Source organism: Crassostrea angulata, chromosome 7, assembly GCF_025612915.1.
Source record: "Crassostrea angulata isolate pt1a10 chromosome 7, ASM2561291v2, whole genome shotgun sequence".
NCBI lineage: Eukaryota > Metazoa > Mollusca > Bivalvia > Ostreida > Ostreidae > Magallana > Magallana angulata.
In genome coordinates this window covers 49,213,712-49,423,242 of record NC_069117.1, presented here as the reverse complement: position 1 = coordinate 49,423,242, position 209,531 = coordinate 49,213,712, and the positions used below count along the sequence as shown (strand labels likewise).

General features: G+C 34.0%; 8 protein-coding genes and 1 long non-coding RNA gene across 16 annotated transcripts; 5 read left to right on the top strand and 4 right to left on the bottom strand.

Annotated features, from left to right (window-relative positions):
* Positions 1-2,114: 2,114 nt before the first annotated feature.
* On the bottom strand, positions 2,115-7,019 carry LOC128156325 (uncharacterized). The gene is made up of 5 exons (XR_008239699.1): positions 4,116-7,019; positions 3,841-3,886; positions 3,521-3,584; positions 3,381-3,426; positions 2,115-3,289 (listed from the first exon to the last, which is right to left on the bottom strand). It is a non-coding gene; the product is annotated as an uncharacterized LOC128156325 (long non-coding RNA).
* A 15,002-nt stretch (positions 7,020-22,021) lies between these two features.
* LOC128191777 (LIM and calponin homology domains-containing protein 1-like) lies at positions 22,022-60,672 on the bottom strand. 3 transcript variants are annotated; one of them, XM_052864071.1, is made up of 24 exons: positions 60,409-60,672; positions 56,201-56,274; positions 54,035-54,104; positions 50,702-50,811; positions 44,143-44,185; positions 39,020-39,733; positions 37,861-37,890; positions 37,022-37,158; positions 36,546-36,723; positions 35,856-36,341; positions 34,145-34,271; positions 32,505-32,666; positions 31,129-31,152; positions 29,958-30,443; positions 29,550-29,788; positions 29,178-29,319; positions 28,801-29,042; positions 27,001-27,039; positions 26,370-26,476; positions 26,080-26,144; positions 25,863-25,969; positions 24,718-25,555; positions 24,329-24,493; positions 22,022-24,194 (listed from the first exon to the last, which is right to left on the bottom strand). In XM_052864071.1, exons 1-24 carry the CDS (start codon positions 60,526-60,528, stop codon positions 24,169-24,171), a joined length of 4,731 nt encoding a protein of 1,576 aa, XP_052720031.1. In that variant the 5' UTR covers positions 60,529-60,672; the 3' UTR covers positions 22,022-24,168. The 3 variants fall into 3 exon arrangements, with proteins under 3 accessions (XP_052720031.1, XP_052720033.1, XP_052720032.1); XM_052864073.1 differs by lacking the exon at positions 37,861-37,890 and having other exon boundaries at positions 60,409-60,671; XM_052864072.1 differs by lacking the exon at positions 31,129-31,152 and having other exon boundaries at positions 60,409-60,668.
* Positions 60,673-62,474: 1,802 nt separating this feature from the next.
* Positions 62,475-69,485, top strand: LOC128156438 (F-box/WD repeat-containing protein 7-like). The gene is made up of 14 exons (XM_052818592.1): positions 62,475-62,575; positions 63,660-63,791; positions 64,003-64,133; positions 64,414-64,699; positions 64,947-65,069; positions 65,184-65,266; positions 65,512-65,638; positions 65,747-65,881; positions 66,419-66,679; positions 66,852-66,965; positions 67,292-67,473; positions 67,724-67,949; positions 68,249-68,459; positions 69,016-69,485. The coding sequence occupies exons 2-14, from the start codon at positions 63,687-63,689 to the stop codon at positions 69,288-69,290; spliced, it is 2,259 nt and encodes a 752-aa protein (XP_052674552.1). The 5' UTR covers positions 62,475-62,575; positions 63,660-63,686; the 3' UTR covers positions 69,291-69,485.
* A 4,473-nt stretch (positions 69,486-73,958) lies between these two features.
* LOC128191937 (AF4/FMR2 family member 4-like) lies at positions 73,959-106,766 on the bottom strand. 2 transcript variants are annotated; one of them, XM_052864309.1, is made up of 21 exons: positions 106,414-106,766; positions 99,990-100,113; positions 97,950-98,537; positions 97,133-97,165; positions 96,703-96,807; positions 96,649-96,666; positions 95,493-95,526; positions 93,203-93,260; positions 90,077-90,113; positions 88,081-88,160; positions 84,686-84,911; positions 83,222-84,399; positions 80,899-81,082; positions 79,794-79,945; positions 78,792-78,861; positions 78,388-78,524; positions 77,138-77,215; positions 76,746-76,839; positions 76,435-76,584; positions 75,545-75,728; positions 73,959-75,440 (listed from the first exon to the last, which is right to left on the bottom strand). In XM_052864309.1, exons 1-21 carry the CDS (start codon positions 106,428-106,430, stop codon positions 75,331-75,333), a joined length of 3,657 nt encoding a protein of 1,218 aa, XP_052720269.1. In that variant the 5' UTR covers positions 106,431-106,766; the 3' UTR covers positions 73,959-75,330. The 2 variants fall into 2 exon arrangements, with proteins under 2 accessions (XP_052720269.1, XP_052720271.1); XM_052864311.1 differs by lacking the exon at positions 96,649-96,666.
* Positions 106,767-107,766: 1,000 nt separating this feature from the next.
* On the top strand, positions 107,767-132,672 carry LOC128192169 (uncharacterized). Of its 2 annotated transcripts, XM_052864656.1 has the most exons (14): positions 107,767-107,820; positions 107,916-107,952; positions 108,957-109,042; positions 109,532-109,667; positions 110,059-110,178; positions 115,276-115,311; positions 115,843-116,016; positions 120,425-120,676; positions 127,186-127,296; positions 129,417-129,518; positions 129,706-129,868; positions 129,963-130,145; positions 130,707-130,831; positions 131,387-132,672. In XM_052864656.1, exons 1-14 carry the CDS (start codon positions 107,786-107,788, stop codon positions 131,459-131,461), a joined length of 1,635 nt encoding a protein of 544 aa, XP_052720616.1. In that variant the 5' UTR covers positions 107,767-107,785; the 3' UTR covers positions 131,462-132,672. The 2 variants fall into 2 exon arrangements, with proteins under 2 accessions (XP_052720616.1, XP_052720618.1); XM_052864658.1 differs by lacking the exon at positions 115,276-115,311 and having other exon boundaries at positions 107,771-107,820.
* On the bottom strand, positions 121,471-126,771 carry LOC128192168 (leucine-rich repeat and immunoglobulin-like domain-containing nogo receptor-interacting protein 2). Of its 3 annotated transcripts, none has more exons than XM_052864653.1 (2): positions 126,468-126,771; positions 121,471-124,630 (listed from the first exon to the last, which is right to left on the bottom strand). In XM_052864653.1, exon 2 carries the CDS (start codon positions 124,519-124,521, stop codon positions 121,918-121,920), a length of 2,604 nt encoding a protein of 867 aa, XP_052720613.1. In that variant the 5' UTR covers positions 124,522-124,630; positions 126,468-126,771; the 3' UTR covers positions 121,471-121,917. The 3 variants fall into 3 exon arrangements, with proteins under 3 accessions (XP_052720613.1, XP_052720615.1, XP_052720614.1); XM_052864655.1 differs by lacking the exon at positions 126,468-126,771 and adding an exon at positions 126,310-126,441; XM_052864654.1 differs by lacking the exon at positions 126,468-126,771 and adding an exon at positions 126,080-126,301.
* A 5,869-nt stretch (positions 132,673-138,541) lies between the features above and the next one.
* Positions 138,542-160,193, top strand: LOC128157428 (serine/threonine-protein phosphatase with EF-hands 2-like). 2 transcript variants are annotated; one of them, XM_052819974.1, is made up of 16 exons: positions 138,542-138,657; positions 138,963-139,287; positions 144,009-144,157; positions 144,925-145,052; positions 147,964-148,069; positions 151,072-151,226; positions 153,663-153,824; positions 154,542-154,708; positions 155,453-155,489; positions 155,711-155,860; positions 156,417-156,497; positions 156,604-156,789; positions 157,366-157,621; positions 157,995-158,158; positions 158,314-158,398; positions 158,955-160,193. In XM_052819974.1, the coding sequence occupies exons 3-16, from the start codon at positions 144,097-144,099 to the stop codon at positions 159,269-159,271; spliced, it is 2,055 nt and encodes a 684-aa protein (XP_052675934.1). In that variant the 5' UTR covers positions 138,542-138,657; positions 138,963-139,287; positions 144,009-144,096; the 3' UTR covers positions 159,272-160,193. The 2 variants fall into 2 exon arrangements, with proteins under 2 accessions (XP_052675934.1, XP_052675935.1); XM_052819975.1 differs by lacking the exon at positions 138,542-138,657 and having other exon boundaries at positions 138,904-139,287.
* Positions 160,194-164,078: 3,885 nt separating this feature from the next.
* LOC128192771 (circadian locomoter output cycles protein kaput-like) lies at positions 164,079-190,988 on the top strand. Its single transcript, XM_052865729.1, has 16 exons — positions 164,079-164,249; positions 167,914-167,964; positions 168,731-168,781; positions 169,080-169,228; positions 169,777-169,868; positions 171,936-172,025; positions 173,321-173,432; positions 177,946-178,062; positions 180,015-180,201; positions 180,434-180,540; positions 182,556-182,703; positions 182,828-183,015; positions 183,488-183,699; positions 186,245-186,352; positions 187,456-187,636; positions 187,851-190,988. Exons 1-16 carry the CDS (start codon positions 164,200-164,202, stop codon positions 188,036-188,038), a joined length of 2,031 nt encoding a protein of 676 aa, XP_052721689.1. The 5' UTR covers positions 164,079-164,199; the 3' UTR covers positions 188,039-190,988.
* Positions 190,989-191,954: 966 nt separating this feature from the next.
* LOC128191171 (complex III assembly factor LYRM7-like) lies at positions 191,955-197,842 on the top strand. The gene is made up of 5 exons (XM_052863253.1): positions 191,955-192,064; positions 195,219-195,291; positions 195,527-195,597; positions 195,882-195,963; positions 197,514-197,842. Exons 1-5 carry the CDS (start codon positions 192,038-192,040, stop codon positions 197,639-197,641), a joined length of 381 nt encoding a protein of 126 aa, XP_052719213.1. The 5' UTR covers positions 191,955-192,037; the 3' UTR covers positions 197,642-197,842.
* Positions 197,843-209,531: the final 11,689 nt, after the last annotated feature.

Here is a 209,531-nt window from a genome sequence, read left to right as displayed (position 1 = left end):
AATTATCACCACATTATATTCAAAGAATGATTCCTTATTACTTATACTTATATTATTTCCAATGTCTATACTTTAAAACAACATTTTTAAAATCACTATTTTTTTCATGAAGCACATGCTATGTATTACTACGCGGCGCAGCCAAGACCCTGTCTCGGTTATGCTGTAAGACACGCCCATTTGTGTCACTCACTCGTATTTTATGAAGTTATCGGGTTTTAGGGTTCAAAATTGATTCGTAATGTTATAACAGACAATGACAGCTGAAAATGTAAATATATGAAAATAAATCTGAATAGCAATATTAACTGAATAGATTTATTTTTCCGAACCTATGTATTTTCGCATTAAAACCAGAAAATTTTGTTATTTTTTAATCTCTACTTCATATAGCTGTCCGATGCTTTGTAATTATTGCCCGATCCATGGTGAAATAGTTCAACAATTCATTCATTTGCTTTATTTTCTACGCTTTTATTTTTGTTAAGTCGGAACATGTAAATGAGATTTTATGACAAAATGTTGTCTCAAGATAGATCGTAGTCATGAGATACTTTTGTGAAACGGACCCCAGAATGTCACATGTAGTCGTCAAATAAGGAGGAACTTATTGAGCAGCCACATGTAACTTATTGGAGGACTGTAGGACAGTAAGAGATTTACTGGACTCGGTTTCACAAAAGATGATTTAACTTACTATACATAGTTTTCCAGCTTTAGATATATATTGTATATGACTTTATCAGCTTGTATCTATGCATTGTCTTACTATGTGAATTATTGTATTATTGTATTTCAATGTGATAATTCAGACCAGATATATGAGAAGCCGTTTGGCCATTTTTGTGGAATAGGCACTCATATTCTGTAGAATAGTAAAATATTCACGAAATCGGGACCGACGCTTTTTCTTGGGACGGAGAAGGGGTGGATATTTTCTGAAGGTCGTAAGAAAAGTGCTTGTTGACTGGAATATGTGCATCAAAATTCTGATAGAAGTCAGTTAGCACTAAACAGCTCTCAATCGTGACGAAACGTTGCATTCTCGAAGTTGTTGTTACCTGACACATACCGACTTCTTATTTCAAATAAAACAAATTGACATGTATGCTGATGTTTGCATGTAGGACATGCATCAATTTATAAATGAAAGCATCTTAATTCATGCATAATTAACAACGAACAATTTAAATATAATATTAGATGTATTTACAGTATTTTAGACCCAAAAGCAAACAAGGTGGAAATGTTAGATTGGAAGCATTGGAGTAAATTTTGCGATTAGTCCTTCAATAATTCCATCTTCGAATTCGTACACTTTTCTTCTTTTTTGGGATATCACATTTCTTCTACCTTCATTTTTGAGAACGCTTAGATAAAAAAGAGACGAAATAGAATAAAGAACTCAATTTGTGATTAGGTAATAACTGGTACATACTGTATTTGAGATTGTTATGCAGTACCCATTTTATACATGTATATACTTTGTATAGACGTTGATTTGTACTGGGGCCTTAAAAGAGCAAACCTATGCAAAAAGTGTACTTCCACACTAATGATGGTAAAGAAATACAGTTAAAACATGGCTGAAAATCATTGAAAAATAGTTGACAAGTGAAAGAAGTATTTGCATACGGCTTTATCGGTGTTCTTGTTGTCTTTGGTTGGCTGTACAATTTCTGAAGCCACAGGCACTGTCGGTATGGTTTTGGGTACTTATATCAGTATCTGTTGAAAATTAATCAGGGGCAATATAACACGCGAAAACCCAGTACCGTGCAGATAAATGCATGTACACAACTTGCTCGCGTGTACTCGACGGTGACAGTCCGTGCCTTTTGAATGCTGTCATCCTGTCTCTTCTTTTTTTTTTACTGGAGCTATGAGCTATTACATTTGGTGAAGAGGGTATCATCTGAATAATGAAAATCTTGTATAAGTTCTCTATACAACTAGCATATATGAAATTATCAGAGAAAACTCGTAGAAAGATTTGGTATTGACTATCAATAAAATATAAAGCAATAATTAATTATGTTTGTATCAATAGCAACCAACTTAAATTCGCGCGCGAGATATATTTTACCGAGGTTCGGAAGCAAACAAGGTGGAAATGTTAGATTGGAAGCATTGGAGTAAATTTTGCGATTAGTCCTTCAATAATTCCATCTTCGAATTCGTACACTTTTCTTCTTTTTTGGGATATCACATTTCTTCTACCTTCATTTTTGAGAACGCTTAGATAAAAAAGAGACGAAATAGAATAAAGAACTCAATTTGTGATTAGGTAATAACTGGTACATACTGTATTTGAGATTGTTATGCAGTACCCATTTTATACATGTATATACTTTGTATAGACGTTGATTTGTACTGGGGCCTTAAAAGAGCAAACCTATGCAAAAAGTGTACTCCCACACTAATGATGGTAAAGAAATACAGTTAAAACATGGCTGAATATCATTGAAAAATAGTTGACAAGTGAAAGAAGTATTTGCATACGGCTTTATCGGTGTTCTTGTTGTCTTTGGTTGGCTGTACAATTTCTGAAGCCACAGGCACTGTCGGTATGGTTTTGGGTACTTATATTAGTATCTGTTGAAAATTAATCAGGGGCAATATAACACGCGAAAACCCAGTACCGTGCAGATAAATGCATGTACACAACTTGCTCGCGTGTACTCGACGGTGACAGTCCGTGCCTTTTGAATGCTGTCATCCTGTCTCTTCTTTTTTTTTTACTGGAGCTATGAGCTATTACATTTGGTGAAGAGGGTATCATCTGAATAATGAAAATCTTGTATAAGTTCTCTATACAACTAGCATATATGAAATTATCAGAGAAAAATCGTAGAAAGATTTGGTATTGACTATCAGTAAAATATAAAGCAATAATTAATTATGTTTGTATCAATAGCAACCAACTTAAATTCGCGCGCGAGATATATTTTACCGAGGTTCGGAAAAAATCGAGTCTTGTCGTCGCAAATATTTCTCGCCGCGAATGAATACTCAAATGATTCTGGTAATTTCTTTTCCACATACCCTTTATCTTGGTTACAAACTAAAATTCCTCGGGATGTTGCAAAATAAAGTGGTCGAGAATAAAAGGTGGTTTACAGCATTAGAAATCCATACATATATCTGATGGATCTTTGTCTTCAGGTCTGGATGTTTGATAGGGTTTTTTCGTTGAATGCCTGGTGTGCTTTTTGGTCTTTTTGATTGGAAGTAATCTTGAGCTTACATATACACGATCTTTCGACTTTTTCCCTGTGATGCTCTTAATCTGTGAGAACATCTTTTTTTATTTTAATTTATTAAACGAAAACAACATGTTTGTAAAATGGTTTTTAAAAAGGAGCATTTTTGTAACTTACGGAGTATCTATTGTTTTAACATCACCGAAATTTAATCTTCTTAATGCTGAAAGAAGTGAAATAAAATATTTAAAGTAAAAGCAACCTTCGAGGAATTTGTGAAATTCAGAGTTGTCACAAAATGATAATAAAATACAAACCCAACTTTAAAGGAGAGCATGTCTTCTGATCTGATTTGATATTGGGAGTCTGTTTAGGCTGCATCTAAAAACAAACACAATTTATTCTGAATTGACTAAGAAAATGCAATGATTGATTAGTTATTGAGCTTGGCGACCGTAAAAGATTCTTAATGTTACAGCGTAAAGCAAAGCACCAAGGACACTGGAACCCAAAATTTTATTAGTTTAAAAGCAAAAAAAAAAATACTATCTATAAAAATGAATTTTACTCCGAAACTTTTTTGAATGTAGGCCAAATGAGGTACATTTTTACAACATTGTACAAATAATGTATGTACCTGTCAGCTCTATGGTTAAGGGGTTTTTTGGACCAGGAGGGGTGATCTATTAAAAAGTAAAAATCGATGAAAAGTTATTACATATTATATCTATCGTCACTCAGTTGGTATAAATATGACGAAAAAATAATGCCAGAACTGTTAATGTCATAACCTTGTCCCCAGTCCCCAATGCACCCTCCCCACGAGGGGATAGTGCCAACCTTTTTATTGATCGGCAACACTCTTTGAGGTTTTAATCGTCTAATCTTTGAAATAAGATAAAATATTCAAACCTGCATTTTGTGTTTGAAAGAAGATAAATCTGTTGTATGTGATCGAATTCAAGAGTGTGCATCGTTTCACTTGGTTTTATTCATATGATGTATCATGACGATTCTCTGAAAGAGACTACAAATACTAGTACAATTTTACAAATCACTCACATACAAATTTATGTGTACGCAACAAATATTAACAAACAATACCGCTTTTTAAGTATTTAGATAAAAAAAATAAAGGTTCACAGCTGTAATTGGTGTTCAATAAACTTGCTTACGTACTATAGATTAATAATCTACACAAACAATATACATCAGTAAATAATTATAATTTCATACCAAAATTTGATCTCTGTAGACACTAGTAAACAGCAGTTACGTCTCCTTATACAAATAAACAATAACCTTACCGACGTCATAGTCATTTCAACACGTGCAACGTTGTGCCAAAAATGTAACTCGCCAATTATTAAAGGTATAAACATATAAATAAGAATAAACAATTCTTACACCCCCACCATGGAGTTACCAATTCCATAAAAGTATACTTAGTCTACGATCAACAATTAAAAAAAATAAAGAGTAAAAAGTCAACTACAGTTGTAAATATCAAACAATTATGTTAACCTGAACATTCTAGTAAACACAGCTTAGTTATTGGTCACACTAGCTCTGCGTTTTGTGTTTTCATTAGGCAGCTTCGAGTGAGGCAATCTCTACACACATTTACTTCCATAACTCGACCTAGCGGCTACTGTCCTCTAGGAACGTTTTCTTGAGCTATCAAAACTATGTCACCTATTTGAATATTAGACATCGGCCTTTGCCACCTTTGTCTGACTTGCTGGGGGCAAATACTCCATCCTTCAACACATTAGCTATAAATTGGACCTGTTTCTACCATAACCTAGCATATACGTCTTCTATGCGCAACTCGTGGTCACCACTTACAAGGTTAGTGCCATTATCACTGTAGACCTTTCCTGGCACTCCTCGTCGACTGGTAAAACGTTGGAAGGCAGCAATAAATGAATCTGTTGTTAGACTGTGAGCAACCTCTAAATGCACTGCTCTACTTTCTTTACATGTGAACGGTGTTATTTCACCAGAAGCGGACCAAAATAGTCTATGCCGACAAACGTAAATGGAGGTTTATCTGTTGCTGTCTGTTCTTTCAGTAGAGGTGCCATTTGTTGTTTACAAAACTCTCCTTGTCGACGTTTACAAGGTACACAGTGCCAACGGACTCTTTTAACATCACTAAGTCCTCTCATTATCCAAAACTTTTTGTGCGTTTCAGAAAGCACTTGTTGTTTTCCCATATGTCCTTGAATCTCGTGGTAGAACCGAATAATAAGGTTTGTAACATGGTGTTTGCTCGGCAGTATGATGGGAGATGCATTCAATTCATTGAAATGAAGACGTCCTTTCGAATAATACCATCATCTAGTGTAGGGTTTAAGGTTGCAATACGACTATAAATTTTGATAGATCTCCCCTTCCTCATATTTTCAAGCTCTTCTGTAAAGGAACAACACTGCACATGCTTCAGAATCACTTCTGTAGCTTCTCTCATCTCTTTCAGAGACAGTTCTCCTTCGGCACATGAGATGGGATGTTTCAAATACTGTTGTCTTCAATAGGCCTTGAGCCTAATCATCCATGCGACTGCTCGTCTAAGTTTGGTCCAATCCGAGTAATATTCAATAAGTCTTTCAATATAACCAACAGTTGTTGTATATACTGCGATTTCTTTCTTGACCTGGGCGTCATTTTCAGCAATATCTAGGACTTTGTTTGACGCTTCTTCTGGCCACTGGGTTGGGTCTTGAAACAAGAAATTAGGTCCCTTCAACCAAAACTGCAATTTTTCAGTATCGCATGCAGTGATGCCTCTTGAAGCTACATCAGCCGGGTTTGATGTAGAACCGACATCATGCCACTAATCAGGAGTTGTCCTCCAATGAATCTCACTGAGACGATTTCCAACAAAGGTCTTGAAACGACGTGATTCGTTACTTATATACCCCAAGACAATTGTAGAATCTGTCCTGAAGTAAGCCTGTGTAAATTGAATTTCTAGTTCCTCTGCTATCATTCGATACAGGCGACAAGCAACTACAGCTCCTGATAGTTCCAAGCGTGGAATACTCTGTTGTTCAATAAGTCATCAACATAGAATTTTTTTCTAACTGTTGATTTACTTCTCTCTCAAACTTATCTGAGTTATCTGTAGCTCTGCATCTCAAAGCAAATACAGCACAGGTTGGGGAAGATGTGGCTCCAAAGAGATGTACTTTCATCTGCTACCATTTAGGATCCTGATTTAAGTTACCATTAGGCCACCAAAGAAACCTTAAGGCATTCAGTCCAGTCCATTACTTGTCGGAACATTGCTTCTATGTCTGCTACAATGCCGATTTTGTCCTTCCTAAATCGTAGAAGTACACCAACCAAACTGTTCATCAAATCTAGTCCCTGTAACAGTTCGCTGTTAAGAGATCTGCCTTGATATGTAGCTGCGCAGTTAAATACGTCACGTACTTTGCCAGGTTTGTGCTCGTTAATCACAGGATGGTGAGATAGATAACATACGCAATTTGTATTCATCTCACTGTTGGTGACTTCTGTGGCATATCCATTCTCGATAGGGTCATTTACTGTACTTTAATACAGTTCGTGTAGATTTGGATTGCGTATCAGCTTTTTACGTAGATTTTGTAATCTTGAATGCGTAAGAGGAAGATTGTTTGGTATACTTGCATTCTTATCTCTCCAAGGTAGCCCGAGCTTATAGTGACCATCCTCATGAAATAACTGTAGATTCCATAATGGCGAGAGCTCGTTTATCTTCAATATACATACTGGTTTTGTATGGCTCGATATTTTATCATCAAAATCAGTGTTCCAGAGTCTCTCAAGGTGTTTTTGAAGGAGTACTTCCTCTGCGTTCTCGAATTTTATGCTGGTCAAGTTTCTCCGTGTGTCTATGTACGCTGGTCCGCGAACTATCCATCCCAAGTGAGTACGGATTGCGTATGGTTGGTTTACATCGCCACCACGCACTTGGAGCGGAATGTAAGCGATAGGATTGTCTGTACCAATCAATATCATCACATCATCTGTCTCAATCTGTGGGATGTTGAGATCTGACAAGTAGGGGAAAGGACTCAAATCGGCTTTCCTCGCGGTTAAGCGTGCAGATACTTTTGATGGACCAAACTCTTTGCAGTGGTATCACATGATCACCACCCATAGGTTTTACGTCCAAGTTGACTTCCTTGCTAACATTTGTACTGTGTCTGGACGTTATTGTTGATATTTCGTATGCCACATGCTTGCTTGCTCGGAATATCCAGGGCACTAAGAAAGCTTTCATCACACAAGGTCTTGTCTGCTCCATCGTCGAGTAATGAATAAGTTTGTAATATATATATATATATATATACCAGTATATATATATATATATATATATATATATATATATATATATATATATATATATATATATATATATATATATACACACGGTTAATGTTCCAAATTACAATTAAAGTGGATATTATTTTGATAAGGGTATTGAAGTTACACGACCATTACTAGTTCTTATTGTTGCTGAACGAGACAAGGGATATCTGCCTTCTGCAAGTTCTGTAATTAATATTAGTCTCCAATTCACTCTTGGGCTGGTGTCATGAATTTGGACGACATCTCCAACTTTTAAAGTCTGGACGTTGTTCCCACAATTACGATGGTATTCCCGTAGACTTGTAAGACATTCGAGTTTCCACCGTTGGTGTAAATTGGCAAGGAAATTCTGTTTTCGAATGAAGGACTCTGTCAACCGGTTCATGATCTTTCCCCGGGCCACACAAGTATTTTGGAAATGTTCGGTGTCCATTGAGTAGAACAGATGGTGTCAATGGTTGAGGGTCATTGATATCCGAAGAGATATATGTAAGTGGACGGTCATTAATTGTGGCTTCTGTTTCACTTAGTATTGTACGAAGGGTTGGCTCACTCACTAATGCTTTTCCAAGGATTTTCCTCAGAGTTGTTTATTGTTATCTTGATTAGGCGTTCCCAAAAACCTCCATGCCATGGTGCACCTTTTGGTATAAACTTCCAGTTAATATTCAAACCGGATTCCTCCATGATTGTACGCTGGGCAGGTAAAATGTTGTTCCGTTGTCTGAGTATATGGTGTGTGGCATTCCTTTGTTGATGATAAACCTTCTGAATGCTAACACAAATGTTTCAGTTGACAGATCTGGAACAAGTTCTAAATAAACAGCTCTGGTTGTTGCATATATGAACAGACATATGTACTTCTTTTTTGTCTGCCTATTTACTTTGACATTATGGGGTCCTGCATAATCTACTCCAGTTGAAAAAGGTATGCAGACTGATACATGGTCCTTAGGAAGTGGTGGTAGATCTGGTAATTGAAATGGTTGTCCAACTTTCTTCTTGCATGGAATGCATTTCCTTAGTACATGGTTAACACTCTGTCTAATGGCCGGTATCCAAAATGACTGACGAATTTCTGTGATGGTTTGTGAGCATCCTGAGTGTAAACTTCTTTTGTGGATATCCATTATTGCCAAGTTGGTAAATCTGTGTTTCTTGGGTAGCAAGACAGGATATTTTGCCGAGTCCTGTAAAGAAGAATTGTCAATTCTACCTTTACAACGTATTAGTCTTTTTTCGTTTCGATAAAGTTTTAGCTGTTTCTGTAGAGATCTCTGTTGTTAACCTCCGTTCATGGCAGTCATCTCTCTTTCAAATTCGTTTGTTGTACATCTTTGATCCAAAGCATTGTTGCTTCGTTTATTTCATCTAGTTCAGGTTGTTTAACATAACTTTTCCTTTCTTGACGGTTGTTTTCAATGAATGATTTGCAGACTTTAAAGAATCTCAGAACATAAAATGTGACTCTGATTAGTTTTTGTAGATTGCTGAACTTTGATATGTTTATGATGTTGCTGACTCCATGAATGATGATATTCTCTGGTTCAACTTTCTGATTTTCATTGTCTGTGTAAGTTGTCAAAGTAGACGTCCTTGAGATTTCCCACTAGGGGTATTTGGATGGTTCTGTTAACCATGTAGGACCATTCATCCAAAAGGTGTTATCTTTAAATTGTTTGTAGGAAATTCCCCTTGTCTGAAGATCTGCGGAATTGAAGTCAGTTGGAATCACGGTATTTCCATGTATGTTCTTCCGTCGATTATTCAATCAATGTTTTTCTATTGGTAATGAATTGATTCATTGACTTTTTGGAATGAAGCCAATGAAGGACAATTTGACTGTCACATTATAAGGTTGTTGATTTCACGTTCAATATGCCATTCAGGTACTTGACTAATTTGGCTCCAACTACTTCTCCCCTTAACTCAAGACGAGGCAAGGTTGTAGGTTTGATAGGTGCGACTCGGTTTTTTGCCATAATTAGTCGTGAGGTATTTTCTGTCTTAAGATATGCACAGGCTCGGTAAGCACTCTTGCTGGCATCTGTGAATATGTGTAAATTAGGAACCATATGATCTACAGCGGAATCTGCACATATATATCTTGGTATTGTAGTAGATAACAATTCTCCAAGTTCCTCAGCGAGCTCAAAACATTTCTCCTGGTAACTTCCTGGAAGTCTTTCTTCGCAGGTAACATTATCTTGCCAAATATCCTGCATTAGTAGTTTGGCTTTGATAGTGATGGGACTCAACATTCCTAGTGGGTCGAAGATCTTGGATGATTGGCTGAGTACTTCTCTCTTTGTTGTAAATTTCCTATTGAAGTCCAAGTCTAGTGTTGGAAAGGAAATCTGGTCTGTTTTTGGATCCCATATCAATCCTAAAATCTTTACACTGTCATCCAGGCTTGGGGCGAATTACATTGTAAAGTAATGCACTACATTACCATTACTTCATGAATTTGGGCATTAAATTACCATTACCATTACTTGATTTTCTTATGAAAAACATATTACATAAGTAAAAAGATATTTATAGACATTTGGCATGATACAATGTCAGATATGATAGATATAGAGACACATAATTCGTGCATAATAGAAAAACATTTATGGAATAATGTTGCGGTTATCAAAAAGCTAAATAGAGATACATGTATTTCCCCAGATAACACAAATCTTAATAATTTTGGACACTTAATTGTATTAATTTATAGACAGATGGTTTTTCCCAGTTATATTTCTTAATATTTTTTAATCGGATTTCTTTATGCTGAGGACACTTTAAGACAAAAGATTGCTGTTGCACTTTATGATCAAAGTTTTATCTTTTAACTGCATCCTATTAGTTTGAAAATCTTCCGAGCTATACTAAATAAACTAATGTACTTAATATACATGTACAACAGAGAGAGAGAGAGAGAAATTATTTTCAAATGGGTTATAATTTTGGAAGTGATTTTGATTTTCATCATGGATGGACAGTGCATTCATTTTGCCCTTAAAGGTGCATGTATGTCCCCTATATAATAATAATAATAATATTCTATTGGGACATGGCAAAGGGAAGGGGGTTAGGGTGTTTTGTTTTGATACTAATGTTATCCTGGGGCATAGTGTGTTGTTGACACATCTTTATTGAAGTGCAAACTAATTGGAGCAAATTGTTTAAATGATTTAAAACTCTTAAAAACAACACTCATAAAAATGTTATGAAACTGTGTTGTTATATCTAGTAATATGAATAATTAAAAAATGAAATTTTATAAATCTTTTTTGATACAACTAAAACATTTTTATTTCAAGAATTATTTCTTTCTTCTTTATAATAAAGTTAATTAAATTCAATTTCAGCTATTCATTTATCAATCACATTTTTTAAAGTGAACATGCATAAATAAGCATAGTAATGCAAAGTAATGCCATGTAATGCCAGCATTACACTAAATTTTTAAAAGTAATGAATTACGTTAGCATTACTTGTAATGCTAATTTTGTGGCATTACACATTACTAGCATTACTTTGAAAACATGTAATGCATTGCAATGCATTACCATTACATTTAGCATTACCCCAAGCCTGCTGTCATCACTGTCCAGTACCTCTTCCTCATCTTCCTAACACAATCTCTTGTTATTCAGCTTTTCAAATTGAATCCAGCCTCTGCTAGAAGAACTCTTGATTTTTCATAAAATTCAAAAAGTGAATTTTCATTCTCAAAACTGGTTAAAACATTGTCTACATACAATGATTTAGACAGTGCTCTTTGAGTTTCACGTGGATTTCTTTCAAAATGTGTCTCCAATGTTTTGTTGAGAATAAATGGTGAATAAGTTACTCCAAATGATACTACCTTGAATCTAAACGTAGAAATCCCAGCATCTGGATTTGTATAATCTGCCAACTAAAAAAATCTGGTCATGTCCCGGTCTTTTTTGATGAAGTTTGATCTGTAGGAAGGCCTTTTCAATGTCGGTTTACACAGCATATTGTTTAGCTCGAAATCTTGTCAAAATCATTGGAATTTCATTGAGTTGTGGAGAATGAGATTCAAGGCAGTCGTTTAGGCTAAGGCTTCCAGATACTAGTAGTTTACAACTGCAGTCATAGACTATTCGAATTGGTGTTGTACTTGAATCCTTTTTAATTGGATGGTGAGGAATGTAATGTACTTGCCCTATATTGTTAACCCTATATTGTTAATCTAAAACTCTAACACTCAAAGTATTAAACATCCTGGACAGTTTCTTGACATTGAACACAATGACAGTCATGTAAATGTCATAACCTTGTCCCCAGCCCCAGTCGTGCCACCCCACGAGGGGATACCGCCAAACCTCTTAGTTGATCGGCAGCACTCTTTGAGGTCTAAATCGTCTATGCTCTGAAATAAGATAAAATATTGACGCCTGCATTTTGTGTTTAAAAGAAGATCGTTAATGTATTAAGCAAAATGATAACTAGAAAGACTAGTATTCTATGTTTCTACACCAATATTGTTTTACATTAATTAAAAAATTGTTCATTCTCCAGTGATCTGAAAGAAAAATGTCCTCTTTAAATTCAGCTTAAACGAGAATTGATTATACTGTTAATAATGTTATATTAATAAATGGCATCTTACGCTTTATGCAAAAATTTTTTTAACGAATATCAGTATGTCATTGAGGAAAATATCAAAAAGTTGCAACATAGAACTATTAGTTTTGTACTTTTTTTAAAATGACAAATTATAGTCATATGTAAATTGGGTTCTTTTTAAAGAACATTTTGCTAAAATATTCCGTAAAGCGCTCTTGAACATGCCAGAAGAGCAATTGTAGTTGATGTCATCTTCTTCGACTTCGAAATCTAAAACTTTCCTCAAAGTTTTGCTGTAGCCTAAAGCGAACTTCTTGCGGGAATGGAATGTATCCGTATCCACAACAAACGTGAAAGTCATTGTGAAGTGACAATAATTTTCAGCAGCCAATAAAAATGTTGTTCATTCTACGACATCTCAAACTATTGTGCAAACAAGTATATATTGAAACGAAACATTTTTTTTTTAAAAATCTACTTTTTAATTTGTTTTAGGTTATGTTAGTTATTCTTCCTACCCCGCCTATTTTTCGGCAAACGTGTATCTAACATATGTGGTCTGCAGGAACACAAGATATTCTCTTTGGTGGCTCATGTGGGTATGGAGGTAACGAGTAGTTTAGAAAACAATTTACGATATATGGAGGTATGCGATATTTTTTCTATTTATTTATCTCCAATGGTCGCTATTATCGTGTTTTCTAAACCGACTTAAATTTCGTTTTGCAACTCATTTGAAACCCAATTCACTGTAAATATATAATTTCATTTAAATATAACTACTCGTATTTTGTGCCATAGTCAGTCCGGTGACTTAGCTACATTAAACACGATGAGCACGTGCTTACAATTTTTACCCTCTGAATTACTGGTTTTTAGCTCACCTGAGCCAAAGGCTCAAGTGAGCTTTTCTGATCACAATTTGTCCGTTGTCTGTCGTTGTCGTCGTTGTCGTTGTCGTCGTTGTCGTTGTTAACTTTTCACATTTTCATCTTCTTCTCAAGAACCACTGGACAGATTTCAACCAAATTTGGCACAAAGCACCACTAGGTGAAGGGGATTCAAGTTTGTTCAAATGAAGTGCCATGCCCTTTTTAAAGGGGAGATAATTGAGAATTATTAAAAATTTGTTGGTATTTTTCAAAAATCTTCTTCTCAAAAACTATTCAGCCGGAAAAGCTTAAACTTGTGTGGAGGCATCCTCAGGTAGTGTAGATTCACGTTTGTTCAAATCATGGTCCCCGGGGGTAGGGAGGGGCCACAAGAGGGGGATCAAGTTTTACATAGGAATATATAGAGAAAATCTTTAAAAATCTTCTTCTAAAAAACTATCAGGCCAGAAAAGCTCAAATTAAAATGGGAGCATCCTCAGGTAGTGTAGATTCAAGTTTGTTCAAATCATGGTTCCCGGGGGTAGGGTGGGGCCACAATTGGGGGATCAAGTTGTACATAGGAATATATGGAGAAAATCTGTAAAAATCTTCTTCTAAAAAACTATTAGGCCAGAAAAGCTCAAATTTAAATGGAAGCATCCTCAGGAAGTGTAGATTCAAAATTGTTCAAATCATGGTCCCCGGGGGTAGGGTGGGGCCACAATTGGGGGATCAAGTTTTACATAGGAATATATGGAGAAAATCTTTAAAAATCTTCTTCTAAAAAACTATTAGGCCAGAAAAGCTCAAATTAAATTGGAAGCATGCTCAGGAAATGTAGATTTAAGTTTGTTCAAATCATGGTCCCCGGGGGTAGAATGGGGCCACAATTGGGGGATCAGGTTTTACATAGGAATATATATAGAGAAAATCTTTAAAAATCTTATTCTCAAAATATATTAGGCCAAATAAGCTCAAATTAAAATGGAAGCATCCTCAGGTAGTGTAGATTCACGTTTCTTCAAATCATAGTCCCCGGGGGTAGGGTGGGGCCACAATTGGGGGATCAATTTTTACATAAGAGTATATAGAGAAAATCTTTTAAAAATCCTCTTCTCAAAAACTATCAGGCCAGAAAAGCTCAAATTAGCATGTAACCATCCTCAGATAAAGTAGATTAAAGTTTGTTCAAATCATTGTCCCTGGGGGTAGGGCGGGGCCACAATGGGGGATACATTTTTATATATAGAGAAAATCTTTAAAAGTCTTCTTCTCAAACGTATTAGGCCAGGAAAGCCCAAATTTGAGTGGAGGCATCCCCAGATCATATAGATTCAAGTTTGTTTAAATAATAGTCCAATGGGGGATGAAATTTTACTTAGGAATATATAGAGAAAATCTTTCAAAATCTTCTTTTTAAAGACTATTTGGCCAGAAAAGCTTAAACTTGTGTAGAGGCATCCTCGGGTAGTGTAAATTCAAGTTTGCAAAATCACTAGTGGTAGGGCGGGACCGTGATGGCGGTTTGAATTTTTACATAGGAATATATAGAGAAAATCTTTAAAAATAATCTGGGAAAGTTTTTGGTCCAAAACTCAGTACTTAGTGTGAAAGCACAGGTTATGAGTTAAAGGTAGATTTAAGTTTTATGAAACCATGATTCCCTAGGGAATAGTGGGGCCACGAAATGGAGGGGGGGGGGTATATAGGAATAGAGAAAAATCTTAGAGGTACAACAACAAAAGGGGCTTGGTATTTACCAAAAAATAAGAGGTGGATAAAAATTGGCAGATTTTCATTTTTTTTTTAGCAAGATCTACTGTACTCAGTTGTCAAGATATTTTGATACTGTAATGCTAATTTGATCAGAATTAAGGCAATTGTTGCTCAGGTGAGCGATATGGCCCCTGGGCCTCTTGTTTAAAAACTGTTTCCCCATTTCAAATCCTGACAATTTCTTGTGTTTGTGTCAGAACTTTTTTTTTCTGAATATCCGAAATTGTTCTTATAGTAATACACTTTTCGGAATGCTGATTGAATCGAAAGTTCAATTAAGATTTAGATTCATATATGAAACTAAGTGTCGCAAAACCTTTTTCGCGCATTGATACACAATTAAGTATAATTTGTAGTTTCTTTAATATTTAGCTCTTCTCTAGGCAAGTACAAAGTTGCCGAAAAGGCTTTAAAATTATCGAGTCAAGGGTGCTTTCAATCTGATGCTTTTCACCCTATAATCATTCCTTTGTTTCTATAGAATATTCTATTTTCTCATGCCTTAATAGTGTTTGATCGCACCCTCTGTAGATTTCATTGTCGGTAACTCTCGGCCAGTCCCGCATACGCTTACTGACTGTGTGCCATCTCATTGAACTTATCATGTTTTTATGAATATTTATCCTTTTCATTAATTCACCCATCAGTTTTGGGGATATGAAAAGGACGATTTTGTGTTAAGAAAGCATGCCGCTGTAATGTAAGCTTTAACAGGATTGGTGAGATTTCCTCCTCGAAAGTATGAAGGAGCCAATCGGGACAGAGCATAAATTGTTCATATGAACGAAAATGTTCAACAGGTTTCCGACGATCTGTAAATTAAGTCTGGTGCTAACTTTTTGCCGTCATATTAGTTTTCATGATCTGTCCTGAGATTCACATTTAATCCTTGTGGGAATTTCGTTTTGTAATAAACGGGCGGATAGATTTTAATTCCCTCCTGTCAGTCTCTACAGAGATATGAATCAAAAAAAGTTTCCGAAAGAAATACAGTAGGGGGAATTATACTCGGTAGATGTAGATATTTTAAAATTATAGCCGATGCAAACGTGCTAATAATTCTAATAGCAACCGTAACTTGTTTTATTCATTCTTTATTTATTTCCTCCCATAAGAGATTGTGGCATGAAACTTTACAAAGAACAATATACAAACATCATTACACACACACACACACAAACAAGAAAAGAAAAACTATATTACCCTATTACCACTTGGCATCGAAGAAAAAAATGACAAAGAAAACAAAAACAGAAACATATATACATGGGGATGTCCATTTGAGTATGATTTAATGTAACCTACAGCTATAACAATGTGCACAGTGTAGAAAAGTATCTTGACTATTGTACAGGTATTTTACGTCGTGTTTTGAATAGAACACAGGTATCGGTTGTACCATGCTGCGGTGTCCTTCAAGAAGCGGAAGTTGAGGATGTGCAAGGTGCGTAAATCAAAGTTAGCTGTAATGTTGGAGATAAGTCTCGACCCGAGCAAAAGGAGGTAGAGGTCACGTGTACAGAGACCACTGAGTTCAGCACTAAGAGAGATGTCGAAGTTTTCGATAACTGTATCCCACCAAGCTTCTCGGAATGCAGACGTCCCTGGACAAACGGTGGAGATGTGCTCAAAGACGTTGGTAAAATAGTTGCTGCACATAAGACAATTTTCCGGTGAAATTTCGGAAGTGTCCATAATTTAACAATAAATTTACAGAGTTCTATTTCGAAAAAATTGGATGGGATTTTCCATATAGCAGAAGGTGGTCTTCCTGCGTTTATCTTACTGAAAAGGTAAAAATCGGGGTCAGAAAACATCCGATGGCGTCTTGAGTCAATATGAGAGTTCGTTACTGCTTCTTTTACGGATTTTTTCCATAGAAGTTTCGGGGGAAAATAGCCAACTTGAAAATAAACTGTGATGTATTGAAGGAGATTGTACTTAAGCATGAGAGCAATGATGTCGTGAATAAAGCCAAGTTGTTTGCGTCCGGGGGATTGTAGGTAGAAAAACAGTCGATGTAGAAATATCTGTTTGGTAAGGGTTTTTGTGTCTAGATCACATAATCGACCGAAAAAAAGTTTTCTTTTATCAATTTCGTATGATATGGGAAGAAGTCCGAATAGAGATTCACAAATGTCCGATCTCGTTGTTTTTGGAAGGCCCATAGCGTTTTTGCATATGAAGTGTTGGAGCGTGCTGAGTGCTCGGAGATCTCGTAGCCGAAGGTCGCACCATAGTTCGCATCCGTAGAGAATAGATGGAAGGACAACTTTTTATACAGTCGGGATAAAGTGTCGGGATTAAGATGATCCCGTATTTTGATACCGAAATACGCTTGTCTCCCTTTTCTACATCCGTTTTCGATTTTTTCGGTATGGACCAGTTTAGACTGCAGGAGGATTCCTAAGTGATTGTATGATTCCGATAATTCGACAGATTCAATTCCGAGAAGCCATGAGAGATTCGACAGGTTTCGAATTGATGAAGAGGAGAATCTAAGAACGCTTGATTTATCTGCATTGAATTTGTATCTCCAATTTGTGGAGTACTTATATGCGGTGGTAAGGATGTTTTGGATGGCTACAGGCGTCAGGGCGATGCAAGATATATCGTCTGCAAGCGTGGGGTTGGAGCTAGCGATGTTGTAGATTCCCGTATTTGAACATTGACTTTGAATTTCTTGGAGAAGATCATTGATGAACACAAGATAGAGAAAAGTTGAGAGTATGCCTCCTTGGCGAACTCCTTGTGAGACAGGGAACCAAACAGAGTTAGTGTAGTTCACCACGACAGAGCAAGATTTACCAGTATGGCAGTCGTCAATTAGAGTCCATAACCGTCCAGAAACTCCAAGACGATGAAGCTTGTACATTAGACCGTGCCTCCAGACAGTATCAAATGCTTTTTGAGTATCGAGGAATGCAACGTATACCGGGCTTCCGCGTTCAATGTTGTGGAAAATGGTTTCTTGAAGGTTAAAAGAGGCAGTGAGACAGCCGAGTTTGGGTTGAAATCCCTGTTGCTAGGCGTTAGGAAAGTCGGTTGAGGATAGAACATGGGTTTTGATCCTGGTAAGTAAAACTTTTCAAACAGTTTTAAAGGCAAGGGAGTAAAGCTATCGGTCTATAGCTATCTGGGAATTTCTTTGACTTATTACCTCCTTTGTGTATGGGAACAATAATGTCCCTTTACCAAGAATCTGGGATCTGGCCAGTTTTAATAATAGAGTTAAATAAATGAAGCAAACAGAGTTTAGTTCTGAGCCACCATAAATGATGTGTTCGTTTTGGATGAAATCTTTTCCTGGAGCTTTTCTACGTTTCAGATCATGAATAAGTGTGGAGATTTCGTCCATGCTGATGTCACCTCCAGGAAAAAAAATGTTAAGCATCGTTTCAGTTTTTAAGGATTTGTACAGGGTTTCAATAGATTAGTAAAACACAGGGTTGAACGAGTCGTTGTCCTTAGGGTTGTAAACGTCTTTAAAATGATGTGCAAATGCGTTAGCAATATCACTAGGATCTGTAAATGTGTCCTCACCGAGTTCTATTTCTGGATAAGAGCGAGAGCTACGAGGCCGCTTCCAGAAGAGTCGAACGTCGCATTCAGAAGCCTCGTCTATGTCCTTAAAGGCTTTTGTCATAAATTCGTCGTGTGCAGATTGGAGTCCATTCCGAAAATCCCTTTTAGCACGCTTGTAGTTTTTATACGATTCATGACATGTAAATATATAATTTCATTTAAATATAACTACTCGTATTTTGTGCCAAAGTCAGTCCGGTGACTTGGCTACATTAAACACGATGAGCACGTGCTTACAATTTTTACCCTCTGAATTTCGGGTCTTTTAAAAACTGTTTCCCCATTTTAAATCCTGACAATTTCTTGTGTTTGTGTCAGAACTTTTTTCTTCTGAATATCCGAAATTGTTCTTATAGTAATACACTTTTCGGAATGCTGATTGAATCGAAAGGTCAATTAAGATTTAGATTCATATATGAAACTAAGTGTCGCAAAACCTTTTTCGCGCATTGATACACAATTAAGTTTAATTTGTAGTTTCTTTAATATTTAGATCTTCTCTAGGCAAGTACAAAGTTGCCGAAAAGGCTTTAAAATTATCGAGTCAAGGGTGCTTTCAGTCTGATGCTTTTAACCCTATAATCATTCCTTTGTTTCTATAGAATATTCTATTTTCTCATGCCTTAATAGTGTTTGATTGCACCCTCTGTAGATTTCATTGTCGGTAACCCTCGGCCAGTCTCGCATACGCTTACTGACTGTGGGCCATCTCATTGAACTTATCATGTTTTTTATGAATATTTATCTTGTTCATTAATTCACCTATCAGTGTTGGGAGTATGAAAAGGACGATTTTGTGTTAAGAAAGCATGTCGCTGTAAGGTTAGCTTAAACAGGATTGGTGAAATTTCCTCCTCGTAAGTATGAAGGAGCCAATCGGGACAGAGCATAAATTGTTCATATGAACGAAAATTTTCAATAGGTTTCCGACGATCTGTAAATTAAGTCTGGTGCTAACTTTTTGCCGTCATATTAGTTTTCAAGATCTGTCCTGAGATTAACTTATAATCCTTGTGGAAATTTCGTTTTGTAATAAACGGGCGGATAGATTTAAATTCCCTCCTGTCAGTCTCTACAGAGATATGAATCAAAAAAAGTTTCCGAAAGAAATACAGTAGAAGGAATCATACTCGGTAGATGTAGATATTTTAAAATTATAGCCGATGCGAACGTGCTAATAATTCTAATAGCAACCGTAACTTGTTTTAAATTATGTGTATTCCAAATCTTTTAAAATGTGATTTCTTGTTTATTTTTCTCTTCATTTTTTGATTCATAATAGATTTACATATTTTCACCAGCTGAAATCAACACCATCTGATTTATAAAACGAAAGTTTAGCTAAAATACTCTGTTGTATGAACCTTTTGATTCGACATTACAATGTTTATATGATTATGTAGTCCAGTTTTGCCTTTTATTATGAATTATAAAAAGTCCTTACTTATTCCGTGCACAACTTAAATACATTGATCTTAGATGAGATTTTTAGGAAAATTAGCAAATAAATTTCCAGTAGTTTTATCAGAATAAATATCATTCATATTTAAGTATTGTGGAAAGTTATGAGAGTTGTTCCCCTTTGTCAAATTGGACAAAACTAATTGAAGACCTATCCCCCCCCCCCCCCCCCCCCCCCCATGTTTATATACCTGGTAAATTTTTGTGTACATGTTCTGTTCCTTTTAATATCTTTGTAATTTTGACCCCCCCCCCCTTTTTCGTTGTTCTCTTTATACGAGGGTTGATACAAACGTAATGTCAAAGATGCGATAAAATCGTGAAAAATCCGCGTAAAAAGACAAAAACTTGTGCTTTGAGATATCTATCTATTTCAATTCAGATCTAAAAAATTTAATGCATTATGATAAATATTTCTGCATGAAGATAAGATATTTTATAGAGCGTAAAGCAAGAATAGTTGCCGCACGCAAGCGACGTCATTTCTAGATTTTTGGCGTTCTGGTAATATAGTACTCTATAAAAATTAGCCAATGTGCTCAATTTTACATTTGTTTCTTCTTAAAGTAACTTATCACAGACACTCTTTTTGTAATCGATGAGTTAGTATATTGGATATTATCTAACCTGCGATCAGTTTGTCGAGGTCTCTTCAAGTAGCCATGAATTAACGTAGATTTATGATATAGCTCATGACGGAAGAACCTAGTTTTAACTTTTCTTCAGAGCGTTTATCTTCTGTCTATTTAATTTATCTATTAACATGACATATGCGTTTATTAGATATTGAAACCACGTTAAGGGTTTGTTCAGTCGCTCTCAATTTTAGGTTGATATAGCAATTCCAGTACATTATCTAGTGATTTCTATCCATCGAAGCAAAAAATGCCTGGTATCACTATTCGCATGTCCAGTCTTTTTATTCCATGGTCTAGAGACAAAAGGCATTTCGTAGATATCCGAAACAGACGGTAACTTTCCCGATTTTTTTTAAAACAGTTGGGAAAAGTCTATGATATACATGTATCTGTTTCAAAATATTGTGTTGTTTGGGTCTTTTTCAAATTTTGAAAATGTCATTTATACATATATACAAATCTTAAAAGAGGCGTAAATTCATGACGCGGCGATGTCACGTATATATCATGCTATAAACATCAATATCTATCTGGTTTTAAAGTGTTCAACGAAATTTAATCCAAATTTTGCTTCAAATTAGAATTTTTATAAGGAAAATTTTGTTGTGTCATTTTATACAAAACAGCGGCAGTGTAAAACGCGGTGCATAGTGTGACGTACATTATGGATCAATCCTTGTATATGCTCAAAGAGAAAGGGTGTCCAGTTAAAAGGAATGCAAGAAGACACACCACAAACTTGTATACAATATATATTGTTATACTTTCATGTTAAATACTGAAATCTGATTGGTTAAGACGCAGTTCATAATCCTTTCTATTACCCTCAGCGTTAGCAACGCACTTAGCAACGGGTAACATTAAAAATTGTTACATGCGCGAAAATTATGCGCGTACGGTTCGCTATAGAATTCACGTTATTCCTATATAAAAGCAGTAAAATTTTCTTAAAAATTAAGACATTCAGTATAACAAAATAAATAGTGCTTCGCGTCGGTTGACAATTGTTTTCTCGGGGTGTCAATTTCAACTGTTACCCTCCCAAACAGGCACTATTTATATAATGATTCTTTTTCATTACTCGTTGTACGCTTAATGTGACCATGATCTATTACCATAACAAGTGGTGGTAAATTAAAATTATGAATGACAATAAAGAAAATGTAATGGACATTGTCACAAATCCTCGGCGCTTTTAAACAGGTGGCTGATAAATGTACTTGTGACCTTCACCTTTGACCTGTAAGATTCTTCTCTTGTTTTAGGTCAGACCAACCAAATTCACGTATATCAACTAGTGCAACCCATTATGTTTCGCAAATACTGGGTAATAATCCATTTTGTCTCGTCACGCCAGCTTTCGATTGATACTTACCGGTATCTTACATGTATAAAAGATCCACATCATTAACAAGGGCATGCCTGAATTTGGAGGAGGTCCTTTGTCGCTGGTCTCTCTTTAGGAAGCTTAATATTCCCATCAAGTTTGTATCTTGTTACATGATGTTAATCAATATCCAGAATATTTAAGGTGTGAGGTTTCTACATTTTATTGTAATATTAAGCCATTTACAGTATCACATTAATTTGACAATATATTACTGATGTCTGCTTATTTACAATTATAAAAGTACTGATATACACACAGAGTATAGAAGTAATAGCAGTTTATTATTCAAGCTAATATGCATTGTTTATTGCAATACATGAGATTTTCAGCAATTTTTAGTGTTATCGAAAATGAACCAAACACATACCTGAAAAAGCAATATTGGATTGATTCATTTGAATATAAATGAAATGTATGGTGTCTGGTTCATAATTTACAAGATCCATTAAAAGCAACATTATAGATTCTTGATACTCCTTAAATTACAAAAATCATTTTTGTTAAAAACACCTGCTGGTACAACCCTTTTGTACCTGAATGGATGCAATATACAAAATATATATAATATATAATATACACACCATATTATGTCATGTATATGAAAGTTGACATACCTGTATGAACATTATACCTGCTGTAGTTATGGTACTAATATTAATATTGCTTCATAAATTGCACAATTTCTTTGCCTGTTTAACCATGCATACTCAGTCGCTGGAGAACCCTAGGAGTTATTCAAATTCAATCACAGGGGTTTAAACTCAATCTTTTTTCTGACACCATATATACACTTCAACATACATGTTTATGATATAAACCATTAAGTGGAATATTTTCTTACTTTTATTTCTTGAGTTAGTGACCCCCCTGTAAAGTAAACTAAATAACTCCAGTTTCCTCCTTTACATGACCCCAATACTTATTATTCTCACTCCCGAAGACAGCACAGAAAAGGTTCTTATCTGGATACAATGATTAGTAATCTGAATAAAATACAAAGTTTGATAAAAATCTAGTACGTGGTAGCATAATTTTCACTGTATTCTTCAGTAGACATTTTTGTATCCACAGATTTTATTGATTTTAAGAGAGAGATATATATATGCACAATTTCATAAATTTGTAAAAATAAATTTGTAAAATAATGGTCCAGGTTTTCAAACAACATTCCCTTCATTCTACCCTGATCACAGCACAAAATGCAAAAGAGGATATCATATAATACATGAACAGAAAAATAAAAACAGGAATTGAACTGAGACAAAATATGAATAACAAACCATACGGTACATGTGTGGAATGTTGATGATGGAAAAAATGAACTCTCAACAGTCCAGATTTCCCAGAGGTACAAGCATTGAAGTAAATAATAAACATATATTCTTCTGAAATTTGTCAACCATAGCGATAACGAAGGCACATTAATCTGTTTGCATAATGAGGGCATTCACTTAATGCACTGACAATGCATTCACAAAAACTGAATGTTGTGTTTAAATAATGATACACCAACACCCAGCAAACAAGTGTAAATATGATTATCAATGGGTAACAAGGTCACAACACGTGGATGATTTTGAATACTGACGCATTGGTTGAAAATATCTTTCTTAAGAATTGTTCAGCAAGAAAGCATGAATGTTCAAAAAATATGTTGATAGGAAATACTATACAAGTCCATATTATACTGTCATTCATTTGTAAATTTTGCTTTCATGCATGGAAACAATCAAACGTTCTACTATAAGAGTCACAACCTTAATCTGTATTGAATTCAAAATGGGTTGAAACAACCATTAGAAAAATACAGCTTTTTTTCATATATTTGTGGAAGCCAATACGTGGTATATGGGCTATATCAAACCAAGCTTGTATTTAAAAAATAATGACTTGCTTGAATACATAAACTTACATAAAAGCTAAATCAAGCTAATCATTTTGCAGATCACTGCCACAAGCATACAACATGTGTGCACATGATCACGGGTGTGCGCACACACCAAACAATTGACCCTAGGAACATCCAGTTGCTTGTTCAAACTTTTTGGAAGCACATTTGAACACAACACAGTTCAGAAAATTGAAATTGCCACAACCCCATCTTGTGTAATCAAGCAACCAGAGAGTGTCTACAGATGATTCCTCTGACCAAAAAATTTATGGGAAAAATGGCCTCCATGGTTTGCTTCCATCCCTTACAGACGGTACCTGCTTTATGTCTGTTAGGTCAGGGAATCAGGGAGCAGGTAATCTTGCACAACTCGTCAAAGTTCAGATTTGTGTGGAAATGTTCACACTTTACTAAATTTCAAACCAGCTGAAAGATTCAAAGACACCGTTATAAATAAATCAATTTATTTTTGAATACTTGTATACTCATATAAACTCACAAATGTGATCTTTATTGATGAATTCTCCAATGTTTACAAAAACAGTTTAAGGGGTACCTACCTTCGTCATTGCTGTAGCAGTTGCGACAGTGCAGCTTGTTGACACGGACACGTACATCAGCTCCCTGAGATCCATTTCCCAGCGCTTGGTGGCACACACAACATCGGAAGCACTGGACATGATAATACAGACCAAGGGATTCAATTACCATGGCAGCTCCAAAACCTGCAAAACAGAAATTTACATAGATCTATCAAGAATATCAACAAAATACAAACTATTTGAAAAACAGTTGAATAATTATACCAAAACTGTATACAGGCAAATTTTTACCATGTGCTCATATTGTCAGTAGGCTATGATTCAACAATGTCAAAGTGAATTCAAAATGGCTAGGGCAAAATTAAGATAGGCCAAAAAAATGTTTTATAACAATTTCTGCATCTTACCCAATTCTTGTGAACAGTGTGAGCAGAGCTGTTTCCCACTGACTGCCATGATTTGTTCAGCATGGCTGGGGGGTGAGGACGGGGATTGGGGGTTGGGGGATCCCCTCGAGGGACGCAGACTGTTTTCTGACTTTGGAGCATGGCTGTTGTTGTAATACGCTGGCAGAGTCTGAGACAGTCTATCTGGTTCAGCACTGAATTGTTTGGTATTCAAAGATCTAGGAGATATCACACTGTTCGTAGTATAAGTTTGCTGTTTCGGGATGGACGTGTCATCTCGCCAGCGATTGGCCAGTCCCTCTGGATGCACCGGTTTGATTGGTCCTCCATGGACAGAATGACGTTTATTGTCGGCCTTCCTCCGTCTCTCCGCTTCCTCCACCATCCAGTGGGAGTGTGGATTGTGCTGCTCTGACCGGTGTGGTCGGCTGGAGCCAAAGTCACCGCCACGGGTCCTGGGTTTTGGCACAGAATTGGAATGATACACTTCCTTTGCCGTCTCTGGCTCTGCCTCAGTTTCGGGCTTTTTCTGCAGTGGGGTGGCTTTTCGATTCATGGCCAACATGTCCTCTCTGGACCATCGCTGCTTGTCCCTGTTTGGATCGGGCGCCCACAGCTCTCCTAGTCGCTTTGGGCCCTGGTTGTTTTCTTGTGGAGCACTGTATTGAGTCATGTTATCACTGGGTTTATCATAGCCATTCATTGTGCTCCTGGTGTCATAGACTGGACGATGTTTAGATTTTTCTTCTTCAAGTTTCTGTCTCCTTATTTCCTCTTTCTCACGTTCAATCTCCTCCTGCTCACGACGTAGTTTTTCTTTCTCTTTCCTGATTTCCTCCTGTAATACAGGGTTGAAAGATAAGCTTTAAAAAACCTAAACACATTTATAAAAGGCATAAAATAAAGTTGTTCTCAAACTTAATCTTGTTTCTGATGAAGTGGAATCATTGAAATTTGCAAGTCAGAGCTAATTACTCCAAGACTGTCAATTTCTGAAAGATGAGTGGGGATGTATTTTCATGGTTTCACTATTTTCATGTACATGTATATCAAGAATAAAGATTGTTTTATAACTTATTGGGAATGTTTTTTAGGGTGAAAAATACCAATGAATTCTATACTGATTCCACAATGCGACCATGTACCTCTTGCTTTCTTAATTGTTCCTCCTTTTCTCTTATTCTGCGTGTTTTTTCATCCTCCTCTTCAAACTGTTTCTGTTCATGATGTAGATCCCGACTTGGAAGCACACCTAAAAAAACACATTACATCATTAAGGAGAAGTTTACACCACACAAGTTTATGTCAGTGCTTACAATTTCTCTTCATCAAACTCCTAATAGTACTGTGTTATAAACATACTTCCAATCTCTTTGGGCTGTTCTAGGTTGACTCGGAAACTGTATTCAGGTAATTGTGCAGGCTCCCTATGGGAAGTAAATATATAATCATTAATAAATTAAAATAATTGCCTAATATAACAAAAATCCTTCAACTATCATGGTACTAGTATAAAAAATTGCAACTAATGAGCATGCCTCAATTAAAGTACAGTAAAACCCAAATATTCTTAACATAGTTTCAGCAAATTCAGGATTGAAATCTGATGTTTTGATTAAACTATTGTTAATATTGATTTACACATAACTTACTCTTCATCATCTTGGTTCCTTGGATCAATGATGAAATTAGATGTAGATATCTGTAAGGTCACTGGTTGTCCGACTGTAGCATCATAACGAGGCTCCCGAGTTGCTTCCTGTCAAAACAAACATACTCGTCACAAAACAGGGCAAAAACAATGAAAGAAAATAAAAAATTGTGCACTTAAAAAGTAACGACTTAAAATATGTTTCTTGATAATGCTTTCATCTGTATACTTGTAGAATTTAATTTCTAGTTTTACAGAAAAAAATATCTTTACATATTTAATCATGGTTGACATCTTTCATGTGTGTCGCTTTAAGAGTTTTTCAAAGTTTAACCAAACTAATATGATACATAAAATCAATTTCAATGTTAGCTAGCTCAGGACTTCATTATTCATACAACAGTGCACTCAATAAACAACATAAGGGGCCTTGTTTATTTTCGATTTATAATTTAACAGCCCCGCTTTTTTTAAATGTATTTTTAGGGGGACATAAATCAATTATGCGGTCTTGTCCTTGTTAAAATTCCAAATGCCTACACAATGTTATGCATGGTTTCTTTTTATAATGAATTGTAGGATTCAATCAACATTCCAATCATTCATTATTCAGATTTACAAGTTTTACTCACCATTTCCACTTGACCTGGGTTGGCCTGATTGATGTTAAACTGTAAAAAATATTTTAAAAAATTAATGATTTCTGTAATGGAATTCATAGAACTGAAAAATGCAAGTATATCAATTAACAAAGTGTACATTTTCAATCAATTGATATTGATTTTGTTAAAAAGCAGAAGTACAAGAGATAAAAACAATGCATCACTCTGTGCAAGCTGTGCACATCATTCAAATCATTGTGTTGTGTGTGTGTGGCCAAAATCTGCAAGCTTGCACCATCAGTAGTTCTTACTGAATCCAATCCAAACATTATACTGTTCCACTCATCCACTTATCCAGACAGTGACAGAGGTCAACACCACACAAACCAAATCAGTGGTCAAACCTTCACATAGCAACTCACTCTTTACCTTTACCGAATTTTCTAATCTTTTCTCCACAAACTGCTGCCTGACTATCTCAAGCTGCTGAGTAATGCTTCGTAACTGTGCATCAAAATCCACCTCATCATCAACTAAATGAATGTCACCAACCCAAGCAGACGATCTGAAGTCATGACTCTGCCTGTCTAAATCCCCTGTCTTCAACCCGGCATGGGTTCCGAATCTGATGGAGTCTCCACTACTTCCTGTTTTACTGCCTAGTCGATCCTCCAGAGAGCTTGTATTACTGCTCTCTGCTTCGTCCGAGCTGAACTCCCGTCCAATTCTGTGGATCTGATCACATGAAGCATTCCTCAGCTTTCTCTTGAAGCTTGCATGCCTGCCCAGGTCAGTTTGCCAAGGAAACATGGAGGTGAGGCTGTTATTGTTTCTGGGACTGTCCTCCAGATCTGACTCATTGTCATTGCCCATGTCCACCAAGTGAAAGGAAGTTTCGGACGGCCATTTTTTCATGACAGGGGTTCCTCTCCTAGGCATCCTGATTTTACTCCTGTCAGAAACTGCTCGTTTTACTCTAAAAGAATCCAAATTGTTTCCATCATTTCTGTTCTGGATCCCATACTTGTTCACCATTACTCTTGGAATCCTGACACTTCCATTAGAATCTGTCTGTGGTTTTCGATAGAACTTTGTTTCCCTTTGGTCGGTGTTGATGCTTGTGGATGGTGTCTGTTGTTCCCTACATTTTTCTCTGGTCATTATCAATCTCCCTGGCTGATCCAACCCATCTTCCTGAGACACATACCTCCTCAACTGGTCGTTTCCTGTCTGGAAATTCTGAGCCAGATTTGTTGTACTGCTAGACTTTTGTCTGGAAAGGTTCGAGCTATCTCCAGTGCTAGGCATAAAATGAGGTTTGTCAAAGGATGTATTCCACTTGTTTTTAGAAGGTTCTTTGTAGTTCTGTGAACTATTCCTTGACAAAGTGACAGATGCCTCCACATACTTGTCAGACATGTTGCCTCTGCGTTTTAAGTCCCTAACATCACTGGAATCTGTTTGAAGCTGTGTATGTTCCTGTGAAGTATTTTCGGGTTCAACACTGATAGTGTGTCTTGATTTAGAACTGATTCCATCATTAACTGGGGACCTGCACCATTTTGGTTGTAGATGGTTTTGCATTGCATAATCTTCAGACATGCTTCGTAAAGGCACACCTTTGTCCCTTACTGGCCCATAACTAAATTTATTTTCAATATTCAGTGATGTTTCAGAAAAGTTGTAAGGGTTGAACTCTCTTACTTCATTTGGCGACCTACGATTTGGTTTGGGTGGAACTGGGGGCCCTTTCTTTACAACAACCTCACTATCGTCAAACTTACTACACAGATTCTGAAACGAGCTACTTTTGATTCTAATGCTACTTGCCTCAGCATGGAGAGATGAGGAGCTCAAGCGTTTGTCAGCGTCACTGTCCAACGAATTGGAGGAGGACGAACGTCCTGACCGAGTGGACCTCTGCCATCGCTTGAGGATGTCTGGAGGTTTGAACCCTTCTTCATCCAGATTACTGCGCCTCAGGGGAGGGGGAGCCTCAGAGGGTGGAGGTGGGGGGAGGGACTCTTGAACATGGAAGGAGTGGGCCACCACTGGGGTTTCTACCTCAGGTTCTGAAATCAATTATTTTTTCTTTTATTGACACTTTTATTTCTTTTATCAAATGTCATTTTTAACGATGAATCTTACTTTTGATAATTTCTCAAAACAAACTTCACAAAATCTATGAAGTTTATCCTATAAATAACCTCTATTTTTCCTAACGGTGATTGTAGGTCTCTGAACCACTTCAGTTTCTATCAGAGGTGACCTCTCCTCGCGGACTGCTGGGGAGACAGGGGACTCCTCTTCATCCTCCTCCTCCTCACTTTCACTTTCGCTTTCAGATTCCTTAGGATAAAAAAAGGCAATGATTTCATACACATAGCTTTGATTTCAATTTCAGGTGTCACATTTTTTTGGTTTATAAAAGTCAGGCTACAGAGTTCCTATACGCTTAGTCATGAACATAGGTGTGCTATCTGAAGGCCAGTTTTGACAGTTACAGGAAAACACTGCACACACAAATAGATAAATCTTGCATTTTTTGCATATGATAATGGAGGTCTTATAATGGTTACCTGTTTCACATCATTGTTGTTTGTTTCTGGCTGCTTGGGGTCTGAGATAGGAGCATGTTTGACAGGTTCGTGCTCAGCTCTTAGTTTATCCATGATCCACATTGGTTCATCGTCTGCTGTGGAGTTGGCCACTGGCTTTGGTTCCTCCACAGTCTGCCCCTGTGGCTGAGGTTCCCACTTTCTGGATGAGACTGAAACCTCTAGTTTCACCTCCTCCCTATGTGTAGAAGTCTTCTTAGCTGCAAAAGATAAAAAATCTTGTCTTATACATAGGTATTAAGCGAATTGAAGAATGGTTTTAAGGTCGTAACCCCATTTTTCTAAATCAACAAAAATTGATTCTTTAGCAAATTCATTTCTCAAAAGGAGCACCAAAAAATTATGACAAACATGCAAGTAATATGTTACCTGGGACCGGGGGAGGTACTTTGTCTGATTTCTGGCTGTTGGCAGCAGGCGCTGTATCTCGGTGCCTCTGGTAATAGCTGGGACTGGACTCTGTCTTCTCAGCCCTTCTAGAGTGTTCATGTGTTGACCTGTCATTGTGTCTGTCATGGTCGGGTTTCTTCTCTGTGTGACGATCTAACAATGATCGGTGTGTATCCGTGTGGTGGTCTGGGATTGACCGCTCTGTGCGAGTGTGGTGATCTGGGGTGGAACGCTCTTTGTGTGTGTGGTTGTCTGTGTGTCTGTGATGGTCTGTTGTGGGTCGGTGGTGGCTGGGGGGTGACTTCTCCCTGTGTCTGGAGTGGTAGCTAGGACTGGTGGCCGGGGAGGTGCTGGTTTTGGGACTGTGGGTTCTGGGCTCTAGGGCAGGCGACTTCCAGATCGGGGAGTGATTCTGAGGACTGGTAGTTTCCTCTTCCTCAAAGGTCTCGTCTTCAAGGTCATCATCTGTGATTATAACCCACAAAAATAATCCATCACTATCAGGAAAAGAATAATTAAATTTGCAAGCCTCATGACAAAAGTTAACCTGAATGTTAGCCTCAGAACATTTATTTTTGGAATAGAATATTAAGTTTAATCTTGCACAGTTTCCAACAATGAATCATCATTCCATCTGGCATGATTTTTTTCTAACATATTAATATGACGTTTTGACCTCAGTTTCATGTATAAATATGTCACATTTTTTCAGGTATCACCTTGCTCTTTTATGAACATAATATCCTTTAATGTCTTGTTTAAATAAAGCCAGAAGTATAGCTGCCCCACCAAAAGTCACTTACACCAAATACTTACACAGTAAACTGTCAAAAAATGATATATGGAAGAAATTTACCTTATAAAAATTTTGAGCAAACAAGCAGTTAATAAATTGGAGAGCACATACTTTGCATGTTTTCTGCATACATCACAGGTGAGAAATGTATACAAAAAATATGAAAGATGAACTTCACACAAAAAGAGAGAAAAAGTGAAAATATATAGTCAGTTAAAGATAGAGATGCCAATCTGTAAAACCAAGCCATGTAAAGATTCACCTTTTTCAAATTTCAAGTCATGTATAGATTCACCTCTTTCAATTTTTTTTAAAAGTAGCAAAAAAATTCAACAAATGTAAAAAAAAATTTACCAAATACATCATTCCAATCTTGTTCTATTTGTAGACAAATTAAAAAACAAATTATTATAATTTGGGAAAAAAAGATGAAACAAGAAAATAAATTGAAATATTCTGTCAAAAAATCAAATTTCTACAAGAAAATTCCATTTATGAGCAAATGCCATTAGTTTTTTGCCTTTAGATGAAAGAGCTTTGGTAACTGATTGGTCACGACTGTCTAGTTTATTTGAGGATGTGAACGTGCATAAATAAAAGTTTTGATTTTTTTTTTTCAGGGACAAATTGAGAGCTTTCATGAAACTGTGTCCATATAGCATTATTTAGCTATGTTAACATTAGAAAACTGTCGTCTATGTAAAATAAAATGGGTTCAAATTGTATTTTTTCTTAAAATGGCAACCAGAAATTTACATTTAGAACTATAAATATCTTTGAACTGAGGAGTGTGTACTGATATAATACACATAATTATATGAACTAGTTGCATGTAATAGCAATTTACCCTAATGACTTGAAATCTTAGCCTTTTGTATATGGTACTAAAAAGACAACATTTACTACATGTATACAGCAAACTCACTTGATATCACCCATTTCTATGTTAAAAGCAGACTATATGGACAGTAACAACTTACACAGACTTGATATCTACTCATTAATTGTGTAAGGTACAATAGAGACAACATTTACTATACAACACACAGACTTGATTTCTTCCCTTTGCGTAAGGTACAATAGACAACATTTACTATACAACACACAGACTTGAATCTACCCATTATATAAGGTATTATGTCCATCAGGGACAAACATTATTATACAATGCACAGATTTGTATAAGGTACAACAGTGACAGCATTTACTATACAACACACAGACTTGATATCTACCCATTTATTGTGTAATATACGATAGAGACAACATTTACTATACAACACACAGACTTGATTTCTTCCCTTTGCGTAAGGTACAATAGCCAACATTCACTATACAACACACAGACTTGAATTTACCCATTATGTAAGGTATTACATACACAACATTTATTATACAACGCACAGACTTGATTTCTACCCGTTGTGTAAGGTATGATAGAGACAACATTCAGTATACAACACAGACTTGCTATTTACCCATTGGGCAAGGTACAACAGAGACAAAATTTACTATACAACACACAAACTTGATTTCTACCCCTTATGTAAAGTACAATAGAGACAACATTCACCATACAACACACAAACTTGATATCTACCCTTTGCGTAAGGTACAATATCAACATTCACTATACAACACACAGACTTGATATCTACCAATTGTGTATGGTACCATAGAAACATCATTTACTACATTAGACAGTAAAACTAATAGAACTCGTCTCTTACCTTCTCCCATCTCCCTCTTGATTTTCAGCTCGACATGGCCCTGTCTGGCGGCCATGTCAATGATGTGCTGGACCTGGGGCTGTGTCATGGTGGCTACATCCTTCCTGTTCACCGACAGAATGATGTCCTTCATCTGTAGGTCACACACATCTGCTGCACTCCCTGCAACACACAATATTACAAAAATTAATTCAATCTAATGGTAATCAAATCAATTTATCAACAGCCAAAAAAAAAAACCCTTTGCAAAATAGTTATCACAGATGATACATGTTTTTTTTTTAAACTGAGTTTTGATTCCTTCCCACTCGATTTCATGAAGGTACAGACCTGACTTATTTTATATGACTTTAACATTCTACATTATAAGTATTCTTTTCCTTTTTAAAACACATTAAAAAATCATATCTATTTTGAAATGAGGTTTGGACAAGCCAGACATTTCACCAATTGGCCATGTCTAGCTTATTTGGTAAATGGACAAGTCAATTTCCACAAACATTGTACATGTACCAAGATCTAACAAGCTACCTTAGATTGGTGTGAATATGAGTGCAAATGATCCTTGAAAAACTTGCATATGCTAAAATTTACTTTATATTAGGATACTTGATATCATTTATAAAGTAAAAAAAAAAGTTGTTTTCTATAGATTTACATTTTTTTAGATCAGGCAAGAAAAAAATGCAATCAGATATGTTATATTTATTTTGTTAGCAACTTGTATGATGGGCAATTATCTTAGTATTCAGCTCTGCCAGATCCATATTATTCTGATAAATATATATATTTATTTCCGTCTCAGTTTTTAAAATTGTTTTCACAAAAGCTTTTAATTTTTTACCAAGAAATGAAATGAACAAAAACCAGTTGATACTGTATGTAAGTTACTGAAATCTATCTATGTATCTATACAAAACAAAACTTGATTTTTAGAGATCTTGTACAATTTCAAGGTTGCAGGTGATTTCATGCACCAAGTAATACTGACTGTATATCATATGAATTAAATAAAATATTTTATTTCCAAAGATCAGCTGCATGGCCTCATTTTCTTCCTATGATATGTGTATATCAATATCTTTGTATTTCAAAGTCATTTGCTGTACACAAGTACATAGTCTGTTATTTTGTGTTTTGTTCACTTTACTCTCTAGGATGAAAAGATCTTTGAATAGGTATATGTACTGTTTTTGTTGAAAAATGTTCTGTGTACCATGGACGCAAATCTCTAAAGTATACTGTATTGAATAGTTTTCAGTTCATGACAGCTGCATAAATAAAGCTAAAAATATTACAAAATAGGACGTGTGCAACTTGTCAGTAGATATATAAACACCTATTTCCTCCCACAATACAAACCCAAATATTTACGAACAATACAGTAAGCATTCCGACAGAGCCTGTTTCTCCATGCTGGCTTCGGCTCTTTGCATGTATACATGACCAACAACCTTTGGGCAAAACAGCTATTCTCTGTGCTTGATATACACTTCATTTCTCAAATCCACTCTGCAATGTTATTTAAAGCCTTGGGGGGATTACAGACCCTGTAAGATCTGCAGAGCTGGGGATTAGCCTGTCTGGTGCGGGGTGGGTGACCTGTGTCCAGGTTCTACAGCAGGGGGGATTAGACCTACCTATGTTGACTTTGTACACCGTGATTGGCTGCTTTTTCTCCACACCCCCTGATATGCTAAATCCAAAACCTTTGGTCGTGTTGTGGGGCTTCTGTAGGTTGATTTTTATATTCTTCTCCGTGAAATCCTGAAAAATAACAAATTTTCGGTGACAATGATAGAGATGGCATTTGCAGATGCCCCCTGGAAATAGGTGATAAAGTTTGTGTTTTGGGTTACACAAAACTCTGTTTATGCTCTAGACTAAGTTCTAAAGATTCTGCTACACTACCTAAATTCTTGTAACAATATTACAGATACCTGAAAAATTCCTATCCATTAAGTATCATGGTTTCAAGGCTATTTAGAATACAGATGCATAGTGAAATAAACATTCTCATTTAAGATTTAAAGAGGAATAACTAAGATGGTAAAAAAATTGAGATCATTACATTCTAAGATATATTAACTTCTTATTAGCAGTACATTAAAAAATTATAGAAAAAGAAAAAAAAGATGACACTTGTACTTTTTTTATTGTATTTTCTTCAATATATACTGTAAAGACTTTGAAATGGAAACATTGCACGCCAATAAAAGAATAAAAGAGCAACTTGTTCAAACCAAGCTGCCAGTGAAAAACAAAAACATGCGTAAAAAACTGTAATCCTTCCACATGAAAATCAAGCAAATGAAGTCCTAAAATAGTGCTTTGTAATAGTTGTGCATGTTAAATAATGCATTTTCAACTACCATTGATGTTTGAATTGACATCATCTGATGTTTAATAGATAGGAAACAAACACATGGTATGCATAATAGCAGCCCATTAAGCATTATTTATTGTCCTCAAGTTCAAAACACTTCCAATCAATACATTCCATTCTAATGAAGGCTACCTGCATTTGATAATTTGCCATAGAGTGAGAAAGCGAATGCTTGTCTTTAGAGTTTTAAAGTAATTAGTTATAAATGCTAATGTAGCAGTTTTTATTTTACAACATCAAAGTGCACTAATATAAAAGTATTCCAAATGTGTTGGTAATGTTCTATTTTGCTATGTCTCATATCAAATATAATGTGACATAAGAAAATAAGAGTAAACTCATAAGAATTACTGTTAATAATACATTACATGTATTAAATTTATTGCATCAGACACATAGACCTTTCTTATAAATTAAAACATGAACTGCATGATCATTGTAATAACTATCAACAGCAATATCCATAAAAACAACATGTTTAAATATCAAGGACTTTTTTAATACTTAGCGTCCTCATGCCCATTTCCTCCTTATTCTTTAACACAATCCTCCATCCAAAGAAATATACCCTCACACCCACTCTTAAAAGTATAAATCCTTACTCTTGTGCATATTTTCTGGCCCTTACATCAAATTCCTTTCATTACCCAAAATACCATCATCCTACTTTATGACCCAAACCATGTTTTTTTTTACTTGGAGTCTCATAATCAGTTGCTTCTAAATTAAATGGTTCCTTAGCAGAATATGGAATTCCATTATGTTATAATACATGCAATTATTGCAAAAATTGGCGTGGGAAAGCAGCTGCTTACAGGTAAGACTTTTTATTGGTTTGTGGTGGCAGTAATGTGCACAGAGAGAGAGAGAGAGAGAGAGAGAGAGAGAGGATGGGAAAGAAAGAAAAAATTGGAGGGTGATTCTGATTTGAAAAAATGCACGTAAGTGTGCAAATCCCTTTTTACCTTTGCTGGGTGTGATTTTGCCCGCGGTCGGTCGGAGAGCCTGACGGGAGGGGCATCAACAGACTCATTCTTCTCTCGTTCCTGCCACTTTGAGCGAGTGCGACCAGCCTCAACACTGAACTCAAACTTTTTCTTTGGTTTTTCATAATCCACTTCTTCTTTCTTCTCAAAACTTTTTAATATGTTGCTAATTTTGTTCACAGATGAAGATTTGTTATCATCACTCTTTTTGGCAGTTGACCTGTCTGGCTTTGACTGTGTTTTCCAGGAAGAATCACTATTTAAGGATTTTGAACTATCCGACACTTTTCCTCTATTGAATTTGTCATCGTGAGTGTTTCTTGGAGCACTAGTTTGTTCTGCCACCGATTTTTCCTCCTGTTTGTCATCAGTACTTTCCTTTTCATTATTTTCATTGTCATCATCTTTTGCCCAGTCTGCTATTTCCTTCACTTCATAACTTGGTTTTTCACTTCCCACGGAATTCTGTAGAGAAAATAGTATCAATATTATTAAGGTTCATAGTCATAAGAAAATTAAAAAAAAATTCAATTTAAAGTTTTTGAATTACTGGGTACATAACATGCACTCAAAACTACATTATTTCAAAATATATAAATTATGACCATCGAAAGGGTCAACAAATTCATTATCATTCACCAAGATAAAGGGGTCAAACAAAGCACTTACTGCTCTGTTTTTGTGAGAGAGGCGCTGTTGTAGCCTGATAGATGGCGCTGTCTCCTGTCGGACCAGTTCTTTCTTTTGCACGGTCTCTTCTACAGGGTCTGACTTCTTGGGACCTAAAAAGTCATCATCGTCATCGAGCGGATAAAAATTCAACGTCCCTGTGCTCATTCGTTTTTTCCTGAAAAAAAGAAATGCATAGCACTGTGTAACGATTATAATTAACATCTTGGTGTAAAAAGAACCCAATAAACTGTCAAACTTCATGATTTAGAACCCCAATGGACTATTAGGAAAACACTTCAAGATATCCCAAGGTTAAGGATAAACATGCGTAAAGAAAAACTGGTTGGGACTTACAAATATATGATTATCAAAATATTATTTTTATTTGAGATACTGAAGTTTAAAAATATTTTCAAAAAAATTACCATGGTAGAAAAAAAAAATTCATCAAGAAAATTGATAGTGCTTTATACCTGTCTGCCATCATTTCTCCGTAAGTTTTCGGCTTCTTCTTATCTTCCTCCTCCTGCCCGACGGAGTCTACTTCCTCCACTCTCTGGTAGGCTGCTGCGGACGCTCTCCGCCGCCGGTGTTTCCAACTGCTAAGGTTCTGTAAGGTACAAAAGGAAATCAATCAGACACAATCACCGCATTCCTGACTTACCAATTGCTGACCAGAGGTAAGGAAGAAATGTATCAATCTCACTCGACATCTGATAAACATGCAGAAATGAAGGAATAAACCAAGAGTACACTATATAAATATGTTGTAATATTGATATGAACAAGCTGTTATAAGATATATAACAATATTGTGTAAAGGAAGGTATGGAGCAGGTTCTATACATTGGATTTTCCTGAAAATTAATTGCAGAAAATGTGACGTGAATTCTTTTACTTCAGGTTCCCATGTTAGAAGAGAAATATGGTTAATTAAGGAGCATTTATTTGACAATACTGTACTTTTTTTTTTACCAGCAAAGGTACACCAAAGCATGATGAATTTTTAACCATTGTTATCATGAACTTAAAAATATTCAAATTGGTTTGCAATTGAGTATACCTAAGTCCCACCAATTCTGCTTTTTTCATAACATTAAAGAAATTTTATAAAGTGTGTAAACATGCTATTAGTACATGTACATACAATATCTTACAGTTTTCTATGAAAAAAAAAAAGACAAAATGACAAGGTTGATGAATGCTGTTAATGAGATATGAGCTCTCCATCTAAATCTAAGCTACAATACTCCAGAAGGTGAAGGAAAAAAAAGTAACGTTGGATTAGTACGAATGAAGTGGGAAAACTCACTGATTGCCAATCTCCAAGGTCATCTGCTGTCTGGAAAGTGAAGGTCAAGGTCATGTTAGACAGGATACATCATCTACACACACAAAGTAGCACACTACAGCTAGGTCAAGCTCAAGGTCACTAGCTTCACAAGCTGTTGCCAAAGCCACACATGCCAAATATTGTCTCATACCCAGAATATTTCAATTCCACATGCAATATCTCTTTCAATCATCTTAGAAAATATTCTTCATTATTTATTTACTGATAAGCTCTCTGTTGAAGCTATAACTTACAATTCAAAGCTCTGATTTCTTTATCATCTATTAAAAGCTTCCTTAAAAAATAGCCTCTCTCCTCCTTTTCATATTTAAGTGAAATTCTTTGATAATTTTTCATCATATTACATGCAATGTGAATATAAAAGTTATTTTATTTCTTGCATTTTTAACTTTTATTGTAATTGATTAAATGCAAGTAAATTAATATCTGACATCAGTATATTATAATTACATTATTGCAAATAAATTATTAAAAAAACTACAACAAAATTAATATATTAAGTAGTTATTTTGGTATATATTGTTCACTATTAACCTATACCAGTACATGTACGAGGATTGTAACAGTTCACATGAGGTTACTATGAATCATAGTTTACTGGTGCAATAGTAATATTTTAGGTGACGAATAATAATAACTATATAGAGGGTGACACCTACTTCCTGTTCATCGCTGTGAGCTCCCGACTAGCAAACAACAAACAGCTCATAAAACAAGCATGGATTTAAAACTAGCTAGCAATTAAATCATTTTCAAAGCACAAATTTCCAAAAGCACAGTTTGCAATAATTTGATGTCTTTTGAAACCCAGACCACTTGCAAAATAAAATTTACTGAAATTTTCACAAACAAATATTTAAGACTTTAGTAAATATATCAACGTTAATTATACTTGATGGAGCAACTTACTTACAAGTTTTGAAATCTCATATTCATATAGCATTTCAAAACCCTGATTTTCTTGCATAGATGGGTATCATTTTAAGCAAAATAAAAAAACAAGAGGAAGACTAGCTTAGGCAGAAAAATGGAAGCTTTCACATCTAATAATTAACATACGCTATCATGTATGTCAAAATATTTACACTCTGTGGTCATTTGAGCTATCTTTTCTTACCGATTGCCAGTCAACATCTTCTTTCTCTGGAATGACCACTCTGGACAGCCTGGTTTCTTTGGCAGCCTCTATCTGTTCCTGGGCTATCTTTGCGAGAACGTCAGCTGGCTTGGACTTCACAAACTGAAGTGGATCCACAGTGGAAGAACTGACCTTTCTCTGAGTTTTCAGTGTCCGTGTTGGAATATCCACACTGGCACTGTCAGAGGACTGACGCGAGTGGTTGCCCAAGTAACTACTGCTGTCCATACTGTCAGTAGATGAACCACGGCGGTGGTGGTTAGAGTTTGAGTTACCATGATCGTCCACATTGATACCGTGTGAGGTGGCAGAGAAATGGTAGCCACCACTTGTGTTCAAAGAACCTGCACTGTTGTATCTCCTCATTTTACTATTCACAGAGCTTGGCATGCTTTCATCTTCCAAGTCCAGACTAGGGGCAGATTCCTTAGAGACAAAAGAATCACAAGAACTGTCCCTGATGTGTTTGTTTTCTAGAGAGTCGTCATTGCTCACGCGGGAGTTGGTCTCATGTGAGCTGTAGGCACTAGAGGTCTGGTCTGAGGAGTCAACTGAATCATTCCTGGGTCGTTCTTTGGGGAGGAGGTCTTTACCGCTGTAGCGAACAATGGCAGAGAATGCCGACTGATCTAGGTGAGGGCCGCTGAAAGACTGAGAAACACTTCTACCCAGCCAGAAAATGGTAATGGCCACCTGTAATAGCAAAAACATACAAACAGAATAATCCCATAATCCTCTGTAATGCCTATTTCTAAAACATTCATTGATGAATTGCGGTAGACTTGGTTACTTTTACAAGTTCAATGTTCCTAATTGGCAGTTGGAGAACACAAAACATAAATATACATACAGACCACCAGACTAATCAATCCACAAAAGCTTCTGCATTCACTACCTTTCTAATCAATTTCACTGGAATGCACACCTTTCAAGTTCAAAGTTTAGGACCTCCTTATATCCAATCGGAGTCAACCTCTCTGAAACTCTGTTTGGTTTGTCTTTACATAGATTTGGGGACTACATATAATCTAAAGAAGTCAAAATGGGACTGAATAAACTGACAAAAAAACCTAAAAAATTCCAAACATTGAAAAATGCCAACTTAATCTGTTTAAACTCCTTCAATAAAGTCTTGTCCTACATATGATCCATACGAGCGATTTTTAAATTCTCTAAGAATCTGGTTTAGAAAAGAAGTGTAGAGAGATTAATGTAATAACTAACAGAGGGATATGACAAGACTTCTAAATTTTTTTCACAATCTACCGGCCAGGCATGACATTCCCTAAGCCCAGAACAAATAAAACATTCAATCACTAGAACGGCATATATAATCTTACATATAGGCAGAACAAATGTATAATTAATCAACTCAAGTGTGATGTGAAGCAGACCACAAAACAAAGCTCATTACCATATAAAAACACTCAGTTAACACTTCTGTCTTTTGGTAGCATATTGGACAGAAGCACAATCAGGAAATAATGGAGGACATTTACATGTAATCTGTGTCGCTTACGAAAGTTGATAAAATTCGCCTTAACTGGTAATCTAATTGAAGAGGTGAAAACCGCAATGCTTACATTCCATTCTCTAATACCTTCTGTAACTCACGTGGCAGAACATTGATAATTAAACAAAAAGTTTTAGATAATTTTAAACATGTATTATGACACATTAATGAACACAAAAGTTTTACATTTGTTGAGCAGTTGTTAAAAATAATGAAACTTTAACAATCTGGCCTTTTTGTTCAATGCTCTTTGATTAAGAAAGGTATCAACACAAAATCAAAACAAAATAATGTAATGTTGTGTATAAGACGGTAAGTAAAAGTATGTATACTAGCCCTGCCTACCCACCAATGGTCCAGTCTTGAATGTGGTAGATAAAAACAAGGGGAGAAAGTTAAACGGATCACAATCCTAAAATACTTTCCCTAATTTCGCAGAACATTACGTAGGAGATAGGTGGATGGAAGCTCCACCCTGCCAGAAACGACAAAATCAATACTTCTACAGACACTACGTCATTCTCACCTATACAAATATTCAGGTGTACACAGGTGTAACTACACTACCTGTATTGCAGTGTTTCGGGGACCATATGCACAAATTGGATTCAATTGAACAGGCTGTGACATAGCAGCCTTGCACATCGTTGCATCATAAATTAACGAACTGCATTCCCCACCCTCTTTTATTGAAAGATACTCCATCAAAATTATTTGTGAAGCGCATTGTTGGAATTTTTTCCTGGTATTTATTATTTTATATGGCCTATTTTACCTGTTAACATCAGCTTTTACTTTATCAAACTAAATTTGAGTTATTCAATGCCAACTTTGAATAATTAATAATAATAAGCATAATTCTACATTTACTACATAATTCCAATTCATAAGTTACTAAATCAAGAATAATGAACAATTAAGTTGTAACCACACTATAATTCATCAATTGACTATGGTATTAGCACTGGAAAGTACTAGTATCTGAGACGGTATAATCAATGTAAAAGTCCAAGATTTCTTGAAATTTAAATCATACATGAAATTAATGGTAAGTATGGTAAATGAATGTACATAATTGATAACAATGGGTAAGATATTGGTTACTGTACTTTGAATGAATATAACATGTCCCATGTCAGAAAGTTTTAATTTTGGAACTACCATATATATATGGTAATTTTCGCAATTATCTAACTTTCATTTTTTTTTCGATCACTTTTAAATTGCAAATTATTGAATAGGCAGATATGATATCCTGTATTATTTTCTATAAGAAATTTTTCAAATCACAAAAAAACTGACACAAATTTATAATCTTACTCCATTCACCTATTTTCGCAAATTTTGCAAAACCCGAAAAAAAACCCCGGATACATATGGTATTTGTTCACATAAACTTTGGATTTTATGTCAAAAACTCAAATCTAAAAAGAGCAATAATTGATGAATTGATCATTTTCTAATGTACAAGGTCAAGGGATAGACCACTCCAGTCTGCCAATAAACAAATATTTTTTTTTGTTTTGCCTCGGACTAGAATGTCGCGAAGTCATTGGATGAAACGCGTCACGTGGCTGCCTTACAAATTTCTTTAAAAGGCAAGCGTCAAAATTTATAGGGCAACATGGCGGACGTAACGTTATTTGAACTGATTTTCTACACAAACGTTTGTTTACATATCAAACTTTAGGTCCTCGACAAAACAAAACACTTATTAGGTGTTTTACTGACTGTTTAAAGAAATTTGTGGGGTCGGTAAAGTCCATAGAAGGCGAGCCTTCTATGGACTTTACCGACCCCACAAATTTCTTTAAACAGTCAGTAACAAACCTAATAAGTAATAATATACATCTCCCTTTTTCCTATATTTCTATGACATGCAGCTACACAATATTACCGGGGGTACTATAGTTTTGTAAAATAACCCCCACATCAATTTGAAATGTTTGATGCACTTAGTATGAAGAAAACACAACACCTTAAGGAAGATATAACAACAAATTGAACTTTAGGTGGCTAAGATGAAACAAATTTTGATTATATATCAGAACAAAATATTGCAGATTATAAGTTATTGTCAGATAAATTATACTCATGGTTGCCATATTTATATTAAAGGTTGGGGGTAAAGGCTTTGGCAATGAAGAGGAACATACACTGTATATGCTTTAAATATGCTACAGTAAAACTGGGTTATATTGAAGTCCAAGGGACCAATGGATCTACTTCGTTATATCCGTTATTCGTTATATCCATGTAACGAATTCGTAATAAAAACTATAACAAATTCACTATATACATGTTTTCTTTAACTAGACTATAGGTTTTGCTAATTGAGGCTTAGAAAGAAAATACATTCTTTTGATATCTAAAAAAAATAGGATTGTAAATTGAAGAATTTATGCGAAAATAAATTAATTCAAACTATTATGATAAATGGTAGTGCAAACTGTTTTAACTGTAAACAAATTTGTTATAAAAGTATTAATTAAATTTCGTTATTCTTCACATCTATGGCACTCGAAATCAGTTCGCTATATCCGTAAATTCGTTACATCTGAATTCGTTATAAACGTAAAATTTTTCAAAGATTTCTTAAGAAATTTACCGGGGACTCAAAAAACTTCGCAATATCCGAGAATTCACTATATCAGTGTTCGTACTTAATGAGTTTTACTGTATAAATATGCTTCATTTTAGAAATATATAGTCTAAACATGGTGTACTACTAAAGGGCTCTGAATTCAAATTCTTTCATCTAAAAGATAAGTTGCTCAATCTCTTAATTTTTTGTTTGGAATGACACTGGAAGAGATAATTAATGAGAACATATCCAAATACCGTTCATTACGTGTCATTGTTCTTATTTACTGGTGCATCATATCCCTCCCAGACAAATCACAACAGATTCTATGCTGGACTCTGACGGAAGACACATGGTTTTACATAACACACCGACACAAAACTGTAGAGGGCCCACTGAGAAAAATGAATTAGGCCCCCCAAAAGGTACAACATGATAAATATATTTCATTGCATCATTAATAACTTTTAACAAATGACAGCATGCCTAAATACCTTCTTATTATCGTACACAGGTAAACATTTGTTTTTCCAAATTTATTTGTTGACCGAATGACAATGTCCAACTGAATTTCAGGAATCTGCACACATTGTGCTATAGTTAAATTATGAATCACTGAGGCTTAGCTAACAAAGTAAAAGGACGGGGACAAATACACTTATCAAACGGTTACATAATGAATATTTAACTCTCTATGTCACAGAATGTCATTAGCCTCCGGGAACATCTTTATGTGAACCATGTTTAGTGAGGGGGATTACACCATGTCATTATTAGTTATTGATTTCCATAATGAATTAGTCCAGCTTGTTGTAGGGAGTAATTCTATGACTGCTCATGCCGGGCACACTGGGTGCGCTCAATATAAATTCTATAATCAGGTTTTATCTAAGGGACGCTCCACAGCATATGGTACAGAGAGAGAGAGAGCAACATGTCAACTAAAAAGCTTCCGTTTGTTTGCGGAATTCGGTCTTTCAAAACGAACAAAACAAATAAACTTACGTTCAAAGATCTTCTATCAACTTCCTGTTTCAAGTTATCCGAGCTAGAATGAAAATAAGAAAAAAAACAAAATCAGATTAAATATTCACTAGGCAAAAAACAAAATCATTCGTTGTCTTCTGAATAGCCACAGATTTCCTAATTATATCTGTCTGGTTAAGGTATGCATGAATTACTAACATTGACAACCCTAAGAGAAGCGTTACATGCTCGCTTGGCAGGTAATGATGCCGTCTGATGACATCAAACGTTAGATTTTATGTCCAACCAACACTTAAAACACTTCTACAGGTCGTCACGAAAGAGCAGATGGCCAATACACAACAGTTCGAAAAATGTTTAAATTCTCTCCAAAGTCAACCTATTGTCAACGGAAATAATAATAGACAAAAGCCTGACATTGAATTTCACACCAAATGGCACATTTACAATACCATTGATGTTCAATGCATTCAGTTCTGGAATGCACATGCCCAATGGACCTTGTCCTGACCCGCCTGACCTCACAGGGTTAATAAGACTACCTACTACTGCAAACTGTCAGTTGTACTTTCTGACAAGTCCAAACATAGGGATATTGCCTTTATATTTCTGGTTGAATGCAATTATTCTCGGTATTTGTAAATTCAAAACACAGGTGTACACACTGGATTTGAATAAACAAACCCCATGTAAGCTATTATGAAATTTAAATAAAAAAATTCACTAATCCTCTACCTGCCTCGAAAGTTTCAACACATTAAATATCCCTTAAATTATAATCTTTCTTTATCCACACGCCACATTCGATCCCTTTCACTTCCTTACAAATCGTTATTAAGATTCATTTGCGGAACCTGCAGATCATGACAATGCTCAATCAGATTTCAATGTTTGCAAATACCTAAATAAATCATAATAACGAATCCATCACAAATAGAAACCACAAGGAAAAAATTTCACCCAAGGAGTTCCATATAAAGCCTGGGTTATACCTGATATTATCTTGCAGTCAGCACTTAAAGCCAAAATACAGCACTCTACGAGTCAAAAACACACTGAAATCAAGAAAAACTTCACAATCGACAGCAAAAATGATTGCATGTTAACAGAGCAAACTGCAAATCAACATAAAAAAAGGTAGCCCAATTACGAGGCCAGCGATAGAGTGGTCTGTCACTTATTACAGTGGAAACATACCTGGGCAGGTAAAGTTATCATTGCAGATAAATCTCCAAAATACTGTCGTAGAATACAATAACAACTGTTATCGCCAGGAATGTGGCCATGCCGGTATGAGGCTGTAATCTTGTATGTTGATAGCGAGGTCACAAGTCAATTCACAAAGGTTATCAGCTTGAAATAAACACTTCTTCAACTTAATTTTTAAAAAATTTCTTTTTACAGAAATTACTTCTTTTTTTCTTCCTTATTTTCTTTGATCTTGCCCATAGCAAAGGGAAGGTGACTTGCAAATATTTAGGTATTTTTTAATGATTTATGATAGAAATACTGTTACAGTCTTCTCAAACTTGGGGCTTTGATACTCTTGCCATGCCTTCAGCTTCAAAGACCTGACTTGTACCCATAGTTCTAATTAAAAACTTAAAAGAAGCGGTGCAGTGGTGTCAGTGACATTGGTTTGTCTTCTAGGACTTTAAAATAGACCTCTGTTCTATGTAGTACATGCATTAGAACTTGATAGGGTCTAGAAAAAAAGAGCACTGCACAAAGAGAATTCTAAAAGACCTCGGCTCTCTTACAATTGGTTCTTGGCAGAAGTGCTGTCTGTGGTTTTCAAAAAATATGAATTATTATAAAATGACATTGTTGTTCTCATAAAAGACGGCCATCATGCCATTGAATTTCAATACGGTGGAATCCTCTCTGACAACGCCTACTATTACCCCTACGTATATTATGCCTACATTCAAAAGCTTATCATAGGTCAACCTTTTCAAAACAAATTTCTGATGTTTCATCAAATATACATCTGTACCCCCTGGATTGATTTACAAAATTGCTGTCTTATAGCCACTTTACTGATAGACTGTATATGTAATATACATTTGTACTGAAATAGCCGGTTCCTTATTTGATCAAAACGATACAGAGTTAAAGTGAAATTTGTATACTTCAATGTTAATTTTATCAAATCAACAACCTGCAGTACATATTAACAATGATTTATTTGATAAAAAAAAATCTAAAAAGGAAACTCAATAACTGATATGACAATTTCCCTGTCTCTAGGGTTCAGTAATAATATGTATAACAAACCATAAAAGAATCTACAACCTTATTTGGTAATGCAAATTCACTCGCAATCAACAAAGATGTCAGCGTGTCATATTTAGACATCTCCCGTTACTGTCTTTGTTTGGCTTTAGAGAGGGATATTAGTATTGAAATTAAGCCAGGCCTCACTACATACCTTCAAATATTGATTTTCCAGCAACTGGACAAGTTTTCAAGTCTACAGTCCTGCGATAGAGTGTAGGCACAAAAGATTACGCAATCTTGATGTTAAATACCTTGAGAAACGGATTATTATTCCCTGTCCTCACCAAAATATGGATTAGAAATATATTTCAATGTATATTTACAAGCGCTCATCCAGAAGTGTGTGCACCAATGAGTCAACCACACAGTATTTCAAATGCTGAAATGCATAAGAAATGTTTAAAGGTAAAAGATTACGTGGTCGACCTTAAAACACATAATGGTTTATTTCTTCACTACAAACTGGATAGACCACTGTAACTCATAATAATATCATCAATATACCTGGCTGGGGCTCCATGCGGGGAAATCATTTAATTTACACCTAACAAAAAAATCAATTGGGGCATCTTTTCTGTAGTGTAAATTGCATTAGTCAAACAAGCCCGACACAAATTAAAAATTGTTTTTTTTATATGAATCTGATGTAAATTTAATCAGTTTATCAGTAATTTATCCCCTTCCAATGAATACCCAAGCCATAAACATTAAGGAGCAAAGGACAAGGCAATACTTATTCTTGCTCCTAATATTTTGTCTACAAAGCAGATTTAATATTAAGAGATTGTACACAGATGAATACATTTTGATGAAATAATTTCCCACAAATTTAAAGACTTCTGAGCATAAAACTTGCTGGAATAGAACAATTATTTTTTTTTATAGAAAATGACGATAAATAGTACACTACAAATTAGCGTTATGGATAGTGTCTTGTGTTCCTTTCCAACAGAGGCAATATGTTGCTCATTTTGACTATTCTCAAATAGATAGCTAAATATTTAATTAACAAGCTATTGTTCATCGCAAGTTGACCAGATGAAAAAAGGTAGACAGAGAATGAATGGTAGGGCTAACACGACAAAGGTATGTATGATATTTCCTGTCGGGCTGTATACATGCAGCAAGAGACGTTTGTCACTGACATAAAACACGGACAACCCCTGGTGAACTACGCACAGAGATGATGTCCACGTCTCTATTCCTGGTGTAAAGAAAAAAATAACATTTGCCTGTTCAGGTGACATGGGTAATTGCTTTGCTGCAGCTAAAACCTTTGTCATTTGTGCTGTTCAGCAGAGCTACTCTGCTGCTTGCTGCTATCATGGTACAAAGTGTTTGCAATCTTTAGTTGTCCAGTGTACATCTTTATTTCTGCTCTTAACTTATATAGTAATCATGGCATGGAAAAGTACCGGTAACTAAATCTTGCCAGTTAAGCTGCTTGCTAAGTAATTGCTAAAACTGCAGCTCCCTTACCAACTGTGCTGTTAAGTGCTACTGTGCTGATTGCATCTGAGCACAAAATGCTAGCAATCTATTGTTTCTATGAACTATGAGAGAGAAGCTAACCACAATGTCAATATGCTAAAAGTCTGGAGATCATTTTATTTGCATACATATCTGTAGATTTCACTGAAGAGCTTTTAAGAAAATGAGTTGTCTATTAAAGTTGTCTTTTGTGATAAGATAAACATGTTGCCGCTTCTAATGATACATACAACACGCTGGATATGGGACTTGCAGTCGACTACCTGTGTCCTTTTGACTTAACCTTTGGAGAGACTTTGCCAGCATGCTAATAGATAAGTTACACCAAGCAGAAAATTATGTGACAATTTCTAAACAGAAAATACACATCTCTCCCTATATGGGACTGTCTCTGATCAAAATGATATGTCTCCTGGGATGATTAACTTGTTGATACGAGAATCTGACTCTCCGATTTATTTCGCTGGTTTCAGACGGCTGAATGGCGGCAAACATGCCGATATCTTTAATAACCTGTTTATGTGCAAGAGGTGTTATAATTGTTTACTCATATTTTCACATGACTGAAGTCATTTAGACCTCAGAAATAAGAGACTGTTGAGAATACAAAGGCATGCCCATTGCTTCATTAGACAAAAACCTCCAGGACAATACATCTAATAGAAAACTATTCTTTTTGCCATTGTAATCGCTTCATTTAAAAAAGAATCCTAGTGTCTAAATTTGACAAACTATGTCTTCCATGGTTCAATAATTCTTGTGAAAGTAATTTGTTCCATAAATCTGAAGTTGACACAGAGATGAGGGTGATAGAATTTTTATCTCCCTGTCAGATGAGTGTTTATAGCCTAACTACAGTAAGTTGACCACTGACTCCATTATAACCACAAAATCACAACTCTGTATCCAATACATTAGTCTTACATTAAGCAAATGTCTGAATTGATATTAAACTACCTATAAAAAGAATGATTTGTTTAATCTAGACACATAGCTGCTTTCAAACCTGCCTTTTTGTTGACCTCAGCCTTACGGCAATGTAAACACGCTTGCCAAATGACCAGCCCTTGACAGTGACCAAACCACATAATATCATATACCAACTAATCTGTTAGTTTCCATTCCTAGAAATTGGGTTTTTATTTTGCTTCTAGATATTCCTAAACTTGTTTTTTTTATCTATTTCTGATTATTCAATTTACCTAAGGTGTGAGTTGGTAAAGCCTTCCTTTAAGTTTTGTGGTTGTCAACTGCTTTTTATCAGTAGGATTTCCTAGGACAGACACAAGAACTCTCTCTCTAAAGAAACTCTGAACTAGTGAGACATTTGGGTTCTCAAAGGGGTTCCCCAACATTGCCCAGTTTGCGTCATATATATGCTTCATAGGAAATCCTTTTTTTGTTGTTGTTGTCGATAGGATATCAAGTTCAAATTGATTATTGATGGATTCTGTCAATATGTTCCAACATTCATTGGTTTTTCATGTAATACCTAAAGGCCATTCTTAAAATGACTATTGACAAAAAATCATAGATTCTGTTAATATGTGTAGTGATACCCTTTGTAGCCTATATGAAATAGGAAAATAGTAATATGAAATATAGTAATTCCAGTGACATATGGTACTGCATGGTCACAGCATTAAATGCAAAAATTGTTCTAACTGGGCTAGTACACAAATTTCTTGAGAAAAACATATGCAGGCAAATATTCTTTAGCAAATCCATTTACATTTAATTACTCATCTTTTCTTATAGAAACATATAATATTGTGGAAATTAATAAAAGCAACAAATGATGGTACATGTTTTCATCCTTGATTTGTGTAATTAGCAACAAAGCAAAGAAACGTTGCCTTACAGACCATTTTGTACCAGTACTATGAACTAGCTAGCTCTTCAATAACATATGAAACTGATCAGAAGTAAAGACTTTGCAAATGGATCATATTATGTAATAAGTCAATAAAGCAGCCCCTTAAGTGATAAAATATGATCATTGAACAAAGTACCAATTCAATATTCATTCTGCTTTACAAGACCTGAATTCATGGTTACACATCATGAATATGCAGCCTTTATGAATCTATTTTTCTTTAATGTTTGAATAATTTAAGATTTTAATATTACAAAATACTGCAATAAAGAAAAGTCTAAACCTACGCACTGAAGGTCACATTAAAAAGAGAAATAGCAGTAATGCAGATATACCAAACTTATAAATGTCTATATTGTTACTCAACAACTAAAGATCCTCAGTAACATCACTGTTAACTTTCATCAAATCAACTCCTGACCAAATGCTTAATTTTGCAAAAAGGGTTAATAAAAGTTTTCATTGATATAAGTATCAGGATGATTTTGTTAACCATGTTTAAATTCTGTGATGATAATAATCAACGCAAAGAGCATGTCCAGAAATAGAGTCATTTAATTTCATTAGTCTAAGATAAAGTCATTTAATTTCATATTAGTACATGTAACGAAAATACATGTATTTCAAAAATGTTGATCTAAACAATAAATCATCCTAATTAAGAAAACAAACTACCGGTACTAAATCATTGCACTTAAAAATACTTTTTCCTTCGTTAGACTTTACCGGTATATCAAACTTAAACTACCAGCAATGCAAATTAAACCATCTGCCTTTTTTCTGATTCTTATTTTCATTTCAAGAATTCAAGTGTGAAAATCATTGCAATGAATTAGTTTTTGCCATAAAATCATTGGAGAAAATAGCTGACAGTCCTTAAAATACTAAGTAAGTACCAGTTACTGTTGTCGTGTGTTTGTTAGTACTTACTCCGCGATGGCCCGCTGAGATAAATCTTCCAAGTCGCCGGTGTCAAACAGCTGATTGGTGCCGAGTCCGAAGGCCTCCCGACACGACTTCAAAAACACATTAATGTTATCCTGAAAGACACATAAAGAAATACTGTAAACACTGCACCACAAACAAAATCTTTGGAATGCGGTATTTAAACAGTCCAGTGATAACATTTAATTAATGCATTTTTAAAAGACAGCAGACAAAAAAAAGCCTTACAAGTTGTATACAATGTGTACCCACAAAAAAAATCCTTTGTAAATTTGCAAAAATCCTTTTCAAGAACTTTCAAACACCAACGACAAAAATTAGTGCGTTTAGAAATATGAAATGAATACGGCTAACCTCACTTGCATAAAGTTAAATATTTGAACATTCTTAGAGTAAAACAACCAATCAGCTCGTTGTGTAAACATCCTTTCGCTGAGCGAGCAGTATCGGTGAAGACTTGGCTTGTGGAACTGGGTCCTTTCTGGTCCCTAATGTAGGCAGAATTATGCAAACAAAGATACTCTAATAAATCACCTAATTTGATAAGACCTCAAAGCCACACAGGACTTAGCTGTGGACCTTGCCACCACTGTCAGGATCTGGAAGGATATTTACTTATAATCAAATGAGTAAATCAAAGGCACCCCCCAATATTATCTGGTATTTACACAAGGGTCATTCAAAATAGGAAAAATGCAGCCTTTATGCAGAACAGGTATAAAGAAGGGGAACAGAACTTCAAACCATGCTTGCAAAAGCAATAAAAATGTAATGCATCAGTGAAACTTTTAATATAAAAAAAAATCAAATGGGTTTTGTGTGTTAAATCATTAAAATTCTTTTCTTTAAGTAAGGCACCCACAGGGTGTTTGAAAATCCACTCCAATAACAAAATAATTGAAATTCATTTATATAGATCCCAGTGATAAAGTGTCACTTTAAGAAAAAAATGCTTTCAGGCCAAATATGAAAATTAATTCAAACATATTTGTAATTTAAAGTATAATAAAAAATCTTGTTTACTTTTTAAATGCTAGAAATGTCAAATCTTTGACTTAATATAGATACTATCCGCTTGTGGCACAGTACAAATTCAATAAAAACATGCAGAAGTCTTTAGATCCACATCTTATATACTACATGTACCATGCATCAGGTTATCTCTTCTTCTTTTTTTGGCATGTAAATTATTGTTGCGAATTTTGTAAAAATGAAAGATATTCTATTAACTTTTCTATTTGCATTAGTCATTTTAAGCAATTAGTACAAAGCCAAAATACTACCGGAATGTTTTATTTTTGCAATATAGAAATTATCATGCAAATAGCAAAATTGGATCATTGTAAAATATACCAGATATATATGGTATAGCCATTATCCACCTAATAATACATACCTTAAACCATTCTTTTTGCAACAACTTCATCATTTAGCAATTTATCTGTGTTGAACTGATTTGAAGCAACTTATTAATGCAACTGAGCACATATATTGTCTAGATAATCTTTTACAAATACCTGTAAGCTAGAGAGTATTAGAGACTGGTTTGCAATGAATTTTTTTTTGCAAAGATCAAGGTTATTTTGAACCTTGCAAAATTTTCTTGCATTTATGATTTAGAGTAAAGTAAATCCAATACTAATGCATAAATCTTCAAGTAAGAACACTTGATGTGATATAAGCAGGCATAGGTTGGAGAGAGCTATATAATCAGACTCTGAACCATGGCTTGAAACGACCAAGGAAACACTATATGCATGCAGCAAAACTTTTCTCTAAACGATTTATTAGTTTTGATAATGGAATTCCTGATTCTAAAGGCTAGGAATTACTTAATACCTACAGGTCTTTTGTGCATAAGATCCTAAAAATAAGGCCTTACGTATATCTAATATCCTTGAAAGGAACTAAACAGCAAAAATTAGTAATCACTCAAAACCAGTTAATAAAATGTTTACGCAAGTTTAATTTAATTGCTGTTATAACCTAGTCCTGATTGTCATTATTTGCATCTTTTTCAATTGCTAATTTTTCAACTGTCCTTATTTGTGTCTTTTTTAATTGTTAACTTCAAAAATTCAACGAAAAAGTAGATAACTTTTTGCTAGCTATGGCTCATTTTTCTCAAATGAAGGACAAATTAAACAACTTCAATTGTGTGCAATTCTTTGGATGACCCATATTTTATGTGACCTAAAAATGTTAAATGCTGTCAAACCAGTATTTTTTTCTTCTTTAGAAATGTTCATGTTTATGCCGACTATAGTCTGTTTTATTGTACAACCCAAAATACCACTAAGGCAGTTGTTTCTCAGTTGCAGGTAACAGTTCTTACAAACATCCCTTGATCCAGAGAGATGTATTACGGACACTATAAAGCAAGACATGAAATCCGTGTTTCTCCCTTAGGACATATATCTACACAGCCATTTATGACAGACCAGTGCTGATAAAGCTAGGAAATGGACACAGGTTTAAATAATCGCACCATCAAAGCATATTTCTGTTGCTTGAACTGAATTCAGTCACTAAGTCAAATTTTCATCCTAGCAAGAAGACGGCTGTTGGTCAATATTTGCTTTCTTTGGAAACATTAGTTTGCTGTCGGCAGACAAAACTCTGCTGATAATACTACAAATTTATCATGGCTTCCACTCATAAGGTCAATCTGTATTGTTAGGATTTTTCATTCAGCATTACAATTATAAGACTAAAAGCTCTTCACTTGAGGTGGCTTATCATGCCTTCAATAATAAACCGAAATTCTGTATCATGGATAAGTTCAATTAGTGATTTGAGTGGGCTGTAAATTAATTATCATCCAAACGATTTCAAATAAGAAGTAAATAGATGATAATTCTATATAATACTCCAAACATATCTCCTTCAAAAGGGTAGTCAAATGAAGTACATGTAATTTAATTCTATTTCTTAATGTCCATCATACATAGAGACTGTCTTGGTGGACAGCTAAGCCAATCTGTGGTCACAATATACATGGCTCTTGGTGTGGGACCTGATGCAAAAAGTAATCAATAAATAATACATCATGAGACATGCATTATATCCATGTGCATCACAACTGAGGTAAGAGCAATTATTCTACATAATACATAATATACTAGCTGGTAGTCTAGGTGCCAGACCCGTAAAGTCAGAGTGAGAATAGATGTGGCTCAAACTTCATGAAATCACAGCAAAATATGACAGGTGTTGCATGCATCTTTATTGTTCACCAAAGACAAAGTTTTAAATATGTATAGAGAAAGAGCAAGCAGTTAAAATGTTACAAGAAAGACAACTCAGACTGAAACTCACCAATCCAGCAATAGCCCCAGGGAGTTTGTTTATTCTTTTCACAGATCCTGCTTTTAAGTTGTTCAAGAGCCTAGAAAAATAAGTAAATCAAATTACAGAAAATTTCCACACATTACCCGTCAAAATTTTAGATATTTTATCTATTATACATTTCTGATAGAGTTATCTCTCTTCAAAGCATTTAGCTCCTCAAGCTATATGGAAATATTATACTTCATCTCAGTGAGCTGATATAATAATCCAATCAATTTGTGAAATTTGGCCAAGCTTAAAAAAACTTTCTTTGCAGTTGCTGAAATTCTAATACATGTAGTACGTTAATTGGTAGCTATAGTGCATCTTTTTTTTTTTTTAATTCAAATTTTATATTGTTTTGACAGTCATCCTATGGATCTTCTCCCATCTGAGCATGCCTTCAACACAGCTGTATAAACACACTTTTTAAAGAAACACAAAGCAAATTTTGATATATCTCTTTGTACACAAACAAAATTCTCTACCTATAAAAAGCTGAAGGAAAAAAAAAATTGGGTTGGGTGCATTATAATTATATGAATGGGTTGGAAGGCATCTGCAAACAATTCTTAATTAACTTTAGGCCTTGGGATTTCTGAACATTTATACAGTTAGATGATGAACAACTCATATATGCCCCATTCACAAATGAACCTTGAAATCAAGAGTTGTGAATATAACTTTTCCTCCCAGCTTTAATATTTGACAAATGCCAACAAATGTCAGAATTATGTAATCAGAGCTTATATTGCTGACCTTCAGTTCACATGTTACATCAACTTATTGCAATGAAGGTTTATTACATTCTCCTATGCCCTAAATGTTTAACCTTGAAATTAAAAGGAATAACTTGCCATTACTGCACCACTGCAATTATTTAGGGTGATCTTACAGGGATGGGGTAATAGTATAATTGCCTTCCGTTTAATAAGAAGAAAACAGACTCTAATACTGTTAATTTAACAAATGCACATGCAACTGTAATATGAATGTCCCTTTTATACTATGATAATGAAAGAAAAAGAAAGCAAGCTAAATACCCCACACTTCTACATTACTTGAAAATATTACTCATATTTTACAGCATGGTATTCAACTGGGGCTTAATTCACTAAAAAGTAAACTTAACATACAAGGTTTAATAGAATTGTGTTCTATAGTTTGATAGGAGTTTCCCTTACAATATCAAATATGAACATCTAACATTTAATATTGTGTCTTAACTATCAACAAAGTTTTATAAAATTCTGTGCAGTGGTTTAAAGGGAGTACACAGGACTGACTGACTGACATACTGACTGATGTGTCAGTCAGGTTGCAGAAAGTTGCATTGGTATGGTGGCTGATGCACTTAAACCCTAAGCAACTTGCTGTGCATAAAAATTATTTGAAAATGTCTTGTCACCAAGATTTTATTTAATGGGTTTTTATTACTTGTATAAGTGGTATAATGACTGATGCACTTCACCCTATGCAACTAGCTGTGCAAGGTACAAAAAAAATTGGAATGACATGATGACTGACTGACGAATGCAGTAAAAAAAAAAATAGTTCTTGCATAAGGTATAATGATACACGATTGTAATATCTCATACTCACCATGTAAGCCTTTCTCATCAATCTAAGGCCATAGTTCATGTCATAGGTTCAAATGTCAATAATGATCGAGAGTGTTAAGGTCATTCTGCTGGGTCAATGGTCAACAAAGATTTCAGCCAATTAAAATAATCTTAAAATTTCAAACTCCATGTATATTTTATTTCTTGAACATTCTAACACCTTGGTGTGGTTCATAAAAGTATTTGAAACTGTCTTGTCACCAAGATTTTATTAACAGGGTTTTAAACACCCTGTACATGTATAAGTTACATCTCAATCTAAATGGTTTGAACAAAACACACTGACAAGATGCAAAGCTTGCATCTCCTCTTTAAGAAATTGGGACATGTTTTATTGTAAGTCGTGTCATAAAAAAGTCTTTCTCTGATGGTATTATAACATGTATTTTGGAAACAAGTATACATCAGATGATTAAATATCTATGTGGTTGATCTTGAACTTTTAAGTCTTTGCACTCCTTCTCTGTATTAAGGCTAAAGAAAATTTGTCAGCATAACAAAAACGTCTTTGTAAAGCTTCTAAAGTACTTACTCGCACAAAAGTATCCCATTCTCAAGAGATTTTCTAAAGTCATCAGGATGAGAAAACTTTTTCCTGGTCACTGCCTGTAAATACAAAACAAGAAAATAATCCTCTCCTTCAGACAATTAACAAAAAGATTGGTCACACAATGTGTTAAAAAAGAACCCCATACCACGCTTGTATCAAGAAAAATTCTGGTACTGTCGAAAAAGAAGGAAGGTTATCCAATTGTCACAAATAATGAAGAATTTTGAAAAACAGTTTGACAAATAAGGTCTTAAACCTCCAGTAGTTTTGTTTTTAATGCAGAATTCAAGAAAAAACACTCAACAATTCAGATTTCTGAAAGCCCTACTTATGTTACACAATCACCCAAAAGTTAAGTCCAACTTGGGGTCTGTATGACCCATTGGGCCACTTCTCCTTTGTGAGAGCTATGAGAATGAGTCAATGTCTAAAGAACAGTTACTTACTTATAGCTAGGTCCTTTAACATCTAAATTTTGTTGACTAACAAAAAACAAATCACTTATCAAATCAAAAAGTGAAACCTCCTCCCCTGCAAAAAGCCTGTTTGGTCAGCAACTAATGCGAGGGGTTTCAAAGTGTATTCTCATTTACTATTAAAATTAAGTAACATTGAAATTCCCAGAGAGGATAGGTGTCCAACTCCCCTGTACTAAATCAAATTAGTATGAATTATTCCTAGAAGGTTTGTTAAATCTCCCCCATTCCTTTTCAAGTTCTGCATAATACAATTCTCAAGACACAATTCACTGAAACTTAACAAAATCACTGTCTAACTTTCAGTCATAACAAGGAATATTTGAAATGTATTACTGAGTACCCTGAAGATAGACAAGTAAATGAAATGTCATATTAACTGAAAGGAAAAGGGAGAAAGCTCACATACCCCTCACTCTCCCGCTACAAATGATGAATGACAGAATCTGCATAAAATACACAAAATAATTTGATAAAGAGCATAACTTGCAAAAATAAAAACTTCCTGCAAATATACACATCTATTCCTTTGTCAACCAAAAAATTTTTAATTTGAAGGAGGTGAAATTCCCAGAAAAATAATGGAATCAGAATTTACTGGCCTAATACCTAAAACATTTTGACAAATTTCTAGCAGAGGTTTATGTCAAAGACGAAATGCGCTTAAAAACTGATCATTACTATATTCAATATATGGCCAAAATTCTAAGTTCAAAAGGGCCAAAATTCCCTAATAAATAATGGAATCCAAAATTTGTGGTAAAATTGTGTCTAATATACCTACAATTTTTTCATGAAATTCCGTGCAGCGGTTTAAGTAGAGTTGCAGAAATGATTGACTGACTGATGGACTAAATGACATACGGTTAAAAACCATAATGATAATACCCTTCGCAAAGTTGTGTAGTTCAACACCAAACTGTTTGTTGAACTTTCTGTCATCGCTTTTCCTTGCAGAGTTGGGAGGTTATGCAGCTTCAATTAGACTGAATTACACTCTTGAGTAAAAGAGGGACATAAGATGCATACATTAAATCCTTTATAGGATGTAGACGAACTACAAATCTATCAAAATCAGTACCAAAAGTTCAGAACCCAGGAAATTTATCTCCATTCCCAATTAAGTTTTAAACTAAGATAAATCCCTTGGGTTGCAGGAACTGGGTTCATAATACGACTATGTTTACACTGGCCGTTCATTAACTGGCCTGTCAGAGGAGCTGATACAGTAAATAAATCTGTCCTTGAGGACAGCTCCTTCATTAGGTCTTCAAGGTGATTTTAAAAACATCCCATGGTTACAGCAATAAGCAAGCTTTTCACTTTACATTAAAGACTTGTATTCTCTTACATTATTTGATAATTGATATCATACAGGTAGATGTTTTTGCAGATTAAAAAAACATTAAAATGCGTTAAAATTCACCAGATGAATGTTTGACAAACTATGGGGGGGGGGGGTCTCTATAGAAAAAAAAAGATTTATGAGCATATTTCTCAACAGCAAATGCAACATACAGTGAAAAAGGAAAGAAAAAAGCGAAAACAATATAAATGGGTATACATAAGTTATCAATCCTTTCCATCTAAAATAATATCATATCATTAGCTTCATCTAAAAAAAAAAATCAGATATCAGCCATAGAATTCTAGTTGCCTTGACATTGTTTCATGTATCGTATAACACTTGATAGAATCAGACACTGCCTGGAAGCACCAATCAGGTTTTGATGGCGTGTGAATGTGGGACTGGGGTGACAACAGAAAGGGTGGTCCGACATTGTAAAGGGGGAGGTGGTGGGGGGTGGTGTTTTACAAATGCTAAAACTCAAGTAACTAAAATAAGAAATATACACAGTCGTACCTATCTACCTAATTTCTTTTTTATACAAATGTGCATGAAAAAAGCAGTCAACTATAGAGAGGAGACGTCAATTTAGAACGGAACACTTTATTATTGTGCACCTTTTTCATTCTAATATGTCTAGAAAATTGACCATAACCAATCAACACGTGGGACTGTTTATGTCTCCGGACATGTCATGTAATTTTTTCTTTAAATAGGCAGCACACGTCATAAAATTTAGCGACCACCAGGTGACATTCAGGCCAAAAACACATTGAGGGTTTGCTGGAGCGCGTCCGGTATGAATGGTATGTCATGTCAACAGGTTTCTCCTCCATTCATGCCCTCTGTACGCTCCATGCTGCTCTGCAACACAATATCACTGAAGCCTGCTTTGTACAAGTGAACTGATCGTTTGGCCCCCGATTTTACATATATATACCATTGTAGAAGATAAGGTTTTTATCAAGGTTATATGCAGAGATCAGGGAATTCAAACCAAACCCCTCTCTCAGTGTTATCGAATTAATTAGAACTCCTTATATACCGGTTAGTTTATATACTAGACATGCTTTTGGAATGGTTGAACATGCCATTAAAGGAGAAGAAAATAACCACACCTTTAGCCGTCCATTTAGACACCATTATTTCTTTTATGGGGCGACTGTGAAGTGGTTCAGACCTTGACAACATTATTCTAAGGTTTTATGATCTGGTTTGGTACTTGAGAATCAACACCATTTATAAGATAAAGATTCCTATGGTTTACATCACAAATATTATCCTTATTTTTAAAGTGCAAATTCGGCTTAAAAAATTCAACGAGCTATTAAATGGTTCCATTGTAAAGCAATATACTATCAATTGCCATTTATTTTTTAACTGGTTATAGTTCCTAGCATTAGTTTACCATTTAATTAGACTACTCTGCATAAACGGTCCGCATGTATAAATACATGTGAGCTTTAAATTCATGCAACTCTTAGCTATCTTGAAACCCAAATGTCTTCTTTAGGGAGCTTTATAGCGACAGCTGCTGGCTCAAAGCTTAATCAATCTTAGCAGACCATTGTATATCTCTGTTGGTTCAATAAAATAATTGACAATTAAGATCCTAAGTAATACCCTAATGTATAGATTATTGGGAAATGGTTACTATCCTTCTAAGATTTTTCAGTAGTCAAACAAGGTCTTGGTAAACCCTTGTCCTGTTCGGTACATAGTAGTATAAGTTTACTTATAAACCATTGATCCTCACTGTAAACAACTTTGAGCTTCTCCCAACATTTCTAAAGAGAAACTGTCATTTAAGAAATAACAAAATCACGGTCGTCTTTATGATGGGTATCTCGAGGACCATGCTTAAAATGTAAAACTTCTCAAGTGTCACTTTTTAAAGAGATAAAAAAAAAGAATTTTGATAAGTCAAGAAAACTATTTCTTTAAATCAGTACAAATTATCTAAGTTTGGACAAAAACTACCCGCTTGACTTGAGTTTGACCTAGTTTTGACCAGCGTGCGTGTATATGTGGGCATAGTAAATATTTTGTGTACCTTTCTAATCAAGTATGTTTGCCCAAACTAAATCCATCAGATGTGTTACTGCCGTAGTGACATGTTTCATATAGTTTTAACAACAATCTGCTAAATTTACTATTAAGTACTTTTTTTTTCATTTTCACTGTCCACTTCTTTTAATGTGCTACATTATTTTTATAAAATGTAAAATAAACCAACATATAAATACACGTGATACAGTTTGTTTTTATCGCACATTTACAATGGGTGTTACCTGTGGGATTTTTTTTATCGTGTCAACAACACAAAAACAGACTGGAGGCAATTTGACATGGGTTTTTTCACTCACCGAAATCCAACGTTCTGCTTCATGAAGTGCAAGCTCGGTGAAAAATTCCATTTCTTCATCTTGTCGAAGCCTGATGTCCAAGTGTTCCTCGCCATCCTCTCTCTCAGAAATCGCAGCCATATCCACCCATACACACACACAAATTTTTAAACAGTGGTCGCTGTGTCGTCTGACAAGACAGGAGAAAACTCCGGACAGCTCAACACGCTTCAGTGCGCTCCATCGAAACTAGGGTGCTTGTGGACTTACGCAACAGAGCGTAGCAAGCAAGCTTTGCTGTTAATGCAACAGAAAGGCGAGTAGCTAAGGCTGGGCGATTTGAAAATGACAAAGTCCCCAAGTTTTTGTTTTTATCTGATTATATTCCGTATCATTGCCTCATTGACAGGTGCGCGCCCTTTATAGTAATGGCTATAGACTATAGGTTACCTGTTTATTTAAATGTGGGAATCGGAAGGGGGGGGGGGGTCATAGGGTTAGAATTATACATTATTTAAACACACTGTAAAATTAAATTCGTCACATTTTAATTTTTGATAAATTTGTCATGAAATCTCTCTCTCTCTCTCTCTCTCTCTCTCTCTCTCTCTCTCTCTCTCTCTCTCTCTCTCTCTCTCTCTCTCCACCCACTTTATTGTATTAAATATATTATACTATTCTACACTGTTCAAGTAAACTTTTATTACAGAAACGGTAAAGAGTCTTTAAAATTGTTTTTATCTTCCTCCTTGTTCCGATGCATCAATTTCATTTTTTATATTAGTTGAATTTATACATTCTTTACCCAAAAAAATAGCTTAATTATGCTAGTAATATAATGGCAAATCTAGACCATGTAAATAAATGGATGACAATATGACTCAGTGGAATCAAAATAATTTTCCCACTAAAATAAGAATTACCCGTATGCAAATTCTATGTTTAACAGTTTTTAATGTGGTTTCAAATTCAGATTTACATAGACCTACCTTTAACCCCCCCCCCCACCCCCCCACCCCCCCCCCCCCAAAAAAAAACGAACAACAACCTACATTTTAAAAAGAAAATCGTTTTGCGTTTTTTTTACAATCCCGATTAAGATAAAATGCTTAATTTTAGTTGATTCATGTAAACAACAAAAATCGAGAATTTATTTATGAATGATAAACTCGTTATACGAATTTTTATCTGAATACGCGGATATGGGGAAAATGGGGGGGGGGGGGATAGTAATCAAGGTAATGTTACCCCATATACACCCCCCCCCCCCCCAAGCGGCAAACACCCCCCCCCCCCCCCCCCGCGCTAATTTCTGATATGAGATCATATTTTTGATTAAGTGTGTTAGATAATGTAGTTTATATGATAAAATTAGCCACACTGTATTCTTAGAACAAATAATTTGTAGTAAAGTTTAAAATGGGTGCAATTTCTAAAGATCACAAAAAATATACATGTTTATTATTCTAATGGGCTGTAATTGGCTGTTTAGTAGAGTTGATGTTATTTCCTTTAAATATCGAATTGCCAACAAATCAACCACCCCAACCCCCCAACCCTCACCAAAAAAAAAAACCTGAAAAAAAGGGAAAACATAAAGCTTATACTTTTTTTCCCCGAAGAACGTGCATTTATAATCTTTTCACACTGATGTCACATTTAATTTGTCATACAATGTTATGTAACTGAATTTTCAATACATGTACCAATAATATAGGCTAATTATTCACGTATGACAAAATTATCAATATACAAAAATTAGACATAAACACACACCTATTCAACATTTTAAGAATTATTAACATTATTATTGTTGTTGTTGTGATCATTATTATTGTTTGCTTGAAATATAAATTAAATTTAGGCTAATTATTTATAATTAGGCGTATTTAGGCTAGACGAAAAATACTGCGGCAACACGTATCTGTCTTCGATTGAAGAAATATTTTCAACTCGGCATATAATTATCTTTTGTTGTTGTCTGTTATCGATATTTTTTCTGGATTTATTTCAAATACATGCTCATATCCGAATATTAGCCCATTATTCCTTGAGGGGAATTTTCAACACCCCGGCAGAGTTACACGTTCTTCCGTCAGAGTTATCTGCCCTTCAATGTTGTTGGTTTTTGATTTGGCAAGATGGCGGCCGCATGAAGAAAAAAACAGCCAGAAATGATGGTTTTCAGGTTAACATTTTAAAATTTTCAGTGTTAAACATTATGTATGTCATTAATTACTTCAAAGAAAGTTTTAACGATGCTCCAGATGGCTAACAAAATCAGACGGATCAATTTAAATCCGATATATCGACTGGTCAAAGTACTGTGTGACAATAGACTGAAAATATACTTCGTGCAGATATGTTGTTATAATGTATGAGTTAAATATGATTTTGATATATTGATAAGAGAACAGGCAATAATTTGTTTGTGCATGTGTTAACTCCATGGAAAAGTGTACGCCAATACCTTGATGTTGCACAATAATAATTTTTGGTGAATATACCTTTGTCATAGACTCAACATTGATGATTATCAGATATGATTATAAACCGATTATAACAGAGAATTGTGGGGATTTTTCTATCAGTTGGAAGTTTTACTCTTTTGTTTTTATTTGAATATATTATGTACAGTTCATTATTCCCATGAAAACAAACTTTAAAATACATGAGTCAGTTTGTATCAGCTGTTCAAGATTTTCTTTGTGTGAAGTGTGTGACTGTGTTAATGGTACAAGCATGATTCAGAGAATATCAAATAACTAGTCTGCAACTAAAATAAGACATCATGTGAAACTTTTTTTTCTTCCATTTTTAGTTTTCATACCTAGCATAGATCAATGACAGATGCAGGTCCTCCAAAGTATATTTTCCTTTGTCAGATTTTTGTACAGATTTTTGTACTTTATAACCAACATGTATGTTGGTTATAAATACACTATATCTAAATTATGATTACAAGTTATTTGCATTTTATTGATGACCTCTGCAGAAAATATGTTACCAATAAATCAATTTTTCTTTATTTCCTGTAATGTTGAATATATTTCATGTATGATGATTTACAAGAAGGAAATCCCCATTTCATGCATATTTGACACGCACATTTTTACCTGAAATGTAAAACTGTTGGGCTCTATTACAATATGTAATGTTCTAAAAATGTATTTTTTCCTCTGACTCTTGATTGTTAGAATCAGTGAAATGATTGCTCATGGGAAATATTGATATGATGCTGTATCTTAATTTTAACTCTGTTTAATTTTCAGACTTAGAGTCCAGCTGCCCTGGAAACCATGGCCAGTAAGAAGGTAGATATTAACACAGCTACTTTACAGGACTTTGCCCAGCTCTGTGGAATAGGGGTCCGAAAGGCACAAGCTATCATCAAGTACAGAAAAGTAAGTATTGATAAGCTAGAATCATTTATGATTTACATGTAACTGTACCGATAAAAAGATTTAATTAAGCAGGTGTGAAAAGGGGAAACAAATCTGCAAGGTTTCTTCTCATGTGAAATTAATTAATCAAAACTACACTCTCAGAAATTGTCCATGTTTATTTACAGTTCATACTTCGGTTTGTGTTAAATGCATTCTTTTGTCATAACAGGCTGTAGGGGGTTTCACCACAATATCTGACTTGAGTGACGTCCCAGGTCTGGGTTATGGCATCATAGAACAGAGCAGGAACTGCCTGGTGTGTACGGTGGCGTCCAAGTGCAGGCTGCGGGCGGCTGCAAGGTCAGAGTTCAAGGCCACTTCCTGTCTCATAATAAGCATATGTTCATTGAGCTACAGGAAGCAAAAATCAGAATTGATGATTTATGCTTAGATCTAGCTCTATTCTTAACATCCTCTTTAATGGACCACATTTATTATTTAAAATGGTTTCAAGAATTTGAATTTCATAAAAAAAATTCAATTAGTGGATTATGACTGAAATTCTTGAATTGTTACATTTATATAAGTGTAAAACTTGAGAGATTTTTATGTTTCACATGATGACGTAATTTTTTTTTAGGGGGAGGAAGTCAAGAAGCGATGTAGAGACAGCAGAGAATGATGTTTCAATTGAATCCCCTCAACCCTCCACCAGTACCGGCCGGGCATTGAGGTCTCGTCTCATTGAGACCCCCAGCACATCACAGTCAGATGACAGCCTCACCCTCAGTCATGGAAAGTTTGATGGAGGCTCCCACTCGGAGGCAGTGAGGGTGAAGAAGGAAGTAGAGAAAGATGAGGAGGAAGAAGATGAAGAAGAGGAGGATGACGAAGAAGATTCAAGTCATGAGGAAAATGGGCCCCAGGTTGGTGTAGCGAAGTTGAATACATCAGAAAAATATACTACGCTATAATTTTGAAATGAATTGATATATATTTTTGTGATTATGAGCCTATATGTCTTGTATTGAATTTGAAAGTTATAATTTCTTGAAATTATGGCAATTTTAAAATTAATAAAAAACATACTTTTGTAATTGTGTGCAAGCATGCATTGTATCAAATTTAAAGGTCATGATTCATGGAATTGTCATTTTCTTGTGATTGTGTTAGCTGTCTGATGATGATGTGAGTAGTCCCACAGAAATCGACTCAGCACCCCCCTCTCCACAGGAAAATCGACGCCTACAACGAGTCCACCCCCCACGTTCACGGATACCTGTACTTGTTGGCAAGGTAACAGCAATCTGTTGTTCTCTCTTGATTGGTGTGGTGTGAAGCCATTGCATTTCTCTCTTATCCAAATATGAATCATTGCTAAAGTGCCACATTCTGATTTTCATTCTCTAGATGAAAAGAAAAAGCTATGGTTGTAGAGAAGAAGTTTGGATCCCTCCATTTAAAAGACCTTGTCGATCAGATGACTTTGACAGGTGATTGATATAAAAAGATTTTTCAATATTATTTAGTGTCTCTCTCTTCTCGGTATTTGAAAACACAGTTGAACTTGGTATCAGGCATCCTGTATGTCATGGGAGTTGGAAGTTCCAGCCGATGTTTATGTTATTAACTTATCTATCTGAAAGTTTTCTCTGTCCCATCGAGTTTCGTGATAATAAGTATTGACGCTCTTTTTATAACTTTCAATAAATATCTTATGTCTTATTCCCATTCACAGTCAAAGTACATTTGGAAATTTAAAAAAGACTACAATCATTCCATCCTATGCTGGAGGTCATCGTCCTAGAATTCCATCCAAAGAACACCCCCCTCCCAGACTCATGGAGTGGCTACAAACATTTCAGGTATAGTTGTTTATATTAGTTACAATTTTATTGATGGAGCACCAAAACTGGTAAGAAAAGATAGATGTTGGAGGCAAATGTCTGAGAAGTGTAAATTTTGTTCTGTAGATGTGGAGCAATGCAGAGCGTCTGATGGCAGTAGATGAGCTGATTCAGATCTGTGAACCCACTCAGGTGCGACACATGATGCAGGTCATCGAGCCTCAGTTCCAAAGGGACTTCATCTCACTTCTTCCAAAAGAGGTAAGTAAACTAGGTCACCATCTGCCAAATGAGTGGCAATATTTTGTATCAGTACACATAAGATTGTTATTTTGATTTTGAGTATCCTGTATACTGTGAAATATTCATGATGGCTCAAGTTTTCATTGATATCATTGGTTTTTCTCAACCATGAATTTACATCCTCAATGAATTACAAAAAAATTTCTCTATTAATTATTCATTAGAATGAATCCAGGAAATTACATCCCCTCAAACATGTTTAAAAAAAAAACTCTGGTAATCCACAAAAATTGACCGTAACAAATTTAAATGATTCATTATACATCAATACAGTCAGACTTTGTTATATTCGGAAAAGATTGGACTGTTTAAAAACTACAAGATATCAGAGCACTAGATATATTGAGGGTAAAATACTTAAAAAATAAGTGATTATGACTTACAAATCACTTCAACATATCCATTATATTTGAGATATCAGTGTTCGAGATATTGAAGTTTTTCTTAAAATAATTGAATTTGCACTAGCTGATAAACATTTGACTTTTGTTTCAGTTGGCATTATACGTTCTATCATTCCTTGAGCCCAAAGCCCTGTTAAAGGCAGCCCAGACCTGTCGTTACTGGCGGGTCCTGGCGGAGGACAATCTTCTGTGGAGGGAGAAGTGCAAGGAGGAGGGGATCACAGAGACCCTGGTGTACGGCTCCAACCGTCTCCGGCGCCGCACGGGAAGTAGGAGTCCTTGGAAGGCCCTATATATGAGGCAGCATCAGATCGAACAGAACTGGAGGGCAGCCGAACTCAGGAGTCCAAAGGTACAATTCAGGTTACATTAACTACTCTGCATGGCAGAAAGAGAATTATGTTGTTTTTATATTTAATAAGAATGTTAGAATTGCTGCATTTTTCATTGTTCATTATATTTGAGTTCTAATTTTAGTACATGTATTGGTTGAAAGGTCTGTTACAATTAACTGTCTCTTTCAGCTTTTGCGGGGACATGATGATCATGTGATAACGTGTCTAGAGTTTTGTGGCTCTCGGGTGGTCAGTGGTTCTGATGACAACACACTCAAAGTATGGTCTGTCATCACAGGCAAGGTATGCAATCACAGCCAGACATTCAGTGTAGCATGTCTCATTGACTCTTCTTCTCTGATTGACTATTATGTACCATGTGTTAAACATAAATACTGTAAAGTACATATTATTGGCTTGCAATAAATATCTGAGAATTTCTCAGGCAACCTTACCTTAGCTTCCAGACATTTAACACAAGTGGACACAAAATGCAATTCTAGAAATGATAAAATAACAACTGGTTCTTGCTCTTAAAAAATTACATACCGGTACAGTATAATACTTGCTTTATAAAAGTAAACAAGATTTACATAGTCTTAAGTATGAATTTTTGTTCTGTCTCTCAGTGCTTAAGGACCTTGGTGGGACACACAGGAGGGGTGTGGTCCTCTCAGATGGAAGACAACATCATCATAAGTGGCTCAACAGACCGGACACTCAAGGTGTGGAACGCGGACACGGGGCAGTGTATCAACACACTGTATGGCCACACCTCCACGGTCAGGTGTATGCACCTCCACAAAAATATGTAAGTCACCAATAGGACTTCCAGTGCTTTAAGGTTTACTTAAATGATGAAAATTGTCGCAAGGTTTTTTTGTACTTTTCAATATATATTTATCAGTATTTTAATTAGAAGTGTTGAAATACTGCCCAATTTACCACCGGTAGATGGATGCTAGACTTCATTATTTTATTCTAAATTTTTGATTGCATTTTCAACAATGCAAAAAGCAATATTTAATTGAACCAGAAATGATGTGACTTTGTCTCTTCAGAGTTGTGAGTGGTTCTAGGGATGCCACACTCAGAGTGTGGGACATCCACAGTGGTGTTTGTAAACACGTGTTAATGGGTCATGTGGCGGCAGTGCGGTGTGTGCAATATGATGGGAAACGGGTTGTCAGTGGTGCTTACGATTACATGGTGAAAGTGTGGGACCCAGAGACGGAGACTTGTATCCACACTCTGCAGGGACACACCAACAGGGTCTACTCCTTACAGGTGGGTCAAAGTCAATGTTAATAAGACCGTATTCATGGAGTTCTTGACCTGAAATTTTGTCTACTAGTATTTTTCGTATAACCTGGTGCTTTGAGTGGCAAAAGGATTTTTTGAAAACATGAAATTAAAGAAAATTTGACTGTTGTCTGAGTGGTTAAAATGTAATCAAAAGACAAAGTGGAAAATAAAATTCAACTGTTTTTCCATTTTGTCATATTCTAGAATGATCAATTATTGATGATTTACCTGGTTTCAGAATGAGACAATTCTTTTACCACTGTCTTTTCATGTTCTGTTAGTTTGATGGGGTTCACATTGTGAGTGGATCCTTGGACACCTCCATTCGAGTGTGGGACGTGGAGTCGGGGAACTGTCTACACACGTTGATTGGTCACCAGTCATTGACCAGTGGACTCGAGCTGAAGGACAACATACTGGTCTCAGGAAATGCTGACTCAACAGTCAAAGTGTGGGACATCACAACGGGCCAGTGCTTACAAACTCTACAAGGTAACACCAAAGTCAAATGGTACACTGTATTACGAAACATGTAGAAGTTATTGTGACATTTAAGAAATAAACAGCAATTTTAACAAGTTCACGAGGTCACCTGGTTAAATCCTGCAAAGCTTCTCTGAAGATTTGATCAGGTAACAACCAAGTTAATATCCCTGTAAACATTTTAACATTGCTGTTTATTACTTCTACATGTATTTACATTTAAGAACTGCAAATCGTTTAGAAATAATAAACACAATAACTCTTTTATGTTTATAATAATGCAATCCTAAGCTTGTGTGATGATCATTATAAGTCATGATTATGACCTACTGACCCGTAAAAAAGTTCACGCAATATTGACAATAATAAAAAATTCTATAGGTTCTGTTAGAGATTGGAATTTAAATTCACAACCTTGACAATGTTTGAATCAAATTACATGTGAAAAACTATGATGACTAAATATCAAGACAAGCATTTAGTTATAAGTAATGCATTTGGAGTCATTGATTATTTATTCTTTCATACTACATAGTTATTAATGCTTAGGTCAATTATCTTTCAGGGCCAAACAAACACCAAAGTGCCGTCACATGTCTGCAGTTCAACAAGAAGTTTGTGATCACATCATCAGATGACGGAACTGTTAAAATCTGGGACTTAAAATCGGGGGACTTTCTGAGGAACCTGGTCTCTCTGGACAGTGGGGGGAGTGGGGGGGTCGTGTGGAGAGTCAGGTGCAGTAACACCAAACTCGTGTGTGCGGTGGGCAGTCGAAACGGCACAGAGGAAACCAAACTGTTAGTCCTGGACTTTGATGTAGAGGACAAAAAGACTTGAGTGTCTATGTGTGTTTGTGTGTGTGTACTTGTGATAATCCCCCCAGTGCTTCAAGCATTCGGTGTGTCGGTTTTTGATGCAATTACTTCTCACGGGTCAACAGTGCTTTAGCACACTAATGAAACATTTTGGGCATAATGCTAGAACTGTATCACTTTGTAGACTATGGTCAGTACATCATCATATTTTCATCGTCATCATCTTTATCATCATCATCATCATCACCTATCAATGGTTAGTGTAACATGTCCATGACACACTCCCTACCGTTGTTTGAGGGTCTGTGTGTAGAGCTATGGAAACTCCTACCCTGCAATGTAAATCCTGTTGTCTGTGAATGTGTGTTGTTAGCATGAATGGGGTAGGTAGACTTCTTCAGTACCGTGTACTTCATATTGTAACAACTGTGAGGCCAGCAGATAATCTAATTACTGATATGTGCATTGAAAAAAATCATGAATTGATCATCTAATTATTGGTGAAAGTCACGAAACATTAAAAAAAATGGTATTAATGTGTGGGGAATTGCTATTCTTTACTACAGTTGAAACTGAAATGCACCTCTTTTATAAATGCAAGTATTTTATCCTAGTAACCCTTTTTTCACCATCTGTTCCAGTTGCAGTTTAATTGAGTATACCAATAAAACAAGTTAATAAAAAAAGTTTGTATGTTATTTGTAAACAGACTTGTGTTCTCTTTCACAAGATCATGTGACTATTGCTATGTCTATCAATCAGTCGGTTTTTGGTTTATACATGTAATTAAGAAATAAACAGCAATTTAAAAAGTTTACTGGGATATGAAGTTGGTTGGTCACGTGAATAAATCCGGTGGGGCATGAAGGGCTTCTCAGTAGATTTGATCACATACCAACCAACTTGATATCCTGGTGAACTTTTTAACATTGCTGTTTATTACTTATATTTATGTTTGAAATAGACAAATCGTTCAGAACTGTTAAATATACCAAGATTTTATGTTTACAATAAGATAAGCGTGTGCTATGATCATTGTGACGTCACGAAAAAGTTCAAACAGAATTGAAAATTTTCGGTATTCCAAAGGGTTCATTTAAGGAAACATATTAGCAAATGTAAATATTTTAGAATGTTAATGTTTAGTCGAATTAAAATGGTATCAGATGCCTCGAGATATAAAGATGGATTAAAGAATGTCACATTCAAAACATAATCACCATTTTAAATTGTGCAATATTTTACTGTCAATAAAGCTACTGATCTAGGAGCCATATTTAACCTTAAATTTATAGGAATATAGCAAAATTGGATTTTATTGACAGTAAAATGCAGTTTTAAAATTTCTTAAAGAAAAAATTGCACCAGCAGGTTTCAAACTCATGACGATCAGATCAATAGTTTACTTATTGTTTGACTCTGTGAGGTATTAAAATTATTATGAAAAAGTGCATTTAGTTATCATTTATTTTATTTTTTGTCTCAAAGAAGAACTTCACAATGTGGGGGTGTCCCATACCTCTTTAAAATACCAATTTTAAATTCACTAAAGTGTAAAAATTCATTTTAGTCATTTTTTAAAATTTTATTCAAGTTCATATATGAATGATTTAGGAATGATTCGGAGATGTTAGTACAGACAGTAAAGTAAAATCCATTCTTTGTTGGTTTATATGGGCTATGAAGGAAGCAATTGTTGCAGAAGAATCACATAATCAGGGTTCACATTACAGAGTTGTGTCAATGTAGATAATGTATTTTTTTTCAAGTGACATTAACTACCAAAGACACTTCATTGCCATGGTGATGAAAACGTACAATTATTCTTTGGTGAAAGCAACTTTGCATAAGTATGCAGGTCTTCAGAATGAGGCATATGTAAGTATAAATTCTGCATCTTGGAGCAGCGTTTTAATGCCTGAATTTTCTCTGAAAATTGGTTTTAATTTATGATATCCCATGACTAAGTGAGTTTTCCCTTGGGAGTTATTTGAGGAAACAAACTTTTGGCTATGTTATTGGCCTTGACTTTAAGGATTTGAAAGGTGCTGAACATTATGTACTTCAAATTAAGTTGAGCTACTGATAAATATATTTAAGAGTTATAGCTCATTATTCTGGAAAAACTTCAGTGTAAATTAAGTGCAGATATGGTTGCATGGAATTCGAATAATTTTGATTCTCCCACCTTCAATGCAGACAAATGTCTTTCCTTTCTATAGTTTCATGCATACAGCACAATAACAAACTTATGTAAGATTTTACCATGATACTTTTTCAAATAAAATTATGTGACTTTTATATAATATTGAATATTGGACCATCAGCGATCATTCAAATACAGATACCATTACATCACCTTTAAAATTTCACACAGATTTTGACGGCATACCCAGCATCAGCTGATGTATGCTAGGTTACTAATTAATCTATTTTCAGTGTGTCAAGGCTAATATAAAAATTCAATTTTCTTCCTTTGATCTTATGTCAATATAATACATGTACTGCTAAGATAGAAATGTTCGTATGGGAAAATTTGTGCAATTTAGAGATGACTAAACATGAGCAAAACATTTCATCACACTTTATATAAACTATAAATAGTATGTTTGTGAGTTCCTTGTTTCTAAAAATATAATTACTATGCTTTGTTACAAAGAAATTGTAGAATTTGATCCCTTTAAAATACCCTGTTTACAACAGGGACATACAATTATATATGTCTCTGGTTTACAGTAATTAAGTAACTTATATTTATTATATAAAATGTATTTAAACAGGTTTGTCCTTCCCAGTTCATTGTGTTTTTCTACCTATATAAAACAAAAACAAAACACATTGTTGATTCATCATTTGTGTCATTTTAATAATAAACAATAAATATTCATATATTCATAATTTGGCCTAATGATAAGTGATGACATACAAATGTGGCAACAATAAGCTGTCCACAGACACAACCAGTCACAGAGCCATTGACAGCAAGTAGCACACTGTCACACTGACAGTGTCAGAAGCAGACAGTGCAGCAGACAGTGCAGCACAGAGTACCGTAATCATGTCACTTTACAACCTTGCTATAACAGATCTTCACACTAACTGTAGAGATTCAGGTACATGGGTGTACTGTACAGTCTTATAGAACATGACCTGAGAGATTTGTTTTTGTTTGTATCCTTCCAGAGACAATCTATGAATTAAATAGGTAACCTACTTGTATTAAGTAATTAGAAATAAATTAAGCACTTATCAATCAATCACAATATAAATAAATTGAAAAAAAAAAATTGGCTTTGGGATCAAATGATATGACATGTTATACTGATGTAATACTATTAATTTATAGTGCTATAATCAAAATTGATACACTTGACAAAAATTATTTGCAATACTTTTAGGTATTACATACCTCACAATTATTTGTTTTTGCTAATGGCATAACTATACTATCAATACTCAATTTAATCTGGATCATGATTACACATGTAGAGAACCTGGAATGCATGAATGTTGTTAAAATTATCTAATTAGTAAAGGGTTTGGAACATTTTGACATCTTTCCCTGAAAGATTATCTATCAAATCACTTTTGACATCACTCCTTATGGAATGAAACCGATGTAGACACTAATTCAGAATTGTATGAAAATATATATTAAAAAAACAAACACCTGTAACTTCTCTCTCTCTTTCTCTTTCTCTCTCCAATGAAGTCAAGGCCACTGTCATATGCAGTGCTATGGGAATGCATTCAAGGTCGTCATATTGCCAGACATAAACAAGAGAGGACATTAATCGACACACAAAGTGTACATGAAGCATGCCTTTAAAAATGCTTCCACAATTCATAAAACAAAAACAAAAATTTAAAATTGATATAGAACATTTCAGCTTGATAACAAATATATATATATATGTATAGCAGCAAGACCCTAGCCACAGGCTGGGCAACAAAAGTCATGTAATGCTGGCAAACCCCAGGGCCACAGAGAATCAACTGTGGTATCACACAGGGCAATACATCATCATAATAAAATCTTGACATAGCTTTAATATAAAGTTATAAACACTCGAGTCTTCTTCAAGTCAATAAATATCTTGTTTCTATCATATTGCAAACAGGAAAACACAGTCTTGCACTAAAACATCTGAACACGTATCACAGAGCAGCAAAAGGTTATTTTATGTCGTTCCTTCCCTAGGTATTTGTAGAAGAATAGTTAAATCTTTTTCTGCAAATCTTAATACATCCTAACATTGATAATGTTTTTTATCTCTATAAAATAGTATTTGCTACAACATGCTCAGTAACAAGCACAAACATCTATAAATAATGCATCTCTGCTCAAAGAAATCAAACTTGATATGACACTTAACACAGGCGACATCATAGATTTAACATCCGACACAAGTTTTGTACAAATTATGATTTGGGTAGTGAGAGATATAGCACTTTCCAGTAAGCCACTGTTGGATATAGCACTCTCCAATATTGTGTAAGCTAAGGCAGCTGACTGGGTGTGTAGTGTACACAGTCTCATTATCCATAAATATACCCTGCCTATGAAAAACGGAAACACATCCTTTGGACATGAACAAGGAAAGATTTTTAGCCACTTGCAAAAAAGATTCCTATTGGTCAGTGCATAATTCATCATAATATTTACCAGTAGAATTATCACCCCCCCCCCCCCCCCCCCCCCCCCCCCCCCGGTTTAATTGGTTATCTGGTATTATTCAAAGAACTAAATGTTCTTTCCTCTGAGGAAAGATTTTTTAATTTTTTGGCCTACATGTTTCACATTTTTGCCAAATTCCTTCTTGCCAAATTCCCTTCATCAGGTCTGACATGCTATGATTGACTTGACGAACTGATCTGGATAGCTGAAATTCTTGTTATCAAGAAGCCACATATCAATTAAACATTCAGTTTGTGAAAGTAATGTTAAAAAATTTGCATAACTATTCAACAATAGCTTTTTGTGCACAGTTAGTAAGTACTCTATTCAGGTAGACTGGATGAGATCAAGAAGAGAAAAAACCACAAAGTGGTAGCGATTTAATCTGTATAATTACAATCATCTACTTTAACTAATTCCCAATAAAATTATATAAAACCAAGATTTATCTATTCCCAATTTTTTCAAGGTATCAGATTTTTGGAGCTTTTTGAATACAAGTTGATTTTAATTTTGGTAATGGAAGATAACTCTAATGGCAATTTGTGTGGAATCGTTTTGTCAAATGGAGGAATAGTACCGGGTGGGCTGAAGAAGTGACAACAGTCATTGTGGAGGTTTTAGGATTGGTTTGGTGTATTTCTCTTTTGACTAGTTCTGGTATAAAAAAAAAAATGAATAACTTATACATCTCATAACTTAAAATAAATACTATCCATTTGATTCATGCAACATTATTTAAAAGTTGGATAAACCTTACTCCTTCCCGTGGTACATAACTGCATCAAAGACATGATCATTATGGCATCACATGCACACAACAAAATGAAAACATCAAAAACGAAAAACTGTCTCAACAATCCAAAGTCAAATTTTTAGGAAGGACTTGTGTCTCCATTGCGTTTTACTCATCTTCATGTAGAAACTTTCTTGGAAGACCAAAACACTGGAAATGATTTGATGCACAAATAATAAATATGTTTTAAAATTGCCACAGACAAATGTCAAGATTCTGTATAATCTACAGTGAATGCTATAAAGTTCTTGATAATATAGTTTTGCACAAGTAATTTGCACTATACAAGATTTGAAACTCCGTCGTATTTTCGTATCACATTTTGAGAAAAGGCGACTATTCGCAAATTGATTGAAAGCACACTTGTGATATAGAGTCTGTCATGAGATAGCTGCCTTCACTGGTATAATTCCACTTTGACCCTTTCACCTTTGAGCACCAAATATTTAATTCTGCCACCCTTTCCCCCTGTGGCTGAGCCCGCGCAGTAGAGAACAATGAGAATACTTGAACACCCAATCGGAATTTCCAGGATCGAACAAGAGCACCACTTGAGTCGTACTGTGCACCTGCTTCTCACAGGAATTTTCAAGTGTCTTTTAACTTCTCAACCACTTTCTGCAGATAGCAGACCAGGTCTTGTATACTGCATAAAAGTGTCAGGGATTCTGAGTGCTCATCTAAATCGTCAAAGAACCCTGCAAACAAGAAGAGAAAACAGTTATAGTAGAGTCCAGGCAATTGTGTTATGTCCAATACTAGTAAATTGTATCTGTTTAACTGTTTTGGAGTTTTGACTGACCTTTGACCTCCTGCATGATGACGTCGGCTTGGTCCCAGAGGTCATGTGACTGCACCAGGTAGCCAGTGGATGTGATGTACTGCTGAGTGATGGAATGTATGCGCTGAGGGTACGTAATGGTGGCCGGGGACATGTGCATGTTTCCATTAGGAAGTTTAGATGGGGTGAGATCAATGCTACTGCCCTGTGGACATACAATACAACTCTGTCACATACAAAGTTAAAGCAAAGGGGATTAACAAGGAACACCATCCTTCCTCTACAGATCTGTCAGAGGGCAGGGTGTGGGTCTTGCTGCATGTTTATACTAAATATCTAATAATTGTCATTCATTAACACACTAATCATTAAATAATTTGTCATATCAATAAAATAACAAGAAAAATGTCAAGATGTAATACCACTAATACTTGCATAATCATTCTCTCCACAAAGATAACATTTACGGTATTTATCTTGCATGCCAAAGGGTAAGTTTCAAGTCAATGTATATGTATGCTTCAAAGCAATATGAGCTGTATTTTTTAAAAACTGGCTAGTACATGTATATCAAGTCTGCATATAACTTAAACTTTAAATGATAAATTAGACTTGAAAAAACATTAATTTTTGTCAGAAGAAAGATTTCTCTTCTAAGGAATATATAGTAGATTAATTTTTTGTACAGGACAACAGTAATTCAATTTTGCTTCAATTAAGGCATCTCAACGACTTTTGCCACAAATATATGGCAAACAGAAATTTAAAAACCATGATATTTTGTCATTTTAGTAGAAAATAACATTTTTGTAAAAAAAAATTTCAAAATGAAAATTGCAGCTCATGTTGCTTTAAACATCAGAATAAAGCTATCAGAGCCCTCCCTCCTGCTCCATTGTGTGGGTACTTACCCTGGATTCCAGTGACCCTGTGCTGCCCGCTGGGGAGGGAGTGGGGGACATCGGTGAGGGGGTCCTGTTTAGGCGGCTGCTCCAGCTGTTCTGATGAGGTGAGGGGGCGTGGCTGATGGGCGGGGCTGGTGGTGGCTTAGAGACCATACTCTGTAGTGTCATATACAACAGGAACCATGTTTAATATAGTGGATATTGCATTCAACAAGCAGAAGCTGTGGAATTTGTGCATTTATCAGTGGAATCCTCATTCTTGATTTACATTTAAAATTATGATTTTTAGCATTAACTGAGACTCGATTTTCATGTACCTTGTTATAATCCTCAATTACTCTTTTCAGTTTCAGAGTATCATTTTTCTTCAGCTTGTACAGCTTCATATTCAACAGAGACTGGATTCTCAAGCTGTTAAATGAAAAAAATGAATGTCATATCAAGGCAATCTAAAAAGTGTTGTATCTGTAAACTAAGTGAGATTTCAATATTCAATTGTCCATTGTATTGTGAAATGTGTAAAAAGATTTTTTTTTCACATGTACATGTACCGGTAATTAATTGTTAAAAAGAGATTTCCTTGTTTCATTTCCGTTTTCATGAGGAATACTTTGCTCAGATTATTAGATAGCTATTTTTGGCCAAGGAGTTCTTAATCTGATTGCTCTTTTCAATCAATACACAGGTACGAAGGAAGCGGACTGGTTACCTCAATACTGATATGATTTTCTCCTTGGTGGACATGTTGTTGTTGGACTCATGACTTCCTCTCCTTTGGCTTATGTGCCTGCAGATAGAGCAAAACAATGGAATCACATGACAACAAGTCATAACAACAGAATATCATAAAACCTCCATTATTGATTATTTGGTCTGGGGCTGTGGATTCAGTTAACGTATCTCTTGACTGCGAGAGCCATACAACTCTCCTGTTCTATCACGTTAATGACAAAACCCGGCCAATTGATACCCTACACACTGAAGGAGCTTCTCCACAAAATTAATTTACATAAACTGGAGATCTGTCACTGCAGTCTTATCAGCTCTTCATTGTAACTCACTTATTTCAGTAATTATGTAAAAAAGAAAATTCCCAAAATGAACCAATTACACAAAATAGATAACATAAATAATGACTTTCTGCAGAGATGTTTTTTTTTCTCAACTGTGAATCTACAAATGTGATTGATGAAAAGAAGCCATGAAAGAGGTGTTATTATCAGTTCTTATGATTTTTTGAGGTTGTTGCTCAGTCTGAACAGTTGGCCTTGACTTAAAAATTATGTCTGTAACAACATTTATGATTAATGAGACGAGTCTGTTTTTTGGTCTGAGAAGTTCTTATGACTATCGAGACAAGTTTTAATATGATTGTTTCTTCTCAGATTAACATTTGCTCAATCTGTGGTTACGTCTGAACAAACTGATAAGGCTGATAAGATGGGACAAGTCTGAGGTTATGTCTATTCAAATCTTATGGAACAAATATGTGTCCATACTTTGAGCAATGATATGTATACGATATTTATGGTACAAAGTACAAATATTTCCATTCTTTGAACCAATGATATATATATGATATTTATGGAACAAATATTCCCTTGGAACAATGATATGTATATGGTATTTATGGAACAAATATGTTCGTACTTGGAACAATTATATGGGGTTGTCTTTACCTAATCTCAATGTAAAGGAACAAGTCTACTCTTATAGAAACAGAACAAGTCTTGTCTGTACACTGAGTGGTACTGACAAGACAAGTCTGCATCAGTGTCAACTCATAATGTAACTTCAGCACTAAATCAAATAGCTACCCACTATATTGGGGATTACATTTTCATGAAAGTAATTTTTTTTCCATCACAGTTTCAGACAAATTGACAATAACCAAAGTGACAATAACAGAAGTGACAAGCTTGTGGGCACGTCTGTACATCATGATATAATTCAACTTACGAGACAAATTTGAGGGTGTCCCTGTACATGTTAAAGATTTTGGTCTGGTCCGAATTGGTGCGTTCCATGGCCATCCCACACTGAACAAAGGCTATAAAGGACTCTAAATACTTCATAGCTTTTTGTAGCTTATCACTCTAAAATAAAACAATTAAATATGTATGAGTATCAAAATATATCTGGTTCAAACAAATGCAAGATCTGAAAGGTTAATGTGTCTATATAAAGCATGGCATCAATCCATGTATTTAATGCATCCATAAAAACCACCCCATCAAAGACAGTATAGTTATAATAAATTCTATATGCTCATAGAAACAGGGTGCACATGCCCTCTAATCAGTAGCTCTATTTTTTATGTATTGATACATGGACTTTTGGCCCATTCTTCTGTATTGACTTACATTCATGTTGTCTGCCTGGTGCTTCAGCTCCCGAGCAAGCTGGAGGTAGGTATCTGGGGAGAGGGCACACCTACAAACAATTATCAACACCGTTAATAAATACATTTGTGGGGCTTATCTTTACTTTCATCACAGCATTATATTATTGATCTCTTTTATCTGAGACATCTTTTTTATTCCATTTTATTGTGTGCAGGTCTAATTTCAATTTTGATATTACGAAACTGATTTACGGGAAACATTTGATATTACAGCAGTCAAATCTATTATACTCAAGGCCTCAATTTCTCCGGACTTTCAAGTTCAGAAGATTATCATTACAGTGCACATGGACTCACAAAAAGTAATTTCATGCCTCCCAAAAAGACATTTTGTTGAGGTTATTAGGTGTGCAGCAGGACAATCTTGATGTGAAATCGATAAAGAAGCCTTAATTATGAAGTAATAGAAGGCAATGACAAGACAAACATCAGCCATCTATCAGTGAAGCTACTGAGGTGCCATACAATCAGACAGTGGGGGCTTCCTTAATTCTGATCACACAATTGATTTTCCTGCCCTGATTGCTCTCTACTACTTTACAGATTTCCCCTGACAGGCTGACTGTCAAGCACAAACGGCCTTTATCCATTGCCTCCTAATGATTGCTAAATTATCACTATTTTCTACAAATATTTTATTGATCAAACAAGGACCCCAGATACCCCTTTATTACCATACTGAATCAGTGTCTTGATGTTCTTTATTACCATACTGAATCAGTGTCTTGATGTCCTTTTAATCATAGAAATGATACATCTCTTCTCATCACATATTCTTGTTATCACTCTATTTCATGCCGCCATCAGAAGTGCAGCAACAATTAAAAGTAGAACAAGACCGTGTTTGCAATGCATTATCATTCTATATCATTGCCTCCATAATAAGAAATCATTTGAAGTGCTGCAACAATTGAGTGTGGACAGTGAACAAAGAGGCCCTGTTTGCTATGTGTTGACTTACCATTCATCGACGACTTTGGCCGACTTTCGGGTCTGGGGACTAGGGACATGTGCTACGTCTCCCTCACCCCCTCGGGAGTAGCTGGTCATCTCCACTGATGAAGGATACTGACCACTGTTCTCTGGCCCATTACCTGGAACCTCTAACTCCTCCTACAACCCCAAAAATATTAGGTTTTAGGACAACTTTACACGTAAACTTTTAAACTATGAACTGATAAATATACAACAAGATCAAATGATACTGGCTTAAAATTGCTGATATATCTTTCAGGTACATGTTTTGCTTGGTACCAATACATTAAAGCATCCTCTTAATATCTGTACTTTAAGTGCCACTATGAAAATGAAAATACATCATTTTAAAGATTTATACTGATGAGCTTGTGTTTGGATAAGACAAGTACACATTTTATGCCATCTCATTAAATCAGAACTCTGAGTTCCTACAATATAGTAACTAAATTACAGTATGTCAAAACACTATGTAAAGAATCCTACCGGTAATAAAATACCTAATTTTCAACAATTTACATGTATTAATGTAAATTTTAATTTTGTAACAAGTTTTAACTACCAGTGTTTACTTAAAGCTTTTAATTTCACTTTCACATTTTTTTCCAATTAAACGAAAAAAATCTGACAACTAATTTTTGTAAATAAATCAAAACAATGCAGGAAGACGGTCAAAAAGTGTAAGCGTTAATACTAAAATAGAAAATAAAGAACCATTAAAAACTGGTTGAAAACCTAGCTCGTATTCATAACTGCCTTAATATTAGAAACAAGGAAAGCTATTCCGATTGACGTTTTTGCCCTGTTTTTTTTTTCTTTCATGAATCATATTTATAAACTATCATAACCAGGCATGAAATTTATTCATGCTTGTACTAAAAAAATTATTTTGAATGTGTATATGAACATTAAAAAAGATTTATGGCCTGAAGCAGAAATGGTTTACCTGAACAAAAATTTCTCAATAATGCTAAGTAGCATCTTTTTTTAAACATGCGTGTATGCTAGATGAGTGTGTATCTCTGCGTGTGTTGTACAAGTGTGTTTACATGTGTGTGTAAGTGTGCGCCCCCTACTAATTGTCTAATCACCTTGTCGTTCATCTGATGGCTGGTTATGTCCGGTTCGGTGCTCTGGTTTTTGGTTTTCTTGGCTTGAGTACTGGTGCTACTGCGCTGACTAGAATTACTACTGGAGCTTGACCTTCGCTCCTTGACCCCTGACCTTTGTGGATGCTTCATATCCCACTCGTGGTCGTTTGTGTGACTTATTCTCCTGCAAATATAAAACCAACAATTAACAATTGATCTGTTCTCTCCATTTTCTGCCTCGGACTCTAAAATTCATTAAAATATCAACTTCACACATGATGAACATTCAGTGATTTACATAGCAGATGGAGGCGGTACCTATATAAGATGCATTTTGATTAAAATTAATCAATTGAAATACATAAAGTGCAAACTTCCAAGAGAAGTGGAACATGCAACAACTTTGATGTCATATAAGATTGAAGTAAAAGATATGAACTTAGTGTATTTTAACACTGCATTTCATGTGAATTGTTTGCCCACATACTGTGGCAGCAGAAGTTTACAAGGGAATAAATCAAACTGTAATGCAAACCCGCTTTGTTGGGATTAAATTTCAGAGTGTTTAGAAACATAAATTTATTCATATAGAGTTACAAAAATTTGTTCAGGATTTTGTTTCATTGGAAAAGTTTACAATTAAGTAAACAAAATCTAAAACCCAACAAAGATACTTCATTGGCAGTAGTGCATACATGCACCCTATACTTATTACATAAATTTTCAAAAATGAAAAATCATTTCCCTTAAGATTAATCTTTTGATGATAAATTACTTGTCTTGATTTAATATAAAAATAACAAATGAGCAAGAACTATGACACTGCATTTTCCAACACATAAAATCTTCATTTAATCTTTCTTTATTAGCTTTGGTCTAGAGTAATTAAATCCCTTCTACCAAGGCCAACTTTTTTATTCCTATTTTTTGTGTAGAAATTATGCAACATTTGTTTCTATGAAGTATAGGCACTTAAAATTCTCAATGCTAGTCATTTTAAACAGCTGGTACTTGTAACTTTACATATCACCGAATATGTTTTGCAAAATACAGCAAATAAATAATAATATTATCGAAATCAATATTTCTATTTTTCCTCCAGCAGTCGCAATCAAGGAGGGTGGTAGTCTTATAATGAAATATTTACATACTGCTCTTTGTTTCTATAACTGGCTGATGACATTTAGATGATAATAACTACTGATTTAGAACTAACGTCATAATAAAACAGTGACATTTTAAAATCAACATCACCTAGAACAAAAAAACTTCAAATTTCTTGGTAAAAATATCATTTACATCAAAGAAGAATTTTCTGGATTATCATATTTCTTTGATATAATACCGGTACAATGTTCGATTTTATTTTGTATAATCTATCATAGCTATTGCATTACCTGGTGATGTCAATCATTAGTTGTGATGTAAATTCCATATTTAACATCTCTAAGAATTTCTACATATACTTTATGTTCAAATATTGAAGTTTTGAAAATTAAAAAAAAAAAACTTTTCATATTTCTTTTATTCATGTTAACCTATTTTCCCCTAATTATCAAAAAAAATTCAATGAGTACCCTACATCTTGATGAACCCTGAAATTGTTTTACAAATTGAATATTTCCTAGTCCCATCAATAATTCATTTACAAATTAACTGAAGATATTTGTTTCTTCTGTAAATGTTACACATATTGAATGGAAATGCTGGGATACTGATCACTTTCCTCACAAAATAAGCACTCAATGCCTGAATGTTTAGATCTGTCTATCAATTCAATAGCATGTGCCACAAATAAACCATGGTATGCTTGGCTATCATTGTAAAGCAATTTGTTTGCACCTCTTATCATAGGACCAAATATTTCAAATTCCAATCATTAAACACCAGAATTTCATTAATGTTTGTGATAATACTTCTATAATGGCAATGCATAATTTGACTGCACAGAAAACCATATTGCATGTTCCTTCTGTACCAATCGGAGCTATGTTTAGTTAAAAACATTTTTTAATTAAAACAAAGATTAGCCTAACCAAGGTATGTTTTTGTGTAGTAATTTGGTCAAAACTTTAGTATATCCTTGCGACAATTTTTCTGCAACCTAATATTACTGAACTGGTGAAAACTTTGGTATATTTTTGCGACAATTTTTCTGCAATCTTATATTACTGAACTACTGTTCAAAATGAACCTATTTTCCTGTAATTTTAAAAATTAAGTCCCAGCTACCTTTGCAATTCTGGTTCAGAATAGTGATAAACTCCTACGTACCATTATAAACTTTCACAAATAAGCACAACAGAGATATAGAATCACTTACTCTCGAGAATTTCCTAAACTGTTCCGTTTGCTAGTTTTCTTTTCACTTTTAGCACGTTTTTTGTCATTTTCAAGAAAGTCCGAGTCTGATTTCCGTTTTCCACTAGTAATATCACCATTCAGTGTAAGAGGCGAGTAATGAGATGAGAATGGCACTGTCGTATTATTATGGTGTGGGGATATGGGTTTAGGACACTCAATGAGATCCTTGGAATCTACAATGTCGTCATCTATATCCATGTCACTATCACTCAGTTCACTTTTAACGTCTGAACACAGCTTTTCATTCTTAAAACCTGAACACAAAGGACTTGGGGAAGTATTGCATTTGACACTAGGTTTTGCTACTGACAGGTTGAAACGAACTATAATGCTGGGTTTACCACAACTATCATAAGTTAAACCTGGAATTGAAGGTTTTGGATTTGAATTTTCTGGAACGTTTGGTATCGGTGACAAGGGTGGATTCACAGTAATTTGGTCTATTATATTTTTAATATCATCACAACTGGCATTTTTCTTATCATTATTTTCTTTATTTTCTTTCCCTTGTCTCCTTGTTGGGAACTTTTGGTCTCTTCTCTCTTTGGCCTTATTCCTCTTTTCACTACTTGGAGTCACTTGATTTAAAGTATCACTAGCCCCATTCTCAAAACTCAAACGTTTTGTCACTTCTGAGACAGACCCTGCATTCCGTCTCAGTATTTCGGGAATAATTTCCTTCCCTGGAGTCACTGATTCTACATCTACCTCTTCGTTTTCACTCTGTGATTCCTCAGATGACAAAGTCGGCTCCCTCACTTTTTTCCTAGGAACACGACCCTTCATCTCGGGGGTGGAGGTTTTGAGTCTTTCACTCTTCTCACTTGATGAAGTTCGATTGCTAGATTTAGATGGAGATGGTTGACGTGTGCTATAACTGCTAAATGGTGATTTTTGTTGAGTATGTTTGTGTTTTGTGGGGTACACCACAGGGGACCATCCCAGCCCCCCTGTATGGTCATCAATATGATTCAACAGGTCATCTATAACTTGTTCATTGTCTTTCTCTGATGTGGTTGTATTAGGTTTATCCGACAATTTGGAATTGTCGTTGGAACTGGGAAGCTGGGAGATCGGAGATTCCACATTTGTTTTAATGAAGTTACTTAATGCCCATGTGGAGCAAGTTGAACTTTTCTAAAATACAGAAAAAACCAGGATTTAATACCAACATATCATCTGCATTGTAAAAAATTCAAACAGTTAATAAAAGAAGCATAAGTACAAAAGAACATCTGACACCATGACTGAAATGGGTTAAGAATGTACTTTTATGAAGAAACCTTATTTGCCAATAGTGATATATCAAAGACTGGCAAACAATATCCCATTAATGGTGTCACATGTATACGGCAGCAACTGCTTTCAGTCTTATTAGCTTCCTGACTGCCTACATTCAGTAATGAAGTGTGGGATAACTTACTGATGTGTCATGTTCTTTATCTGAGGCTGATGAATTCACTGAGGATTTAAGAGTGGCTGGAGCCTTCTCTTCTTCCTCATCCTCTTCATCATCGTCATCATCATCATCTTCTTCTTCCTCATTGTCATCACTCTTTTCATCTTCCTCTGAGGATTGACTCTCACTATCAGATTCATTGCTATCTGATTCATCTTCTGAAGAGCTGCTAGAATCCCCAGTGTTCATTCTGAAAGTATTTCAACAAGTTAATAAGCATCGGGATATTCATTGATAGATCATATAAATCTTCCCTCCCTCTCTCATTTTGATTTTATCACTGATCCTCACCTGTTCAAATACCAGTGATGAATGACAGTACACAAACTTTTTCAATTCCTAGTACGGTAATTCATTTTTGTCTCAACAAACTAAAAGCACACTCATATTTTCTTAACAGGTATTGATTTTGCATGCTATGTTTCTGCATTAATGATTTTTCAATGGCTGGATGAAGAAACCTCAGATGGATTAAAACAAAGACAAATAAATAACTGTTATTATGGCTTTTTCATTTAATGGAAAATATTTCTGATGCACATGTATGCATACTGAATATAACTTTTGATTAATTAATCATGCTCAAGATTACCTCCTGATGGCCTTAATACAATTTCAGATGCACAAATAATATGACCACTTCGAACTGAACAAGAGCCCCGCTATCTAATGTTACACCTACATCATGTAAAAGAGGTGTTCACTTCCACAGAAACCAAACAATGCAGTGGGGTTTTAACATTTAATGAGAATGCAGTGGTGATTACCCCAGTTTACCTGTGGGCTACAATATCTCATTCCAGTTGTGTGATTTTCTGAGAGGCTTTAGCCGTAATGAATCAATTACTGATGATTTACCAATCCCTAACTGACTGCTGTTATGATCAGGGATTTTTTTGGGGGGTTCAGGAGCCCAGTCTTCAGACTCTGGATGATCAGGCAATCAATACCAAATAGAATACAAACACAGTTCTTTCAGTTTACCCCAATTACTTACAAGAAACTTAAGATAACAGGATATCTATCAAGTTTTATTGCCTTGAAATCTAGCTGTTCGGAGCCTGCATTCATTAGTAGAAAAACCGCTCTCCCAGTCTGCTTCCAGCCACTGCCGTCAACAACATGGACTTCCTCTCACAAGGTTATGGCAGATTAACGGAGAGACTAAAAATATCCCAGACACCAATTCTACAGGAACACTTCCACTGACACGAGACATGCTGTGAACTGCCTCTAGTTCTTAAGACATTATCTTAATTAAGTCAGCGATGAGGTAACACACCAATACATGTATCTGATGTCACACAAAGGAAAACAAAAGAGCATCTCTCATCAAAACAAAATCAGGTGACCCCGAAATGTAATCGTTACCTGTTTCTACCGATTGAAAACATCTGTCTCGTCCAGCTCAACAAGACTCCTAAATCACTTTAACTGATTCCAAGTACAGAACATATCGAGTGAATAGTTTTTCTAGCTCACTACATCAGTCATCTAGACTAAACTGTTCGGCAACAAGTCTGTAAAGCAACCGTCTGCTCTATCAGGGATGGCAGAAATAGATTCTGATTTCATACTTTTATGGTATGACTCGTAATTACGAATGGCTTCACAAAAAAATAAAATAGTCTGTTCCCTCTTTATACTTTACTGTATAGTCAATTTTTAAACATAAATAAAAGTGCATGTCAATTTCTTTTTTTTTTTAAAGTTCAGAGTTATGATCTGTCAGAGAGCATGGGCCTAGTTACAGCGAATTACAGAATACCGGTAGAGTTTTCAATAGCTTGTTGGATTGCTCAATAGGGTATTCAATTTGGTCAGCAAGGTATCACATTAGGTTTAAATCTAGGTCATGTGATTACTCAGGTATGACAGTGATAAAGTGAGTTAATCTAGTAAACATTTGCACATTTGGGCCTTTTTTGTTTCTCCCTGTTGTCCTACATTACTGCTATAAAAGTCTGAACTAATTAAGCAGTCACAGCACAAAAATACTCTTAGTGCTGTATGTTGCACCAGGAGTTGGGGAACCAAAATGTCTAATGATTTTTTTGCAGGAAAAAAATATCTCCGTAATTCTTAAAGTTATGCTTTTCTCTTTTGTTTGTTTCATCAGAAATGTCCTTTGAATTTCATTTTTTGAAAAACAAAATTCAAATTACTCCAAGCAGAATTGATGCTCTATAGAATCCAGTGCTGTTCAGGTGAACATTCTTTTTAAAGGTCTATGAATAGAATAGCTAACAATAGGAGAGAGTGTTCTAGAGGTTTTCTTTGTCCCAAATGAATTGGTTGAGTGCAAAATAACAATCTACAGTTGGGTAACCACATGACCTAGATTTAAACCTGATGTGATACCTTGCTGACCAAATTGAATACCCTATTGAGCAATCCAACAAGCTATTGAAAACTCTACCGGTATTCTGTAATTCGCTGTAATATTCCAGATCAATCAAACCTGAAGGCTGAACTCTATAAACTGACAGGCGAAGCAGCTGAGACTGAATAATATGTTCATTTACTTTCAAATTTTAATTACAGCAAACAAACAATATTATCCAAGATCCAATCCCTTTACTATACTAATTATGAATTTCCATGCAATTGTTAAATTCAAAATAAGGCGCAAAAGAAATTAATTAAACATGAAAATTTCTATCAATACAAAAAAAAACAAAAATATCAAAAGGAAATTAACTGTAAAAAACTCACTTTAAATGATGAAACCATTACACAGAGATAAAAATCCCTAAACAGATGAACAACACCCATCTTTAAATTACTGACTATTCTACAAGGATTGAGAGAAATTAAATGGACCGTAACAATGGTTGCCATCAAACCAGAAAACTTGTTCATCTTTTCTAATGACCTGTAAAAACTTCAAAATAAATTTTATCTCATTTACTTCAAAACTGCAAGTCATGCTTTCCTAATTTTTTTTCCACACAATGCTTTCAGCACAAAGTTACATAAAATTTTGATTTCCGTGTTCCTGGGGATGAAAATCTATTGGTACTATTTTTTACAATCATTACAAGTTGCCAGAGTGAACTGGATAATGGTTGGTATGCTGCAGGGTTCTGCTGCTATCGAGTTAGACAATACAAGGTTTGTCTAACCAATGCACCAGGGAAAATGACAGATCTGTCAGAACAATAACCAATAAGCATGTCTTACAGAAAACAGGGATCTAACAACCCCATCCAAATTACACACTGCAAATAACAATTCTGTGTGAGCTTACAACACCTGTGAAAACAAGATGACTCAACCCAACCAAGAAAACACTGCAATGTTTAGCTTCAACTTTGTTCAATTTGTTGCTTTACATCATTCAATAAAGTAGTCGTTACCTTTGTTCCTTTGTTGGGGCATTGGTGCCTGGTCCACTGGCAGAATTTGTTGGCCTGGAACTGGGTGTACTTTGTGTTTTCTGTAATGAAAAACCAAAAGTTCCTGCACGTTCGAACTCTAAAGCGTAGCACAAAACAATCACAAGCTCACTGCCAACTCATTATGGTAGCCAGATCAAGTGCTGATTGAGGCGATCAGTCGATTAAGCAGCCAGGCAGGTCAATAAAAAATATGAAGTTTTCTCATTTATCTGACATTCCAGTCCTAATACCTATGATAATGTTTTGCAATCTATCATGTTTAAGTCCATTTCTTTAAATTTCTCAGGTAAAGGTACTCTAGTGGAGGGAGTCTTTTATTGTTGGGATGTCAGAAAATCAATAAGTCTTTGTTTACCTGATCACATATTTTTATTGCTAACTTTCCAATCACTGCAGATGAGCGGGGCTCTTCCATATAAACAAGCAATGCAAAACATGCACTATGCATCAATTATTTTAAATGCACATTTTTAACATGAAAAGGAACTTAGGACCTACAGGAAGATTAGAATCATGAGTCAAATCGAACTAACAGATCTGAATCTGTGTGGCTCCAATTTCACTTTAAATTTTCTAGTAACATAAAAATCTTTTTAAATGAAAAGTAACCATATACTTTTTTACCTTTAAATTGTTAAACACTATTACGAGATGAACAGGAATACACTAATTGATTCAGGGGTGAAAAACCCTTTTAACTCTGTTTAGAACATAAATAAGAGATTGATCAATCTGGGTATATATCTTGTAGCATTATGGCCTTCAAAAAAACTTTTAATTTTTTTGGGTGAAACAGAATTGTAATGTATTGTAAAAATAAGGGGAACATTTCAATTTCAAAATTAAATTGTAGAAACTTATCTCTAAAAATACAAAAATTGAAAAAGAGTATGTGTTTATATTTCATTCATAAAATTTCAGACAGCTGTTTGTAGAAGTTACCGGTAACTAAAGTTCATCATAAAATAATCAATGGCTGTACCATCCCCTCTCAACTTCCTCCATTAACTTGCCCCAAGTATCAACTAGCCCAATCACAGAGAAATTCAGTTATCTTTTTATATCATGATGACATTCATTGGTGTTGTAAAAACAAACTCTCTCAAGATTTCTTTACTGAAGAATAGTTTTATACACAAAACAAGTCATGATATTTGAGTACCAGTACCGGTAATTGAATAAGTACCTTTATCAAATATATAGTTAACAACATATAACACATAACCAATGGTTCAGCCTGCTGGTTACTTACTTAGTTATATCATATAAAGTGATAACTTATTTCTCTCATTTGATTGCATGAGATAAATGTATTCACCCGAAAACGACTGAGACAATTAAAATATAGATCTGAAAAAAAAAAATGGCTCTTAAAGTACAACTTAATATCTGTAATAGCTCACGCTACATAAAACTTGTTTATCCATATTCTAAATTATGCATGAGTATAATTCCTTTAATATTATTGATTTCTAAAAGACCTTTGAAGCGACAAAGGTTGTGAATACTTGTGATACTGCAAGTTGACAAAAAGTGCAGGTTTAAATGTAACATGGATCCAATCTAAAATTTGACACATCTTTCGGAGCTAGAATGGCGTAATTCGAGCAATTGCTGTATTCTCTAAACACACAAGGAGAAAAACCAGCACATAAATGTTTTTGTTGCTGAAGTAAAGTGTTCCTGTTTTTTCAGTTTTTCAGAATAAACATAAATATTTAAACAACCAATTTGATGCTGTGTTGAATCAGCAGATATTGTCAAGAGAGCAGCACGGCACGTGTTCATGTATTGCTTCTGTTGGAGATTTGTTCCTCCAGTTTTCATAATAAGCTGCATCAACTTTCTAACACGGTGGTAAACTCTCTATATCCATGGATAAACATTATAATCCCAGGTTTGGGGGGGGGGGGGGGGGGGGAGAGGGGGTTAGCAGTAGGAAACAATTACTTACCACTGTCGATTCAGCTGCTTTGTCTCTCTCTGGATATCTGTAAAGACCCAACAGGAATAAATTACTCACTCTATAAGCTCACTTAAACTGAAAACATAAACAATGAAAGATTAACAGGTACACAAGTATTTGTTAGCAGTGCAAACTGGTACAGCAAAATTATACACAGATTTACCATGCCGATGGGTCTTAATCCTAGCAAAATTAAACACAGTTGAATTTTACCTTAAACTAAATTCAAAATCATGACATACATATGGGGGATTTGTTATGCAACATTACAATTCAGTGCACTTTTAGGTTTGTTTTTTGTAGATCTGAAATTCTATGCCTCAAATTAAGCTTTTTGTTTGTTTTCATAACACTGTCATATTTCCATTACAAAATATTCTGTCGATACATCATAATACCGTATTTTCCCGACGATAAGTCGGTATTTTTTTTCTCTGAAGCAGAGCACTCGACTTATCGTCTTGATCGACTTGTCTAAGGCTTGAGGTCAGAAAATTGTGAAAAACAGTATTAAAAATCTTGGTTTTAATCATCTTGAGCTGGCTGTGTAATTGAAAATTACGTTGTTGAATTCAATGTTCATCTTTAATTATTATCATTTTCACTCATCTGTTAACACTAGAATACATATTAATAACATTTATTGAACAATGGTGCATTGTTTTTAATCAATTAAAAGTTTTACCGTTCCGTTTTTATAAACACATTGTCACATGATTCCATATATCACTATAGTGGGAAGATAATATTGCGCAGTAAAATTGAAACCAAACTTGGATGGAAAAAAATATTGCAGAAGGTCCGGGGAATGTTTTAAAAAAAAAGTTTTATTATTTTATTAGTAAAGAGTTGTTAATGGAAAGTATAAATAAGAATTATTTTATGGTCAAAATCAATCTTAAAATACGTAATCGGCAATTATCAACTCTATTGTTTATACGGTAGACTGATCCCGGTTGTGTTAATAATCATGCTAAGGCCGACATCTATACGGCAATTTCACTCCCTGTGTACATAAAGAGTACCGTTATAAGAGTGATTTTAGTTCATTAATTAATTATTGTCCAATTCTTTGATTATTGTTAAATAAAAAATTTAGGAATCGTATGTATGTCGTATATCGTCATTATCAAGTCGTACAAATGATCGATCTATTCTAACAGTGTCTCTGTAAAATAATAGTGTGTAACTGTATTACTGGATACAAAGTAAACAAGTTTCATCAAATCATAGTAATTGCTAAGCTTTCTGCACTTGAGATCCCCCTTTGAAGTCCGACACGAGAAAGGTGCATGCCTCTGACACCGGAAATTGTTAAACAAACATTGACCACGCGCCGAGTCAACAGGTGGCTGGTTACGTAATGGCGAATACACTGGCGATGGTCATAGTGGATAATTATTTTAATGCATGGGAATAAAATATTTCTGTCAAAGTAAGTTTAGTTTTGCATAACACGTGATATCGGGAATTGTTTACAATGCAAGCGACTTTGTAGATGTTGTCGGTATTTGAAAATATGATGCATAAGTATAAAGAGTAATTGTTTATACTATAAATGTTAATCATTAATAATGATTGGTAGCAATATCGGGAACATCGTGGCATCATACACTGATAATATACACCATTTTGAAGCGATAAGTTCGACGTGTCGTCTGAATCGACGTATCGTAGGATTTTGTTAAAATTTTGGCTAAAAATGAGCAATTCGACGAGTCGTCCGCATCGACGAGTCGTCGGGAAAATACGGTAAACACTGAATGTTTCCACAACAGTCATAGAAATATGTGTTTTCTTCCTATCCGACACCAAACTATGGAATGTTATCAAAGCCAACAGCTGGTTTTATTTTTCTCCTTTGATACACAAACCACTAAGTTAAGTACACTTATGACATCCTTATTATTACTCTGAGCGACAGACTGTACACTGTAATAATTCATGGCATACTTGTGAAGTGTCAATTGTATCTTTTTTCCTATTTAGTTCAGTATAATGATAAAATGTCATGGCTTTAATGATCGACCATGACCTATTTTCATGGCCTGACAAAATGAGCATAGATTGAGAATTCACCATAGATACCAAACAACTCCATCATTTTCTCATTAGATCCCCAATTATATGATATTAAGTGAAAACAAACATGCTTTGCAGGAACTTTTGTTTCAGATGGAGGAAAATGTCTGCCATGTGATGATGCAGATTTTCAAACTGTTGGCAGCATAATAAAGAAAATTTTAAACGTAAGGATGCTGAAAACTCTAAATGACTGCCAAGAGACACCAGTCGCAAGATGAGATGTAACAGCATCCATTTTAATTCATCTAACAATGAAAAAATATCTCTTTGATGATAAACAACGTTAACAGCAAACATGCCCTTTTTAATAAGTTTAGTTAACATGAAAATCGCACTAGAACCTTTAAGTGGAATGTCAGTAAATAACATCATGATTTTTATCAGTAACTTTAACTGTCATTTTTTAGAAATGTAAATGAATTAAATATTTAATATTAAAAATTTTTTTTTACAGGGAATCATGAATCTTTCAAGGACATTTTTTAGAAGTTGTATATTTGCAAGTAAGGGGTATCTATCAAAACAAGAACACCAAAGAAGGTTTAGATAAGTACAAGCAAAATAAAATTGGCTTCATAAATTGTCAAACAAAACAATCTCCAAATTAAGTAGCTTGATTGTTTTATTTTCAATTCAATTAGTTGTTTTTGCTGCTTAAAATATCCCTCTTGATTTGCAATATGTTTTGTATCTTTACTTTCAAAAACATTATTCCGCAGATATTTTGTTTCCTGGGGGTCAGAGTAATTGGGGAGCCTAAAAATTACAGATTTCTGGGGACAGAATTTAGAGGGTAATTTCAAAGTATGAAAACAAGCTTCTAAGCATTAATGCTTAAAGACATATATGCCAAATCTGTGGCAAGGTAATTTATTGATAACCATCTATGGATGAACCATGATGACTCCACAGTATGTCACATTTTGATTTTGGTGGTGAAAAATGTTTGTGGCTTAACACTTAAACATTAGCACTCATATTGATTACAGAACAATGACAGGACTAGCGCAGAAGAATAGAGATCTTTACCGCAGATGTGATAGATTTCTAGCTGGAGAAGTCCTATCTTCCTCTACATCGGGATTTCCTGCAAGTAAAAAACAAGCAGTTAACAAATATGAACATCGACGGCAACATCTTAATAAGTCGTTATGTAGGACTGGTGAATGCAGAACTTATCGCACACTACATCTGTCTGGGTTCAATGTCACTCTCACATACAGGGTTTATGCAAATGAAGGAACTAATCTCATTAGTAACGAGTCCGCAGAATTGGCTGGCACCGTGATTTTGGTATTCAATTTTCGGAGATCAAACACTTCCTTCAAATGGAATGGGTTACCATCTTACAAGACCGGAAATGTTACATTCATCAATAAATAATTCACCTTAGATTTTTAACCGAGACTATTGATTTTCTGTGACACAAAATACATCATCTGATGGCATATTCTCCACCAGATGATTGCATTTTTACTGGGTAGAAATCAATGCATTTTACATGTTAGTAAAACCAATGCTAATCTGGCCTTTTTTCCCGCAAAACAAAACAAAAATCAATTTTCTTAATAAATATGAAACATGTTTTCAATAAATAAATTTTAATTATCAGCCGTTCATTTGTTATGTAAATCAATTATTTTTTTCCTTTACAGAATCATTAAATTTTCCCTCTTTTTCTAATGCATAATTGAAAAGCATTGCAGTTTTTGTAAAAACTAATAAATCAAATGAAAAATCAGCATGTCATTCTTCTGATTTATAATTTTATAATAGTCGGTGAAGGTAAAAAACAAATTAAAAGCAAGAAAATTTATAGGAAAAGATGAATGAATCAGGAAAATGGAGCTTTCTATTAAAATTTGACGCTGAAGTGAATAAAGATGGAGTTTCTTCAAAGCAGATATAAAATCAATTTCTGTTTGAAAAGCCCAATTTGATTGTGTTGAAGATCAACTGGTATTTTAAACATGTATAAACTTTTTATCCTATGTCCATGATGTCAGAATGACTTGCACCTTAAAAGACATAACCTTAAAATGTAATACAATATCTAGTTATTTGATAGCCCAATTCATATCATATTCTTTACTTTTCGATAGAGGATTAAATTAGGGGGATAATCTTATTCAACCAGAAGCTTAGTGTATGCTAGTCGAGCTTTGCACAGAGAGTCCATTACCGGTAATTAAAGTCTATGAAAGCTTTTGTAATGTCAAAACCTGGTTTACCAGAATTCTGGTAAAGTTTTTGAACATTAATAAGTTGCATGTCTAAAAGATATAGCTAGAAGCTATAAAATAAGTTTAAGAGTGTTAGCCAATAATACCGGTTAAAGGAAAATGGTTAGTACATGGATGTCAAAATTATTGTCGGAGGCAAAAGCAAATGTAGTATCGGTATTCCCTACCAAGGTAAAATACCGATATATTTACTTGTAAACTTATTTCTATTTTTGTATCCCTATTCATGGTCAGTTTATTGATATCAATAATAATCTCATAGTAGCAAAAATTGATATTTCAAGAGGACCAAAATAGAGACAGCGAAGTGCCCTCTGTTGTTTACAAATGCTTTCTACACTCTTTACGAGGCTCTTCAATGCTCTGTGTAGACAGAGCATTTGGTTAAATGAAACTATTATAAAAAATCTATTCCACAGCTACCAAATTTTAAAATAGTTTTAAAAACTAGGTTGAATAGTTTTTCTCACATATCATCGGTGTAAGATCGGTTTGTCCAATGTTACTGTAGACAGCAGCTTGAGATTTTTCTGTCTTACACTGTGTATTACAATGCAACAGTAACACACAAACACACATCACTGCTATAAGGAAATGATCAATGTTGGAATGTGCTACTCCATGTAGTAATTGTTTCACTTAACTAAATTCAATTTATCATATTTTCATTGACAAAATTGTCATATAAGCTCACTTTGACTTGCTTTATACATAGTAGAGCAATAAGCCTAAAGTAAATTTCTTAACATGTCATCACAGAAGTTGTCAGACTGTTTCCTAATGTAAAATAATACAATTATCATTCATTATATACTTATGTGGGAAAGTGAAATTCCACCTTGGTGCCAAGATCAGGGTCTAAGACTCAGCAAAGCCTTGTCCTAGGCCATGAATCTTGTTCCTTCGGTGGAATTTCACCATTCCACACTTGTAATAATGATCTTTTTCCACAAACCTCTGTGCTGCTAATAGGGCATTTCCTGCCAGAACCTAGCTTATATTTTAAAAAAATCAGTAGCTATCAAATTCATTCCTTAAATCAACACCCAACTTCTGAAGATATTTATAATACTTACTTTTGGTTTGGAGTTCAGATGCATTGCTTTCCTTCTGGAAAGAAAATTGAAAAGCAATTAGTATAGGCAGTCTAGCAAGATTTAAACATACCTGTAAATTCTATAATCATTAAAATTAGATTGAATTCCTCAATCAATATTATAAGATCTATTTATTTATAATGATTCATTTACTCTAGGGAACCATGTATCCTTCATTTGATAGGATGTTTTTATCTGAGTTGATATTTATTTTCACTTTTCTATAATATTTAGTTTCATTTTTGTCGCCTTTTTTTTTTTATCATATTCCATTGTAATCCCCTTTTGTTCCGTGCAATAACCACTACATCTGTTACTTCCTAACAACTTCATTCCACGCTACAACATGCCTTTTTTCAACCAGGCAATCAATAACAAAAAAACATTATTAACCTCGCATCCACACAGTCTGTCTTCATCTCTTTAGCATATTATATAATATTTATATTTTGTCAAGGTTTTAAACAGAACTTAATGTCAAAACATAAACCAATATAGGAATATTTGACATTAATTAAGAAAGTAATATAGAACGTGAGCAAAAGTTTAATAGGTATATGCCTAAAAAAAAATTTACATAATTTTTTATTAAAAGTAGCAAATGTTGATCCAAATTAAATATTAGTACTTAATATTTTTAAACTATATTCTATTTTTCTTATAATTTATTCATAAGCAGACACACTTTAATTGCCAATTATGTGCCTTCCTTCTTAAAATATGCAACCACTAGATGCTGGATGATCAGGGTTGTCTCTAAAAATTGAAGTAGAAGGAGGAAATGAACAAGTAGCAGGGAGTCTGGAGGTCTTGCTTATAGCTACATTGTGACTGAAATGCAATAATAGCCAGGTAATTAAGGCATTATAGGCGGGGGAATTCCCCACCTCCCAGTCTTAGAAACAACCCTGTGGATGCCATAAACTTTTGTGACTCTTTACCCTTTCTTAAAATTTATATTTATATAAAACATATTTTAATTGTTAGTTATATGAAGTCCTGTTTAAAATATACCATAAACTAGTGGGACTCTTCACCCTTCTTCCCTAAAATACATGAATTTAGAGATTTTTGTGTGACACTGATCTTCTAATCTCATCCCTACACTAAATTGCTGGTTGCCACATTGAGGTACCTTAAGTGTGCCATGTACCTTAAGTGTGCCATGTACCTTAAGTGTGCCATTTACCTTAACTGTGCCATTGGTGGGTGGACTGGATGGAAATGGAAACTTCATTTCGTCTTTGTGAGGTGTCTGTATTGCTGTATGAGGCTGATGCCACTGGGTCATTTCCTGCAAAACCATTCAAAATATAAAGTCATATTTGCTCTCTGGATTGCAATTTTATAGAACTATTTAAAAACGTTTAGTCTGGTTTACAATGTAAATTAAACTAATATTATTTTATATACATTGTAATTAGTTACCGCACAGGCACCTGACGTTATATATTTTTCTCAAAATAAAAATTATTGGATATAGGGCATTTAAATTATTATGAGAAAAATATATAACATCAGGTGTCTGTGATATACCAGTAGATTCTTTTTTTTTAAATTAATTTTTTTATTGCTTTTCAGTATAGATAACAAATTGATACACGTAAATATCAGCATACCTTCAGAATTTCTTCAACACTATGATCTGTCTCCTAAAAGTACAAAAAGAGGGAAAATACTGCAAGGTTGACCATTTTAATGATAGAAGTAAACAGTTCTTTTATATTTTCAACTTTTGCCCAAAATTGCTGTGAGGAATACCAATATAAAGTTAAATATGGTAAAAATAAACACCAATCAATTCATAGTATGTACGTATTAACATAAGATAAACCTTCTTGCATAGTCAACAAACCACACCAGTAGATACTGGTTGTTTTTTATGTTTTATGCATTAGCCTAAAATATCACCTGGGTTAAAACAGTAAACATACTGGTTATGTTCTATATGCTATTTTTATTACCTGGGGTAAACACACCGGTAAATACTGGTTGTGTTTTATATAGTTATGCATTAACCTATTTTTAGGGTAATCTATTTCAATACCAAAACTACCCATTAAACCTATTTACCACCTCTAACATTCACATAGTTTGAAAAAATACTGGTAGTTGATTTTCTTATGTGTAAAGACTCTTACTAAAGAGAATTCATTAGCCAAGTACGGTATGTCAAAAGCATATTCACCAGAAGGTTTTCCAGATACATTTAGAAGATGTTCAGATTTTTGGTAAAGAACAATTTTTTATACATGTACTAATGTATAGATACTGTTGTTTGTAGGGATCCTTGCATACCATCAGATCTGGAAGGGGAGGGGAGGGGTGCAGAGCTGTACATATCTTGCAGTTGTCAAGATTACTATGAGTGAGATAAAACTATCAAGAAGAGAATCACATGCCTGTAGTGGTTTAACACCATTTATATAAAATTACCTTTTTAATATGGAGACGTGGAAGATTGGCATTTTTGGGTTTCAGTAGGCCATTTGTGGGCTGGACTTTAATCTTGTTGGTGCTGATTTTTCCCTTCTCCTCACTGCTGCATCCATTGACTGGGCCATTCTTCACTGGTGTGACCTGTTCCCTTTTGACAGGGCTAGGGGACAGGGTTTCCTTCTTTCCTTGGTGATTTTGGTTTTGATGATCTTGTTTGTGGCCACTGAAGGAAGTGGAAGATGGAGCAGGTGGATGTGATTTCTTGTCTGAGGTGGAGATTTGATCATGCGATGCAGTGTTTCGCTGTTTCTCAAGGTAACCTTTGTAAGAATATGATTTTGAGTGATTTTTGGGGTTCGATTTCTCTTCTACAGGTCTTTTGGATCCGTCTGTAGTCTCTGGTTTAGGTTTTGGATATTGAGTTCTATGATCTGGTCTTTTTGTGTCAACATTATGAAAGGGCATCCTTTTGTCCTTTGGTAAGGGTGTGGCAGGTTGATGGGTAATCCCAATAGCATCAGAATATTCCGGCCTACACTTCCCCAAGGTGTCTTGCACCCTCTTGGCTATTGGGTCAATGGTAGTCTACAAAGAGGTTCAAATACTTCATCTTAACATCATGGCAGACAGACTTAAAAAATCATTCCCAGTTATAAAGTAAAATTTAATCTTGTTGAGATTTTAGTGATCATTTTACAGCTCAATAAATAAGATTGATTATTCAAACTGGCATTCCAGTGATTATCATTTAATTTGTTGCATTATCACTAATGATCAGGAATTTCCAGTTGAAGTGTTACACCCACAGATGAATGGGCCTTCCAGTGTTAGCGTTTGGAATCAGGATACAGAACACTACGCGCATTGGAAGTGAGTACTATGATAAGTTGAGGGTAAACACCGAGACACAAGCTGTGATGAATGTCACATTTCTAACAGCCCCAGCAGTTTCGTATCTCGCGGGCATCCTTTTTTAATGATAAATCTGCCAGAAAATTATTGTCAAGAATTCAGGAAATTTTATTGATTTTTCTAAACTTAACTTGCTAAAAATATCCTGTTTGCATTGTCTGTAACTAACCAAACGATCATTCACTTGATTAAATTTCCAATTAGAGTACATTATTCACCCCACCTCTTTTATTGCAATGAAATCTGACTTTTTTATGATATAAAGATAAAAATAATTCGAAATCAAATTAAAGTGTTTATAAACCGTTAAATGTAAATAATTGCTATATTTAAAAGTGGGTCAATTTTATTCTTGATGTCATAAATAATACAATATTTCGGCCATGATAATCTGAAGAGGTGTACCTGTTCTATAACTTCACTACCTGCTATATTTGGTATTTTTATCTTCAGCCCCCATGTTTACCAACACAGAAATAGCTCTCTCTCTGCTTTAGAGAAGTAAACCAACACCATAGTGTGAATGTCGACAGCCATTCAATGGTACGCATACGAATACTTAATACTACAAGTGACATTAAAATTGGAAACGTTCCACAAGAACTGCTCGTGTATAAGGAAGAGATTCTTAAATAATCTATTACCAAATTGGCAATCAATCAAGCAGTGACAATACAGGTGTACACTGGCTCCCTCTCTCACAGTCTCCTAACGCGGCTTAAAAGGTAAACAATCTGCCAATACCTTGCACATTGGCCGTAAAGGCTTTGGAGTCACTGTGATTAAGGATAACAAATTAACAATTTTTAAATAGCCCAGTGAGATTAAATGTTAAAAGATCAGTAGAAGAAAGCAGGGGCACATCAATTATTCATTATACTTGTGTCTGTCTTCATGCCTTGCTGTTTTATTTGATCACAGACATACACAGAGACACCTGAATTGCTGCATGTAATATGGGGATTGTTTGGACTCCATGCAGGTCCTCTTCACCGAGCTTCTGATTAAGTGCTCACACTTACATAACTAATTCTAATCTACCAGCTCAATCTACTTTTATCTTACTTCTCCACCTGAAACTGCTTTTACACAGATAGAGCTGTTAGGCTGATAAGAATCTGGTACCTTTTTCACTGGCTCTGAGAAAAGGCCCGTATTTGTCGGAAAGACATTTTTCCTCTGCTCCTCCTTAAACATCCGAGCTTGTATCTCCCTCTCTCTACGTGCTTGCTCTTTTTTCTTCTCCATGCTGCAATTTAAATTCAATTTCTAGTCAATATACACAATTGATACTAATAAACACTCCTCTATATCAATCAAATTAGTTAAATAAACATTGGATCTGATGTATTTAATGTACGGTACCTAACCATATACACAATTCAAAGCAAGAATTCTGACACACGCACGTAAATACACTATGCAGTCATCCATAGGCCAATTCTATAAATGATCACTGAATATATAAATCCATCATTAAATAGAACTAAACCAGAAAATGATACTGAATCGGGAATAAGAGGATTTTTCCTAACCATCCTCCATACAGGTAATTCACTATTTACGTGGATAAATTTATCACAGAGTGTGTTGACACTGTTAAAAATGCACAAACGATGATCATAATGTCTTGTTCATTTGAATGTAGGTATGAATATTCCAATGTCTTATGACACATAGACTGTAGACATGATGATTTATGAACAGTGCCGCTTAGCGAGTGTAAACAGATAATATATGAGAGATATTCCTGCACTGCTACACATCAGCTGTCTTCAAGCCAGCGCTATACCAACAGAACATGCACTTCATTATTCAGATTATTCAATGAATAAATATCCTTTCTTTTGTTATCTTCACTTTGAAATGCCATCAATCAATGTATTTGTAGGTAGAGCCGAGTATTGACCAGCCACTGAACCACACAGTGCAGCCAGACTCTGCACACACACGCTACACCACCCACAAACTCAAGTTCAAGGACGTATACCTACACTGACAGTAAAAAAATAACATTCTCCACTTCACAACAAAACTGTGTAGAGTAGCTCCCATTAAAATGATAACTCACTTCAAACTTCACTTGAAATTACCTTCTTTTATAAACTTTACTGTTTACAGTTCTCAAAGGAACTAGTTTTCTTGAACTTAAATACATGTAGTAGTAGTACAAGTACTCATCCTTACTCATCAAAATAAGGCCATCCATTGTTCCTTTTCATATTTTATTTTTAGATACATACTTATAATAAATAGTTATATATAGAGTGTACATCATTATCAATACAAACTACAGCAATTCTTAAGCCATATAGTTTCTAAACTTACTGGGGTGTGCTACCTATTATTGGTTTCGAGGTTAATTGTAGGCTTAAGGTAATATGCAATAAAGTACAGTTATTTATATCAAAAAATATTAAGGGGCTTTCTAAACAGCCTAAGAAAAAGTCGACATATGACTCATAAAATCACTTGGTAATAATTCAAAAACAAGACTCCTTATTAATAGTAAATGATGATACAACTAAGCATTTTGGATTTCACAAGCCATAAAACACAAACAAATCTATTATCAAAATAAATCATCTCCACTCAAATAGGTTTTGAAACCTTGGTAACTCACAGAGAATTCATAATTAATCTACAGCAGATCTTAATTGCTTAAACTTGTATATGTCATAGGAAAATTAATATTTAATATCAAATTAGAAATCCTGTTTATAAGTGCACCACTGACTGCAATGCTTGTGCATTGTTTATGCAGATTCACTGTCTGTAACGCTAACACAAAAACCATAATGATGAGATTCTGCAAGAATCTGACTCTGAAATCTGATTGAAAAATTGATCCTTCCCAGTCTTTACCAAAGACACCAAGGAGTATCATTACAACATAAAAGCCATTCATTTTCCACCATCTACTCCCTAAAAGATAATGAAGATCAATATATCATGTGCCAGGTATAAAGTAAACCTACTTTCTACCTGTTAAGAAATTGCCGGCTAAGAAATTACGGTGAGAAATCTCAAGAGAACATAAACAAAAATATGTTTCTCCTACTTGAAAACATTTGAATATTAAGCATTTCTTTTCTTATAGTGCAAACTTTTCACTTCAGAGCTGAAGAAAAAAGGCCATTCAAGGAAACAGTAGTGGCACTGATAAATGCAGCATGGGCACCGCAAATTAACACCAAGTCTGTCCCAGATCCCAATTGCAAGACACACTGCATCAAAGTCTGAGCAGGATCCATCAATCTGGCTTCAGTGGTTGACCATTAACATGCAGTATTTAGGGTGATGATGATGAAAATCACCTTTGTCATGAAAGTCACTGACTGGTAACAGCAGAAGCACATCTCGGATCTGATCTAATCCAACCAGACTATGTATCAGCACTTCTTAGTGTATGCCACAACACACCAGAATAAATTACGTAAAAACTAGTGCTATTTTCGAATCTTTGTGCAGCCAAAGACTGGAGTTGTTACTAAATGGTTTTCGGTTCACAGTAAATTCATATTAATAGCTAGCTTTAACATGTGTTTTATGTTTCATATTCTTCAGCACAAACAGGACCTTTAATATCCACATTAAGATGGGTACACATATAGGAGTCGGGGTTACTCTGACACTTATAGTACATGTGTGTAGTTACACCGCAAATGGTTACAGAATAGAAACAAAGACCTTTATAGTTACCTGTGTTCATTTATCACCTTTTATATACAGTCAAAGGACTGACCTAATTTTGCCAGGAGCAAAACCGCTATTTCTAAGAGACCCCACAATAAAGGAAATTTTGGAGTCATTTTTAACCAAAACTTTCATCTTTTGATTGTTTACTGTTTGTACGCTGTTTAAAATTTGGGACAAACAAAATACCGTCACTGGTACAGAGCTAGAGTTTCACTGAAAACCTGGATGCAACAGTTGGGGCAGGTCAATGTAATGCACTATACAATATGTACAGTTGTTGACTATATAACATATGTTTAGAATAAGTAGTTCTGCACTCAACCTTTGTTAACTTCATAAACTGAAGGAGAAAGCTCCCTCTGAAAAATAGTCTCTTCTGTTCATTGTTGAGCAAGATAGCGTAGTTAAACCTTAATTATTGGAATTTACCAGTCTATGTACTTATCAGGTCCTCTAGCATAGAATATAAACAAACTACAGAGGGTACTTGGTACAGTACTACAAATTTTTTAGCAAGTTTCCTACATTGAAAAAAAATCTAACTTTTGGCAAGGATCCAGGATAATTTCAATGTAACAGTTTAGCACTCTATTAACACAAAGAATAACTAGATATACTTAATAGTATAAATTAATTATGACATATTAATGTTCCAACCACCATAATTTTCATCCAAACAATTTTCATTTCATTACACAGTAAAATAGAGGTTGAAATCACCATTCAAACTATATCTGTAAGAGAATATAATAAATCATCGGTAGTTTTTTGTAAAACGAGACAGGGCAAATGTTAATCAATCTAACCATTTCAACTTTTGTACGTGATAAAATATCGCGCAAGAAAATCGAACATGTTTGGCCAGACCACGAGATTCATAGCCATCACTTGATGCATGATTAAACATTCATAAGGTCAAACACAGGAAAATGCAGTAAACAACACACTATTCAAGAAACCTTTGATTTTTCACATCTTTTGGAATATCACATTTGAGCACGATTGTATTATGCATGTTTCATGTTTTAAGGATTAGGGTCAAATACATTTAAAATTGATAGGATACTATGATTCTATCGCACTGCTGTGCCCAATACACTTTAGAAAGCAATACATGTATGATTGGCCATATATGGATGTCTTTGAGAATGGAGTGTTACCAACAGAAATGATAAACAATTCTGATATACACTGAATTCTTAAGATATGAAGAGATTTAAGAATTTTTTAAGGAAAATATATAAATGTACATAATAACTCTTTTACTGTATATACCTTAGAAGAATGAGATAGAGTCAGTGAGCATTAATTAGAATTAATAGCTGGAGGTCTTTTAGATCAGACATTGGAGACTAAGCTCCCATTATTTAGTCTAGGATGATCTTGATTTCTAGATTTTCACTACAGTTATATGGCTTTACCTGTAACTGGTTACACCCAAATACCTTGAAAGATTATTGTTACAGCAAATTTTAAAGTTAATAAAGGTTGCGGATTGTGTATATTGACCATTTCAACTTCTGATAATGATTGAGCCAAAAGACATCATTATATATTTGATATTTGGAGATTGGATAGAGATGTATCAGATTGACCTCTAAGAGTACACCCCCCAATAAAACAGTGTCTTATCAAAGCAACCTAAAGATTGACACATTTTCATGGCTTCAGTGGTTATTTTACCTATTATGTTTGCATTAATCTTATTAACAAGAGTACACTAATTTCAACAAAGAAAAAATTCATAAACAGTCTACATTTTTAAAATATGTAGAAACTTCCATTCTGTTTTGCACTGAACACAGACATTTAAATTTGCACAGTACTGGTAGAACAAATGCAAAAGCCTTGACATTGTGCATACTTGAATTTCATACATTTTTTCAGAATGTACTAGCTGCCCTGATGTACATTTGATTCTGATAGAATTTGCTTTTCTTATAAAACTTTAGTGCAAAAGGCGTGTGTCTATAGTGCAAAACTGAACAAAAGAAAAACACACAAAATAACTGCAACACAAAATAAAACATGAACAAATAATCAACTAAACCAATACAATGAGGGATACATACATGTACACACAAGGCAAGACTACACCACCACATCTGTAAAACCTATGTAGATAGGTCAATAAAATATAGAAATTAGGAAAACAAGTTCAGATTTAAGAACCCTTTTTGAACTCATGTAGAATGGCCGTTATTCTCTCTCCGAATTAAACAAACAGTTAGAATCTGCTTTAAATAGAATGAGTGTGAAATTTATTCTAGAGAGGCTGACCTGAACATCACTCATGAAAAAGTTTTCACTTAAGTTCAACACACGCTTATTCAAACCACAGGAAACAGAGAAAACAACTATATTGACAGATAATGTACACAAAATCGAATTTTGAAGTCCAAGAATGTGAAGCAAATTGAGTTGATGATATACCCATAATATTTGGTAGCAACCAAACAATTTGGAAACCACCAACCATACTTGTCCTAAGAATGAGTTAAAAACAAAGATCCATATGTGCAGAATCAAATAAGGATCTGCATGGATCATCACATCAATTTCAAAAATATATATCCCTTTTCAAAAAAGAGCAACTTTACTTATACTGTGTTAATCATTTCAAACCTAATAAGGCATCAATGTGCTTACCCAATAATACCCATGTATTATACTAAGCTATGGGGTAACAACTTTATAACATCAACAACTAATAGAGTGGAACGATTTCATACCATACTGTAATTATAGAAGAAAACAACCTACTTATACTAACATAGTAAAGGTAAAGCTGAATACTCTACGATTTGTGATGGGATATTTTTTTGTCATAAAAGCTGTGTTTTTATCCTATTGACAGAACTTAGGGGCTAAAAACACCATATAACTTGATAGATAGATAATTTTTTTTAATGAAAGATCCAATAAGATGGAATATATAATGCATTTATTGAGAAGCAGGAACACAAAAATAGCGACCCTCAAGATGTGTTTCAAGACTATTATGAATGCCATGATGAACAGAAAATAAGTTATAGTGGATACTTAAGTGCTTTGAACAAGTTTTTATTACTCCATACAATCTATTGGTCTTTTGGTCTTAAGTACTACGTCATTTACAAGTCTTATGTGAAAGATGATCATTTTAAAATGACACCCATGTATCTTGCCCAGCCATAGATACCAATAAATAAATTCTGAACTTTTTGTATTTCCTAATGCATACATATTTACATCATTTATAATATATACTTCATAAACTTCAAAATGTTGTTGTTTGAATTGAAACCTTGAATGTGGTACTAAAAATGCCACTCGATTGCTGGTACAGAGTTTTAACAGTGAATTGATAAGTACAATATATTCATGTAATAATTTCATGAGGATGCTCAATGTTCATTCTATTTCAAATTATCAAATATGAAATAGCTTTTATGTTCAACTTGTTGAATGCCTTATTTCATTTCAGTATGCATCCTAAAAATTTTATGGCAAATTTCACAGATTATCAAATTGTAACCACGACTTCAACCAAGTCAAATCCATTCTCATAGGGATATTACATTATATCATATACATATGGGTTGTCTTGGATATAAAAAGGCATTGAATAATGGACTATGGGATGTCCTCATTTACTCTAAACACATGCAAAGGAGGGTTTCTGCAAGTGTTAAGGATTTCATCAGAATTATGCATTTTCATTCTGATAATTTTAATAAAACCATTTTGGTCTTTAGTTGACCATATCAGAACAAGGCCAAAGACTAACTTGGAACTCGGTGTCATTATAGTTCAACACTCCTTATATGGATGTAGTGCATTTGTGGACATTCTTTATTTACTAACGTACCTGTTTCTTGCGTCCATTATTATATAAAGTTATAAGACTGTTCCCAAAGTAAAATCTTAGGAATATAGAGAAAATGTTAGTGACTTCATGTCATTCCACGATGAAGTGGTCCCAATATGTCTATTTCGTTTACATTTTGACACAAGTTCCATGTACGTTTCACAACACAAATACTGTTCAAAGTCGATTTTCTGCATGAACAAGTTTCGCTTCGAACATTGGAAGTTCCATCAGTCATTCGTACAAACAAGAATTGAGAATTTTCACAAAGATAAATATAATTTCTGGAGTATTCAGCAGTTTTCCTCCATTATTACCCTATTTACAGATGTTCGGAAATATAAGGCAAATTCTTCCGCGACGTCAACATTCTCTTTTGCAGCACAATCTTGACACATAAATGGCGTGATTAACAAGTAATAGTTTATATTCTCACAACTTAAACAAAATAATAAATAACAGAAAACCTAATTACCGTTATTTGATCCGATAAAATTAAATCAAGTGAAATAATATGGATATTCTTATCACATCGGAGTAATGTTTGAAGAAGTAAAGAGTCAACATCGCACTTCCTCGGACCTTTCCGTAATTCGCTTCGTTTGAATAGCACCGGAAAGTTCCGAAAGTAATATTCCTGGGTTTGGTCAGGCGCGAAATTATAAATTTAGTAAAACGCAATGTTTTTCATATTGGTTATAATAAAACATTAATGAAAATGTTGAACTGTTCGTAATTGTAAGATTTGTATTGTTTGCAAATATCTAAAGGATTAATTAATTTATATGCACGGTTAGTAAGTTCAGAAAATATAAAATTATAGACACCATACTGTATCCAAAACATTTTATTTTTATTCATTTTGCATATATTAAAAAAGAAACCAAACAATAAATTGTCTGTAGTGTGGTAATGTTAATCAATGATTGTTTAGGAAGTCTCTGAATGATTTTATTGAACGTTCCTGGGGGGTTTTCAGAATCAGCAAAAAAAGAATAAATTCGTTTGGAAGGGGGGGGGGGGCTGATAACAATAAAAGAAATTAAAACTATATATAAATCTATAAAAGTTAAAGGAGCGGTTCCTTTTTGTAGTTATTTAAATGATAATTAAATGATTAAAAAATATCGCAAATGTTGAGATTTTTTTGTTTAATATTATAGAAGCCTAAAACCAAATTATATTGCTATAATATTATAGTAAATATACGCAAATGAACTCATTTAAAAGTATGTTACATATATAACATATTACATGTATATTCTAATTAAAAATAGGTTTGCTTAATATTTTCCGGATATCTTCAGTTCGACCAATTAAAGTTCTACCCACGCCATTTAGAATTTTACTCCTTCCCATAATTCCTACAATCATGGCGACTGGGTTTGAAATCCACGATTTGGTGTGGTAAGAAAAGTGTCGATATAAGCAAAGTTCTTGTTTTTATGATGCAATTGTAAACTAGAAAAGATTGTATTTGAATCATGTTATTATAATTTTAGGGCGAAGATGAAAGGATTCCCTGCATGGCCAGGAAAGGTAAGCATGAACAGCGACTCTTCCACCAGCATTTGTTTCGGTGATAATCTGAGTTACCTGCCCATTTTTTTCAAACAATTTGTTATTTGCTTAGTATTTGAAAGATGCATGATTGCAAGCTTTAGTTAAGAACCTGATGTTCAATACAATGTTTTATGATTTTCATTTCGGTTACTACACCAAAACGATTGCCGGTATGGTCGAGACTGCACAAAGGGAGATAATTCGAGTTATGGTGTGGCAATAGAAACTACATATACCGTACAACCAATAGTTTGCAAATAATTTAAAACAAAGATTTCTTGTTGCGCTTTGTAATATGGATAAGGTTGATATTTTTGGTAAGAATACAAATTATTTGTTGATTGTTGGTTATGTATAGCTTGTTTCACATATTATTTATTATTTATTGTAAATTATAACGTGTTTCTAGTTTATGGCTATACACATTTCAATATGAAACAAAAAATATTGGATGTTCACTTCTGATTTATAATACCTATTATTATTTATTCAGAAATACAACCTTGGGCAATAAAGTCCTTCAGTTTACAATAATTCACATTTTACAATAAGACTCTTTAGAGTCTAAAATAAATTTTAGAAAATAAGATAATTGAATTTTATGAAAGGAATAATGAATCATTGTATAGTTATTAATTTACATTTTGAAAACAATGTTGAAAATAGAATTTGTCACTGCGTGGAGTTGGAGATTGTCAAAGCAGTAAATTTTTCAAGTTTTAGTTCTGTTGAATTCTATTGCAATATTGATATATAAGATAACGAATAGTCATATTGATTTTATATTAGTTTTTCTAAGGCACATGATGCTGAATTTTTTTAACAATGATTTTTGATTTGAAATGATGGATAGATTAATTAAAATTAATCATTGGATAAAGAATGCAGTTTTTATGTTAAATGCTTCAACTCATTCTAAACTTTACTTTTAGTTCTGCATTAATGTTTTAATTTTCTTTTCATTTTTTTTTCTTTTATAGATTATTGAGCCAAAACCTGAAGTTAAAAGACCTGCAAACAACAAGAAAGTGCACCACTTTATATTTTTCTTTGGATCTGAAAACTAGTGAGTTGGGGAAAAAAATTAAGATTACGATATAAATACCTAGTATTCAAATATGACATTTTAAGGGCATGGTTATTCATAATTTCATCTTAAAATGAAAACTCTCTTATCATTTGTGAACTATATTAGGAATATTCTTTCTAGCAATTGTTAAACAAAGAACTTTTTTTTAAAGAAGGAAGACATAAATTAAAAAAATGAACAGTGTATCTCTTTTCTAATTTGCTTATAATTTAATCACCTTCCTTTAAATTTTGGATGCATATCAATTAGAAACAGCATAGTTCATATAAATTAGGAAGGGTGTGATAAATACCCAAGATTTTAAATTAATTGCATTTACTGTTCTAAATCAAAACTAAGAAGGAGTTGTACGTATACCTTTATATGAAATTTCTATTTTGTATATTTTTTGAAACTTTGTTTTCTATTAATGATACCAAAGCCAAAAACACATTCACTTTTATTGGAATAATTGCGTTTTGACAGTGCCTGGATTCCAGAAGAAAACATTTACCTCTACAGTGACCACAGAGACAAGTTCAAGCTGGAAAAACGAATTCCTAAAGGCTTCAAAGAGGCTTTGGAAGCTATTGAAGATGAGCTCAAAGAAAAACCTTTCATTGTAAGAAAACATGACTGAATCAAAGGAAGAGTTGATTTAGAATGTTTACATATTTGAATCACAAATGATAGTGCATGTCTGTCTGTAAATGTTACTGGTAATTGTAAGTATCACATTATGTACTGTAGTTGTACATTTATGAATCACATTTGTTAAATACTTTTGATTTAGTGCATGTTAAAACTATCATCAAAACTTGTGATAATGGTAACTTTATATAAAACTTTAAATGTAACTTGATAACTTGAAGTAAATATAACTTTGATAGGTAACAAATAAGAATTATTTTCATCTCTGAGAAACAAAGTTTAAAAAAAATAGTATTGAAGTATGTAAGAGTAAAACTGATTTAAATGAGAGGTGGATAATTGTGAACTATTTTATATTTTAGAAAACTTTTAAGACAAAAGAGTTACCATCCATAGATGAGGAACTGGCCCAGATATTTCCTGGGAAACCCTCGGGAAGTCCACAGAAGGATTACACCAGGGAACCACTGAAGGGCAAGAAGGTTTGTTACAGTTTACTGTAATATGGTGTGTGCATGTATTTTGTTTTAGTTTCTGCATGTCCTTATGGGTTTTTTACTTGAAACCTGTTAAATATATGCTTTTCCATGCAAAAGATTGAAACAACCTAGTTTTGATTATCGTATTTTTCGAAAATTAGGTCAATCCCATTTATAGGACGAAGGAACCCATTTTAGCAACAACAAAAATTAAAAGTGTAAATAGGTCAACTTCCAAGAATTGGACAAAAATCTACCGCTAGTTTGAATGAATCAATGGTTTAAACCAATAACGATATGGTAACCTTTTATCTTCTTTTACAGTTTGATACAAAAGGGAAAATAAATGCATTCCTTAAATTTATACATCGTAAGAAAATGTCTGCATTTGCATTGCAATTCTCAACCCGCTTTATTCAGTAAGAATTAATTTTAAGATTATTTGTTTATTTTTTCCCTGCGATGTGTACAAACTGGTGTTAATGGGGGGATAGTAACCTAGCCTGGAGGCATGAATATGGTAGCACATGCAACCTTATGTCTTTGTTGTTGATTAAGTCTAAAGTAACATATGAATTAGTTCATCAGAGATTTCCTTTTACCCACTAATGTTACTGTCCATCTATAGTCATTGTAATTATTCCTCTAGATTTTTGGTCAGTCTAACTTTTTAACTATTACTCATATATCGTACCGTATGGCTTGAACAATGTGTACATAATCATGATAATCGTTCACACCTCTGTGTTACTTTTTACTTTGTATATAACACATGGGTCAATGTCTGATCTAATACCGAAGCCTGCGGGCATGAGTAGCATGTGTGTAGAGTTCAGCTGTGTATAAACAAGTAGGCCCTACCTGGACTGATTTCAGAGACACCTGGTTTTAGCAAGAAGTTTATTTTGAATCTACAGAAATAAACTTTAACACATGTATGATAAAAAAAATAATCGGTTTTATATCTACCCATATGGTGTTTTTTCCCCATAATTACCCTTTGTACAGTTCTCATATTACTTCTACCATGCGAAATTGATATCCTGTTTATCGTAAGCACATGATCAAAATGCATGACAGCATCTAATAATAATCGAAAGAGGAAACAGTCTTTGCGATTTAAGTAAAAAGAATAAATTTATTTGCATCCAATTTGTTATGACAAATTACTACAGTATATTGAAAAAGATTCATATGATTTTTATACAGAAATTTAAGCAATATTATAGTAAACTCTCATGATTTTATTAGAGGTTTGCATGAATTTTTGAAAAATTTCATATCAAACTTAAAGAGACAGTATGGCGCATCTTATCGAAAAACCAAATTTGAAAAATTTTCCGATCAGGTTCAGTATTTTTGTACTACTCATGAATGTATAAACTTTCAGAAAATTACAAAGTTCTCCATTAAATAAATCTTATTAATTCATTGAAATTGATAATTACGTATAACATATATATAATTACATTGCAACATGTTACGGGGTTCAGCCTTCTATACTAATACGCATGCGTACTTACTGTAAACAAAACACATGCAGGGCTTGCGAAGATTCTCCTGGACATGTTTGTTGTTTAAAATACGTCATTTTTACTTCTCCCAAGTAATAATTGTTTTAAGTTTTTAAAATAACCACAATTATTATTTTGTAAGCATGTATTTTTCGTGTTTATCATAGGAGTTGCTATAACCTAAATTCATTTTTGTAAATGAGGCCCGTTGAGGGGGTATTTGACTTTTATGTCTGTTCATTTTAAAATGAACTGGATTAGGTAAACCATCAATAAATTATCGAGAAAGTAGTGATGGTGTGTTCCATTTAGAGAGCCCTTTTAACCTAGTATACCATGATGACCGTAGTCAGATGAAGATCTTGTAGTTTTCAGCACATGTCAATTACTGTCAATCAAAGTCCAGGTGGTACAAATAAACGATATAAAATTATTCCGGTATGTACGACCCTTAAATTTTCGGAAGCTCATAATTATGTTAATTAGGTATGTGAAAGGGTTTTTTTATACATTTCAACTATTAAATCAACGTTATTTCTTATTTCCTAATGATACAATGGGTAAATCTGAAGTTATTCACACATGTGTTTTCAGCTGTACTGTCTCATTAAATAAAACTTAAACAGGTCAGAGTGATGAATAGGGCAGGGCCCACATGCCAGGAAGAAAAAGTGTCGACCTAATTTCCCAAAAATATTGTATTCCTTAGATATGGTTTTTAATACCTGTGACACTTGTAATCAACATCACTTAATTTTGTTTGGATTTGACCAAGCAAACTTACTCTTGATCTCCAAAGCTTCTTGATTCCTTTATATATATTTCATCTTTTTTTTGATATCTTTAAGTACTCACAATATATTAAGTGAAATATTTATTATGAGTGGGATTTGCCCTTGGCTCGTGGGTATATTAGATAATTTGTTATTAGTGTATTGCTCATACTGTGGTTTCATTAATATTCTAGGGTATCAATTTTCGTGGTTAAAGTGAAAATCACACTTTCAAGGACATATAAATTCTTCGCTAATGACCCTATCAATACAAAATGTTAGTAGAAATTACACTTTGATGAACATTTAATTTCGTGGATGAATTTAACAACAAAATCCACGAAAATTGGTATTCAACGAATATTGATGAAACCACAATACATGTATTTGGAAATTTTGGTTTGGACAAGGCAGTGAAACAATAGCTTTGGGAAATTATTATAATACCTCCATATTCATTCAGTCTTTATTTCTTTAAGCTTTGCAGCTCATCAGATTATACAAATTAATATTAAAGAACATACTAACTCAACTAATGAACAAAAAAACCCAAAATGCTTGTTACTGGTATTACGGTATTTGTTCTTTTCTGTTAAAATGAAGTCAGTTGTCTGAAAAATACAAAAAATGTCAATACAATCTAAGGATTTTATGAATATAATATTTAGACTACCAAAATGGTGGTTTTTTTTACTCTAACGGTGGACCATTAAATTAAAATTTTTAAATGTCCCCAATATACTACCGTATTTTTCGAGAATTAGGTCGATACGGTTTATTGGGCAAAGGAGGCCATTTTTAGCCAAAAAAATAAAAAAAAGTATAAATAGGTCGACTTCGAAGAATTGGTCGAAAAATTACCGCTAGGTCTAATGAATAAATGGTTTAAACCAATAACGTTATCATATAGTAGCCTTTAATCTTATTTCACAGTTTTAAACAAAAGGAAAATAAAATGTATTTCTTGAAAACATCGCAAGAAAATGTCTGAAATTGCCTCAAAATTTTCAAACCAATTAATTCAGTACGACCGGTTTTAATTTAAGATCGTTTTTTATTACTTCCCTGCCATGTGTACAACATGTGTACAAACTGGTGTTAACCAAGGGGTAGTAACCTAGCCTGGAGGCATGACTACGGTAGCACATGCTACCCTGTGTCTCTGTGTGACTTTTTACTGTGTATATACACACAAGTCAACCTCTGATCTTATTGAAGCCTGCGGGCATGAGTAGAACGTGCCGAGAGTTCAACTGTGAATAAACAAAATAAGCGATACCCAGACTGATTTCAGAGACACCTGGCTAAAATTTCATCGAAAGTTTTATGTTGAATATACAGAAAAAAAAACTTGTTAATGTATTCTATTATGAAAACAAATTGTTTTTTTTTAATTTCTGCCCGACGATATTTTCCCCCCGTTATTACCCTTTGTACAGTTCTCATTTTACTTTTACCGCGCGAAATCGATTTCCTGTTTATCGTAAGCATACGATCAAAATGCATGACAGCATATAATAATGATCGAAAGATGATTCAGTCAGTGATCTAAGTAAGAAATGTAAGAAGAAATAAATCTATTTACATTTAATTTTGTTAAAATGATAAATTACTGCAGTATGATAAAAATCCATACGATTTTTACACAGAAATTCAAGCAGTATTAACTCTTTTCCCCTTAGAGGTGTCTATCCTTTAACCCTTAATGACGCGTTTTGACGACCCTGGCCATATCCTTAATGACGACTTTTGACGCACCCTATACACAGCTCTTAATTAGACCCCTCAACACCTGTTGTTTATTATAAACATTGACTGGTATACACCTGGCCATGTATACGGATGGTTGTTCACTCATTCTAAATAAAGATATCACGTGATTTACCTGATAATAATGGAATCTTTCTATAAAAATTATTAAATAATTATTTGTAATACATACAGTTTTAAATATGTTTATCAAGTATCTGTTGTGAAATTATTCTTAATAAAGCTTTAATGTAGAACACTCAGTTTTATTTTCATATACCTGTTAGCACCTGTATTGCTTTACTAGTGACTTAAAAAAATTTTTTTTCAATGAATATTAAAATTTTAATTTAATACAAATCCATTGATATATAATTTTCTATGTGTTTGATTTGCTAAGACCTGTAATAAGTCTATTCAAAAACACACACCAGCTGTTTTCAGTTCATCTGAAAACAGTCTAAGGGTAGCCCAGGGTAGAGTGTTAAGGATATGGCCTATGCGTCAAAAGGTGGCATTAAGGGGTAAAGAGTTAAAGTAAACAGCCATCATTTTATTGGAGGGTTGCATAAATTTTTGCAAAATTTCATATCAAATTTTCCAACCAAAAAAAAAAACATAAATTGGGCGAAGCGATGAATAGGGTGAGGTTCACGTGTCAGGGGGAAAAAGTATCGACCTAATTTCCGAAAAATACGGTACCTTTCTTTTGAGTTTTTGCCACAAAGCAAAATTGGACTTGATATTTTCTTTACTGAAATATAGGCATTATAATTGACATTTACAGAACAGAATTATGCAGATTTCATAAGTAGCACAATCTTATTTTGACTAGTTAAAATAACTGAGAAATGAATCCAGACCAATTCTACACATTGTTCAATTTATGTTTGCTGTGTGCAGGCATGATGTTTTAAATGTTTAAAATATTTCAGGTTTTGCTGTATTTTGTTTAAGTGCTAAATTTTATGTTGTGTGATAAATTATGTGGATTTTATTTACTTTTTTTATGCAAACTTTCCCTTTTAATGTTGTATTGCATTTTCATTTGATGTTTTGTGTAGAAAAAGAGAACAGATGCAGGAAAAGATGGCAATAAGGTATTGAAATTGATATGTTTAGTTTTGAAGTTGACATTTTGTATACAGGAATTTTTTTCCAAGACATGAAAGGAGGAAAAGAAGAAAAACAATTTCATCAAATAAACAAAAATAAATGTCAATGTTTTTAACATGTATGATTAAAAGTGTGGCATCAGCTTTTTGAGCATATATGGGATAAGCATCAAGATGACATAAGCAAATCTTCTTTTTATCTAAAATATATGAGTAATTGATGGAATTGCATTTGCAATTTGATACTTTATTGGCTAAATCTTGGATCAAGAAAGTTTTATAACAGTATTAATAATTGATATTTTATTATCCTGCTCTTATTCTGACCTGTTAATATTGTCTGTGATATAACTAATCCAAACTGCATTGTTACAACAATTCATGTTATATAAAAAGTGTCCTTGAATTCTTTGCATTAACCAACATAATTTTTTTTTTGTTCAACAAGTACTGTCATAGAAAGAACTTTATATTATGATGTCATTTATTAAAAAAATGTTATTCTGAATTTTACAGTCCATGGAGACACAAAATACAGTGAGGAGGAAGAGGATGTCTAATTCAGATGACAACCCTAAACCAAAGAAAGCCAAAGTCATCGCTAAAGTGACTGGTTCTCCCAGTAAAATCACTCTCTCACCAGATCACAAGCTAAAGCCCAAGATTAGAGCAGAGCTGCCATCCCCGAGGGTAAGGAAACAGGATAAATATGTAGTCATTGTGAACTACAGAAATTTCAGTTGTAGATGACATATTTCATTTACTAAATTCTTTTACCCTAGCTGCAGGTCTGTAGCTCCTGGTCTGAAAAAATTTGGTTAACAACCTGGAAGTCATTTCTGTACGTGTTAAAAAGTTGCAATTTATGGCACACAAAAAATTGCTTTAGCAGTGGACTGATTAATCTTTTTTTGGAACACATTCAGTACAAATATTTGATTCCAAAAAATTCCTCGGATATTTTAGTACAGATAAACTGATTATGCATGCTTACTTCCACAAAAATTCTGTAAGAAAAAGATGAAACGTACAATTAAATTCTTCAGGCAATTTACTACTGATATTGTCACTTAACTTGCCTAAGACTTTCTTGTAAACACGCTAACCACCCCCAGAAAATGAAGTATTTTTAATTCACATTCAGATCAAGAGTGGCCAGTTTTACCTGTAAACCACTTAACAGGGCGATGGAAATCATAGGCAAGGGAAGTGACGTTATCTGTAGTAAAATGTTGAAGAATTTATTGGAATCAAATACTTTTGAACAGAAATAAGATTATACCAGCCAATGCTAGCAAAAAAAATTTGTGAGCCATAAATCCAACTTTTTAACATTTACAAACCTGTAGCTTCTAGGTGTCTATCCGAATTTTTTTCTGACTGGGAGTTACAGACCTGCAGCTAGGGTAAAAGAATTTTTTCAAATTCAAATTTATACACAAATCAATGCCTGCATCTTAAAAGAAAACCAAAACAGGTTAAATTTTTAGAACCAGAACAAAGGATCAAAGCCACTTTTGTAAAATTTACATTAACATTATTATAGAGTTCCCTCCCATTAGTTTTAAGTATTGGCTAAACAGAGTTAAACGCATCTTCTGTACTATTTCTCTTGAATCTGTGCACTTCATTAAGTTTTGCTTAAAGCCATCAAATAGAAGATTTTGCTATTAATTATACCCCCGCAAACGAAGTTTAGGGGGGTATATTGGTTTCACCCTGTCCGTCTGTCTGTCCGTCCGTCTGTCTGTAGACGCAACTTTGTCCCCCCTATAGAATTTTTTATTACTGCATGGAACAGTTTAAAAATTTGTACATATGTTGAACACCATCTGAAGATGTGCACCTGCAATTTTTTTTAAGATCAGACAAGATTTAATGATTTTATGACAGTTTTTATTTTCCTTATTCTATATATTGTACACTAATGTTGAAAAGTAAGGGAGGTAATCCTTACAGATTTTATTAATTAATTAATAGAAAACACTCCAAAATATATTTATATAAATACATCCAGATGGAGTTTTTTGTCTTTATGTCTTAATTAATAAAAAAAAATATTTTTTATAAGTATTCTATCAACTGACAATGCAAAGTTTTTGTTTGTCAATGATAAATTCTTAGGAGCTAATAAGAACATCAAAGACAAGTGTGGCTGAATTCATTTGGCCCAAGGGAGCCATTATCAGAGCCATGGTTCAGATGGAGCATGTGTTTAGGGGAAATTGATAATCTGTAAAATGGGTGATGGTTTTGATGCTATTTTAAAACTGTTTCATGTAAACCAAAAGGTCTATCATTATAAGGAAATAAATAATATAATTATTAATAAAGAAGTTAAACTATTTTTAGAGGTTGTTTAAATTTATTTGTCAAGTAAATTGATGAAGTGACCCTATTGGGTATTAATTTAAATGAAATTCAAAATTACTGATATGATTGTAGTGTTTTGGCAATTTTAAAATTGTTTGTAATATTAAATTTTCTTTTTTACATATTTTTACATAGTATGGTAATTATGGTAATGTTTTGGGAGTTTATTAAATTTAAAGAGTTCATTAAAGGAAATATAGTCCTATGGGATCAATTTTCTGATATGGAGTTCCATTGTGCCATAGGAGAAAGTGAGGAAAATTTGAAACAACTAATTGCATCTGTCAAGACTCTTATTAGAAAGATATTGAAAGTTTTATCAACAGAAGAGCATTGCTTGGCTACCAGTATTTCTATTCACTGCAAAGGGAGGGGTTATTGTCATTTTGTTGGTTTTTCTTTTAATCAATTAAATTAAAAAAATATATCATCAAATACATACATTTGTAAATGTATTACTGTTATAGATATGTATTTACAGTGAAATTCTGACAATTTTGATTTAAATTTTTCATTGTTAACTAATTTTTTTTTTTTTTTACAATTCTAGAAAAAAAAAATTTGTATGTGTTCCAAACCTTTATTATTCAATTCAATTATTTGTCCCATTTGAAATTAGCCTAGCGGGGGTATTAGTCCCATTAGGACAGTTCTAGTTTCAATTTATATTAAAGGAGGATGTCCTGGATGCCTACACAATAAATTTTATATTTTTAGTCAACTAATGGGTACAGAAGATTTTTGCAGTTTTACTAATATGGTGCTAGATGTGTGTTATAAACAGACAAGTGGTAGACATTGTCTCAAATTAACATATATTACCAGAGAAATATATCAACAAAAGAATATAATTAAAAAGTCTAATTTGTTCTACTTTGACATTTTAAAAAAATATTGAATTCCCCATCGGTAAAAAAGTGAACTCTTTTTAAAATTAAATTTTTTTTACAAATACAAGATTAACAAACACCAGATTATTTACAATGCTGTGAAATATTTTGCTTTCAAATAGGATGACTTTTTACAAATGCACTTTATTAACACTAAATTAACCCATGTCAAAATAAATTCAATGGAACATGGAAGAATTGTGATGAAAATATAACCATTATAGTAAATGGTTAACTAGAAAAAACATGAACATTTTTACAATGAGTTTGTCTTAATCATTCAAATGGACCAATAAGCCCAAAAATGAAGCAATATTTGAACAAAATGAAATTATGAACAAATAGAATTGTAACTTTGTATCTAATTGTAAAATGAGTCTCCTTGAAAATAGCTACTATTGCCTGTTAGCCCCCAATAACCTGGTCTCCAAGTCTGTGTTCTTGGTGCTTCAGTATGAATTACTTCCCTCAGTCTAAGAGCAATCTTGTGGGCAGTATTATTCACTTAAATACTTTTTCTAGGCAATGTGATGAATCAGTGTCATCATGACAGCAGATCAATGAGGTTTTTCATTACAAACTTCATTTTTGTGGACTTTATATGTAACTTAGTTATTTAATTAGATCCACTGGAATAGTAATTTCATTTCTTATGCATCACAGCCAAAGTATTGACCAATAAAAAAACTAACTTTTGACTCTTGACAAAAATATATCACTGCAATAAAATACAAATTTTGTTTTTGTTTTTTGTTTTTTCATCGGTAATCACATTTTTGGTATGACAAACATTTGGAGAGGGTTTACATAGGCTATGCCTGTTACCCAATTTATTTGACTATCAATAAACTATGTTTGAATTAAATCAAACATTGGTTTTTAACTTGAAGACAAATCAGGAGAAGAATACAATTAAGATAAAAAATTATATCACCAATTTGTGAAAGTAGAAGATTTTGTTTGATAACATTAAAAGACCATTTGAATTAATTCTTATGTCAGAAATTGATCCTGTCCCTATATGTGAATAATTAATCAGGTCAAAACGTTCAGTACATTGTACTTCTAGTTTTTAACCTTCAACCTCATGATTTTTAAGGAAAATTTCTTATGTGTTTTTCCTTCATTAGGAAGGAACATGCATCTCTCAAAGGGTTCAAAGAATCTTTTATATGATATTGGGTTTTATCAAAGTATCATAACCAAGAGCCAGCAATTGTTCTAACGGATGTGGTTTTATTAGAAATAAAACAGACCTTGGCCATGTACTAGAGAATAATTCCTTTAGGACTCAAGCCAAGGCATTTAGACTTACTTGTAGCTGACAAACCAAATCAAGATTATTGCTTGTTGTCTTGCAATGAAAGTACACATCCATAAATATATGCTAGTCCAATATAAAACACAGAAAGTTAATTTTCTTCAACTTCCTCTGAGATAATAAACATCTTAACATTATTGAACTGTAGGCAAGGACAAAAAGAACCAAAAAAACTGATTTCTTCTTAGACTTGTACAGATTTAGGATTTATAGAGAGGGAAAACAATGGATGATCTAAGTCCGAGCTAATGATCAGTGTTTAAGACTATACCTTGTTACAAACTTGTAAGCAATGTTTTAACTCCCACTTCCAAGTATAGTTGTTCCTACTTTTACTTTCTGTTAAACTAGCAACAGTTTAATAAAAAAAAAATAGGAAAAGCACAACCGATTGTGTAACAGGAAACTATTGATGACATTTACATCAAAGCACAGTAGTTTTCACTTATCAAATATTTTGACTATTATTCCATTTGTTGTAAAATGTAACCTATCATTTGTTGGTTGGTTTCAGCCCGAGCACAACCTGCCCATGTCCCCACCCAGCCACAGCTACATCCAGGCCTCCCTGTCTCCCGGCAATGCATCAGCCTCCACCCAGATAGAGGAAACCCTTCTCAAGGTCAAACCAGTCGCCAAACCTTCAATCATACCCACCCCTATGAGGATTGGCTTCCTGGGGCTAGGAATCATGGGGCAAGGCATGGTCATGAACCTACTGAGGTCAGGTCATGAGGTCACAGTGTGGAACAGAACAGCACTCAAGGTCAGTTTAGTTACTGCTCTTTTCTCTGTTCAAGTAACAAAAAATGTTTGATGAAGGTCTCTTGATTTAAAGTGTTTGGTGAAATGCAAGTTGTCTTTCATTGCTTTTGTATGAATTATGGATTTTTTTTAAATAAGGGGTTACATACCTGATATATCTGAAACTATTGCATTTGGTTAATGTTATGCAATTACTGATTTTTAGCTAAACATCAAATGTTATAACTTAAGGATGCTGGGTGGTCAACAAAGTAACCATCAGATCTTCTTTATTTTAAGATATAATTGGCCCTTTGATAAACTATCATTTAGTAAACAAAAAATCTAAATATGTTACGTTTGGATATTTTGCTATATTTTTTCATAGAGCTTTTCTTTGTAGGAAATTATATATAGTCTATAAATGGCCAAGACCACCCAGTCCTCCTAAATTCACATTGTTAAATAGACCTTCTGTAAATGGAAAAACAATTATAAAATGCTGCTTTATTATTCATGGAATCCCTCCACTGTGTAATCATCATTTTGGAAACTCTCCATTGGCAGAGCTTGACAGGCTTGTGACCTTACTATGCTAATTGACTGTTTAATACCAAAGTCATTATCATAATTCATCAGAATTTATTGTCCATTTCATTTCGGTATGTTTCCTTATTAAATTTCAAGATTTCGTTATCAAAATATTGAGAGTACAATATTCTTCACAGTGACCCTTTGACAAATATTTAAGATAATAAGACAATTTTTCTTTTTATAGCCATTACCTTATTTTTATTTGATTAAAAAAGACTAAAGTTTGTGTAAACATAGATTTATTTCTCACAAAAAAAAACAACAAAAGAGGTGATGTTTTCAAACTCTCCTTAGGTAACAGACTAGATTGATATATAGACTCCACCATATATAGACTTGTACTTTGAACACATTGTCTCTTGAAAACATTTAATAGCTACAACTCGCACTTATCTGAATATTAAATAGCTTAGAAACAGAGTATAGGTGCAAGGCTCGTAGGTCAACAATTGGATCAACAATAAATGATTAACATAAGTTCTGTGATGCTTAAGTATCATTAATTGATATCGAGTAGTGCATGTATAACTGTTGATGAGTCAGGTGAAGATTGGGTCTCTTCCATTAAACACAAACATATCACATGTAGGACAATCAATATACACAAACATGTTTTGATGCAAAGTATTTTTGTAGAGATAACATTGCACGCAATAATAATCAACACAATTACACTGAACTTTGAGCTACTATATCCTGACTCTCTTGCTCCTCTTGCTCCTCTCCCTCCTCGTTTTCTGCACCATGTTGAATAGTAAAGTGACACTGATTGACATCCTCAATGGAAAAAACTGATGATGCCGGAGAAAAGCCAATCTGTGAATCCTCTTCATCAAAGTCATGGACAACGATATGTCCATTCTCCATATTGTGTTGCGTCTCACTGGGATCAGGGTCCTGCAAATTCTCAATGCTGGCGTTATTGGACGAGTTCTTTGAGTCAGCTGTGAGATACTCGTCTGAGCTGATTGATCTCGACTCGGGAGTGCAAAGAATGTCATCTGTCTCAAACAGCATGGAATCGGTCCGCACGCACTCACTTTCAAGGACTGTCCGACAATTTTCTATGTTCATCGTGTCCAACAGTTTGATCATGTGCTTCTGTTTGAGTTTGTACTTCTTGTGCACTTTGCCAAGCTGCAGAGATCCATATTCACGCACCTTCAGTAATTGAGTGTTATATGCATCACGTAATTGATGGAGTTGTTGAGAGCTATATTCTCGAAGTTTTCGCTGTTTGATTTGGTATTTGTCTTTGATGATGTCCACTCGATGTGTTGTTCCCTCTTTGATATGAGATGCACCCTCCCTTAATCGGGTCATTTGAGTATTGTAGTTTTCACGAAGCTTGGTCATTCGGTTATTGTATGTCTCTCTGATTCGTGTGACTTGACCATTGTAGTTGTCGCGAAGAGATGATAGTTTATTTGTTTTGTATTGGTCAAAACTCTCCAGGAATTGCATAATTGCTTCCCTTCTGCGCTGACTGATGCATTTCCGTGCTGCTGCAGCAATGAAGACATAAATCAGGTTAAGCATGAAAAATGAAGCAGCACACCCGAGTCCAACAAACAAACTGAATATCTTGACGTCCACGAACCTCTGATAGTCAAGTCGTAGCAGAATCTGTAATGTGCTTTTGTTGAGTGGTGTCTCCACAATACACTGATATGGGCCAGAATCAATGCGCAGTACATAGTCAATGTAAAGAGATCCGTCCTGAAGGACAACAATTCTGTTGGGATTCTCTGCTAATTCTGGATAGTAGCTGTCCGATTCATGCCAGTAGTGGTCCTCATGGAATGAGCCATTGTTTTGAACATCGGATATAGAGGGATAGTTCCAATGGGCCAGCGCATGGTTGTTGTAATATACCAGCTGAACATGGCGGGGCGTAATCCAGGTTATTTTGGGTGGGTGGTCTCCATCATAGGGACAATGTATCCGTGTGGAGGATCCAAGAGGAGTGTCTACCCTGAACTGATCTTGTTGTACACTTGATTCTGGGCAAGGAAGACTGTCCTCTAGGATAAGTAAGTGTGAGACTGTGGATCCATTTAGAGTGCAGGTTAAGTTCTGGGGATCTGTGAAAGTGATGGTAGTTTCATTGACTCGTAGGAGTGCACTGATCCAGTGAATGTGACAATCACACACAAGGTTATTGCCGGATATGTCAATGTTCAGGGGGGAAGTTAATGGTGGGAACATAGGCTCGGCAAGAATTGATATGTTGTTATTACTCAGGTTGAGACTCTGCAAGTGTCTCATGTTGCTGACCAGTTCCTCCGAGATGTAAGACAGGTGAGGGTTATTGCTCAGCTCTAAGACTCTCAGGTTCTCGAGACCAGCGAACGTCTTCTTGCTGAGGTAAAACAACAGTGGCATGTTGCTGAGTGACAGCGTGCGAAGACTAGACAAGGACTGAAAGACTGGGTGGTGAATTGTTGCTATTTTATTTCCATTGAGTGAAAGCACTTGTAACATTGGCAATGACTGTAAACTTTGCTCAGAAAGATCACTGATATTGTTTCCATCCAAGTAAAGCTGTTTCAGGTTTGGCAATTGGCGGAATGTACAATTCTCCAGGTAGATGAGTTTGTTATCACTGAGATCTATGATTTCTAGATGACTAGAGTTTAGCAACAAAGTATCATTGGAGCACTGTTCAAATAAGTTCCTACGAAGGTAGATTTCTCTAAGACTTGATAAATTTTCGAGCGAAAGGCTACCTGTCCAGGGGGAAGAAGTGTTGCTTATGTCTAGTACCTGCAAGTCTGTCAGGTATTCAAAAAGCTGGTCCGAAACAACACTCAAAGGATTGTGGCTGACATTAAGAAATGTTAAGTTAGACAGTGAAAACTGACTGGCATTGAGACCCTCTATATTGTTTCCTGAGATATCCAGCCAAGTCAACACAGAGTTTTGTAAGTTTGGAGAAGTTTTCAACTTGTTGCCCTGTAAGTTTAACTTGAGAAGATTTTTCATTGAACCTATATCACAGTCAGTGTTTGTAATGTCATTGTCACTAGCGTCCAGCACTTGTAGATTCTGGAGGGGCAGCAGCCCCCCGAGATCCGAGAGATGGTTCCCCTTGAGTAATAGAACCGAAGCATTTTCTGGGATATCGGCAGGAATGGATGACAACCGTCGGCTGGAACAGTTAACAGTCACAGGATATGTAAAATCACAGTTACAGCCAGAGGGACAAGTCTCCTGGCTGGTTCCTCCATGAATGTAGATGGCCAACAAAACCAGAAACTTTGCTGAGACCATCCTTGTTTAACCCCTTGGATTAGGAGTGGGTTTTATCTTCTCATTCTCGGGAGAGCAGAAACATTTTCTACAATCCCTTATGGTTGAATATCCTCATGTTCTGCTGAATCTACCAAAAGAAAAAAGATATTTCATATTTGTATTAACAAAATGTACTTAATCAGTTTAAAACAAATATAACACAAGAAAACAAGGCTTTCATATTTGTTGTACACAGTTTGTTAGATTTTGTTAGCTATAGACTGTTTAAGAGGATGGAGACCCATGAGATCATGTGGTTTTTGACATAAAGCTGTTGACGTTTGATAATGAAACAGATGTTAACCACAGGAAGCTTCTTTGTTCTGCTGAGTTGTACAAATAAAGTAGATTTCGTTTGATTTTTCTCTAAACTCTATTCAGTGGATTTGCTTGGCTCAATTTTTTTAAGGCATTCATTGAAAAAATATTTCAAACTTTTTTTTCATGCTGACCTTTTAATTGAGGGAACACCATTCAAAAATTGAAACAGTAGTTATCTTATCATCAGTACTAAACGGTACTCATGCACGGTTTCCTGCATCTTTCACAACTAACGGAACAAACCTATGTAACTTTAAAGGGAGAACTTAAGCTAGAGGAAGGAAACTTTGCCACTATCCTAATCTTAGTATGGAGCAATGTGTACACATCTTAAAATCCCTTTTCTAAATGGGATCAAGGGTTCATTTGGTAAGTGACACAAAGGGAACATGACACTTTGTCCATGGAGGCTACATATTTTCCTGTTTGCCGGTAGTGTACACAGACTACACAACAAAGTGAAATTTGACCTCTGGTAAATAGAGTGCCCATCTCCTGCTGTCACCGCTGATAGAGAAGAGTACATTTACCTACTTATTGACCTACTTATATAACCATAAAGTGATATGCATTGTAAACAATGTCTCTTCTACGGGATAATCTACAGGTGTGTGACTTCCCATAAACTGGTAATCTGAGTGAGACATTGCCATCAAATATTTAATGCGGTTTTAGAGTATCTGTTCACCTTTTGACCGATGTTAGCCCAGGATCTTCCCATAGATGATATCTTTATATCTCATGCCCTGGCCAAACTATTGTTAGCTGTAGTAAATTAGGAACCTGTTTATACCCTTACCCTCAGGCATATTAAAAGCCAATGGACAGCCATCATTATTGTAAATGATTTTGATTCACTTGGGACAGTTCTCATTTTGTAGGCTTTTATTATACATAAGGATGGAATCCTGGTAGACTTTTGACAGTAAATCAATATGGTTGTTTGGGTACGGTTACAGCTGCAGTAACAGTTTCCATGCAATGCCAGTGTCAGGATTCTTAACTTGGCACTGATTTACAGGAGTACTGAACAGTAAGCAACATAATGAGCTCTGGCTGGCTTTCTCTCTTTGAGCTGTAATATTTTGGTCTGAGGAGCTCTAACCCGCCACTATTGTTTGAACATATGGTTTCCATGAAAATGATGTACAACTGTACATTGCATATTCAATAGGTACTTCAGTACTTGCCACAAAAATAAAACAGGTGTACTTACAGATCAAACAAAGGCTTGGTAGTTGTAATCCCCCCTTTCACACTCTCTCTCTCTCAGGCGATACAGACCAGTGTTTACTGAACTAGATAAATGAACACTCATCACTATTATAACTGTCACATGACCCTAACACATCCCTCATTTGATATCAATGTGAAGTCAGGCAGGCATTTGAATTTTCATTCACCTTTCTCCCATTTTGGAGGACACAAGCACAAATGTTTCCCTACCTTTGTTGAAAGAGAGACTCCATGAGTTCAAACAATGACAAGGCATTGTGTGTTAAAACACATGCCTAATTTCCTGGTGTGTAGCCCAGCCATCAATATGTTTCACATGCTTACTTTTGTTTACCCCATGACAATAAACAAGACATAATTAGACTTACTGTTTGACTGTGTAAATGGCTTCAAATTTACTCCTTATTGATTTTGAGCAGCCATCAGCTCTCTCAGCTATACTGACCTTGCACTTGCATGATGTCAGCTGCTGATGGGAAGTGGAAGAGTCCACTTTACAGATGGGGGGAGGGATAGGAATAGGATTATGTTCCCACTGTTGAAAGTATATAAATACATATGTATGTAGATTTTTTGCCTCAGGGTGACAGTTCTCAAGCTCATAACTTCTGACTAGAATTCATGCATAACTTATTCTTATCTTCCTGCTTTTTGCCCCTGATAGATTACTCTTACACATGACTTAGATTTTATAATGAATGTTATTTTTAAATACAAGTGTGCACAATTAATTTACTTATGATTTTAAGGTCTACTTATTAATAAATTACATATTTGTGTCTGATTTTTCCTTGTAAATTTATATGAAATATTTCATATAAATTTTTACTATTATGATATTTCCTGACAATTTCTAAAAAAAATATTCTGTATATATAATTTATATGTGGAAATTTCCCTATCAGTTGAGAAGGATGATAAATGAGAAACTTGAATATATTCTAAAAAAAGAATTTTTAACACATCCAGTTTATTTTAGTTTATAGCTCTCAGCTGTTTATTCTTAAAATATTCCATAGTTTTAGTTTCATGTCTATTTTGAGAATTACAGTGATCTCATAAGTATTTTTTTTTTCTTTTTTTTAGTGCAGAGATTTTGTAAAATCTGGGGCATTCAAGGGAAATAATCCTGCAGAAGTTGTTCAGTCATGTGACATTACATTTTCCTGTGTGGCAGATACAACAGCAGTCAAAGATGTAAGTCTCACAAAGGAGCGCGCGATATTGCATGGAAACTTATTTTCTCACTAAGATCTTTTTGTCAAATTTGCATCAAGATGTTATAACTCATTCACCCAGCAGAGATAGCGACAGGTCAGTGTAAGTTAATTGTGTTACTGATAAATATTGAAAAATATCAAGAGTCAGAGAGGTACCATGTAATGCTTATTGATTTATTGCAAATAACTATGAATATAAATAATTCTATAACCTATTCTGTTAATTGGAGCCATTGTTGTGCTCCCCCACCGCTAGCGCTTGACTCCTTGGGTATCTCAGACACTTCCCTTAGGCTATAAGTGTACACAACTATTTGTGCACATATTTTATTATGTTCTAGGCCTCCAATTGATCACTTTGATCGGAATCATTTAAGAATTTGATAAGGTCCGTTAATTATCTCCATACCTGTACATCGTCCGTTTTTCACTACACAGGGGTTGTAATGACTAAACAATTATATAACGCTTGTTAAAAGTAGTTGATTTTATTTACGGTAGAATATTTAATACTAGGTCTATTTAAAACATTGATTATGAAATAAAGATATTACAGCGATGTATTAGTTACAATAAATCCGTATCTAAGGAAATACTGCGTCTTTCTTATTTCCGGTAGTGTATTCCCGCAATGAAGTTGAGCGTGCATACAAATTATAACTGCTTTGTTGATACTCAGGATTACCGTTTGGTCAATTTTTTTTGATGCGTATTATACATCCCAACAACCTTTTTTTTACCACTTTCAGGCCCTTAGTGGGGGGTGCGTATTGTACACTACTGAGTATTATATTCACCGGATTACAGTAATTTTATGTCAACAACTTCAGAAATATATAGTTGATGTTTTTTTCTCTCTAATAAAAGCTTGATTACCCATAAGTTTGTGGTGGAAATATATGAATAGCTCATAGACAAGCATTTCAGATCCCCATTACTGTTGTATTAAACTTTTTCATGTGGTGGATTTCTCGGTATTTTGATAAATGATGAACACTCTGTGTAAGCATAACAGCTTACAGAGCTTGCTATAATTCTACTTTTTAAAAAACAATAAGAAATAAACGAAATTTAGTTAAAAATTCCTGAAAATGAGGAATTATAATATTTTGATGTAGATTCCACCCGTAGTCTGTGGTTTAACCGTGATAGTTTATTTGATTTGATAGTTATCACCAACAGGTGACTTAATCAGCTTGGATTAGAGCTGGGGTTGTTACATTATTGAGTCACGTTTTGATGAGGAAGTTCAAGATTATTTGAATACACTGTACATTGCTTACATTGTTTGCTCTCTCTTATTGTGTTTAAAAAATAATGATTGTCGGTTTCATTTTTTAAAAAGTTTTTCATCACAGGAAAATATCATGTTTTTTTTCAACGAGTAGCAGACTTTATTAGTTATTACTATAGCTGGCATTTATTTCTTGGTAACTGCTACAACCTGCAGATATCCATCACATCATTTCATGTGAAGTCATTTTATTGTACATAATTGTTTGGATTTGGAGATGCTTTCCTTCATTTCGTTTTTTATGTATGAATGCTCATATGATATTGAACACCAACGATTAGCTACAGATTTAAAATTTTCTAACAACATAAGTGTGACCCACTGAAATCCAGGACATGAATTTCAGTGTCACTTGTTTAATCTGGGACCCTTTGCCAACCAAATAATCATGTTGATAGAGACTAAGGTCTTTAGCTTCTACTGAACAGATGAGGAAAATATCTTGTGATTTATGATTTTAATTAAAAAAAATAATTCAGAATGCCATGAACAAATAACAACAGCATTCAGGGATTAATATTTGCACTTTTTATTGACAGTTGATGTGTTGTTAATCATGCCCCGCCCCCCGCCCCCCCCCCCCCCCCCCCCCAAAAAAAAAAACCCACATCATATGAGCATTTCTCTTGAATAGAGTCATGTTGTGAATTAGCAAAAAAAAACCAAAAAACAACTGTGATACTGGGGATAAAGAGTTGACTTGTAATTACTCTGTAGACTGTTTAAATAATGCATATATTTTGAGTTTTGCTGTCCTTTGGATCAACTTTATGAATTTATATGTCTTTTGATATATATTTTAGTTGGTATTTGGAAATTATGGGGTGCTGCAAGGAATTTCCAAGGGAAAATGTTACGTGGAGATGTCTACAATTGATGAGGAAACAATGCAAGATGTTGCTGAGGTAAGTTTGGTTAATTCATACATCTTCCCTCTACCCAAACAGCATATACACAGGAGGTAACAATCGTCAGTCTAAACAAAGTAGAAAACTTAACATTCACAATATTTCTTTAATGATACAAGTTTTCAATTACAATGTTGACATGCAATTTGAGTGTTGATATCTGATCAGTTTTGATGGATTGTAGGCGATAACAGCTCGAGGTGGCGTGTTTTTGGAGTCGCCGGTGGTGGGTAGTCGAGTCCCCGCCTTGGAGGGTCAGCTCATCATCCTAGCTGCTGGGGAGAGAAAGCTCTATGATGAATGCTACTCATGTTTTGAGGCTATTGGAAAGAAATCTCTGTATTTAGGTTTGTTTTGTATATATTTTTACAAATGTTTCAATGTTAGTGATATATGTTTTAAGGAAATCAAGAGTTGTCTTCCTTTCTGCCTGTTGAACAGGAGCAGACATAGGAGCCGCCACCAGGATGAAGCTGATTGTCAACATGGTGATGGGGACCGTGGTCGCTGGACTGGCAGAGGCCATGGCCATGGCAGAAAAAGTAGGACTAGACCAGGAAGACGTGGCAGAGGTTCTCTCAGTGGGTGCCCTCTCGTGTCCAACAGTCATTCACAAAAGTCAGGGTAAGTCATATGGGTGGGGGGTTTCTCTTGCAGTCCTCTACAAAAGTCAAAGGAATTCCTTCCACACTATCCATAGCTGGTAAAATCTCATTATAACAGGTTTTCCCAGTATCCTGTCTTGATTTTTGATCTGTTATTAAAGTTTATATGCACCAGGATGTTAAAGAAGAGGTTCTTATACGTGGGGTTATGTCATTATATCCTGCACAGTTCACATAAGTATTGCTTAAAAATAAGTATGTTGTAAGGTCAGTGGACCATCAAACATATCAATATTTTAACATACTAAAGATTGCATTTATTTTCTGTTAAGCACATTTTCATAGAATTTTATCATCTATCTGAGGTTTTTAACTCACATCGAGAGTTCTCAGCTATCTAGATTGTTTTAAATGTCCTTTAATTCTGGCAATTTCAGATTTTGTGTACCTTAGCAAGCATTTTGTAGATATACATGTATTAGAGTGAGGGCTTAGAAAAAAAAAAATAAAGGAAATTGTGGGATACCTCCTTGTAACTTTCTAGAGTTTCTTATGATCCCAAATCCTTGCTTGTTTTTAGCAATTCTTAGCCAGCGATATGACCCCCACTTCCCACTACAGCATCAGCAGAAAGATCTGAGACTAGCCCTGCTGCTGGGAGATAAAGTAGAACAGCCACTATATGTGGCATCTGCAGCAAATGAGGTAGGACATGTTCAAAACAATTGCATTGTTACATGGTGAGATCATTACCTAGTTTAGTGTGGTAAGAGAATATTTCAATTACAGTTAGTTGAGGATGGGATGTTTGCAAGTTATTTTACATTTATTGAAAAAAGTACTCAATTAAAAGTTGAATAAAGCCATTTATTTTATGATGAATTATGCAATATTTTTCGGAAATATCATTTTTACAGTCAATTTTTGTCAGATTTGATGTACAATTAGCCAATTTATAGATTATTTTATACTGGTAACTAATATTTTGGGCTCCTTAAACTAACTGCTACACCAGTTGCGCAGTTCTTGCAGTCATTTAAGTTTTGCATGATATTTTATGTCTCACAATAAATGATATGGCTCTTGCTCAGTACAACATAATACAAACTCTGGAAACTTTATTGCCATATTAGATAATGGCATTATTCAGAGTCTGTATCTGGTGACATTTAATTTTTCCCCAAACTCTTTTCAGTTTATTGACAAGCAATGAATAGTAAGTTGCCATTTCTTTTATGCCAATTTTCTGCCTTTTTTCAGCTATACAAGAAGGCTCGGAGACTTGGATATGGAGAGAGTGACATTTCTGCTGTTTATCGTGCTGCTAGCAACTGAAATTTTAGTGAGAAAGGCTTGTGAGGATTTGTTCAATGTCACCTGACATACATGTAGCCGTGGACCAGTGGCTGCTGTCATGTGACCTCAGTGTGCAATGAACGGGGTGATTATATCTGCGTAAAGCACCACTAGCAGTCTTCATAATGAAGAACACAGTGCAAAACTTCAATTCTTCTGTGAAGAAAACTTAATCACCGCTACTGTCATTAGTCTGTGTTTGATACATCCAGCATTTTACTTCATACATCATAGATATGCTCTGAGAGGGACCATGGTAACTCTTCATAAAGGAAGGTTTTAGAAATATTTTATTAAAAAAAGTTTATCACTTTTAATCTGTTCAGCTGTTTGTATCAATTTTGATCAAGTTTTACACCAATTTGTCCCCCCTTTTATTGATATTGAGTCATTTGTTTCCCTCTCGATTTTTATAAACCAACATTTATTGAGGTCAAAGTACAGGTCAATTGGAACCCTGTCTGATAATAGTGATATTTGATCATTAAGACAACTACAGTGTCAGGAGGCACCTGCATTTGAGTTGTCAGTATTAACCTACAGGTAATGAAATTTCAGTTGGCATTGTTTGTTACCTCCCTGTATTATTCAACCAGATCTAAAATGACATGGCAGCTATTCTGGCTTGTATCCTGTGTGCTGTACTGATCAAGTTGGTTGTCTTCAAATGTTATCTTAACTTTGTATTGTATGTATAACAATAATGAAAATGATTCTTAACAAATTTGATTACAATCTATACTTAATTCAGTGATTTGAGGTGATTTATTAACTTTAGCATCATGTTATTTGTCATTAATTCAATTTATATTGAATATCATGGTGAACTAATTTGTATGTTAAGAGAATGAAAGGGTGTCATTTGGACTCTGATTTAAGCATGGAGACTGTTGTAGTATGTTTTATAGAATTCTGGGAGGTCTTGCTTGTTTGTTTTGTTTTTTCTTCCCCTCAAATCCTGGAATTAAATTTGTTGTTTTATGTAGAACTATGTGATGAAGGTCTTTGTATGAATCTATGTATTTGTAGTATTGAACATAAATGTATGCTAAGTTTTGTATATATAGGTGTAGCTTGTTGTATTGCAGTCATAAAACCCATACAATTTCATGTGTATTCATCAACATTCAGTTAAAACCTCATTGAATATGAATGGAAATGAAATAAAGTTATGATAAGATAAAATGAAAGATGTACTCTTCTTTTTTGATTTCTTAAATTGAAGAGGTTTATGAACTTTGAAAACATATTTTTCAAATATTGTAAAATTTGAAAATTCTAAACTAGATGTGTAGCAACTGCAAAAGGGTAAAATTTGTAAAAAAAAAAAAAAAATCAAAAAAAAATCCATGACTTCCATTTGCAAGGGGCAATAAATATTACTAAAAAAAATTGTTTAAGCAGTAGTTATATTCTTAGGACATAGAGTATCACGGTATTGTTTATTTTCTGTCCAAACATACTGTAAAAATGATTTTGTGCAATTTCTAATCTCTACTCACTGGCCTATTTTACATTCATCAAACCATGGCTTCAAAAGATACTCTACTAGTATCAATTCATGTATTATACATGTATATGTGCAGTAAGAATGCATGAGCAAAAAAGCTCAACCAAAATTGTGAAAGGACTATATATGATAAGGGCCTAAAATGGCCCCTAAAATGAACATCATCATTTTACTTTAATTCTTTGTTTTCTTTGTACAGACATATATGTGATGTTTTTACACAATGTTCATTTTAATTCAACTGCCCACAATTGAGAAATATGACATCGTAAAGACAACCTTTTCGGGCCATTTTTAGCTTAAAACAGCTTGTTTTCAAGCAGTTTTTCTTTCAGAAAACATGGAGAGCATGCTTGAACAAACAAAATATTTTAATCAGAGATGTATCTAGCCAAAGCTAATAAGTGACAACAAAAATTTCCTTGTTCAAGCATGCACTCTGTATTTCCCATTCATAAAAAGATAAGATAAATGTCAATTTTTGACTGATTTTGATTGAATTATAGAAATAGCGTCTCTTCTGACGTCATATACTGCCAGTGAGTGCAAATAAATCAAATGAATAGGTGAAAAATATACTATACATCCACTCTTCTAAAATATAACATAACATTTTATTGTACCGAAACACTTATAAAAATGGTGATTTATGGGGGCCAAATTTAACTCATATCATATGTAGTTCTTTGTTGAGCTTGGGTGGGATGGAGAATATTGCTATATTAGTTAAACTTTCTGGATAGTTGGTGTGAGCAAGGAGCACCAAGAGCCTTCCAAAACAGTATTAAAGCTGACATGAATTCATAAAAGCATTTGGTCGCCATATTAGTTTGATCGCTCCTCTACTGCCACTGGGGTATATATACCGGTTGAGAAAGTTACGGTTGGTTGCTTTCCAATCGAGGCATTCGCGTTGCACGGACTTCTAAATGCATGAACTACACATTGTAGTAAAATGAAATAAAGAATAAAGAAAACAACTATCAATGAAATACAAAATATATTTATTCTTTGAAAGGATGTCCAAGGTATCTGTATTATTTTGCACAGACAGTGCTGCCTTACTTCGCATGCACATCGAACACGTGCGTCGTTCATACAGAGTGCATAACATTTGCATCTTCTTGAAAACCCCGGCGACACTACATCCAACACAGTTGCTTAATGATAGTAAATCCAAGAAAGTAACAACGTTTCCATCCGTTCCTACAAAAACGCCCCATTTCTAAAATCCATGCGATAATTGACACTGCTCGATCTGCCACAGTGTGTGGTTTGCGCATGTGCGATGTTATAACATACACAGGAAAACGGTCTAAAATTATCGAGGAATTTTCGAAGTTTCTGCGCCTGGATTTCAGTCTGTCTTGTTTCGTCGTTTATTGGATATATCTTGCCAGTGCAGTGGTTGTCATACTATTTTTGTTCAAAAGGCGTTTTTACAAGTCTTTTCGTCCAAGGTAACGTGTTCGAGTGTATGAAATTCCTGAATGCGGTGAAGCATGAATAGTGCTCTCGGCCTTATATAGGGGGTGTGTAGCGATGAGCAGAACAATAGAAATCGACAATTAATATGGTGGTAGTTGGAGATAAAAGGGAAATAATGCATATTTATGAATTCATGTCAGCTTTAAGATTCATCACCCAATGGTTCTAGTGTTACAGTGCATTTATTGACTCAGGTCCAAGTATTTTACTAAAGTCCAAATATTTAGCTAAATTATTTGTCTATGGTTTGTATGTGATTGAGTTTCACATTGATTGGCATATTTTTATGCCCCTCTTCGAAGAAGGGAGGGCATATTGCTTTGCTTCTGTCTGCCAGTCGGTCCACCAACAGTTTCCGTTCATTTTCTTCACAGAGGATGAACATATTAAAATCAAATTTGGTATACAGGTTTATCATGATAATATCTAGGTCAAGTTTGATATTGGGTACGATCGAGCCATTTTCGACAGAGTTAACGCTCTTGGATGTAGAAAAATTCCAGTTATTTGCAGTTTCCACTCATTTTCTTATTAGAGGGTGCACATATTGATATGAAATTTAGTATACAGGTTTATCTATACAGGTTTATCTAAACAATATCTAGGTCAAGTTCGATTTTGGGTATGATGGAGCAATTTTCGACAGAGTTATGCCCCTTGGACTTTTGGAAAAATTCCAAATATTTGCAGTTTTTAGGAAAATTCCAAATATTTGCAGTTTATGTTCATTTCCTTTGTGGATGTTTCCTAGGGAGGGGGGCACAAGTGTTTCACAAACATCTCTTGTTACCTTTACTTTCCTAATCAATAAGTTTCTAGAAGGAAAACTTGGGGGGGGAGGGAAGCTAAAAGTTCCTTCTTGTTAAAGAGAGTGTAGAGGGTATGTCATCAGTTTCCATATGACCTGAGAGTCTTCCTTTGGTAATTCTTCACATAAATACTGGCTGTGACCTGAATATTAATGAGTGATGACAACATAGGTCATATTGACATGTTCAAGGTTAATACATACTGGTATATATTGCTAACTTCTGCTCCCAGTGTGTTTGTTTTGCCATTTTTTTCCCAAATACATATTATATGTACCCTGATAATATAGTCAAAGACCAGGTCAAAACATTAATTTCAGCAGACACAAAAAGAACAATAAAATCACATTTCTTTCCTGCATAACTTCTTGATCTATATATAAATGACTGTGTAGGTGTAATTTATCAACACAATACATAGTACCTTATCTACAAATGCAAATGCATAATATATTTACTCTCTGACACAGATACATGTATAATGCAATCCTTCAATTAACATGGTCAGTGTTAAAGGACTATATATGATATGGGCTTAATATGGCTGGCCCCTTTAATGAACATCATCAATTAAGTGTATATTGGACAGACATATTTGTGTTTTTCATAATCTTTATTTTGATGCAAATGCCCACAATTTTGAAATATGACATCAAAAAGTTTACCTTTTCCCGCCATTGTCATTATTAACGTTGATTAAAGTACATTATAATTTAAATACTTTCATCGGTTTAGAATTTTCAAATTTTACAATATTCCACAAAAAGAATATGTTTTAAAATTTTTTGATAAGGTTAAAATTTTCAAATTCCCAGCGGGATTCCAACTCATGACTTACAGATTCGTATTGAACCCGGTAACCCACTGCGCTACACTTTTAGGTGATAATTACGGGAAAGAAACTGTTTATAAAATAACCCTTGATTTTATTGTTTATTTCAATGAATAGTGCGTCAGTAACGTCACAACATGGAAGTGTCCCATACCACCTTAATATTTTTTCTGTACTATCACAGTCATGGGGTCCTTGCATCACAGGCTAAGTTGAAGGGGATCTGGGAGTAGCAAGGACCTCAGAAATGCAGTGTGTAGGCCTAGCACTCTTCAACCTTGCCCCAACTAATGGGCTAATAGCCGGCTAGACAGGAGTTGTTAGCCACGGTTGGCAACCTTTCTAAAAAATGAAAACTCTGATGTAAAAGTCAACCAATGGCTAGATGGGAGTCATTAGCTTTGGATAACATCAGAATAGTGATGGGCGACATCGGTCAGAGTAACAAAGGGGGAAAAAAAGCAACCACTTCATGTTAAGCCATTGATGGAGAAGCTCATTGCAGGATGTAAGAGCTATAAGAGGAGCAGAGGTGAATTCCGACTGATACAAGCTAAATAATGCAAAACGGAGACAAAATGAATAAAGTACAATGTAGGTAAGATAGAACCATTTTAACAAGAGCTTGGACTTTTGGTAGTTGAGTCAAACGGCAATGTGACGTAGGCATGTCTATTTCATTGCTGGCCGCTCACCCACGGCTCTTTGAAATCAACAGGATTTGTCTGGCTTTTGAGTGATGACTACGCAATCGGTGTATATTTCGCTTGAAACCAGTGTCATTCTAACTTGTTTTGACGCAAGAAATAGATCGTTACATCCTACTGACAGTCCAAGGTCTTGTTAAAATAGTTCTAATATGAAAAATATGATTAACAAGGACATATTCCAATTAGAACTAAGGAAAAGATTCAATGCATTATACTGAGAGGATCAAGAACTAGATATTGAGAGTGAATGGACTGCTAGAAGGGATGTCATCAAGAATACATGCAAAGTCTGTCTGATACCACATGGCAGAAGGTCGAAGAAAGGCGTAAAATGAAAGAAAAAGTTAACGCTAAAACAAGAGCACAAAAGAATGATGCACATACCAATCAAAACATTATGCAGGAATGACAAAAGAGAGTATGTCAACCAACTTGCAACAGAAGCAGAAAGAGCTGCCTACATGGGAGATAAAAAAAACAACTATATATAACATCACCAAAACCTTAAGCAGGCGTAAAACAGGCATGGATAAACCTGTCAAAGATAAAGGTGGTAAGGTCCTCACCAAGCTAAAAGAACAAAGGGAAAAGTGGAATGAACACTTCATCAGTGTATTGGATAGGCCAGAACCATATTAACCAGTTACCTTACCACCAGGGGAAGACCTTAACATGAAGATTGACAATATAAAGAAACATGAAACCTCAAAAAGCTCAAACCAGTCTGGAGTTCCAGCACACTAGGTGAAAGTACAAAGATCCGGAAATTTAACATCAATATCAAGTTGCTGCTTCTATACAAATGTGAAACTTGGAGACTTACAACAGGACTACAACAAAAACTCCAGGTTTTTAGCAACAAGTGCCTATGACACACATGTAAAGTGATATTGCCAAGAAAGACACTCTAGATCAAGAAAAGAACATGGCAATGGATTGGCCACACACACATGGAGAAAGCCCCACAACAACATCACCAGAGAGGCACTAGACTGGAACCCACAGGCCAGAGAAAACAAGGGAGACCACTGCAGAGTTGGAAAAGAACAAGATTGAAAGAACTTAAAAATATTGGGAGGACCTGGAATGAGGCAAAAGGAACAGCCCAAAACAGAGTGAGATGGAATGTGACTGTAGTAGGCTTAATGCTCCACAAGGAAGGAAGAAGACTAAATAAACAAGTATCAGTCATTGGAGATAAAATCATGCATTGTTATAATGTTCATATTGTCCTGAAATTCGCTGCCCAGACCTTAGGGCAGAAGTTGAGGCTTTAAATTGGGACAGGGGGGGGGGGTGTTAAATTGGTTAATTGTCACTTGGCAATATTGAATTAAATGTATGTTCTATTTCAGGAAATATACTTTTAATATCCTGTACATTTTATGCTTTTAGAAATAAGCTGTATGCATTTTGTGTGCATTATAAATGCAACTGTTAATATAGTTAAAGGTTGACCATTAAAGGCCTGCTGGTCTCTTATTACCAAGAATTTTGGCCCCTGGAGCTATGGTATAGATAATCCGAGATTCTTCCCACTCTTGAACCCCCAACCCCCCTTTATATGAATGAATATTTTTTAAACATCAAACAATGAAAGCAGGGTAACAGAGGAGTCTGAGGTTAGGGTTTAGACTTCAAAATAAAGCTTAAATTGTAAACATGGGACTCTCTGACATGTCAGTCTGCGGCCTCTTATTCAGTGTTGTTTGCATTTAGGAGCATATACATCCATCTAATAGCCTCCTTGTTGTAATGGATGACCCGATGCTTAAACCACTGCTATTGGAGAAAGGCCGATCTTCAAGGAATATTTTCCTTAAATGGTAATTAGGTATAGAATTGGTGGGCATTTAGGCCGAAACTGTTAATCAATATGAAAGTGATCAACACTTTTGAAATATCACCTTTTGTCAAAGTGTGTAGGAATCATTACTGCCTACAATGTATATTCACTTATGACCATAGTATAATTTTATCCTGGGAAAATATCAGAACTAGTGTCAGGTTTCTATGGTAATGTGCTGTACACATGCTATTAGTCTGTTTCGTTTTCATTGACTGTTGGCTTCTTACCTGACATAGGCTATATTTCCTATAATACCTGCTGATGATGTAACTCATTTTACAGCTATACACCAACAAAACCATAGGTTCCTACAAAATGGATGTGTTGTGTTCGGTGATCCAAAATTAATGATTTGAAAGCAGCAATTAGAGCGATGTCCTGATTGAATATATAAGTGATTGCAGGTACTGAGGATGGAGATATTCAAGCTTTTAATCCTAGCTGTTTTCCGTGGTTAATGTTTTGTAAACAGAGGAATACATCATCATCCCTACACCTGGTGACTGGAACAGGAGAGAAATTGAACCGCATGTGCTGACTAAAGGTTTGGATGCTGTGAACAGAAACGGAATATTCATAGCCAGTGTTTTACCATATTTTCTCGAAGGTTAGTATGTATCATAAACTTAAGGAAAAAAAATCAGACTACCTATATAGCAAAAAGTGCAATGTCATTGTGATTTTAGTACATAAAGAAAATACAAAACAACAAATTTATGAGTTTTTCTGCACAAGGTAAATTACCTGTAAGTATAAATTATACAGATAAGAAATAGAAATTTTGTTCCTAACTACCTAGTAATTTTTATTTTCCTCTTTAGTTAACATAGATCTCAAATTTGTGGGGCTTTTTTTAAGGGGGGGGGGGTCTTTTGGAAAAAAAGGTATTTAACAAAAATAAATTTTTAAAAAGCATTTTAATTAGAAATATTCATATACAAATGTCATAAATACATGGATCTATTAGACAGTGAAATTTTGTCAAAATCTCTTGATATTATATGTACACCAACATTGAAAAGAAATTCAAACTATCACCTAAGTGCAACCTGAAGAATTTACAGGAACGAATACTGACCTATAATGCCCTGATTATTCCTTCTAGTAATGTACGCAGCTTTTATTCAAATTTGAAAAGACCCAACCATAATGCTCACAGTACAACTAACACATTTGTTAATCATTTTCAACTTTTAAGAAACAAAACATTGTAGTGTAAATTTCATGTCTTCTTTTCTTAATTTATTGCCAATGCTTTAATTATTATATTATTCAATTATTTATTCAAAGACTTGAAACTATTATGAAAAGCGTGAAGTTTGCAATGTTGATGTTGATTTTCAAAGCAAGAATCTACTTGGGAGTTTTTGTTCCCAACAAATTTTACTGTGAATTTACCTAATTTCAGAGGAAATGTTTTCAAATAATGTCAAAATTTAAGGACCAAATATGATTTCAATTGCATCATGTCATTTGATTTTAATACATGTATTTCATATTAATTTGTGCAGGTAATGGTGAACGTGTTACATGTAATTATATATATAATAGTTTTGGGATAAGAATAGGCATTAACATTTTTTAAAGAATCAATTAAGAGAAAATTTATTCTTTAATAATGATACATGTACCGGTATATGATATTTCAGCATTATTGATTAGAGTATGTATAATAAGTGTGTGGGGGACGGTGTATTAGAGGGTACACGTATAATGTTTAATATTTCATTAATTTTAAGTGGATTAACTTCTTACGTACCCCAGAAGACACATGTAAGTACAAGGGAGGACTCCCGGCAGGCATGTTGATTAGCCTCCTCCAATCAATGCTTAATATCAGGTGAATTAATACGTGTAGAGTGGGGATGCGATGACGCTGATGGATACGCTAAGAAAACTAATATCATAATGATTGCAAAGTATTGATTTTACACTTTATCATAACTAACAAACCATTTCAGATAACTGAACCCTTGCAATAAATTATGACACGAAAAGCCCATAAGTTAGAATTGCACCACAATCTAATTTGCAAGTGCTTTGTTATGTAACAGGGTGAGCACATTACAAATACTTGTATAAAGTATTGTATGCAAATGTCTGTTTGCTTAAACTAAACTATAACCAATAACTTGTGTTAACTTTTTTTAAGATAAAGCCATATTATTTAATGAAGAGAAGGGGAAACAATATCTAATAATTTCATTTCATCTTTTTATATATAATGGCCTTGACCTTACATCTGATGACCTTGACCTACTTTTTAACCACAAGTGTTGTAAATGTTTTTCACTTTGCTTGTTAATTGACTTGATCAGGATGAAAACTGCCTGTTGATAGTCAAATTAAGAAGTTTTATATGAGCTACTCCGTTACAAAGATTTCTGTCCTATCTTAATCACCAATTTTTAAATAATCTTGTTTCAAGTCAAGGTCATGACGAGCAACATGATCTAACTCGTCAAATATTAGAACCTGTAGCTCTTTGTTGTTCATACTCTGTTTAAAGAGAGAGATGACACCAGTATAAATTCCAAAGACCGTCTGCTGTAAACTATGCCACATTCAAAGTGTCGAGGGTTTGATCAGTTTTAATTCCAAAGCATTTTTGCTGGTTCTAATAGTACAGAGAACTTATTTGCGGTGCTTTAATAGTCATGCAGACTAGATCCTATGTCAAACAAAGTATTGTGAGTCTTCCATTTACTAATTTGCTTCCAAGTGGAAGTCCAAGTTATATACAGGATGTAGCTAACAGATATACCAATATATTATCACTGCTTTAATACCAACTACTTGTAATTAAATGGAGATTAAATGATTTATCCAGTGGGTTGATTAGAAATTGTAATATGTACCAGGCTCATAAATTTATGTAGAATTAGTATCAATGAGGTAGAAAAATCAATATTTAATTAAATAAAACATTTGGAATATGCGTTGTCAAATGACCTGAATTTAGTTGAATTTTATGGATTTTTAAAAGAAATATAATTATATTAAAATGATTTTCATCAGCTTTGTTCTCATTGCTGATGCCTGGTAGATGATTTTTCTTCCATTTTAATGATCGTTTGTCATAAATAGATAAATTTTAGCTACATGTGAAATCAATCATAAAACTTGTATGTATGGATAAATTCATTTTTATTTTCAAAATGATTGAGATAAATTGTGTAAAATTACATATATTTTATATAATATTATTAGATTTCAAAAAAAAGAAAATATTACTTTTTACTCTGTTGTCATTTGTGTTTTTTGGTGGATAAATTTTAGCAGTATTTAGCAATAGCAATATTTTTCACAGTATTTCACAGTGCAGTAGTACTGTACGTCATAAAGTTCTGATATTTGCAATTCTTTAGTCCTTTGGTCTATGCATGAGCGTTTGTTACAAATTCAGAACAATATTACCTTTCATTCGGTTGTCTTTTTTTTTTGTATACTGGTTTCATCACAATATTTCGCAGGGCCATCATAAAGTTCTGATATGTGTTTCTTTTGGTCTCTGATTCTGTTACAAATTCATCAAAGATCAGAGCAGGATGATAAAAAAGGCGCAAGTTTGGAGATTTATGGCTTTTGACTGATTTGGGGGCTAAATAGCACCTCTAGTCACTTTAAGATGCAAATATTGAACCTCAGAGACTTTTTTCTGAAATGAAAGAAAACACATAAAGAGACATTCTGGCACGATGAATATCATTTGTCTCATGTAGATGAAGCAAGAGCTGACAACTGTTTGAACAAACATTTAAGTCAGAGTGCAGTAAAATTTATCATTATTGATGGACATTTTCAAAACAAATTAAAGCTTAGTCTGAAAATGATTTATAGCTAAATGTCTGTTTAAACTACCTCTTGAAAATTGATTTGAACTTTATGTTCTGTTAACGCTTGCATGTTGCATTTTGAAAGATAGGAGGGTTAATTAGATGTTCTTTGAGTGTTAATTTGTCATGACAATTCTTTCTTTATTCATCAAAAATCGTTCCAGCCAAAATTATTTACTGTTAAGTTACCAGCATATAATTAATAATGTATTGACAAATGTAAACCAACTTTTATTCATGTGCGGAAAATTTACACGAGGTTCGCAAAAGCATCACAGATCGCCGCTAATGTTTTCTCTATGTACCAGTCCTTAAAAAGCTTGCTCTATGGGCACTTCACTCTATCGTAGAGATCCTGTACGTATTTTAATCAGATTGGGAAATATACCATATTTTAAAGTTTTCTGCTAAAATAACTACAGGCTGAAGAAACATTTCCTTGTCTTTTTCCCGCCTATATCTTCTTGTCAATATTTTTAGAATACTCATGGTGAACATTTTTGGTACCTCTTTTGTGGTTTTTTAGCTATCAAGACAAATACATGGATGAGGTTGGTTCTAAATGAGCTAGCTGGTTTATGTTACTTTTGAACCAGCAAAAGAAACAAATTGTGCTAAGTTTATATTAGGCATTCTCATTTGTGCATCTATATTTTCCTTTCACATTTGCTTTAAATATTAATGCAACATCTACCGGTAATTTTATTCAAGTTTATGAAAAAATATATTGATCTGAATGAATATATTTCATTGTAAATACCAGACATATATATGCATAAAAGATTGATTGATTTTACCAGAAGTAGTAGATGACACTTACACCATGCATAGATTCTTGAGTTCTACATCCAACCCCTCTGAGCTGCATTAAAATTACCCATTGAGAAATTTATTGATAAAGCAATATTTTAAATTGCAGTTTATATTTGAGCCATGTACGCTTGGAGACCCTATTTTTTATGGAGAACAATTAAAGCTGTAAGAAAAATTACAAAAAAATTTGGCCTTGATTGAATTACAAAATGGATAGTTGTGTTGACTTTCTTACAATTTTTCACAGTTTAGGGTCTTTTTTCAAGAAATTTTCTTATGTACTATACATTTCGACTATATGTAGTTTTATGTTTTATGGGCTGAAAAATTATGAGTTAAGCGTATTAACTCCAAAATTTTGGTTAATACTTAATTCAGACAAAATGTGCCAGCTAATGCATGAGTTTCTATAAGCTTGTATTGCAAAATGGAAAGTGATAAGATTAATTTGTTGTTAATAAACATGCAGCAACTGCCATTGGATTTGATTAATGATCAATGTAATACTAAAAGTAGTTGCCTGATATTATATAATGTTTAGGGTGATTGCATGAATTGCTACAATGAGAGTTCTAAGAATATAATCACCCTACATTGTTTTTGTTTTAACTTGGTATTAACTAACTGAAAGAGCAGCCTCTGCAGCTCGCCCGTTCTGATTGGTTGTACAATATTTCAGGTTTAAACTGTTAAAGATAATTCCACCATACCCCAGAGCCAAGCATAGCTTGTCAGACGAGTAAAATGGGCCAAGCCTCGTCATAACAATGGGATGTACGTCCTCTCACTCTGCTCGCGTGGAAGATGAGATCCCAAAGTCACAGAGTGGTAAGTCGGCTTATTTGTCACAATTTATTTATACTCAGTGTGGGTAATTACTCTATTGTTCACAAGTAACGGTGGTCATGAAATTATAAAAATGTTTTTCCAATACTTTGTGGCACAACAGAAGTTTTATTTTGATTCATAGTGAAAACCTTTTCTTTTAGAGTCTTTTTTTTTTTCAGAGAAAATACGGGCCGTTTTTTTTTTAAGGCTATTATTATAGCCATGTGCAATGATAAAATGGATACACACTGTATGATAAATGATTTATTTTGGCTCTATGTTTTTTAAGTAATTTGATTAAGTATTTATGAAAATTGAGACCCATTCTTAATGAATTTTATTCATAAATATCACTGCAGATGAAACACAAGGTCCCTTTTATGATCCCTTTTAGTCTTAGATATTGCTGCAGTAGAAACTTTAATATGATCCCTTAAATATTGCTGCATTAGAAACTTATCATCCTGTTTATTCTTAGATATTGCTGCAGTTGAAACCTTTAATCCCCTTTTATTCTTAGGTATTGCTTCAGTTAAAATGTGTGAAGCAATGTATGTATATATAAATTAATGATAAATGTTCACCAATGTTTATTATATGTTCCATGCAATTTTAATTTTGAGAGAGTGATAATGAATTGGGAAGAGACATAATGTTCCATTTGAACAAATTTACCAGAAGTATATATAACTATATTTATTAATTGTTATGTGATAAACTAATGAATAATTTTTTTCTCAATTCATCTTTCTTATTCTGCGTGGTAGTTATTCGTTCAGCGGTGCTGATCCAGAAGTGGTACCGGCGGTATCTTGCTAGAGCTGAAGCCAGGAGGCGGTGCACTTGGACCATCTTCCAGTCCATTGAATATGCGGGAGAACAGAATCAGCTCAAGGTGATGATCTTCCAGAGATTGTTATCTCAGCGAGATTCGTCGAGACTGAAAATTTTTGACAAACGTCTCTTCCGAAGAGATTTCCGTCAAAAATTTACAGTCTCAATGAATTTGACGGACGTCTCTTACAAAGAGATTTCCGTCAAAAATTATCAGTCTCGACGAATCTCGCTGAGATTACCAGAGACTGCAATAGCAGGTTACATAAAGGATAACTTGTTTAAGCCTTAAAAAGCTTATGGTATGGTTCACACCAAAGATTGGATGCTGAAGTGAGTCTTATGATAGCTTGCAAAGCAAACTGTTTACTTAGTATTGTTCTAGTCCAGTTTATATGAATATAAATACTGGTAATGTAGCTATTGAATTCATTCGGTATAATTCACAATTTCTTGTACAACATTAATATGTATTTCCATGGGGATTGATTGATAGATTTTTTGGTGCAAGCCAACACTATGTCAAGAAAAGAGTTCATACAGGTTATTGTAATCTTTTTCATTTTGCCAATGATATAGTGCATTACAAGCAGAAGATGAATTTATCTACTGCTGAATCAGGTGTTTTCTTTAGAATGTTTGCTAAATATTTTTTATGTTCTCTCAGTATTTGAAATTTGATAATGAATTTATTAGTGAAAATCAGCTACCAATTCAAACTGGGATTTTCACTGAATGGCAACATCTTTCTGGGAACTGTTTTACCAAAAATGGATCTAAAAGCATGGCACATTGTCTTACTGTGGTTTCATCAATATTCGTTGAATACCAATTTTCGTTGATTTCGTTGTTAATTTGATCCACGAAATTTAATGTTTATGGAAGCCCAATTTCAACTAATATTTTATATTGTTAGGATCATTGGCCACGAATTTACGTATCCTTGAAACTGTGGTTTTCAGAAAATCCACGAAAATTGATACTCACGAAAATTAATGAAACCACAGTATTGTAATGCTGTATATATGTGCATTTCTTTCAATTTTTTTTATTTTTCCCCTTTCTAATGCTCTGAAGGACATGATACCTTAAGCAGAACTGATAAAACATTAATGTTGTCTATCTGGGAGTAATTAATGCTTGATGCTTGGATATAGAGTGGGATCTTCATGAACACTTTCTCCTTATCACTGTCTGAGGCTCATGTTTTTTCTGCGGTAATGCTTCAAAAGCTTTTTGTTAACTCTGAACGACAGCGTACGAGCCATTCCATTACCCCAACGATCACACTTAGTGCGTCGTGTAACTTAAGAGATGATTTAATGAAGAACTTGTTTGATCTAAAATACATAACTGGCTTTTACTGAAGATGAACAAGCATTTGACCTTTCTCTGTTCTCCCTCTAATGGATGAGGTTTAAGATAATTAAATGGATTAAGTCTATTGATTTCTTGGAACTATACTATTTTTTAAGATCATCCTATTTAGTTCGGATAGCTGTGATGTCACGGGACAGTATTTTTCTATTTGTGTATTGTTGCATTTCATGTGTAAAAGCCATTAAATCTAGAAATTCTATCTTCTTTGACAAAATTTATTCTCCTTTTGTTTTTATGCCTCTTATCAACAGGTCCATGGTGTTACAATCAAATAAGGAGGTAGCAAGTCGTGCTTTGGAGAAGTTATGCCTTGTTGTAGAGAATTTGAAATGTTTATAAGGCTTGTTTGGAAAGGATGAAGGTTAGGGCATTGCTGCAGTTTTGGTGCGCTCCTCCTAAACATGTTTATAACGAAGTGCCAGGGATGAGCGAGTTTGCTTTGTAATAAACGTAATTATTACCTAATCAAAGGGATTTTGTTGTTTTATTACAAATTAAATATTTGCGACTATTTTGAACTGCCGGTCAACAGACTGCGATCTATTAGACCGCCGGTCAATAGACTTCGATCTTTTGGACTGCCGGTCAATAGACTGCGATCTATTAGACCGCCGGCCAATAGACTGCGATCTATTGGACTGCCGGTCAATAGACTGCGATCTGTTGGACCGCCGGTCAATAGACTGCGATCTATTGGACCGGCAACGTATTTCAGAACGCGGGTATGTTAATATTACATTCTTTCGACAGTTCTCAGGGAATGTATATTCCTTTACATAGACGCTGTTTTTAGTACTTGGTGAAACCAAATTCAATGTTATCAAAATGGAGTATCAAATAATCAACAGTTTTAAAGCTTTATATAAGGTAAAAGACTATTAAAAATCTAATGGGTTGAAGACTCCCCCTTCTTTGTATAACTAATATTAAATTGAGATGTTGTAATGCATGCAACAGGTTTTGTGCATGTAAAAGATGAAGAAAAAAAATCTGAGTATATTGCATAATGGCACGAAAACCATCTGCAATATGCAAATTGTAAACCCCGAAAACTAAAAAAGGAATTAGGTAATAAAACAATTATTTAATGATTGAACAGTCAATAGACCAGAATTTTTTCCCTTGGTGCAGGGAACAGCTCAGTATGATCTATTGCCCGAGGCCGTTGGCCTCGGGCAATAGATCATACTGAGCTGTTCCCTGCACCAAGGGAAAAATATTCTGGTCTATTGACTGCTCAAGCATTAAATAATTGTATATTCTTTATATCCGTCATGTTTTCACCATGTAATAAAGTCACGGGAGAATGAAAATCTCATCGCTGTAAGCGTCAATTTATTATAATTCTGTTTGCTCTAACTGTGTTTTACTGTATTTGAATTTTGCAATAATGCAGGGTTTTTACTAATTCTATCCATCCCTTGTTTCTCCACCATTTTAATAAAGAATATGTATATAGTTTTCGTAAAATGTTTGTTAATGAGGTACATTTGTTAGCAGACAGAGATGGTATTTGAATCAAAATGAAGATACATCAAATTCAAAATTAAATCATGAAATGATATTTACATTAATATCATTATTCATTTCAGCTGTATAATTTTTTCAACAACATGTTGAGTCAAATGGATACCGATGCCCTCGGTCAACCAAAGATACTGCGGGCCCTCTCCGTGTCTCAGAGGCCGGTACTTATAGGTGAGCTTACACTCAGTGGAATCACGCCAACACAGTGACTCATTTGTTGTCATGAGATTGCCAGATATCGTGCTCTTGATATTTGCATAAATCGGTGCTTTTCCGTTGTATTAGTCAATGTTTAAGGTATTAGTGTTACATTAAAAGAAAAAAGTCAAAGATTTCTAAACTTATATATAACAATCTATATTTGGATAAGTTTGGATGTCTTTGATTTTAAGCTGTTTATGTAACATAAGTACTACATGCAACAAAGAATCTAAACAAAGAATATGAATTTGAGGTCCTTTAAAGAAGCATGCTCACTGTATATAACTCTTAACAGAGGGGAGTTGACAAAAAAATATGGGGGAGGTGCATACATGAAGAGTTGATTTTCTTAACTTTGAAGACAGGAGAAATTTAGAAAACATGATTTGTTAGTATTTATAAGAAGTTTTTCAAAAAAATAAATTCTATAAAAAATAAAGACAGCAATCGTGGAAAACTTTGTGTTAATTATATATCCAAGTGTCTCAAGCACTTCAAAACTATTTAGCATATTTCTCCCACTCTATTTGGGGAGTTTCTCAGAAAACAGAATGCATGCCCCTTTAAACTTATGTTTTTAGTCAAAATTAAATATTATACCACATGTACTTAGAAGATGTGTCAGTGCAACTCCTCTGCAACTGCTGAACAGAACTTTCTGAAACTTTGTGATGGTAGTAGCTATAGATTTGCATGTTTGCAGAAACTTCTGATTTGATTTTTATTAGGGGGGTGGAGTGGGGGGGGAGAGAATTTAAATTTCTTTGTGTAGTCCTGATCTTGTCTGTGCAACTGCTCTGCAGTCTGGAAACTTCTCAACTGAATTTCAAAGTAAAAAGGAATTTAAGTTCTGCGTGGTTCCCTTATTTTCTGGTAGCTATTACCCTAGCTTTTATAAATTTTGACTGTCAATTAGAAATTCCATATAGTTAACGAGGCCGGGTCTAATTAGTTCTGCCCTAGATTTTTTAATGAAATTTTTTACCTGAATTTCTACTGATATAATTATTATTTTAAGATTAAAAAATAAGACATTTACCACACCGTTTGTTTAGGGGGTCATCTCAAAGTTTGTTAATCTTTAATATAGGACCCTATGGGATTTTGCTTGAAATGTATCAATTTTGCACATTTTTTTAAACTTCTGCCCTAGGGATTTCTTTTTCCTTTCTACATATTAAAGTTATTGCTAACAGACATTAAATGGTCAAATAAAAAAAACCTTTTACCTCCTGGTTTGTTCCAGGGTTCTTATCAAAGTTGATTTTTGTATGCCCAATTTCCCAGATTTGTCAGAAAATGGCTATTTTTTATTTGACAAAGGCGGAAAAGGTGATCTTTATAGTATTATTAAAGCCTTCAGACATATTTAAGTAATAAAAAAATATATAACATCACATATTAAGGGTCATTAATATAAAATACATGGTTACTGTCTTGAAATATATGAATTAAGCTATATTTAGGCGGGTTAAGAAAACGTGACAGAGGGTTTGGCCTGCTGAACCCTCTTCACTTTTTCGACCCGAGCCCAAATATAGCTTATACTTCGAGACAGTTATGTTTATTCCACAATACAACATTAATTTTACGCATTAAACGAGCCATTTTCAACAAATTTCGCTGAATATCTGCAGATAAAACTCTCACGCCATGGCGTCAAACAAGCAAAAAGATGACGTCACAATACAAATGAAACGCTGCGCGAAAGCGTGCGTACTCGTTCTGTACTCGGCCTCGTTAAGCATAAAGGAAAAATTCAAGTATAAAAAAAAATAAGCTCAGTCTGTGATTGATGCGTATGCCCCTTCAATGGGAAAAACCAGATTAATTTAAACCGGTGTATGTGTAAATTGTTTTTTGCAGTTAAATAAGCTTGTTGGCACGTATTCCTACAACTTTCATATTGTAAGACGTACATATACTTACTAAATCTCTACATATAGAGGTCATACTGTCTTTGCTGGTGTACTGTTACTATTAATAGATTTCCTGCTTCCTGTGATAATTAATGCTTCTTCAGTTTGTAATTTACACAAGGTATCATAAACAATAAGCGAATGATATACCCGCTAATAAATAAAAGGTTCTTCAATGTGATGTCATAATGATGGGGTTAAATATGACTTAAAAATGATATTGATATCAGAAATTCTAAAGATTATTAAAGTTCATAAAGATTTTTTTTTTTATGAACCACAGCACTTGATGCTATTGTTATACCGGTATTAGCACATGAGCAATTCATGATGAACATGCAAGCATGATGAATTTCAGTTAAGCTTTGTTTTATATAGATATGACGCTCAACTTTATAGTGTGACAGACAATAAAGTATGCATTATGAAAATCAATTTGCACCAAATATTAATTAAAAGCTCCAAATATAATATGTTTACAGTAGGACGTTGTTTTTAATCAGTGTGTCACTGCCTTGGCTGTTCAGTAAGCTAAGTTTTTTCTTTATGTATATCGGTCACATTTTAGGTCGCTACCATACAAAGAAATAAAGAAGATTGTGAGACATAATAACTCATATATATTTATGTTTATAACAAACAAACATTAACAGTCTTTATATTACTAGTAGTACCTGCTGGTAATTTAGCATGCAGAATATTAATTAAAAGATGTCAATTTTTCTCTGCATGTAGAATGTTAATGAGAAATTAAGATACCATATAATATTTCATTTCTGTCTAATGGAAAATCATTAATTTTGGATGGAGCATCAACTGATTCAATTACTTTTATAATGAAAGCCTCATTGTCAGAGACATTTATTATTTTTTTAATAACTACCAGCATTCTATTGTAGCCTGCATTATAACAATTAATTCAAATTTCAATACATGTTTCCATATCAATTCTACATTGCAATGTATCCGAAGTCACTGCTCAGTAACAAACAGATCGGGCAAAGAAATCCTGGCATATTTTTTTTACACTACAAAATTTTTCTACTTTTGCAGACACCAAAACCCTGGAGGAGGAGGACAATGAACTACTAAGACTGAGTGACCCAGACACCATCGAGGTGGAGTCCACCTACCGCGGGGTCCATCTCACTTTCCCACTGACTCAAGCTCAGCTGCAGAGCCTGATCAAATCCTTCAAAACCAAACAGGTATTGACCCCACTGAATCAAGCTCGGCTGCAGATCCTGATCAAATCCTTCAAAACCAAACAGGTATTGACCCCACTGAATCAAGCTCAGCTGCCAAGCCTGATCAAATCCTTCAAAACCAAACAGGTATTGACCCCACTGAATCAAGCTCAGCTGCAGAGCCTGATCAAATCCTTCAAAACCAAACAGGTATTGACCCCACTGAATCAAGCTCAGCTGCAGATCCTGATCAAATCCTTCAAAACCAAACAGGTATTGACCCCACTGAATCAAGCTCAGCAGCAGAGCCTGATCAAATCCTTCAAAACCAAACAGGTATTGACCCCACTGAATCAAGCTCAGCTGCAGATCCTGATCAAATCCTTCAAATCCAAACAGGTATTGACCCCACTGAATCAAGCTCAGTGAAAGATCCTGATCAAATCCTTCAAAACCAAACAGGTATTGACCCCACTGAATCAAGCTCAGCTGCAGATCCTGATCAAATCCTTCAAAACTAAACAGGTATTGACCCCACTGAATCAAGCTCAGCTGCAAAGCCTGATTAAATCCTTCAAAACCAAACAGGTATTGATCCCACTGAATCAAGCTCAGCTGCAGATCCTGATCAAATCCTTCAAATCCAATAGGTATTGACCCCACTGAATCAAGCTCAGCTGCAGATCCTGATCAAATCCTTCAAAACCAAACAGGTATTGACCCCACTGAATCAAGCTCAGCTGCAGAGCCTGATCAAATCCTTCAAATCCAAACAGGTATTGACCCCACTGAATCAAGCTCAGTGAAAGATCCTGATCAAATCCTTCAAAACTAAACAAATGTAATAGATGAGAGGGAATGAGCTACATCAGACACGAACTCTGGACCCTTCAGATAAAAAACCAATGCTCTAAATGGTTGACTTACTAGCTAGTGCTAGTAGGAGCGTGGCAGTACTGGTATTTGATTTTGCGCTACATACTGTAGATTCCTAATCAAATGTAACAAATAGATATCTATGTAAAATCGTGAGAAGCAACCTTTCGCTTTTAATTTTGAAACAGTGTTGAACTATATGAATTTATATCAAAAAAATTGGTGCTAGCGATTTTATATTCTCGCTATTTGATACAAAACAGCAAAATTAAGTACTTATTTTAAAAATAGGGATTGTACAGTATTCCTTTTATTAAGTGAGACTTATATCAAATTAATACTGTAGATTCCTTATTAAACGGGAGTAATTAATATCGGAGTAAAATCGCTAGAATCACATCTTGTGGATTTTGCAATCTAAATTTTCTAAACAAATGTACTTGTAAAGTTAATTAAATATAGGATCTCTCATGATTTGCGATGATATATGATTTTTATCCAACTCGTTGTGTTTTCTATCCCCGAGCCTTGGGGTTGTTTCTTTTTATCACATGTTTTACCAAGTATTTTGTTTAATCCCAACTTTTTCTGTAAAAATTGTAATTGTGAGTCGCACAACACATTATCTACATGACGTCAACAACTTTAGGCATAGAAAAAAAGTTCCTTGAAGTTTAACAAACAGACATTTCATTTAGATAAAAAAATTATTGTACTAAATCAAAATTCTTATTTCTTGCACTTCAAATTGATATCGTATTTTAGGCATTGTATCCCAAATGGGCTGTTATATCCCGTTTCGGCAATTGGTCCGAATCTGTTTAAGGACCAAAACCATTTTACTTTGAATTGTCTTATTTCACACAAAAACTTTTTTCCAGACAATTTTCAAAGGATTATATTTGCAGTATATTTCATTTCTGTCCCAAAAATCAAAGTCAGGAATATAGCTAGGGTGTTGAAAATTTGCTGATGGAAATTGTAATAAAGTTATCCAAATGGAGTGTAAATTGCACTTATAATATTTTAAATGAAATATGTTATCATAAAGAATGACCTACTCTCTCACAAAATTTACACTCTTAGACAAGCTAAAAATTTGCTATTATTGATTATTCTTTTAAAACTATCAACCGCATGCTCCCTCCAACACTATTTTTATGACAATATGCAAAATTATACGAGCAATGACAGTAATGTTAATGTGGTGGGGCAAACTTCATGATCTTTAATACCTCTGAAAGCCAAAGATGATGGAAAACTGTCAATATTTTCATATCTTTGAGAAATTGTATAATGATATACTTCTATTTTAAGCACATCATTAGAAACACAAACACTACCCTTACCAGCAGAGATTGTTAAAATGATAGACATACATGTTTTTGTTTTATGTTATATTATTAAATAAGATACTGGTATCCAAATGATAAGGGAAACAATCTTATTTTAAAAATTTGATTAAAAAAATGAGGTTATATATTGTATATATATATATATCGTCTATTCTATCTCTAGGTCAACAATTTTACTTTCTAATATCCTAATTTGATATACTAATAGCAAAGCATACAATTGCAGCCACTGCATGCCAAATACTTGATACAGCTCTTGCTGGAGACCCGTGCTGCACTAAAACAAAAGGCCAACATCAACTATGCCACTACCTCAATAGCTAAGCAAATGACAGTTTGTGGCGATCTTCACGGAAAACTGGACGATCTCTACATGATATTTCATAAGGTTAGTAAGAGCATTCCAGTAAATGGACAAATAAAGAGACATTAAGGACTTTTAATTGCACGGTGTACTGAACTTTTACTCTCTTTGCCCGTACCACACACCAACGGCTTCAAGTGAATGGAGATGTCATGTCAGGCAGTTGTTTTCATCTCTCTTCATTAATCAATTACCGGTAATAATTAACTTTGTCATTAACATTATCCTGATAAGAATCTGGCCACATTCATTCAAAAGCGATCTTGTCATCATCGAAAAAACAACCTCACCTTTGTTGTTTATTAAGACTAAATTTTATTGTTTTTATCGCTGAAGCTTGCTAACTTTGTAAGATTTTACGACTATGCCGAAGGCAATATCATTTTAAAAGGTGATATTTTGAAAAATTACATTAAACAAACAAGAAGTCATGTTCAGATTAATGATTTACAGGTTTGCGTCTCTGTAACACTCTGTTGTTTGGTGCATATTGCTTGTGATGAGAAAAATATAATCTTAGCTATCAACATTTGGGATAATGAGAGATTTAATAAGCTGCAAGTCATTGCCACGATATGTAAAAGTAATTATACTCAAGTTCATGTGGTACATTATTTATTAGATTTCTAAGCATGCTTTTTCTAATTTTTAAAATCAATCATATGATTCTTAAATCATTAGCTGAATTATTTACCTTAAGCAAACATCTCTTTAAGATTTTTATTTTTTTTTTCTTTTCAGAATGGTCTTCCATCTGTACACAACCCTTATATCTTCAATGGAGATTTTGTGGACAGGGGGCGTAACTCTGTTGAAATAGCTGTGATTCTCTTTACTTGCTTCCTAATAAACAAAAATGAAGTCTATCTTAACCGTGGCAACCATGAAGACCATGTGATGAACCTTAGGTAGTGTCCATAAAACATTGGCTATATGTTGGTTTCTAAGATCTTTAAAAGTCTTGAAAATTATCGTAAACTCTTTATAAGATTTACTCCAAATATCTACAAATAGATGTACCAGCATTGTACAGTATTTATCAATTCATGCCAAAGACGTATTAAAACTTGCGGACATTATGAAATTATTTACAACAACAGTATCAATCCTTATACACATTGAAAAAAAGCAATAGGCTGATCTCACTCAATAGCTCACTGTGATGTCATCTGCCTCTTGATGACGCACAAAGTGAACCGACAGTAGGCTTTCAATAGCAGTTTCAATAACAGATTTTATACTACGAAAATGAAATTTTAGATAAACGGATTATAATTAAGAAATTTTCACACACTACTATATATGATATCCTGTATTTAACAAGTTCCCATTGGTAACTTGTCTTTACAATGCCTATATTTGTTGATCCTGCTGAATCGTGCGATTTCATATTTTCCGCTGACACGCTTTTGCGTCGATATTTGTAAAAGAATGATGTCACCTGGTGTACTTTCAGCCAATGAAAATGATGAAAGTTAATGTCTTTTATAATATCAAACTTTAGCATATTTGGGTATATGTAATAACTTTAAGAAGATATGCTCTTTTGTTGCACCTCATGGTAAAATATAATTACATTGTACCATGTAAATTTTTTAAAATGCATGAAAATCCATATTTTTCCTACATTTAATGCTTTTATTTTATTCTAGATATGGCTTTGTCAAAGAGCTGGTGAAAAAATACTCTGTAAGTATAATCTCTTAACTGCTATGGTTTTTAATATCATCAATAGATGATTTGATAAAAGCATACAAAGATTTTGCCAATTTTTTTCCCCCAAATTTCAAATATTGGTATAATATTTTCATAATACTGGTAAAATCTTGTAGGAAGCTCTATTCTTTAATAATTTTTGTACATAGCAATTATTGATTTTTTTCTCTTGTTCATTTGATTTTTGAGACTAGATGCATGCAAAGAGAGTGATAGGCTTGTTTGAAGATGTGTTTAGTTGGTTACCAATAGCAACCATAATTGACCACAAAATCCTTGTTGTCCATGGGGGTGTTTCCGATTCTGTTGACCTCAACTTTTTGGCAACCATTGACAGACACAAGGTATATATCAGGAGCTCTATACTACATCGTTACTTTGTATAAAGGAATAAAACTAAATTACCTCAAGCATATTCCAAAAATATGCTTATAAAACTTTTATTACAACATCAGGTGTAATTGCTGTGTAGATGCAGGTTCTTGCAAATTTGTTTTCTTTGTAACCACAAGCACATAGTTGTTTGGCATTTATCAGTCTTTGTTAATTAATTTCATAGGGTAACATATGATGAGGCAATTCATAGAATTATTTTTAGCAATACAAAATATTTTGCATATATGCTGTAATTTCTTTTTAATTACATGTTTATCTTAAATGCAAAAACCTGACAAATAATGACACATCTTTAGAAGACCCGTAAGTTTTTTGAGACCCAAGAATAATTCTGTGTATTAGTAAGTGACGTTAATTGTTTAGCTTATTATTATATGTGTCAGTAGGTTTGTTGTCAGAATTCCCCCCCTGATAATGGCTAGATGACCAGATATTGCCCTGTCACTGACCACTATGGTCAAGGTAACTCTTCAAAATGTCTGATCTATTGGTTTCTTTTGTCAGTTCCTGTCAATATTACATCCACCGAGGGGAGAAAATGACACCGCAAATCTAACCGACATGCAATTAAGAGAATGGAAACAAGTAATAATAACCACCATAGGTCATATTATTTTATTCAGTGCAATTTCTGTAATTCTTTATGCAAAAAATAAGAAGGATTTATCACATCCTCTGTAATATTTGCTAGGTTTTAGACATTCTGTGGAGTGACCCAAGAGGACAGCATGGTTGCCATGACAACACATTTCGAGGTGGAGGAAGCTACTTTGGTCCAGATGTAACTGACTACATTCTGAGCAAACATAAACTCAAGCGAATAATTCGCTCTCATGAATGCAAACCAGAGGGCTATGAGTTCTGTCACAATAATAAGGTTATGCTTCTATTTAGTATTTTTATTCATATATCCGTTTTTTTACGTGTGTCACAAAATTTGCAAAAATGGGGAAAATATGTAGGATTTTTAATTTGCTTCAGTCATTTTTTGCGATTTTGAAAGTTTCTTATAGAAAATAATACAGGATATTATTTTTGCGTATTCAATATTTTGCGATTTGAAAGAGGTCGCGAAAAGAGTGAAAATAGATCATTGCAAAAATCAACAGATATACAGTATATATATTGATTAATTTTCAACATCAATTGACTCAAAGGTGTTTACTATTTTGAAACAATTTTTGAAGACATTTGGATTAAGGACCCTTTCTACATTAGAGAACTTTTGAGTATTTGAGAGTCATCCATTCTGCTGATATTTAACTGCATCTCTATAGATTTTCCTTCGTGAGATGTTCTGTATTAAAAGAAAAAAAATATCTTGATTGAGACAATATTCAAAGAAAAGATATATTGAATCTCTGAAATTTAATGAATTAAATTGAAGGTATGAAACATATGGTAAACCTGTTAAAACTTTATAATATTTTTTAATGTAAAATATGTATTTTAGGTTTTAACCATTTTCTCTGCGTCTAATTACTATGAGGAGGGGAGTAACAAGGGGGCGTACGTAAAGTTACATGGACCGGATCTAGAATACCAGATGGTGCAGTACATGTCAAGTAAAGGGGCCAACAGGAAGGTCACGTTTGCTCAGAGAGTGACTCGAGTCGAGTCTTCTGCCATCATCAATCTCAGAGAAAAAATACTTGGCTCAAAAACAGAACTTCTAGAGGAGTTCAGAAAATTGGACCCTGAACAGACAGGTAACTCAACTATTTAAACTTTAAAGCAAAGTAATTATATAAATCAAATCTTATGAAAATTAAAACATAATATGAGCTGATTTTCAAGCAATTTCAGTATTTATTTTGACAGAATGTTCAGAGATTTTGAGAGGGATATAAAATATTACTTTCACAGGTACCTCCTTGTAATTGATGGGGAAAACATGTGCTTTTACAAAAAGGCATTTTTTCTGTATATATATATATATATATATATATATATATATATATATATATATATATATATATCTTAATGTTACAATGTAGATCTTAATCAAAAGTGCCTGTTGAATGAAATGACTTACAGAAATTTTCATATTAATAAAGGAGAATTGGCCTCTGTCGTTGATAGGTAAGGTGAACCAGTACAAGTGGTGCTCAGTGATGGGATGTGTGCTGGACATGGATCTACCGTGGAGAACCCTGAGGCCCAAACTAGCACGGTGTGATGAGAATGGAATGGTGGCCTATGAGACAACCTTTGAAGAAATGAGGATTTACCACCGCTACAGTGGGGTTTGTCTGATGAATTTACATGATTTTTGCTTTATAACTGCTGTATGTTTACCCCTATTAATCATCGATCATTCTTGGTTTTGACTGCAGGAAGTTGAGGATTAAAAATGAAATAATTTATTCATATTTGTCATGTTTTGTTGATGTTGTTTTAGAATGGACCAACAGTGACAGAAATGCTTTATAGACAGAAAGACAATCTTGAGACTCTGTTCAGGATTTTGGACAGAGATAATTCAGGTAATGGATATATACAGATTCTGCAGGAAATTGTTACCTGAGGATCCCATTTGATAGAGGCATGTAATATGTATCATATACAGATAAATTAGTTACTGTTGAATCCTTCTCCAAGCCCTGAAGGCATATCAGGGGATGCTTTACCCCGGTTTCCATGGTGTGCTAGATGGATGAGAGTTATTGACTCCTTAATAATGGATGGTATGCCAGATTTCCAATTTATGGTATATGTTTGACACTTGGCAATGTACTTTATTTAGCAGAAGCTGCATTCCACCAAAAACGCTAGGCTTTATTAGAATACACGAAATTTAATATCCTTAAAGTACCTATTCTAGACCTCAGGATGTGGCGATATATGATTGATAATATATAATTATCAAAATATCAGTTTCAAACAAATCAGCGTATTCAATGATATTATTGAATTAAGTTAATGCACTTAATTCACTAAATTTTGAAAATCCAAACCATTTTTGAGTAAAAAAAATGAAAACTGTAGAATATATAAAAAAAAAAAAAACTTTGGCATTACTTAATGAAATTATTTTTACAGGTCAGATTTCCATGGAGGAATTTGAGGAAGTGATTCAACTCCTTGTAAAACAGCAGAATATGAACTGTCCATTGGACCAGATATCGGATATCGCCCGGAGTATCGACCTGAATCATGATGGCAGGATTGACTTCAATGAGTTCCTGGAGGCATTTAGAATCGTCGATAGCTTCGGAAAATTCTCCGAGGTCCAGCAACAAGATCTCAAGTCCATCAGTTCACTGGATAGCATAATGACTATGAAGAACTGTAGCTTTTCTATGGGGACCAAGAGACGAATATCAAACCTGGATGATATCAAAGAATACAGGCCTTGAGCTAGACAATCAGTGCTTACATACGGAGTTAGCAAACTTTGTTTAAATTTGGAATTCTTTTTTTGATATATTTTGGTAGCATGAAATCAGATATTGTTATGTTTCTAAATATTTATATATACATGTACTCTTTTTGCAATTTCTTACACTGTGTAGGCATTACAATCTTGGTTTGATATTTTATTGATGAATATTTTAAGTCCAAATATTGCCCACCCTCGAGATGCTAGTCTACCAGTAAGAATTGGAATATTTTAATATTAGAGAGGTTTAGCAAATCAACGTGTACGCATACGTGTAAGTGTAGAAAGGAAAATATGAGCATTACATCATCGGTTTGTGTAATGATGAATTTCTACATGTATGTACCCGAATGAACATACATGTATATGCAAATTGCAAAGTACCCATGAGGTCGAACTTGTAGCTTCTGTTTCCATGTTGGCGCTTCATTTCTCAGCTTAGTAGGAGAGGATATCTAGAATTACATTAAAACATTTACACATACAGGTACACGTTACAACTGCTAAACAAGAACGGTGTTGTGATCTGCTCCGCTTAGTTCTAACTTGTAACCTACACGTACAAGTACAGGTACACTGCTAAACCTCTCTATTATTATTTTGTTGTGTCTTTTTTTTAAGGGATTCTTCTCTGTGGGGAATTTTGAAGGAGAGAAAATGGGCAGTTTATTTTATTTTTTTTATACTCGGTTTTTTGTTTGTTTGTTTTTTTTTAACAATTTTTTGCATTTTTTGGAATGGGGGAAGGAGAACAGAGGGGCATTCTCTATTTTAATCAAACTTCTCCTCTGTATGTAAATTTGATTATGATACTTAATATTTGTTTTATTTCTTATGGTAGTATGTGTGTCCTTTCAGTTGTTTCTTTTTTATTCCAAAATAAAACGAGGAATACCTTATCTTAGTTTGTACTAATTTCCTTCTCTAGTTTGGTGACATCTTATTGAACATTAAAGGGGCATGACTTTGGTCAAATTTTATTTTTCCGTTTTTTACGGTACAGTGTTTCAGTAAGGCATTTCTAATAGTCAGACAAAATTTGCATTACCAGTGGTCGAGTTATAAGCCAGATACAATGCTCACAATTCTTTGTATTCCAAACAAATCTCAGCTAGGTCATATTTTAGTTTACATTTGACTGTTTAAGTGAAAATTCAAGTTTAAGACCTAAAATGAATGTGGCAAATTCAACTTAAAAAAGAACTTTTGCAAATATATTAGACCAATGTAAACAAAAATGGGACAAGAGCCTTGTTTACATGACAAAGAAATGGGAGCTTGATCTGTATCTTGCTTATAACTTTACTAGACACTCAAAGTTTGGTTGATTATATATTAAAAATGCATTTCTAAAGCATTGTAAACAGTAAAAATAGACAAATAAAATTGACCCAAATCGTGACCATGCCCTTTTATGTTCTATGTATTGGAGTTTTAATACCCGTATCTCTACCTCAAAACATGCAATGGCTCTGTTATTTTATTCATCTGTGATAAATAAAGATATACATATATAAACAATGATGTAGAATAAAATTAACACATGCAGAATTCTCCATTTTCGACTATGACTGCACGAAATAATCATGATGATGCCAGACTCAAAGTCTCACAAGAGACGATTTGGCTGTTTCTTTTAGCTAACGTACTTATGTACATTAACAGTAATTTAGTGAATTTTACTAACTTTTCATAATCAATTTATTAATTAATTAAAGAAAGATGTTAATATAAACAATAAAATGCTTTCTTTGATGATTCATGCGGGTTATGAAGGTAGCGATCATTGTTGGAAAAATTAACATTTTTCCTGCAATGTCGCTACCTTCATATCCCGAATGAATCACCAAAGAAAGCATTTTATTGTTTAAAAGACAACATTAATTAAAGGGTTCATGGCCAATTAAGGCCAAGGCCAGATTTTTCTGCGTTATGTTTCGATATTGAATACATGTCGTTAAGCATAAAATTGTGAAAATTTTATATGAGAAATCTATTGCCTTAATATTTTTTGTATATATTTTCTATGGTTCTTACAGATTTTATAATTTCAGATTCATCATGCATATGTAAATTTCTGGAGTTACTTACCAATGCCATAAATATGGGACATGACTGCTTCCTAATATATCACGGTAGTATTCTTCCCTAAGTGGCAATTTGCAAGTACACATATGTCAAAAAATATGTCATAACCATAATTTTTTCTTATTTTTCCGTAATGACCATTTCATTGCATTTGTTTTTCATATTCATTAACAGGTAGTGATTAATTCAAATGTTAAAAAAGAGGTTCAATACTGTTCCCAGTGGTATTCCCTTTTTATACTACATGTACATAGTCCACATACATAAAAATCTTTTATTTAAATTTTGTTGTTTTTTAAATTTATTTTTATTTATTGATGAATTCTTTACTTTTTTACTTTTTATTTTTTTCATTTTTATTTCATTTTTTATTTTTGTTTGTGTTGCAAACTTTATTTTTTTTTGGGGGGGGGGTTTCGAGTTGCTAATACTTTGTTGCTGGGGTTTTTTTTTCTTGGTCATATTCCTAATGCTAATGAGGCGATTAACCCAATTTTGTGTTTGGCTGCCACAGCAATAAAAAGAATCACGGATCGATAGCTATGTAGAGGATGATTAGCATATATACTCTTTTGATTGATGAAAATATGTATCGACGTCACGAACTTCGTATGTATTAAAATCGGAAAAAATCAACTAACATCTTGGTACAGAGGCACTAAATGATGACACACCAATAGAGGAATAATATTGCTTTACTAATCACATTGTTGTTCAAAGTTCATCACAGCGGGTTCAACCAAACAGTCAAGTGATCTGTTAATCAGTGTCATTTCATCAGAACATTGGTACTAATGTAACACTCTTCCAAAGCATTATTTTATTTAAATGAGTGATTAAATATGATAATTGACATAGGCTTCGAAGCTGAGGGATAATTCCAAACCATGCACGGTGATTTTGTGGTTTTTCACGCTGTGTCCTCCAATATGACGGACCAGTTCCTGTTTCTTTGCATCTACCGTTATTTTGAGACACTTTTTGTAATCATCATTAAATTTCAGCAATGTTAGAATACTTCATATTTGACAAGACAGCACTGCGTTCTTTATATTCTTTTTTCTATTACTCTTTTTTCCGTCAGACGTAATTCTCGAATTGAGATGACTTTTATGTAAACTGCTATTGGTTTTAAAAATACTGATTGAGCAAACAAGGTATACAATTTAATTATCTGCGTTTAACTACGTTTTAAACTTTAACATACTAGTTCTCTAATTAATTGGGGACTCATTAATCATCCTCTCTAACAACACAATAAACACAGTTCTCCTCGTTTTTCAAGCGCAGTGTCTATTTCATTTGCATAACCACAAATATCGTGGAAGCGGTCCTTTCAACTGGCAAGCACCACTTGCTTCAAGGGTCAAGTTGACTAGAATACTCTTACTTTTGGAGATGGTGTGATAATATTTAGTGTTGATATAAATAATTAAAAGGATGAATCAATTACAAATTGCTAATGTAAATAAACGCAACCAAAAATGTCTACTCATGTCTAATTTGCAGTAAATAGTTACAAAACAATATAAAACAAAATGTTATTGATCTTTTAAAACCCTTTTTTAAAAGATCCAATCTCTCTCTCTCTCTCTCTCTCTCTCTCTCTCTCTCTCTCTCTCTCTCTCTCATCATAAGATTGGAAAAATAAAGAAGTTGGAGGGTAGGACTCCTCTCATGTGACAATACAATATATGTCGTTGTTTGCCTGTTGTTTGTTTTTATTGTTTGGACCTAAATGTGTGGTCCCAAAGCTACACATGATATAGGTCAATCTAATTTAAACAAACGAACATACATTGTGGATATCTAAGGAGTTTTATATTAAGAAGGAATTGGACATTTGAATTGTGTGATGTACTTTCCCTTAAAAATTATATACATATACCGGTATATGTATCGATACATGTAGGTTATATGACAGAGCTCTCAATGTCATTGGGGGTGGGGGGGGACCATTTTTAACGATCATTTTAATTATAAGCTAGCTGCTTAAAAGTTTATATTTATCAAAAGAAACACATAAAAATGATGCTTTTGTAAAAACCTATCAATTCAGGCACGTAGCATTTTTCTGAAAGTGTGGAGAAGGTAAGGTAGACTTACCAGTTTTATTTATTTATTTTTTTTTTGGGGGGGGGGGTCTACTTGAACACTGATGTAAAAGTATTTTGTTATTTTTCCTTATAACCTTTTACATACTCCTTATAAAGATGGAGGGGGGGGGGCAGTTTATTATAAATAAAAGAATTAAGAAAACCGATTAAAGAAAAAGTGTGGGGGTGCCTCCTATGTACCTTCAATCTCGATGGTTTGTACCTGAAAAAATGATTAATTCACCTTTCCTTAATATTATTTTATCTTATGTTATTCATTTTGTGGTCAAATACTTTAAATGTTAAAAATACTCAACTTTGTAAGTCATTAGTAAATATCACAAAGCTAAATTACGATTCCACCCTATGGAAACTCATACAATTTTATAGGCCTGTGAAAAAAAATAATAACCGGACTATCTTCCCCTTTGTGTTATACATGTATGCGGCACTTACACCATACGAGTCATAAAAAAATAATATTTCACCTCTCTAAGGCAATAATTTCTGAACCGCTGCAAAAACGCATCAAGTCAAATCTTATGTAAAAAGACCCAAACAGTATGAAACATCGTAGTAACGAAGGAATGAGACACCGACAAAAATGGCGACGCATAATTTGACATGTTGTGATACTGCAGGAGGAGATACTTAGAAAGGATACTGCGGAAAATGGAAAACTAACTTACTACAATGGAAATATTTTTCACACTGTATTGATATGAATTACGGGAAGCGAATCAAGCTAGTGCTCCCAAGCCGAAGTGAAAGGTTAGAGCAAATCCTATGTTGTCCAAACTGAAATATTGTGCAGTAGGCCTATAGTAGATATTGATGTTCTCGTCTTTTGTCATTTACTTAAAAACTTGATTTTTTTTCTTAAAGAATGGGATAGTGTTTTAATTTAACATTGTCTTTGTGCTGTGTGAAATTTGTGGACTTCATATACACATAGTTCTAAATAGGACTAAATATCTGCAACAGTTCATATATGGCTAGAAATTAGTCCTGGCTTTTATCCCTTTCTATTTGTAACCAGTAACATTGGTTACATCGGTAACAGTTTTTGATTATGAATGATTTTCAAACTTTGATGCAAGGACTAATTTCTGACCATATCTACAACAGTTGACAGGCATGAGTATATTGAGTAGGTTTAATGTTACACCATTATAGATAAGATTTTTAAACAACCTAAAATGCATTAGGTTGCAGAAATTTATTATAAAATGGAAGTTAAAAAAGCTGAAGGTGGTATGGGACACCTCTTGATATTGTTGTGGATTAAAGTACAATGAAACCGCAAAATACTTTAACCGTTTTAAAATTTTACAATATTTGACCCAAAAATATGTTTTGAATTATTTGGAGGGGTAAAAAATATAAAAGCCCCAGAGGGATTTGAACTCATGACTTACAGATTCGTAGATAATGTTCTAACCCATTGCGCTACACTGTTAAGTGACTATCTTGGGAAAGAAAAAACTTAAAAATTTTTTAATACTTGATTTAATTGTTTATTTTGATTGTAAGTACGTCACAATATGGAGGTATCCCATACCACCTTAAAAGTAACATACCCTTCTCCATCAAAGGTCAAAATATGGAAAAACACAGATATTTAAATTCTTAAAGCTGCATGGTCCGATTTTATATCAAATTTTATGGACGCTTTATAACGATGGTTATGCAAAGTTTATGTAAAATAATAGACATTGCAGTAGTTTTCCCACTCAATTAAGCCAAATTTCAATGGAGACAAATACGTACAAAATTTGCTAACCAAACAAACGACATAAAAAGGTACCGTGTTATTTCGCCTTATGTTAAAGTGCACCCCTGACGACGAGACGGGTATGGTTGTATTACGACTTTAAAATGACACCGCTTTAAATAAAGGTTGAAATGATCAGACAAATTACAAATAAACATGTGTACGTTTTGTTTGCTAATATTTCTGAAGTTTGCTTTCTTTACAATCGATGCATAGCATTCGGGTTGAATTACCCCAATTATTCGGGGGACGAAACCAAACGGTTTTCTATTCTAAACATTCCCGTGATGCATTTTGGTTTGTTTTTTTCTTTTGCCCAAAAAGAAATTATTTTTATTTACTTTGAATATTTCTAAACTTTGAAAGGAGACTGATTCTGCTGGTGTAAATAGGAGAAAGTCCATAACTTTCTCAGATAAATGGTTTGTATAGAAAAAAATTTGATACCGTTATTACAGAAAAATCGGACCAAGCAGCTTTGATATATATATATATATATTGAAAAACATGATCCTCTTAAAAAAAAATGATACATGAGTCTTTGCCCAGGTGAGCCATGTGGCCAAAATTTGTATTGAGTCAGATAGCATGTATTATATGTTGCATACCTGTAACCCAGTATTTTATACAATTTAAAGCATTTTAATACAATTATATCACCAAAGTCTGCATTTCAATATAGGTCAACCTGGTAGAGTGATATAAGCATGGTGTCATGTTGATTTGTTCACATAACAACTAGTACCCTGGTAAACGTTGTCCAAATAACAAAATCTTAAGAATCTAGGCTTTCGCAGGGATTTTTTTACCCTTTGATTCCAGGGGCCAGGGCCATCAAGTATGGGAAAAATAGCGATATTTGAATGAAATTTGGGGAAAAAATCTTCATACATATATATATATATGTAGAAAAACTCAGCAAAAAAAAAAATTAAATGTTTAATCAACTTTTATCATTTGCAGTATGAAGCTGGCTTAAACAAGCTATGGTTTTCTGTCTTTAGCAGATAAAAACACACTTTTGTCATTTCTTATTTGAAAAAAAAAAATTCAATTTACTATTAAATTCTTATATTGGGAATTTTTAAGTATAATTTTGGGAAAAACATGCACTTTTCAATATTAAAAATGGGGCAGAATTTCAGCCCTGGGGAGACCTTAAAAATATTCCCGTCTTGATTTTATCAGCCAAGTAACTGTACGGTTGAAGTATGACTGTATAACTTTCACATGAATTCAAGTTAAGATAAAAGAGGTTTTGGTACTTAAGGTAGCATGAATTGCTTACAAGTATTGGGTAGGAGACTTAATATAATGACCCAAGTTAGAAAACAGTTTCCAAAAGTGCAAAAGTTATTTATTTTGTTGTCATACAAAAGCAAACTGGCATTACTAAATTTAGAACAAGAGACAAGGAGTGATATCTCATAAAATTTTATGTTATTATCGAGAAGTCTCTTTCCTGTGGTAATTTATGAGGTTTTCCCCAAATTTATGTTGTTTTTTATTTTAAAAAGTTTCTAATCACATTACCTGTGGATTGTCAAATTACTGGCAGGAAGATTTAAGATTTTGGGGTGAATATAGCTCTGATATTTGAAAGATATTGTATATCACACAGAATAACACCCCAGGAATCCAAGTACCCGGTTAACTGAAACTTTCTTTTACCAAAATCTAGATAACTTAATTAGTACATGTATAAGTTGTTGTTTTAGTCTTCAGCTATTAATAATGTGGGTCAAATTTACATTTGACCTTGATCCTGCAGAGATTTATTATAATGTGACCCCCGACTTGTCTTTGGATGTCTGAATTATGTCATATGCACCAGCGGTCAAATCTATCCTACCTTCTCCTTTTCCCCAGTTTGATCATTATCGAAAAATGTAAGTTACGCTAGAGACATATAGTTAATGCCTACTTAATGAGGGCATTACAAGAAATATTATTTTCAATTCTGATTTCCAAATGCTAGTGTTTTTGTCTTATATGTGCTCATTGTTCCCCATTAATTCTTCGGATTTTCCCTGTTGACCAAATAAAGAAGTGGTAAAAAGCAACAAAAACTTGTATTTTGTCAAACTAAATCATTGTAAACAGTGTTGTAGGTAACTCTGTCACTGGATATAAGTTCAGATTTAATGCGCCTTTGATGCCAGGATTTACATGTGTTTTTAAACAGCCAAAGATGTTGGAATTTATGATTGTTGATCACTGACAGTGACATGGGATAGTTTTGAATTGTTTTTTCTGAGAGGGAGAAAGACGCCAACATGAGAGTTTACCTATTAGCATTTATACAATAATAAAATGCGGAATTGCGTCTTAAATGTTACTCAAGCACCATGATGAGTTTTATTCTCTGTCATTCAAAATTGAAAGAAAATCTGCCAACAAACTAACTCACTCAAGTTGTTCAATTCTCAAGAGTCCATTTGGTGAGGCAAAACAAATTTTGGAAACATAGATTTATACAGGAGGGTATTATTTAGTAGGGAGAGTACAAATATGAATATTTTTATTCTGTCCATGGAAATGTAGTATGTAAAGAAACTTTAATTTGTTTATAGCTTATCTTGAGCATTATACTCTATACTATTACATGTACATGTATCATAAATTGTATTGATTTACCAAATATTTTGTTACGTTTTTCAGTGAGTACTCGTTGGGGGATGAATATGATGATGATGGAAAAAGCAGTAAAAGGTTTGCATAATCTTTTTTTTCTTCAGTATAATGGAGACAAAAATAATGTGATGATAGCCTAAATATTGAATTTATTTTGCTGATATGTAATTTCCATGCAACCCAATGTAAAATGCGATAATGTTAGGTCATTACCCAATACCTGACTGGGGCTCATAGTCCAGTACAGGTGTGAACTATCCATACCTGGCTCTGAAGATAATGACATGATCACCCAAATAATGATAATGAACTACTGACATCATGTAGTATCTAAATATAATCAGATTAAAGTTCTTAAAATAAGTGACAGTTAATGTCATCCCAAAACTATATTTGAAAACCATAAAAGCTTTTTACTATAATTGACAAGTAGCTGATGAGGTTGAATTATGTTAAGCATACTACTCAGGTGTAAAGAATATAATTTGATTTAATGAATGCTTTCACTGGGAATTTGTTCTAAGTTGAAATGACCATTCTTTGTTCATGATTTAAAAAAAAATGAATTATTTAAAGTGCTTATTTCAAAATCGATCAGATTGCTCTTTAAGAAAAAAAAAAAAACAGGCAATGATCAAATAATGATTACCAATAGATTTTAAAAATTGTAAACAAAATATGATGCACATTGAAAAAACTTATCAGCTTTATGGGATTTCATCAAGTAACAAACCCATCTTTATATCCCCTAAAGGTTAAAAAAGCCTATTCCTCTGATGTTGTAAAATGCTGTAAATATTCTATGAATTTATCTATTGTTGTAACTTTGTGTCTTTATTGACAGCTTTTTCTCTGATGACAGTAAGGGCGGATCCAACAAGGATGTTACTGACAGGTCAGACCATTCTTCTTCTCCTATAATATGTAGCACAAAGTTTAGTAAACATTTCCATAGATAAACAGAAAAATTACACTGGTATAATTTAACTTAAAAGCTTTATTACTCTTAGACAAATTTCTTAAATACATATCAAACTTCTATTTGTTTTAATCCTTTTAAAACTTTAAAAATACAAGTAAACTTGACTCCATGGGCACAAATTTTATTTAAAAATTTAGTGATATAATCATATGTATAAAAGGGTTTGTATATGCATATACATGTAGTTTAATAGAGCTCTCTCTATTAACAGGGTCAATCGAAACTTGAGCGAGAAAAAGCGAAGAGACCAATTCAACATGTTGGTGAATGAACTTTGCTCAATGGTGTCCACTTCCAGTAAGAAGATGGACAAGTCTACCGTCCTAAAGTCAACCATAGCATACCTAAAAACATACCAAGGTAAGTTAATTAGAGCATACCTAAAAACATACCAAGGTGTGATCAACCACAGCATACCTTAAAACATACCAAGGTAAATCAACCATGTCACATCCATAAACATACCAAAGTAGGGTATATGTAGTATAACAAAAAACATACCAAGGTAAGTTAACATACCTTAAAACATACCAAGATAAATGAACCACAGCATATATAAAATATACCAAGGTAAATCAACCAAAGCATACCTAAAAACTGCCAAGGTAAGTTAATGATAGCACACCTAAAACATATTGAGGTATTTCATTCGGACTCAATTACACCATAGTTAAAAACATAAGAAAGTGAAGGTTTTACGAAAAGATCTCCTGTGGTCATAAGAATCAAGTTTGACACATGAAAATCATACATGAATATGCATAAATTAGATAAACTAGTTGGGCATAAAATTAAACATAAATCAACCATTTTATATGTTAAGATGCACTGTTTAATTATGTAATGTAAATATATATACCAGTATGTCAATTTAGTATGGCAATAATGAAGTTTGTGCTTGGTTACAGAGACTGCAGTACAAGCTCAGGCCCATGAAATCAAGGAGGATTGGAAACCTTCATTTTTATCCAATGATGAGTTTATGCATCTTATGTTAGAGGTATTGTTTTATATTACTTACTCACATACTAAGTCCTCTTTGGGTCTTTTAGCACATAATGTTGTTACCAGAGATCTCCATGCCGGTTTTTTCTCTGTCCATCTATTGTTTTTTGTTTTCCCTCGGACTGAAATGTCAGACTCTCATTGGTTTAAATATGATATCTGATTGCCAGATATAACATTAACTCTGTCTGTCGGCTGAGAATTGGTATTCGGCAATATGGATGAAACTTCACCCATGCATCACAACATTTCATAATTTGAAATAGAAACATGTTCCGTAAGTTCTTAAGATATTTGGAGTAGTTGTCGTCTTTCTATGACATTGATCAACCAGATATATTTCTTAGTCAGTCAGTAACAGACAATTGCATTTTATTCATTGGCTTGTTTTAATGGAAATAATCTTCATGACACCTGTAATGACATTTTTGTGCATTCGAGTGTTTTGGATTTTTATATCCCTGCTTTGAAGGAGAGGGGTACATGTGCCATACGGTAGGATTGATTTTTGAACAATTCCAATGTCAACTTCCAGTTTAATGTTGACTTTGCTTATTTTATGTATTAACATTAGAGTGGAGGTATCATTAGCGTTCATTGGCTCACAGATAACTTGTTTTTATACCCCCGCTCCGAAGGAGAGGGGGTATACTGTTTTATTACCCTTGTGTGTCTGTCTGTCCGTCCGTAACAAAAATTTCTGTCGCATTTATCTCAGCAACTATTTATCGCAGATGCTTGAAATTTTAACACAGTGTTTGTTAAGGCATGCCATATCGTGGGATATATTTTTGTACCAATCGGACGTCAACTTCCTGTTAAATGACGACTTTGCTTATTTTTTAACCAAAATTTTGAAACAAATTTTCGTCAAAGATTTCTCAGCAACTGTTTATCACAGATGCTTGAAATTTATACACAGTATTTGTATAGGCATGCCATATCGTGGGATGTAATTTTTAACCAATCAGACGTCAACTTCCTGTTAAATGACGACTTTGTTTATTTTTTGCCAAAATTTTCAAACAAATTTCCGTCAAAGAATTCTCAGCAACTATTTATCGTAGATGCTTGAAATTTTAACACACTATTTGTTTAGGTATGCCATATTGTGGGATTTATTTCGGCACCAATCGGGTGTCACTTTCCTGTTAAATGACGACTTTGTTTATTTTTAGCCAAAATTTTCAAACAAATTTTCCTCAAAGATTTCTCAGCAGCTATTTATCGCAGATGCTTGAAATTTTAACACACTATTTGTTTAGGCATGCCATATTGTGGGAAATATTTTTGTATCAATCGGACGTCAACTTCCTGTTAAATAATGGCTTTGTTTATTTTTTGCCAAAATTTTCAAACAAATTTTCCTCAAAGATTTCTCAGCAGCTATTTATCGGAGATGCTTGAAATTTATACACAGTGTTTGTTAAGGCATGCCATATCGTGGGATATATTTTTGTACCAATCGGATGTCATCTTTCTGTTAAATGAGTACTTTGTTTATTTTAGCCAAATTTTTTAAACAAATTTTCCTCAAAGATTTCTCAGCAGCTATTCATCGCAGATGCTTGAAATTTAACACACTATTTGTTTAGGCATGCCATATTGTGGGATATATTTCTGTACCAATCGGATGCCAGCTTTCTGTTAAATGTCGGCTTTGCTTATTTTGCATATTCACATCAGAGCGGGGGTATCACTAGTGAGCATTGGCTCACAGATATCTTGTTACTCCTCTCAAATTGTACATATAGCAAATGTTTAAAACTTCCATACATGAATTTAGATTATGGAATTGACAAATCTGTAAACTCTGCTAAAACAGAGCCATTACTGTAATGATGCCTTAGTTTAGTATAACTTGTGAGATGCTGGTATATTTTTTTAATATTTTTTAGCCATAAGTTCATTTTCATCTTAAATGCTAAAATTTGTTCCAGATACATCGCACAATGTATCTATTTTGGATCTAGATTGCATGAATGTGAACTGACAGAAATATACTTCATGTTATTGTAGAGTTTGTTTTATCTAAATGTTGTTGCTGTTTTTTTTTTTGAAGGCATTGGACAGTTGCTTACTGGTTTTCACACAGCAAGGCAACATACTTTATGTTTCTGAGAGCATAACATCATTGTTAGGCCACCTACCGGTAAGTACATAACAACTAACCATAGATGCTAAGTTCAGTATGAAAGTCTTCAGGGTGTTTATTAAGAACAAATTACGTTTGGTATTGACAGTAATGTTAAGATGGTCATGGAATTTTTGGTTTTTATTTTAGTTTTTTTTTAACTCAAAAAGTTATAGGCTGCACATTATTAAATTATGAACTTTATGGGAACATTGACATGCCATTTTTTTAAATATCATTTAAAGTATTTTTCGGGTATTGATGTTATATGGTGTCTGTAACCACTGATTTGTCATAAATTCAGGAAACCTGTCTCAAAAAATAAGTACATAGAATTAGATATATAAAATCAGTTGATAGAGGTATTCTGAACCGTGATTACTGCTAGTAAAATGTAGTGAATGTAAGTTTAAACAGAGTGTAGTGTTATTGAAGAGATTTGTTTATTTTGGATGTGCCCGTACTCAGAATTATACAAGAGATTTTGGAGTAAAAACCTCTAGATTAGATACAAGTAATTTAAACTTTATACTCTTATCAGGCTCTTAGTGATGAGAAAAAACATATATCCTTAACAAGACCGGAGGATTTTAATGATGTTGTGTAAGATAACCAGGACTTGGTGGTTGTGTAATTTGCGTTTCTTTCACATTATTTTAATTAAGTATTGTATACCGGTAGTATTGAGAAAAAAATTTGATCTTTCAAATATGCTACTTTGAAGGCAAAATTGAATACTTAATTTGCTATACATCTTTTATCTATGAGTTGAACCCTTCACGATAACTATGGTACTGATATTTTGCAGGCAAAATTACATATTTTGGTGAAAAATGACATAAAGTCAATTGTTTCAATTACATTATTTAATTACCTACCTACTTAAATTAATCAGGGGTTTATAAAATGTTTCCTTTCACCAGGGGATACTCTGCTGGGTGTGCTCTTGCTTATGATATTTTTCATACTAAATCTCTGTTGAATTGATTGATGTGGAAGGAAGGGTTAGAGTATCGAATGTGTACAACGCTTTACATACCAGTTCTTGAAACATAATCACAAAACAAGGAGTCTTGGGGGGTTATGTGCTTCACGTGCACAACTGTACATCGATTTACTTACCAGAACATGAAATATAATCATGTAACAAGAATTCTTGGAGGCATGTTTGGTTAACTATGTGCTTATTAAAAAGTATATATTTTTTTTAGATTTTTAACGTTTCCTTAAAAAGGTCTCTGATAAGTTCTTATAATGTCATATGGACATTGTTAGAGAAGTTGACGATGATTCTCTTGTGTTTTGATTAACAGGCCGACCTCACTAATCAATCTGTCTACAACTTTATGCACGAAAACGAGAAGCAGAACCTGTACAACATCCTTTATCACTACAGCATGCTGTCGCCCGAGGAGCGGGCAAAAGGTACGGCAATCAAGCCCACTATTACTTGCCAATGGCTTCCTTTCTTCTTATAGAAACTTAACTTTTTTCTCTATATGGAAGAACACTGTACATATTGCATATTTCACATACAATTCTGTAAAAGTGGTTATTTATGTGTGGGGGAAATTAACACTAGTGAGAATAAGCTTAAAGCCGGATAAAATATCCCTGTGAATGTGGTAAAAATATTAAAATATGTGTGAGGTAAATAACTCATCTACATATTTAATATCAACGTTTATTGTTTAATTCCAGAAAACACGGACTTTACCCCCAGTGTAAATAACCACTTTTACAGTATGTCGCCATAAACAATTTAACTAAGGTTAAACCTAGCTTGTAAGGTGTGTATCTGTGTGTATCAAACTTCAGCATATTGTTCAGCTTTGAAATATGATCACACAAATTTTATTTGTCAAGTTTTTAATAATGAAAAGAGAAAAAGGATAAATAGCAAAAAATTAAGTCATCTTAACTTGGGAAAAAGTGGAAATATCCCGGCACAAATAAAAGAACCAATAGTAGTATATATACTCAATTAAAGAAAGCTTGCTTCATTATTTCCCCATTGAAGAGTACAAAGCATTAGTGTCAGGATTCCTTGATTTAAGAAATATATTATTCTTCTGATATGAAGAAAAAATCTTTACTGACGTCAATTCTGGTGCTACTATACCAAATTTACGAGAGGGAAAATCCCTTTATTAGATCCTAAGTACATCCATTTGTCCAGTTTTCCAACTGCTAAATTTGAATTACTGGCTATTGATGAGAATTGATGTACTGGCAAATCAGATGTCAAGTATTTTATAAGTTTTGTTGTTTTTCTATCAACAGACATATAAAGTTTGTGACAACATCTGTTGCTATACAAACATTGTGATAATTGTGTTCCTTTTGTGTTTTTTCAAGATTGTTCATAAAGATTAAAGTATATAGGAAAAACACCGTTTTTTCTCTTAACAAAAAGATGGCAATTTGCATTTCCAATAAAATCTACAAATTAATTAACTCTCCACAAACTAATCAATTGTACCATGTGTGGTATGTTAATAAAATATCACTGTGTAATATCTTTATTTAATTTGTTGTTGTTGAATGTGACAAAAAATACATGTACAAATGTATTTTAAATACCTGAGAGCAAGTTGCCCAATATTTTATCTGCCAAAATGAATGATATGCAGTGAAACTTCTCAATACCAGCACCCCTTAAAACCAGCAACCCGTCAATAATTTAGGAAGTCCTGGCCAGGTCCCTCTTATTTTCTTTGATGTAAACCTTTAGAAATCTGGGCCGTCTGAAAACCAGACCCTTGCAGTTTTTTGTCGGTGGTCTTTAATAAACATGTCAGAGATTTACTCTCATCAATCCGGCATGCAGCCAGAAGGACTGAGGCTCCAACTGTGGTTTCATCAATATTTGTTGAATACCAATTTTCGTGGATTTTGTTATTCAGTTGATCAACGAAATTAAGTGTTAATTGAAGTGCAATTTCTATTAACATTTGGTATTGATAGGATCATTGGCCACGAATCCTTGAAACTTCTCCACAAAAATTGATACCCTTGAATATTGATGAAACCACAGTATCTGATAAAAAGTGTGAAAACAAAAAGTAAATCCACTTTATTACAGCTTACAATGCCTTTAAAGGGTGTAAATTATTAGTCCATGTCTCTATGTCATTTAGATGTCTTTTTTTTTCACTCATATCTTTTTACCGTATGAAAATTTACATGTATGTATGCCCCTAATGATTTGTATTTTGTGTATTCTATATAAATGTCCTTCTTGAACTAAACTATTTGGTTTGAGCAAATAAATTGAACATGAAACGATGAGTGATAAAAAGTGTGTTTATTCTGACTTTAATTAGGGTCTTCCGTTTCCAACGGAAGACCCTTTTGTTTTTCTTCAGTTTCTTTTTATTATTATTTTATTTTTTTTTTTTTTTTCTGACTCCTTCTCGGCTTTATATCTCAAAAACTTTTCATCCGATTTCAATGAAATTTTCAGAGCTTTTGTAAAGTTACCGTGCCTCAAAGATGTTAAAGTTTCAGCATTAACGTCTCTTCCGTTCAAATTTGGCGGCCATTTTTAAATTTAAAAAAAGTAATTTTGTCCGGAAGAAATCTCCGTAAACTTAAAAGATATCGCTTTGAAATTTTTACTGATGATAGATGTATCAATTCTATAATGTACTGGGGGGTTTAAAATTTTGTTCATTAATTTTGCTCAAAACCGGAAGCAGTTCCAATTTTTGGAAATTTTCATTTTTTTGAACAAAATAAGACAAAACTACAGTCTTATAGAAATGGCCATGGTGAATTCAAATCTGAAATCCGTTTGAAAATCGGACGATGCATTACAGAGATATCGGGGTTTAAAAATTGATTTTTCCGGAAATTTTGTTTCCACGTCCTCGGCTTAAAAAATAGCGTAATGTTCAAAGTAAAATTAATTCGTACCAAAAATAATTGTTAAGTCGTGCTTGAACACATTCGGATTTTTTTTTGTCAAGTCGTTCTTGAAATTAGAAAGGTTTTTGTTAATTCGTACTTATAAAATCATTCGGATTTTGTTAAGTCGTTCCAGGAATAATTCGATTTTTTCATCTTTTTTATTTAAGTTACTCTCGTTGTTGGTTAAAGAGCTCTGCTTCTTCCAGGAACTTCCGGTTTTTCTTCTGACATTAACGGAAGACCCACTCTTTGCTTTGCAACGAGCTTTGCTCTAGTCTTCTTTTTCTATTTCTTGCATTGAGTAAAGCCTTTAGCACCAGTTAATTCCTCCTACAATATATTGAACGTCAATAATACAAGTGACTTTGTTGTTGAGATAAATAGTTCTTATGTAACATTGTATATTTTTTTTTTAAATCTTATCTACAGCCATTATATTTCACACACACATTTTTTCTTTATTAACCGGTATACTTCTAGTATGTTCTAAAAGTATATTCGTAACAAGGTTTTAATTTATACTTTCGTCAATGTAACCAGTCTTTCAATGACAGTTTGTTGAACATTACTGTAATATCTGTGGATATGCCTATGTGTTAAAATTATTTTTTAAATAAAATTAAGTTTGTATATATTATCAGTAAATATTTATCTGTAATTGCAACAGTTTGGTACACTGTGCTAAGATAATTAATGGGACATTTGTTGACAATTGGTAGAATATTCATCACCTTGTTTCACTTGTAACTTGTTTCTGATGCATTATATCATTATGTATATATTTACATAAATAGGTTAAATTATTGACCGATGTCTAGTTGTTATTGAACCAGGGTAAACAATCAACCCCTGTAATACAGCCATTTTGTTCAGCCTGCCGGTTTAGAGAAGTTTCACTGTAGTTTGATGTCCCTATTCTGCCAAATTTTTGTCCTGCTAAAAGAAAAATGCTAATTGTACTTATCGAGGCCGAGTACAGATCGAGTATGCACGCTTTCGCGCAGCGTTGTGATGTCATCTTTTTGCTTGGTTGACGCCATGGCGTGATAGCTTCAACTGCAGATATTCAGCGAAATTTGCTGAAAATAGCTTGTTTGATGCGTAAAATTGATATTTTATTGTGGAATAAACCTAATGTTTCGAAGTTTAAGCTATATTTGGGCTCGGGTCGAAAACGTGAAGAGGGTTCAGCAAGCCTAGCCCTATTTCATTTATTTTTAACCCACCTAAATGTAGCTTAATTCATAAATTTCAAGACAGTAACTATGTATTTATATTAATGACCCTTAACATGTGATGTTATATATTTATTTATTACTTAAATATGTCTGAATGTTTTAATAATACTATAAAGATCACCATTTCCACCTTTATCATATAAAAAATAGCCATTATCTGACAAATCTGGAAAATTAGGCATACAAAAAAAACTTTGATAAGACCCCTGGAACAAACCAGGAGGTAAAAGGTTTTTTTTTATTTGACCATTTGATGCCTTTTAGCAATAACTTTAATATGTAGAGCAGAAAAAGAAATCTCTAGGGCAGAAGATTAAAAAAAATGTAAAAAATGTGCAAAATTTATACATTTCAAGCAAAATCCCATAGGGTCCTATGTTAAAAATTAACAATTCTGAGATGACCCCTTTAACAAACGGTGTGGTAAATGTCTTATTTTTTTTATCTTAAAATATTAATTATATCAGTAAAAATTCATGTAAAAAATTTCATTCAAAAACCTAGGGCAGAACAAATTAGACCCGGCCTCGTTAAGTTTATCGAATTACATTATAATAATATTTTCGGAAATATGAAGAATTTTCCATATTTTGAAAGTAAATGAAATTCACAATAAATCTGCAGTATACATATTCTATTTCATTGAATGAATGCATTGTGATACTTCTACTTCAATTTCAAAGTAATAACTTCAGTTTTTTATGCAGATAAATGGTTGTTCTTTTATTACTGCTTTATCTTCACCTACAGTGTCTTCATATGAAACAAGTCTCTTTTTTCTTTATCAGAGAAAGACCAGCTATGCTGCACCTGTCACTTCCGTCGAGGGACAATATCCCCAAGCAGTAGCTCTCTGTTTGAAGTAGTCAGCCTGTCTGGGTTCCAACATTGGAGCAGGGATAAATGTAAGTAAAATTGCCTAGCTTTGTATAGAGTTCCAAACACTGAAACATGATAAATCTCAGAATCGGTAAATAAAAAAAGGCCTAGCTCACCATCTCTTTTTGTGAAGGGGTTGTTTGATTAGAGTTCCAATACTGGAAGCTGTGAAATTGGAAATGTGAGTTAAAAACCCAACACCTCATGTGTGAAAGTTCTTGTTTTATCATATTTTCAGCTCACCATGACGAAGTCGGGGGGAGCTTATGCTATACCCTCGGCGTCAATTTCTGGACATCATCACATTGTTTAAGTTTTTGGTGCCGGTCCTGTACCGTATATACTCGCTTATAAGTCGGTATTTTGGGAGTAGAAATTAGAATAAAAAGTAGGGGTCCGACTTATAGGCATGACATACAATCAGATAATTTTTCCACTGAGTAAAACTTCGTTTTTGGGTGCCATTTTGCTTCCAACTTTTTACTTGCGATCCCTTATACTTGACATGTTTATTTTTTTATAACTAAAAAGATAAACACTTAATAAATACATTGAAAGTTTCGACTGTATTTCTTAATATATGAACAAGGTTTATTTGATAGTATTTTTATTTAAACAGGCAATTATTTACGCCTGAGGTGATAATAGCTGTAGGTATAACTGTACTCAAAACAAAACAAGCCAACACTGAGTTTAGGAGGCTAATTACCAACCCTAATCAGTCAGTAGGGGATAAAATCACTGTCATTTTATTTCCAGTAGCATTTAAAATAGTTTTTGATCTATAATCAAGTTGTAATGAGTGTTTAAAAAATATAATGGCGTCCAAAATCGTAAGTTACAAACTTCAAGAAAGATAACTCTGTTTACAGAAAACTATTAAAAAACATGGCGTCTAAAAGCGATCTAGTGGGATTACAGAACAGCAATTTCTGTTTAATACTTAAAAATTAAACACAAGAATAATTGCTGGTCTGTTTAAATAAAAAAAAAAAATAAAGATCGTTTTATAATTATTCATAATTAATTACACCTGAGGTGATTATAGCTATATTGTTGGCTGTAGGTGGCATGTCACCTAAAACAACACAAGCTAACACACCACTTTTAAAAGGGGCTATACCATCTTAATCAGTCAACACGGGATTAAATCACTATCATTTTATTTTCAATAGTATTTTAAATATTTTTAAAGCTTACACCAAGTTTTCATCAGTGTATCAATAAAAAAAATGGCCTCCAAAATCGAAAGTTATTCATCCAGGATAGATGTCTTAACTGGACACAACACTTTTAAAATGCATTGCATCTAGAAATGATAAGGTCAAACACCAATATTTTTTTATCTAGAATAAAGTCATGCTTGATAAAATGTGCTTATTTGATTGGCAATCTTTAGACTAATTATCCAGAAAAAAGTACCCGACTTATAAGAGGGTCAATGGCAAAATCTTGAAAATAAACTTGAAAAATGGCAACCGTCTTATAGGCGAACAATACTTATAGGCAGTATATGTTATTACTTGTCCTATCTTGACCAAACTTGCATGGATGATGCATTTGGACGTACTTATTGAAAGACTTGGATGCTGATTATGGGTCATGATTTGAGATGCTGGAGGAGGTTAAGGTTTCTGGAGAATCTTTTTGTCTGTAAAATTTGACCAATGTTGGTCATCCCTACTCCCAATGATGGCCTCTTTCGTTTGGGAGACTTTATAATCACCCCGATTATAATTAGGGTCTTCCGTTTTCAACGGAATTTAAAAATTCTGCTTCTTACTGGAACATCTAGCTTTACTCTCGACATTAACGGAAAACCCACTCATTGTTCTGCAACAAGCTTTGCTCTAGTTACATTTTGTTATTGTATGAATTCCATGTTGATACTTCTCTTTGATTTAACCAATGAATAGAGTGGAGGAGAGTGTTTATTAGTGTATAAATCCAATGTCACTGTCTCTCTTTGATTTGCCAGTGAGTAGTGTGGAAGAAGAGAGCAGTCAATACAGCCTGAGCGGCCCCAAGGAGGACACCTGCTTCTGTTGTACGGTTCGGCTACAGAACCCCCAGTTTATCCGGGAAATGTCCATGGTGGACGAGTCCAAAACAGAGTTTACCTCACGGCACAGTCTGGAGTGGAAGTTTCTATTTCTAGACCACAGGTAAATCCACACAATCTGGTTCTATATAGTAATTACATTTTTTAGTCTCTCTTTGTATTAACAATTTGGGAAATTATGAAAATTAGGAATTTTTAAAATCTTGTTAGCAAAAAATTTATTTGGATTCTTTTCATCTTTAACAGGTATATTTCTGTTAGCATTTCCAAAACTATATTTGATTTTTTTTATTTCAATTGAAGGGTTTATATGCATGTGTTTTCTAATCATTCAGGGCCTCTCCTATTATTGGGTACCTACCGTTTGAGGTCCTAGGGACCTCTGGATATGAGTACTACCATCCAGATGACCTAGATCAGATCGCCAAGTCACATGAGCAATGTAAGTACTTTTATTGCATTTAAAATACATTGGTATTGAATGCCTTTGACTTTGTATGGTTTATTATACCCCCCCCCCCCCCAAACAAAGTTTGGGGGGGGGGGGGGTATATAGGAATCACAATGTCCGTCTGTCCATCCGTCTGTCGGTGCAATCGTGTCTGGTCCATATCTTTCTTATGGAGAAACATTGGAAGTTCTTACTTCACACAAAGATTGCTTATGACCTGAAAGTTTGTCATGACCTTGAACCAAGGTCATTCGTTCGGGCAAGGTCAAGGTCACTGGCAGAAAAAATGCAAAATTCGTGTCCAGTCCATATCTTCCTTATTGAGGAGCATTGAATGTTCTTACTTCACACAAAGATTGCTTATGACCTAAGGGTGTGTCATGACCTTGACTCAAGGTCATTTGGGCAAGGTCAAGGTCACTGGCAGAAAAAAATGCAAAATTTGTGTCCATTCCATATCTTTCTTATGGAGAAACATTGGAAGTTCTTACTTCACACAAATATTGCTTATGACCAAAGGGTGTGTCATGACCTTGACCCAAGGTCAATTGAGGAAGTTCAAGGTCATTGGTTTCAAAGATGCTAAATTCTGTCTGTGTCATGTCTTGTATTAATGGAAATATTAGAAGCTAAAATTTGACACAAAGCTTGCTCTTTTCAGGCCACATAAAATTATTTTTAGATTCTCATTCCCGTCTCTCTGAAAATGGCCTGCCCCGATAAAATTTTTCTTTGGGGAAAAAAAATGTGTGGAAAAAAATTTCGGAAAAATTGGGCTCAGTTTACCAATAATTCAAAATGTTTAAATATTAAATGGCTGCTTGACATGTGGATTTCGTTTGATACGAGTCATGGTTGTTAATAGAAGGATGCAAATGTCCTCATGCAATAACAGTTAAGGCGAGAGAAATTTAATTTTTAGTTTTACGGATTTTTTGGTAAAAAATTTGGGTCGGAGGAGGGAAAATAAAAAAAATAAAAAAACTGGGGGCAAACTTTTATTAATCAAAATTACATATTATTTGCTTGAACTTATAATATTAAGTTTAATTTGTCCACTATCCATTGTGTACTTTGTGTTTGTTTCAAGATCATTGGTATTAACCTTACTAAACTTGTTCAGGATGACATATTTTCTTTGCTTTTCATAAAAACTTTTAAGCCAAACCATGCATGGCTGACCTCCATCTTAAATACTCCATGTTATAGAGACGCTTACACTTGATTTTAAAAGCTCCCTTTGTCAAACGTTTTGCAGATTTCAAATAAAATAAAGTAATTTTAAAACCAAGATCGGTCAAACTTGAAAATTCCGGAAAAATTTCCGAAGATACGAATTTTTTTTCATTATTTTCTTTTTTACAAAATCGGAAAAATCGGGTCGGCGGATCCGTAAAACTAAAAATTAAAGGATAGAAATTGGTTTGTTTACTCCTATTAGCATTATTTAACAGTTTTAAAAAATAGAGCAGTTGTTATTTACAGAAAATGGACAGTGAAATAGATTCATCCAATATTTTCTATAATAGCAAAAATACACGCGTTATGATTTTTTTCTTAGCGGGGGGTATCAATTGTGAGCTTGCTCACAGTACCTCTAGTTTGGTTTGGTTTGCATTGATATGTTCTTGGCACATCAGTGGCTGTTCCAATACATTCAAACATATGAAAAGAATAGACAAAAATGAATGATCATATAAACTGGACTACCAGTTTCACATATAACTATACATTAACTCATTAATTTTGAATTCATTTGTGATTTACAGAGCAGTTTATGAAAATATGAGGAAATAACATTTATTTTACATTTAAAAACCCTGTACTAAATACATTGTGCATTCTATTGTTATGATCATTATATACAGGTGCACACATTGAAATCCAATAATTTCATCTTCATTTTCTTAACCCTTATGTAAACCTGTTTGTACCTCCCCAATTATATATACTTCATGTACTCCCAATAATAAACACATATCCTTTACCTCTTTTTTTTTACACAGTGATGCAGACAGGGGAGGGAACTTCGTCATACTACCGATTCCTGACCAAGGGACAGCAGTGGATCTGGATCAAGACTCGCTACTACATAACGTACCATCAGTGGAACTCTAAACCCGAGTTTATTGTGTGTACCAATGTAGTCGTTAGGTAAGGCTCTAGACAGCTTCATTGACTGCCTTTAAAGCAATTATTGTGTTTTAATTTCTGTAGAACATGAGTCCTCAGACACTTTTAATGCTTAAAAATTGGGTTTTTGTTTTTGTTTTCTTAGCTATGCCGATGTTAGAGAGCAAGTTTACAAGGATTTAGGGATTGACTCTAAATCAGAAAACTCTGAACCTTTCCTCCGAATTCAGCGAAGTCCCTCTGTCTGTTCTGTTACCTCAGGAGGGAGGTCGCGCTCCAACTGGTCGTCTTCACACTCCATTGACTCGGCCAGTACAGATCAGCACGTCAGTGGTAAGTTGAGCTAATTATTATCAAAACTGGTTCTCGCTTTCATTAAATCAGCTGAAATAGTGGTTCTAGGTTAAATTATTAAAAATTCAGAACCTGAGGCTAAGAGGTTTGAGCCATTGGGCAAGGCAGATAAAAGCATCATGCATGCATTCTAACTCTTAAAATCTCTAATCCTAGATATCTTCAGTCATCTGTGAGGAGTGAGGTTTTATGACCCATTTATATATTTTATGAATATTCTGGTCCCCTATATATTAGAACTTTGCCTTAACAGCTACAACATAATGATGTGTTTTTTAAAATAAATGAACTTTCTATTTACTGATTTTTAATTTGAAAGGATTGCATTTATATTACTCATGATACATGTTTCTTGTATAATGTAAAATATCTCATTAAAGTTTTGTTTTTTTCATAACATTTTTAAAAAATAATGGATTGAATGAATGTTGTACATTTATATGGTTTCCAGGAAACCACATGTCAGATAAAGAGAGTGTGGAGGAACTTCCGTCGCATATAACGAAGGATCTCCCGCACACAATGACTCAACACAAACACTTACAGTTACTTCTCCAGCAGCGCTACCTTAACCAAGCCACCAACAGTGAGCCCAAGGCTCACAGATACACGGAGCCCGCGGCCAATAGCAACAATTTACTACAGGCCAGCCCAGACAGGATGGTAAGCTTAGGCAACATAAAATTAGTTTTTAGATTCCCATCCCCTCTTTTGAGGAAAAAAAAATCAGCTCAGTTTACAAAAAATTCAAAATATTTTAATGGCTACCCTAACATGTGGATTACGTCATGTTTGTTATTATTTTGAGGGGGAAAAAATCGGCTAGGTTTACAAAAAATTCAAAATATTTTAATGGCTACCTTAACATGTGAATTACGTCATGTTTGTTATCATAAGGATACAAATGTCTTCATGCATTAACAGTTAAGTCCAAATAAAATGGAATTAAAATATTAGTAGTGTGTTTGTTTACTCATATTAGCATTTACAATTTAAAAGAATACAGCTGTTGTTATTTTGAGAACATGAATGGTGAAAAGGATGGTTTTAAAAAAATAAAACATAATGAATAAAATTGACCCACCTGCCCCAAATTTTTGCAAATCAGGATGAGAATCTAAATATTAATTTTATGTGGCCTTAGATTTAATTTTTTTTTTTTGGGGGGGGGGGGGTTATTTCTTGTAACAATCTACTACAGGTACAGTTTGAGGTTTTGAAGGTTGTATTTTTTGTCTTAACAATGTACCAGATATTACATGCTGGCCACGAGAGAATGGAAAGTGTACAAGCAGGTTTTAGGTTTGGCATGACGAAGGAGTATTCATGTATTGGGTACATGTCAAAAACGGTTCTTTAAAAAATCTAAGTATTTTGTGGCACATTGAGGCCAAAAACTGGTTGATCTTTTTTCTATGTAATTATACCCCCGCAAACGAAGTTTAGGGGGGTATATTGGTTTCACCCTGTCCGTCTGTCCGTCTGTCTGTAGACGCAACTTTGTCCCCCCTATAGAATTTTTTATTACTGCATGGAACAGTTTGAAAATTTGTACATATGTTGAACACCATCTGAAGATGTGCACCTGCAATTTTTTTTAAGATCAGACAAGATTTAATGATTTTATGACAGTTTTCATTTTCCTTATTCTATATATTGTACACTAATGTTGAAAAGTAAGGGAGGTAATCCTTACAGATTTTATTAATTAATTAATAGAAAACACTCTAAAATATATTTATATAAATACATCCAGATGGAGTTTTTTGTCTTTATGGCTTAATTAATAAAAAAAAAATTATTTTTTATAAGTATTCTATCAACTGACAATGCAAAGTTTTTGTTTGTCAATGATAAATTCTTAGGAGCTTATGAGAACATCAAAGACAAGTGTGGCTGAATTCATTTGTCCCAAGGGAGCCATTATCTGAGCCATGGTTCAGATGGAGCATGTGTTTAGGGGAAATTGATAATCTGTAAAATGGGTGATGGTTTTGGGGCTATTTTAAACCGGTTTCATGTAAACCAAAAGGTCTATCATTATAAGGAAATAAATAATATAATTATTAATAAAGAAGTTAAACTATTTTTAGAGGTTGTTTAAATTTATTTGTCAAGTAATTTGATGAAGTGACCCTATTGGGCATTAATTTAAATGAAATTCAAAATTACTGATATGATTGAAGTGTTTTGGCAATTTTAAAATTGTTTGTAATATTAAATTTTCTTTTTTACATATTTTTACATAGTATGGTAATTATGGTAATGTTTTGGGAGTTTATTAAATTTAACAAGCTCATCAAAGAAAATCATAGTCCTATGGGATCAATTTTCTGATTTGGAGTTCAATTGTGCCATAGGAGAAAGTGAGGAAAATTTGAAACAACTAATTGCATCTGTCAAGACTCTTATTAGAAAGATATTGAAAGTTTTATCAACAGAAGAGCATTGCTTGGCTACCGGTATTTCTATTCACTGCAAAGGGAGGGGTTATTGTCATTTTGTTGGTTTTTCTTTGAATCAATTAAATTAAAAAAATATATCATCAAATACATACATTTGTAAATGTATTACTGTTATAGATATGTATTTACAGTGAAATTCTGACAATTTTGATTTTAGTTTTTCTTTGTTAACTATTTTTTTTTTTTTTTACATTTCTAGAATTTTTTTTTTGTATGTGTTCCAAACCTTAATTATTATTCAATTCAATTATTTGTCCCATTTGAAATTAGCCTAGCGGGGGTATTAGTCCCATTAGGACAGTTCTAGTTGCATTTGGCTGTTTTGGCATTAAATTTACATATTTACATTTTTAAGTGACTGTTTGATGACACAATTGATTTTGTATTGTATTGTCCAATAAATTCAAATGCTGTACCATTGGGGTATAATTATCCTTAAAATTCTACTGTCTCTGGTAAATCAACAGAATTTAATGACATTTGGAGACAGTGCTTTAGATAGGGTATTGAACTAGCTCTGCTTACTCTGATATTTTACTGATCATGAGTCTTGGTAAACAAGTATTTTTTCTCAGAGAAACTTTTATAAAGTTATTCAGTTGTATCTTTTACTACAAAGTTGATGTAGATTAAATTTTTTGCAAGCTTTTGATTGTGTACTTCATTGAGGATTCTGGTTGATCACCATAGTTTTAAAAACTATTAAAAATTTGAGTAAAATGTTTATAAATTTTGACTTTTAGGGAATGATGTCCAACAGAGGTGGAGCTGACAATGTCTCATCGACGTCTCACATTCCGGTGATACATCCTGGTCGACAACTTCCTGTCATTGATGGACCAAAATCTCCGGTATAATTCAGGAAATCTTCTGTGTTCATATTAAAACAACCTTTTTTAACCAATTCAAAAAGTTTCTCGTATGTTAAAAGTAACACATACATATCCATTAAGTAAGTTTCTGTATTATATAAATTTATCTGATATGTATTCTAAAACAATTTAGGGGTTTTTTTTTTTTAGAAAGTTTTGATTTACAGTTAGGTGTACTATGATTTGTAGCTTTGTTATGATAAAATTCAATTCATCTTTGATTGTCTAAGAAAATAATCAATAACATTCAAACATTTTTGCCTATCACTATTATGTGTGCCTGTAAAATGTATGAATCGGAGCTATGTTGTATCATCCTTTATTATCTAGGGGTACAGTTAATCTTAATTTTTGTTTTTATTGATGAAAAATCGAATGATATTAAGGAGTGAATTTTTTGTAAACTGTCCCAACCAAGTTAGTTTAGGATAAATTCAGTAGATGTAAATTTGTGCCTTAAAATAGGTTTCTCCCAACAAAATTTATTATACCCTTGCGCAACTTGTTGCGAAGTGGATATAGCATTGCTGCTGTGCGTGTGTGTGTGTGTGTGTGTGTGTGTATGTATGTGTGTCTTCTTCACTGAGCTTGGAAGCAAGATTTAAAGAAAACCCTTGCACAGATATTTCTCAAACTTTGTACACTTATTTGGCATGGTAAAAGGACAAACCCTGTAAATTTTCAAGTCAAAACGTCAAATGCTTTTTAATATATCGTTAAAATAACAGAATTTTAAACAGAAATATTATGTACGACTTGACAATAACTACTTCCGCTTAACTACTGTGAAACTGAAGTAAAAGTAAGCAGTTCAAATCAACAACTTGATATTTTTTGGTTTAGATCTAGTTCAGGTAAAAAGAAAAAGCTATTTGTAGCATTGTATACCAGTATACCAGTACAATTTGGTCTCCTCAATTACATTTACATAACTAAATATTCCTAAATAATGCATCCCCCAGACAATAATTCATGTCGCAGGGAATGCTCTGCTTAGCGGTGCCCTTGTTTTTGTATGAATTCAGTAGATGTCAAATTAAATAAATGTGATTTTTCTCACAAACATGTCTTTCGTTTCCTAGGTACCACAATTATTTCTGACTCCAATACAGAAGCAGCTCCATGAACAGTTGAGAGAGAAGTCCCAAAAACTACAACAGGCTATTCTAAAGCAACAGGAGGAACTCCAACAGATCACACAGCAACTGGCCATGGCACAGCAAGGAATGCTCCCCCTGTCAGATACATCTATCCCTAACCCAGGTAAAGGCTGCAGAGTGCAATGTTGTGGGGAGAAAGTGTTCATTGAAATTTCATACAATTTTTCCATCACAGATTTCTTCAAGATTTGGAATAAATAAATTACATCTCTTCATCTTTCTGGTTTTTTTTCATCTTCATTTTTTCTTCAATATTTGAGAATATACTATATAAATATTTACATTTATATTTTTAACTTTGAAATGGCATTTTATAGGTGCGCCTGTTCTTATGAATCCACCAATTGGAGCCACTGTGATGACCAGTGCCCCACTTAACGTGTCGGCGGGATTTCCCATGCAGACATCAGTAACACCATCCCTACCACCAGAGCAACAGCAGTTCATCCCATTCCAGTTATTGCCTCATGACACAGAATCAGTGTTCTCTTACACCTCAGACTGAGGCCTTGTTCATTCTCAGGTCACTTAGAAACTCATGTTACAAGATTGTTTGTATTGGAGAAGAGAGTGCCATTTCAATTATGTGAATGTGTAGTTTGTGTAGTGTTTCACAGACATTTTTCTGCCAAGGCATGAAAATATAACGAGCTGCTACACGTGTGTTTTGTATTTGTTGTTGGGTTATTATTAGACATATACTTTAAACCAACTTTTATGTGCTTGCGAAATATTTTTGCAATGTTCGCAAGAGCTTTATCGTTTGCAAATATTTCTCGCCACGATTCAGTCTTTAAATGCCTCTGGTATATTACCTATTTTCCACATTGTTTACATCTTGTTTGCAAAAATAGTAGCTGCCATTATATCTTCAGTAAATCACAAAATAAATTTGTCGCGAATAAAAATTGGTTTACAGTATATATAACTGTTCTCATCATGATGCAGGGGAAGACAGAAAATTGAGTCATTTTCTTCATAGAGCCAATGTTAATTCTGAAACTAACATTTTTGTAGAATTCATTTTCTACTGAAGGAAGAATGTTAGCTTTTCTCTTCATTATATTTATAGCTGTTTAGGGAAAATGCAATTTCATTGCAATAATCCAAGATTAAGAAGATAAGCTGTGTTGCCCACATATTAAATCATGTCATTTATTGTCATTTCTGGTTATGCAAAAGAATAAGTTGATAATCCTTAAAAAATGGTGTGAATGATGTAAGCAAGTAGGTGCATATGGTTCAAATAACAAATAAGGTTAGTACATTAACTCATCAACCAGAATTTATAATGTTGAAAATTGATGCTATCATAAAGCTTTTGTATACATGATGTTTTGATATAGGATATATTTACTTCAATGTACATGTGTATGGGTAAACGTTTGTTTGATATAAGAATTATTTTATTCAACTTTATATGAGTGCATTGAAAAACTAAATACCTGTATATGTTCTCTCATTAATATTTTTTAATATTTGCAACTCATTTTTTTTTACATCAATAACTCTATCATCATTGTATAGGTTACAACCTGTTATGTTCTCTCTGACATGATTTGAACTTCTGTATCCATGACTGTAACTTTATCAAGTCTGTAACTTCTACCAAAGATTGCAACCAGTGTCTCCGACCTCTACGTCACTGGCTATAACCTCTCTAAAAATTTACTTGTTTATCAATGACCTTGACCTCTGTGTCAATAACTTTGACCTCTATGTCAGTGACCTCAACCACTGTCAATGACTTTGGCCTCTGTGTCAGTGACCTTGACCTCTTTGTCATTGAAATCAAGCTCTCTGTCAATGACTTTATTACTGTCAATGAGTGTGATTATTTTTCATGGACTGAGGTTTCTGGTTTCAGTTTAATTTTTTTGTCACTAAAAAAAAAAAATTATCAACTTCAACTGCTTTAGCTTTGTACACAGTTTTAGCATTTACAAAGTCTTTTTGCAGCATTTTCTCTCCATCTTACTACAAATACTGGCTTTAAATCTTTGTTTATGTCACTGGTTAAATATTGCACACTTACGGTATCAATGTTTGGTTGCTAATCATTTTAACTTCGAGTTTGATAGGTTTAAAAACGAAATGTAGTCCCCTAATTTATCCTTGTATTCTCTACATGTAAAAACATAAGTACGCACTTTGACTCTGTTCCTCATACATTCCTTTGTACTTTGAGCAAGATGGGCTGACAAATTGAATTTTTTCTTTGTTTTTTTGGTCATGGTTTTGTGAGTTTTATTACACTTTAAACTAAGAATTCATGTTTCTTTAATTCTGTTACCTGTCTTGTATTATGGTTGTGATTATTGATGCCAATGAAAAATGAACGTGCTCACTGATATTATTCCAAACCCCATTATTTTGTAATGTACAATCTTACAAACTGGTATGCTGTCTTACATTTAAATCTAAGATTTACTCTATGTAACTATGTCCAGTAACTCAGTGATTGATATATAGTTGTTTGTTAATAGGTTTTCTATATGCATCACTTGTTACCGGTATCTGAATCGTATCTTTATGCTCTATGTGCAGGAGATATACCTTTCAATAATAATAATCTTGATATCATAGGTCATTATATTTGTATTGTTCAAATGTTTTTAGAATTGTTGTTTTGGGGAGGGGGGATTTCAAAGTGGTGGAACTAAGATTTAAAAATATGCATTACTTTAAATTAAGCCAGTTTCTGTAATCCAGAGAGAGTACCATTGTATGTGCTATTAATTTTAGATAACTTTCGAACTGCTTTAACGTTTTTTCTTTCATATTGAACCTGTTTCATTTCCTTGCCAGTTTTTTCTGATTTTTTAAAAATGTTTACTGTTTATCTTGAAGCAAAATGATACATCTCTAAAGAAAAAGACATTTGTTCATATTGAAATTATGGAAAATATGTCTTAATTTTCATATCCTTTTGTGTGTTTAGTAGAAATAATCTGTCAAAATTGACTTAAAGTAGAAGAAATATCATGGATCTGATCAAGACTCAAAGATAATGTGATTTCTAGAAAATAATGCGATATGAATCAGTGTCGGTATTTGACCAGGGCAGTTTTTAAATTAATTTGCCAATATATAGTTTTTGTATGCATATGGCTCTTAGGAGACATTTTGTTTTATTATCATAATGGTAGTGTCAAAATATTTTTTAATTTTTTCGTCTTGAGATGAATTATAAAATGAAGATATGGTACAATATTGCACAACATTTTGATAAATCTGTCAGTGATTATTTATTTGAAGAATCTTCAGAAGTGAAATGGAGAGGAAAACTTGGCTTAGTCAACGAATCAATTCTGTCAATTAAATATGATTAATATATGGTGCAATAAGGCATTAAAAAGATAGATGATATATATGTGTCTAATATATATATTTATAATGATATAGATGTTAATTATTTTGTTGTTGATATTAAACGTGCACTTGTACAACAATTAGATTTATTTTTATTTTTTGTTTGCTGAATCTTAGCATTAGGTTTTGGATGCTGGAAGAGGTTGAAAGTACTGGTAATAGAAATGGGCTGAACAAAAGAACTTAATTACAGCAAAGTTGTACATATTTTTAGTCTCTTGGAATGTCGTTTTGTTTAACAAAATATAAGATAATTCATTTACAACTTTTTTTTATTTCTATGATTATATTTTAGTTATTAAATTAAAACATTCATTAGTTTGTGATTAATAAGCATTCAGTTATTTGGTCACAAATCGGAAATTCTTTTGTAAAACGAAACCCAGGTTAGTATTGTGGTACCTGCCCTAAGATGGCCATATTTAAGTAACTACTAGTCCAATCTTATTAATAACCAGACTTGGTTATTGTATTAGTCTGAACCAAGTCAAACTTGTATTGAACTGTTCATGTACGTAACCATGGGTGTGTATCATATATAGTTAACTAGATGATGCACAAAAAATATGATGCAAGAAAAATATGGATCTAGAAATAATTTAATGGTAGCCTATAAATCAGTACATGTACTAGCTAGCTCTGAATGCAGACCCTGAGCTAAGTTAAAGTTTAATTACTGGTTCCTATACCTCATATGAACTTACATGGTTGATTTAAGATTGTGAATTTATAATAAAGAGTAAAGAGTATAGTATGATCGATACAAATTGGTATGATATTTGTATGATATTGCATCATACAGCTGTAGTTATAATACGTGAATAAAAAGACGTGTAACAAACATTCATCATATTTTATCTATTTGAACTATTCAATTAATATTAATCCATACCCCCATTATATGTATTGATGTTATGATAGGATACAATCACACATTTCATTTTGGGTATACAATAGCATGTTTTTGCATTTCATATTTGAATCATATGATTTAATCTGAATTATAAAACAAATTAAAATAGTGATTTTCCATATAATAATTGTATATAGTACTCTACACAGTAGTGGGCCTTTGCCAACTCTTGTGTGACTGGAGATTCAAATGGTCCACATTTCGTAAACAACCGCTGGAATGGCACAAAAAGTCACACGGTCACAGGTTGGTATGCTTAAATAATGATAACCATGTTACAGTAATCAAACAGCATGTTGCACCATGCGAAATTATGATGTAATTGGCATGTACCTGGTGTATCTACTGTAGGAAGAATGGCTTTGATGTATAATCTGATAATGAGCGAATGACGTGATATGATGAGAGAACATCTTTTGTATCCCTGTGTTTTACGCATTATGAATAAATATTACATATTTGCCGATCAATTTAACAGTACAGAAAGGGTCAAACATAATATATATTCAGAAAAGATATACAATATAGGTATCATTAGAGCCCTTTTCATAGCATGTTATATTTCTTTACATAATGTCATTGTTGAGTGTATATGGTACATCTATCGATATTAAAACGGTCCTACTAAACATAGAACTCTAGAGAACCCTAGAGAACTCTGGGATTTTTTCATTTAAAAGGGCTAATAAATGCTTTATTATGCATTTATCTGTTTAGTTCCATGTTATACTACATACATAAACTCATTAAAGTTGATTGTAAACTAATTAAAGACAAATTCCCGAAGGAAATCTAGTCGGCGTGATCGTCAATTTCCGATCCCGATCTAATGTCATTTAGATATTGTTTCTATATACAGGTTACCTCAAGCCATTGGTATAATAATGCACGTAAAAACACAAAATAATATATATTAAGCTATCACATTTCAATGATCATATTCTGTTGTTATAAATATAACAACTTACGTACGTTATTATTATTGTACAGAAAAAATGTATCTTGCTTTTTACTTAACAAATGACTCTTAAATTTCATTTGATCATTAAAAATGTATTCCTAAAGCATAATGTAAATAATTAAAACAGAAATATAGAATTTGACCACAATCGTGAACATGCCCCTTTAATTTCTTCTGTAAGGAAAAGGCAAATCATGCACTATTTTTAAAGCCTTTATATCAATTAATATTTACAATTTCTAGTGTCTTTGTCTGCGATAACACTACAAATCAATTTTGTTATGCATGTACAGTCCAACAAATTCAAATGACCTATGCTTTGATGCTACCCCTGGTTATTTTATGACGTATGCCATGAAGAGACAACATCTCGACACATCTTTGGTGCATCTAATGTTTCAATCTGTCTGTGTTGTGACTTTGCTTCCATTTAATATTGACTAGTTAATCATTCTATTGCTCACAATTGATGTTTTGTTTCTTGTAAAAGTTATTTTTAATGATGCCTTATTTATCGAAAACACATATATATCATATCTTTTTATTGATACAATCGACATGAATTTTGGTCTCTGTATGTTTTTTAATTTTTCTACAAACTGCGTGTACATGCAATTACTTGTATATAAGGGTGATCAAAAGTATAGATTAAATGAATACTTTCATTACTTTTTGAGACTGTAGGGAAATACTAGTAAGTCAAACTAATTCATTTAAAATCATTTCTGTCAGACTGTTTTATCGTTGTAAATTTTAAATTTGATGGCAACTCCCAGCTGAAATTCTTAGTATCTTTATGTGTTAACACACCAGAATTGTGCCATAGTGGATCTCGGATATTCTTTCGATTGTCCATTTATAAATGCATATTCATGGAGAAGAGTTGTTTCATTACACTCAGGTAAAACTATCAAGATTTGAAGTTGACGACAAGCAAAAAGTCAGTATCTTAATTAAAATCATAACAAATCACAAACGGAGAATAAAGACACTAACGCTACAAATTATAAAATATAATTAACCTTAAATAAAATCCATATCAAGAATTATATTAAATGTTGAAAGAATTTAAAAAAGAGTAATTTTAATGGACTTGTAAACTGCTTGGGATTGAGATCCTTTGAATAATTTAGTCTTCCCCAACTTGATGTTTTGCGTGAAATAATTAATATTTACTTAAATCCAAATATTTTAAATATATCTTTCGACTAAAATACAACTTTTTTTATCATATAAAATGCAAAAATAGGTTCTAAATACTTTAAATATGAAAAAATCGCCAGAGTTCTCTAGAGTTCTCTAAAGTTCTCTAGAGTTCTCTGTTTAGTAGTACCCTTTACCCCCCAAAATATGTTTTACAAAGTTTTGGAAAGGTAAAAGATTTAAAATCCCCAGTGAGATTCGAACTTCATTAAGACTTACAGATCCGTAGTGAACGCACTAGCCCACTGTGCCACGCTGTTATAGGTAACAATTTTTGGAAAGAAACTATCTATAGAATTATGCTTGTTTTTATTGTCTATTTCGATAAATAGTTCGTCACAACATGGAGGTGTCCAATACTACCTTAAGCTATAAATAATATTTGGGTTCTGTATGTTTCTTGATTGAATATTCAAAAGTTGCCAAATCATGATGCATTACCCATAAGTAATTAAAACATGTTCTTAATATTTTTGTTTCATGTGGGTTTTCTTTAATATGGTAATTATTACCTATTAAGCAATCAAGCAGATCTTCAATGATGAAGACCATTTAAGGAATGATGTGACAGTCAAACTGGTTCGAATATCAGGCTGGCGCCAGCTTGTTCAGTTGGTAGAGCAGCTAACTAGAGATTCAGTGGGCCCTGGTTCAAATCCCAGCCTGGTTGGTCATTATTTCTCTTATCTCCTCCTGCTCCTCTGAAAATGGCCCGCCTGATGCATTTTATTTTCAAAAAAAAATTGAAAAAAAAAATTGGGGAAAAAAATCAGGTTCGGTATACAAAAAATTCAATACATTTGAATGACTGCCTAAACATGTGGATTACTGTTTTGATTCCAGTCATGACTGTTATTATAAAGATACAAATGTTTTCCTGCATTAACAGTTAAGTTGAAATAAAATGGAATTAAAAGATTAAAATTGGGTTTGTGTACTCATATTAGCATTAACAATTTAAAAGTTGTTATTTCTAGAACATGAACAGTGAAAAAGGTGTTTTAAAAAAATTAATTACTAAAATCCGCCCACCCGCCTCATATTGTTTGCAAATCAGGATGAGAATCTTAATATTAATTTTTTATGGCCTAACTATAGATTGTTATGTTTTACAGTTGAGATGAGTTACAAATCTCTAATTTGTCTTATTCATTACAAACTGAACTTTAATTAAGATACAGTACATATTACTGGTAGCTAGGTTATGTGATTAAACAGCTATTTGGTTGTTTACAGCTACTCTCCATCTTTAAAAAGCTGCATAGAGTACGTCAAAGAGCTTTCAAGAATGACAACCATGGACTAAGTGGTATGTACAAAATCCAGTGTGATCTGTAACATAAAATCAGATTTATTTCATTAAAGCTAGCGAGGGGGGGGGGGAGATAAAGATAAAAATGCTTTTATTATTTGTAAAAAATACTTAATCTGTACTTTAGTACATGTATTAAACAAACAACAGATAAAGCAAGCAACAGTGCCGCAAGCAGGTTATAAACAAGCTCTATTGAGAGCTGCTGTTTTCATTTATTCTGTTTTTACAGTATGCAGAGAGCGGATAAATGAAGGCTTCAGAAAGAACAAGAATGTGTCGGATGAAGCAGAAATATACAAAGTGAGCATCACATTTCTAAATGAGTTGTCAAACATTGCATGTTTTTTAATTGCGAAATTCTCTCCAGAAATGATTAGCCACTCATATTTCTTTAAGAATGAAATAAGAATACCAGAAGTATTAAAAAGCAAGAAAATAAAATTCATTTAGTTATCATATACTTTAAAAAAAAAATAAAACAGGATTTCTCTTCCTTATTCTTTTTCCTTCTTGAAACATTGGCATGAATTTTTCATAATGATTTCCATTTTATTGCTGTTTGATATTTGCTGTCATGATTTTAGCTGTTTAAGACTGCAGAGGAAGTGGAGACGGTGATGAAAACACAGCTAGTCCAGCTTGAACAAGTGGAAGAAAAGACATTCAGTAAGAGCCCCAATCAAAGTGTGGATTTTTCTGTTGGTTTGTCCCAACCATGACCCAGAGGCCATAGATAGTGTTCCAAAGCGGGGGAGGGGGAAGTGGGTCAGGTCTTGGGGGTAAATGAGATAATGGAAAACAAATAGTTCAACTCTGAAAATCATACGAAAAATCTTCATCGATAAAAATTTTGTTATTGTTATATTGTATGAAGTCAGGTTCTTCTATACCATCACCCATGGATAGAAACACATGTATACTTGCATATAGAAAATCTGTCAAAATACTTCTCCAGAATTTCAATGCTACAGTTTTTTTTCTTTTCTAAGATCTTTAAAAAAGCATAAGGTCAAGTTTGTACAACCCATAATCCAGGAATAGAGAAAATTTTTTTTTTATCCCCTTGCACAACTTATTGCAGAGAGTATAATGATGATCATGCTTTTGGGTCTCCAGAATTATTTTTTTGGGGGTAAGGTGGGGCCACATTAGAGGGTCGAATTTTACATAGAAATTTTTTAAACTTACTCTCAAAAACTGAAAAGTAATAATATATGGTATTACAAATGTCCTTGAATGCAATCATCTTGACATATTGTTGATCTCAATTGTTTAGACCATGGCCCATATACAATTCTTGGACCCTACAAGGGGCTTGGTGTAGGTTTAAGTATTCATGTAAATGTATCTATGAACAGTTGTTTTAGACCAATATGTGATATGACTGAAATTATCTTTTTACAAAAGCAGCTCAATGTTAAACAATAAACAAGAATATCTGGATAAAAATATTTTTATACATGATTTATTATACTACATTGTGCAGATATTTTGTAGTGGTATTATATGTCTCCATAACGCTGATTTTATTATGGCCATTACACAGGTGAGCGATGTGGCCCATGGGACTTTATTTCTCTATTGGAAAAATAGGAAAATATCTCTATGAGCATTAGTGTGATATCTCATAACTATTTGGAAATTTTTTTTTTCTGATTTGATTAAAAAAAAATCATCACCTTCAGAAGCCAGTATGTGGTAGCAATGGGAGTTCAATACATAAAGCAAAGGTATAAAATGGGGATACAAAATGACATTGGGAACTGTTACATTAAAGTAAGCAAAGTGGCCCATGGACATGATGTTAAAAGATTGATATTAAAATGAAATTTTACTTCAACAAGAATTCCCTAGTGAAAATAGATTTCTAAAACGATTTTGATGCCATGATTGTATTGTAAATGTGGAAGAGATCTAAGTGCTCTGCTATGCAGACTGCGATAACTAGGCAACTAGGAATGAAGTGATTGTTTATCAATTCATCCTTAAACATGGAGGCTAGCAAAGTTTATTGTTGTAATGCTTCTGTTCAAATTGGATTGACTTGTATTGACATTAGCTTTTTCTTGTCCTCTGTATGAAAGAATGGATAATAACTGGTGGTTGTACAACAACAATGCTTTTAGAGAGCTTATTGTATTACTTCATGTCTTTCATTACTCTGATTAACTCCAAAAAATGATGTAAAAATTACAATATAATTGTTTTTTTTTCAGGGATGCATATTCGAGATGAAACTTATATGAGGCCCAATATTCCCTTTAACCCAGATGCAGAGATTCCAAGAATACCTAGAAAGTCAAAAAGAAAATGCAATGAAAATACAGAGCCCAAGGCGTCATGATATATAGGCATTTGTGAGAAGCACTGAATGTCTGAAATCTCAATGTCAAAGACTTTCTGAAAATAGGCTTGACAGGTGAAAGAAAGAGAGAGAAAATGGAGACTGTGGCATATTCCCCATTGATAAAACTTTAAAGGACTACATTTTAGCCTTTTCAATCAAGTATCAGTGTTATATCTGTGAATAAATATGAATGCTGTGTATGTTGTTTTGGATTTCCTTTTGTATAATCTCTTTGATTTATTTTAGTATTTATTTTCCGTTAGAAATTTTATGGTGTCTGATTTCTTTACAAGCAGAAAATTCGATCTGCCATATTTGATTCCAGTTACACAGGGAGAATAATATTTATGGGAAGATTTTTATTAAAGTGTTCAGCTCAAAATAGTGAGTTGTTTGACATAGTTTGTTTAGATGTTTTCCTTGCACTGTTGAAATAGTGGTGTACTTTTGGAGGTTGTCTGGGCGGCTGTCTAGCGTCATAATTTGGATGACTTTAGTCTTGATGACGCTATTCACTGTTACACCATGGCAACTCTATCTTTGTAAGCACAAAATTCTCCATGTGAATATGGTGAGTTTTGATCGAACAAAGTTTGCAGAGGAAAATCGCTGGAACAAATTCAATTTCTTATCTTTGAACATTGAAGAATAATCAAGTTAACAATATTGTGTTGTAATTCCCTTATATTTGCTTTTTTTCTAAACTGATATTTTTTTTTTCATTCATAGCGCAGAGAGATATCTCAAATTTATTTTTCCCCAGTCTTTGATAAGTTAGTGGCAAATTTCTGAAATAATCCACAGTAAAGTTTGATTGATCGAATTGAAACAGAAGACACGAACTAACGTCAAACTTCCAACTTAATATTAAATCTATATATATGGAAGGAAGAATTAGCTTTTCCCTCTGTGTGATGTTAAACATGTTAAGTAACTGACTCTTTTAGCTAACCCTTATATTTTTTTCTGCAGATTAATTAGTAAACTTAAAAATTAGGAAAGGAATGTACCATATCCAAACAAACATTCTTGATTGAAATATAGGGGTTGGGTGATCAACAATATCTACATTCATTTTTGTGAAAAAAAAATATTTTGTTTAGCCATAAACTACTAGTATCATGTAGTATAGAAAATTCCATGAACCTTAGCTAAAATAAACTTCGAATGCCTTCTTATATCTTTATGCAGAGCTCTTCGTCTTAGGAGATTTATATAGTCCAAAGATGGCCACGACCATACAGCTTTCTTAAAGGTAATTGGACACGATTTGAACTCAAATTTTTCAAAATATAATTTTTCCGTTTTATCTCCTATGATAGTTAATATGGATGTTTCTAGTGCTTTATCAATATTTGGAAGTCAAATATAGAGTTACAATGGAGTAACAGAGGTTAAAATTCTTTGTTTTGAAAACAAAGCTTGAGTCTTGTTATTGTTTTCTTATGCATTGTATTGGTATAAGTTTCACTCTAATGTTGCTTTTTGTTATTGATAAAAGTACATGTGTATAGGAAACATCAAATCAGTTTATTTTGTTGCCACAAGTTATTTTGTCAAAGAAATGATATTTTTTTTCATTTTACATTATTGTAAACAAATAATTTTAAGACTGGAGCTTTGTTTACATAATACCGATTTCTTTCCTCTGTATCTCGCTTGTAATTTGATTTCTATTATTTGAATTTTGGTAAATCATTCAAAATACACAAATAGATCATTTGATACAGAAAAATGAAATATAAATTTTTTCAACTCAAATCGTGTCTAGGTCCCTTTAAGGTGAAAGGTTCGGTTGTTAAGGATTGCTGACGTTTTGAAACATGGATAGGACGTTGACTTTATCTTCTCGTTGACACTTTTCAATTGCCTAATTATAACGGGTGTGTGAACAAAGAAATTCAGATGGGATTTATTACTCTAAGGAGGATATAATAGCATACATAACCGAATTAAGATCGTACTTTTTATTTAAAACAAAATTTTAAAAAGGTATAATTTGAACCCTTTGAGGAATATATCGGGCTATTTAAAAAAAAAAGAACCTCTGCATGAAATTAATAAAATGTCATAATTTGTAACTAGGTTCACCGCTAATGTACAGTTACTTCAGTATCACATTTTCTCTGTGGAAATTAATGAAAAATCTATACGCTAAACAATGTACCAAAAAAATACAATGCTAGACTTTACAAAACATTCCGCTCCTAGTTTAACTAGTCCAAACAGTTAACGTAAGATGTATTCATCTGTTTGCTACATGTATGTTCAAGAGGCTTGCTGGTCAACAGCCATCGGATCTACCTCGAAATTCAGAAATGATACCTTTAGCGATGACCTATTGTTCGGTTAAGAAAATTTCAAATATTAAAACTTTGATATTTCTTCTATATCTTTATACAAATACTTTTCTTTTCAAGGAGATTGATATATCGGAAGTCTAAATACGGCCACCACAATTAATATCTCCCCCCCCCTTTTCTGTTCCTTAAAATCTGCAATCTCGTCTCTTTTTTTTCTTTTTCATTTTTTGATAAATTTTGTCGGATTTATACAAAATATCGTTTTTCAAAAGAATAAGTAAAAAACGTGGTTGGCAACATTGTCAAAGAACGCATAACGGACCAAAAAGTATGACTGCTCGGTCAGTCGAAGATTTTTTTTGCTTAAGTAACTTAGGTCGGACGCACGCACAAATACGCGTTTTGATAAAGCGAACATTAGTTCTTGACGTATGTGTGTAATTACGCCGGACAAAGAAAAACAACAGGCGTGCGTCTTTTGATGAAACGGCTTCAGAGGAGGATATAATGGAATTCTCAAACAGCCAATCTGTTGTAATTGATTTTTCATTTTTACTCCCATCAACCCAGATTTACAAAAGCCCATTCCAAGACAAATACTGTCGTTTTATTGAGATATTAAAGGAGAATAGAAGTCAGTCTTGTCAATTAACTCTGAACATTGAATTGAATTGAAGTTTTTATTTAATATTTTGTTTTTGTCTTTACTCCCACATATGATCAAGATAAATCTGACAATCGTCTGAGAAGCTTTGTATAAGGAACAATTTATAGCCACTAATGCTTTCACTTATTTCTGTGTAATGGAGAGGATAAGAAATATTAACTCAAAATTGGGTAAACTGCTTACATTAATCTCCATCAACTCCATTAAATTCAGATGTACTTATGAAATGGTTGTAATAATCACAATATTGAAAAAGAATTATTTAACCAAATATTGTGATCTAGCAACGCCAGACACAACGTCCAGCAAGACAAGAACTGTTCCAAAACAACAACATACTAGTACATGTATTTAACATGTTACGGTTACAAGGAACTGTACCAATACGACATTTTGCAGCATTACAATAAAGAAGATGGGGGAACAAGATAGCGCAAAACAATTTCAAAATATTTTTTTTTCCAAACAAATATACTAGATGATGTTATATTACAAGTTTACAAAAAGTCCATTTCTAACTATATTCAGTTTTGAATATTTTAACAAAGGATAAGAAAAAAACCCAATTCTAAAGTTTTAATGGTATCGAACCCACAACCTAAAAACCCTAGCTCTATAATGTTACCTAATGTCTGGTGCTCTAACCACTGAGCCATTTCAGTCACAACAAACTTTTTTCTTAAATGCTAGCGCTAAATGCAACTTCAACCACGAATTTACGGACTTGTAGTATTTCTCTAAAACGTTCAATTGTCGGGATGCAAAATGCCAATTTAAAAGTATAGTGGGTCATCTATCAACGTTTTTGTTGATTGAAATCGGTTTGATTTCCTTTAAACCTTATATACTAGTAGACTATGACAAAAATATGGAGCCCTGACCCACTCCATAAAAGAAAAGGCATTGAAGTTCTGAAAATGACACTATTTGAAGGTTTTGACACGCAAACGCCAGTTTAAATCAACCTATTCTAAATATTTAACCTATTTAAAGGTAATACATGTAAATCGATGTTATGGTAAATATACATTGTTTTCAATAATTTAGAAAGAAATTATGAGATTTGTTCATATTTTAATTTTATAGTATCTTATCTATCCTCATATAGGTAGTTTACACGCCTTATTCACTCATCTTCTTTCTAATATGGCATTATTACAGTTTTACAAGAAACGTTCCAAAATGGCATATAACAGTTTTTCAAGACCTCGAGAAATGTTCCATATTGACAAAGTTGGGCGTTACAAGAAACGTTCCAATATGACGTGTTATAGTATCACAATTGTTATTCCTATATGGTTTGAATCATATAGTATCACACAACTGTTTCCATGATAAAATAAAATTTTGAAAAATTGTTCTAATAGGACATTTTCAGAGAGTCACATGAAATGTTCTAAAATGACATTTCCAGAGTCACATGAAATGTTGCGGTATGACATTTCCAGAGAGTCACATGAAAAGTTCCAATATGATATTTTCAGAACCACATGAAATGTTCCAATATGACATTTCCAGAGTCACATGAAATGTTCCTGTATGGAATTTCCAGAACCACATGAAATGTTTCAAGATGACATTTCCAGGGTCACATGACATGTTCCAGTTTGACATTTTCAGAGAGTCACATGACATGTTCCAATATGACATTTCCAGAGAGTCACATGACATGTTCCAATATGAAATTTCCAGAGAGTCACATGAAATGTTGCAGTAGTAAGACGAAATTTTCCAGTATGATATATATTCCTGTTGTGCCATCACTAGACAAGTGTTTCTATCGTTTCATGAATTCTGCTAATGAGTTTTGCAAGACTTTACGTCATCATTGATGTATGATTACAGAAATAACAAACCGCAGCCCACTATTTATGCACTTGAGGCCAAGAATACACCTATTTTGGTAATATTGGACGGCAAACTAGCGGTTTTCTGTTAATAAACTAAAGAAATGATTGATAAATTCATAATCAGAAACAAACAAGCGATGACCTTTTTAAAAATAAAACTACAAAGTTACAACACGTTGAACCCGTCTCGAGCCAGTGGCGTAAAGGCATCGGTAACTGATTTTTGTCTTTGTCTCCTGTTTGGTCTGTATTCAATGTTTATTGTAACTGTTGTAGTAAATCCTTCCGTACTGATACACATTGTCAGTTAATTCAATGTTCCTTATGCAAACTTCACATTAAAATTTCAAAATACAGATTTCTGTAAAATATAGTTTTAAAAAGTCTACTCATAAGTGAGGTATTGCGTTCATTACTCTAGCCTACGGCGTGGGCAGCGGAGAGTGATCTGAGCATTTCAGACGAGTTTTTGCGTCACGACCTGAGTTGCAATGCCAGGGGAAATGTGTTTGCTGCTACAAAAACTGTAGGTATACACAGGTCTGTTACATTAGATACCGTGTAGTGCCGTTACAATCGATATTGTGGTCATTGTGCAATCAAAGTTTGTGGTAGCGCTGAACATGTTGTGTTTTTTCTATTCTAGATAGAAGATTAGAGTTTATGACGTCATTGGTTCGGTATCAGAAGAAGTAAGTTACGGTGTCTTTAGACAGATAACGGTTGTCCATTGGGTTGTTGTTGTGTCGTGAGACAGGTTTAAGCTCCATTTATGCTCAATGTGTTGTTATAGCTCAGTCAGACACATTGAATATAACGTCCTTCAACGTCATTAAACATGTTCTTGCGTCACTTCCGCGTGATTGTTTTTTAAAAGACTACATCGCGTTGTTTGAAGCTTCAGAGAGTTATAATGGTCACTGCGATTCGAAAAATGCCGTTGGGCTCTTAGCATATTGCAACAGTTACGACAATTTAAAACACTTCGAAAAGACTGTCTAAAACTTTTGTTCATCAAGCAATACGTCACAGGGTTACAAGCAGACGACAGGTACGCCAGCATATATACAAGAGAAAGTGTTAGATTGGAAAAATATTGCGTTAAACTTGGCTCGTGAAAGGATTTCCATGTCTGAACGGCGTACATTGGAGTCCAGCAGATGAAGTATTCGATGACTACGGCGAACAACATCCTGATTACCCGTACCTTGGCCGCTCGGTTTCGTTCTGGGTTCGAGTGCCGAATCATGCAGCGCTGTTCTGGTCTTTTATGCGGCGTGGACTCCGTGCTGCTGAGGCCGTCTCCTCCGTTTCCGATAAATTTCCGGAAGCTGGAGTTTTCTAGCGACCGGATACTCTCACTATGGCGCGGTCTGTTGAGACCTACAACAATGAATAGTAATAGTAGATGCAATTTTGACGCTAGATCCTATCATTGCGTATATATACATATGTAAAAGCTATTGGTCCATCTGTGTCGCTTAAAAGAACTACTTATTGGCATACCTTTTTCAGCAACCAAAATGCCGAATTTTTCACCCATTTAAAGCGCTCCATACAGAATAAGAATTACATCGATATTATAATTTTGTATAACCTAACAACATTACACACATTTATTCAGCGATGGATAATGTTATTAATGCAAAATGGACTGTTCTAGCTGCTCACAATCCTGTTTTGCTGCATATACTGATAACATTATAATAAGATTAAAACAAATCGTTTGTAACCAGTAGAAATAATCCTTTACTGTGTCAAAACCAATCAAAAATTTTCATCAGAATGCAATGTCATAAGAGCTCTACATACGTTTATGTGTCTGTACCTCAGAGATGGCGATTATTAATCGTTTAACCGGTTACTCGGTCGGATACATGGTAACCGGTTACAAAATCAGTCATCGGCTAGTCGTAAAACATTGTCATGTTGTGAATTTTGAATTTACTGGGTGGCAGTAAATACAAAATTCACAACATGACAACTAGTTGGCAGTAAATACAAAATTCACAACATGACAACTAACTAACTAGTTGTCATGTTGTGAATTTTGTATCTACTGCCACCCAGTAAATTCTAGTTGTCATGTTGTGAATTTTGTATTTACTGCCACCCGGTAAATTCAAAATTCACAACATGACAATATCATAATATAGTGGTATGTTCTGGCGGAATTGTATTTACTAATTTTATTTTGTAGTCATCGAGACGTTGACATCCAATTAAGTTAAATTGAAGCCCTGTGTATTATTTTATTTTTTACAATTAATCGGTTACTAGTATTCAGTCGTAACGAGTTGCGATTAACCGATTGCCAATTTTGTAATCAGTCGCCATTCCTAATGTGAAAACGTCGCACGATTTAATTTTACTGCGACTTTTCTTTCTCATACAGAATCGGAAACGAGCGCGATTTGTTAATAGCCAGGAAGTTTGAACTAAGTGCTGCCTAATCAACTTTCAATCATGATGAATTTTAAAACAGATTTATCTCTCATCTTTAACAATTTGCTTTAGTCTAGGGATTTCAATAAGAACTGACAAAGGTATTAATGAAGGGTAAAGTCATTCAAAAATACTTAAAATCTCGCCATCGATACCCACGCGAGAAAACAAATCTTGTCTTCCATTTATGCAAAGTATGGCTTAATAACGAAAAATGAGTGATCATTCCTAGATCCAAACTTGTCCTTGCACTCACATATTTACATAGTGGAAACTGTCTATTCGTGGATTATATAGTAACCTCAGTCTTTATATAGTTGAAGACAGTCATTAAAGATATTTTAATTTCAAGAGCCACTGCAACACGAAATCATTCATTCCTAAATGCAAAAATTACTATTTGCACGTTCATTTTAGTCATGTCCCTCCTTACTTTTTCATACATTCTGGCCACAAATCTAGTATATAGTTACAATTTTAATAATAACCTGTTTTTTTATTTAGTCATATTACCGTTTGTTTACTGTTTGAGTACCGTGATGTCTTTTTATAATTACATTTTCCAATAATGGCTAGTTCTTAAAGAACTTGTATTTTCGTTTGCTTCTTTTGGCACCGTGATATCTTTATAATAGTAAACATTTTCGATATGATAAACTTGTCCCCGGAGAAGTTGTATTACTACTTGTTTCTTTGGGACAATGGGTACCGTAATATCCTCATTTAATTACAATTTTCAATAATGACGAGTTCCTTAAGAACTTGTTTATTACCATTTGTGTCTCTGGATACCGTGATATCTTCATACAGCGTGTGCATGACGATCCCGTACGCCACGGACATCGCAATCAGTGGAATCACCAGCAGCATCAGAACCAGAAAAACAGTGTAGATCCGCTCCACGATTTCCGCCTCCCACTTCTCGCGGCATCTGTACATCCCGGGACGTTTGTTCTCGTAGTTTGTGTGGACAGGAATGGGGATCATGATCACGAAGGCTACACCCCAGATCAGCAGTATACTGCGGTAGGCGTGGGAGAGGGTCTGCCATTTTCTGGACTGTAACGGTCGACAAATGGCGAAATATCGCTCGAGTGAAATGGCTACCAGTGTGAAACTGCTGACACCAACGGATACCCCTGTTAAGTAAATATGATATAACAAAATTATTCAATGGAAGCATGTATCAATTAGGCTATCTTATAAGAAATGAATTTTTATTTTAGCTGCTGTTCGTAAATTCAGAAACGGAACGTGTAGATTAACTAATAATTCAAGAAGCAATTTAAGTCTTTTTCTACGATCTAGTGCATGTAAATGTATAACACTTGCAATTTATTTGTTTCATTATTTCAAATTATTTCTGAAATGTACATGAATCAAATTTTAAGTTTGAAAGCGTAAGATGAAACAGTCAAATATAAATTGCAGCTGTTATATTAAGATGCAAAATCAGAGCCCTTTTTGTCATTTTCTAACCCTAGGAAAGTAATAGGAAAGGTTTCTGTATTCAAATAAAGCTGTGTATACGTGTGCTCTGGAGTAATTTTATGATCCCAATTTGGACTTTCCTCTGTATTGCATATTAAGTCTAGTACCTCAAATTGTATGGTTTATGGAGAAGCTGGACGATATCCATTGATAATATTTGTCAAGGTATGAATAATTACTCGTTGGCCCGAACACTGGGCCAGACCTAGTGGTACGTCATTTTTTACAAAATTAAGACCTGTAATCATAAATTACCAATTGAAACTATAGGATGGAGAAACATATCATAGAATTTGTTCATTATGTAATAAAAATACTTTGGGTGATGAATACCACTATGTTGTGGAGTGTCACGCATTTTTGTTAAAAATATATTAGCTAAATTTACTTGAATTTCTCTGCTCTTCCTAACTTGACCTTTTTTTTTTTGTATATACATGTATATTCGTAAATAATTATTTCTTGTACCTCATGTGCCATTGTCATAATTTGAGAGAAATAAACAAATCAATAATTACGTAATGGTATATTGTTTCTGCACTGTGAGTAGGAAAAAAATTGTATGGCCATTCAACCGGTTGTTTACCTAAACAATCCATGACCTTTTCCAGGGTTTTCTTTGCTTTACAACAATCATTTGATGCCTAGAAATAATTAGCTAGCCGGGTATAATATATAGTATGTGTATAGAACTAGTATACGCCCAAACGTCCGTACCTTTTGTCGATGAATGCCTATATATATCCATTGTGTTCGAGGTAAGTTAAAATTTTATATCCATTCTAATTAAGAATACAAAGAAAAACAAATCGGAGACTTGTATTTCAAGATCACCTATTCAATGTGTCCATTGCCAGGATCTCAAATTTGTTTGACCATTATGCCCATCAGTATTAAATGGGTTTTGTCTTTAAATGATAATTTTTGTTGGCGTTCTTATTCTTTCCGGATTTCAAGTGTTGTTTGAATTGAAATTTTACAATTATGTCTTCTACTTCAGTCAGTGGGCTAGTAACTTGCGCCTATAGCGATTATGGTTACGTTAATTTTAAGATACACTGAGCAGTGACACGAATACAAAGCAGCACTCATCTCAAAGACGAATCCCTAAACACATTAAAGCGTCAAACGTGTGACAAAAAAAGCCCCTCAATCTTTACTTAGGACATTAGTCATAAAAGAATGGCCATATAAAATAATCATGTACTTTAACAAATATCGAATTTAACTGGGAGCAAATGGTTTAAACGAAAAGGATGCGTACGCTGAATGTTTACATTATGTTTGTTGACTTTACAAAACGGTATCTAGAGAGAATGTGCAGGATGTATCAACAAACTGTGGACAGGAAAATAATCACTTTTATTTTCGGCCCTTTCGCCCTCGTTCTCCGCAGGCCTTTTACTTTCGCCCTCGTTCTCCGCAGGCCTTTTATTTTCGGCCCTTTCGCCCTCGTTCTCCGCAGGCCTTTTATTTTCGGCCCTTTCGCCCCCGTTCGCCCTGGGCGTTTTATTTCCGGCCCTTTCGCCTTTTTTCTCCGTGGGCGTTTTAGTTTTGGCACTTTTGCCCTCGTTCTCCGTGGGCATTTCATATTCAATCATTTCGCCTTCCTTCTCCGTGGGCATTTTATTTTCGGCCCTTTCGCCCTCGTTCTCCGCAGGCCTTTTATTTTCGGCCCTTTCGCCCCCGTTCGCCCTGGGCGTTTTATTTCCGGCCCTTTCGCCTTTTTTCTCCGTGGGCGTTTTAGTTTTGGCACTTTTGCCCTCGTTCTCCGTGGGCATTTCATATTCAATCATTTCGCCTTCCTTCTCCGTGGGCATTTTATTTTCGACCATTTCGCACTCCTTCTCCGTGGGCATTTTATTTTCGACCATTTCGCCCTCCTTCTCCGTTGGCATTTTATTTTCGACTATTTCGCCCTCATTCTCCGTGGACATATTATGTTCGGCCATTTCGCCCTCGTTCTCCGTGGACATTTTATTTTCGACCATTTCGCCCTCCTTCTCCGTGGGCATTTTATTTTCGACCATTTCGCCCTCCTTCTCCGATGGCATTTTATTTTCGACCATTTCGCCCTCGTTCTCCTTGGGCGCATTTAAGAGAGCTTGATGGTCGTGGCATTTTTCAGACTGTATCAATTTTCTTGAGGAGGAAAGCTCTATGTTTAGATTTAACAAAGCATTCAAATTTTAAAAGTTGAAATGCATCGATTTTTTTATAATAAATATTTGTTTATAGCTAAATATATCATTTTTAAGTTAAGAATTCAACGCAGATTTGATGATTAATTTGCCAACCACCCAGCCTCCTTAAGACTATGCGAATTTAAACAATTTTTAAATAACTGTGTTAGATTTTTAAACTGTTTTAAGGAATTCGGGGCGAAACTGTTTGCAAATGTTAAAGGGCGAACACTGCGCGAAATTAACCCTGAAGACGGCATTTGTCGTTACAGTTGAGGTTGTCTTTAAGACTTGCGTGACCAGTGCTGGCAAACTGGCAAATAGATACACTAGCCCCCCCCCCCCCCCCCCCCCCCCCGGCCCCGATTTTTTTCTTTACTAAATGTTAGTTTATGGCCAAAAATACCACATGTCAAAGTTTAAGACAGATCTGATGTCTTATTGGTTGGCCACACAGCCTCATTAAATCCGCAAACCGAATCTTCTCTGATTTTGAGATGAACAAGAAGTTATTTGTTCGTTGAATCAAAAATATGACAACATATTGGTAGAACCTTGGTCAACAAACTTATGTATCCTTGAAACTACACATCTTTCAAAATCAACAAATTATCTCCTTGGAAGTCTAGTGAAACTACAGTATTTTAATGGTTCGAAACTGCAAAAATCGTTTGCGTTCCGTTTCAAAGAACTTTGGCATCGGTTGCTAAATATGAGTATAATTAATGATTTAGTCAACAACACAGACGAGTGTACAAAAGCATGACAATTATTATTAATTAGAGACCAAGTCCTTCACAAATCGCTTGTAGATCTTATCTGGAAAGCTATAATTTGTTCGTGCATTCATGAAAGGTTTGATTTTGACGTATGCACTGTAGGAAATTTGAATCGAGCAAATCAAAGACAGTTCAGCTATGACAGTCAGCACCTTGAGCTATTCGTGAC

Excerpts from the sequence above, each read along its gene's own strand:
- LOC128191937 (XM_052864309.1), bottom strand. Across the intron at positions 90,114-93,202 it reads AGAAATCTATCACATCTGCG|ATATCCAGAGAGAGACAAAG; the intron begins GTAAAGATCTCT and ends GGGTCTTTACAG. Across the intron at positions 79,946-80,898 it reads GCCATCAGATGAACGACAAG|GAGGAGTTAGAGGTTCCAGG; the intron begins GTGATTAGACAA and ends TTGGGGTTGTAG.
- LOC128192771 (XM_052865729.1), top strand. The coding sequence starts at position 164,200 with ATGAATTACGGGAAGCGAATCAAGCTAGTGCTCCCAAGCCGAAGTGAA. Across the intron at positions 168,782-169,079 it reads AACAAGGATGTTACTGACAG|GGTCAATCGAAACTTGAGCG; the intron begins GTCAGACCATTC and ends CTCTATTAACAG. Across the intron at positions 186,353-187,455 it reads TTGATGGACCAAAATCTCCG|GTACCACAATTATTTCTGAC; the intron begins GTATAATTCAGG and ends TTCGTTTCCTAG.
- LOC128191171 (XM_052863253.1), top strand. The coding sequence starts at position 192,038 with ATGGCACAAAAAGTCACACGGTCACAG. Across the intron at positions 192,065-195,218 it reads AAAAAGTCACACGGTCACAG|CTACTCTCCATCTTTAAAAA; the intron begins GTTGGTATGCTT and ends GGTTGTTTACAG. Across the intron at positions 195,964-197,513 it reads AGTGGAAGAAAAGACATTCA|GGATGCATATTCGAGATGAA; the intron begins GTAAGAGCCCCA and ends TTTTTTTTTCAG.
- LOC128157428 (XM_052819974.1), top strand. The coding sequence starts at position 144,097 with ATGGGATGTACGTCCTCTCACTCTGCTCGCGTGGAAGATGAGATCCCA. Across the intron at positions 155,490-155,710 it reads AGCTGGTGAAAAAATACTCT|ATGCATGCAAAGAGAGTGAT; the intron begins GTAAGTATAATC and ends TTTTGAGACTAG. Across the intron at positions 158,159-158,313 it reads TTTACCACCGCTACAGTGGG|AATGGACCAACAGTGACAGA; the intron begins GTTTGTCTGATG and ends ATGTTGTTTTAG.
- LOC128192168 (XM_052864653.1), bottom strand. The coding sequence starts at position 124,521 with ATGGTCTCAGCAAAGTTTCTGGTTTTGTTGGCCATCTACATTCATGGA.
- LOC128156438 (XM_052818592.1), top strand. The coding sequence starts at position 63,687 with ATGGCCAGTAAGAAGGTAGATATTAACACAGCTACTTTACAGGACTTT. Across the intron at positions 65,070-65,183 it reads TACCTGTACTTGTTGGCAAG|ATGAAAAGAAAAAGCTATGG; the intron begins GTAACAGCAATC and ends TTCATTCTCTAG. Across the intron at positions 65,882-66,418 it reads TCTCACTTCTTCCAAAAGAG|TTGGCATTATACGTTCTATC; the intron begins GTAAGTAAACTA and ends CTTTTGTTTCAG.
- LOC128191777 (XM_052864071.1), bottom strand. The coding sequence starts at position 60,528 with ATGGCTGCGATTTCTGAGAGAGAGGATGGCGAGGAACACTTGGACATC. Across the intron at positions 34,272-35,855 it reads CAAAATCACACCCAGCAAAG|GATTTCACGGAGAAGAATAT; the intron begins GTAAAAAGGGAT and ends GTTATTTTTCAG. Across the intron at positions 27,040-28,800 it reads CCTCATCTCTCCATGCTGAG|TTTAACATCAATCAGGCCAA; the intron begins GCAAGTAGCATT and ends TATTTTTTACAG.
- LOC128192169 (XM_052864656.1), top strand. The coding sequence starts at position 107,786 with ATGGCGACTGGGTTTGAAATCCACGATTTGGTGTG. Across the intron at positions 107,821-107,915 it reads GAAATCCACGATTTGGTGTG|GGCGAAGATGAAAGGATTCC; the intron begins GTAAGAAAAGTG and ends TTATAATTTTAG. Across the intron at positions 116,017-120,424 it reads CAGAGCTGCCATCCCCGAGG|CCCGAGCACAACCTGCCCAT; the intron begins GTAAGGAAACAG and ends GGTTGGTTTCAG.